The sequence below is a fragment of the Carcharhinus amblyrhynchos genome, chromosome 4 (genome assembly GCF_965287045.1).
Source record: "Carcharhinus amblyrhynchos chromosome 4, sCarAmb.v2.hapA, whole genome shotgun sequence".
NCBI classification, from domain to species: domain Eukaryota; kingdom Metazoa; phylum Chordata; class Chondrichthyes; order Carcharhiniformes; family Carcharhinidae; genus Carcharhinus; species Carcharhinus amblyrhynchos.
This window is the reverse complement of record NC_137327.1, coordinates 48,687,358-48,964,228: the sequence shown is the minus strand read 5'-3', so window position 1 is coordinate 48,964,228 and position 276,871 is coordinate 48,687,358. Positions and strand designations below refer to the sequence as shown.

The window sequence follows — 276,871 nt, the reverse complement described above, 5'->3', positions numbered from 1 at the left end:
CTTTGAGATTGGCTGGATGTTCACAAGTTCAGAGCCCACTGAGGTGAACTTCCAGCCACATGTTCACCCCATCACTAACACTATCTGTTTCTGCTGCTGATGCATTGCCTGACTTTCTGGCCCTCTCAGCTCAGCTACTGCTGAAAACCCCAACCAAATCTTTGTTCCCTCTTGACTCAATAATTCCGGTGGCCACTTGGCGGGTCACCCACATTATACCCTCCCTAAATTTGAGGCCACCCAAACTTCTGCTGCTTGTGGCCTAACTCAGATCAAGTCCACTAACATGCCCTGAATGTGTGCTGACCTACACTGGGTTCCAGTATAACAACATCTTGACATTGAAATTCTCGTCCTTGTCTCTTCTTGGCCTTGCCTTCCTATCACTATAATCTCCTCCAGCCCCACAACTCTCTGCAATATGGCACACATATAATTCCCTAAATTTGCACCCCTTTATTGTGGAGTCTAGTAGAGGGAGACAAACGCGTCGTCGGTCGACGAAAGACTTGAATGAGGCACTCACTGAGTGTTAAAATGGGCAGCATGGGCTTGTAGGGCCAAAGGGCCAGTTTGCTGTGCTGTCCTTTGTTCTTGTTCTTTAATATCTCATTGAGTTCTGGCCTTTTGAGCATTGTGGATTTTAATCACTCCACCATTGGTGGTCATGCCCTCAGCTGCCTAGGTCCTGAGCTCTAGAGTTCCCTCCCCACACCTCACTTTTACTCCTTTAGGACACACTGTAAAACCTTCCTCTTTGCTCAACCTTGTGGCCAACTAACCTATTATCTCTTTATCATATAATCATAGAAAATTTACCACACAAATGAAAGCCATTTGGCCCATCTAGCCCATACTTGTGTGACTTGGTGTCACATTTTGCTTCTGTGAAGTGCTTTGGGATATTTCGTGATGTTAAGGGCATTGTTACATGTTGTTGTTGTAACAGTAGCAGGTCATACAACACTTCATCAGCACACAAAGGGTGATGTGCCTGTAGCTGTGATGCCATGTGTCAGTCAGAGTCAACATGTTAACATTTAAAAAGCAAAGGAGAATTTCCTGCTGCGTGGACTAACCAGAGCAGAGAGAATGCTCGAGACTGTTTACATATAATTTGGCTGCTGTGCAGATGGTTGTGGCTTTAAGAGAAATTTGACCCACATCCTGTGAGGTTGTGAAACTCTCAAATGAAACACCAAATAATACTGTGTAATAGTGAAGACTGTGGATGCGGTAATACTGCACCACCTGCTGGCCAATCTCTTAAAGTACAAGTGAAACAAACAGCCAATCACACTGAAAGACATGATACAATTTCCTCATGTTTACCACATCCCCCCACCCCACCCACCCCACCCAACCACTATCTCTCATGAACATGTTGACTCTCACTGACATGTGACATCTCAGGAGCAGACACATCACCCATTCTTCATGTGAGAACCCTGACCAGTAGCTTATGATGTGGCGACGCCAGCGTTGGACTGGGGTAAACACAGTAGGACGTCTCACAACACCAGGTTAAAGTCCAACAGGTTTATTTGGTAGCAAACACCACTAGCTTTCGGAGCACTGCTCCTTCATCAGGTAAGTGGGGCGTTCTGATCACAAACAGGGCATATAAAGGCACACACAGTTTACAGAATACTGATCAGAATGCGAGTCTTTACAGCTAATCAAATCTTAAAGGAATAGACAATGAGAGTGGAGAGAGGGTTAAGCACAGGTTAAAGAGATGTGAATTGTCTCCAGACAGGACAGTAAGTGAGATGTTGCAAGTTCAGGCAAGTCATGGGGGTTACAGATAGTGTGATATGAACCCAAGGTCCCGGTTGAGGCCATCCTCATGTGCAGAATTTGGCTATCAGTTTCTGCTCAACGACCCTGCGCTGTTGTATGTCATGAAGGCAGCCTTGGAGAACATCTACCCGAAGATCAAAGGCCGAATGCCCGTGACCGCTGAAGTATTCACCAACAGGAAGGGAACAGTCTTGCCTGGTGAATGTCGAGCAGTGTTCATTCATCTATTGTCGTAGCGTCTGCATGATCTCCCCAATGTACCTGCCTCGGGACATCCTTTCCTGCAGCGTATTAGGTAGACAACATTGGCCGAGTTGCAAGAGTATGTGCCGTGTACCTCGTGGGTGGTGTTCTCACGTGAGATGATGGCATCCGTGTCGATGATCCGGCACATCTTGCAGAGGTTGCTGTGGCAGGGTTGTGTGGTGTTGTGGTCACTGTTTTGAAGGGTGGGTAGTTTGCTGCGGACAATAGTCTGTTTGAGGTTGTGCAGTTATTTGAAGACAAGAAGTGGGGGTGTGGAGATGGTCTTGACGAGATGTTCGTCTTCATCAATGATATGTTGAAGACTCCAGAGAAGATATCGTAGCTTCTCCATTCCGAGGAAGTACTGGACGACGAAGGGTACTCTGTCCACTGTGTCCTGTGTTTGTCTTCTGAGGAGGTCGGTGCGGTTTTTCGCTGTGGCACGTCGGAACTGTCGATCGATGAGTCGAGCGCCATATCCTGTTCTTATGAGGGCATCTTTCAGTGTCTGAAGATGTCTGTTGTGATCCTCCTCATCTGAGCAGAACCTTCTGCACTGCAGGGATTCTTTGATTCTACCTTTGGACTTCGGAGGAAACCCAGAGCACCTAGAGGAAATCCACACAGACAGTCACCCAAGGCCAATCCCTGACACTGTGATGTAACCACTGTACCACCATGCCAGCAACAAAGCTATAGCTTGCCCAGCATGCTATTTTGAGAGCAACACCTAGCCTATTCCATTCTGATGACTCCTCTTCAAAGTATCCAGTGTAAGTCCCAAAATAAGGGAAACAGTCACTGCTTTCAGCAAGATTCTCTGGGAATTTTGACTTCAATATAATTCCCTCTTTCTTATAGATCTAGAAACAACCACTGCACTCTGGAATTCTGAAGCTGTTTGCACCTCAAGGATAAAATCCTCTTCACCAAAAGTTGCAGGATGACGTTCTTTGGCATTGTTTTCCAAGCATGTTTCCATTCTCATCACACATTCCTGTCCAGTGCAGTCACCAATGTTTGTTCTGCATGCATCACTCCTCAAGATTGTGCACCTTTTCTAATGCAGTACATAGAGTGCACATTCCATACAGGGCAATAACCTTCATGCACCTTGGGCCAGCAGTCAGGCAAAGCAGCCTATGTTGTTATCGATAAGCCCTGGTGCATGGATGCAATGATGGAAACACTGTTGGTTTCTGTGTGTGCAATCTTTTAACAAAACACAGGTACTTCAATATTTCTTAAAACAAAGAAAAGTACGGTACAGGAACAGGCCCTTCAGCCCTCCAAGCCTATAATTCTGTGAACACCCAGCTGTCAATCTTTGACCCCAGTCAATGTTTCACTGCAATTTATTATGACATTGCGTACAGTAATTCATTCAGCACTGAAAGATCACTCTGTCATGCTCAACCTGTGCTAAAATCTGTACAGTACAACATTCTGGGTGGGTGTGAGTTTGCAAACAATTTATTTTCTGCAGTAATGTCAGGTTTCCAATCCTCAATGTGTGACAGACTCCCTGTTAACATTGACAACTCCCAGGGTCCCAGTACAAATATCGACACATTGACGGCAAAAATGGGAACATGCTTACAAACCCCTTGCAAACCTTGGCACATTCTGGGCATGGCTTAGAAATATTGACACAACAACAACTTGTATTTCTTATGCTGCCTTTAATGTAACTAAACATCTCTGCGCATTTCACAAGAGTCTTATGAAGCTAAGTCACCAAGTCATTTAAGGAGATACAATGGCAGAAAGGTGTTAAGGAGCATCTTATAGGAGGAAAGAAATGGAGGAGCAGAGAGATGAAGAGAATTCTGGAAATTAGGGCCCAGGCAATTGAAGGCCACCAGTGGTGGAACAATTAAATTCAGTGATACTCATGTGCAATAAAGAAATAGAAGCAGCCATTCCATTTTTCAAGGTTTTTCTACCATTCAATTAGATCATGGAATATCTGTTCCTTAACTTAATCTACCTGCCTTGATTTTTGTAATCTTTAACCATTTCCTGATGAAAAAAATCTATCAATCTCAGTTCTGGAAACGATAACTGATACAATATCTGTGTCATCATAATTTATCCAGCACATTAGGCTAACAGTTGCAGGGACAACAGGGAACAATGGTAGCTCTGAGAAAAATCTCAGATCCCAGAGACAGGTCTATCCCTCTATTTCCCACTAACCACAGGCCAGCTGTGTCTTGCTGATATACCTGGTCCTAGTATCAGTATTAAAAATTCTTGATTCTAATCTTCCTTTGCCATTCGTGCCATCTTGGAGAGACATCACACCTAAGAACCCTCGATTTACCTATCCCGGGATCAAGGGATATGGGGGAAGGGGGGGTCAGGATAATGAATTTGATGATCGGCCATGATCAAAATGAATGGTGGAGCAGGCTTAAAGGGGTGAATGGCCTAACCCTGCTTCTAGTTTCTATGTTTCTCAAATAAATAACAATTTGGTACACACATAGGATTTTTCAGACGTAAGAATACACAAGTATATTTTCTATAAATGACACAGGCTGTAACATTAGTTACTATACCTCACCAGTGTTGATTTTGGTTCAATACCTAGCAATCCTACATCAGGATCTGCATCAGGAGGTTGCGGGGTTGTGTCCAGCTCCAGTGATTTGTGTATATAATCCAGCTTGATGTTTCAGTATAGTGCTGAGGGAGCGCTGCAATCTTGGAGACACTGACCAATATTTTACCGGCTCACCGCCACAGGAATTGGAGCGGGTGAGTGGCGGAGCATGGGAAGTCCATTGAATTTGGCAGCATTTCCTGATTTCAGGACAAGCCAGGCCATAAAATCCCACCCAATGTCTTTTAGAATGATATTTAGACCAATGCCCAATTTTTCTTTGGAGCTTTGAAAGAGAAGCAGGAACATTTTTCCCAGTGTCCTGGATGGCTATGATCCCTCAACCAACAGATTATCAAGTCATTAATCTCATAGAAATCATAGAAACCCTACAGTGCAAAAGGAGGCCATTTGGCCCATCAAGTCCACACCAACCACAATCCGACCCAGGCCCTACCCCCATATATTTACCCTCTAACCCCTCTAACCTACACATCTCAGAACACTAAGGGGCAATTTTTAGCATGGCCAACCAACCCAACCCGCACATCTTTGGACTGTGGGAGGAAACCAGAGCACCCGGAGAAAACCCACACAGATACGGGGAGAATGTGCAAACTGCACACAGACAGTGACCCAAGCCGGGAATTGAACCCAGGTCCCTGGAGCTGTGAAGCAGCAGTGCTAACCACTGTGCTACCGTGCCGCCCACTGCTGTTTGTGGGAGCTTGCTGTGCAGAAATTGTCTGCTGCATTTTCTACATTACATTACTACATTATTGACTATACTATAAATTGACTATAAAGCACTTGGTGATGTCCTGACTTTGTGAAAGGTGCTATATAAATTCAGGATCTTTTCCTATTCATTTGTATGTGGCAAAGCCCAACACAAAATGACTGTTGTTTGTCGAAAGCTGTATTTGATTATTTTACACTCCATTGCTTTATTTCCTTATGTATTTTAACCATTAACATATCACTTCAATCTATTCAGATTTGTGAGCTTACAGTCATGCAATTACATGCAACAGTTTGGCCGTTATTATTCATCCTTGTGTTAGGATGCACAAGTAGTTTTTGAATTATGCTAGAAACATTTCCAATCAAGTTGAAATGGTACATGTTGTGTAAATAACAGCTACACTGCATCTGCCAGCGAATGGTCTCACTGTGTTCCAATTCAAGGGTCGTTATTATGTTTCCCTGCAGCAGTTAACTCCATTCACTGAATGTTTGAATTGATTCAAAAGGTGGCCTTGGGCAACAAGTTTCCGTTTCCAGTGGTGGAGCAATAGGATGGTCATTGGTTAGTATCAAACATGTCACCACAAGGAGAGAGGATCAATTGCAGGATGAGTGAACCCATCCCTTTCCTATGGACTTCCCATTAGCTGGTCTGATAATGGAGACCAGCACGACATCTGCTCAGCGAACATCTTCATTTGTCCTGGTCCCAATATCGAGTCAAACTAGTCAGTGTTGTTTAATGTTTAGGACTAGTACTAAATCCCTGTTTTGTTGGCAAAGTCATGATGTGGATGTGCCGGCGTTGGACTGGGGTAAACACAGTAAAAAGTCTGACAACACCAGGCAAAGTAGCAGTGGTACTATGGACGCACTGTTTTGATTGGGGTAACTGGCCACAGAAGGCTGGGGAAAAGCTTTGCCTTTAGTTTCTGTTTTGGAACTTAGAAAGGTGCGGATTTTGCAACCTCAATTCCAACACAAGTCTGAGATAGATGTCCGAAGCACAAATCTCCAACATCCTTTGGTCAGCTAGGAACACAAATGTTTCAGGTAATGGGTTCAGGTGCAATAATGACTTTACGCTGAAAGGGATCAGACACAGATACCAACAACACATTATCATGAACTGATTGACATTTCCACAGGAAACCTCTCTTTGCCCGCTTTGGGATTTGATTAAACCAAATAATAAGAATGAATGTCAAAATTAACAATCTTTCCCAAATTTCCGAACACTTATCAGGAAAGGTTGAACAGTCTGGGTCTCTTTTATCTGTGAGGTGACCTGATAGAGAAATCTAAAATTGTGAAAGCATTATCTAAGGTGGTCATGCAAAAGATGTTTGCACTCAAGCGGGGGAAACCAAAACTCAGAGCCATAAATATATGTTGGGCACTAATAAACCCAAAAGGAAATTCAGGAGAAGATCCTTTATCCAGAGATTGCTTACACTTGGGAATGGGCTGGTTGAAGTATTTAAGGGGAGACTGGATAAAGATGGTAAGGCAGACAAGGATGTGCTGATAGATGTTAGATGAAGAAGGTTGGGAACAGACTTATAAAACAGCTGAGCCAAATCTATTGCTGGGTCCATCCAGTTCCGAAAATTGTGGAGCCTGGGACCATACGCAAAGTAACTATTGGGTGGGGAGAATTGAATGGAATCACGAGGCTTACAGCCCTTATGAAGTGGGTAAGGGAGAGGGAGCTCCAGATATTGGGGGGGGGGGAGGGGGGGTGACCTGAGATTGGTAGGCAGTAAAGGGGAAAGAATGACCTTAGGCATCCTCCAATGGGCTCAAGGAGCATGTTATAGAGATCCCCAATTTCTTGCTCGCTACCAGTCTGTAAGGGAAAGTTGGCAGGCTTCACAGATGGTATGGCCTTCCCTTGCTGCAGGTAAAATATAGTGGTGCCAGGATTACCTTGCCATTAATTGGCCTCAATTGGCCCAAGGTTAGACAAGCCGACTGTCTGATGGCTCCTTGCCCCATGAATAACTGCAGGGAGGGTAGGAATGGGTGGGTATGCCACGGCTGGATTTCATGTGCCACTTGCCTTTAAACTTGCTGGTGAGAGCGTGTGAAATCTATGTTGAAAACGATGAGATGGCAAATCTCTTTCTCTTCCTGCGTCCCAAATCTATAATATTATTTTTAAATTAAGGTACTGATGCTGAGTTGTGTGGGTTTGAATTATTTCTCAATTTTTACGTTTTCCAACATCAAAAACCAAGAATAATAAAAGCTCTTCCAAGCCTGTGATTTTGGAATGTCAAACCATGTCAATAACATGAAGGTCTGGGCACAACCTTGGCACCAACTTCAGAATATTTATGATGAGGCACTCTGCTAGAACTGGCTTCAATTTTTAAAGCATTCAAAGCAACTTTGTGAACTAGAAACTCAAAACCGAATAGTTTTGGGCAAATATTATTTCCAGAGATAGAACGTGACTTCAAATGAACTTCATTCACTACAGTTCTAATTCAAGGCCAGTTATCACATTTCCCTGAATGAACTTTTGCACTAAAACGTTGATATTAGATAACAAGTTTCAGTTTGAGAGCTAAACAGTGGAGTGGGTGGTAGGATGACGATTGGCCAATCTCAATTATCTCATCACACAGGGTGGGTGGCTAAATTCATTGGCTCTTCCTATTGGTTAGCCTCAGGTCATTTGCACACTCTGGCAAATAGACATGTTCACTTGGTACATCCCAATATTGAGTGAGCTCTCTTAGTCAAGCTGGTCAAATGTGTTTACTGTTTTTGCTTCAGGATATGGGAACTGAAACCCCAGATGTCACTGAAACCCCAGTTGCCAGAAGTTACCATGAACATAAGAACATAAGAAATAGGAGCAGGAGTAGGCCATCTAGCCCTTCGAGCCTGCCCCGCCATTCAATAAGATCATGGCTGAGCTGAAGTGGATCAGTTCCACTTTCCCGCTTTCTCCCCATAACCCTTAATTCCCTTGTCTATCAAAAACCTATCTACCCGTGACTTATGTGACATGCTGTGTGGTGGGAAAGGTTTTTGAGTCCAAAAAGGTTGAGCACATAGAGTCAAAGAATCAGGTAAACACAATTATCCAGATGCACATTGTGCCTTCCAATTGGGCAGCACGGTGGCATGGTGCTTAGCACTGCAGTCTCACAGTGACAGGGACCTGGGTTCAATTCCAGCCTTGGGTGACTGTCTATGTGGAGTTTGCATGTTCTCCCTGTGTCTGCAGGGGTTTCCTCTGGGTGCCCCAGTTTCCTCTCACATTCCAAAGATATGCAGGTTAGATGGATTGGCCATGCTGAATTTCTCCTTTGTGCTGACAACACCAAGATTGGTGGAGTACTGGATGAGGTGGAGGGCTCTTGCAGGCTGCAAAGAGACATTGATAGGATGCAGAGCTGGGCTGAAAAGTGGCAGATGGAGTTTAACCCTGATAAATGTGAGGTGATTCATTATGGTCAGACAAACTTGAATGCAGATTACAGGTTCAACGGCAGGGTTCTAAGGAACAGAGAGATCTTGGGGTTCATACCCACAGATCTCTGAAGGTTGCCACTCAAGTAGATAGAGCTGTGAAGAAGGCTTATAGTGTGTTAGTGTTTATTAACAGGGGGTTTGAGTTTAAGAGTTGTGGGGTTATGCTGCAACTGTACCAGACGTTGGTGAGACCACATTTGGAATATTGTGTTCAGTTCTGGTCACCTCACTATAAGAAGGATGTGGAAGCATTGGAGAGAGTGCAGAGGAGATTTACCAGGATGCTGCCTGGTTTGGAGGGTAGGTCTTATGAGGAAAGGTTGAGAGAGCTGGGGCTTTTCTCTTTGGAGTGGAGGAGGATGAGAGGCGACTTAATAGAAGTTTATAAGATGATGAGAGGGGATAGATAGAATGGACATGCAGAGACTATTTCCTCGGGTGGATGGAGCTGCTACTAGGGGGCATAACTATAACTATTCATGGTGGGAGATATAGGGGGGATGTCCGAGGTAGATTCTTTACTCAGAGAGTGGTTGGGGTGTGGAATGCACTGCCTGCTGTGATAGTGGAGTCAGACACTTTATGAACTTACAAACGGTTATTGGATAGGCACATGGAGCACACCAGAATGATAGGGAGTGGGATAGCTTGATCTTGGAATTGGACATAGCTCGGCACAACATTGAGGGCCGAAGGGCCTGTACTGTGCTGTACTGTTCTATGTTCTATGTCCCAAGGTGTGTAGGTTGGGGATTATCATAGAATCCCTACAGTACAAAAGGTCATCCGGCCCATCAAATCTGTGCCGACAACAATCCCACCCAGGTTCTGTTCCCGTAACCCCACACATTTACCCTCCAATCCCCCTGACACTAGGGTCAATTTAGCATGGCCAATCAACCTAACCTGCACATCTTTGAATTGTGGGAAGAAACCGGAGCACCCGGAGGAAACCCACTCAGACACTGAAGTGCAAACTCCACACAGACGAGCCATGGTAAATGTGTGGAGTTACAGGGATAGGGCAGGGTAGACAGCCTGGGTAAAATACTCTGTCAGAATGTTGGTGCAGACTCGATGGGCCGAATGGCCTCCTTTTGCATGGTCGGGATTCTATGAAATGATTCCATCAATGTAGTTAGTTAGAGGTCTCTGTTGTTCATGTTTGCAACATGTGTGTTTAAAGGAAGTACATATTGTGTTGTACAGCTGCCACAGCGTACCAGGATATATATAATTGTGATTTCCATATCCCCTGCCAATGGGGAATGGTTGAGAACCTTTTTGTTCTGTGGGGTGAGGTTTTTTTTATTCATTCGTGGGACATGGGTGTCGCTGGCTGGCCAGCATTTATTGCCCTTGAGAAGGTGGTGGTGAGCTGCCTTCTTGAATCGCTGCATTCTGTGTGCTATGCGTTGACCCACAATGCCATTAGGGAGGGATTTCCAGGATTTTGACCCAGCGACTGCAAGGGAATGGTGCTATATTTCCAAGTCAGGATGGTGATGGCTTGGTGGGGAATTGCAGGTTGTGGTGATCACATTTATCTACTACCCTTGTCCTTCTAGGTGAAAGAAGTTGTGGGTTTGGAAGGTGCTGTCTAAGGACCTTTGGTGAATTGCTGCAGTGCATCTTGTAGATAGTATACACTGCTGATATGGAGCACCGGTGGTGGAGGGATTGAATGTTTGTAGATGTGGTGCCAATCAAGCAGGCTGCTTTGTCCTGGATGATGTCAAGCTTCTTGTGTGTTGTTGGAGCTGCACCCATTCAGGCAAGTGGGAAGTATTCCATCACACTCCTGACTTGTGCGTTGTAGATGGTGGATAGGCTCTGGGAAGTCAGGAGGTGAGTTACTTGCCACAGTATTCCTAGCCTCTGACCGGCTCTTGCAGCCAAGGTGGTGAGTCCAGTTGAGTTTCAGGTAATTGGTAACCCAAAGGATCTTGACAGTGGGGGATTCAGTGATGGTTACACCATTAAATGTTAAGAACATAAGAACATAAGGAATAGGAGCAGGAGTAGGCCATCTAGCCCTTCGAGCCTGCCCCGCCATTCAATAAGATCATGGCTGATCTGTCGTGTCTCAGTTCCACATTCCCGCCCTCTCCCCATAACCCTTAATCCCCTTGCCTACCAAAAACCTATCTACCCGCGTCTTAAATATATTTAGCGAGGTAGCCTCCACCACTTCAACGGGCAGAGAATTCCAGAGATTCACCACCCTTTGAGTGAAGAAGTTCCTCCTCAATTCTGTTCTAAACTGCCCTCCCTTTATCTTGAGGCTGTGCCCTCTAGCCCTGCTGTCCTTTCTGAGCGGGAAGAGTCTCTCCACCTCTACCCTATCCATCCCTTTCATCATTTTATACGTCTCAATGAGATCACCCCTCATCCTTCTAAACTCTAACGAGCGGTGCTTTGAGTGTCTCTTATTGGTGATGGTCATTGCCTAGCATTTGTGTGGCATGAATATTACTTGCCACTTGTCTATCCAAACCTGGATATTGTCCTGGATATGGACTGCTTCATTATCTGAGGGGTCACGAATGGTTCTGAACATTATGCAATCATCGACAAACATCCCCACTTCTGAACTTATGATGGAGGGAAGATCATTGATGAAGGACTGGAGATTATAGGGCCTATGGACACTACCCTGAGGGACTCCTGCAGAGATGTCCTGGAGCTGAGATGACTGACCTTCCACAACCACAACCATCTTCCTGTGTACCAGGTATGACTCCAGCCAGAGGAGAATTTGCCCCCTGATACCCATTGATTCCAGTTTCTGTAGGGCTCCTTGATGCCACACTCGGTTGAATGCAGCCTTGATGTCAAGGACTGTCACTCTCACAAGGCTGTAATGAGGTCAGGAGCTGAGTGACTATTGCAAAACCCAAACCGGGCGTCACTGAGCAGGTTATTGCAGAGCAGCTGCTTGGTAGCACTGTTAATGACCCTTTCCATCACTTTACTGATGATCGAGAGTAGACTGATTGAGCAGTAATTGGCTGGGTTGGACTTGTCCTGCTTTTTGTGTACAGGACATACCGGGACAATTTTCCACATTGTTGGGTAGATGCCTGTGTTGTAACCTAACTGGAAGAGCTTGAGTAGGGGAGTGGCAAGTTCTGAAGCACAAGTCTTCAATATTATTGCTGGAATGTTATCAGGACCCATAGTCTTTGCAGTATCCAGTACCTCCAACCATTTCTTGATATCACATGGAGTGAATCGAGTTGGCTGGAGGGTGGCTTCTGAGATGCTGGGGACCACTGGAGGAGGCCAAGATGGATCATCCACTCAGCACTTCTGGTTGAAGATTGCTGCGAATGTTTCAACCTTATCTTTCGCACTGATGTGCTGAGCTCCTCCACATTGAGGATGGAGATATTTGTGGAGCCTCCTCTTCCAGTGAGGTGTTTAATTGTCCACCACCATTCACGATTGGATGTGGCAGGACTGCAAAGCTTAGATCTGATCTGTTGGTTGTGGGGTCGCTTAGCTCTGTCTATCATTTGCTGTTTATGCTGTTTGACATGCAAGTAGTCCTGTTTGGTAGCTTCACCAGATTGACATCTCATTTTTAGGTATGCCTGGTGCTGCTCCTGGCATATCCTCCTGCACTCTCCATTGAACCAGAGTTGATCCCTGGGCTAGATGGTAATGGTTGAGTGGAGGATATGCCAGGCCATGCAGCTGCATATTGTGCTGGAGTTCAGTTCTGCTGCTGTTGATGGCCCACACAGCCTTATGGACGCCCAGTCTTGAGTTGCTAGTTCTGTTTGAAGTCTATCCCATTTAGCTTGGTGATAGTGCCACACAACATGATGGAGGCTATCCTCAACATGAAGGCAGGACTTCATCTCCACAAGGACTGTATGGTGGTCACTCTTATCGATACTATCACGGACAGCTGCATCTGTAGCTGGCAAATTGGTAAGGATGAGGACAAATAGGTTATTTCCTCCTGTTGGTTCCTTCATCACGTGCTGCAGACCCAGTCTAGCAGTTATATCCTTTCAGACGTGACCAGTTCAATCAGTAGTGCTGCTGCCGAGCCACTTTTGGTGGTGGATATTGAAATCCTCCACCCAGAGTATATTTTGCGCCCTTGCCACCCTCAGTGCTTCCTCCAAATGTTGTTCAACGTGGAGGAATACTGATTCATCACCTGAAGGAGGACGGTGCATGGTAATCAATAAGAGGTTTCCTTGCCCATGTTTAATCTGAAGCCATGAAACTTCATGGGTTCCGGAGTGAATGTTAAGGACTCCCAGGGCAGCTCTCTCCCGACTGTATACCACTGTGCCGCCACCTCTGCTTGGTCAGTCCTGCCGGGGGAACAGGACATAACCCAGGGATGGTAATGGTGGTGCTTGGGGTGTTATCTGTAAGGTATGATTCCATGAGAATGACTATGTCAGGCAGTTACTTGACTAGTCTGTGAGACAGTGCTCCCAACTTTGGCACTCACCACCACCCCCTCCCCCCGCCCAGCCCCCGATGTTGATAAGAAGGACTTTGCAGGGTCGACAGGGCTGTTTGTTTTGCTTTTGTTTTTTCTGGTGCCCAGGTCGATATCAGGTGGCCTTTCCAGTTTCATTTCTTTGTTGCGACTTTGGAGCAATTGTTACAACGGAATGGCTTGCATTTCAGAGGGCAGTTCAGAGACAACCACATTCCTGGGGATCTGGAGTCACATGTAGGCCTCACCAGGTAAGGTTGACAGATTTCCTTCCCTGAAGGACATCAGTGAACCTAATGTGAGGAAATTGAAATCTTTCCCTTCATCGAACCAGAAGAAGAAAAATTTTCCAGGAATATTTAACGACACCAGCTATTGTTTAGACAAAGTCTGAAGGCATCCTTGGAACCTTTTGTCCTGTTTTGTAATCAGCCAGAGTATGACAGCACAGACATGGCAAACAAGCCAAGGAATCAGTGTGAATGATGCTGATGGCTGCTTCCATTGGGATCCGGATGGAAGCTGTATTGTACACTCTAACACACTCTCTGCTCTGGACTCATGTTGCTTTGGTGAAAACTGCAGTGGTCTTTGCCTCGTGCAGCAGCAAACAGACATTTAAAGGGGCAAGCAGATCCACTACATATCAGCAGGAGCCATGCTCCCGACCAATGGAGTCAGCTTTAAGAGCAGGATGGTGAGAGGAATTTGTCTCAACCAGTTTAAACAGGGGATTAAAAATACCCAGTCTCCGCGCGACAGGAGTTATCTACCTTGATCCTTCTGGGGGTTACATGGGATTCCTAAACAGATCATCTCATGTGGGATATGTAACCTGATCTTACAACATTGTTTTAAAATGTATTTACAACTTTGAGCCTGTCTCTGATCACCTCACCGTTAATCTCACGCGTACTGTTGCGAAAGTTTATTGAGTGAAAGGTCAAAAGGTTATTTTCTTAAAAAAAAACGTTGAGGATATTTACACTGTATGCATTGCAGGAAATGCCTCATTGTCCTTGCAGGAGGGGGGGCTGCAGTGTGAGTGAGTATTCTGAGTACAGCTCAGCTCTGTGCCACACGTAACGGAGGCTGATAACACCCAGGACAGCAGCACTCCGCAAGCGACCCAAAGATCTAACACTGCCAGATTCAGGTGGCAACATGTTCCTGAGACAGCTGACCACACTGTTTGTATTCCTGGCTGCAGCCTCACTCTCCTGCGACCCTGAGTCCTCAGCTCCAGCCACACACCGCACGGGGATTGTCTGCAGATTCACCAAGGAAGCGGGTTTAGTCTGTAAGTTCCTTCGGGAAAGAACAACGACCCTCCACTCCCCGCGATATGACACCACACGAATGTTTCCAGTGGAACTGTGTGTCACGGGTGCTCAGGCGTTTCAAAAAGTCTGACAGTTTTGCGGATTAAGATTGCGGTGTTTTCTATCAATGAGAACCAGTTGTGTGCAAGTTAGTGCGGAACTCAGTGCCTTGTTTTGAATGTGACTGGAGTCTGCTTACTTTCTCCCAGTCGGTGCATGAAAACTTATATCCTCCTGTACCTAGAATGTGCACAAAGGATTTTTTAACGACTTAAATGCCAGCTAATTTGCTTTTCAGTACACAACATGCATTTTGTAAACATAGAAACTAGAAGCAGCAGTAGACCATTTGGCTCTTTGAACCTGCTCTGCTATGCATCTTGATCATAGCTGATCATCAAATTCAATATCCCAACTTACCCTTCCCTCCCAAATCTCTTGCTCCCTTTAGCTCCACTACCTAATTTCTTCTTGAAATCAGACAATGTTTTGGCCTCAAGGACTTTCTGTGGTATTGGATTCCACACATTCGCCACCCACTGGGCGAAGAAATTTCTCCTCACCTCAGTTCTAAAAGATTTATCCCTCATCTCCAAGTTTTGACCCCTAGTTCTGGACTCCCCCACACAGCTTTTAAATGTACAGTATAATATTCAGAGGAACACCAGCTTTTACTTACCACCTCCTTTGTAGTGGAGGTTTTGCTGTAAGAAGTGTTTCCCTTGTATCTTCACACCAACTGTTACTTTAACCCGTTGGGGGAAAGTGGTGGAAGGATTTCCAAGCTGATTATCAGCCCATTGAACTACATTGAACTCTCCTTCTGTGGGCAAGACAAGTACTGGTGTTGGACTCAAAGGTAGTCATGATGTGGAGATGCTGGCGTTGGACTGGGGTAAACAGAGTCAGAAGTCTCATAACACCAGGTTAAAGTCCAACACGTTTATTTGGTAGCAAAAGCCACTAACTTTCGGAGCACTGCCCCTTCATCAGGTGAGTGGGAGTTCTATTCACAAACAGGGCATATAAAGACACAAACTCAATTTATAGAATAATGATTGGAATGTGATTCTTTACAGTTAATCAAGTCTTAAAGGTACAGACAGTGTGAGTGGAGAGAATGTTAAGCACAGGTTAAAGAGATGTGTATTGTCTCCAGACAGGACAGTTAGTGAGATTTTGCAAGTCCAGGCAATCTGTATTGCAATCTGTATTGCAAGTCCAGGCTATCTGTAACCCCCATGACTTGCCTGGACTTGCAAAATCTCACTAACTGTCCTGTCTGGAGACAATCCACATCTCTTTAGCCTGTGCTTAATGTTCTCTCCACTCACACTGTCTGTACCTTTAAGACTGATTAGCTGTAAAGAATTGCATTCTAATCTATTCTGTAAATTGAGTTTGCGTCTTTATATGCCCTGTTTGTGATTAGAACTCCCACTCACCTGACGAAGGGGCAGCGCTCCCAGAGCTAGTGGCTTTTGCTACCCAATAAACTTGTTGGATTTTAACCTAGTGTTGTGAGACTTCTTATTGTGTTGGACTCAAACCCAGAGCTTCTGGTCCAGAGGTAGGGGCACTTCTGATATGCCACCAGCCCTCCTTGTGACGTTGTCACAGCTATCTGAGATAACTATTGTAAACAGCCATAATAACTGAGTGGGTTCAGTTTGACTGCCCCCTGAGGTTGGGTCGGCAAGATGTTGATTGGTGAGTGTACTGTGTGAACAGGGTAATATTCAGAGCAATTATAATTAAGTTTTCAAATTCCTTATCTTCCAGTCAACCAGGAAACCAGCGATGTTATCCAGGCGGCATTTCGTCATGCTTCATTCCCGAATATTGAAGGGGAGCAATCCATTCTGTTTCTCGGCACTGTATCATATATTTTCAAAAAGTAAGCTGCTAGAAGTGCTTTTAAACTCTGTATGTATCTGAAGTGTGGACTGAATTTGGCAGCTGCACATTTTGATGAATTGTTTCACGTTTTACCCCAGTCAGAGCCTCCTAGACCACACACTGGCTCACTCCTGCTCCTGAATTGTATGTTCGTATGCACAAAATTCAACAACTCTAAACACCACAATATGTTGAAATCCATCAGAGTATCCAGTGAATCGAGATGTTCTTCTACTTTCAGAGGAGCAAAAATGCAGAGTAACCCATTTGACGAATCCAAGTCCAACCTCTTCTCTCCACAGATGCTGCTGAGTGTTTCCAGTATTTTCTGTTTTCATGCCAACCTGTGCAACTTTTATCCATACGGATCACTGCACCATCCGGTGACCCCTACCTTCAGGCTAGGGAAGACTTTACAGTCCTTCCTGAGGGTGAATGAAGAGTTGGGGAAATTACACTGTGTCGTTTTACATCTCTCTCACCTCATTCACCCTCCTTAAATATTCATCTCTCTTTTAAAGGCGTCCGTTCACTTCAGCTCTCGGGATTGTTAATTTCTCCTCCTACGTTTGGATTTCTCTCTGCACTCTTTTGTACTCACTGTAAAGAGAAACTGCCCAGCAACCATCAGTTTGAGCTGCTTCTCCTCAGAACAGATATCACAATGAATGTGTAAAGTGACTGAGACTTTGAATAGGGATATGGAGCCATAGAATCCTACAGTGCAGAAGGAGGCCATTCAGCCCATCCGACCACAATCCCACCCAGGCCCTCTCCCCATAATCCCATGCATTTACCCTAGCTAGTCCCCCTGACACTAATGGGGAATTTAGCATGGCCAATTCATCTAACCTGCACATCTTTGGACAGTGGGAGAAAACCGGAGCACTCGGAGGAAACCCATGAAGACATGGGATGAGCGTGCAAACTCCACACAGACAGTGACCCAAACCCAGGAATTGAACCCAAGTCCCTGGTGCTGTGAGGCAGCAGTGCTAACCACTGTGCCTCCGTGTCACCATTTTTAATTTGTTTTTTCTTATTTGAATCATAGGATACCTACAGTGCAGAAAGAGGCCATTTGGCTCACAGAGCCTGCACCAATAACAATCCCACTCAGACTGGAAGTAGTTTAGGACACTGGCTGAACAATCCTCACTTCTCCAGTAGGTGGACAAATACCATGTTGTGATATCAACTATTAAAGACCAAAGTAAAATCATTTTTTATTAGCAATGTCCTTGACACTCAATGGCATTACCATCCCTGAATCTCCCACCGACAAAATTCTGGGGCATTACCATTGACCAGAATCTTAACTGGGTCAACCATAAAAATACTGTGGCTACAAGAGCAGGTCAGAGGCTAGGAAGTGTACAACGAGCAACTCAGCTTCTGACTCCCCTAAGCCTGTCCACCATCTACAAGGCACAAACCAAGAATGTGATGGAATACTCTCCACTTGTCTGACTGAGTGCAGCATCAACAACCTCAAGAGGCTTGTCAACATCTAGGACAAAATGGCCTGTTTGATCGGCATCTCGTCCATCACCCTAAATATGCATTCCCTCCACTACCAATGCACTGTGGCAGCAGTGTGTACTATCTATAAAATGCATTGTAACAGTGTGCCAAACCTCCTTCAACAGCACCTTCCAAACGCACAATCTCTAGCACTGAGAAGGCAAGGGCAGCAGACACATGAGAACACCACTGCCTGAAAGTTCCCCTCCAAGCCACATACCATCCTGATTTGGAAATATATTACCGTTACTTCTCTGTCATTGGGTCAAAATCCTGGAACTCTCAGCTTAACAGCACAGTTGGTGTACCTACACCACATGGACTGCCACAGTTCAAGACGGCAGCTCACCATCACTTTCTCAAAGGCAACTAGGAATGGAGAATAAATGTGGGTCTAGCCAGTGATGGCCACACCCAATGAAAGAATAAAGAAAACATCCATTGAAAGAGAAGCAAAAGACATCAGCAGATAAACATTACAGGTGCAGGAAGAGAAAAGCTTGGAACAAAATATTCTATTATCCATACATTGATTTTAAAATTCTTTATCATATTTGCAAGCCACTTTCAGACCCATTCATGTCCTCAGGATGCTCTAAAGCACCATTGTACGGATGTAGTTGTTTTGTAGCTGATTTGTGCACAGCAAGGTCCAACATACAACAATGAGACGAATGACCAATTCATCTGATTTTTGTTGGGTAGATGAATACCACTGCTCTTTGGATAGTCCCCTGAAACTTTTCTAATCCATCTGAGCAGGCAGACGGTGTGTCTTCACTATGTACCCTTGTTTAAATCAGTCAGAATGCACAAAGCACTTTCCATTTTCATTCTAGCCACTGAAAACATGTTAAATACCAGGTACTTTGAACAGAAGTAGGTGTACACTCATTAGTTTGCACCTTATCAAGGTGCCATTATCTCATAAAAGTAATAGCCTTTAGCTGTTGTTAGGTCACTACTTGCATTGCTGAGCATTATCTACAGTAATTAAAAATATCGCCTAATTACATTAGAAGCATGAGCACCATATCCTTATACCTGAACTTTACTCAATCATATTTCTCTGTTCTGAATGTACATATCCACGAAACATTCTAAAGTATTCTGAAAGATAAGACCTATAGGCACTTAGAGAGGCAAGGACTGATTAGGGATAGTCAGCATGACTTTGTGAGTGGAAATTTAATTGAGTTTTTTGAAGGGGTAACCAAGAAGATAGATGTTGCAATTGATGTTGTCTACATGTACTTTAGCAAGGCCTTTGACAAGGTATCGCATAATAGGCTGTTGCATAAGGTTAAATCTCATGGGTGGCCCTGGAGGGAGTGCAGAGGAGGTTTACTAGGCTGATACCGGAGTTGAGGGGATTGAGCTATGAGGAGAGGCTGAATAAACTAGGCTTGTACTCGTTAGAGTTTAGAAGAATGAGGGGAGATCTCATTGAGACATATAAGATGATGAATGGGATGGATAGGATAGAGGTGGAGAGACTCTTCCCGCTCAAAAAAGACAGTAGGACTAGGGGGCACAGCCTCAAGATAAAGGGGAGGCGGTTTAGAACGGAGTTGAGGAGGAACTTCTTCACTCAAAGGGTGGTGAATCTCTGAAATTCTCTGCCCGTTGAAGTGGTGGAGGCTGCCTCGCTAAATATTTTTAAGAAGCGGGTTGATGGGTTCTTGATAAGAGAGGGGATTAAGGGTTATGGGGAGAGGGCGGGAAAGTGGAACTGAGCTACAACAGATCAGCCATGATCTTATTGAATGGCGGGGCAGGCTCGAAGGGCTAGATGGCCTACTCCTGCTCCTATTTCTTATGTTCTTATGTTCTTAAATGGATACCAAATTGGCTTGATGACAGAAGACAGAGAGTGGTTGTAGAGATTTGTTTTTCAAACTGACCAGCGGTGTGCCTCAGAAATCAGTGTCGAGTCCTCAGTTATTTGTCATTTATATTAATGATTTGGATGAGAATTTAGGAGGCATAGTTAGTAAGTTTGCAGATGACACCAAGATTGGTGGCATAGTGGATAATGAAGATGGTTGTCTAGGATTGCAATGGGACCTTGATTAATTGGACCAGTGGGCTGATGAATGACAGAGTTTAATTTAGATAAATGTGAGGTGATGCATTTTGGTAGATCAAACCAGGGCAGGACTTACTCAGTTAATGGTAGGATGATGTGAAGAGTTACAGAACAAAGAGATCGAGGGGCACAGGTTCCTAGCTGCTTGAAAGTGGAGTCACAGGTGGAAAGAGTGGTGAAGAAGGCATTCAATATGCTTGGTTTCATTGGTCAGAACATTGAATGCAGGTGTTGGGATGTCTTGTTGAAGTTGTACAAGATATTGGTAAGGCCACACTGAAATACTGTGCACAGTTCGGGTCACTCTATTTTAGAAAGTATATTATTAAACTAGAAAGAGTGCAGAAAAGATTTACCAGGATGCTACCCGGAACTTGATGGTTTGAGTTAAAGAGGTCCATAAAATAATGAGGGGCATAGGTCAGCTAGATAGTCAACATCATTTTACAAAGGTAGGGGAGTCTAAAGTTAGAGGGCAGTGAGAGGGGAGGGACTCACAAGGGTCCAGAGGGGCAATTTTTTCACATAGAGGATGGTGAATGTCTGGAATAAGCTGCCAAAGGTAGTAGTAGAGGTTGGTACAATTTTGTCTTTTCAAAAGCATTTGGACAGTTACATGGGTAAGATGGGTATAAATTGATACAGGCCAAAATGTGGGCAATTGGGACTAGCTTAGTGGTTACAAAAAAGAGTGACATGGACAAGTTGGGCCAAAGGGCCTGCTTTGATGCTGTAAATCTTTACAACTATGATTCTATGACTCTAAATCAATACATACTTCTCCAAAGCAATAATTGAATTTTGATCAATTATTTCATTTAAACTGAATTGTATAGCATTAAATCTTTTTCAGTTCTTCTCAGATCACCATTACTGGAGAGGCCATACAACCTGCATGTTAGGCAGATCACTTGTAATGAGTGGGAGGCATTGCACTCCCTCAATGACATAGAGATGTGCCGGTTTTGATTATGCGCCAATATTCTAGTGTGTGGCTCGAATACAACTTGCTGACTCAAACATGAGAATAGTTTGACCTAGCTGAATTATACAGTTGGCTCCTTAGATCCATAGACAGCACAAAAATCCTTAGGCGGCACTTTTCAAACCCACAACCACTTCCATCAAGAAGGACAAGGATAGCAGATACATGGGAACACCATCACCTGCAAGTTCCCCTCCACGACACTCGCCATCCTGACTTGGAAATATATTGCAGTTCCTTCACAGTCACTGGGTCAAAATCCTGGAATTTCCTCCCTAATGGCATTGTGGGTCAACCCACAGCATGTGGACCGCAGCAATTTAAGAAGGCAGCTCACCACCATTTCTTAGGGACAACTAAGGATGGACAATAAATGCTGGCCAGCCAGCGATGCCCATGTTCCACAAATGAATAATAAAAGAAGTTGGTTTTCTAAACACTTCATTGTGCGCCAAGCTTTGATTGCATTGGAGTGACCATCATTGGAGATTGCATTTGTTCTGAAAGGGCCACGTGAAGCTGAAGGATGAATTGTGTGTGGATGCAAATTGCTAAAGTGGAAATGAATCTCTGCCTGTTCTCTAAAAAAGGCCCCAGGAGCTTATATATAAACTAGTTAAATCAGTTCAACCAAAGCAGTTTACTAAAGCATATTTCTCTGTTTTATGAGTTTGCAGATAAACAATATGTCTGTGGAAAAAAGCGATGCTGACCTCAGTGATGAGAAAGGAATTCTAATCTCTATCGAGAATGTAGCTGCTGCCTTCCAGGGAACCATGAACTATGCTTACTCCAACTGGCTGCAAGTATTCAATTTTAACTAAACAACCTTTGTGTTTGGATTTGGACAAAAACGGATATACAGATTGGTGCAGAATAATTGGGTTTTGTTGATGTGAATCATTTCCACTTTGCCCCTTCCGTGACCCCTGCCCCCCCCCACCCCCCCAGTGATGAGGCCCAGAGATGAGCAGACGAGTCATTCTGCACTCACAAACTCACTGTCATCACCAGTTACAGAAGGAAATAAGAGAGGTTTCCCCATGTGAGCGATCCGAGAATACGTCTTCCCTCTTGATCAGGATGGGCAATAAATGCTGGCCTAGCCAGCGATGCCCACATCTGTAAATGAGCTTTAATAAAGGTAGCCAAGGCCACGGGAAAGGAATAACTTAAATGTTAGAAAATAGCATAAAATAATGGGGTTAAAGTTCCTGCCGGGGGAAGTGGGAGAAAGGCATGGATTGTCTGCCATTGCTCTGACTTGTCCTGATAAAGTCAGGGGTGGAGGAGATTGAAGACGGACTTCCCATTAAATGCTCAATCAATGGCCACATTAGGCACGCTGTGGCCCATGAAGGGCCCCAAAATCTCAGACTGACCTCCCCCCTCCATAGTGACAACCCCCCACCCCATCTCCCAATTCTCTTGCCAGAATCAGGCTGAGGTGAGCCCCATGCACCTACCTTAATTCTAAAGTCCTCTCTATCATCACTGTTTGGAACTGGTTACAGTACCAGCAGTGGCCGTCACTCCTGGGGGAGCTGCTGGGACTTGACGCCAGCCATCTGATGGGTCAACAGCTCTTGGAGGCAGGATCTCCACCATTAAAGAGATGGAAACCCTGATGCCTGTCAGTTAACTGCCTGATGGCCAATGTATCACATTAAGAATGGCCACGGCTGGGATTACTCTGGCTTTCTTGCTGATGAACAATGTGTGAATCACAGCTTATGTTTTTATATTATATGTACATGGATTAATGAAAGATTAATTTGTTCCGCACTTTTACTGAGGATAACATCCTTCAAATGGGTAGACATCTTTCTGAAAGGGAGTGGGTAAACACAGAGAAAACTCCCTATAAAATAGACTAGAAACTAACTAGACTTTCATCTGGCATTATATTAGGTTGTTCAGTGTACTATATGCAGCATAATGAATATCCTAGTGGATTCAGAAATTCTGATAGATTCAGAATTGTGTGAATAAGCGGACGTTAAGGTGTTAAAGTATCAACGACAACTACTATGTTAACTGTGAATTAGCTGTCTTTAGGGCTGCTGACTGGAGGTAGTGTGGCAACGTGGATTGTGTTCCTGCCTCTGAACAGCAGCTCCGGGTTCAAGTCCCACTCCAGGAAGGAGCGTTCATAATACGGTCAAACAGCTTGAGAGTCAACCTGCAAATTCCTCCAACATCCCAACAACTGGCAGTAAGAGCGGGAGAGACTCCTGGTCCGCCATGCTTAACGTGAAGTGGTGCTCCTTCAGCTATAATCCCCTGATGGCTGACTAGTGACCTGTTCAGGGAATTACTAGCTGTGGAGATAGGCAAAAGTCTACCTTAGTGCACCAGTAGGTATGGGAAGATAATTGGAATTGGAATTTGACAGTTGCTAGTATTAATCTTTGAAGATGATGAAGACTATAAATCATTAAACTCATGGGGAGATGGTGGTACAATGGTACTGTCACTGAACTGGTAATCCAAGGGCCCAGGCTAATGCTCTGGGGATTGGTGTTCAAATCCCACCATGGCAGCTGGTGGAATTTAAATTCAGTTAATAAATCTGGAATGTAAAGCACAATTCTCAGTCTATCACTGGGTGTTATAAAAACCCACTTGGTCCACTGATACCTGTTAGAGAAGGAAATCTGGCATCCTTATCCACTCTGGCCTATATTGATTCCAGACCCACAGCAATGTGCTCGACTCTCAACTCCCCTCTGAAATAGCCTAACAAGCCACTCAGTTTAAGGGCAGTTAGGGATGGGCAATAAATGCTGGCCTTACCGACATTGCCCACACCCCATGAAAGAATAAAGAAAAATAAATCCTTGTTTTGAGCAGGTACTGTATCATCCAATCCCTTCATAAATGTCAGAGAATTATAAGGAAGCCTGGTTAATATAAATCCTGCTTATAGAATATGTGTTATTTAAGATAAAAGCAAAATATTGCAGATGCTGGAATCTGAAACAAAACAGAAAATGCTGGAAAATCTCAGCAGATTTGACAGCTTCTGTGGGGAGAGAAAAGACCCAACGTTGAGCTCTGATGAAGGGCCATCTACACTCGAAACGTTGGCCTGAATGCTTGTCCAGATTGGGTACAAGCCATCCATTGCTATTCATCACGATGCCTATTCTACATCTGAAAGATGCTGTCACACCTGCTGAGATTTTCCAACATTTTCTGTATGTTATTTGACCTTTTCTTTGTTCGTTGTAGGGACATGGATGTCACTGGCTGGCCAGTATTTATTGTCCATCCCTAGTTGCTTGGGGGCAGATGAGAGTCCACCACATTGCTGTGGCTCTGGAGCCACATGAAGGCCAGACCTTGTAAGGATGGCAGATTTCCTTCCCTAAAGGATATTAGTGAACCTGTTGTTAATATTGAAGGTTCTGGTATGGTTCTCAAGTGCAACAAAATAAGGATGTTGAATTTGTACATAATTAAAATCATAGCATTATAGAATGCTTACAGTGCAGAAGGAGGCCATTTAGCCCATCAGGCCTGCACCAATAACAATCCCACCCAGGCCATATCCCTGTAACTCCACATATTTACCCTGCTAATCACCCTGACACTGTGGGCAATTGAGCATGGCCAATCAATCTAACCCACATATTTTTGGATGAATGTTGTCATTAGCCTTGCTGCAGGTGCAGCAACAGAGCCTCAGTGATGGTCTAAAAGTGTGAATAGTTCCCATTACATGAAAACTTGTGAAAAGAGAGCTTCTTAAAGCTGCTACTATTCCACTGTTTTCTGGCATTCTTATTCTAAACATTTAACAATGGCAATACAAGGTGTGTCCGCTTTTCAGGTCTAGAATAGGCACCATGATGGCAGTACCATATGTGTCCGCTTTTCAGGTGTAGAATAGGCATCGTGGTGAATAGCAATGGATGGCTTGTACCCAATCTGGACAAGCATTCAGGCCACTGCTACCCCTGTCAGAGCTGTTATTCAGGTGGCCACTGCTAATAGATATTAGCCACCCCCTACTTGCGTAATGCACACTTTACTTTCCTATTGGCGAATGCTGAACTTATCACTGGGTATGGGCTCTAAATGTGGGTATGCCGGCGTTGGACTGGCGTAAACACGGTAAAAAGTCTGACAACACCAGGTTTTAGACATTCACCTGACGAAGAGGGTGTCCCTCGAAAGCTTGTGAGTATATTATCAAATAAATAGGTTGGACTAAAACCTGGTGTTGTCAGACTTTTTACTATGGGCTCTAAACGCAGCCTTCAACAAACTTCTACCCCTCAATCTTTAAACGCATATCGTTAGTAAGTACTCTTTCCTTCTTTATTCTTAATTGCAATGAGCAGCTTATAAAATTGATTGGAGCTTGTTTGCACTGTGAAGGAGATTGGGGAAAAAAAGTTGAGGTAAAATGAGAAAGTAGTCGTTAGACAATACAAAGTTTGGCTTTTAAAAACTTGTAGGTTCATAATGTTGGAGGAGGTAACTTGCACATCCTTGGAGAAATGTTGATGAAATTGAGTCTGATACATCCAAATGTTGAATGTTGGGGTGAGCTGGGGATAAGTTTCATGGCACTGTTTGAGCGGTGGAATTACATTCATCAGAGAAGTGTTTATATACATGTGACTGTATTGGAGTGTGGTTGGATATTCCTCAGTGTCCTTCAATTATTTTTTTCTTAGGTTAAATCTAAATCACTCATTGGATTTTGAAATTGAGTCCCAGACTGATCTTAATCTTGCTCTAACTTTAGGTGAGTGTGATAATTAATATTCTATGAAATAGCAAGTCAGACTCACTCTGTTATATAATTCATTGAAAATGTCAATCTAACTCTTTAAAATTTGGTATGTGTGGGTCGTGATTTCTGTCTAACCCTTTCCCTTTATTGATGTACAATTTCAACTTTTTTTTTAAAGGAATGCACTTTTTATTACTTCTGTTTCATTTCCATGCACCCTCATTCACCTGGGCTACAATATTCCTCAGCCTTTTCAATATATTCCCATAATACTGGTGGCATTGTCACTGGACTAATAATCCAGAGGCCCAGACTAATGTTCTGTAGACAAGGGTTCAAATCCATCTGGGCAGCTGATGGAATTGAAATTCAAGTAATAGGCTGGAATTGTAAAGCTAGCCTTAGCAATGGTGACTGTGAAACAATGGTTGATTGTTGCAGAAGCCCATGTGATTCACTAATGTCTTTCAGGGAAGGAAATCTGCTGTCCTTACCTGGTCTGGCCTACATGTAACTCCAGACACACAGCAATATGGTTGATTCTGAGCATCCCTCTAAAATGGTGTGGCAAGGCACTCAGTTCAAAGGCAATTAGGGATCAGCAACAGATCCCGGTCTTGCCAGTGATGCCCAGATGCTGTGAAAGAATACATTTTAAAAAAATAGTGGATTCGAAATTAGGTGAGGCTTTGTTGTAATGTTAGAACTTGCCATGGACTTTCTGAGAGATGGAGTCTAAGTCTAGCCATCACAAGGCCTGAGGCATTAGAGCGGATGGGATGAGGCACATTGCAGCATGTGAGGGTGTTCTGAGGAGTGGTGGGGGGGGGTGGTGGTGGGCAGGCAGGGTTGGGCACAGTGAAGCAAGCATGGGGATTTGAGAAGAAGAAATTGAAGGCATGATTGAAGAAAGAAGTTCTTGAGATGAGAAGTTCCTGATATTAGACAAGAAGGATAAAGATAGAGGTATAATTCAATTTCAAGGGTTAAATGATTAACCTCTGATGTTGGAAGGGAGACACTGGGTTGGAGGCTGTGATGCAGAAGCACAGAAACAAAGCTTGCATGTAGAGGCTCCAGGTGGGAGCAGGGTGTGAGGAGCTTGGAAATGGGCTGGAGGAGGCAAAGTCATGGAAGTCAACAGGACATTGGTCATTTGAGTTTTGAAATAGATAAGGTTTGTAACAATTGGCAATGAGGAAACCAATGAAGAAAATATGAAAGGAGCGAACATGAACTATTTGGAAAAATACAACTGTGACATTGTTAGAGGTCAAATAGTGAGTGTGCAGCTGTTTGTGGGTCAGGGTGGAACTACTTCATACAGAAAATGCACCAATTTCCCCCCCCCGCAACAATGATTTGTTCTTCTGATAATCTTTGTACCATGGCTGGTCATGAGTCACACTATTAGTAGGTCATTTGTATGCAAACATTGTGGTAATGAATAATGTGGAGACTTTTTTTTGTGTCTATGGTCAGCATAAGAGGCAGCATGGTGGCACAGTGGTTAGCATTGCTGCCTCAGACCTTCAGGGACCTGGGTTCGATTCCCGACTCGGGTCACTGTTTGTGTGGAGTTTGCATGTTCTCCCCATGTCTGCGTGGGGTTTTCTCCGGGTGCTCCAGTTTCCTCCCACAGTCCAAAGATGTGCGGATTAGGTACATTGGCCACGCTAAATTGTCCTTTGGTATCCCAGGATGTATAGGTTAGAGGGATTAAACAAACAAAGAACAACACAGCACGGGAAACAGGCCCTTCGGCCCAACGAGCCCGCGCCGCCATTTTAACATTATGAATGCCCTCCTCTACCTATGACCTTTGTCTTCGCCTATTGGGGAAGATTGAGGGAAGACTAATTTAGGGACAATTTGTTACACCAATCAGCCTAAGAGCACGTTTTTGGGGTGTGGGAGTAAACCGGAGCACCTGGAGAAAACCCACGCAACCACGGGGAGTATGTGCAAACTCCCGCAGACACAGGCCCAAATCCATGTATCTGCACAGCAAACAGTGATAGTCACTGAGCTGTCGTGTTGCCAGTCAGATGGTCCAATTTAAGCGTACACTAACGACGTGAAGCACTAGGCAACTCTCGAAGCAACATCCAAGATCAGCCCTTGCACGACCCACCGCGTGTATGCCCCTTGTTGGGCAACAAGGCGGACCCAATCACCTGTGAAGTAAAAGAAAATACATCAATAAACATGCACAATTCAGACAGACATTTACAGAATCCCCAGAAGCTCAGAAGTAAGACAAGTGAGCCATGAAATATGTTGGAAGGTCCATAGGAATCAGTTGTTTCCCAGGGATGTCCCAAGGCTCTTGATCTTTATTTAGAACAGTCTCCTGTATCCCTCCATCTCTAGTCCGCTCATATGCCTATCTAAGTAAACCTTAAACAACTCTAGCGTGCCTGCCTCCACCACCCTACTTGGCAGTGCATTCCAGGTCCCCACCACCCTCTGTGTGAAAAACCTCCCTCTAACATCCGAATTATACTTCACCCCCTGACCCTAAGCCCGTGGCCCCTCGTAATTTTTGTATCCAACCTAGGAAAAAGCTTACCACTGTTCGCTCTATCTATACCCTTCATAATTTTATACACCTCTATTAGATCTCCCCTCCTTCTCCGTCTTTCTAAGGAGAACAGCCCCAATTTGCCCAATCTCTCCTCATAACCCAGTCCTTCCATACCAGGCAGCATCCTGGTAAACCTCCTCTGCACTCTCTCCAGGGTCTCCACGTCCTTCCAGTAGTAAGGCGACCAGAACTGGACGCAGTACTCCAAAGGCGGGCAAACCAACGTTCTGTCCAACTGCAACATTAGACGCCAGCTTTTATACTCTCTACCCCTCCCTATAAAGGCAAGCATACCATAGGCCTTCTTTGCCACCTTCTCCACCTGCACTGCCACCTTCAAGGACTTGTGTAACAGGGAAAATATTTGGGGTTATGGGGATAGGGCCGAGGTGGATTTGTTGTCAGTGCAGACTCAAAGGGCTGAATGCCTCCTTCTGCACTGTGGGGATTCTATGGATTCTATATTGCATTTAAAGCTTGATCAAGAAAAGGTTTTGTTTTCACCTGATGGGAAAGAAATGAGGTCCTATTTTTGTCAAGGACTGCATCAGTCTGGATTTACGGCCAATAAAGCTGTATCCTGCAAAGATCCTGTGTAATTCCTGACATGACATTATACACAAACTTTGATTTCTTACAGCCTGTGACAATGGACGAATTGCCGTAACTGTCACTGATTGCCTGCTGAACTTTGACAAGTTAATGCTGCAAATACAAAGGCACAAGGAGTAAGTCTGAGTTTCTGTTGCAGTGGAAAATCTGTGGTTATTTGACAATCTCTCAAAAATGAATCGAAAAAATTGTCTCAAGTATCACTTTTGGCATCTGCGACATACAATACCCTACGTGGTGAGGGTTTAGTTTCAATTCTGTCACCCTGTTCCGGGAAATCATGTTTGACAAACCTATTAGAGTTTCTAAAAAATATATTTTTACTGGAAGTTTTTCAGTTTTTACAAATAACTCAACAAACTCTGAAAGACTGGGAGAGTACAGCAAGATTGTTTTCAAACAGGTACATGTAGGAAGAGACAGGATATGAAATTACCAATACAGTTGGTTCAGATTATTCATTGTATCCAGCGCCTCCCATCATACAAGTAATGAAAGGATATATTGAAAGATGGGGATGGATATCAGAATAACAGATGTGGCCATATTTGGCCCAGTGTTGCACAGCTAAGGATAACAATGACAGAGCTATAGAACTTGTGTCTTTAAAGTGGCTACTGCCATTGCTTATTCGACCAGAGAAAATACAGGATATTAGCACAGGGAAAATGGTGGTTAAACCGCCAAGGATTTTCATGCCGCACTTGGGCATACACCAAAGAATGCTTCCCCAATCATCAACCACCTTGGAAGCACCAATGATACATTGCAATGTATTGTATAAATAGGCTAATTTTTGGTGATAATCCCCTGTTCAGCTGTAATAATAAAACTACACCAGGTTAGCACTCTTAAGCAGTGCATTGCAGGTCCCCACCACCCTCTGTGTGAAAAACCTCCCTCTAACATCCGAATTATACCTCACCCCCCTGACCCTAAGCCCGTGGCCCCTCGTAATTTTTGTATCCAACCTAGGAAAAAGCTTACCACTGTTCACTCTACCTATACCCTTCATAATTTTATACACCTCTATTAGATCTCCCCTCATTCTCCGCCTTTCTAAGGAGAACAGCCCCAATTTGCCCAATCTCTCCTCATAGCTCAGTCCTTCCATACCAGACAGCATCCTGGTTGCGTTATTTTTGCTGATCGCACTGTTTTTGACAATGTTTTTGTTTGTGATTTATGCAAATGAATCTGAGTGGCAACATGACTTGCATCTGAATAAGAGTGATTGCCAGCGCACTTGGGTGCAAATTCACAGTTGCAACTAAAGTGGAACCTTCATTTTCTTTTTATTTGCTTGTGGACATCGCGGACTAGACCAGCATTTATTGCCCATCCCTAACTGCCCTTGAGAAGGTGGCAGTGAGCTGACTTCTTGAACGTATGCAGTCACTGGGATGTAGGTACACTCACACTGCTGTTAAGGAGGGAATTCCAGCATTTTGACCCAGTGACAGAAAGACAGGCGATATATTTCCAAATCTGGATGGTGTGTGGCTTGGAGAGAAACCGCCAGGTGGTGGTGTTGTGAGGTATCTGCCATCTTTGTCCTTCCAGATGGTAAAGGTCGCTGGCAGGTGGTCCTAAAATTTTGCTTCAGAACCATTGTGCCTGTTCCAACTCTTCAAAATAATTATCCAATTAATTCCACTCCCTTGCTCTTCCCCATAGCCTTGCTTATCAAGTATTGATCCAATTTCCCATTGAAAGTTATTGGAGAATCTGCTTCCAGAATTCATTCCAGTTCATAGCAACCTTGGTCAGTAAAAAAAATGTTTTCCTTGTGTCGAGTCTGGCTCTTTTGCCAATAACTTTAAATTTGTGCCCTGTCATTACCAACAGATAGCTCATTCTGTTTGTATTACAACATGTTCTGGCTTGCTTATAACCTACCTCCAGTTTTGTTATCAATCAAAGCACTGTTATGCACTGCGACTGATTACCCAGGACTGATGATTTGCTAATGGGGCAGCAAACAGAATGATATTGCATGCCTGTATTAAAATACATCATCAATACACACGCAGCAGTATTGGTGGGTAGTTAATTGAGGTATACTGCATAACTTGTTCAATTCCCGGTTTTGGTGACTGTGTGGAGTCTGCACATTCTCCCCATGTCTGCATGGGTTTCCTCTGGGTGCTCCGGCTTCGTCCCACGGTTCGAAAGACGTGCTGGCTAGGTGCGTTGGCCATGCTAAATTCCCCCTCAGCATAACCAAACAGCTGCCGGAGTGTGACAACTAGGGGATTTTCACAGTAACTTCATTATGGTGTTAATGTAAGCCTACTTGTGACACTAATAAGTAAACTTAAAAACTTAAACTTGGTGGTTGGGCTGAAATTTGGTGCAATTTTGGGCTCAATGACATTTACTCAAGGGGGAAGGGCTACATGAACAGATTTAACTGGGTGTTCTGGAAGGGAAAACATGTTTCTGTGGGGATGCACACTAGTTATTTTGTCTGTTTATTTTCCCACTCGACAGCAGGGATTCAGAAATGCCAACTTTCTACCGGTATGTTTGAAATGCTGGGTGCCGGACTAATTCCAATGCAAATCTTTATACTATCATCCAGAATCTTTAATTCTTTCAGTTTCTCCTAATCCTTCTCAGTTTTGAAAATGTATGCTGGGTATGAAAGTGTAGTGGTTAATAATCCAGACAAATAGGATTCAAATTCTTCACAGCAGTTTGAGAGTTTGAATTCAGCTTTGAAACAAAAATTAAATCTGGAAATAAGATGGTCTAAGTAGAAGTGGTCATGAAACTATTAGAATATTTAAGGAAAGAAACCTGCCTGTCTTGTCCACTCAGCCTGTATGTGACTCCAGTTTTTCACCAATGTGGTGTGTCAGTTAGCTAAGTTGGCTGGACAGTTAGTTAGTGATGTGGAGCGATGCCAACAGTGTGGTTTCAATTCCTGTACATTCTTCATGAAGGCCCCACCTTCTCAACCTTGCCCCTTGTGTGGCGACCCTCAAGTTAAATCACCACCAGTCAGCATTCCCCCTTAAAAGGACTAGTGGCCCATGGTCATCTGGACTATGGTGGAGCACACGCAATGTGAATACCTCTTTCTTGCACTGTGAAGTGACCTAAGAAACCACTGGGTCATATTAAGCCATGGCAAAGAATAATCTCCTCGGGCATGACAACACTACCTTCTCACAGTAACTACAGAGGGACGATGCCAGTGATGGCCAAATCCCAGGAGAGAATTTTTAATATGTTATTATTTTCATCTGCTTGCCTTGTTTCTTCATTTTGCTAAATATTGTCGCTGGCTAGTGTATGAAACCAATGAGGATATTTGATTGTTTTAGCCTTGTGTTCTTCCTGCTGTCTAAACAGGGCCGGCTGGATTCAACGACTGTTCACCGATTTTGTCTCATTCACTTTGAGACATACTGTCAAAGGACAGGTAATCCTTCTTCATTTTATGTGTGCAGGTTGACATTGCTTCTCTCCTTTTCTTCAATAATTCTCAAGAGAGAGATTTTGTCTTGTTTCTGTGTGCCAGAATTCTTTCCAAAACTTGTGAAGTACAACAGGCATTTAGTCTGCCTTCATGACTGAAGAAGTCACATAAGAACATAAGAAATAGGAGCAGGAGTAGGCCATCTAGCCCTTCGAGCCTGCCCCGTCATTCAATAAGATCATGGCTGATCTTCCGTGGCTCAGTTCCACATTCCCGCCCTCTCCCCATAACCTTTAATCCCCTCTCTTATCAAAAACCCATCAACCCGCGTCTTAAAAATATTTAGCGAGGCAGCCTCCACCACTTCAACGGGCAGAGAATTCCAGAGATTCACCACCCTTTGAGTGAAGAAGTTCTTCCTCAACTCCGTTCTAAACCGCCCCTCCTTTATCTTGAGGCTGTGCCCCCTAGTCCTACTATCCTTTCTGAGCGGGAAGAGTCTCTCCACCTCTATCCTATCCATCCCATTCATCATCTTATACGTCTCAATGAGATCGCCCCTCATTCTTCTAAACTCTAACGAGTACAAGCCTAGTTTATTCAGCCTCTCCTCATAGCTCAACCCCCTCAACTCCGGTATCAGCCTAGTAAACCTCCTCTGCACTCCCTCCAAGGCCAAAATATCCTTGCGCAAGTGCGGCGCCCAAAACTGCACACAGTACTCCAGCTGCGGCCTCACCAATGCCCTATACAGCTGCAGCAAGACCTCCCTACTTTTATATTCAATCCCCCTCGCTATGAAGGCCAGCATCCCATTAGCCTTCCTGACCACCTGCTGCACCTGCAAGCTGGGTTTTTGCGACTCATGCACAAGGACCCCGAGGTCCCTCTGCACCGTCGCCTGCTGCAGTTTTTCGCCACGTAAGTAATAATCCTTCCTACCATTATTCCTACCAAAGTGGACCACCGCGCACTTGCCAACATTAAATTCCATTTGCCAGTTCCTGGCCCATTCGCCCAGCCTATCTAGATCCTTCTGCAGACTCTCCACACCCTCCGCGCAATTTGCCGTTCCACCAATCTTGGTGTCATCAGCAAATTTTGACACCATACACTCGGTTCCCTCCTCCAGATCATCTATATAAATGGTAAATAGCTGAGGCCCCAGCACCGACCCCTGGGGCACTCCACTAGTCACCAACCGCCAATCCGAATAGCACCCATTGACCCCCACTCTCTGCCTCCTATTTGACAACCAATCCTCTATCCACGCTAACACCCTACCCCCAACTCCATGTCCCTCGACCTTCTGCAATAACCTCTTGTGAGGTACCTTGTCAAACGCCTTCTGAAAATCAAGAAAGACCACATCCACCGGCTCCCCTCTATCCACCGCCCTAGACACATCCTCATAGAACTCCAGTAAATTTGTCAGACACGACCTCCCCTTAACGAAACCGTGCTGCGTCTGCTCTATCAAGCAATTCCCCTCAAGATGCCTCGCTATTTCCTCCTTGATGACGGATTCTAACATTTTACCTACAACAGACGTTAAACTAACCAGCCTATAATTCCCTGCCTTTTGCCTGCCACCCTTCTCAAACAACGGCATAACATTAGCCATTTTCCAATCTTCCGGCACTTCCCCGGAATCCAGCAACGTTTGGAAAATAACCACCAAGGCATCCACCATCACCTCCGCCATTTCTTTCAGAACCCTCGGATGCATTCCATCCGGTCCTGGGGACTTGTCCACAATCAGTCCCTCCAGTCTGTCGAGCACCGCCTCTCTAGTAACAATAATGTCATTGAGACCCTCCAGTCCTACCACCTTTCCATCTCTAACACCCGGCAAATTATTCACGTCCTCCTCCGTGAAGACCGAAACAAAAAAGTTATTCAAGACCTCAGCCATATCCCCATCCCCTACCACTAAGTCCCCCCTCTCATCCTCTAAGGGTCCAACCTGTATTTAAGGGTCACCCTGTATCTGTAAACACCAGGCCTGATTCAAGGAGTTACTTCTGCCTCAGACAAAGATAACAGACCTATTTTTAGAGCATAATTGACATATGGTAGAGTTGTAACTCCTTGCAGAAATGGCATATTCTTTTTATTCTGAAGAAATTTAATTTTGTCTAATCCATGCTCTTTATATTTAATTACTTTGATTAGTTTGATTTTGTGTTTCTGCCAGGATTGTTCCATTCATGAAAACAAACTTGTAACAGCATGTTCCCAACATTCTCTCTAATCTGGAATTGTATGTTTTAAGATCTGTACAGAAATTTATAAGATGGCAAATCTACTGGCAGACTTCACTCTACGTCAGGCAGGTAAGAGATAACCTTTCATAAACAATAGTGAGATTGTTATCACTTCATATTTTCCCATCCTTTACCACGATGAGTGGCATGGCAGCAAAGTGGTTAGCATTGCTGTCTCACAGCACCAGGTTCAATTCCACCCTTGGGTCACTATGTGTGTGGCGTTTGCATGTTCTCCCCGTGTCAGCGTGGGTTTTCTCATGGTGCTCCAGTTTCCTCCCACAGTCCAGAGACGTGCGGGTTAAGTTGATTGGCCATTGTAAGTTGTCCCTTAGTGTCAGGGGGATTAGCCAGGTAAATATGTGGGGTTACAGGGATAGGGCCTGGCTGGGATTGTTATTAGTGCAAGCTTGATGGGCCAAATGGCCTCCTTCTGCACTGTAGGAATTCTGTGATCAGATGATTAGATAACCAGGCTTTCCATATGTCCACAGATATTTACAATCCCAGCCTGTTGGCAGCACTACAGAAGAGAGGGATTGTGTACAACCGAACATAAGAACTAGGAGCAGGAGTTGGCCATTCAGCCCATCGAGCCTGCTCCACCATTCAGTACCATCATTGCTGATCTCTAATAAAGGAAGGAAATGCACTGGCCACAATGAAAGGAAGGTTTGGGCCTAAGAAAGGTACCTCCAAAGGACACCTCAAAGGATTACTTTCTGAAGAACAGTTACTCTTGTTATCTAGGCCCAAGTCCAATTTGCCAGTGCCAGTGTTGTTTGAGGGAGAAATGCTGGCCGGCAGAGAACGTCCTGTAGCTTTCTGAATCGTGCCAGGTTGATGTAAATAATCAGGACAGGGCTGTGGCTGAACATCCCATCTAAATAACTGCTTCTGACAATACAGAGCACCCTTAATACAGCGCTGAAGCACCAATCTAGATTACTTTGCTCAAATCCATTGTGGGATTTGAGGCTATGACCTGCTGACTCTGAGGCCCCTACTATAGATCTTGTGTTGGAAGATTAACAATTCATTTCTCCTTGAGGGGAAGTCCTAGTGGAAACACCAGTCGGGATTGAACTTGGGTCTTCCAATCCTGCAGCATTAATTGCTAGGCCACCTATTTGAAAGCTGTGCTGAGCGTACTTTTAGCAATGTAGCCTTTTTATAACCAGCACCTTCTCTCTTCATACAGCATTGTTCATACAGGATGGGGAGATTGCAACAAGTGTTGAATTAACTGCTGATCCAGTACATACCTCAGGATACATTGAATCATGGCACAAGGTAAGTGTGCAAAGCACAAACAGGAAAATCCACTGCGGCCTTTGGATAACGTCGTGAAAATTCGGCACCTCATATTTTGAGTTAACCTGCACTAAGCCCCATTGTAAAACTTTTATCTGTGATCTATGGATGGCACAGTGGTTAGCACTGCTGCCTCACAGTGCCAGGGACCTGGATTCAATTCCAACCTTGGGTAACTGTCTGTGTGGAGTTTGCACGTTCTCCCCGTGTGTGCGTGGGTTTTCTCTGATACTCCGTTTCTAAAGATATGCAGGTTAGGTTGACTGGCCATAGTAAATTGCTCCTTAGTGTTCCAAGATGTGTAGGGTAAGGGGGATTAGTGGGATAAATACGTGGGATTAAGGGGATAGGACCTGGGAGGATACTCTGTCGAAGAGTCGATGCAGACTTGATGGATTGACTGGCCTCCTTCTATACTCTAGGGATTCAATGATTTCTTTGACTGTTATTCATAAGACGAACCTGACAAGATTTAAAGATTTCTGTGCACCATAGGAGTATGGATTTATATATTACAGCATAGGGAAACAGGAGGAGTTACCCAGCTTGGATCACACAACAGAGGCAGGCACTGAATGGAGATTGGGAGCCATTATGAGGGAGGGGCAATTAGAGGAGGAAGTACTCTGAACGGAGAGAGAGCGAGCAGGGACTATCCTGCAGCTGGTGCTGTGATCAGTTAATAAACCAGGCTGGAGTAGTCAGAGGCCAAATTGGCAGTTGAGTAATGGCAGGAAGGAGGCACTTAAATAAATAAATAGATAATATAAGAAATAGGAGCAGGAGTAGGCCATCCAGCCCTTCGAGCCTGCCCCGCCATTCAATAAGATCATGGCTGATCTGTCGCTGCTCAGTTCCACTTTCCCGCCCTCTCCCCATAACCCTTAATCCCCTCTCTTATCAAAAACCCATCAACCCGCGTCTTAAAAATATTTAGCGAGGCAGCATCCACCACTTCAACGGGCAGAGAATTCCAGAGATTCACCACCCTTTGAGTGAAGAAGTTCCTCCTCAACTCCGTTCTAAACCGCCCCCCCTTTATCTTGAGGCTGTGCCCCCTAGTCCTATTGTCTTTTTTGAGCGGGAAGAGTCTCTCCACCTCTATCCTATCCATCCCATTCATCATCTTATACGTCTCAATGAGATCTCCTCTCATTCTTCTAAACTCTAACGAGTACAAGCCCAGTTTATTCAGCCTCTCCTCATAGCTCAACCCCCTCAACTCCGGTATCAGCCTAGTAAACCTCCTCTGCACTCCCTCCAAGGCCAAAATATCTTTGCGCAGGTGCGGCGCCCAAAACTGCACACAGTACTCCAGTTGCGGCCTCACCAATACCCTATACAGCTGCAGCAAGACCTCCCTACTTTTATATTCAATCCCCCTTCGCTATGAAGGCCAGCATCTCATTCGCCTTCCTGACCACCTGCTGCAGTGACAGAATATGACTGACAGGATCCAATAGGTTAGAATCACAATCAAAATTGGACTTCAGTTTTTTTTCTGAGACGTGGAATATTTCAGTCTGACTCTGAGCTGAATTAATTTATTTACAGTGGAACTGTTTCTATTAATAGTGTAATGGAATGAGTGCAGTCTGTTACATCACTGAGTCTTTTCAGCACCATTGCTTTAAAGTGTTCTGCTGGACCTTCCCCACAGGCAGCACGTTCTTTTTCATCAGCTCTGAAAATTCACACACCTTTATTCTTCTTCCTTTAAAGTATCTGCTAAGGTATTGGAGAGCTAATTAAACCAGATCTGAACGTGATCCCATCTTTCAGCAGCAAGTGCTGAATGGAGCTGCAGCCTGGTCTGAAAGGGGTCCAACCTTGAGTAGTCTCTGGACAGATAGGGCTGGAGTCTGGGCTGAAAGACTCTGGCCTTCGGTAATCCTTGGATGGATGGGGCTGGAGTCTGGGTTGAAAGGAAGTTGGCCTCGGGTCATCCCTGGATGGATGGGGCTGGGCTGAAAGGGAGCTGGCCTCAGGTAATCCCTGGATGGATGGGGCTGGGCTGAGCTAGCCTCGGGAAGTGGGATAAATAACGTGGGGTTATGGGGATAGGGCCTGGGTAGGATGGGGCTGGAGTCTAGGCTGAAAGGGGTCCCGCCTTGGATATTTAAAGCCTGATAATTGGAAGAAACTGCTGCAATGTTTAAATAGCAATAAATGGCACGCACATAAAGTTCTACCTCTCTGAGTGAATGCCTATTTCCATAGCATATAAGTACTTTTAACACCTCCATTTGAGATGAACTTCTCATCCTAAGGACTAACCTCTTACTCACCTTTGAGATACTAAACCTGTTGTTGAGCAGAGACTGAGTTAACTTTAGAGGTAAAGCAATGGTCATTAATCTTATTCATATTATTTATTGTACCAAGTTGCACAACAAGGTAGAGAATTTGTCTTTCTCTCTATTGTCTGACTGTGCTATTGTTTCTTATCTCATTCCCCTCCCCTCTGCTACTAGTCAGTGCAATGATTGATACTCTCATCAAAACAACTGGAATCATGTGAATATGCAGGCCCATTCCCCTGAATCACTTCATAGTGATTACTCCATGAAAAAGGACCATGGCCTATCTAAGTTGCCTTCTGCCACCCTGGTAGTTGTTGACTAATTAAATCCATCAATCTCGATTATTTAGCCTACAGCAGTTCCAGAAATGAAATTCCCAGTGCTGGAGAATATTTGGGAATCATGGATCCAAAGTCACTTTTTTAGTCCAATATTCACCACATGTCTAAAATTAATCATAAGCTCTTTTCCAAAATATCTGTCTTTCGAATTGCACTTTGCATTGGTGTTTATGAGCCTTGGATATCTGCTGCTTACCGTTGTGTCTCACAGGGTAGTGTTTCCTACAAGAACTCTCCAGTTGCACAGAAACCCAGTGCCATCCCAGTTGAGAGAGTGGAGAGCAGAATGTTCAATCTCTGGGTCTCGGAGCCAGTGATCAACTCCCTCCTTTTTACAGCATATCAAGATGACCGTTTGACTCTGAAACTCACAGACGGTGATTTGCTGGTGAGTTACAGACTTGTACAGAATCATATCAAGTGCTTCTGCTTCTAGTCTTCATTTTAAAGCATCAAACATCAGCTCCCTTGATATAAACAGACCGTTGTGAATGGTACTCCATATTGGGCAGGGAAGGGAATCCCATTTCAGATCCCCAATCTATTACTTCAAATCATCTTTAAAATAGCATTGTCCATTCTAATGAATGTGTCAGAATTTCTTCTCTGTACTGAGTTAGACTGCCTTAAGCATAGTGAAAATAGATTTAAAAAGTAATTGGATATATAATGGAAATATAAAACTTCTTGAGGCAATCAGGAAAAGAACAGTGGAGTGGAGCTAATCTTATAGCTCTTTTCAAAGAGCTGGCACAATCATAAGAACTATGGGACAAGAGCATGTCATTCTGTAACCATAATATGTTCTGCTATTCAATTAGATTTTGACTGCACAGTATTTCAATTTAATTTCCCATCCTTGGATCGATAACCCTCACCTAACATAAATCTGTCAGTTTTCAAATTTTCAATTCATTTCCACCCCTTCCCCCCGAAGAAAAGTATCTCCTGATATCACCCCAAAATTGTCAAGTTCTACTTTCAGTCAGAGTTGTGGCAGCAGGCTACAAATTGGCTTTAGTATCACTGAATTTATGAGGCATTTGGAAGAGTACATGAATGGGGAGGGAGTAGAGGGATTCGGACCGAGTAAGGGCACAAGGTTTTTCTTTAGTTAAAGCATCATGATTGGCACAGGCTTGGTGGGCTGAAGGGCCCCTTCCTGTGCTGTATTTTTCTTTGTTCTTTGTCATCCTAATTAATAGGAAGACAGATCTGCTAGGTCCCAGAGCCTGACTGCTGCCCTGGGTGATGGCGGTATTGGCTTCCACTGTCTTGGCCTCATGGTCAAATGGCATTGTGGCTCTCGCTATGAAGGTGTAGAGTGGTCACTTGGGTGAAATTTGGAAAGATGCCCATTAAACTGCCTAAGGACAAGGTGCTTTCTCTGGGATAGGAGAATTAAGGGAGTGTCTAAAGTACGTGAAAGTGTAAAGCAATCTTTATGATGGCTGGTTTCTTTACCGTTACAGAAACTTTTTGAAGATGGAGAATCTAATAACAAGCCAAACATTTTACAGCAGGTATGATTCCATTTCATTCATTAATAATGGGCTAGCCTCCTCATAGTATCATAGAATCCCTACAGTGCAGGGGAGACCATTTGGCCCATCGAGTCTGCACTGACTCTCTAAAAGAGTACCTACTCAGGCCGTCTCCATGACCTACCCTCCGTAACCTCACACATTTACCATGGCTAATCCATCTAACCTACACACCTTTGCAGACAAAACATTGAGTAAACACTTTGGAAGAAGAGTCTTAGGGGCCATCTGTTCTTTCCCACTTGGCCATCTTATGTCTCTGACAGACTGATGTGTCGCCATTTAATTAATTAACATCTTGACACTGGACATTTCTGAAGAAAACAGGAAAGAAAATTGCACACAGTTTTAATAAGCATGAAAAGACATTGTCGATGTTAATTTATTGCTAAACTCACTGAACCTTGTTTCAGTTGGTCAGCTTGACCTGGAGTCTGGATACAGACATCTTTACCATCTTTGATATCAATGGTACGAGTGTTCCGACAAAGGGTCTTTTTCACATTTACCATCTGGGGGTTAGGGTCACAGCCTGACCTTCAGCCTATTTTGTTGAATAGAGTGAACATCTGACAATTTGCTTTGCTTGATTACTCGCAGGCACAGTCCAATTTTTGTTTGTATGTGCAAGTTCTTATGAAAATATGCATCTATAAAGTAAAGTTTATTTATTAGTTTCACAAGTAGGCTTACATTCACACTGCAATGAACTTACCATGAAAATCCCCTAGCCGCCACACTCTGGCACCTGTTTGGCTACACTGAGGGGGAATTTAGCATGGCCAGTGCTCCTAAACAGCACCTCTTTGGACTGTGGGAGGAAACCGGAGCACCTGGAGGAAACCCACACAGAGGGTGACCCAAGCCAGGAATTGAACTTGGGTCCCTGGCACTGTGAGGCAGCAGGACTAACCGCTGTGCCACCCATCCTGTGTCATACAGTGTTGCAGATATCAATTTTTTAGCATAGCCTGCATGAATGCAATTGATTTGCCCAATGAGTAAGAGGATTGAGACTGTGACTGCTCTCAATATGTTTTCCGTGCTATTTTACAGATGATCCCTGACGTTCCAATGCATGATCTGATGATCAAACTTGGGCCTCTTCGACCACCTGTCATTCTCTTCAAGCCTGTAGGCACCATTATGCAGGCATCTGTATCAGTAGAGGTTGATGTGCTGTCCAGCAGCAATGACTCACACACAGCACTGTATTTGGAAATGGTTAGTAGCACTGATGATATCCTAGAAACAATGCAACAAACTGGAAGGGATCACAAACTGTGATGAAGATTATGGAGCTCTGCAGGAAAACAAAGATAGGGTGGACAAGTGGTAGAATCATCCAGTGTAGAAGAGGCACTTCAGCCAGTCAAGTCTAGACCGACACATGAGAAACATCTGACCTCCCATCTAATTCCATTTACCAGCAATTGGCTCATAACCTTGAATATTATAACATGCCATCTGCTTATCCAGATACTTTTTAAAGGATGCGAGGCAACCCACCTCTTCCACCATCCCAGACAGCACATTCCAGACTGTGCCCACCCTCTGGATAAAATAGCTTTTCCTCTCATTCCCCCTAAACCTCCTGCCCTTTAATTTGAACCTAGGTCCTCTTGTGACTGACACTCCTTATCCACCCTGTTTATGCCCCTCATAATCTTGTACACCTCAATCAGGTCGCCCCTCAGTCTTCTCTGCTCCAATGAAAACAACGCAAATCTATCCAATCTCTCTTCATAACTTAAATGTTCCATTCCAGGCAGCATACTAGTGAATCTCCTCTGCATCTGCTCCAGTGCAAACACATCCCTTTCTACAAAGCAGCAACCAGAATGGCACATAGTACTCCAGCTGTGGTCCCACCAAAGTTCTGTACTGCTTTTGTAATCTGTGCCATGATTGGTAAAGGTAAGTGTGCCATATATTATTTGCATTACCCCACTAACATGCCCTTCCACCTTTATAGATCAACGGATAAGCACAACAAGTTCCCTTTCTTCGTCAGAACTTCCTAGTGTCATGCCATTCATTGAATACTTCCTTGTTGATTGAAATAGTTCACTCTGGAAAAGTGTGAATGAATAGAGTGTGGAACTAAGACCGGAGATAAGAAATCTGCTTGAAATGGTATGGTTTAAATAGAGAAGGAAAATAGGGAGATTTTCAATGTGTAAGTATAACAGCCATTCCTACATTACAATAATGGCGACAATTCAAAAGTACTTTGTTGGCTGGAGAATGGTTTGGGAAGTCCTGAGGTTGTGAAAGGTATAGACACAATTCCTTCTTTGTCTAATAACTGTAGCTTGGAAAATAAATCAGGAAATTAAATCTAGAGAAAATGAGGTCTATTTAATGCAAAAGCAAGGGGGGAGGGGTGTCAGTGTACAAGCTCGTAATTATGTCTCAGATGGAATATTTTGTGCAGTTTTGAACCCTCCACTACTCTGTTTACTTAGTTCAAAAGAGACAGTTTAAAACACAACCATCTTATAAAGTCTAGCAGTCAGATAAAGTTCAAGCCTTTTTATACGATCAGAGAAGGTTAAGATGTATGAGTGCCTATGAAGGAGGAAGGAGAGGCCAAGCAGCTGTTGGTAACTGAGAAATAAGCAGGTGAGATATGAAAGTGAAAGGAGTGGGATATAATATTTCAGAGAAGGGGAAACCCAAAACATTGACTAAGGGCTGACCTAATAAAGACCTTCAAAATTGGAATAAGACATGTGGTGATAAATGGTTTCCGTTGGTCAGTGAGGTGTTAATGAGACCTTTACACAGATAAAAATGTGTAATTTTCTATGACAAAATGTCATTGAAGCTGAGTCCTGAGATTATTTTTTCAAATAGTTTCTTTAACAGAGGAATATTTGATGTTATAGGGAATGACCAGGATGGTGGGATTACATTCAATATATCAAGTGGAGGCAAACTGATGATAGAAATTGGATGGGATGAATATCTCATTTCTGTGCTAAAATAATCTATGACTGTCCCGGCACTTCAAAGACTCTGAACGTGATTGAGAAATTTAGTTTACATTTTAGACACAAATGCAAATTGAGTGCACTTTAATTCCATTGAGCTACTGAAATTGGAACTACCATACAGTCGGTGCATGAATTATAAGTCACCGAAAGGAGGAAATTACCAAGTGTCCACACACCCAGTATCAGCAGGCCGCAGCCCTGTCCATGATACTATTCACTGGTGTCTCCTGACCTCTTACATTCTCTGTCCTTTTCTCAGAGAAGTTAAACTCTTGTTTATATGTTGCTCATGATTAACCATTTACTTCTTATCTCCTTGCCACTGTCAGAAAATGGACATCCTATTGTGTTTATTTCCAAAGTAAATTTTAAATGTGGCCCTCTGACTCCAGCAGCATCCGTGTCAAAGTTGGAGGGCAGCGAACTCTCGTTGGTGGCATCAGTGTGCTGCAGCCTAGATACCAAGCCAGGGACAGTAACCGTGCGGTTATTCCTATCATTGAGAATTTGCATTCCTCTTGCCTTAATATCAATGACTGGGACTAAGAAAATCGCCAACCCTCACCAGCATAATGTGAAATTACTGCCACTATTTATTTTCAGCCTAATTGTATCAAGGTACATTTTACAGTGAAAAAAGTTCTCTCTCCCACACAACATTTGATGCCTTTTTGGAAAGTTTGCATCTCTGAGAATGTGTGGGTGAGTTCCCTTGTCCCATGAGCTCTTATTTTCATTAATGCAATATTGTTTTACTTCACACTCCTGCCCACAACATTCAAATACTGTGGGACATTTACATAAAGCAAAGACTAGAGATACTACTGAGCAAAATTCATGAGGGAAAGGATGGTGGATTTAGTGTTTGCATCTCTATTTTACATTTCCGTTTCTAGTTAATTTTTGCATTAGATATTTACACAAGTTTTAAATGAGCCAACGTTTGACTAACCTTATTCCGTTGTGGTGATCAAGATCAGTAGTACAGTTTTCTATGTTCTCACGCTGTGTTACAACAACAAATGACACACTAATCTATACCTATCTGACTAAACTGTCTTCAGTGGCTGATTCTGAGTTGGTGAATCATCCAATATATGATTCTGCTGTTTAACGTTATGACGTGGATTTTCCTCTGAGTGGGGAAGATGTGTGGCAGTGCTGTCCCATCTGCTTCTCAGTGGTAAGGTTGGGGAGTCACTGCTTGTGCAGAGTCTACATGTTCTCCCTGTGTCTGCGTGGGTTTCGTCTGGGTGCTCCTGTTTCCTCCAACAGTCCGAAAGACATGCTGGTTTAAGTGGATTGGCCGTGCTAAATTCTCACCAGAGCGTGACGACTAGGGGATTTTCACAGTAACTTCATTGCAGTGTTAATGTAAGCCTACTTGTGACACTAAGAAATAAACTTTAAACAAAATGCAAAACATCCGTGCCTTCAGCTTCTGCCTTTGCCAGTAATGCCAGCATTGCCTCTCTCTCTCTGTGTCTGTGGTGAGGGCTTTGCTCTAGGGCCGGGTAATGCCCTGGAGTAAGAGCCTGGGTCCGTGCAGCCAATTGTTTTGACAGTCAGGGTGCATTCTGGGTGATGTTGTCTACCTTTGGTCTTGTTTCCCCCTTCATTTCAGGAGCCAGCCCACTAAAGAACTACAGGAATCACGATGGCGGAGTGGGATGAGGAGGGTAGGAGGAGTGGCAGCTGCAGCTACAGTGAAACCCGTGGCAGCTGCAGCTACAGTGAAACCCAGGGCAGCTGGAGTGTTAGACGAGGTGGAGGGGGGAGGAGTGTGTATGTGTGTGAATGAGTTTAAGGGTGAGAAAGAGAGGAAACTCTGAAGCACACACACACACACACACACACACACCTCCTCCCTCCCCACAGCAGGTTGGGAGAGGAGAAAAACCCAGGCTTTCTCCACCCTCCCTTGTGTATGGATTCTGCTGAAGCCAACTTGCCTGTGCTCCCAGAGGCAAATTTTAAGATTAGTGTTAGTTAAACCCAGTCCTTATCTTGGCTCCAATCCCTCTCCCCCTTCCTTGGCGACCAGGCCATGGGCCATAGTCTGTCTCTCTCCTGCTCTGCTTCTGAAACAAAAAGGCAGAAAGGTGTTATTTTTTAGAACAAAGAACAGTACAGCACAGGAACAGGCCCTTCGGCCCACCAAGCCTGCGTCAGTCACATTATCCTACCTGGACCAACCACCTGTACCCCTCTATTCCCCATCTGTTCATGTGTCTATACAGATAAGTCTTAAACATCACTAATGTGTCTGCCTCAACCACCTCACTTGGCAGTGCATTCCAAGCCTCCACCACCCTCTGTGTAAAAAAACTTCCTCTGCACACCTCTACTGATCCTTTCCCCCTTACCTGGAGCTTATGCCCCCTTGTATTTCTGCCCTGGGGAGAAAGTTTCCATATGTTCTTTGCCCCTCATAATTTTATAAAATTCTATTAGGTCAGCACAGTAGCATGGTGTCAGGTAAGCATGGGCAGCACAGTGGTTGGCGCTGCTGCCTCACAGTGCCAGGGACCCAGGTCTGATTCCCGGCTTGGGTAACTGTCAGTGTGGAGTTTGCACATTCTCCCCGTGTCTGTGTGGGTTTCCTCCAGGTGCTCCAGCTTTCTCCCACATTCTGAAAGACGTGCTGGTTAGGTGCATTGACTCAAACAGGCATTGGAGTGTGGCAGCTAGGTGAATTTCACTTAACTTCATTGCAGTGTCAATGTAAACCTTACTGTGACTAATAAATAAACTTTAAAACTTTAAGAAAAGGTCACCCCCTCCCCCCATCCTCCATCTTTCCATGGAAAACAATCCCAGTGTTTTCAATCTCTCCTCATTGCTAATATCCTCCATACCAGACAACATCCAGGTAAACCTTTTCTGTATTCCCTCCAAAACTTACACATCCTTTTGGTCATGTGGTGTCCAGAATTGGACAAAAAGGCAGAAAGGTGCGATTGGTTAGAACAAAGAACAGTACAGCACAGGAACAGGCCCTTCTAAATGTGGCCTAACCAATGTTTATATAACTGTAACATAATTTGCCAACTTTTATATTCGATGCCCAGGCTGATGAAGGCAAGCATGCCATATGCTTTCTTCGCCATCTTTTTGATCTGTCTGCTGCCACTTTTAAAGATCTGAGCATCTGCAACTGGATGCACTTCCCACAGAGACACTTGAAGTGTCCATGCTATCCCACGTCTCGCAGGAGTAGCACACAACCTCACCAATTGACATTGCTCTTCCTCTATTGGTTGTTAGAATAAAAACTAAATACTAGTTAGGCAATTAAAAATTACTGCTGCTGTTATCACGAATGGGCCCCCTAAAATGAGTGTGTCTCCTGATTAGTACAGATTGGCATAAATATTAAGTCCAGCTTGCTACCCTCTAGTAAATGTGAAAAAAATCTCTTACCTTACAAAATGTAGCCCAGGTCCTGTGAACTTGTGAATGAACGCGTTAAGGACATGGGTCCCCTGATTTATAAAGAACAAGTTAGGAGCCTCTCTCGCTTTTGAAAATCTGACATCAACAGGAAGTAATCCAGAAGGTTCTCCCGGTGCTGCTGAAAATGGAGTGTGCTGATTTGGGTCCTGCAGGCTGCTTCTCTCAGCTAGGCCTCCTGGAAAAGACTAGGCTGTGAGGCCACCTCGAACTCTATTTATACACTTACCGCCTTCAGTCTCTGCCTCCCAGGTGCTGATTTGGGTCTCACGGGCTGCTCCTCTCAGCTAGGCCTTGTGGAAAAGAGAAGGCCTAGCTGAGAGGTTAGCTTGGCACTTTATAGTAGTCATTTTTATTAATTACTCATTTTTTAAAATGATCACTTTATTGCTTTAACATTGGGTGGGATTTTCGAGACCCCACTGTCAATGGTGTTTTGTTGCTGGGGACTCCTTGGCCAGGTGTCGCTGTTGGCGGGACTGGAAGATCCTGCTGGTGGAAATAGCTGGAAAATCTGGCTTGTTTTTTTCTTTGCTTACCAATTTGTTTATTTTTTCTTCATGCCTCAACGTTTTCTCTGAAATTCATGTTTAACGTTATGTCAGAATAAACCTCAGGCAGCTGCTGTTGGGCTTGTTTTTGTAGGAGGGCGAAACCTGATTGCTTTTCAGAGGGCTGGAAAAAGGCGCTGTTTTTGCTCAAACGGAAACGTGAAGTGCTGGAAATGCTCAGGGCATGTGGAAGCATCTGTGCAGAGAGATACCTTCATCAAGCAAAGTTTATTTATTTATTTATTCATCTATTAGTCACAAGTAGGCTTACATTCACACTGCAATGAAGTTACGATGAAAATTCCCCAGTCGGCACACACTGGCGCCTGTTTGGGTACACTGAGGGAGAATTTAGCATGGCCAGTGCACCTAATCAGCATGTCTTTCAGACAGCGGGAGGAAACCGGAACACCCAGAAGAAACCCATGCAGACAAAGGGAGAGCATGCAAACTCCACACAAAGAGTGACCCAAGCCGGGAATCGAATCCAGGTCCCTGGTGCTGTGAAGCAGCAATATATTTCAGATTACCGGCATCTGCTGCACTTTGCTCTGCTATTATACGTTCCATGCAGGGCATTGTAAATGTAACTACTTGTGTGATTCCAAGTTAAAGGCATAACTGATTAATCAGTGTTTTCCTCCCCTTATGTTTAGGATTCTGAAACTATTATCCATGCGTCTTATGCAGAGAGGAAAATCTGCCTGCGGCCCTCTTCCAATCTGTAAGTTCCTAATTTGCTACTCTACAATTATTTGGAATATGGTGCATGTTATTACTGAGACTTATTAACCTTTCAAACTGTGTCACTCCACAGCTGGGCTGTCAAGGTTGTGAGGAGTAATCCTGTGATCGCTTTGGTTAGTACACACAAAATCTTTTCGGAAAGCATGGGTTCAGCAAGTTCAGCACGCTTCGTAAATTAATGGTAGCTTGCAAGAGATGCCATCAAAATGAAACAATATTCATCTCTTTATCTTGTGTAAATAAACATTGTGCAAGTGACAAAATGGGTTTAAGAGAAAAAGTTGTTGATCAAGCATTGTTTTCCCTTGGGTGCAGCTGTTTCAATAGACTAATGGATATATGGGCTATCGACCAAGAGTGCTGAGAGCCTAGATATCCATTGGATGGTCTGGGTGATTGAGACTTTTATAAAGCTACAGTAAAGGCAGTGTTGTTTTTTTACAAAAGTTATGAATGAATGAATGAGTTTTAAAGCTTTGTCACAAATGCATTACTATAAGTTTCATTGCTTCTATATAGTGTGTATACAGGGTGACTGGGCATGGATGTGCATTGACTGACATGGGGGGAGCATTCCAGGTGGGTGGAAGGGCAAAGGTTGGCATGGAGGGAATGGGCAGCCATTCCGGGTGGGTGGAGAGGCATAGGATGAAATGGAAGATTTGAGGGGCCATGGGAATAAGTAGAGGATCATGATGTGAGATAGAGGGAACTGATGGGTGAGGAGTTGAGGGCCTAGTATTAAATAAAACAATTGGGACAAAGAGGAGGGTCTATAAACCAGCCTGTTATGGCACTCAGAGCCCGTGTGGCTGCCTCTGAACTGTTTCTAGAGTTGGCAGGCCTGACTCTAGTTAGCAACCCCCCTTCTCTTCCTCTGCCCTGGTGCAATGGCCAGAATGGCCTCCCTTTGGATAGCAATGTTTTGTGGTTATAATTCATAGCATTATGAATTTTATTTGCTCCATTGAATCAGACCAGCTGTCTGAACTGTCAAAACTTTCCCACTAGTGTATTAGGATTGCAATTAGGAGGAGATACCCAAGACTGCTGAATACAGTCCATAGCACAACAGGCTGCAAGTTCAGGGAACCAATTGTTGACCCATAAGAATATGGATCTTAAACAAGTTCCCTGTACGATAGAACCAACTGGTTTCACAAAGGGTAAGAGTAGGAAGCTTGTTCCTCCCATGGCCCCTTTGATTCCACAACCTGTGTCCCATCTTGCTGTGTCCCCAGACACGGAGAATAAACCAATCCCTCAGCATGCCCCGTGCTCATTTTAGCTTGTCCAAAGTTCAAATAAAAGATTCCCCCATGTTGTTAACTCTTGTGATTGTTTGTGTTGCTTTGAGGAATGAGCTGCGGTATTGGGGAGTATTTCAGACTGTGGAAAATTGTCATTTCAGGATGAGAGTAAAGTTAAAAGTTATTTGGAGGCATTTTTCTCAGCAGGAGGACTGGAAAAGATAATCTCCTGTGAGTATATTTGTGGGGGAACAGGGATTGAGCAGATGAACATAAACTGTGGGGTGGATCTGTATTTTCTGCGATTATGATGTAAAGCAGGTGATAGTGAGTTGGCGCTGTCTTTTACATTTCTCCTCACTTTCAATGGGACACATATTGTTGTTTAATGATGCCTAGGGCCGAACACAAACCAGCCAGCTTCCAAATGGGGAGAAAGTAGTAACATTTCAGCTCAAATTCATCATTCCATATGGAATGCAATTTCTTCAGTGTAATGAGGTTTTGTGCTGTGTAGGCAAAGACCAGATTAAAGAGGCTTTAGGGGTGATCTTAACAAAAAGATTTCTAAGTGCTGAGAGCGCGTGAAAACAGGAGAGAATCACACCCATATCTGGACAAGGTCTCAGATGCAATCATACAGCACTTATTGCAAAAAAAGAGGCAAAGTGTGATTCACACCAGTAGGGGGAGTGGACAGAGTCTGTTCTCACCAGGAAGCCGGCTGCTGACTGTAAGGGGTACTGATGCACATATGCCTTGATCTCTCAGTGTTCTGTGTACACTTATATACAGAAGACTGAGAGATCTCCACACAGCTTCCGAATATTGACCCTCTGGACGTTGCCCCCTTCCCTGCAATCACTGGCCAATCACCCTCCAATACCGCCCCCGCCAATCAACTGCCGCTACAGTACACCCCTATCGGCCAATTACTGCCATGGCCAATCCCCAGTTGCAGAGTGCACAAACACCCCACCTCCTCATAGGCCCTGCCCCTTCAGGCCCCTCCCACTCCCTTCAGGACCCACCCCTTGGCATTGCCGAGTACCTCGTGGTTGGTGCTGAGGTGCCCAGTGAGCACTGCCAGGGTGTTGGTCTGGCACTGCCTGGGTCCCAGACCCAATGGGTACTGTCTCCTCCCCATCCACGACCACCCGGGCGGCCTCAATAGCCTCTTGTCCCACCAGCAAGGCTATCACATCTGGTCTTCGTTGGTGGGGAACCATACGTGATCCTCACCGGTGTAGGTCCTCGCTAGTGAGGCCACTAAGGCAAATGAGCCCAGATGATTCTATCCCGGGCTCACTAATAATCTTTAAATTGAGATTTAAATATCGTAATCAGCCTTGTGACTTTCCCAGGCGCAAAGCTGATCACTCTGGCTTCACAGTGCCAGTAATATCGCGAGAGGCGAGACAAGGCCTCTCTTGTGATCCTACAGGCTCCCCACTCTGATCAAACATCATGATGAGCTGGTAAGATCGCCCCCTTTAACTCCGATTTGAATCAAGGTCATGGTACTTCATCTTCACATTTTTGTCTTATTTCCTCGGAATTTAGCAGCTGGTTCCACAGGTACCAGTTTTCATGTGTGCATCTGCACATTGGTACCAATAACAATTAACCTCTCTGGAACCATAGTTCTGAAGTTAACAAGAACAGTCCTTTTGCTGCCTTAATTGAGAATTATTAACCCAGCAGAGACTAGGCAGAGATCCAGGAATATTCCTTATTAGTATTGCTAACAACTTCTAATTGGGGAGTGAATTGTCCCCACTCTCCCATCCATCCTCCAAGTACACTTTTATTTTGATTTTTAAGTTTATTGTATAGAATGACAAATTAACCAGAACAGTACCATGAAGAGCCTTGCTACATTTTCCTTTGTCACTGGCATATAAGCAGCTCTGTGCAGGGAGATGGTGGCGTTGTGGTATTATCACTGGACTAGCACCCCTGAGACGCAGGGTAATGCTGTAGGGAAACAGGTTCGAAACCCACCATGGCTGATGGTGAAATTTGAAGTCAATAAGAATCTGGAATTAAAAGTCTAATGACAATTATGAAGCCATTGTCAATTGTCATAAAAACCCATATGGTTCACAAATGCCCTTTAGGGAAAGAAATCTCCCATCCTTACCCGGTCTGGCTTATGTGTGTCTCCAGACCCATTATAATGTGGTTGACTCTAAATTCATTGAATCCCTACAGTGCAAAAGGAGGCCATTGAGCCTGCACCAACTCTCTTCCCCACCGTCCCTGTAACCCCAAATATTTATCCTGCTAATTCTCCTAATCTACGCATTTTGGGACACTTAAGGGCAATTTATCATGGCCAGTCCACCTAACCTATGGCCTAGTGAACCACTCAGTTCAAGGGCAATTAGGGATAGGCAATAGATGCTGGACCAGCCAGCGATGTCTATATTGCTGAATTTTTTAAAATGGCGCAGACGGAAATCATTCTGACATCAAATGTGAAAACTATGCTGTGAATTGTTGCTGTGGGTTTCACCACTCAGATATCCAGCCTTTCCTGAAATCCTGCCTGCTCGTACATGGCAACATGCAGGAATGTGGCAGCAGTATATTTTGCTATGATGAGGCATGTTGCCACCTCCCTTTTATTGTTCACTGGTGACAGGTTTGTCACCAAAGTTAGTTTTTGAATAGAAAATAAGTGCATTTATAATTTTAATCTGTCTTCAGCTTCAGCTGTGTCTGAATACACAATATTAAGTACCTGCATGCACTGAGTATTGATTATCTGTTAATCTTGCCCCACATCAGACTGAATTTTAATGAAACCAAAAGAGAAAATACTGGAAAATCTCAGCAGGTCTGGCAGCATCTGTAAGGAGAGAAAAGAGCTGACGTTTCGAGTTCAGGTGACCCTTTGTCAAAGCTAAAAGGCATAGAAAGTGGGAGATATTTATACTGCAGGGGGAGGGAATGAAAGATGAATCATAGCCACAGAAACAAGGGGAAAGGCTGCTAATGGCAGCCCATAGGGAGAATAAAGGGTGTGAATGGCCAAATGGTCGAGAAACTGAAATTGGAGGGTAAATTGTGGCAGATGAAAATGTGGGGGGGGAGGAATGGGTGGGAGAGAGAGATAAAATGAAAAAAAGGAGAAGGGGAAGAAAAGGTAAGGAAGCGGGGGTAAAACAGGGGGAAAGTCCTGTGAATTTAAATGAATGTAACAGATGTTTTCTTCTTTAACTAGATGTGGAATTTTACATAACAGCTCTGCTTGACAAAAAGGGACTGCACAATTTTAATATTACCAACTCTCTGATGGAGACAGATGAGGTAGAGAATGACTACAGTCATCTTTTGAGAAGCATTTTGATGGCGGGCAGCCAACAGTCTGATGGAACTCTCCAGTCTTGTCTCTTTTTGCAGGGTTACGTGACCATTGCGACAGACTTTGGTTTTCCACGGCAACTACTCGAGAATTTCCTCCAGAACCTCACGGCAACGGCAAGATCCTAAATCCAGAATAAATGGTGAGGATTGGTTGGATGCGGAGCCAATGAAACGAGTGTTTGCATTAGCTCGAAAAATATTTGACCTTTGTACTGAAGACGTGTTTAACCGAATTTTTCAAATCAATGATTTGCTGTTATCACTCTGACAAGTTGTATTGACCCATCATTGTAAATGGCATTTAATCAAATATTATACTAAAGGCATTTAATTGCTCCATATCATACTACAATGTGTGCAATCTTTTATATTACGTTTATCCCTTCAGTTGTGATCCATGATATCTTGTCAATGCTCTCCTGTGCTACTTCATTCAGTCTCTCCCGATCGTTCCTTACACTCGTGAGATGATCCATTTTCAACTGGTTCAGTTTTCTGTTCAAGCTGAAGAACATTTACTTGTGGCGGGGTTGGCAGTGGCTGTGGTTGGAGGAGGGAGTGAGAGGCTAATCTCCTGGGAAGAGTTTGGGAGGAGGAAATTTGGTGATTAAGAAACTTCCGGGGCAATTCTCCCATCGTGACCCGCACGTTTTCTGGCAGGTTGGGGCGGGAGATGCGAGCCATTTCACGGGTTCCCCATGAGCGTTTATGATCTGCGCGCATCTCCCACTCTGGCACCGCCAGGACCGCACAGAGAACCAGTGTGCCGCTGATTTGCATTACTTTTATGCCATTATCAGAATCAACACGACAATCTCCGCCCACGTTTGCGCCTCCTACCTCTGGCGCGAATCAGAGGAGATATATAAAAGTCTCAGCCTGGCGTGGAAGTCTTGAGCTGGTATGAGGAGGTAAGTGCTGCTAGCAGAGTGTGGGGGATGTTGCAAGCAGGCCCTGGAGATACCTGGTGGGCTTCTTCCTGCTGCCTTCAGGTGCTGGCCCATGGACCAGTGATATCTGGGGTAGGGAGCTGGGAGGGGCTTCTATTTTCAGAGTTCTCTGGATGAGTTTCCGTGAAAGAGTCCTGCTCAACCCTCCTCTCCAGGGCAGTGTGGGAGACACCCTCAGGAGTCCCGCTCAGCGCTCCTCCAGGGCAGTGCTGTAGCTCCCGCTCCACCTCCCCCTCCACGGCACGTTGCATTGTCTTGCTGCGGGGTGTGGTCAGGGACTCTATTAAAGTGCTGGTGTTCCAGGGAGGGAGAGGAGTGTACCATGTGCTGACTGAAGCCTAACAGATGAAGCAGCTGCTGCTCCAGGCTGGGGTGCAGAGGTTCAGACATGGACTGAACGGAATCTGTTGTCACTGGGCACACATCTGGTGTTGCTTTGCAGTCTGTCCCTATCCAGCAACACATACTTCTAATCGATGCAGCAGTTGTACACATAGCAATGGCTCAAGGGTGCTCATTGCCCACGTCTGCACACTGACCTGCATAATCTGTGCCAGCATGATGGGAATCTCAGACAACCCTCATCGGGTCAGGCATGGCACTATGGATTGTGTTGTGTTGCCAGCTCCCACAAGTGGGGATTCAGGCCCAAGTGAGGGATTGAGGTGGTGCTGGGTCTACGCAGCCAATGATAATAATCCGTTATTCTATGCTTTTTCCAAACCGCACTGTGCAGATGGACCTAGATTTGCTCAATCTGGAGCTGTTGGTGGCAGCAGGGGCAGAGGAGGAGGTGGCAATGGCTCAGGAGGTGGCGGACGTGACAAGACCACCGCAGGAGCAGCCACTATCGGTCCCTCAGGATGGAGGGCAGAGGGCTGCCGCTGAGGGCCAGGAGGTGGGTGAGCAGGCACCCGAGAGGGTGCAGAGAATGCAGAGGGTGCCAAGGGCAAAGAGGTGCAGGCCTCGCAATTCATTCGAGGCCCTCTCGAAGGAGATGTGCTGCGTCTCTCCAAGACCACAGTGCATCACATTTGTGAGGTGCTCGCACCTCAGGGGAGGGGGTGGCCACCCACTCCCTGAGGGCATGAAGGTTATGGTTGCCTGAAACTTCTATGCCTCTGGTTCATTCCAGGCTCCCTGTGGTGACCTAACACAATGGGAGGCCTGGGCTCTCAGTTTTGCATCCATCGCTGGGATCCCGAATGTGCAGGGCGCAATGGATGGGGGACACACCACCTTGCAAGCCCCATATGTAGGACCGCAGCAATTTATGAACAGGAAGGGGTTCCACTCCCTGAACGTCCAAATTGTCTGCGACCATCAGCTCAAGATCATGCAGGTCAATGCACGCCATCCAAGGAGTGTCCATGTCAGCTTTGTGCTCAGGCAGTCAGACATCTCTGGGCTCTTTGAAGTCTAGTCCAATCTCCCGGGATGGTTAAAGGGTGACAAAGGTTACCCATTAAGGTCACGGCTGATGAGGCCCAAGACCAAGGCGGAGACCCACTACAACGAGACCCATGCAGCTACCCGGTCCATTGTAGAGCGGTGCATTGGCCTCCTGAAGATGCGGTTCTGCTGTTTGGACTGCTCTCGGAGACCCTTCAGTATGACCCTGTGTGTAATTCACACATCATCATCATTTGCTGCACTCTGCACAACATTGTCCAGCAGCGGGGAGACCAGCTGGAGCAGGAGGAGGAGCGGCAAGGGGGTGAGGTGGATGTCCCATCATATGAAGAGCTGGAGGAAAGAGGGTGGGGTAGTGATGGCAGGTGTACAAGAGGGAAGGGCAGCGAGGGAGCTTCACCCAGCTGGTGCTGTGCAGTGACGGGGGTGCGACCACCACACATCCCCCACACCCCAGAAGCAACTGCTCCACTATTCCCCCTCCAAACCGACCTGGGCCCTCAAACCACCACATCACCCTTCCCCTGCTCCTGTCATCCCACCATCCTATCCCCCAGAAACATCCAAACCTGTTAATGTGCCCGGGCTGGCAATGGTTGCGAGTCTTGGTTGAAGGCTGGAGGATGATAATGACTCACTGTTGTGCACTGGGATCCTGTCCCTGTTGCCACTCAAGTCTGACTCCTATCTGTACTCTGAATGCACACTGCCACCCTGCCCCACGTAGCTGTAAGGGTTGGGGACACGTGTTTTTGGCCAATGGTTGGGTGGGGGAGGGCAGTGGGGGGTGGGGGGGGAGCTTCTCTTGAACCAAGGGTCTGGCAGATGTTGGTGAAGTTAGGGCAGGCACTCTGTAACATGAGGCTGAGTCTCGTAAGGCACAACAGACAGAACATCTATGCATAGGAATGGGGACCACTCTGCCCTGTGGGTGGTGGTCGGGTTTGGGGGGGGGCAGTGCGGGGGCAGGGTGCGTAGGGGGGGTAGGGGAATCAGAGGCACATTAGCCACAGCTGTGAGGGGCAATTAACATTATTGATTAATAAACCCTGACTATTGGTGACCTTCACTGTGTCCTCTTAGTGAACTGCAACTTTCTAACCTTGTGCAGTCTACTGCTTTCTTTTGGTGCCACCCCAGGATTCATATCAGAGGTGGTGGAAGTGTCCAGCTATGGTGCATGCCCCATTGCCTGTGATGCCCTTGACGAACCTCCCCTGGGTAGCCAGGACCTGGAGGGCCTGGGCTGACTTGCAGATAGCACTGCTTGAGTGCTACCCTATTCATCTCGCTGGCCCTGAGATGCCCCAGAGTGAGAAAGGGGGGAACCGGAAAGACCCTGGACGTCCGGAATCTCCTGGATAGAATGTCCCAGCATGGGCTCAAGGCCTTCCCCCTCCCTTGGGGTGTTCAGAGGTCCTGGGGGCACTCCATGGGATGCCACGGTAGCTGGATTGAGCTCCAGAAGCTCTGGTGTCACCTGGCTCTGCTCGTCCTGGAGGTCTAGATGCGTCCACCCCATGATCTGTGATCCCTCAGCCCTGGCCCTCTGAGACTCAGCCAAGCTGTGGAGCCCACACAGCATTCTGTCAGCGAGCCAGACTCTGGAGTCCCTCAGCAGTAGCCCTCCGAGCCTGGGCAAAGTTGTCGAGGCTCACAGCCATGGCTTGCTGTGTCTCCAGAATGCCACAAGAGTCCCAGCCTTGGCCATCAAACGCTATGCCTCCTGGATGCTGGAAGCACACTCGACCATGGCCCGTAGTGTCTCCAGGGTGGCCTGGACCCTGTCACCTATGAGGACAGATCCCTGAGCCAGACTTTCCACTGCGGTCGCCACCTGTGCACCAGGGCCAGGTTCCTCTGGGTCCAGAGCTGCAATAAAGAACACGCATTAGGGGAAGAGAGGCAAACCATTCTGTACAGCGTTGCACTTAATTCGAGGATGACCTAGGTTGAGGGTACACTTCTGCTCACTTGCATGCTGTACACCGATGTGACTGTCAGTGACCATTGGGGATGGCCCATCACCTCCTGCTGGCTCCATGGCACGCTCCTCAATGCAACTCAGCTGCCGCAGATCAGGCACACCATTACCAGCCTGTGTCACCTCCTGTACATTGTGGGAATATAAAGTGGATAGCAAGCACTAATATATTGCAGTGCCTGGTGTGCAATGCATGCCCGTGTCTCAGTTTCAGGGAAAATGGTCACCACTGAAGGATGCTCGCTGAGGAGGGAGGGGATGGGGTTAGATTCTGTTCCCGGGGGAAGGGTCACTTGTTACATGCCTTTCAGGTGTCTAAGCAGGGTTGGAGATCCATGCCAAGCATGTGTGGTGTTCCAAGTGGGACGCTCTCACCCTTGCCGCTCGAAGAAGGTCGTACATTGTTTTGCAGCACTGCCTGTCAGAGCGTGGTATCAGGCTCCTGGCATTCACCGCTTCTGCCACCTCCTCCCACAATGCCATGGCGGATGCACCCCTTGTGTTAGGACCCTGGCCGGGGAACAGATGGCATCTAGTAGGTGCTCCTGGCTGTCCTCTGTAAATCTGGGAGCCGGTTTACGAGCAGCCATCTTTGTGGCATGACTGGCTATGAGTCCATTCCTGCAGCTTATATACAGTTCTGGCTTATTAGAGGAGTGCAGGTGCAGAGAGTGTGGCCAGTCAAGGGCCCATTGGGAACAAATACTTGAGAAAGATTTTGAAGGCTACACTCAGTTGAGTGTCATTCATCCCTTGGGATGCTGATTGGCTGCCATTCAATGGGAGGGTGCAATACTCAGAGCTCCCAATCAAGACAGGGAATAATCACAAGCTGGGGTTGTGCATGTCAGCATGATGCTAGTTCTCTGCAGGGCAGCAGTGAGGACAGTATTTTCAAGGGATGGAGGGAATGGGTACCCACATTATCCGTATCCATGGGGGCATGAGGTGAACGGGCTGTCTATGTGTGGGTGGAGACAGGGGTGGCAGCGATGCCAGTATCGGGGAGAGGGGCCAGCGATGTCTGTATGGGGGAGAGGGGCCAGCGATGTCTGTATGGAGGAGAGGGGCCAGCGATGTCTGTATGGGGGAGAGGGGCCAGCGATGTCTGTATGGAGGAGGGGGGCCAGAGATGTCTGTATGGAGGAGAGGGGCCAGCGATGTCTGTATGGGGGAGAGGGGCCAGCGATGTCTGTATGGGGGAGAGGGGCCAGCGATGTCTGTATGGAGGAGAGGGGCCAGAGATGTCTGTATGGGGGAGAGGGGCCAGCGATGTCTGTATGGAGGAGGGGGGCCAGCGATGTCTGTATGGAGGAGGGGGGCCAGCGATGTCTGTATGGAGGAGGGGGGCCAGAGATGTTTGTATGGAGGAGAGGGGCCAGCGATGTCTGTATGGAGGAGAGGGGCCAGCGATGTCTGTATGGGGGAGAGGGACCAGAGATGTTTGTATGGAGGAGAGGGGCCAGCGATGTTTGTATGGAGAGAAGGGCCAGCGATGTCTGTATGGAGAGAAGGGCCAGCGATGTCTGTATGGAGGAGAGGGCACAGTAAAAAGTCTGACAACACCAGGTTTTAGTCCAACCTATTTATTTGATAATATACTCACAAGCTTTCGGGGTTAGCCCCTTCGTCAGGTGAATGGAGAGTTCTGGCCTCAGACAGAGCATATAAAGCACAGACAGTTTAGAGATTACTGATTAGAATGCGAATCCTTACACCTATCCTGCTGTTCAAGACCTGAAGTGGCTGATAATGTGAGTGGAAGGAGCACTGATCACAGGTTAAAGAGATGTGTATTGTCTCCAGACAGTACAGTAAGTGAGGTTTTGCAAACCCAGGCAAGTCACGGGGGTTACAGATAGTGCGACATGAACCCAAGATCCCTGTTGAGACCGTCCTCATGTGTGCGGAACTTGGCTATCAGTCTCTGCTCAGCGACTCTGCACTGTCGTGTGTCGTGAAGGCCGCCTTGGAGAATGCTTACCCGAAGGTCAGAGGCTGAATGCCCGTGACCACTGAAGTGTTCGCCAACAGGAAGGGAACAGTCTTGCCTGGTGATTGTCGAGCGATGTTCATTCATCCGTTGTCGTAGCGTCTGCATGGTCTCCCCAATGTACCTTGCTTCGGGACATCCTTTCTTGCAACGTATCAGGTAGACAATGTTGGCCGAGTTGCAAGAGTATTTACCATGTACCTGGTGGACGGTATTCTCACGTGTGATGATGGTATCAATGTCGATGATCCGGCATGTCTTGCAGAGGTTGCTGTGACAGGGTTGTGTGGTATTGTGGTCACTGTTCTCCTGAAGGCTGGGTAGTTTGCTGCGAACAATGGTCTGTTTGAGGTTGTGTGGTTGTCTGAAAGCAAGAAGTGGGGGTGTGGGGATAACCCTGGCGAGATGTTCGTCTTCATCAATGATATGTTGAAGACTCCGGAGAAGATGTCGTAGCTTCTCCGCTCCGGGGAAGTACTGGACGACGAAGGGTACTCTGTCCACTGTGTCCTGTGTTTGCCTTCTGAGGAGATCGGTGCGGAGGAGAGGGGCCAGAGATGTCTGTATGGGGGAGAGGGGCCAGCGATGTCTGTATGGAGGAGAGGGGCCAGCGATGTCTGTATGGGGGAGAGGGGCCAGCGATGTCTGTATGGGGGAGAGGGGCCAGAGATGTCTGTATGGGGGAGAGGGGCCAGAGATGTCTGTATGGGGGAGAGGGGCCAGAGATGTCTGTATGGAGGAGAGGGGCCAGCGATGTCTGTATGGAGGAGAGGGGCCAGAGATGTCTGTATGGAGGAGGGGGGCCAGCGATGTCTGTATGGGGGAGAGGGGCCAGAGATGTCTGTATGGGGGAGAGGGGCCAGCGATGTCTGTATGGAGGAGAGGGGCCAGCGATGTCTGTATGGAGGAGAGGGGCCAGCGATGTCTGTATGGAGGAGAGGGGCCAGAGATGTCTGTATGGAGGAGAGGGGCCAGTGATGTCTGTATGGGGGAGAGGGGCCAGCGATGTCTGTATGGAGGAGGGGGGCCAGCGATGTCTGTATGGGGGAGAGGGGCCAGAGATGTCTGTATGGGGGAGAGGGGCCAGCGATGTCTGTATGGAGGAGAGGGGCCAGCGATGTCTGTATGGAGGAGAGGGGCCAGAGATGTCTGTATGGAGGAGAGGGGCCAGAGATGTCTGTATGGAGGAGAGGGGCCAGCGATGTCTGTATGGAGGAGGGGGGCCAGAGATGTCCGTGGGGGGGTTGTGCAGGTCAGCGATGAGGCCAGTATATCTGTGGGGGAATTGTGGGTGCCAGCAATGAGGTTAGTGATGTATGTGGGGGTTTGAGGGCAGTGATCTGGATGCTAGGAGGTCTTTCCAGCGCTCTCCCAGTTATGTGCCCATACACGGGTTCCCACTCATTCCATCAATTTCTTTGGCGCAAATAGATCCAGCCCCCTGAACTTTTAATTATATTCATGATTGTGACCTCTGCATTGCACAGAGTGTGGGAGATTCGGGTTTGAAGTTGCACTGAAAAAACAGTCATGATCGAAACCAGTTTTATCGCCGATTCAACACTTTTGGAAGGATTGCTTCCCTTCATCACTTCCATCTGGAATATCACCTGAATTCTCTTTGGTCAGTTTTCACCTCTAACACCAGCTTCGCCAGCCCCAACTCCACAGCTGGACCCGGAGGAACCTGGCCCTTTGGATGTTGGCATCACCCATGCTGTCTGGAGCAAACTGCCCACGAGTTCCATCTTTTGAAGGTGCTGATTTCAGCTATTCTATTACCAGAGTTTCAGCAGGCTCTATAGGAATGGAGGTTGATTCAGGTCAAACAGGGATTTTGGCATGATATAAATGCAAGTTGTTGTTGAATGGGCTAGGGTGAACTGATGAACTACCTCAATCAGTATTTCCTATAACCCTGTTGGTGTGTTGCTGTACTGTAAATGATCACATAACTTTCGAAATGTATGGTCTTATCTGAAACGGAACCAGCAAAAACACCACAGACCACTAGATGTTGCCATCACATGTAGGTGTCAGTGTTGTATTTCACAACACCTGAGCAAGTTCTATGCATGAGCAAACTCTCAATTATAGTGTGAAAAGAGTGTTTCTGGAGGGTTTGCCATGCAGGGAAAATTATTTGAGTAGTGTTACTCTACATGAAGAAGGAATGTGCACTCATAGCATCTTACACAACAACAGGATGCCCCAAAGTGTCTTACACTCAACCAAATACTTGCTGAATGTATTCTCAGTGTAATGTGACAATCAAATTGCATACACGAAAGTCCTATGAACAGCAATGGCCAGATAGTCTGTCCTGGTGACCTCAGTTCAGGAGTAAATACTGACCAGGCCACAGGGGAACTCCTTTGCCTTTCTTTATTTAGTGTCAGGGGACCTTTACATCCAATGGAGCAGGCAGTTGGGGCCTCAGTTTAACATCTCCGCCACTAGATAGCCCCTCTGACACTGCAACACACGCTCCATATTGTACTAGTATCTGCCTCGATAATGTGCTCAAGTTTTTGGACTTGGGTTTGAGCTCACAATTTTTAAGACAAGGTTTTTTGAATTTTTGGATACTGAGGGAACGAAGGGAAGGCGATGTTGAGGGAGATCAGCATGACCTTATTGAATGGTGATAAAGTGTCAAAGAGCCATGGCCTTTTTCTTGTGTTACGTTCTAACACAGAAACAAGAATGCTGTCACTGACTCTAGGCTTAAGCTTCTCTGCCCCCTTCCACAGCATGGTATTAATGATTTAATATATAAATACAATCATAGAATCTCTACAGTGCAGAAAGAGGCCAGTTAGACCATCAAGTCTGCACCAACAACAATCCCACCCAAACCCTATCCCTGTAACACCATGTATTTACCCTGCTGATCTCCCTGACACTAAGGGGCAATTTAGCATGGCCAATCAACCTAATCTGCATATCTTTGGGGTATAAAGGAAATATGCTATAATTTTTGGAAGTCTTTGGGTGACAATTAACAAGCATGTTCTGGTTCATAGAACCATCTGAACTACCTTAACTCCTGTTGCAATAGTTGAAAAGTTCTGTAATATTTCAAATCAAGAGGAAGGTTGTATATTTCATATTCATATCATATTCTAGCTGTCACTTTCACTTTCAGTGCCAGAGAGGGTATTTTGGCAGGAATTAAAGTTTATTTATTAGTCACAAGTAAGGCTTTGATTAACACTGCAATGAAGTTACTGTGAAATTCCCCTAGTTGCTACACTCTGGCACTTGTTCAGGTCAATACACCTAACCAGCCAGTCTTTCACACAGTGGGAGGAAACTGGAGCACCCAGAGGAAACCCATGCAAACACAGGGAGAATGTGCAATTGCCACACAGACAGTGACACAAGTTGGGAATTGAACCCGGGTCCCTGGCACTATGAGACAGCAGTGCTAACAATGCTGCCCATCAAGTCCTAACTATTCTGAGTTTGTTCAGTGAGAATCTGTTGGACACTGTCACAACTTCACGTCCTTCCTGAATTTTAATACAGCATGTCTTGGTGAGATAGCGCTGTAGCAAAGCAGTTGAACAAAACAGATAGCAATTTTCTGATTCCCATATTTAATTTCACATCTGCAGATGGCAGAAGTCACTGTCCAATCCAAAATAATGATGAGCGCTGATAGTCCCATTTTATTCTTACCATAAAATGTGGACCAATGAAACTGTTTTAACAGGAGAGCAGGATGAAATAAAAGGCATCTCCAAGTCAACAGCCCCTGAATAGGCTCTGAAAAAGGGTCATCTAGACTTGAAACATTGGCTCTATTCTCTCTCCACAGATGCTGTCAACCTGCTGAGATTTTCCAGCATTTTCTATTTTTGTTTCACCTTGTTATCAGTGAGCCATATGTTCTATGTTCTGATATAGGTTAAGGAACTCAACTTCTGAAAGTTGAAAAGTACCAGCATTATTCATAAATAGCAAGAGATTATACAGTCTTAGGCTTACCCTCTATGTGTTAAATATTATTATAAAATAACGGGCTAAAAATGTTTCCTCTAAATAGTGCTGTGTCAGAAGTAAATGAGCTGGCATGATAAGATAAAGGTCAGCATGTGGGAGATTGGGCACGGTGCACGATACTGTCTCTCCTTCAACATTTGCATGATTACTGCCTCAGACTCATATAATTTTGGCACATGTCTCATATTGCACTGAAGTTTCAGTGAAAGCAGGACAGGGGAAATGCTTTTAACCATGTGTAAAGATAGCTGATGGTATGGGCTGATTAAGCAGCTATGAGGAAACCTTCTTGAGGAGGCAGTGGGTAAGACTGAAGAACTAAAGAAGCACTTTGCACTTTCTTCACAAGAAGAGAGGTTGACATCGATGTCAGAGGGTGGATTCTGGCAGTAGAGATACTGGATAGGATAGAAATAGACACAAGGGTTGCCATCGTTCAAGGTCAGTGAGTCCTCTTTGGAAATGGGATGCATCCTGGGTTGACCAAGAACAAAGAAAATTACAACACAGGAAAAGGCCCTTCAGCTCTCCAAGCCAGCACCGACCTTACTGCCCGACTTAACTAAAATCCCCTACCCTTCCGGGGACCAAATCCCTCTATTCCCATCCTATTCATGTATTTGTCAAGACGCTCCTTAAAAGTCACTACTGTATGCGCTTCCACTATCTCCCCCGGCAATGAGTTCCTGGCACCCACTACTCTCTGTGTAAAGAATCTGCCTCCTTTAAACCTTGCTCCTCGCACCTTAAACCTGTGCCCCCTAGTAATTGACTCTTCCCCCCTGAGAAAAAACTTCTGACTATCCACTTTGTCCATGCCTCTCATAATCTTGTAGACTTCTATCAGGTCACCCCTCAACCTCCATCATTTCAGTGAGAACAAACCAAGTTTCTCCAATCGCTCCTCATCCTGGGTTGCTGAGGGGAGTCGAGATATCAGAAGTTCTAATCACAATCTTTCAATATTCCTTATCGGAGAGGTGTCAGAGGATTGCCTGTGTTACAATTCTGCTCAAAAAAGAGGGAGAGCGACAAAGCTGCTTACAATAGGCCGATCAGTGTACCATCTGCGGTGGGAAAACTTCAAAGACAACTTGGAGAGGCTCGGCTGGATAGGGGGCAGCCAGCATAGAATTATTAACATGTCTGACTAACCTTTGATAAAGTAACAGCGGGTTAATGAAGAAAATAAAGAAGGTGTATACATGGACTTTCAAAAGGTAATTCGTAATGTAAATATTCGGAAAATCAAAGCACTGGATATTATAGGGACAGTGAAAACTTGAGTTTGAAATTGTTTAAGGGAAAGTAGGCAGTGAGCAATGTTGAACAGATGATTTTTTGAGACGGGAGAGAAGTATGGCCATCCAGAGGTCAGTATTAGGATCAATGCATTGCTTGTTTTACACAAATTACAACATTTGAGGTGACTTAAGATTCCATAGGAGCCTTTAAAATACATTTGGCCTTTTACTTCAAGAGGCCTTATTGTAGAGCTACGGAGATGAAGCTGGTATGTCAAATTAAATTGTACAGCTTTTTCAAATAGCCAGCACAAATTTGTCAGGCCAAATGGCCTCCAGTGTTGTAAGATTCCACAATGCTAGCTCTGAATTCCCAGCTAGTGTTGGAAGAGACAAGTCCTTTAACAAACTGGGCTTGTGCTCTTGTGCAGGGATAATGCCATCTCTCTCTGGCTGAATCAGCAAACTAGGCCAACCTAGTGAGTGGGCTCTTAGAGTGGCTCTAATTTATCTCAGTGGGCCGCAAGATTCACCATGATCCCATAAACAAGGTTAAATACATTGAATGCACACGGAATATTTCATAATGAGTCATAGAAATTGCTTAATAATTCATATCTTAATAACACTGTTATTTCAAATGGTAAAAGCAAAAGAAATATTTACACTTTGATTGTTCACAGAAGGAATGCACGGTTTGGTCGGCCAGTGTTGTGCAGAATGAGCATGTGGCCTTCCTTTATGTGGTACCAATAGGAAAGAAACTGTGTGGACAGAAACAAGTGGAATCTGACAACCCTGTGCACGGGCAAAGATCAACAAAATGTCTTACGGTCTGCACTTAGAACCCAGGTGGGCCACATGTGACCCCTTGGCCACAGCTTGCCCATCTCCCTCTCTGTTAGACTGACAGTAGGTGACTGTGAAACTGCTATTTTTCTGATTTTATTGTTCAAAACTGCTTGTTTGCTTACCTTCATTGTTTCTGCTGCTTTATTTCATCATGTGGGCTAATGGGAGCAATGTATTAAATCCTTAGTGATCCACTGAGCTGGCAGAGGAGAATGGATCTCAGCCCCAGCCATCTGAATAGCATTGATACCTGATCCTTTTGTTTAGTCGTGAGAAGCCAGAGAAAATGGGTGCGACCTATTAGCATGACAAGACGGAAAGATAGCATGAGAGGCCAAAAATCCGATTCATGCCCAGCAGGGATTGGATTCCTATCTTCACGTTCCGTTTACCAGCAAGAATTGCTTTGTACCCAGAAAGGGCATGAAGCTCATTACCACCAGATTGCCTGCATCTTCATATAATTATCCAGTCCAGCAAGGCTGCTTGCTCCCTCTTAGATGCTTCCCACTTCGCTGGCGAGAGTTCACGCTGGCACAAATCACTACTGCTCTGCAGTAATGGAGACCAACCACCATGGCCATATTGAGAGGATCGGGGCATTGAAGTCCCCAGGTGGTTGCAGGCATAGCTGGGCAGTGCTCATTGGGCAGTGACCACCTGGCACACTGACAGTGCCTAGCTGGGCACTCTAAGAGTGCCAGGGACAATGCCAAGGGAGCAAGGTCCAAGTGGGGTGAGGCCTGAGTGGGCATAGGGCTATTTACAATGGTGGGAGCCATGCACAGTGGCGGGGAGAGTCACGCAGGGGGGTGTCATTCAGGGGAGGTAGTGTGGGGTCTGCCCTATATGTTTATTTATGATGGGGTATATAGTGCCTTATGAACATTTGTTTACTGTGGAATGGATTTTCATCTTTACTGCTTGGAGGCTGATCTGTTGGAGTGGATTACTCACCCATTATGGAGTCTGTCTGGTCTTCATTCATTCGGGGATTTGGACATTGCTGTTAAGACTGGCATTTATTGCCAGTTCATAATTACCCATCTCTCGGCACGCTGCAGTTTCAAACAATTGAGTGGCTTGCTGGATCATCTCAGAGGGCATGTAAGTCAATCATTTTGCTGTGCTACTGCAATCAAATGTGGAGCCGTCTGACTTTCGATCCCTTCAGGAAATAAATAGACCAGTTGAGTTTTTAACACCAATCCAATAACTTTGTGATTACATTTTTTTAAAATTGCATTTGCAAACAGACATGGTGAGATTTCAACTTTCATTCTCTGGATTATTAGTTCAGTAATATAACCGTTCCACCACCATTTTTGTACAAGAAAGGCTTGAACCATAAAATAAAGGGGTCACACTGTACTTGAGATATTCCTTACCGTCTGTTGTGTCTCTGTCAGCTCCACAGCCTCATAACCCTGGCCCTCAAACCTGGACTCAGTGTCTGACACTAGCTCCCAGTTAAGCAATACCTTGATTTGGAAATCCTTCTTCTTGTTTTCAAATCCTCCTGTAACCTTGCCCCTCCGAATCAACCTCAGTCCCACAATCTTCCTGCACTCTAATTCTGGCTTCGGCGCACCCCCACTGTGGCATAGTGGTTAGCACTGCTGCTTCACGGTGCCAGGGACCTGGGTTCAATTCTGGCCTCAGGTCACTGTGTGAGACTTGCACTTTCTCCTGGTTTTTGCATGGGTTTCCTCCCACCGTTCAAAGGTGTGAGGATTAGGTTGATTGGTCATGCCAAATTACCCTAGTATCAGAGGGATTAGCAGGGCAAATGTGTCAGGTTACGGGAATAGGGCCTGAGTGGGATTGTGGTCGGTTCAGACTTGATAGGCCAAATATCCTTCTCCTGCACTATAGGGATTCTATGGTTCTACGAATTTTAAACACTGTACAATTGGTAATTGTATCTTCAGATGCCAAGGCCCTAGGCTTTAGAGTGTCAACCCTAAATCACTTTGTCAATATTGCTTTCCTTCTTTAAGACACTCCTTAAAGCTGACCTCTTTGACCAAACTTTTCTAATGGTTGCCCCATTAGTGCCTTATGTGACTCAGTGTCTCTTTATTTTATAATACTCTTAACACATCTTTTCAGGTTAAAGATGCTACATAAGTTTTTGTTGTCCTCTTGCCTGTCTGATTTCCTGTTACTAATCCATTGAGCTGTTTGGTAGCTTTTCTACACACCTATATTTGGTGTAAGACATTCTTGTCTTACTTGAGCTGCGTTCAGTTTGAAATGTTTTTCTCCTTCCCCTCCATCATTCCCCACATCTTTCAGGTTTGGGTGCAGTAACTTCCTGTCATTGATATTATCTCATTGACAAGTTTGTTTCCAATATAACGAAAAAGGTTTCTCCCAATCTGATCCTGTTAGTCTTGACAAGATGGATGTGGAAAGGATGTTTCCTCTTGTGGGTGAGTACAGAACAAGAGAGTACTGTTAAAGGATTAGGAGTCGCCCTGTTAAGATGGAGATGAGGAGAATTTTTTTCTCTCAAAGGGTAGTGCGACTTTGGAATTCAGAAGGTGGTGGAGGTGGAGGAGCCATTGAATATTTTTAAGGTGGAGGGAGATAGGTTCTTGTTAGGCAAAGGAATCAAAGGTTTTCGGGGGAGTTGGAAACGTTGGACTCAAAACACAAACATATCAGCCATGATCTTATTAAATGGCAGAACAGGTTCAAGGGGCTGAATGGACTAATTCTACTCCTATTTCATGTGTCCATATTGTGAGAAGACAAATATGTCATTGCTGAATCATAGGAAATATTATTCTCAGACCTACCACTAGGTGAGAGGAGAGAGTTCTAAAGTGAAACTAAGTTCAGATATTGGATCCGCAACTTTACATGAAAACATTATTTTGCCAGATTAATTTGCTCTCTAGTCTTAAAGTGCATTTGTGAGCAAAATAATTTATTGTAAAAAAAAAATCAGCATGCGTATTATTTTGCGTCAAGTCAAATCAGTGGTTTGACATAGGGCCAAAATGTTCCCAATACTTTAGGTTTCATTTTCATGTATTGCACAAGCTAGTCAGTTGCTGTGGATATACATTGTTCGGTAAGTTGTACTTAAACTATTATTTTTTAAACTATTAAATGAAAACTCGGCCAGAACTCCCCCACCATTTGCGCCCCCCCCCAACTCCCCGCCCCTCCTCCCCATATTCACAATCGATATTGGTGAGGAGGAACCACTTAACCAATTGCTGATACATTAAACATTCTGCGTGATGAGTGCATGAAGCCACATTCTGACTTTGCAATGGGGTGCTCAGAATGTACTTCAGCATCCTGTGCTTGGGTCGAGCAATTGTACCATAAAAAAGGACTCAAGCAGGACTGATCCCAAGAACAAAGGAGTTAAGATAGGCGTAAAAAAGCGTGCTTTACAATAAAATGGTGGTGGGGGTGAGACGACAGTTCCATTGCATACAGATAAGGCACACCCATTGTATTACTTCATTGTAAGCCAGACTCTAGAATCAGAGATCAATTTATATGATTGAAACATTGAATTGAACAGTTACCAAGGGGTGATCAATGTGTAGAAAAATTTGTCAGTCAAAGCAGTAGAGAAACGTAACTTAAAATATTCAATATAGGGTAGTAGAAAAGTTCATGATAAGTGGTATGTAAGTTTGTAAATTAAGATTCATTATTTAATAATATCATGGAGGGTAATCAAAGAATGGTGATGGATCAAGAGGACCATTTTCAGTTGCGCTTCTTTGTGAGTAACAGCCGAATTTCAATTGCAGGTCCAGTTCCAGATCCTGGAAGATTGGTTTAGTTTCATGATAATTAACAGTCTCCTTACAGTTTGTTTTTTAAAAGTTTCCCTAAACTGTATGCATATTGGTGGCCGAGAAGTCGATGTGAATTGCTGTTACATTCACAACTAGCGAGTGGTTGGATGGAGTTAGTTTTTAGATGCTTCCTTTGTGACCTAAAAATGTGGTTATTAGCCTTAGGGGTTTACAGCATTGAAACAACTTGTCCATGTCACCCAGTTTTTAACAACAAAGCTTAGTCCCAATTGCCTGTATTTGGCCCGTATCTCTCTATACTCATCTTACCTGTGAAACTGTCTAAATGCTTCTTAAAAGAAAAAATTGTACCTGCCTCTACTATTGCCTCTTATCATTCCATTAACCCTGATAACGTGGCTGACTCCATTCTGAAAGAGGCCTATATTGCAGGGCGACCAAAGCATCTGCCTGTTTTATGCAGTAGACGTTTTTTTAAAGATCCTGTGATGAAATTAGGACCTCGATGGCCATTTTAGGCAGAAACTGGATGGAGTATTTGCTCTATAGTTCTGATTAATTTCATGGGTAATGGAAAGATGAGGTCCAGTAACAGTAAAGTGGGAATCAGTTTAGTAATACAGGCAGCACAAAAATAATCCGGGCCACTGTTACCAAGGCCAGCCCCTTCCACCCACTCCAACCCCACACTAAGGTGTTAAGTCTGTGACTATCTGAGGGTAGGGTGTTGCTAGCTCTAAAGAACGCACAGAGAGGCAAATCACAGGCACAAATAGGGGTTTATTGATGAACTGTTCACTTCACATTTTAGCCCTCAACTGTCTGCAGGAGCAGGTTCCCAGGCAGGTTACCCCCTCGCCCTGGGTCATCTGACTCATCCTCTTAAAGGGGCTATGCCCTGGATATATAACATAGGGATGAAATGAAAGTTAGCTCTTTCTGTTAATGGGTGACAAAGCCAATTTCTGAGTGAATTTTTTGAGGAGGTAATTGAGGTAGTAGATTGGAGACTTTCCATGGATGTTATTTATATGCACTTCTAGAAATCATTCAGTATGGTTTCATGTGAGAGATTCACGAGATTTCACGTGAGAGATTATTAAGTAAAATGAGGGTGCATGAAATTGTAGGCAACTTAATGGCTTGGAGGAAATTAGCCAGGAGGTTGGAGACAGAGATTACGGATAATGTACAGATTCAAATTGGTAGATTGTGATTTGTGGTAGTCTCCAAGTGCCTATGATGGATGGCAGCTCTACACTATATGACCAGCTGGCAGGAATATTCAAGGATATCTTCAACCTCTCTTTACAACAATCTGAGGTCCCTATCTGCCTCAAGAAGACAACCATCATCCTGATACCAAGCAGCCAAGCAGTGTGCCTTAATGGCTTTCATCTGGTGGCTATGACATCCAACATTATGAAGTGCTTCAAAAGGTTAGTCAAGGCACAAATCTATTCCGGCCTTCCAAACTGTCCGCTACAGTTCACCTATTGCCGCAACAGGTCCACAACAGATGCTGTTTCCCTGGTCCTGCACTCAACCCTGGAACATCTATGTCAAGCTCCTGTTTATCGACTATAGGTCAGCCTTCAACACCATTATTCCTACGAAACTCATCTTCAAACTACATGGTCTGGGTCTCGGCTCCTTCCTCTGTGACTAGATCCTGAACTTCCTAACTCACAGACCACAATCAGTAAGGATAGGCAACAACACCTCCTCCACAATCATCCTCAACACCGGTGCCCCACAAGGCTATGTTCTCAGCCACATACTATGCTCCTATGACTTTGTGGCCAAATTCCCCTCCAAATTGATTTTCAAGTTTGCTGATGACACCACCATAGTGGGTCGGATCTCAAACATTGATGAGACAGAGTATGGGAAAGAGATAGAGAATCTGGTGAACTGGTGCGACAACAATAATCTCTCCTTCAAAGACAACAAAACAAAGGACTTAGTCATAGAATTCAGGAAGTGTAGTGGGGGGCATATCCCTGTCTACATCAATGGGGATTAAGTAGAAATGGTTAAAAGCGTCACGTTTTTCGGTGTCCAGATCACCAGCAATCTGTCTTGGCCCCCCTCCCAATGGCAACACTAAAGTTAAAGAAGCCCACCAACTTTTACTTTCTCAGAAGACTGAGGAAATTTGGCATGTCACCTACAACTCTCACCAATTTTTACAGATGCACCATAGAAAGCATTTTTTCTGGTTGTATCACAGCTTGGCACAGCTCCTGCTCTGACCAAAGGGTTGTGAATGAAGTCCAGTCCATCACTCAACCCAGCCTCCCATCCATTGACACTATCTACACTTCCTGCTGCCTCAGAAAAACAGCAGCCATGCACCCCGGACATTCTCTCTTCCATCTTCTTCCATTGGGAAAAAGATACAGAAATCTGAGGACACATACCAACTGACTCAAGAACAGCATCTTCCCTGCTGCCATCAGACTTTTGAATGGATCTATCTTACATTAAGTTGATCTTTCTCTACACCGTAGCTATGACTGAAACACTACATTCTGTCCTCTGTCCTTTCCTTCTCTATGTATGGTATGTGTTGTGTAGTGCACAAGAAACAATACTTTTCACAATATACTAATACATGTGAGAATAATAAATCAAATCAAAATATATTTACAATTTACTTGGATGGAGTAACCGGGGGACATATATCCAAGTTTACTGATCACACCAAATAAGGTGGGATAAGAAATATTATAGATCAGATAAGAAAGTTCTAAAGGAACATGAACCGATTATGAATGGAAGTCAATGTGAATATATGTAACCATCCACACTGAACCAAAGAGTGATGATTTAGAATCTTTCTAAATGGCAAGAGGCTAGAAACCATGAATGAACAGAGAAAGCTAGGGCTCCAAGTACGATAATAGCTAAAAGCTACAGGTATAATAAAATAATTGATAAGTCAGGTGGAATGATGGTCTTTATGTCAACAGGGCTGGAAGATGCAGGGATGCAAGTTGTGTTAAATCTGAACAGACCTCTGGTTAGACTGCATCTGGAGCACTGCATACAGTTCTGGCCATCCCACCTCAGGATTAAAAGGGTTAGACTGTAGAGTGGGTGCCACACACATTTTTCAGAATATTACCAGGATTAAAAGGGTTAGATTATTTGGACAGGTTGCATTTCTCAGATTGTATTTCGTTGTGCAGGGCCATTTGGCCCTTTGAATCCGCTCCACCATTCAATAAGACCATGGCTGATTTGATTGTGGCCTTAACTCTAAATTCCTGTCTGCCCCCTCATTACCTCTGACTTTCTTGTCATTAAAAAATCTGTCTAACTCAACCTTCAATATATTCAATGACCTAGCCTCCGCTGCTGAATAGGGAAAAGAATTCCAAACAACAATAATGATCCTTTGAGAGAAGTAATTCCCCCTCACCGCTGTCTTAAATGGGGAGGGGGGGGGTTGCTATTTTTAAACTGTGCCCCAAATTCTAGATTTCCTCATGAGGGGAAAAGGGAGGGCTTACTTCCATTCTTGCTTATCCAGTTCTATCTGAGTCACTTCCTGTGGCTTCTGTTCCATTCCTGCACCATTACGTCTGGTGTCCCCCCAGTCATCTATCCATAGCCCCTTCCTACTTGCCAAAAGTGTGTTGCTCCTCAGTGACATCATTTGAAAACACAACATTGGCTTCCACGTGTGTGCTGGTGACACCAGGTTCCACCTCACCCCCAACTCTCTCAACCTCTTCAGTGTGTCTCCAACATCCAATATGGGATGAGCAGAAATTTGCAAGAAGGATTGAAGCTTCTCTTTAGGACCTAATCACAACCTCCATTTCCTAGACACCAACTTCATCCCCCTCCTGTTAATTGTCTGAGGCTGAAACTGTCCTTTCACAATCACAGTGTCACATTTGACTCTGAGATATGTTTCTGACCACATCCTATCACTAAGACTATCTATTCCCATGTTTGTAACATCATAGATTATTACCAAGGTGCAGAAGAGGACATTCGGCCCGTTGCGTCTGCACTAACGCATGAAATGCTCTGACCTACCCACCTAATCCCGCTTGCCAGCACTTGACCCACAGCTGTGAATTTTATGGCAAACCAAGTACTCATCCAAATACTTTTTAAAGGATGTGAGGCATATCTCCTCACTAGCTCAAGCACCTGAACTGGACTTTTGTGGAGCATGTCTGTTTCATGCCAATTCTGGATGGATGAACATAAAGGGGGAAGTGCCAGTAAGGTTGGGCATGCAGCCCATTAAGTCAATTTAAATGTATGCAAATGCATTTAAATGGCTATCGCGCCTGTTTTGAGAGCGGTCCCAATCGTGGCTATTTTTGAGCCTTGGTAAAGGGGGAACCAGCATGGAGGCAGGCACCAATCACGCTACTCATCTCATGCCTGAATTTTTCAAGTTTTTGCACCCAAAAATGATTGCAACTTGATGGTAAAATCGGGTCCTTAGTGTCAGATTGTGTTTGAAGTGTTAGAAAAATGGAAGGAGTTGTTATCGTGAACATTTGTAACTCACCTACCCCTCCCCAGCCTTGCGAAATAGAAAGAATGGGGCTCGGTCAATTGAAAATTTTAGAGTTGGGATTTGTGGAGTTTTGTTAGGTAGCGGCATTAGAGTTTATAGAACTGGGTAGGTAGATATGGTTAAGATACCAACGTCGCAGATTGGCAGGGAGAGTGGGAAGTTGAGGGGAAATTCAGAGTGGACAGGAGAAAAACTGGAAGTGGGAAGTAGAGAAGTATTAACTGATAAGGAGGATATATCAAAAAGTAGTATCAAGGTGATTAGAATACTTGGAGAGTTTGATAGAACTCGAGTAAGCTTTTGTATGTTATTAGAAGGAGACAGTGTAAGGGGAGAAGTAAAAAAAAGCCTAAATAGGATTGTTGTGTATTTATATGAATGCACAGAGTGTGATTAGTACGATTGGTGTACTACTGGCACAGGTTGACAAATGGAATTCTGATATTACTGCTACTAAAGAGATCTGGTTCAAGGAAAGACAGGACTGGGCATCAAATATTTCCAGGTGTTTAAGAGAGATAAGAAAGGAAGACAAGGGGTGGGGGAGAAGGATTACAGCATGGCAGTATTAATAAAAGATGACATTACAATATTAGAGAGAGGATGTTCAAGCGAGACCAAGGAGTTAATCTCTTTAGCTAAAGGTAAAGAATGGAAATGGTGCAGTAACATTAATCGGGATAGTATATAGACCACCAACTAGTGGAAGGGATGCAGAGAAACAGATTTGCAAAGAAATTGCTGAGAGGTGCAAGAATTGTAGAATAATTATAATGGGGCACTTCAGTTATCCAAATATAGTCTGGGGTAGGAATAATGCAAAGGGACAAGAGGGGCGAAAGTTCCTGCAATCTGTTCAAGATCATTTTCTGCAGAAGTATGTTCCCGGTCCATTGAGAGGGCAGGTACTGTTAGACCTGGTTCTGGCAAACCAGTGGCCCAAATGGATCAAATATCCACAACCACTATCATTTAGAAGCACAAGGGCAGCAACTATCTGGAAACACCACACCTGGAGGTTTCCCTCCAAGTCACTCACCATCCTGACTAGGAAATATATCATTGTTCCTTCACCATGGCTGGGTCAAAATCCTGGAACACCTTCCCTGACAGCACTGTGGGTTTCCCTACACCTCAGGAACTGCAGGTTCAAGAAGGCAGCGCACCACCACCTTCTGAAGGATAATTAGGGATGAACAATAAATGCTGGCCTGGCTAGTGACACCCGCATTCCGTAAATTGATTTTTAAAAAGCTTATGCAAGTCTCAACAACCCATATATCCAAACCCTCGCGAAGCAGGCTGGCCTTTACCTGAACTCAATGGACTGCATTGGCTCTCTGGCCTACTGGATGTATGAAGAGGCCTCTTCGACAAGCTTTCATGAGGACATTTTTACTTGCGAAAAATGAAAATTGATGTTCACTGACATTTTCAAAATATCATGTATCTTGTTGACCCTTTCAGCTGATGAAAAGCCACTCGCTCGCCTCATGTTCGGCTGTGGGCAATGCAGCGGGTAGAATCATATTGAAGAATCCGGATAACTCGCATGTCGTGGTTTGAAGAGTTGGAGCTAAGATTTGAACTAACGCTAAGGTTAGTGTGTTCGGGATAATGTGGCGAGTATTTGTGCTTGACTAGTTAGTAATATCCCTTATACAAATGGCTTTATGTTAAATACCCCAGAAATATTTCACTTCGTGTTGTCTCTCCTCTCGGACTCAGAGTAACTCCCCGTTAAAAGTTTAATTTACATTATCTTTCTCGCTCCAAACATTGGTTATCATGTTTTCCGCTGTTTTGAATACTCCGTTTAATTTACGGTTGCTTGGATTCACTTTGTGTTGTAGTTTTTAGCTGTAACTATATGGACCATCTCTCGCCGTGTTTAAAGCTATTTTCAAAATCACTTCTTGTTCTTGTTACAATGTCGCTCTGTTCATTTTATGTATTTTAGTTTCAGCTGCAGCAAAACTTTAGTATCCAAAGTCCGTTTGATACAAATACTTGTCAAGCAAAATGCATGAACATTCTCATAAAAATTAAGATGTTTTCAGTATAAATGCGGTTCTGTCAGATTTCTGAGTATCAGTGGAGAATATTTGATATTAGTGTGTTCAAACCATTAACCGGTTTGCGGTGAGGGTTCCTGACCATTTGCTGGTGAAGGTTCATGCTAGCTCAGTTAGTGAGACCTGTTGATGTGTTGGTTGGGGTTAATGTGTTAGCTGTTAGTTAGGGTCCTATAGCATAGTGTTTGTATCGGAGTTAAAGCTGTGGAGTCTGGGGCTCAGTGCTATGTTGGCATTCTGATTTGAAGGGGCGATGCGTTGGATAAGTGGATGGCCCCAAGTTGCTGAAGAAATCAGGTTCAACAGTTCACTGTCAGCTATGGGAAGGACGAGGGAATGTCAGATTTCTGAATCTGTGCAACGAAAATGGGAACGTTCACCCGTAGAGAGGACAGCAAAGAAAACCAAAGAACTATTGAGGCATCAGGTGACCTGCTTCTAGTTTCCATGTTTCTATAGGGATGGGGGAAAGTGGGATCAGGATATTGAATTTGATGATCAGCCTGATCATAATGAATGACGGAGCATGATTGAAGGGCCGAATGGCCTACTCCTGCTTCTGGTTTCTATCTTCTATCTTTCTATTGCCATAGTAGAATATATGAACACATCTTTATCATTCACAAACATTACTTTGAAGAAGTGATGGCTCCTATATTCATTTAGCTCCAATCCTCCAACAAACATAGAACACAGAACACAGAAAAAACTACAACACAAACAGACCCTTCGGCCCACAAGTTGCACTGATCGTATCTCTACCTACTAGGCTTACCTATAACTCTCAATCCTATTAAGTCCCGTGTACTCATCCAGAAGTCTCTTAAAAGACCCTTTCGAAATTCCCTCCACCACCACTGATGGCAGCCGATTCCACTCACCCACCACCCTCTGAGTGAAAAACTTACCCCTGACATCTCCTCTGTAACTACTCCCCAGCACCTTAAACCTGTGTCCTCTTGTGGCAGCCAATTCAGCCCTGGAAAAAAGCCTCTGAGAATCCACCCGATCAATACGTCTCAACATCTTATACACCTCTATCAGATCACCTCCCATCCTTTGTCTCTCCAAGGAGAAAAGACCGAGCTCTCTCAAAAGACCAAGCTATCCTCATAAGGCATGCCACCCAATCCAGGCAACATCCTTGTAAATCTCCTCTGCACCCTTTCAATGGCTTCCACGTCCTTCCTGTAATGAGGCGACCAGAGTTGAGCACAGTACTCCAAGTGGGGTCTGACCAGGGTCCTGTATAGCTGCAACATTATCTCTCGACTCCTAAACTCAATTCCTCAATTGATGAAGGCCAGTACACCATACACCTTCTTAACCACATCCTCTACCTGCGAAGCTGATTTGAGAGCCCTATGAACCCAGACCCCAAGATTCTTCTGATTTTCCACACTGCTAAGAGTCTTACCCTTAATATTATATTTCTTCATCCCATTCGACCTGCCAAAATGTACCACTACACATTTATCCGGGTCGAAGTCCATCTGCCACTTCTCCACCAGTCTTGCATCCTATCTATGTCACGCTGCAACTTCTGACATCCCTCCAAACTATCCACAACACCTCCAACTTTTGTGTCTTCAGCAAACTTACCAACCCATCCCTCCACTTCCTCAACCAGGTCATTTATGAAAATTACAAACAGCAAGGGTCCCAGAACAGATCCCTGAGGCACTCCACTGGTGGCCAACCTCCATGCAGAAAAAGACCCATCCACAACCACTCTCTGCCTTCTGTGGGCAAGCCAGTTCTGGATCCACAAAGCAACATCCCCTTGGATCCCATGCCCCCTAACTTTCTTAACAAGTCTTGCATGGAGGACCTTATCGAATGCCTTGCTGAAGTCCATATAAACCACATCTACCGCTCTTCCTTCGTCAATGTGTTTAGTAATATTTTCAAAAAACTCAACCAGGCTCGTAAGGCACGATCTGCCTTTGACAAAGCCATGCTGACCACTTTTGATCATACTATACTTCTCTAAATGTTCATAAATCCTGTCTCTCAGGATCTTTTCCATCAACTTACCAACCACTGAGGTTAGATTCATCAGTCAGTAATTTCCTGGGCTATCTCTATTCCCTTTCTTGAATATAGGAACCACATGTGTAATCCTCCTATCCACCGGAACCTCTCCCATCTCCATTGATGATGCAAAGATCATCACCAGAGGCTCTGCAATCTCTTCCCTCACCTCCCACAGTAACCTGGGGTACATCCCATCCAGTTCGGGCGACTTATCTCTCTTGATGCTATTCAAAAGCTCCAACACATCCTCTTTCTTAATGTCCACATTAAGAATTTACTTAAGAAGAAATCCAAGGTTGAGAATACTCAATCTTGAAAGAAAAAAAAGAACCAGCTTGCATTTGTATAGCGCCTTTCGCTATCCAAGGCTGCGCCAAAGTGTTTTACAGCTAATCAAATATTTTGGAAGTGTAGTCAGTCACTCTTGTCAGGATGTAATTGCTTTAACGTGATTGTCATCTTCTGCAGCCTAACCCTCTCTCACTCTCACTGTATTCAGTTCAATTATTTGATGTTTTATAAGTCAGTTTATTTATTTAGATTTATTTAATTCAGGGACGGAATAGAAATGGTGTAAGCATTGTTATTGATGTTCCAAAGGTGGTTTAAGTATTGATGGATATATTTTTGCGTGTGTGTGTTCCGATCTGTAATGTAGTCTTGACATAGTTTTCCCGGTCTCCCAGAACAGATATGTTTATAAAAATAACCCACCGATTTGTACAGGAAAAACAACAGCCCTGATGCAATGTGGAAATAGGCCCCCCTCAAACTTACAACCGTGTGAAGAGACAGAAATCCTGCCGTGGGAGCTTACTAAGATGCTTACAAATAGAAATACTTCCCAGATGAATGTTCATATTTATATTTTAAATTATTTGTATTCAAAACAGTCACATTTCCACCCTTTCAATAACAATCTAACTTTAAAAATACGAGAAACGGCACCAATGTGTGGGGGCGCGGGGAGGTTGGTAAAGCTTCTAACTTCACGTGGTGATAAACAGTGATTAATAAGAAGAAACATCAAACGCAGCGCCGAAGTTACACCTCTGAACAAAGAACCGATTAATGCAAGGGAGAAATAACAACATGGGGAAGTGAAAGACTTAACGTTGAAGAAGATGGATTAAAATTGGAGGCTAAAAATTGGAGGTAGAATTTAGGCGCGGTGGGGACAGCAGATAGAGTGAGTAATAGAGAGAACGAGAGTTAGAAGACAATAGAAGCTGAAAGTTAATTGAATTTTTAGTTTTAAAGCGATCTGTAAAAGCTCATTCTTTGGTTTGAATTGAACATCCGACTCAAACGTGCTCATGTCCAAAGAATCGCTGACATTTATAGTTCAAAAGTCGAGGTGATCACGGCGAAAGACAGTAAAGGAGACGGAAAACATTGCAAATCGAACAAGTGAAAGCGAATCTATTCACTGCACGGGGATTGCCCTGAGTTTGGACCACGCCTTTGGCATGGTTAAATTAGGAGAGAAATCGAGTTTATTATCACTTCGCGGTAATTCACCCATCCCCAGTCGGTAGCAAAGGGTTTGAAGCAAATGCATCCGTTTTAGACTTCACTATTTAAACGAAAGCTAACACGGAGCAGCGGGAGGTAGGCAGACACAGGACAGTTACAATGGGAAGGTATGTAAGCTGGGGTACTGGGAGAGCGGCGCCTACCTGGGGCAATGATGTTGAGAAGTCTGTAACACCCGGGAAACTTGTATGGGATTTCGGAAATGTGTAACTTCCATGGATTTATCTGATTCCTTTAACGGATTTAACAGTTAGTGGTGTTATTGGAGATTCTAACCTTACTGCAATGTGTGTAATGCAAGACTATAACAAGAAAAAGTATCATTCTCGCGGATTTGATCGTTTTTGAACCTTTTAGAATCAGCGACAATGTCTTATAATGTAAGACATTCGGTTTCAGTTTCGCTACGCCCGAAGTGTAGTTCTGAAGTTTTCAGTTAGTCGTTTAATGTACAGGTTTTTGATTCCTTGTTAGTTTTATTACTTTGTTTTAAAGGCGAGACTCCATCTGGAAGTCTAATCCCCCCATGAGGGACCATTGTGACTGATTATCACATTATCTCAGTGGTGTAAGGTGACCCGCGGGATCGAACTCCTGTCAGGCCTTTCAGAATCGCCGACTTGTGACATAACTCCAAGGTAATTGGGAATCCCATTGAGAACAGCGCTCTGCAGTGAATCTAGGGCCAAAGGGCAAACAACTGTACAACTCCTCAATTTATCAGATTGAAGAATCTGTACTGGGTCATGCTGTCTGAAGCAGGAAGTGAACATTCGAATATTTATTAAGGTCCCTTTCTTATTAGACAGTCCTTCTGGGTGGAGAATGACTTATTTCCAGTCCAGTTGGATGGGTTCTGAAATGGCTGATAATCTGAAGTGCAATCTCCAGTCTCTGCCACAGGACAGGCAGGGTGATGCTTAAAGGGTTGGATAGGATCATAGAATCCTTACAGTGCGGAAGGAGGCCATTCGGCCCATCGAGTCTGCAGCGACTACAATCCCACCCAGGCTCTACTCCTGTAACCCTTGATAATCTACCCTGATAATCCCCTGATGCTTGTGTCAATTTAGCATAGCCAATCAGCTTAACCCGCACATCTTTGGACTGAGGGAGGAAATTGGAGCACCCAGGGGAAACCTGCGCAGACATGGAGAGAATGTGCAAACTCCACACAGACAGTGACCTGAGGCCGGAACTGAACCCAGATTCCTGGCGCTGTGAGGCAGCAATGCTGCCCAAAGTGCCACCGTGGCACCCATAAAATTGTCGAGAGTAGGATTCAAACCCACACCTCCAGAAGAGAGTACAACCTGAACATAGTTCCTTAGACTCCTCAGCCAACCTGATTGACTTGGTTTGGGGTTTGTGTATTCCCTCTGTCACCACCACTTTGTCTTTGCACATTCCTGATGAAGCCTCTCCATGCGTTTCCTGACCTTTTGACTAAGACCAAGCGCCAGAACAAGCCCAAGATGGGGCGCAGTGCCTTGTTGTGTCAGTTTGGATCATGTTTGTGGGAATTATCAATTGGATTCAATTGGAATTTGAATTTGGTTTTGGAAGGAAGAAAGGAATGGGTTACCCAGTCCATTCTGAGCATTGGCTTTGTAACTTTAAGGATGGAGCAAAAAAAATTGAAAATACAGAAAAAGTCTCTCCATGCTTTTGGTGCCTTCCTCAATAAACCTACTCCATTTTGGTCAGTGACAACCCAGAGACATCCATGAGTTGGTGGGGATGTTTGATCTCTTCAGGGACGCTCTGAGGACATCTCTGCAGCATTTCCACTGTCCTCCTGAGAGTCTCCTGCTGCAACTGAGTTGTGAGCAAAGCAGTTGCCTCAGTAAACAGGTCTCAGGCACAAAGACAGTATGTCCTGCCCTAGGGAGCTGGTTTTGAGTGATTAGCACCTCAATGCTGGGCAAGTTGGTTTGGGGGAGGATGCTGCTGATGGACCCTCTTTCTTTTTTTATTCATTTGTGAGACATGGGTGTCACTGGCTGGGTAGCATTTATCACCCATCCATAGTCACCCTTCAGCTGAGTGGTTACTCGGCCAATTCAGAAGGCAGTTGAAGGTCAACCACATTGCTGTGGCTCTGGAGTCACATGTAGCCCAGACCAGGTAAGAGCAGTGGATTTCCTTCTCTAAATGATATTAATGAACTAGATGGGTTTTCCTGACCATCAATAATGGTTTCATGGCCATGAGTAGATTCTTAATTCGAGATTTCTTTTATTGAATTCAAATTCCACCATCTGCTGTGGCGGGATTTAAACTCGAGTCCCCAGAACAGTAACTGAGTTTCTGGATTAATAGACTAGTGATAGTACCATTAAGCCATCATCTCCCCTATGCCACGGGATTTGGACGATCTTGTGAAGGCACAACTGGTGGTGATTCTCCAGTGATTGCTACAGGTTATCCAAGCCTCTGAAGCATTTGGAGTGTGAAGATCCCTCCTAAACCATTACCTTAGTTCTCAAATGCTCTTTTCCTGAGACGGCTGAAGGCTGTACTGACACATTGAAGGCAATGATGAAAGTGGGAATTTTCCAACCCTGCCATTGTGGGATCCATCATGGAGGCTGTCCTCCAGTGGGACAGCAAGATCTTGGTAGTCAGAAAATCCTGGCTGAACTTTGTTATCTTTGCCTTCACAAGGGGAGGCTCCCAAGGTATGGGAAATGGTCCGCAACGTGGGGAGAGGGATGTTGTGCTGTGAGTACTGCTTGGAAGAGGACCTTTTGTTAATGAAAGATCTATTTTCTCATATGCATCAGGGAAGGAGCTGACAATGACCTGGTGCTCAGTTTCGGAGTGAGTGTACACATAAGCACTGTCTGAATACTGGAGCTCTATGCTCGTTACCGTAGCACAGTAGAATATTCTTACTGGAGTAGCAATCCAGATACAGACCTAGAGATTTCAGTTTAAATCTCACTAAGGCAACTAAATAAAAAAGGGATGAAGAGAGAGAAATAGGGGGCATTGCTGCCTGAAACATTCTAAGTACCGAATTCGCATGAAAACTGGAGTAACTCCCATCGATGTTTTTAGCATGATTTTCAGACTGAATCTCCCACACTCTGAGCACTGCAGAGTGCCCCAGCAAGATTCACACTGGAACTCCAGGGGCAGGGCCTTTTCCTGTCCGAGAGGCCGGCAGCATAATGCTGAGCGGGCTGCTGTGCATGTGACGATCTGTCGCCAGTGAGATCACATATGCGCAATGGCCCCACATTGCCAGCCTTAGATTGCTGGCCAGGCCTGTGACCCTGCATTGCTGGCCTTCGGATCTGATGGCCAGCCCCGATCATCTCCTTCCCTCCTATTGCCACTGGTCACACTGATCCCTATGCAGAGTGGCAGGTTCCTCCCAACCCCAGTGATTGCGCCCCATAGGCCCTGCCCCAACCAGCCCCTTCCCCTATGGCCCTGCCTCCTTGGCACTGCCAGCTGCCCAGTAGGTGGTGCCAAGGTGCCCCTAGGGCAGCCCAGTGGGGCCAGGCTGGCATTGCCAGGCTGGCACTGTCTGGGGCACCCTCTTTACCCCCAACCTCCCTGGGGGGGGCCCCGATGTCCTCTGTTTCCTCCAGTGGTGTCAGTTGCCTGTTCCCCATTAGTTGGGAGTATTTGTAAACCCTGCTGGAGAGTGAGCCACTCCTGGCAGGGATGGGAGGGGAATTTTGATTTGATTTATTAATGTCACATGTATTACTTTACAGTGAAAAGTATTGTTTCTTGCATGCGATACAGATAAAGTGTATTGTTCATAGAGAAGAAAAGAAGAAATTGCAGAATGTAATGTTACAGTTATAGCTAGGGTGTAGAGAAAGATCAACTTAATGCAAGGTAGGCCCATTCAAGAGTCTGATGGCAGCAGGGAAGAAGCTGTTCTTGAATCAATTGGTACGTGACTTTTGTATTCTTTTCCCGATGGAAGGAGGTGGAAAGAGAATGTTCAGGGTGTGTGGCATCCTTAATTATGCTGGCTGCATTTCCAAGGCAGCGGGAAATGTAGACGGAGTGAGTGAATGGGAGGCTGGTTTACATTATGGACTGGGCTTCATCCACAACTCTTTGTGGTTTCTTGCGGCAGAGCAAAAGCCATACCAAGCTGTGATACAACCAGAAAGAATGCTTTCCATGGTGGATCTGTAAAGCTTTGCGAGAGTCGTAGCTAACATGCCAAACTTCCTGAGTCTCCTGAGGAAGTGGAGGTGTTGGTGGGCTTTTTTAACTATAGCATTGGCATGGAGGGACCAGGACAGATTGTTTGTGATCTGGACACTTACAAACTTGAAGCTTTTGATCCTTTCTACTTCATCCCCATTGATGTAGGCAGGGGCATGTTCTCCCACCACGCTTCTTGAAGTCGATGACAATCTCCTTTGTTTTGTTGACATTGAGGGAGAGATTGTCATTGCCGCACCAGTTCATCAGATTCTCTATCTCATTCCTGTACTCCGTCAAGTCATTGTTTGAGATTCCACCCACTAGCGGGTCCAGAGACTTCAATCCCAGGCCCACTAAAGGAATGGAAATTAAATCTCAATATTTAAATCAGCTCCAAGCCAATTTCTGGTGTGGAGCTTATGATTCCAAAAGACTGGAAACGTGCGGAGGCTGTGGAACTCAGCAGGAAGCCTGTTAAATGGCCCTCGCTGATATCTCCCAGTTCATTGCGTAGCTAGAGCAGGCTGGTAGAATCTCCCCTATAGTTTTCAAAAGCTCTTTTCTAAATTCCTTGGAGTCTCCAACAATAACTAAATTGTTATACCTAAATTATTGTTCTATCTAACTATAACTAAATAACAAGCCTTAACCTTTTCCTGACATGTTTAGTGGGTATCTATGATGTAAGTAAGTATTCCCTATCAGGCCCCTCGAGGCATTTAAAGCTATTCTTTCAGTGAGGTACTGGTGCAGTGAAGTGTCTGGCCGAACAGCACAATTGGAGTAGCAGGTTCCTGATTTCTGCATTTAACTACACCTTGTGCAGTCACTGGAAGTTGCTTCCCAGTTACAAATTAGTAATGGTGAGTCCAGCAATCTTTTTACCACAAAATCTGGTGTTTTATTCTTAAATGACCACAAGACAAATATTTTGTATGGTGGAGGAGCTTTTTATAAGCCAATAGAACGTGGAAACTGTATATTCCATCACTATGGGTTCAGATAAATATGCTACTTAGGATACGATAGCATCCAGATGTAAAGTGTTTCCCTTCACACCCATACTGTAGTCACAGATTGCAATTGTTTTATTACATGCATAACAATTTACAACAGAACTAGTTTACATTTATGTAGTGCCTCTCAGAAGTACAGGATGTGCCAAAGCTTTTTGCAGTCATAGAATCATCAAATCCCTACACTGCAGAAGGAGGCCATTCAACCCATCAAGCCTGCAGCAAAAACAATCCTACCCAGAGCCTATCCCTGTAACCCCATGTATTTACCCTGCAAATCCCCCTGACACTAAAGGAGAATTTAACATGGCTAATCCACTTAACCTGCATATCTTTGGAATGTGGGAGGAAATCCGGAGGAAACTCACACAGACGTGGGGAGAATGTGCAAACTCCACACAGTCACCCAATCAAACCCGGGTCCCTAACACTCTGAGGCAGCAGTGCTAACCACTGTGCTACTGTGCCCCCCTAAGTCAGTGAAATACTTTTAAAAGGAGATTTATTACAGCTGTTTCAGCGATGTTGGTTAAGGGATAAATATTGACAAGGACACTGGAGGAACTTTTCTTCAAAGAATGTGATGGCACCTTTTACATCCACCTGACTGGGCAGGTAGGACCTCAGTTTAACCTTGGCTGGATCACACTTGCAATACTTTGAACAGTAGTGATCTCCATTTTATAAAAAAGATAAAGAGATTGCAAAAGGAGCAAGTAGGATGATAAGAGGTCTGAGAGATGGTGGCCTGGATTTAGTGGTAGAAATGATGGCAAAACTGTTTTCTTCCACAATCATTACTCCTCTGAAGCTGAAAGCAAACTCTGGTGACTGCAAATGCACAATTGAATGCAGAAATCTAGAAGTTTTTAAGCAAATAGAAATCAGTGAACTGAAGAGAACTTTCATTTTTAAGCTATTAGTCTTTCTGTAAAAACCATTGGGAAGCTACAACTTGTTGATGTTCCAATTTGTAGTTGAAATTTTATTGGCACACTGAGATTTTAATTACTGTTGAAAAACTCCTCTGGCCCTGAAAAACTAGTTTTATATTTGTGAAATGTCAAATTTCTCTATTATGAGAAGTTCGATGGCCAGAATGTTACGCCCCTCTCTTCTCTGGCTATTGCCCGCAATGCCAGCAGGTTCTGAGGCTAGGAGAGAGTGTAAAATTACATGGATGGGATTCCCTTGGGAATCTTGCCCATCTGACTCAGATGCAATTTTATGTTGGGGCAGATAGGGCCCCAGATGGGAAGCCAACCCTCGACCCTATTAAGACCTATAAGTGACCACTTAATAGCCATGTAAGCTTCTTTTCCCTCCCCAGCCTCAATTTGTAGGCTGGTGGACATTGGTTGTACCAGGGTACCGCCCTGCCCCCCCCCGCCCCCATCTCGGGCAGGAAGTTGGGGGAGTGCACCTCAGCTGGAAGGCCCCTTTCTATTTAGGGTGCCTTCCTCTCAGAGACCTGGGAACTCCAGCTTCCCAATCCCCCGACACAGAGATCCAACTCCCCCCTCCTCACTACCGAACCCCTATGGCATCCCATACCCTCCTGCTTTTGGGATCCCTGGTACTTACCTGAAGTCTTGGGACTAAGGCTCTGGCACACTGCTGCAGTATCATTTCCAGGATTGTGCCTAGAAACATTGACCAGAATTCTCCAGCCATTCACAACCCAGCTGCCAGCCAGAACAGAGAATTTGGTGCTCAGCCAAATTTCCCTTCACTGCAACGGAACTGGAGAATCCCAGCTGGGGATGAGGTTGGAGAATCCAGCTCATAGAAAATAGGAGCAGGAGTAGGCCATTCAGCCCTTCGAGTCTTTCTGCTGTTCATTATAACCATGACTGATCATCTAACTCAGTAACCTGTTCTTGCTTTCTCCCCTTATCCTTTGGCCCAAAGAACTGTAAGTAGCTCCTTCTTGAAAACATGCAATATTCTGGCCTCAATTATCTTCTGTGGGAGAGAATTGCATAGGTTTACCACTCTGGGTGAACAAACTCCTCATCTCCGTCCTAAATGGTTTGCCCAGTATTCTCAGACTGGTTCCCTGGTTCTGGACTCCACCGACCATCGGGAACATCCTTCCTCCATCTACCCTGCCTAGTCCTGTTAGAATGTTATAGGTTTAAAGTTTATTTATTCGTCACAAGTAGGCTTACATTTACACTGCAATGAAGTTACTGTGAAAAGCCCTGAGTCGCCACACTCTGGCACCTGTTTGGGTACTTCGAGGGATAATTTAGCATGGCCAATTCACCTAACCTGCACATCTTTGGAGTGTGGGAGGAAACCGGAGCACCTGGAGAAAACCCACACAGACACGGGGAGAATGTGCAAACTCACTCAACTTGTCCAAATCACACTGAAGCATCTCTGCGTTCTTCTCACAGCTCACCCTCACATTCAGCTTTGTGTCATCTGCAGATTTGGAGGTATTTAGTTCCCTCATCTAAATGATTAATGTACATTAAGACTGGCTGGGGCCCTATCACTCATCCCTGTGGTACTCCACTAATCACTACCTGCCACTTGGAAAAAAGACTGTTTATTTCTATTCTTTGTTTCCTGTCTGTCAACCATGTTTTCTATCCATTTCAATAGACTAGCCCCAATCCCATGCCCTTTAATTTTACATGATCATCTCTTATGTGGGACCTTGTCAAAAGTCTTCTGACCATCCAAATAAATGACATTCACAGACTCCCCTTCATCAACATTACTAGTTACATCTGCAAAGAATTCCAGTTGATTTGTCAAGTATGATTTCCCTTTCCTAAATCTGTGCTGACTCTGTCCGTTGCTGCCACTGTTTACCAAGTGCTCAGCTATTAAATCTTTTACCATGGACTCTAAGCATTTTCTCCACTACTGATGTCAGGCTGACTGGCCTATAAGTTCCTGTTTTCCCTCTAACTCTCTTTTTAAATAGTGGGGTTACATTAGCCAGCCTCCAATCTGTAGGAACCATTCCAGAGTTTATAGAATCATGAATATGACCACCAATGCATTCATTATTTCTGGAGGCCTTTCCTTAAGAACTCTGGGATGTAGATTATTAGGTCCTGGGAATTTATTGGCCTTCAATTGCATTCATTTCCCCAACACCATTTCCCTGCTAATACTGATTTCCTTCAGTTCCTCGCTCTCACTAAACCTTGTTTTCACCAACATTTCAGGTACATTCAGGTCCTTCTTTGTGAAATCCGAACCAAAGTATGTGTTTAGTTGGTCAGCCATTTATTTGTTCACCATTATAAATTCCCCTCTTTCGGACAATAAGGGACCTACATTTATCTTCACCAATCTTTTTCTCCTCACATGCCTATAGAAACTTTTACAGACAGTGTTCATAATCCCCACAAGCTTACCCTCATACTCTATTTTCTTCTTCTTAATCAGTCCTTTGATCCTCCTTTGCTGATTCTAACCTGCTCCCAATCCTCACATCTGTTTTTTTTCTAGCAATTTGTATGTTGCTTCCTTAGATCTAACACAATGTCTAATCTATCCCTTGTAAGCCACAGGAATGAGCAATTGTTGCAGTTCACCCATATGCTTTTTAAATGTTTGTCATCCCTTTAAGAAACTTCCCTCATCTATCATAGCCAACTTGTGCCTCACAGCATTGTACTTTCCTCTATTTCGATTCAGAATGGATTACATCATTCTCCATCTTAATGAAAAATTCTATTATATTGTGGTTGCTTATCCCCAAGGAGCCTCAGACAACTGGATTGCCAATTGTTCCTTTCTCACAACACAATACTCTGTCTAGGGTGGCCTGCTCCCTAATTGATCCCTGAGCATATTGGTCCAGAAAATCCACCCCGTATACATTCCAGGAATTCTGCCCTTATGGTAACGTTACCAATTTGAGACAACTCTCACTAATTTTTTATTTTGGCTCTTGGTGTTTCTCAGCTTTACCTACACAGATTTCACATTGTCAGAGCTAATATCCTTCCTCAGGGAGGGGTAGTACCTCTGGTGGGGGAACATGTCGCATCCTTTTCAGGGCAGTTTGTCCACCCTTTGTTCCCACCTGGCGCTCAGCTCTCACCTGTGGCTCCCCATAGCTGTTTGCATGCGACAGTGGCCACACCCCGGGCAACAGCCTCGACAACCCGGCTAAACCAGGTGAGGGTAGCCGACAGGTCTCAACCCTGGGTGAGATAGGGAGATGTCTACCTCAGCATGTCAAGACAGAGTCCGGTGGATTGAGCGGAAGAGACCAATGGAAGGTCCGACGGTCAAGAAGGCGGTCTCTGCAAGCATCGTGGAATGCAAAGAGCAGGACAAGACACAGAAGACATCCTGGTCATCCACTGTGTCTACTCCCACCTCCAGCAATCTTGACTTGTCACTGGATATAGGTGGGAATTGGGAAGAGAGTGAGGCTGACACTGCACAACTCTCCCTCACTTTAATCCAAATCAAGTGCTAGTTTCAACACCATCATCATCATGTGTCCTGTTTAACCCTTGAAGCCCTGTGGTGATGGGCGAGCGACGAAGCAGCAGGTGTGGATACACTGGGAACTGCAGTCACGGAGCTGCACGCAGGCGGCTCAGGTCTGATCGTCGTTTTCCACTGACCGAAGCAGCAGTGGAACTCGGCGTCTACCTGGGCCACTGAGCAGTCCTCTTCAGGAACACGCTGCTCACCTCCGTAGAATGACGAAGGGAGAGAAAAGGTGCCCTAAACATTGCCTGCTTTGCTACACCCTGACCAGTTTACCGCGGCTAGCGGGGATCCCATCCTGCGGTCGGACACAAAATAAAACACAAGGTGACACCACTCACCATTGGCACTTGGAACGTACGCACGATTTTGGACAACCCTACAGCAGACAGACCAGAGAGAAGAACAGCCTTAGTTGCCAGAGATCTTGCAAGATACAACATTGACATTGCAGCCCCAAGTGAAACTCAGCTTGCTAACGTAGATCAGTTGACTCAAACTGGAGGTGGATGCACTTTTTTCTGGAGCGGTCGCGGCAGCAATGAGCGTCATGATGCTGGAGTCGGATTCGCCGTCAGGAATCACCTTGTTCGGAAACTTGATAGTCTACCCATGGGTGTGAACGACCGGCTTATGGCATTACAGCTTCCGCTACAGAACAGAGGTCAAGCCACCCTGATCAGCGCCTATCCCCCCACAATGAACAACCTGGACAAGATGAAAGAGCAGTGCTACGAAGAACTAGACGCCCTACTATCAGCAGTGAGCAGTACCGACACGCTGATCTTGCTTGGTGATTTCAATGCAAGAGTAGGGTGTGACTCTGGCAGGGAGTCATTGGGAGGCATGGAGTGGGCAAGTGTAACAGTTACGGCCTACACTTAATGAAGACCTGTGTAACACCTCCTCGTCACCAACACAACCTTCCGTCTGCCAACCCGTAAGACGACCTCCTGGATGCACCCCCGATCTAATCATTGGCATTTTATCGACTATATCATTGTTAGGAGAAAAGACAGGCAGGATGTCAGAGTGACCAAGGCCATGTGTGGTGCTGACTGCTGGACAGATCACAGGCTCATCGTCTCCAAAATGAGGCTCCGCATCAGACCCAAGAGGTGACCACAAGGAAGCAACGTTATGAAAAGAATCAATGCGGCCAAGCTAAAGAACCCCAGCATAGCTTCAGCACTGGCTGAAGACTTAGGAATCAAGCTTGCTGACCGACACCTCGCAGGCAGCGCTGAGGACGACTGGGAACGCTTCAGGGATGCTATCCATACATCTGCACTGAAGATGCTTGAGCCCTCCACCCACAAGCAGCAAGTCTACCATCAGTCCATGATGAGAGCGCAGACCCGGTGGGCAGGTCATGTCATCCGTATGTCAGACGAGCGCATATCCAAGCAGCTCCTTTTTGGGGAACTCTCTGCTGGAAAACGCTCACATGGAGGGCAGAAGAAACGTTTCAAAGACACACTCAAAGCCTCCCTAAAGTCACCTGACATTGACACGACCACCTGGGAAACGCTGGCACAAAACTGCCCTACCTGGTGCTGCCTCACGCACAAAGCTCACGAAGCAAGGTGTATTGCTGAGGCACAACTTAAGCGCAAGCTGTACAAGTCCAGAGCCACCAGCGCAACAACCACAGTGTCTACACAAGTCTGTCCAATATGTGCCAGGACATTCCGTGCCTGAATTGGTTTGATCAGCCATCTTCGGACACACCGCAACCAGCTTCAAAATGACTAATGGTGTCGAGGTCCTCATCAATGACGATGGACGAACAACAACATGCTTCCTCACTATTGCATTCATTTCCTCTTTAATCGGCAGTGCAAATTCACTGCCTTGCCCCTAAGAGCAGAATAGAAGAAGTTAGGAAATAAGTTCAAAAGTAAGATCTCAAAGGCAGTGATCTCAGGATTACTACTAGTTCCATGTGCTAATCAGAACAGAAGTAGCAGGATATACCAGATGAATATGTGCCTGAATAGATGGTGTGAGTGGGAGGGTTTCAGATCCTTGGGACATTGTGATTGACTCTGAGGGAAGTGGGACCAATACAAACTGGAGTGGATAACTGGGTTTATAAAAAGGGTGACCCAGTAGCACAGTGGTTAGCACCACTGCCTCACAGATAACATGTGTAAATGCTACTTCTGTTCTGATTAGCACATGGAACTAGTAGTAATACTGAGATCAGTGCCTTTGAGGTCTTATTTTTGAACTTACTTTCTTATTTCTTCTATTCTGCTTTTAGGGTCTCATCCCTTTTGTAACCTATGTCGTTTGCACCAACGTGTACATGACCACTGGCTGTTCACCCTCCCTGGCAGAATATCCTGCAACTGCTCTGAAACAGCCTTGACCTTAGCACCAAGGAGGCAACGTATTATCCTGGAATCTCCCTTGCATCTCAGAAACGTCTATCTATTACCCTTATGATGAATCCCTTATAACTATTGCATTTACACTTGTTCTACTCCTCTTCTGTGCAGCAGAGCCAATCGTGGTGCAATAAATTTGGCTGCTTTCTCCTGAGAGGCCATTCCCCCCATCGGATCTGTTCTGCAGGGGAATGGCCTGCACTGCCTGTCTAGTCCACTTATGCTGCCTGGTGGTCACCCATTTTCTTCCTGCTCATGGAGTCTTAGCCTGCGGTGTGACCACCTGTCTGTAATTGCTATCCAAGGTACTCTCCACCTCATGGATGCTCTGCAGTGTCCCCAACTGTTGCTCCAGTTCAAAAACCTGGGCTTCCAGGAGGTGCAGCTGGGACACTTCTAGCATATACAAGCCTCACCCCATCCAATCTTTCCTCATAAGACAACTCTCCCATCCCAGATATTAGTCTAGTAAATCTTCTCTGAACTGCTTCCAATGCATTTACATCCTTCCTTAAATAAGTGGGCCAGTACTACACATAGTAGTCCAGATGTGGTCTCACTAATGCCCAGTGTAACTAAAGCATAATGGCGCTATGTTGTATTCAATTCCCCTTGCAATAAATAATAATGTTCTATTCTCTTTCCTAATTATTTGCTGCACCTGTATACTAATCTTTTGCAATTCATGCACTAGGATACCCAGATCCCTTTGTATCCCAGAGTTTGGCAATCTCTCACTATTTAGATAATATGCTTTTTTATTTTTCCTGTCAAAATGGACAATTTCACGTTTTCTCACCTTATGCTCCATTTGCTAGATCTTTGCCCACTGACTTAATCTAATTATGTCCTTTGTAACCTCCTTACATCTTTGGCAAATATAGCAGCAACACCTTCAGTCCCTTGTTCAAAGTCATTTATATAAATTGTAAAACGTTGAGACCCCACCACTGATCTCTGTGGCACACCACTCGTCTGCTCCTGCCAACCAGCAAAAGACCCATTTATGCCTACTTTCTTTTTCCTGTTAGCTAATCTTCTATCCATGCCAATATGTTACCCTCACACCATAAGCTTTTATTTTCTGCAATAACCTTTGATATGGCACTTCATCAAATGTTTCCTGGAAATCTAGGTACAGTACATCCACTGGTTCCCCTTTATTCACAGCAGATGTTGCTTCTTCAAGGAACTCCAATAAATTGGTAGGATGTGATTTCCTTCTCCCAGTCTGGTATGGTTTGAATTGGTATGTCATGGGATTTACCCTGTAAGTTAGATCATTTTTGTACCCATCAATGATGAATGTCCAGAATTTATATCTCGGTATTTTTTGGGAAGGCAGGATTTAAGTTATACCCTGTGAGTGCATTCATCAGGAGTTCCTTGTATTATAAAGGGTCATGTGATAAAGAGATATAGCAAAGAAGGACAAAACAAGGAGTTAAAAGCTAGATGATGAATGCACATGGGAGCCCTTCAATGCACTTTTCGATAACTGGGTTTATAAAAAGGGTGACACAGTAGCACAGTGGTTAGCACCACTGCCTCACAGATAACTGGGTCTGGGTTTGATTCCCGCTATGTCGATGTCTGTGTGGAGTGTGCAAGTTCTCCCTGTGTCTGCATGGGTTTCCTCAAGGTGCTCCAGTTTCCTCCCACAGTCCAAAGATGTGTGGGTTAGGTGCATTGGCCAGACTAAATTGCCCCTTAGTGTCCCAGGATGTATTGATTATCAGGGTAGATACGTGCAGTTCCAGGGATAGGGCCTATGTGGGATTGTTGTCAGTGCAAACTCAGTGGGCCCAATGACCTTCTTCTGCACTGTACGGATTCTATGATTCTATCAGCAGGGATCAGCTTAGAGCTGGCAGCCTGAAATAGTGGATGGCTTATTAAAATTTCATCCTGAGGATGTGGACAATGCTGGCAAGATCAGCCTTTTATTGGCCATCCCTAATTAGCCTGGGAAGCTAGTGGTGGCCTTCCCCCATTTGATATAACTGAATAATTCACTGGACCTCCTTCAGAAGGCAGGTAAGAGTCAGTTCTGATGGTATGGTGCAGAAAGTATATGTAAATCAGACTGGCTAAACACAGTTGATTGCTGAGGGACTTCAGTGAAATGGTTGGGTTTAAGAATAGACAGCTTTGTGTCATTTTTACTGACATTAGCTTTCTATATCCAAATTTTAAAATTTTCTGAAAGTGCCACAGTGGGATTTGAGCCCATGCTCATATCAGTAGGCTTTTGTGTAGTTTTGGGAAAAATCAAGAAACATTCAACAGTCAGCTAAAGAAGGGCTAATTTCCTTGAGTTATAAAGTTAAAAGATTGACAGGTCAAAGAACAGACAGTTTGGATACAGACTCCACAAAGCCAAAAAGAAACAGCATCCAAAGTTAGAGCATCCTGGATAACCAAAGACATGGAGGTTAAAATGAAACCGCGTAAAGAGTTTTGCAATTCAAACCAAACAGGGTACAGAAAGCACAGAGAGAAAAGTAAAAATGGGAAAAAAAGAGGCAGAGGGAATAGAATAAGGGGTAACATATAAAAGAACAAAAGTTTATCTTTGTAAATACATAAGTAATAAAAAGATAAACCAGGGAGAATGAGGTTGAACACAAAGCAAAAAGGCAGATCTTACTGTGCAGACAGAGGACATGGCTAAGGTACTAAATGAGTGATTTGGTAACATTTTCACTGTGAACAGAGGCAGATACCATTTTACAGTTGTGGCAGGAGGAGAGGGGGACGAGGGGGGGCGGGGGGACGGGGGGGCGGGTGCGAGGCAGCAGAGAAATTGGAAAGTATACAAGTAAAGGAGGTGCTTTGTATTATTCAAAGTAGAAAGGTTAGATGGCTTGAGTGGGTTGCATCCTAAATTGTTGCTGGATATAAGGGCGGAAATTGAGGAAGATCTGAACATTCCACTCTTTTTAGAAAAAGGGTAAAGATGAATGAAGGGTTGTGAGTGTTAAATCTCTGCTCAAAAAAAGAGGTTAAAGACTGTAAGTATAGGCCTGTCAGCCTAAATCAGTGGTGGGAAAATCAGAGACACAAATCCAGGCCACAATTAATTGACATTGAGAAAAATATGAGTTAATAAATTGATAACCAGCACAGAATTGTAAAAGAAAAATACTATTTGATTAACTTGAATGAGTTCTTTAACGTAATAGAGATAATTGATAGAGTGGTGCAGTTGCTGTTGTGTATATAAATTATTTTAAGGTGCTTAGTAAAGTACCACTTTAAAGACGTGTTGCCAAAGTTGAAGCCCAAGGTAATGTTCCCTATAATTTATTTTCACTGCAAATAGCCTGTTTGTTGCAGTATATGGTCCCTTTAAGAGACCATCTATATAAAGTGAACAAAACCAGAAAATGCCGGGATATATCAGCAGATCAGACAGCATCTGTGGAGAGAGAACAGAACAGTTTCTAGTCTGGGTGACCCATTGTCAGACTCTCCATTCAGACTTGAAACGCTCACTTTGTTCTCTCTGCACTGATGCTGTCAGATCTGCTGCAATTTTCTAGCATTTTCTGGTTTTGTTTCAGATTCCAGCATCTGCAGTAATGTAAAGCAAATGTCAGTTGGTTTCACTTTTTCAGACTTGTGCAGTCTGTACGCAAACTATTTGCTCTTCGATCAGTCAATCTTTGATCCCCATACAACGGAGGAAATTAGCCTGTTTGATCCCAGTACGATAAGTTCTGCAATTGGGCATCTTAGAGGGAATGATGCCCAAGGGACTTAAGAGACTGCTCGGATAAGAAATTGGCTAAGGAACAGAGAGCTGAGAATAGCAGTGAAAGGGTGCTTTTCACACCGGAGAGAAATGTGTAATGGTAGCCCGAGTGCCATTGCTGGGGATCAGTGCTCTTTTTAAAATTTATACAAATGACCTGGACTTGGGTATAAAGGGCACAATTTCAGTTTGTCAATGATACGAAACTTGGTAAGTAAACATTAAGGAAGATTGTAACACGCTTCAGGATGACAAGAGGTAGACTGGCAAAATGGGATGACATATGGCAGATAGAGATTAATCAGAGAGCAGGAGTGATTCATTTAATTCTGAAAATTGAGGGCTAATGATATGAACTAAGTGGTAATGTTTTAAAATGGGTGCAGGAGCTGAGAGACCATCAGCCTTTAAAAACAGCAAATTGAGAAGGCTGTTATAAGGCATCTGGATCCTTTCTTTCATACATAGATGCAAAAGCTGGAGTTTTACCTCCTTGCCCACCACGGGAGTTGGAGCGGGCAAGGGGTGGACAATGGAAAGATCTGTTGATCTTGGGCGGGATTTTATAATTTTGGGACGAGTGAGGCTGTAAAACCTCGCCCATAGAGTGCAAAGGCAAAAAAATTGAGTAAACCCAGTTGGAATCTTGTGCCAATTCTGTACTTGAAGAATGCCAAAGTTTCAGAGGAGATGCAGAGGTAGAATGGTACAAGCGATGGAGGGCTTCAGTTACATAGAGAGAGACAAGAGAATTTGTTCTCCTTGGAGCAGAGGCGTTTGGTTTAATGCACTTTTAAGATTTAATGCAATTGCTCAAAATTGGGAAAAGTTTTGATATTGTAATTGGATGAGGGGGAGGTTTCTTGTTGCATAAATGTAACCAAAGCACATGGGTTTAAGGTAATTGGCAAAATAACAAGAGGTAACATGGGGCAATAAAATAAAGGGTGAGACCTTCTCAACTGGAATATGCTTCCTGAAATGATGTTCCAAACAGATTCAGTAATAACTTTCAGAAGGGAATTGGATAAATAATTTGATTTGAATTGATTTATTATTGTCACATGTATCAGCATACAGTAAGAAGTATTGTTTCTTGGGTGCTATACAGACAAAACATACCATTCATAGAGAAGCAAAACATACCGTTCATAGACATTGCTAAGGTATAGAGAAAGATCAACTTAATGCAAGGTAAGTCCATTCAAAAACCTGACAGCAGCAGGGAAGAAACTGTCCTCGAGTTGGTTGGTATGACCACAGACTTTTGAATCTTTTTCCCGAATGAAAATGGTGGAAAAGAGAATGTCTGGGGTGCATGGGGTCCTTAATTATGCTGGCTGCTTTGACAAGGTAGCGGGAAGTGTAGACAAAGTCAATGGAAGGGAGGCTGCTTTGTGTGATGGATTGGGCTACATTCATGACCTTTTGTAGACCTTGTGGTCTTGGGCAGAGTAGGGGCCATACCAAGCTGTGATATAACCAGAAGGAATGCTTTCTATGCTGCATCTGTAAAAATTGGTGAGAGTTGTAGCTGACATGCCAAATTTCCCTAGTCTTCTGAAAAAGTAGAGGCGTTGATGGGCTGTCTTAACTATTGTGTTGGCATGGGGGGGAGGAACCAGGACAGATTGTTGGTGATCTGGACACCTAAAAACTTGAAACTCTCGATCCTTTCAACTTTGTCCCCATTGATGTAGACAGAGGCATGTTCTCCTATATGCTTCTTGAAGTTGACAACAATCTCCTTCATTTTGTTGACATTGAGGGAGAGATTATTGTCACCGCACCAGTTCAGTAGATTCTCTAAATCATTCCTGTACTCTGTCTCGTCACTGTTTGAGATCAGACTCTCTACGGTGGTGTTGTCAGCAAACTTGAAAATCGAATTGGAGGGGAATTTGTCCATACAGTCACAAGTGTATCAGGAGTATAGTAGGGGGCTGAGAACACAGCCTTGTGGGGCACTGATGTTGAGAATGATTGTGAAGGAGGTGTTGTTGCCTATCCTTACTGATTGTGGTCTGTGTGTTAGGAAGTTCAAGTTCCAGTCGCAGAGGGAGGTGCCAAGGCCCAGGCCATGGAATTTGGAGATGAGTTTTATGGGAAGGCTGAGCTTTAGTCAATAGATAGGAGTCTGACATAGGTGTCCTTGTTATCAGGGTTGAGTGCAGGGCCAGGGAACTGGCCTCTGCTGTGGATCTGTTGCGGCAGTAGGCAAACTGTAGTGGATCCAGGTAGTCTGGGGAGCTGGAATTGATTTGTGCCATGACTAACCTTTCAAAGCACTTCATAATAGTTGAAGAGGGAAAATGAACAGGTAAAGCGAGAAGGAGCGGGAGAGTGGGACTAATTGGCTAGCCCTCTCTGAGCTGTGATTCTATTCTTCCAGTTACTCAACCAGGACATTGGTCCTGAAGAAAAGTCACAGCCTTGAAACATTAACCCTGTCCCTGCTCCCAAAACTACTGCCTGGCTGCTGAGTATATTCCACCTTTTCTGTGTTTATATTTCAGCCTGTCAGAGATGGGAACTAATAGAACAAGCAAATAAGTAACACATGGGATGTATGCCAGTTAACATATCTGTAAACACATTGTTAAGTGATGGATGATGAAAACTAAAGAGAGGTGATGCGATTCTATTCCCTCTAGGATTCCCCTGCTTAACCCCAAACACATTCTTCAGGGCAGATAGAGAGAGGAGATGGCTTGTGAAGTTGAGAGAGCTGGCAGCGTGGGTTCATACAAATAATCAGGACGGCAGAAGGTAAGCTGGAGTTTCCCTCCTGCTCAAACTACAATGCCTGTGAATCATAGTGTGCTTATGGGTAGCAGTGTTTGCAATGGGTGAGGGTGGGTGGGGTGGGGAGATTGATTTGTGTCACACTGGGGAGGAGGGATGATTTGTGTTACACTGGTTGGGGGGGGGGGGATGATTTGTGTCACACTGGGCGGGGGGGGGGTTGATTTGTGCCACACTGGGGGGGGGGGTGATCTGTGCCACACTGAGAGGGGGATTGATTTGTGCCACACCGGGGGTGGGGGGAGGGGGTGGGGGGGTGGTTGGTTTGTGTCACACTGAGGGGGGGGTGATTTGTGCCACACAGAGAGGGATTGATTTGTGCCACACTGGGGGGTGGGGGGGGTGATTTGTGCCATACTGGGGGTGGGGGTTGATTTGTGCCACACTGGGGGGTGGGGGGGGGTGATTTGTGCCATACTGGGGGTGGGGGTTGATTTGTGCCATACTGGGGGTGGGGGGGGTGATTTGTGCCATACTGGAGGGTGGGGGGGGGTGATTTGTGCCATACTGGAGGGTGGGGTGGGGGTTGATTTGTGCCACACTGGTGGTGGGGGGGTGATTTGTGCCATACTGGAGGGTGGGGGGGGGGTGATTTGTGCCATACTGGAGGGTGGGGGGGGTGATTTGTGCCATACTGGGGGGTGGTGGGGGGGGGTGATTTGTGCCACACTGGGGGGTGGTGGGGGGGGGTGATTTGTGCCATACTGGAGGGTGGGGGGGGTGATTTGTGCCATACTGGGGGGTGGTGGGGGGGGGGTGATTTGAAATCTGCTTCTATTCCTTAATTCAAATCTTGCCGCGCTGAGCCACGTGATTTCCTAGAAACTCTGCAGGGATATTCTCGGAAACAGCGAGCCGCCTTTCAGTTTCGGTCTCACACGAGTTGTTGCTCAGGCTGCCGAATGGAGCCAGTGCTTCTTCTGTGTGGCCGCTGGTGACTGGGTAGGTGGGCACTTACTGGTAACTGGGTGGGTGGGCAGCCGGCTACCCCAACCTCTTGCTGCTTTCAGGGACCACCTGAACGGGAGGGGTGAAAGGGGAAAGGGAGCCAATATTAAAGGAGCTCGGATGAGTTAAAATTCCGAGCCAGGGAGCTGGAAGCTGAAACTCTTCAATTACTTCTGACGTTGGAGCGCTGCAAATCCATCCTTAATCTTGGGTGGGGAGTTTGAATCGGTCTCTTATAGAGTGGAGAGGGATGAATAGCAAAGGGGGCATAGGAAGGAGTTGTTCAAAATGATAAGGGTAAGAGCCATGTCTCAAGGAGAGAGAGACTGACAGAATCAGAGTGAGATGAAAGGACATTGTAACTGTGATATATACAACTTTTACATCAGTGGATGGCAGCACCTTGTGGTGGATTTGCTAGCAGGTATTGGAGGGTTGACGTTTCTGAATGTTTGTAAGTGGTTTTGTTGGGTGCCGGTTATGTATTCTGAGTTACGTTTATTCCTGGAACTGGGAACTGGATGATGCTGATTTCAGGCTGGGGATTTTGAAGTCCGGCCTGCGGGAATCTTGTACTGGCGAGGGTTCTGTATGATTGTTATAATGCGCTCAACCTCAAGAGAGTTCTCCGGCTCTCTTGCTCAGATCGATGGACTGGGGTCCAAATGCATCACTTTTCGGAGGAGGTGGGGTGGGGGGATGTAAAGAAGAATTTGTGTATGTGGCTTTCACCACCTCCAGAGGTCCGGTGAGCCACTACATCCAGTGAAGTGAAATGCTCTCGCGTGGCGGTGTGCTGTAATAATATCAACACAAGGAGCATGTGCTTCCCTTTGTTGCGCCTCTTAATCATTCAGTAACAGCACTTTTAAGGAACTTCATTCGTTTAAAAATAAGTCTTGGAATATGCGGAGGTGGTGAGCAGTTCTGTACAAATGCAGCTATTTCCTCTTTCAAGGTTATTTCAAGAATAAGAGAACAATTTAGTGATATTCCGTGAAAAATGCCATATATCTATAGATGATGATGTCTCCGCTAAAAAGTATATTACCTCAACCATAATCTATAAAAATATGTACATCAGGGATAAAAAAAACTCAGATAAGTGGTCCCAAGTGAATGATTTCCTAAACCTTACACACACAGCAGAATATTTAACACAGCTACCAGTGAAAGTCACACAAAATGCAGCAATTAGTCAATATAATTCTTAAAAAGGTCAGAGCCATTAATTTCAGATTTTGAATTCAAACCTATAAGTTGCCTAGAAAGTTCTAATCCTCCTATGTTAATTTATATATCATAATTAGCTACCCAACTCTTGGCAGCAATTAGTGCTCCCACCCTGATCCCACTTCTGGGAAAATGGCCTGGAGATGGGATTGTACCAGCAAACCGGCATGATGGCCAACAGTACAAACTTTTGTACCCACCCACTTCATAATCACCCTCCTCGGGGCAGGTAAAAATTCTGCCCATTAGGTCTAGTGATCAAAAGCATCAAAAAAGCAGATTTTTAGGCATGTCTTAAAAGAGGGTGAGATGGAACAGATTGGAAAGGGAATTCCTTGCCTTATTTCCAACTAAAGGTACGGCCACCAACGGTGGGGGTAAGGAAGTGAAAAACTCAGGTAATCACCTATAGAAAATGTATTTCTCTAGAATGCATCCTATTGCAAATATTTTCTGCTGACGTGTCTCCTGTAGAAAGTATTTATCCCCAAAACATCTCCTTTTAAAATATAAGAACACAAAATGTTGGAAAGCCCTGACAGCATCCGTGGAAAGTTCTGGCAGTATCCATGGAAAGGGAACAGGGCTAACGTTTAAGCCTGGATAACCCTTCGTCATTGTCAATAGTTGTTTAGTTGCTCTGCATTGAGTGTCGTAAGGGGCCAAGATCTCAATCACACCACCAATGGATTGATCTTAAAATGATCATCCTCATTCCTCCCTATCTCTGTGTTCTTCCAACTCTGGCCTCTTATGCATTTTCACTTCCTTACCCCCACCGTTGGTGGCCATTTCCACTTCCTTACCCCCATCGTTGGTGGCCATACCTTTAGTTGGAAATAAGGCAAGGAATTCCCTTTCCAATCTGTTCCATCTCACCCTCTTTTAAGACATGCCTAAAAATCTGCTTTTTTGATGCTTTTGATCACCAGACCTAATGGGCAGAATTTTTACCTGCCCCGAGGAGGGTGATTATGAAGTGGGTGGGTACAAAAGTTTGTACTGTTGGCCATCATGCCGGTTTGCTGGTACAATCCCATCTCCAGGCCATTTTCCCAGAAGTGGGATCAGGGTGGGAGCACTAATTGCTGCCAAGAGTTGGGTAGCTAAGTATGATATATAAATTAACAGAGGAGGATTAGAACTTTCTAGGCAACTTATAGGTTTGAATTGAAAATCTGAAATTAACGGCTCTGACCTTTTTAAGAATTATATTGACTAATTGCTGCATTTTGTGTGACTTTCACTGGTAACTGTGTTAAATATTCTGCTGTGTGTGTAAGGTTTAGGAAATCATTCTCTTTCACTTGGGACCACTTACCTGAGTTTTATTTTGGATATCAAAATATCAAAAGCATTATTGACAAAGCTGCTGAGGTCCTTAAATGTACCTTTTTCCTCTGTGAGCGAACAGTAACGCAGATTCACTGAAAACCATTCATTTTAATTTAAAACAAGGCCTGTAAGATTGTTCAACCAATTACATGCAACAATTTTTCAAGTTTAACACTTCAAGTGAGACTGTCCTAAATAGGTTGTAACATGATTTTCACCTTATAAACATGTTTGAACTTATGTATGTTTGCATTGAACTGCACATCGATTTGTGGTGATCACTATAATGTTCAGAGATAAGGGAAATTCCATAGTCCTAGTTGACCACGGCTGCTCTCCCCTTTGAGGGTGGCACAATGATGAGCATTGCTGCCTCCCAGGGACCCAGGTTTGATTCCGGCCTTGGGTGACTGTGTGGAGTTTGCACATTCTCCCCATGTCTGCATGAGTTTCCTCCCACATTCCAAGGATGTACAGGTTAAGTGGATTGGCCATGCTAAATTGATTGTTAAGGCGGGCTTTCATCACCGCTTTACATCCATTTTGCAGCAGGAAATGCTGTAAAATCAGGCGTAAAGCGGCTAGCGTGAATGACACTCGTTTTCGCAACTGGTGGAATTTTATGGCAGCCGGATTTCCGGTGTGGTCAGTTCTTGCCGGAAATGGGCGAGAGGTTGGTTAATGTATTTAAATTTATTTGAAAGTTCATTTTAATGTGTTTGGCGAGCCCTGTGCTCAATTGTCCAGGCTCGGCACTGAGGTCCCGGGGAGGTGGAGGAGGTGGTGCCAGGAGTTGGGGCCAATGGGGAAAGGGGCCAGTCGGGGGCAGTGCTGGGGTGGGGCTAATGGAGCACAGTGCCAGGAGGAGGGGTCAGTGGGGGCAGAGGCCTGTGGCGGGGCGGGTCAGTGGGGCAGGATGGTCAGGGGCATGGCCTGTGGGGGAGGGTGGTGTGCTGCCACTCTGCATGTGGTTGGTGGGACAGAGCGGCTGGGCTGCAATCAGTGGGGGAGAGGGGCCATGATTGGTGGGGGAGGTGGATCTCAATCGGTTTGGGTGGCAGGGGGGTTCAGTGGGCTGCATCTCAGTCTGTAGGCCCCTACAGTTGAGGGGGGGGGGGGGGCAGCTGTTTGAGGCTACCTGCAGTACCTCTCTCTCTGTCCCCTGGGGGCCCAGCACCTGGAAGGTCCAGGCTTGCTTTTGGGCTGCGTAGCCATTTGACTACTGCCCTCATCAGTGTCTGGGGCTGTAGTTGTCTTGGGTGGGATGCTCAATTAGCAAGTCAGTGCAGACTTGGTGGCCAAATAGCCTCTTTCTGCATTGTAGGGATCCTATGATTCTATCGGGAGAACAGACTGATAATGATTTAACTTGAGGATCACCTCACCACAAACAAGGAAAAGGTTAAGAAGATGGGCCTTCATGAATAACCTTAGCTGGTACAGGAATTGAACCTGTAAAGTTGACATAGCTCAGCATTGCAAACCAGCCATCCAGCCAATTGAGCTAACCAGCTCTCATATCAAGATATGTTAATGTAGTAATTAGCTCACTTGCAAAATATTGATTTTTATATATTCTAATTTATATATTTTGAATATTGATGTTCTATATCCCAAAATTTCCTCTGTAGTCACTATATTCAGAACTCACAATATATATATTAGGACTAGAGGGCACAGCCTCAAGATAAAGGGGGGGCGGTTTAGAACGGAGTTGAGGAGGAACTTCTTCACTCAAAGGGTGGTGAATCTCTGGAATTCTCTGCCCGTTGAAGTGGTGGAGGCTGCCTCGCTAAATATATTTAAGACGCGAGTTGATAGGTTTTTGATAGACAAGGGGATTAAGGGTTATGGGGAGAGGGTGGGAATGTGGAACTGACACACGACAGATCAGCCATGATCTTATTGAATGGCGGGGCAGGCTCGAGGGGCTAGATGGCCTACTCCTGCTCCTATTTCTTATGTTCTTATATAGGGACAGAGGAGATGTCAGGGGTAAGTTTTTCACTCAGAGGGTGGTGGGTGAGTGGAATCGGCTGCCATCAGTGGTGGTGGAGGCAAATTCAATAGGGTCTTTTTAAAGACTTCTGGATGAGTACATGGGACTTAATAGGATTGAGGGGTATAGGTAAGCCTAGTAGGTAGAGATAAGATTGGCGCAACTTGTGGGCCAAAGGGCCTGTTTGTGATGTAGTTTTTCTATGATTCTATGATATAGCATGAAGTTTATCACATTCATATTTTCATAATGTGCAATACATAACACACAGTAAGTGTTAACAATTCTAGGTAATTCTTGCTCATGTACAGAAAGACGACGTTGCATTGAAGAAAAAGAAGTCGTGGATATGTAGCAAAAAAAAGGCAAATTTAAAATGGGACTCAAAGCCGCAGCTAAAGGGAAGGTGTTGAGGAGGTTTTTTTGGAAACAAGGAGGAGAATGGGGTGGTCAGGGAGCTAGAAAATAAATTTGAAAATAGCTGGAAAAGATTTCCCAGGAACAGCAAAGTAGAGGATGCCTCTGTGAGCTCATACATGAAGGGGAGAGACCCCTAAGTTGTTGGAGGATGTGGATGAGTTTTAAGAGTGAATCTTGAAGTACAGGAAGGTAGTAGAACTTGAGAAGGAAGAAGGTGGTGTAAATGCAGGATTTCATGTGGTTGATGACTCTAATTGTGGCATTCTCAATGAGTTACAACTTCAGGTTTGCTGCCCTGAAGGTGAGGCAAGAGATGATAACGTAGGAACAGAAGTAGGCCATTGGGCCCATCAAGCCTGCTCCACCATTCAATTAAATCATGGCTAGTCATCTACCTCTGAGACACTTTCCCACTTTCTCCATATTCCTTGAAGTTATTAGTCTTCACAAATCTATCAATTTCTATCTTGAACATGGTCAATGATTGAGCTTCCACAGCCCTCTGGGGTAGAGAATTTCAAAGATTCACCATCTTCTGAGTGAAGAAATTCCTCCTCATTTTGTTCTTAAATGGCCTACCCATTATTCTGAGACTGTGTTCCCTGGCTTTCGACTCACCTGCCAGGGGAGAAGGCAGGAACTATAAGTTTTGATTTGTAGTACAAAGGTAGCGGCAGAGATGGCCACCCTTGTGGAGAGAGGAAATAAAGGCGTCCTGGTAACCAAGATAATGTGGAGTAGCAATCTGAGTTTATGGCTGAGTACCATGCTGAGGTGTTGCAGCTCCCCACATCACCTGAGGTAGCTCCTGTTAAATAGAGGCAAGGCCAAAGCAACTGCTAACAGGAGTTTGTGAGATTGTCCAATTACTCGAGGAAACATCGTCTTATGTCTGCCAGGAAGTTGAATGATAGTGTGTAAGAAGCAGAATGTGATAGTGAATGAGGTGCAGCACAGTAGGTAGAGCCCTTTCCCCATTGACCTGCACATTAATTCTTCTTCAAGTATATATCCAATATTCTTTTGAAAGTAATATTGAATTTGCTTCTACCGCCCTTTAAAGCCGTGCATTCCAGAGCAGTGTGGAAGCAAATTGCTCTTTATCTTGAGTCTTGGCCTTTTGTTTAAAACCATATGTTGTGTCCTTTGGTTTCTGACCTTTATCTCCTTACTAACTCTATCAAAAGCCTTTTGAACATCTCAATTAGATGTCCTTTTAACCATTTCTACATGGAGGAGAACAATCCCAGTTCCCTGAAGTCTTACATTCTGCTAATGCTCTAGTAAATCTCAATTTTTAGACCTCGACATAATTTCTCGAGTCTGGTGCCAAGAATTGGATGCAATCCTTAAGATGGGGGTCCAGCTAGTATTTTATAAAGATTCAGCTCCACTCCCTTGCTTAGGTAGAGTGTGCTTTGTGGTTGCTAACTGTGATTAAATATATTCCTGGAGGTTCCATCACATGACTTGCCCCCACACTCCAGCCATTAATCGGCCAACACATCCATCCTTGTGATTTCATCCTTCCTACACCAATGGGAAAGCAAAAAGACTCATTATCCAATTGGATGATGCTTCACTGTCAGCCAAACAGCCTCTCCATCCACATTTCAATATCTTTGTATCTGATAAAGAGAAAATCTCCAAGTACAATGACAAAAAAAACAATCTTTTTTCAAATCCTGATGATTATTTTCCAGGATTGCACACTGCAGTGTCCCAGAGATTGATTTTCAATTCTTGGAGACTCCAGGCTAATCCTGGAGGGTTGGAAATGCTACTCTGTTTGCAAAGCCAAGGATCCAGAATGTTTTCTTAAATGCCTTCTCAATTTGTCTTGCCACCTTCAGACATTTGTGTCCATGCACCCCCAGCTCTTGATGTTTCTGTTTCATTTTAAAGTTTAAACAGATAATCTAATTTGACTTTTCGGACCAACAGTGAGAGATTGTACTCTCCAAACCTCATGATCACTGGTGCCAGATTTTTATTTCTAGATTTAAAAAGATTTGAAGCTGTTTTTATGATAGAATTTGATCTGATGAATGCACTGTTAGTTCAGCCCCTGTAGTTGACAGTAGTTTCAAATCTTAACCAAGTCAAGCTGTGGAATGTTTGGGTTGTGCTGACAACTGTTTCACAGGCTGGAATTCCCCCATCTATGGGTTCAATGGCAAGCTGGGGGGGGGGGGGGGGGGGCAGCGGTGGTGGATTTGGCAGGAGTCCAAAACTCCATTCCACACTGGTGTGAATTTCATAGAATCATGGAATCTCTGCGATGCAGAAGAAAGCCATTTGACCCATTGAGTCTGCACCAACCACAATCCGATCCAGGCCCTATCCCTGTAACCCCACGTATTTACCCTTCCAATCCCCTGACACCAAGGGGCAATTTAGCATAGCCAATCCACCTAACCTGCAAATCATTGAGCTGTGGGAGGAAACTGGAGCACCCAGAGGAAACCCATGCAGATGCAAGGAGAATGTGCAAACTCCACACAGTCACCCAAGGCTGGAATTGAATGTGGTTCCCTGGTGCTGTGAGGCAGCAGTGCTAACCGCTATGCCACCTTGCCACCCATGGGATCTTCCACTGGTGCCCACCATCGCAGATCAGGAAGCTTGCTCTAGGCCAGCATGGAGCTGATTTGCATCCTGCTATTGGATTGCAGATGATAGACCGACCAGAATCACCTCCCCACTCCCAATTCTCCATGATGTCAGTGGGAAAACATGTAGGTCCAGAGTTCATTTGGAACAACATGGTATGCAGATGTTGAGATTCAGCTGAACAATGCCTGGGCTGCCTCTGGAATTTGGGATGGAGGCTGCCTGAAGCCCTGGACCCCAGAACTCCAAAACAGTGGGCGGGGAAAACATCTGCAGGTGGATCTTCCAGGTTCAGTGTCATGATAATGTTCATCTTCCAATCTGAGTGTTCCTGGAGACAGTTTTTTTTTGGGGGAGCTCTATCTTTCTTCAAAGATGGGTCAGTGATGTTGGGCGCATTTTCAAGATGGCACCCAGATATCCATTGGATTTATAGAATCATAGAATTTCTGCAGTGCAGAAAGTGGCCATTCAGCCTGCACCAGCTCTTCAAAAGAGCACTTTACCCAGGCCCTCCTCTCTGTCCTATCTCCATACCCCCATGCATTTACCGTGTCTATTCCACCTAACCCACACATCTTGAGACACTAAGGGGCAATTTACCATGGCCAATCCACCTAACCTTCACATCCTTGGACGTGGGAGGAAACCTGTGCACCTGGAGGAAACACATGCAGACATGGGGAGAATGTGCAAACTCCACACAGACAGTCACCCGAGGCCGGAATCGAACCTGGGTCCCTAGCACTGTGAGGCAATTAAACATGTGTGGTGGCCACTGTGTCACCGTGCAGCCCAGCCACAAAATATGGCGCTAAGCTCCCAGGTGTATAATTAATGAGGTTGGGGTTGGAAGATATGGCATGGCTTCTTGTTGGCCTTTGCAATGGGAAACATTCCACATTTCTACCCTTGCCAAGAGAATTCCTTCCATCAATACTACCAAACATTGTTTTGCTAGGGGCATGATTCACAGAGTTTAGAGAAGTGTGCTGGCTTCTTTGGTCCAACAGCTCACCTGATCACCATTGGAGCTGTAGAAACTGTGAACGAATTGGTACTAAAACTCTGGACTCGTGACAAAACTGATCTTTAGCATGCATCAATTTTGGACAGACCATGAATCTGTGTCCTCAAGCTGTCCTTCGATGTCTGGTGATGTTTTGACTCCTATTAAAATCCACTATCAGCATTATGTTCTTACAGAAGTGCCAGGAATGAGGGTGGATCCAGTGTATATGTCACTTCTGATGCTCCAGTTCCCCCTAAAAGTTTTACTCATTTGGGTGAAGTGTGGCCACTATGTGTAGCATTAGAACAATGATGTAGGGAGACTGAACCAGGCACTAACTGTAGGTTAGGGACAGATTTGATCTAATTTCAGCCCCAGTGGGCAATCTCAGTGTAATGTTGTAGGCTTTTCCCCAAGTGACTGTGTGCTATGCGAGGCTCCACGAAGATTTATCTGCATGCAGGAGTACAACATTGGTGGCTTATCCTTTTAGTTTAATGGTTGGGCAATAAATTGTCTCTGCCTTAATTGGGTACACCAGTATTGTCATATAACTACCACTGCAAAATAATTGCCATAAAACAGGTTTGTGGTTATATTATTAATTGTTAATATTTGACTGAACAGTTGTGAAGTCCCTCCAATTCTCTCACCCTTTTTATAGAGAAGCTTCAGTTCAATGGTGATCACTTGTAGAAGTGCCAATTCTCTCCAGTCTTATAGTATAAACACATTGGGATTAGTCCAAACTGAATCTAGTTTCGATGCAAGTGAAAGAGACCTTAAAAGCTCTTGATTGCAAAGTCATTGTTGTTTTCAATTTCTTGCACTTTCACAACCTGATTTAAATGCTGCAAACCAGTCACTGTGCAACCATGGACATTGGGGGTTTTTTTTCAAGTGGAACTATCTAAGTAAGGCTGGGTATTGCCAATCAACACAGATATGAGAAATGTAACCCAGCAACCTTCCTGAAAAAGAACCATCAGCTGTGTTTGAAAAGGAATGACGGTTTTCTGATTAGGATTTTCTTTTCATTACCTTTGATTTATGCTCTTGCAATGTAGTTGAGTTTTTATTCAGATCTTGTGGCCAGAATGTCACATTGCTCGAGCGCATGTCCCATGCAGCAGAGTGTGAAACCGGCTGAGAAAATGTCAGCTGTGTAACCTGACATCCTCTTGTACTTGCGCCATATTTCGGTCAGCTTGTGCAAGAGTCGGAAGCGCGTCCATCATCAATCAAGCAGGCAGTTTTTTAAATGGAATCTCTACAGTGCAGAAGGAAGCTATTTGGCCCATCAAGCTTGCACTGACTCTCTGACAGAGCATCTTACTCAGGCTCGCCTCCACCATCCCAATCTCCATAATCCCACACATTTACCATGGCAAATCCACCTACCTATACATCTTGGAACAATTAAGCATGACTAATTCACCTAACTCACACATCTTTGGACTGTGGAAGGGAACGGGAATATCTGGAGGAAACCTACACAGACATGGGAAGAATGTGCAAACTCCACACAGTCAGTGACCCAAGTCAGGAATCGAACCTGGGTCCCTGATGCTGTGAGGCAGCAGTGCTAACCACTTTGCCACTGTAATGGACAATTAAGAGGCCAATTGAACAATCATATATGGTCTGTCTGCTTATGAAGTTGTCAGGTAGGCTGATTGGCCAGGCAGCCTTTACGTTCTTACTGTAACCTCGATCCAAGGCAGGATGAAATGTCTGGGCTCAAATGAAATTGAAAAGGGCCGAGGTCTGTGTTTGAATGTGCTGCATAGACACTCATTGCAGCGTTTTGCATTACAGTTTATTCTTTGCAGGTCCACTGCAGTCTGAGACCCATAGTACCTGTCTTCTGGGGGAGCACATTAGAAGTGCCAAGACTGCTCCCTCCCTTTGCTCAGTGACTGCACTACCCCCCCCCCAACTCCTCCCCCCAATTTCTTTGGTGACCTTGAGCCTTTCTCAAAATGCATTTCACACTGTCCATCTGTTAATTGGCCAGCCAGTGTGAAATCACCTTCTGGTGCCAATTATGGCTGGTGGTATGTCTCTCAACCATTTCTGGACTGACCGAATGCGCGTGCCTGACAGATGGAAAATTCAGGCCTATATTTTGAAAGAAATGAGGACAAAGTTTTAAATCACAGTCCATACATTAAGCAAAAGTCAAATTTGCTGGAAGCACTTAAACATTTTTAGGTGTGATGATACTGTGCCTTTAAGAAATGTATTCATCACATTTCCTGTGAGGGGTATGTTTAAAATTCAGCTCTGTATTACATGGTGCCGATTTGTCTGCAAACCAGGCAGCTCACATGCTGAGAATATAGGCTAGTGATTGATTATAGCTAAAGGCGTGTTTGTGTAAATGCATTTTTGTTTATTTGGCTTTTCCACTGGAGTTGCAGATTAGGGTTTTGATTAAATTGGTTGACAGTCATTTATTAAGAGGAGGAGCTAAGCTTACAAGGAAAAACAGGTAGTTACTGCCAGGTTCTGAAAGAAGCAAGAGGTGTCTGTCTCTGTCTCGGGAGGCTGATTTTTGGGATCTGTTAGGAGAAATAGATCTCTCTTTCTTCCTTTCCAGAGGTGTTCTGGAGCCCAAGCACATAAGCCTATGTATTTCTAATTTATTTTGAAGAGGTGTTTAAGTCTGTAAGAGGAATATTGCTTGAATTGGAACTGATAGAGATAGTTAGCAATTAAGAATTGTATCTTGTCATGTTTAAGTGTTTCAACTGTTAAAGGTTAAGCTTATTCATGCATTGTAGTTAAACAGTATTGTTAAATAAAGTTTGTTTTGATAAAAGCTTCCTAGTCTGTCAATAGAATCACATCTGGAATGAAATACCTTATCTTCATATTAATGCCAAAAAGCGGTTGGGTTCTAGCCAGGCTTAATAACGTGCTTTGGGGTTTCTGATCTGTATGTTAACACAGGAAACAGCTGCAAGGAAAGAAAAGTGTAAAGCTTCAGGTATAATCCTTTACAAGTGCTGGTCTGAGGTGTTAATTATTCTCTCTCTGTAGCTTGTTTTCAGCATTTTTCTGGTCCTATTTTGCACTTTTGGAACCTTGCAGTATTTTAGTTTCTTGCCAAGAAATCATTGTTTTACAATTTGAGCATGTGTATGTTTAACGTACCAAAATGGCTGTCCTCTGGCCACAATTCACAGAACCATTCACCCATTAACACCAACCTCTGGTCTCAGATTTGGATCATAAAATCCCACAATGTAGAGGGAGGCCATTTGGCCTATCAAGTGTGCATCGACCACAATCGCACCCAGGCCCTATCCCCATAATCTCATAGATTTACCTTGCTGGATCCCCGATCACTAAGGAGCAATTTAGCATGGCCAAGCCACCTAATCTGCACATCCTTGGAGTGTGGGTGGAAACTGGACCACCTGGAGGAAACCCATGCAAATACTGGGAGGATGTGCAAACTCCACACAGACAGTGACCCAAGCCGGGAATCAAACCTGTGTCCCTGGCGCTGTGAGACGGAAGTGCTAAGCACCATGCCACTGTGCTACCCTCATGGTCTCACCTGTAAAATCTGCTTTGAACTCCATGTGCATGAGAAGACTCCTTAAACTAATAACTAATTTAATTGTGCAGCCATCTAAGGAAGACAACTGATATTATTAATCAATGACTTTACTGCAGATTATTGCTGTTCATTATTTCACTGGCTGTGATGAGTGCAGTTTCTCAACAAAAGAGTTGGAAGTTAAAGTTTTTATGATTAAGTAGCTGCATTTATTGAGACATCAGAGTTACTCAATTGCACTTCCTGTGGAAATATATATTTTTCTGAACTTTGGAAGAAACCTCGTAGGCTGAAAAATACCATCAATGCATGTGATTTGTGAGTGTGAAGCGATCCCACAATGATAAATTTACCACGTTGATGATCTGTGTCGATGTATTTGTGCTGCTGTTAATTTTGTCATTGGCATTCACCTAGAATGGAAGCTGATTTTAGTGCAGAAAATTCATTTAAATCAGTAGGAGTTTGCACTATGCAAGCACTGACTTATTTTCTCAGGCTCTACAGCAGCCTACCCAAGGGTCCTTAAAGAGATCACAAAGGACCAGGCAGCTACATCTCCTTTCAGTTGTATCACTGTGGAGTCAGGTGAAGCAATGATGGTCCTTCTGATCCTATGTTAACACTGCAGGGTGCTGCCAGGGCACACACTTTGATACCTCCCATTTCATGCCCACCTCCTGCTCCCATTGCCCTCAAATTTACCAGCAGCTGTCTAGCTGAAATTCAAATGGTCTGGATTGACAAACTATGTTGAAATTTCTGATAGGTGTCAGATAGATTCCAGTGAGGCTTGAGAATGAATTTGGGTCGGTTCTTGTGCATTTCTGTCCTGGCACATTAGAAGAATGTGCCAACCATTCCACAGCCCTTACAGACACTACAGTGAATCATAGGTTGAGCACCCTGGGGAAATGGCTGGTATGACAGATTGCGTAACCCCACACCAAGTTCATTGGGAATGAAGTTTAAAATGGATTGAAGGGGAATCTATTATTCTTTTTCCTTTTGAAACGAAAAGGTTAAACGAAGTGCACCATACATTGTTCACAGTATTCCCATCCCAACTAGTTAATCGAGTTCCTTTGCTATGGTGACTGAAATAAGGAAGTCATGTAGAGTGGCGGAATGTGACTGGCACCACTTCTCAGGAAACAAATTAACTGTGACCTTGCAGAAGCCAAGTATGTGAAGAATAGAACCAATAGCAGATGCTTTCCGTCCTGCTAAATAACCTGATGGCCTAATATATTTTATCTTCCTATCTCTGTTTCTCCTCCCTTCCTAGAGGCCAAAAATAGAGAATTGTCACTATTTTGGTGGTTTTATAACAAAAAAGTGAATAGTGCACAGTGCTCCTTCCCTCCTCCAATTAATTCATTGGCATCCCTGATGACTGGAGCTATAAGAATAGGAGTAAACTATTCATCCCTGCAACCCCATTCTACTATTTACCCACATTGTAGTGGATATATATCTCCATTCCATTTAACTGCATTTGTTCTATATTTCTATGATGCAGTACAGAGGCATGGTAGCACAGTGGTTAGTACAGCTGCTTCACAGCTCCAGGGTCCTGGGTTCGATTCCCGGCTCGGGTCACTGTCTGTGTGTAGTTTGCACATTCTCCTTGTTTCTGCATGGGTTTCCTCCGGGTACTCCAGTTTCCTCCCACAGTCCAAAGATATGCGGGTTAGGTTGATTGGCCGTGCTAAGAAATTGCCCCTTAGTGTCCAGGGATGCATAGGTTTGAGGGATTAGTGGGTATAATATGTAGGGATATGGGGGTAGGACCTGGGTGGGATTATGTTTGGGACAGACTCGATGGGCCAAAGGGCCTCTTTCTATGGGTTCTATGGTTACAGAAGGAGGCCATCAACCCATCGAGTCTGCACCGATAACCATCCCAACCAGACCCTATCCCCATAACCTCACATATTTACCCTGTTGATCCCCCTGACACCAAGGGGCAATTTAGCATAGCCATCAACCTAACCCGCAGATCTTTGGACTATGGGAGGACACTGGAGCACCTGGAGGACACCCCCACAAACATGGGGAAATCCACACAGACAGTCACCTAAGGCCAGAGTCGAACCTGGGTCCCTGGAACTGTGAGGCAGCACTGCTAATCACTGTGCCACCGTGCCATCCCGGTACCATGACCCAACAAATGTCTATTTATCTTAAAAGCTCTGTTTGTCTGCATATCCAGGGAGAGTTTTTCAACATTCCTTTGTGTGAAAATGTCATTCCTCATTTCACTCCTGAATGGCCTTCATCTAATTTTCAGATTACCTCCTTGTTCTTGTTGCATCGATGTGGGTATGCCGGCGTTGGACTGGCGTAAACACAGTAAAAAGTCTGACAACACCAGGTTTTAGTGTAAAAACTTGATGTCTGTGTCGATATGCGCAATCTTCTTGGAGATCCTCAGGTTTTAAAACCTGGTGTTGTCAGACTTTTTACTGTGTTTACGCCAGTCCAACGCCGGCATACCCACATCATGACTACTATCGACACCGCAAACTGCCGGATCCAAGTGGAGAGGATCTCCAAGAAGATTGCGCATATCGACACAGACATCAAGTTTTTACACTAAAACCTGGTGTTGTCAGACTTTTTACCTTGTTGCATCGAGCAGAGGAAATGATTCATCTGTATCTACTGTAATGATTCACCTTATCATTTTAAACCCCTCAATTAGATCGTACCTCAGACTTCTATACCCAGAGTACAAGCCAAGTTCACACAATCTCCCCTCATAATGTAATCCTTTGAACCCAGCTATCTTGCAGTGAATTTGCACTGTACTCCTTAGAAGTTTAACATATTCTTCTGGAGTTGTGAAGCACAGGGCAGAACTCAATGCCCCAATTGAAGTCTGACCAAGGCTCTGTACAATATACTCATCACTTCTTCCCCTTTGTGCTCCAGCCTTTTGCTTTCTGCACCCATCTGCTGGTTTGGACTGATTTGGGCACCCAAATCTCCTCTGTTTCTCCCCATGAAGAACATATTCTGCTGCTATCTTTTTCAGGATGATCCCTTACTTGTCTACATGAAATTCTGTTTGCCACTCTTTGCCTCCTCACATAATCTGCTTTTTATGACCATTTATAACTACCTGCTTCCATCTACTAAACTTGTTGTTCCTCTTAACTTGGTGTCATCAGAAATGAATTTACCACTCTCTATTCCTTCATCCAGGACATTGGTAAAGATGGTGAGACGCTAAGGCTCAAATAGCTAGGTCTATATGGATCACTTCTTGTTGGACACCGTTATTTGTTTTGGGGGTGGCACAGTGGTTAGCACTGTTGCCTCACAGCACCAGGGACTTGGGTTTGATTCTCAGGTTGGGTGACTGCCTGTGTGGAGTCTGCACATTCTCCCCATGTCTGCATGGGTTTGCTCTGGTTTCCTCCCACAGTCTGAATGATATGCTGGTTAACGCTGGCCATGCTAAATTCTCCCTCAGTGTACCGAACAGGCAGCAGAGCGTGGCGACTAGGGAATTTTTGCAGTAACGTCACTGCAGTGTTAATGTAAGCTTAGTTGTGACTAATAAATAAATATAAATTTTACCTTTACCAGTCAAAGACTTTCCCCTTTATCCCAACTTACTATCTCTTATCTTCCAATCAATTTAGCAATCCATGTCACAAAATGGCGTTCTTTCATTAACCCACTGCCCTACATTATTATCTATTAGATCACCAAATTCAAGCAACTTTCACCGATTACCAAGCACAACACCGATGCATGGGTTGATTCTTTTTTAAATTCCTGACAAGAAACTATGGGATCAGTTTTTCACCAACCTGGCACAGTACAAGTCCCTTGTGATTGAAACCGTGGTGCCCCACAGCTATCCCACCTCTTGCACAGAATGGCTGGTGGAAAATTGTCCAGCCTATATGATACCCACTGGTTTGCAGAGAGGGGTTCTGGGTGCTCTTGGGCAAGGTCGAGGCCTAAACATTACTTGTGGGGCCAGGAGAAACACTCTGACTCCAGGAAAGGTGAAATACTCATCTTTCAAAAGGGCTTTTCACATCTTGATGCCCCAGGGCCAGCTTCAGCCTGTAGGAAAGTTGCAGAAAGTCTATTGCTCAGGCTGCAGTTAAAATTGCAGTTGGCCGGATCACATTAACTTTATTAAGCCCTGATCAGAATATTTGATGTGGATGTGCCGGCGTTGGACTGGGGTAAACACAGTAAAAAGTCTGACAACACCAGGTTTCAGTCCAACCGATTTATTTGATAGTAAACGTTTACTATCAAATAAATCGGTTGGACTGAAACCTGGTGTTGTCAGACTTTTTACAGAATATTTGAAGCAGCTTCAGCAAAGTTTGGAAGCTGCAGGATGTGTTTTGGATTGTGACCAGCATGCTGGGATTAGGGTTAGAGTTAAAATCCACCCCATTTGCTCAGAAATGAAGAATTTGTTGCGTGTGTATAGAAAACTGACTGCACACATTGTTGGATATGGAGAATGTTGCTGAGTGTACACAGAGAACTTGTGTTCTTCCCATTAACTCTGCTTTTCAGGGAGGTGGGGGAGGTAGAGGCCATACTGAAATGAGTTTCGAGAATATCATTCAAGTGGATATGAACTCCCAGTACAGAACTGCCCAAGAATTTGGCATTAAATGTGATGCATGTGATGAATACAGGAAATTATAAATTAAACTGCATTTTGATTTGATATATTATTGTCACATGTATTGAGCTACAGTGAAAAGTATTGTTTCTTGCACGCTATACAGACAAAACATACAGTTATAGAGTACATAGAGGAGATGGAAAGGAGAGAGTGCGAAATATAATAGAACATAGAACATAGAACATTACAGCGCAGAACAGGCCCTTCGGCCCACGATGTTGCGCCGACCAGTTACAAAAACAATGACCCACTAGCCTATACCAATCCCTTTTCGTCCATAAACCTATCCAGAGATCTCTTAAACGCCCCCAAACTAGACGCATTTACAACTGCAGCAGGCAGGGCATTCCAATCCCTCACCACCCGCTGGGTAAAGAACCTACCCCTGACATCCGTCCTGTAGCTACCCCCCCTTAATTTAAAGCCATGCCCCCTCGTGCTAGCTTTCTCCATCCGAGGAAAAAGGCTATCACTATCCACCCTATCTAAACCTCTAATCATCTTATATGTTTCAATAAGATCCCCTCTTAGCCGCCTTCTTTCCAACGAAAACAACCCTAAATCCCTCAGTCTCTCCTCATAGGACCTCCCCACCATACCAGGCAACATCCTAGTAAACCTCCTCTGCACCCTCTCCAACGCCTCCACATCCTTCTTGTAATGCGGGGACCAGAACTGCACACAGTACTCCAAGTGCGGCCGCACTAGAGTAGTGTACAGTTGCAACATTACACTGCGACTCCTAAATTCAATCCCCCTACCAATAAACGCCAAGACACCGTACGCCTTCTTAACAACAATGTGACAGTTATAGCTAGGATGTAGAGAAAGATCAACTTAATATTTGGGAGGTCCATTCAAAAGTCTGGTGGCAGCAGGGAAGAAGCTGTTCTCGAGTCAGTTGATACGTGTTCTCAGACTTTTGTAGCTTTTTCCCCGACAGAGGAAGATGAAAGAGAGAATGACTAGGGTGCGTGGGGTCCTTTATTATGCTGGCTGCTTTTCTGAGGCAGCAGGAAGTGTAGGCAGAGTCAACGGATGGGAGGTTGGTTTGTGTGATGGACCGAGCTACATTGACAACCTTCGTTCCTTTTATGGTAAACCCAGGTGGTCAAACTGGTGTCACTTATTAATTACAGCAGTCAAGTCATCCCAACCAGCATAGAAATGTTAGTTTTGAGGTTTCATTTAGTTTCACAACCCATACAATTGAAACATATATACCCGTCACAAAGCACAGTGTAATACATTCCACTACTAAGCCTGATATCTTAGATTTAGAAATCTCTTGTAGATGAATGTCCTCACTTCTTAAATTCAGTGATTGAGTAGTTTTTTGTTTGAATCTGCACATTGCCCACTCATTTGCTGTTATTTGACAATCACTATTTATAATGAAAATGTATTTTCATTAAATGTCAACAAAGATTGACAAAGAAGTTGATAAAGAAGGGTAGGAGAAGCTATGAAGCTGGGCTAGCACTTAATATAAAAAAGGATAGCAAGAGTTTTTATAAATATATAAAAAGGAAGAGGCTGGCTGGGGTGAACATTGGTCCTTTAGAGGATGAGAAAGGGGACCTAGTGGTAGGGGATGGGGATATGGCTCAGGTATTGAATAACTTTTTTGTTTCTGTCTTCACGGAGGAGGACGTGAATAATTTGCCGGGTGTTAGTGATGGAAAGGTGGTAAGACTGGAGGGTCTTAATGACATTACTGTTACTAGAGAGGCGGTGCTCGACAGACTGGAGGGGCTGATTGTGGACAAGTCCCCAGGACCGGATGGAATGCACCCGAGGGTTCTGAAAGAAATGGCGGAGGTGATAGTGGATGCCTTGGTGGTTATTTTCCAGACGTCGCTGGATTCCGGGGAAGTGCCGGAAGATTGGAAAACAGCTAATGTTACGCCGTTGTTTAAGAAGGGTGCCAGGCAAAAGGCGGGGAATTATAGGCCGGTTAGTTTAACGTCTGTGGTGGGTAAAATGTTAGAATCCATCATTAAGGAGGAAATTGCGAGGCATCTTGAAGGCAATTGCTTGATAGAGCGGACGCAGCATGGTTTCATTAAAGGGAAGTCGTGTCTGACAAATTTACTGGAGTTCTATGAGGATGTGTCTAGGGCGGTGGATAGAGGAGAGCCGGTGGATGTGGTCTTTCTGGATTTTCAGAAGACGTTTGACAAAGTGCCTCACAAGAGGTTATTGCAGAAGGTCGAGGGACATGGAGTTGGGGGTAGGGTGTTAGCGTGGATAGAGGATTGGTTGTCAAATAGGAGGCAGAGAGTGGGGGTCAACGGGTGCTATTCGGATTGGCGGATGGTGACTAGTGGAGTGCCCCAGGGGTCGGTGCTGGGGCCTCAGCTATTTACCATTTATATAGATGATCTGGAGGAGGGAACCGAGTGTAGGGTGCCGAAATTTGCTGATGACACCAAGATTGGGGGAAAGGCAAATTGTGCGGAGGGTGTGGAGAGTCTGCAGAAGGATCTAGATAGGCTGGGCGAATGGGCCAGGAACTGGCAAATGGAATTTAATGTTGGCAAGTGTGAGGTGGTCCACTTTGGTAGGAATAATGGTAGGAAGGACTATTATTTACGTGGCGAAAAACTGCAGCAGGCGACGGTGCAGAGGGACCTGGGGGCCCTTGTGCATGAGTCGCAAAAACCCAGCTTGCAGGTGCAGCAGGTGGTCAGGAAGGCGAATGGGATGCTGGCCTTCATAGCGAGGGGGATTGAATATAAAAGTAGGGAGGTCTTGCTGCAGCTGTATAGGGCATTGCTGAGGCCACAGCTGGAGTACTGTGTGCAGTTTTGGGTGCCGCACCTGCGCAAAGATATTTTGGCCTTGGAGGGAGTGCAGAGGAGGTTTACTAGGCTGATACCGGAGTTGAGGGGGTTGAGCTATGAGGAGAGGCTGAATAAACTAGGCTTGTACTCGTTGGAGTTTAGAAGAATGAGGGGAGATCTCATTGAGACGTATAAGATGATGAATGGGATGGATAGGATAGAGGTGGAGAGACTCTTCCCGCTCAAAAAAGACAGTAGGACTAGGGGGCACAGCCTCAAGATAAAGGGGGGGCGGTTTAGAACGGAGTTGAGGAGGAACTTCTTCACTCAAAGGGTGGTGAATCTCTGGAATTCTCTGCCCGTTGAAGTGGTGGAGGCTGCCTTGCTAAATATTTGTAAGACGCGGGTTGATGGGTTTTTGATAAGAGAGGGGATTAAGGGTTATGGGGAGAGGGCGGGAATGTGGAACTGAGCCACGACAGATCAGCCATGATCTTGTTGAATGGCGGGGCAGGCTCGAAGGGCTAGATGGCCCACTCCTGCTCCTATTTCTTATGTTCTTATGTTCTTATATTTTATTCACTGGCGTGTGATAAGCATTTTTATTAAAAGCTACTCTATCCTATGGACCAGTTGGTCTTTCATTTTTCCCTATCCATATGATGTATCAGAGAGATACCAGCGAGCAGGTCACAGTGATCTGAAATTCCCTAAACATTCTGATGTGTTTAAGGGAAATTCCTGTTGCTTTGCATTGCACTGTGCAATAAATGGCAGATTTGAGCGTGACAGATTTCATGAATTTTTCAGCAACCCATCCAGACTCTAAACACTGTGAATCAACCAATCTCGTTGAATGATACTCACGGATGATACTGAAATAAGTGGGAAAACAGGCAGTGAAGTGGATATAAAGATTTTAGAGATGGATATAGATAGGCTCGGAGAATGAGCAAAAATTTGACAGATGGAGTTTAATGTGGAATAGTGTGAGATTGTCCATTTTGACAGAAAAAATAAAAAGGCAAATTATTACCTAGGTGGAAAGCAGATCCAAAATGCATCCAGGCAAAGGGACCTGGGTGTCTTATATTCATGAATCGCAGAGTTGGTATGCAGGTACAGCACATAATGGAATGTTGGCATTTATTGCAAAGGAACTTGAGTATAAAAGTAGAGAAGTGTTGTTGCAATTGTATAGGGCGCTAGTGAGACCACATCTGGAGTATTATGTCCAGAGAGAGCATTAACTCAATACAGAGAGTACAAGAGCGAACATTCATTCATTCATTACAAGAGAGAAAGCATTAATTCAGTATAGGAAAGAGGATTAACTCAATATAGACAGTACAGGAGAGAGCATTAACTCAGTTTAGACAGTACAGGAGGTAACTAGTAGAGCTGACCAAGGAGAACTGGTGGATGTGGTTTATTTAAACTTTCAGAAGGCTTTTGACAAGGTCTCACATAGAAAACTACTATGTAAAGTTAAAATGCATGGGATTGCGAGTTGTGTCTTGAGATGGATCAAAAGCTGGTTAGCAAAGAGTTGGCGTAAATGAGTAAATTGGTAAATTGGTCTCCTTATTTGAGGAAAGGTATGGTGGCATTGGAGGCAGTTCAGAAGAGGTTCACCAGATTGACTCTGGGAATGAAATGGTTGTCATATGGAGAGAAAGATTAAACAGTTTGGGCTTATACTCACTGGAGTTTAGAAGAATGAGAAGGAATTTAATTGAGGTATATAAAATTTTAAAAGGGATTAATAGAGTAAACATAGACCAAATGTTTCCTCTTATGGGCCATTCTTTTACACATTCCACATTTGCTCATTTATCAGTTGATTGATTCCTTCTTATTCTTTATTTCAGTGCATTTCTTTAACAGAAACATGCCTCAACCAAGACTAAGAATGGATTCATAATCTCTGGTCACCACATATTCAGGAGTGATAGAGAAGGAAAAAGAAGATGGGGATTAGGGACAGATGTGGTGGCAACAATTCTGATGAAGAACGATGTTTCAATGCTAAATAGAAAGATTTAAAATGGTTCTGTGACTAAAGTTATTTGGCTTGGACTCAGGACATGAGCTGTTATATTACTGGGAGGGGAAATTTATGAACAGGATGGTAAAAGGTTGGAGAAGATGTACTAAGGAGGTTGGTATTACTGAGGCTTATAGATCAGGACTTTCCAGACTCGCTTGACCCAAAACTGGAAAATCCTGCCCGAGATCAACAGATTTTTCCGTGGCCTGCCCCTTGCCTGCTCCAATTCCTGTGGGACTTAAAATTTGCCCCTATAAGTCACCTGGAGCGCAAATGGAATACATCTGAGGTTACTGAAAAAGCAAAGATAGAAACAACAGAGGTACTGAGCTCAATCACTCAATCCTCATTGAATTCAGGATGATGGCAGTGGACCGGAGGGTTGCTATTGTTTTACCGCTATGGAAGAATGGGAAAAAGGATAAACCAGGAAACAAGGGGCACGCCATTCTAACATTGATGATGGGACAATGTGAACTTCCAGTTAGAAAGGCATGGGCTAATCAAGGATTTGTTAAAGTTGTGTCAAACTTGATTGAATTTTTTTTGTGGGGAAAGTTGATGAATTTAGTGCAATAGGTGTATGTACAGGATTTTGGAAGGCATTTGACGAAGTGCAAGACTGGAGACATATTATGAAAGTGGAAGAGCATGTACAGGATTTTGGAAAGCTTTTGATGAAGTGGTACACTGGAGACATTATGAAGGTGGAAGAGCATGGATTTAAGAGAAAAGTGACAGTATGAATAAAAATTTGTCTCAGTGACAGGACATAAAATATGGTGCTGGATGTTTTTGAAACGGGACTGTTTTCAGTCATGCTGCACAAGGATCAGTTTTGAGCTTGTTACCATTTTGAACTTTCTGTAAATGACTTCCTCAAATGCAGGGAGCAGTGTTATTATATTTTCAAATGATATGAAACTTGGAAAAGTAAAGATAGTGAAGAGATGGTAATAGGGTCCAGGATGACAGAGATAGGGTGGTGAAATGGGCAGAATCAGGGCAGATGGAGTTTAATACTGCCTGAACCGAGTGCAGACGGGCGTAGGGTTGACAGGATAAAGGAAGTGAATGGGTGGCTCAGAGATTGGTGTGGGAGGAATGGGATCGAATTTATGGGGCATTGGCACCAGTATTGGGGTAGGTGGGACTTGTTCGGGCGGGATGGGGTTGGTCTGAATCGTGCTGGGACCAGAGTGCTGGCGAATCGAGTAAAGAGGACTGTAGACAGGGCTTTAAACTAATTAGGGGGGGGAGGGTGCGAGGGTAGGTGATGTTAGGAGGTCTACAGTTAAGGATAGGGTACAGGTAAGGGAAGAGGCTGAGGATGTCCCAAGTGGTGGCGTTACGGCAAATAGGGTCCAGAAGAAGGCTGGGATGAAAGCGCTTTATCTGAATGCACGAAGCATTCGGAATAAAGTGGATGAGCTGGTGGCGCAGATCGACACAAATGGATACGATCTGGTGGCCATTACAGAGACGTGGCTGCAAGGTGACAGGGACTGGGAGCTGAATGTACAGGGCCATCAAGTGTTTAGGAAGGATAGGCAGGAGGAAAGAGGGGGTGGCGTAGCTCTGCTGATTAAGGACAGCATCAAGGTGGTAGCAAGGGATGATATCGGAGCCAAAGAGCAGAACGTGGAATCGTTGTGGGTGGAGATTAGGAACAGCAAAGGGAGGAAGACGCTGGTGGGTGTCGTCTATAGGCCCCCGAATAATGATCTGGAGGTGGGGCGGGCTGTTAACGCGCAAATAAGTGCGGCATGCAGGAATGGGACGGCAGTAGTTATGGGAGATTTCAATCTGCATATTGATTGGTCGACCCATGTTGGACGAGGTGGGCTCGAGGAGGAGTTCTTGGAATGCTGCCGGGATAATTTCCTTGAACAGTGTGTGTTGGAGCCGACGAGGGAGCGAGCTATCTTGGATCTGGTGCTATGTAATGAGGCGGGTAGAATTAGGTACCTTGCGGTGAAGGATCCTCTTGGAGAGAGTGATCATTGTATGGTGGAGTTTCTGTTGCAGATGGAGGAGGAGAAAGTGGGTTCCCGGACACGCGTCCTTTGTTTGAATAGAGGGGAGTATGGTAGGATGAGAGAAGAATTGGCGAATGTGGACTGGGGGAGCGCGTTGGAAGGTAGGTCTGCTGAGGAGCAGTGGAGGATCTTTAAGGAGATCTTTCTTGGTGCTCAGCAGAAATTTATTCCGATGGTCAAAAAGGACAGTAGGAAGAGAGGTAATAAGCCGTGGATAACGAAGGAGGTGAAGGAAAGTGTTAAATTAAAAGCGGAGGAATTTAGAGTAGCTAAGAGCAGTGGGCGAGAAGAGGATTGGGAAAGGTTTAAATGTCAACAAAGATTGACAAAAAAGTTGATAAAGGAGGGTAGAAGAAGCTATGAAGCTGGGCTAGCGCTTAATATAAAAAAGGATAGCAAGAGTTTTTATAAATATATAAAAAGGAAGAGGCTGGCTAGGGTGAACGTTGGTCCCTTAGAGGATGAGAAAGGGGACCTAGTGGTAGGGGATGGGGATATGGCTAAGGTCTTGAATAACTTTTTTGTTTCTGTCTTCACGGAGGAGGACGTGAATAATTTGCCGGGTGTTAGCGATGGAAAGGTGGTAGGACTGGAGGGTCTTAATGACATTACTGTTACTAGAGAGGTGGTGCGCGACAGACTGGAGGGGCTGATTGTGGACAAGTCCCCAGGACCGGATGGAATGCATCCGAGGGTTCTGAAAGAAATGGCGGAGGTGATAGTGGATGCCTTGGTGGTTATTTTCCAGACGTCGCTGGATTCCGGGGAAGTGCCGGAAGATTGGAAAACGGCTAATGTTACGCCGTTGTTTAAGAAGGGTGCCAGGCAAAAGGCGGGGAATTATAGGCCGGTTAGTTTAACGTCTGTGGTAGGTAAAATGTTAGAATCCGTCATTAAGGAGGAAATTGCGAGGCATCTTGAAGGGAATTGCTTGATAGGGCAGACGCAACACGATTTCATTAAAGGGAAGTCGTGTCTGACAAATTTACTGGAGTTCTATGAGGATGTGTCTAGGGTGGTGGATAGAGGAGAGCCGGTGGATGTGGTCTTTCTGGATTTTCAGAAGGCGTTTGATAAGGTACCTCACAAGAGGTTACTGCAGAAGGTCAGAGGACATGGAGTTGGGGGTAGGGTGTTAGCGTGGGTAGAGGATTGGTTGTCAAATAGGAGGCAGAGAGTGGGGGTCAATGGGTGCTATTCGGATTGGCGGTTGGTGACTAGTGGGGTGCCCCAGGGGTCGGTGCTGGGGTCTCAGCTATTTACCATTTATATAGATGATCTGGAGGAGGGAACCGAGTGTAGGGTGTCGAAATTTGCTGATGACACCAAGATTGGGGGAAAGGCAAATTGTGCGGAGGGTGTGGAGAGTCTGCAGAAGGATCTGGATAGGCTGGGCGAATGGGCCAGGAAATGGCAAATGGAATTTAATGTTGGCAAGTGTGAGGTGGTCCACTTTGGTAGGAAGAATGGTAGGAAGGACTATTACTTACGTGGCGAAAAACTGCAGCAGGCGACGGTGCAGAGGGACCTCGGGGTCCTTGTGCATGAGTCGCAAAAACCCAGCTTGCAGGTGCAGCAGGTGGTCAGGAAGGCGAATGGGATGCTGGCCTTCATAGCGAGGGGGATTGAATATAAAAGTAGGGAGGTCTTGCTGCAGCTGTATAGGGCATTGGTGAGGCCACAGCTGGAGTACTGTGTGCAGTTTTGGGCGCCGCACCTGCGCAAGGATATTTTGGCCTTGGAGGGAGTGCAGAGGAGGTTTACTAGGCTGATACCGGAGTTGAGGGGGTTGAGCTATGAGGAGAGGCTGAATAAACTAGGCTTGTACTCGTTAGAGTTTAGAAGAATGAGGGGAGATCTCATTGAGACGTATAAGATGATGAATGGGATGGATAGGATAGAGGTGGAGAGACTCTTCCCGCTCAAAAAAGACAGTAGGACTAGGGGGCACAGCCTCAAGATAAAGGGGGGGCGGTTTAGAACGGAGTTGAGGAGGAACTTCTTCACTCAAAGGGTGGTGAATCTCTGGAATTCTCTGCCCGTTGAAGTGGTGGAGGCTGCCTCGCTAAATATTTTTAAGAAGCGGGTTGATGGGTTTTTGATAAGAGAGGGGATTAAGGGTTATGGGGAGAGGGCGGGAAAGTGGAACTGAGCCACGACAGATCAGCCATGATCTTATTGAATGGCGGGGCAGGCTCGAAGGGCCAGATGGCCTACTCCTGCTCCTATTTCTTATGTTCTTATGTTCTTAAGCAATGCACTTTGGGAGGATGAATATGGAAAGACAATAAATTATAAATGACGAGGCTATGAAAAATGGGGATGAGCAGAGACATTGGTGTTCATTTACACAAATCCTTCAGTATGATATGGCAAGTTGATTGCGTGATTTAAAAATAAAAAACAATTGTTATTCATTCCCGACATGTGAGTGTTGCTGGCAAGGTCAACATTATTGCCCATCACCACTTGTCCTTGAGGCACCTTCTTGAACCATTGCAGTCTGCACTGCATAGGGAGGGAATTCCAGGATTTTGGCCCAGTTACAAAGGAGGTATATACAATATATTTGCAAATTGGTGACTGGATTAGAGGGGAACTAGCAAGTGGTGGTGTTTCCCTGTGTCTATTGCCCTGCTCCTTCTCAGTGATAGAGATCATGCGTTGGAAGGTGCTGTTGAAGGAGGCCTGCTGAGTTACTGCAGTGCACCCTGTAGGTGGTACACACTGCTGCCACTGTGCACTGGTGGTACACAAAGCTGATGTTTAAATTAGTGAATGGGGTACTGATCAAGTGGCTGCTTTGTTTTAGATGTGTGATGAAATCTGTATTTTTTGGATTTGTTTTGTCTGTATGTGATTTATGTGTGGCACCATGGTAATTTTGAAGCAAGAATAATATAATTGCTACAGTGCGGAAGGAGGCCAATCGACTTATCGAGTCTGCACTGAACACAATCCCACCCAGACCCTATTCCCATAACCCCTCATATTTACCTTGCTAACCCACCTGACACTAGGGTTAATTTAGCATGGCCAATCAACCTAGCCCTCACATCTTTGGACTGTGGGAGGAAACTGGAGCGCCCAGAGGAAAATATCATGGACTGATACTTTTGGTCCTGCCTCAGGGCAGAGGCTGGAACCTTGTGGAGAGATGTTAATAGGTGACAGAGGTGAATTCAGAGGACAGAGTGAACAGCAGTGCATAGGGAGCAGATGAAAGGGAAGGTTGGCTGAAGCACTGCTACAGTTCAGTGCTGTAGAGGCTCAGTGAAGCCTCAGGAATAGTTATCTCCACCCTGCCATCAGTTGGGATTTAGGGAAGCCCAGGTGCAGGGATCTCCCAGAGCTGCTGAAAAGGAGTTATTGGCAGCAGTGTTCCTGAGAAGCTAGGACTGTGGCTCAGTTTGGATGCTGGAGAATAGTATGGCCCTGACAGGAGGTCACTGTCTAGGTAGAAGGTCAACTCAGCTGGAAAAGAAATCAAGAAGGTGGGACCTGGGTGTGGATTTAAGAGAGATTTAGAATGGTGCATCTCTCGGGTGATGCCATAGCCATGGAACTCACTTGGATTAGAGCTGTGTCAGCTGGACATAAGATTAGCTCTTTTAAGAAGAGGAACTGAAATCTGTCATGAGGAAGACCGAGTTTTTGAAGGATTTTGTGATTCAAAGTGATGATTGTTATGTAGGTGAGTTGTTGAGAAATTTGGGTGACCTGTCTTGGTGATGTCTGCCACTTAATGTGCAATTTGCAGTGTGTTCAACCATAGTTTGCCTGTTAATTATTGTTTACTGCATGTTAATTCTGTATGTTAGAATATAAATATAGGACTGGCTGTTTGCTTTGTTGGTTTTTGTGTAGTAAAATTTCTTCTGTCTGTTTAAAATTGTGGAATCATTATTTCCCTATTAAGTAACTGGGATTTCAAATCTTGTCTACTTTAACAAACACAGTTACTGATCCTTAACCAGATTGTAATGGACCTTCAGGGGCCGTGCCAAAATTTGGGGGTCTGGTCTGGGTTCATAACAGAAAGTGTCCAGGTTCTTGAATGTTGTTCAAACTTCACTCAAACAGACAGGTATGGAGTCTTCCATCACACTCCTGACTTGTGCTTTGTAGATGGTGGACTCATGGAATCGGGAGGTGAGTTACTCGCCACAGATCTGATCTGTTCTTGTAGCCACAGTGTTTATAAGGCTGGTCCAGTTCAGTTTCTGATGTTGATAGTGGAGGAATGAGCAGTGGTGATGAAATTGAAAGTCAAAGAAAGGGTTTCTAGTAGAAGGACAGCAGAACTTCATTAGTGTCTTGTTTTAGTGAGAGAGTTTTCAATGTTCCCTCTTATTCCCACTGACTACAATTTTGCTGGGCTCTTTGATGCTGCATTTGGGCAGCACGGTGACATGATAGTTAGCACTGCTGCCTCGGGGACCTGGGTTTGATTCCTGGCTTGGGTCACTGTCTGTGCAGAGCCTGCATATGTTCTGTGTGGGTTTCCTCTGGGCACTCTGATTTCACCCCTGACTTCTTGACCAGGTTAAAGTCCAACAGGTTTATTTGGTAGCAAAAGCCACTAGCTTTCGGAGTGCTGTCCCTTCGTCAGGTAAGCGGGAGTTCAGTTCACAAACAGGGTATATAAAGACACAAACTCAATTTACAAAATAATGATTGGAATGCGAGTCTTTACAGAGAATCAAATCTTAAAGGTACAGACAATGTGAGTGGAAAGAACATTAAGCACAGGTCAAAGAGATGTGTATTGTCTCCCGATAAGACAGTTAGTGAGATTTTGCAAATCCAGGCAATTCGTGGGGGTTACAGATAGTGCGACATGAACCCAAGGATCCCGGTTGAGGCTGTCCTCGTGTGCGGAACTTGGCTATCAGTCTCTGCTCAGCGATTCTGCACTTTTGTGTGTCATGAAGGCCGTCTTGGAGAATGCTTACCCGAAGATCAGAGGTCGCATGCCCGTGACCACTGAAGTGTTCGCCAACAGGATTCGATGATCTATGATCACTTAAACACCTCTGTGAGGTTCATGCTAGGAAGCTCAATTTAATACCAGTACTAATTGCCTCACAGCCAATTTATAAGAAACTTGTTATCATTGCATTAAATTTTCAGTATAGCATATTATTTGCCTTTCCCTGTTTGCTAATGTAGTTTTATAGCAAAGTAAGAACAGTTGATGTCTACTGTATACTTCAAGCTCATCCAAACTACAACTTCATGGACCTGACTGGATTCACATTGTACGTAAAGTTAGTGCAGACTGAAACATCTATATGACAGATGTTGTTCTGCAGCAAGAAATTTCTATTTCATAACATTGGCACATGTGGAATTTGATACCAATGTGAACTGTACTAAGAAGGAAAAAGAGAGGTACTCGCAGTAGAAACACAGAAGGGTTAACTTTCCATCCTCTGCCCCTGGTCAATCATGATGTGGAGATGCCGGAGTTGGACTGGGGTAAAAACAGTAAGAAGTCTCACAACAGCAGGTTAAAGTCCAACAGGTTTATTTGGTAGCAAAAGCTACTAGCTTTCGGAGTGCTGCCCCTTCGTCAGGTAAGTGTGAGTTCTAATCACAAACAGGGCATATAAAGACACAAACTCAGTTTACAAAATAATGATTGCAATCAAGTCTAAAAGGTACAGACAATGTGAGTGGAGACAGCATTAAGCACAGGTTAAAGAGATGTGTTTTGTCTCCAGACAGGACAATTACTGAGAGTTTGCAAGTCCAGGCAAGTCACGTGGGTTACAGATAATGTGACATGAACCCAAGATCCCGGTTGAGGCCGTCCTCTTGCGTGTGGAACTTGGCTATCAGTCTTTGCTCAGCGATTCTGCGCTGTCGTGTGTTGTGAAGGCCACCTTGGAGAACGTTTACCCAAAGATCAGAGGTCGAATGCCTGTGACCGCTGAAATGTCCCCCAACAGGAAGAGAACAGTCTTGCCTGGTGATTGTCGAGCGGTGTTCATTCATCCATTGTCGTAGCGTCTTCATGGTCTCCCCAATGTACCATGCTTCGGGACATCCTTTCCTGCAGCGTATCAGGTAGACAACATTGGCCAAGTTGCAAGAGTATGTACTGTGTACCTGGTGGATGGTGTTCTCATGTGAGATGATGGCATCCGTGTCGATGATCCGGCATGTCTTGCAGAGGTTGCTGTGGCAGGGTTGTGTGGTGTTGTGGTCACTGTTCTCCTGTGGACAGAGTACCCTTCGTTGTCCAGTACTTCCCCAGAGTGGAAAAGTTACGACATCTTCTCCGGCGCCTTCAACATGGCATTGATGAAGACAAACATCTCACCAACACCATCCCCACACTCCCACTTTCTGCCTTCAAACAACCGCACAACCTCAAACAGACCATTGTCCGCAGCAAACTACCCAGTCTTCAGGAGAACAGTGACGACAACATCACACAACCCTGCCACAGCAATCTCTGCAAGACTTGCCAGATCATCAACACGGATGCCATCGTCTCACTTGAGAATACCATCCACCAGGTACACTCGGCCAACATTGTCTACCTGATACGCTGCAGGAAAAGATGTCCTGAGGCATGGTACATTGGGGAGACCATGCAGACATTACGACAACAGATGAATGAACGCTGCTTGTCAATCACCAGGCAAGACTGTTCTCTTCCTGTTGGGGGACATTTCAGCGGTCACAGGCATTTGACCTCTGATCTTTGGGTAAACGTTCTCCAAGGTGGCCTTCACAACACACGACAGCGCAGAATCGCTGAGCAAAGACTGATAGCCAAGTTCCACACGCAAGAGGACGGCCTCAACCGGGATCTTGGGTTCATGTCACATTATCTGTAACCCACGTGACTTGCCTGGACTTGCAAACTCTCAGTAATTGTCCTGTCTGGAGACAAAACACATCTCTTTAACCTGTGCTTAATGCTGTCTCCACTCACATTGTCTGTGCCTTTTAGACTTGATTGCAATCATTATTTTGTAAACTGAGTTTGTGTCTTTATATGCCCTGTTTGTGATTAGAACTCACACTTACCTGACGAAGGGGCAGCACTCCGAAAGCTAGTAGCTTTTGCTACCAAATAAACCTGTTGGACTTTAACCTGCTGTTGTGAGACTTCTTACTGTTTTTACCCCAGTCCAACTCCGGCATCTCCACATCATGATTGACCAGGGACAGAGGATGGAAAGTTAACCCTTCTGTGTTTCTACTGCGAGTACCTCTCTTTTTCCTTCTTAGTACAGTTCACATTGGTATCAAATTCCACATGTGCCAATGTTATGAAATAGAAATTTCTTGCTGCAGAACAACATCTGTCATATAGATGTTTCAGTCTGCACTAACTTTACGTACAATGTGAATCCAGTCAGGTCCATGAAGTTGTAGTTTGGATGAGCTTGAAGTATACAGTAGACACCAACTGTTCTTACTTTGCTATAAAACTACATTAGCAAACAGGGAAAGGCAAATAATATGCTATACTGAAAATTTAATGCAATGATAACAAGTTTCTTATAAATTGGCTGTGAGGCAATTAGTACTGGTATTAAATTGAGCTTCCTAGCATGAACCTCACAGATGTGTTTAAGTGATCATAGATCATCGAATCCCTACAGTGCAGAAGAGGGCCATTCTGCCCATCGAGTCTACACCTACAAGTCCCACCCAGGCCCTACCACCATAACCCTATGTATTTGCCCTGCTAATCCCACTGATACTAAGGGGCAATTCAGCATTGCCATCAACCTAACCCACACATCTTTGGACTGTGGGAGGAAACCAGAGCACCCGAAGGAACTCCACAAGGACACGAGGAGAACATGCAAACAGAGAGCCACCCAAGGCCAGAATTGAACCCAAGTCCCTGGAACTGTGAGGCAGCAGTGCTGACCACTGTGCTACCATGCTGCTGGTATAATTGCATGTTCTCTGAAAACCCTCAACAAATTCACTGGGTTTGTGATTTTAAATTTGGCCTGTTAAACATCTTGGGTGAGATTTTCCAGCACCCCACCCCCCAAAGTGTGTTTTCCAGCAGCAGAGACAAGTCTCCATTGACTGCCAGCCGGGTCTTCTGATCCTGCTGATGTCTATGATGTTTTGTGTGGCTGGCCCATCCCTCCACCAGGGAACCCACCATTGACCAGGGAGGGGGTCACCTTCAACGGAACAGGAAGTTCTCTCTGGTGGAAGGAATTGGTAAAACCTGCTCTTTGGTTGGGATTTTCCAGCTCTGGCTGGCACCAAGACCATCCAGTCCTGTCGAAAGCCAATGGACATTTGGATGAGCTGCTGATTCTCCTGCAACAGGTCCCACTATGAAGTGGCTGGAAAATTCTGACCTTTACTACAGTAAAGGTGCTATATAAATGCAAGCTGTTGTTCTATATGTCCACTTCAGGCGGAAAGAACCTTGCTAAACTTGTTTTGACCACAAACATTAGCTGAATATTTATATATCCAATGGTATTGTCATTCCCAACTTATCAATGTGCTTTCTTTGGCAGGATGAGCACCAGCGGAATTAAGGAAGTGCTGGAGAGTAACCATGGTCAGCTGGCGGAATGTCTCAGTCTGGAAGCAAACCATGTACTTGAAAAGGCCAAGGGTATTCTCGATGAGATGGAGCTTAATTTGGTCATGAGCCAAAGAACCAACAAGGACAAGGTTTCAATGCTGCTAAGGACGTTGATGACCAAAGATAATGACACTTGCAAGAAATTTATTGAAACTGTCATTATCGTTATGCCCTGTAACTCATTGCCCATGTGTCTGGAAAACATGCTTATGACAGCTGGAGACAATGACACAGAAGGTAATGTGTGGTGCTTAAGATCGATAAAACATAAAAAGTTGGGAACCCATAGAGTCCATGAAAGAGCACAATGAAGTGAAACGATGTTGTCGCTGTTCAGTTTTGACACAGTCACGTTAGCAACATTTGAGAGGCATCCAGATAGGTACATGAATAGGGAGGGAGTGGAGGAATATGCACCGAGCAAGGGCAGAAGATTTTTTTTAGTTTAGTTAGGGCATCATGATTGGCAGAGCCTTGGAGGACTGAAGGGCTTGTTACTGTGCTGTACTTTTTCTTTGTTCTTTGTTCTCTTTGTTCAATCTAATTGAAGTTGGCTCACTTTGTCCAACGTAAGGATTGCTCAACAAAAACAACCATTCTCCTTCTGCCCAGTAGCTACATGAGACAACAATAATGGAGTCATTGAGTATTAATCACAATTAATCTCTGTCAATTAGTAGATCTGGAAATGATACTAAGAAAACCCTAGTGAAGGAAAACTTTGGGATCGTAGGTCTAAAGCCATCAATTCTTTCCACATGTCATGTCTCAAATTACTCATGTAATATATGCCCAAAATGTTCATTCCTGAATCCAGTGTTGAATATTTAATCTTTGCTATGCTGTTTTTGTTCAGTTTGATTTATTCCATTCCATTAAATTTCAGAATCAGTGTTTAAAAATGCTAATTCCAAATTAATGCAACAAGTAATTTATCCACATCAATGAGCAAAATGGAACCAAAAATAATATAAAGAATAAACTAATTTGGCTTATCTATATTTTCATTTGAGATAACTTTACATTGAAATTGCATGCATTTTGCATGTGGATTCTAGGTTTGCCAAAAAGTATATTAACAGTACTTGTGGAGTTAAGAACTGACTTAACCATAAAGGAAAGACTTTTAAAAATTCTCTATCCTGTGGCTTCTCCCTTAACTTGTGTCATGCCACAACTCAGGGCTTGAGCTGCATTTACACTGTAATTGTGTTTTAAACCACTGCAAACAGTTGTGGTTTGAATACAGTAAAAGTGGTCTCTGATGTTATCTGCAATAATTGTCCTAAGACCCAGTAAGTTCAGATACTTTTATGCTGCAGACAATTTGAAAGGCACAGGTCATTATTCTGTCCAGCTTCACCGAAAAAGAGTAAAGGCCTTCTATTATAATTAGCTGTGTCTGATAATCAGTTAGTCAAGTAAGCTCTGGTGTATGAAAAACGTGACTGGTAGACTAAAAAACCTTTTCTTTCCAGGTCTGTTATGCCAGCGATCGAATGAATCTAATTCTGACATTGGGGCATTCTCGGACGTAGAATCAAGGGTAACAGGTAAGGGTGGAAATTGTGGGATAGTTTACTTTTTAAGAAGGGAACAAAAGAATATCTAAGAAAGTTGACAGAGGGAAGCCGGGGAACTATACAAGCTAGCTTTTAGCTGTTGTTGGGAAGTTGCTGGAGTCTATAATTAAGGATGGGCTGACAAAAAATCTTGAAAGTTTTCAGCTATCCAGAGAGAGACAGTGTGGATAGGTATAGAGTCATGTGGCACGGTGGTACTGTGGTTAGCACTGCTGCCTCACAGCACCAGGGAACTGGGTTCAATTCTGGCCTAGGATCACTGTCTGTGTGGAGTTTGCACATTCTCCCCGTGTCTGCGTGGTTTCCTCCAGGTACTGCGGTTTCCTCCTAAAGTCCAAAGACGTGTGGGTTAGGTTGATTGACCATGCGAAATTGTCCCTAGTATCAGAAGGCTTAGCAGGTTAAATACGTGGGTTTCAGAGATAGGGTCTGAGTGGGATTGTGGTCGGAGCAGACTTGATGGGCCGAGTGGCCTCCTTCTGCACTGTAGGGATTCTATGCCCAATTGATCATTCTTTGTGAAAATGTAATGTGGTGGGCCATGTCAATGTCTGTGGATGTGACTTATATGGACTTCCAGCAGAGATGGGACAGAATTCTCCAGTCTTGCACTCTCTGCCACCACTGCCACTCAGAACAGAGAAATTGGAGATGCAAATTTCCATTCACAGCAGTGGAACTGGAGAATCCCAGTTTCGGGCGAGGTTGGAGAATTCCGACCCTGATCCTACATGATAGATCATTAGGTAGAGTTGAAGATTCATAGAATTGAAGTCACATTATTGACCTGGCTGGGAAACTGGCTGCACAGCAGGAGGCACAGTATAGGAGTAAAGGACAGGTATTCTAATTGTCAGGATGTGTCTAGTGCTGTCCCACAGCGACCTGTGATAGGGCCTTAACTACGCACCATATTTGTTAATAACTTAGCTGATAGGTTAGAAAGCCACGTATCCAGATCAGCTGATGATACAAAGATTGGAAGAATTGTAAACAATGTGGATGGAAGTGTAATATTACAGAAATAAAGATAGGTTAAGGGAATCTACAAATCAGTTTCAATGTAGGCAAAAGCGAGGCCATCCACTTTGGAAAGGAAAGGATAGAGAAGTGTACTTTCTAAGTTAGGTAAGTTTAAAGTTGAATTATTAGTATCACAAATAGGCTTACACTAACACTGTAATGAAGTTGCTGTGAAAATCCCCTAGTTGCCACACTCCAGCGCCTGTTCAGGTACACCGAGGGAGAATTTAGCATGGCCAATGCACCTAACCAGCACGTCTTTCAGAATGTGGGAGGAAACCAGAGCAACCGGATGAAACCCACACAGACACAGGGAAAATGTGCAAACTGCACAGACAGTGATCCAAGCTGTGATTCGAATCCTGGTCCCTAGTGTTGTGAGGCAGCAGTGCTAACCACTGTGCCACCATGCCACCTATTACTATAGAGGTCCAAAGAATCTTAGGAGGTCCAGGTACAGCAACACAAAATAATCAAAACTTGAATAGAACGCTGGATGTTAAATCAAGAAGAATGGAACACAAAGATCCACTTAAAAGAAGAGGCTTATAATGCTACAAAGAGAAGTAATAAGACTAAGGATTTGGTGAGTTCTAGAAACAACAAAAGAGTGGCCAGAAGTTCATTTATAAAGGTGAAAAGTAGAATAAGAGTAAACTAGTCAGAGACATTGAAATGGTATGTTAGAACTTTGACAGATATAGAGAAAGGAAAAGAACAGCTAAAGTAAATGTTGGTCTCTTAGATGCAAAGGCAGGAGAAATTATCACAGGGAATGACTCATGGTTCTCACTGCTAGTCATCAGCAAGCCACCTTCAGGTATCTGCTGGATGTTGGCCTCTGTGGAGGGTCTGTTTGCTGCCAAGAAGAAGTGGGCACTGCCAGCCAGTTACTCCTTGCTGTTTCAACCCTGTCTCTGCCAAGAACAGATGCTGGAACCTGTTGGCCCATTGACTGTAATATTACACTTCCATCCACATTGTTTACAATTCTTCCATTGACCAGACTCCCTCTTGTCCTATCTTCCTTCCAGTCTGCCATCAAAGCTACCTCAGCAGAACTGGCAAGATTTCACATCTGACTTCACAGTAGAAGAGACAAACTGCATACCAGAAATAGAGGGTAATCAAGGGACTAATAAGAGTAAGGAGCTTAAAGTGAGCCATATCAGCAAAGTCCTGAAAAAGATAGTTGCAAAGATAGTGAATGAATTAATTTTCCAAAATTCCATAGAGTTCACAATGGTAGATTGGAAGTTAGCAAATGTAACAACATTCTTTCAACACTGGGGAGTCAGTTAGCTGGTTAGTTGATGAACAGTAACACCAACAGTGTGGGTTCACAGAATCATAGAATCCCAACAGTGCTGAAGGAGGCCATCCAGCCCATCGAGTCTGCACTTAGCACAATCCCACCCAGGCACCACCGCCATAGTCCCTCGTATTTACCCAGCTAATCGTCCTGACACTAGGGTCAACTTATCATGGCCAATCAACCTAACCGGCGCATCTTTAGACTGTGGGAAGAAACCAGAGTACCTGGAGGAAACCCATGCAGACACAGGGAGAAAGTGCAAACTCCACACAGACAGTGACCTGAGGCTGGAATTGAACCCTGGTCCCTGGTGCTATGAGGCAGCAGTGCTAACCACTGTGCCACCATGCTGTCCATACAGGGTTCAATTCCTGTATTAGCTGAGGTCATTCATGAAGGCTTGTCATCATAACCCTGACCTTGCCTGAGGGATGGTGATCCTCAGGTTATATCACCACCAGTCAGCTCTCTCCTGCACCCCCCACCTCCGCACACTAACTCAAAGGGGAGAGCAGTCTATGGTTATTGGGGACAATGGCAACATCACCTTTTTAATTCTAAAGCTGTATGTTCCTTGTACACGTATTCCCAAGTGTCCCTGTACATCAACATTTGGAAGTTGCAGTCCATTTGAAAATAAATTCTGCTTCTCTATCCTTCCTACCGGAGTGAAGAATCTGACACTTCTCCATATTTTACTACATTTCCACTGATTGAGGAGTCTACAATTAGGGACAGTCTAAAAATGATGGCCAAATCTTTCAGGAGTGAAATGAGGAAACACTTCTACATACGAAGGATGGTAGAAGTTTGGAACTGTCTACCACAAATGGCAAATGATGCTGAATCAGTTGTTAACTTTAAAGCTGTGGTTGATAGATTTTTGTTAACTGAAGGTATTCAGGGGTGTCACAGAATTTTTACAGTGCATAAAGAGGCGCAAAAAGAGCGACTCTGCACTGGCTCTCTGAAAAAGTATTCTACCTGGTCCCACTCCCCTGCCTTATCTCCAAAACTTTGCACATTCTTTCCTTTCAGATAGCAATCCAATTGCCCTTTTGAATACCTCAATTGAATCTACCTCCACAGGAAATTTGTTCCAGATGCCAACCATCCTCTGGATGAAAATCTTTTCTCTCACACTACATATCCTCCTTTTCCCATTGTTTTGAATCCGTGCTGTCTTGAGTGGGAATAGTTTTTCACTATTTACTTGTCCATGTTTAAGAAGGGTGCCAGGCAAAAGGCAGGGAATTATAGGCCGGTTAGTTTAACATCTGTTGTAGGTAAAATGTTAGAATCCGTCATCAAGGAGGAAATAGCGAGGCATCTTGAGGGGAATTGCTTGATATAGCAGACGCAGCACAGTTTCGTTAAGGGGAAGTCGTGTCTGACAAATTTACTGGAGTTCTATGAGGATGTGTCTAGGGCGGTGGATAGAGGAGAGCCGGTGGATGTGGTCTTTCTTGATTTTCAGAAGGCGTTTGACAAGGTACCTCACAAAAGGTTATTGCAGAAGGTCAGGGGGCATGGAGTTGGGGGTAGGGTGTTAGCGTGGATAGAGGATTGGTTGTCAAATAGGAGGCAGAGAGTGGGGGTGAATGGGTGCTATTCGGATTGGCGGTTGGTGACTAGTGGAGTGCCCCAGGGGTCGGTGCTGGGGCCTCAGCTATTTACCATTTATATAGATGATCTGGAGGAGGGAACCGAGTGTATGGTGTCGAAATTTGCTGATGACACCAAGATTGGTGGAACGGCAAATTGCGTGGAGGGTGTGGAGAGTCTGCAGAAGGATCTAGATAGGCTGGGCGAATGGGCCAGGAAATGGCAAATGGAATTTAATGTTGGCAAGTGTGAGGTGGTCCACTTTGGTAGGAATAATGGTAGGAAGGACTATTACTTACGTGGTGAAAAACTGCAGCAGGCGACGGTGCAGAGGGACCTCGGGGTCCTTGTGCATGAGTCGCAAAAACCCAGCCTGCAGGTGCAGCAGGTGGTCAGGAAGGCGAATGGGATGCTGGCCTTCATAGCGAGGGGGATTGAATATAAAAGTAGGGAGGTCTTGCTGCAGCTGTGTAGGGCATTGGTGAGGCCGCAGCTGGAGTACTGTGTGCAGTTTTGGTCGCCATACTTACGCAAGGATATTTTGGCCTTGGAGGGAGTGCAGAGGAGGTTTACTAGGCTGATACTGGAGTTGAGGGGGTTGAGCTATGAGGAGAGGCTGAATAAATTAGGCTTGTACTTGTTAGAGTTTAGAAGAATGAGGGGAGATTTGAGACATATAAGATGATGAATGGGATGGATAGGATAGAGGTGGAGAGACTCTTCCCGCTCAGAAAGGACAGTAGGACTAGGGGGCACAGCCTCAAGGTAAAGGGGGGGCGGTTTAGAACGGAGTTGAGGAGGAACTTCTTCACTCAAAGGGTGGTGAATCTCTGGAATTCTCTGCCCGTTGAGGTGGTGGAGGCTACCTCGCTAAATATTTTTAAGACGCGGGTTGATGGGTTTTTGATAAGCGAGGGGATTAAGGGTTATGGGGAGAGGGCGGGAATGTGGAACTGAGCCACGACAGATCAGCCATGATCTTATTGAATGGTGGGGTAGGCTCGAAGGGCTAGATGGCCTACTCCTGCTCCTATTTCTTATGTTCTTATATCCCTCAAGATCTTGAATACCTCTATCGAGTCCCTTCTCAATCTTCTTTTCTCCAAGGAAAACAATCCCAATCTCTCTAATCTATCCTAATAGTTACGGGTCTGTATCCCTGGAATAATTTTTGTGAATCTCCCCTGTATTTTCTCCAATGCCTTCACACCCTTCCTCAAGTATAATGCCCAGAGCTGGATGCAGTGCTCCAGATTAGTCCTAACTAGTGTATTATACAAGGTATTGGGCAAAATTGAATAGAAAATGCTTAAAGGACTTTTTTTTATTCATTCATGGGACATGGGCATCGCTGACTGGCCAGCATTCAGTGCTCATCCTTAGTTGCCTTTGTGCTGAGTGACTTGCGAGGTCATTTCAGAGGGCAGTTGAGAGTCAACCGCATTGCCATGGATCTGGAGTCAAATTTATGCCAGACCAAGGACAGCGGATTTCCTTCCCTAAGGGACATTAGTGAACCAGATGAGTTTTCCAACAATCAACAATTGTTTCATGGTTATCAGTACATTCTTAATTCCAGATAATTTTATTGAATTCAAATAAAATGTCATGTAATTCGATGCTTTGATGTTCTTAATTGAGAGAAGTTATGGGGCGAAACAGACATTCAACCCATCTAACCTAGAATTTGAACTGGAGTTGCAGTGAAGATTTTAGCTGGATTGGCTATTTTAGTAAACTTTCTTTCTGCACCTCATACAGTCACCCTTCCCTCCCCACCATCGACCTGCCCCTTGCTAAATAACAGGCTGAGGCATTCTTTGGGAATATCTTTACTAAGTTAAGACTATAGTTTTCCTGTAAATGTTTGTGTCAGTTCCTAACCCTGAACTGCTTCAATTTATACCTGAAAGTATGAAGTTGGAACACTTGGAATAGGATCTTGTCACTCATAATATAACCCAAGCCTGATGTTTGTTTGTGTAGTGATATGAACACTCAAAATGAACAATCCAAATAAAATCCATGGATCAGTTACTCTGTGATGGTGCAAAAACTAAGACATGTAATAGATCCGTCTTTGAAACACAAAGCAACATCCTGCTCTATTCATTTGTAAATGGAGATGTATTTAATATTTTTCTTCTGGCCTCTGGATGAATTGAGTCAATAATGTGTTTGCTGATGTGCCAGAGATGTGACAGAGGCAGCAGGCCCTTTATTAAAATAAGACACACAATCCGAACAGTGAATTTCCCCATTCTGACCTTATGTTACTTCCGCAGCCCTGGCAGAGGCAGAGACTTGGCATTAGGCAGACGCAAGCAAGAGAAAAGAAGGCCTGTGATCTTTCTTATAGGAAACATGGCCATTAATTCACAGCAAAGTCCCACAGATGAAATACCAATGAGATGCATGACTGGATTTGATTTTTCACTGATGTTAGTTGAAGGATAAAAGTTGGCCAGGAGGCTGTGCCTTGGTGCTCAAATCTATAGGGTGGCACTTGTAAACCATCACCTTCTGACCTGGAGGCAAGAGATCTAACTTGCAAAGCATTATAGTGTTTGGACAATATATGCTTGTGACTTGCTCTCTCTTTCACTCTCTGGGGGTGACCTTACCTTCTTGTCCTGCTGGTTAATGGGTGGGATGAGCCGGTAAGGTCGCCCAGTTTCTTCCCTCTCACAATCTTACTAGGCCCAGATTTCCAGCAAAATCAGCCTCATGCCGAGGAGTGAAAAGGCACAAGGCTGATCTCAATATATAAATCCATTTAAATGTAGATTTAAATATTATTAGTGAGCCCGGGCGCAACCATCCAGACTCACTTGCCTTAGCGGCCTTGCCGGTGAAGGTCCTCACTGGCAAGGGTCACGTATAGTTCTGTTGCCTGCCGCACAGTCTGCTTTAACTCTTATACGGTGGACAAGTAACTTCAAGTAGACGTCTTCTTAGTACAACCAATGTTTATTTAAACCCACAAAATCAATAATCACCCACCCGGCCGACAGTAAGTTATCTTACAGAAAATACTAGAATTCAAGTCCAATACAAGACCTTGACTTAACTTTGTGTGACTGGCAAATACCCAAGCAGATATTGGCCTTTATCTGTGCGCTGGTCTCGGTAGTCATCTGCGTAGTTTGGTTCTTTGGTCTGGTCTGGCACTCTGGATCTGATCTTCTTTCCTTCCTTCTCAGGTGTGGTGGCTCTCCTTGTCCTGGCCGTCGCTGGTAATGGTCACCATTGTTGGAATTTGTTTGTGGGGTCAGAGAGAGAGAGATTCCTGGTTGCGCAGCACCCCTTATACCTCGTTGGATTTCACGCCCCTTTTGTCATTGCCAATCAATTGATCAGGAGTTGATCCCCCGATCAATAAGAGTCCAGTCAGGTGCTACCACACCGATCTCTGGGTGTGTCCCCAACAGCCATGTCTGTAGGTGCTGGAGGCACATAGGTCACGTACCTCCCTCCTAAATAAGGGGTCACAGTGCCCTTACGTCTGGTACACAACCCAACATGACCAGAAAGTCTCTTTCATCCTGGAGGTGACCCATATCCTGTTTATTCACTTTTCAGGGTTGCAGCCTGTTTGTCTTTAAACTGCAGCCTATCGGTTTAGTTCTTGCCCAATTGTCCCAGAGTGCTTTACAAAACGCCATTTTAGATGACCCGTTTGGCCACAGTTCCCATCAATGGGGAAGTCGTGATGCCCTGGCTGATAGGACCAGAGGCCATTGATACCTTCCAACTGGTTGGGAGCAGGGATGGCAGTGCCCGTTTGGCAGTGTCAAGCACTGGCAGTACTCACTGGGTCATGATGTAGAGATGCCAGCATTGGACTGGGGTAAACACAGTAAGAAGTCTCACAACACCAGTGTTTTCAAAAGCTTGTGGGATTACTATCAAATAAACTGGTTGGACTTTAACCTGGTGTTGTGAGACTTCTTACTGTGACTACTCACTGGGCATAGGGCAGTGCCAAGGGGGCAGGGCCTGTGGCAGCATTTAAGGGGAAGGGTGGATTCTGGATGGGTGTGGGCCTAGGGGAAGGCAGGCAGGGCTCGGATGGGGCAGGGCCTAAGGGGAGGCAGGTGAGAGGGAAGCTGCGCACTCTGCAATTGGGATGGGGGGCGTGGGGGAAGGAGCTGCACATTCGACAACTGGTGATCAACTAGGGTGGGTGAAGGGGGGTAATCAACCTGACTGGACTTGGGGTTGGGGGTGCGATTGGCCAGGCTGGGCTGGTGAGTTGGGGGGGGGGGGGGGGGGGGCGGGGCGGGGGGGGGGGGGGGGGGGCGGGGGGGGGGCACGGGTGAGATGGGTGAGCGATATTGGTGGTGATAGGCCAGGGAGGTCAGCAATCGCGCGGGGGGGAGGGGGGGGGGAGAGATATCCAGGGCAATATTGCACAGAACAGAGAGGTCTGTGCATGTGCGATTGCACCCTCTACTGTGAGCTGCTGGCTTTCTGGCAAGCTTAGACTTTCAATTTAAATGCATGCAAATACAGTTAAATTGTCATTGCGCCTGATTTGGGTGTGAAACAAATCCCCGCCATTCACGGGTCTCGGTAAAGTGGCGATCTGCACAGACTCGGGTGCAGATTGCGATAAAGGCCTCACACTGAACTTTACCACGATTTTGCGCCCGAAAGCGGACGCAAATTGTTGGCAAAATTGGGCCCTTAAGATCTTGAATGGTATTGACAAGGTGGATGTGGAGGGGATGTTTCACCTTGTTGGAGGATCTAGAATAGGGGTCACTGTTTAAAAATAAGAGGTCACTCATTGAAGAGGAGAAATGTTTTCTCTTAGAGAGTCATGGGTTTCTGGAACTCTCTTTCAGAATAGGTGGTGGGAGCAGAGTTAGGCAGAGCTGGATAGATTCTTGTTTAACCAAGGGGTGAAAGATTATAGGGGGTTTGGAGAAATATGGGGTGGAAGTTATAATCAGCAGGAACTTAGTCTTGTTTGTCATGGTGGGTTAATGGCAGGCCACCATTCTCACTGAAGGTCGTCAGGAACCTGTTTAGCGTACAAAAGATAGAATTTAAATGAACACCCTCCTCATATATATAAAAATGTTATGTATATCTTTATATGTGTGTGTGGACAACTGCTTATAAAATAATTTACACTTTAGCATGAAGTTGATATGTGTTCCCTGGCCGAGTTGCCAGTAATCTGACTAATCCCAGGTTGTACTTGTCGCCATGAATAAACATTCCCACTTCATCTGTTCAGTAGTATGTCATTAATATTTTGACAACTTCTTTAGATATTGGAAGAAGACGAAAAGCAGGACAAGTGGCAAACCCTAAACCTACTGAAGTAAAACGGTCCAGAAAAGGTAATTAGAAGTACAAGATAGCAATAACTGTCAACGGCAGCAAAAGCTAGCCTATTTGACCCTTGGCCTACTTTGCTCACTCCAGTTTGAATTTTGTTTCTCTGTGGGCTTTGGGATGACGAAAGGATTCCCAAGCTCACAGTTACCGGCAGCACAACTGGCACAGGTATTCCCAGAGGTGGCCTTCTAATTGGCTACCTCCAAGCTGGTTGTCTAATAATGAAGAGAGGGTGACTTTGCAGTGCTGAAGGCCCAGTCAGAGGACAGGAGCCTCATCGAGAGAGATGGTGCTGCTGAGGCAACTCAGAGAATGTGTGCTCACTTCAAAACGGGAACAGCCTCGGAGCTGAAAACAAAAGCGTGTAATTTAAAGGGAGTGGAGGGACTTCTCAGATCAGAGGAGAAACCTCTCTGCTTGGATCATTGGGGTATGCAGAGGGTCCTTTGATGTCCGTGGACCCTCTTTTGGGGATGCTCTCTGCACTGCTGCAAGGAGGTCACCCCCATTAAGCTGGGGGCCTCAGAACACAACAGAGTGAGGTGGAAGGGAGGCTGCTCTGCTATCAGGGGATGTGCATTAGAAGAAAAAAATCGCCAATTAGAGCCTGAATTATTTCAATTAGCTGCGCACATCCAACATGGTGCACACTCTGGGAATGCATTGGGGAGCAGCCCTGATGAGGCACCCACTGTTATTTTCCTGGGCACCCACTCACCTCTGACCCTGTCACCCCAGGGCTTGGAAAATTGAGGTCCCCCACCCCGCCTGTGATGTGATCAGGATCCCATATTGCCCATTAGTGCTTTAAACAACTCGGCTGTTTGATCTGCCCCGGAAACAAGGCCCAATTTTATTACCAGCCTCTCCCCACTGAAGGCTTTCAGTGATGATACATCCAATTGACAATAGACAGGACTTTGACCCAGCAACAAGGAATTGGCACTCGTTTGGCTGAATAATTGGACTCAGATTGAGCCCAGATTGCTTTGCAATGGTGAGGTTAGTGGTTTGGTTTGTACATGCACCTGCTGACCTCACTGTCAATAAACAATCCCTTGGATTAGTTTCGATCGCCTGGGTGAGTCAGAGGGGAATTTTCTGAGTGTTGTCCCCGTTTTAATTTCCTTTTTTGCATCTCTGTGGAGGTGACACAGCTACAGATTGTTACAAAATGTTCAATCATGAAACTCAAGACATATTTCTGTATATTTTGATGGATGTTTGTGCATAAGTCTGAAAGCTATTTCCTATTCTTCTTCAGGCAATCATAGCAAAACAGCAGCAGTTACATCCACTTCCATGGACAGTTTCACTTGCACAATGTGGAATCCAGACCCTGGAGAAATGGACATCACACCTTCTCAAACAGGAGAAGAGTATTTGAATTTACCAGCAATTTCAGGTCATTCTTAACATCCAATTTTAAAGTCACTTGTTCTTTCTCTTTACCAGTGGAAGCAAAGCATGTACATTTTGCTGAACCTTTAGGACTCACTGCTCGGCTGGTGTTTGGATTCTCGTTCAGGGTACCGCACTTTAGGAAGGATCTCGAGTCCTTTCAGTTGGTGCAGGAGGGACTTATTAGAGGGACAAGGGTCAAGGCATATCAAGGACTGGCGAGAGGAGGGGAATTAGCGTACAGCAGAGAAGGTGAAGGAGAGATTTAAAAGTGGTGCTGTAACTGATGGTTGGGGGGGCTGGGTTCCTTTTGATTGAGAAGATAAGAACAATCTGTCTCCTGTGTCAACGGATCCAATATCAGAAGATCCAGAACTGCGATAATAGGTGAAAATATCAGTAGGAGGTGAAGAACTTTGCTTTAGGACAACTTGTCCCGATTTAATATTCACTGTGGAAGCAGATTCAGTAGTAGCTTTCAGAAGGGAAGAAAATGTCTATGAGAAAAGGAAGAATTTAGTGGGGTCCTGAGGAAAGGGCAGGAGATTGGACTCTTTCCAAGGATTGGTAAAGGCACAATTACCCTTTTCTGTGCTATTAAATTCTATGCTATAAAATTTGGATGCGTAGTACTCACATTTTGTCATTCTGAGCCCAGCAGAGCAACATGGAGTGGTGGATGCCATGTTGGGTATGTAAATATGCAAATTAGGCAGATGGTGATGCCGTCAGGGTGTAATATTGAATGACTGTAGAGGTTTCAGTTACAAACCTCAGTGCTCCAGTGCACACCCCACAATGCTGAAACAAAAGGCACCATAAAACATCGTTCCATAAAACGCTATCAAACAGACCAACATTCCATACAAAGCTCAGCTAGTCACTTTTAAACATTCCCTTGGTGCCTTTATTCCATGTATATCTGCCTATCCTGCTGCTCCCACACAGTGCTACCATTGCAGCATGGCTGCTGCAAGGCTCCTGACTTTCAGATGAGGAGTCTATAGGTCAACTTAACACTGCCCTGGCCCGAGGAGGACTGAGTTGGATGTCTGATCAACATCTGTAAGGCCATTAGGGGGTGGCTGTTGTGGCACCACATATGCTGCCATCCTGAGAGAGGGCAGTGAGTTTCGGTGCCAGGCAGCCACTGCCACACCCCTGGGGCAGTACCTCGGTGACACTGATAACTTGCTGCTTCACTGATCGCTGGACTGTTGTGGGACCTGGCACACCCCTTTGAGTTCCTCGACTGGTGTGAGCTGGAGTGTATAAATTCTGTTTGTAATTTGTTTGTCGATTCTCGGATGCGCTGCAGTCTTTTGATGCTGTGCTACCCAGTTAGCACGTGTTTACAATGCCCAGGGCTAGTGTTAGATGTGGCGCACATTGTGATATCGAGCCTGTCATTTTAAACTCATTGCTTAGATATTTGCTGGGGAGAATTGGTCGAATAAAAGTTAGATTTTGAGGACGTTTAAGAGGATGTTGTGCAAATTGTCAACTCTTTGTGAATGCTTGTTCTTGCACTGAAGGAAAGTCAGAAAAGGAGCAGAAAGAAAGGAAGAAGAGAGGAAGAAAGTCATTTGCTGGTACATTGGCCATGATTTAGAGCCAGGCTAGTGAGAGGCACAATTCCTGAAATGACTGCTGAATCTCACAAGAGGCCGAAACGTGATTTGTGCAGGCAAGATTTAAGCTCAGGATCCTCCCCAAGCCCCTGCTCTGATGCGATCAGATATACACCCAGCAAGGGCACGAGCCTGATTAACATACATTTACATACATTAGAATCTCATCAGCAGACTTGATGCCACTGCTTCTGCTCTGACCGTATCTTCCCACCCAGCAGGCACGACGTGACATCAGCATGAATCACTACTGGTTTTCAAAACCACAAACCAGTCATGATCACCATGCAGGGTGGGTGGGGGAGGGGGGTGCACATACGTAAATATAATCCCCGGGTGGTGAGGAATGACTGCCCCATGACACTTACATTGGCACTGCCAATCTGGCAGTGGCATCCCAGTTCTGTCACGGTGGCAGTGCCAGAAGTGGGCCCTCTGGAGCACAGAGAGAAACAAAGTCTTGCTTCAATTGTGTAGGAGCCAGGTTAGACTGCCCCTGGAGCGCTGTGTGCAGTTTTGGTCCTCATACCTCAAAGGATATTATTGCAATAGAGGGAGTGCAATGAATTTTTCTTGGGATGGTGGGACTGTCTTATGAAAAGGGATTGGGGAAACTGGGCCTATATTCTCCCCAGTTTTGGAAAATTTGAGGCGATCTTATTGAAACCCTACAAAATAATTAAAGGAATAGATGGGGCAGATGGAGGTAAGACGCTTCCCTTGGTTGAGGGAGTCTAGAACTGGGGACACAATTTTAAAATAAAAGGGATGTCACTTAGGATCGAGATGAGGAAGGATTTCTCGACACAGAGGGAAGTGAATCGTTGAAATTCTCTACCCCAGAGGGTTGTGGAAATTGAGTCATTGATTGTGTTTAATGTAAAAATTGACAGATTTCTGATTAACAGTAACATAAAGGGTTATGGGGATAGTGTGGGTAAAAGGAATTGAATTGTCCAATCAGCTGTGATTGTTTTGAATGGCTGGCCTGGCCTGATGGGCTGAATGGCATACTTCTGTTCCTAAATTTCTCCCACTGAGTTTCTTTTGTGCTTTCGAAGCTTCAAAGTACACGATCCAAAATGTTAATATATTTGCAGTAGACACAAATCATCTACATTAGCGAGACCTTTGAACTGGTATAATTTTATACTGACAGGAGTGCTGCACCATTTGACATGTAATGTATTATGTAGCAGGAGGATCATTCACTATGACAAACACGCTTCTGCACTTTCCAACATTAGGAAATACAGTGAGCGGGCAACGTTTATAAGAAGCAAGTCTTCACATGCTGGCTGAAAGACAGGCCTTGCTGTCAGTCATGTCACATGTATTGCAGTGGTGTTCACCAGACTCAGCAGGGACAGAGCTCTAACTAACATTCTAGAGCATTACTGCAGTTGGCAAGGGCTCTCCATAATGGCCACTGGGTTCCAGCTACTCTGGATAAACCCAGGCACTAAAAAAAAACCCTACAAAACCTTGCCCCACCTAACCCAAGTATTCAATGATTTGATTTATTATTGTCACATGTATTAGCATACAGTGAAAAGTATTGTTTCTTGCACACTGTACAGACAAAGCATATCTTTCATAGAGAAGGAAAGGAGGGAGTGTGTAATGTAGTGTTACACTCATAGTTAGGGTATAGAGTGTTCAATTGTTTCTCCATGAACTTACATGTTGGGTGGGAATTTCTGGCTGCGCTCGCCCCAAGTCCATAAAATCTTACCTGATGGCAATGGACCTTTGCAGGGTTTTTCCTGACCGCTACGATTCCTGTGGCAGGCGGTACGGGAGAATTCCTGCCTATGACATAAACTCAGTTCTCCATCTGTTATTTTTAAGTCATTTAGAGATGCAACTTCTCAGTGATGGAACATTAGGAGTTAGAAAAAAACATTTAATTAACATAATAATAGTTACTTTTAATGCATTTTCAGCTGAGGAAAATGTTCCAATTCAATTAACCAAGTCGGGGTATTTTTGGGGTGCTTTAAGATTATGATTCCTGTCATAGGCTAGTTTAAGATTGCTAGCTTGCAACAAAAGAACTGTGCAACTTGGTTGCTCAGTGGTCTGCGGCCTTTACTAATTCCTCAGTCATACTGACAGAGTCAGCCAAACTTCCTTTGATTGGCTAGTTGATGGCAATTTAATAGATCCAGCCATATGGTGGTCACCATCAACTTATTGAATAAGTGTGTCACTGAGGTGGGGTATGTTTGGGTGATTTATTTCAGTTTTGTATTTTTGTAAGCTGCAATGCCATGAAAGAAAGACTTGCATTTAAATCCTTTTATGACCGTAGGATGGTCGAAAGTGCTTTATAGTCAATGAAGTACTCCTGAGGTCACTGTTGTAAACACGGCAATTAGTTTTCATACAGCAAACCCTGACAAGCAGCAATATTATGATAACCAGATTTTGTTTTTAAAGTGATATTTGTAAAGGGATGAATATTGGTCAAGGCATTGTGGAGAACTCCCCTACAGTAGATGTGTACAAGATTTTTAATGCCGCAGATATTTTTCAAACACGTCTTTTTTTTCCTCCTTTGTTTTGGACTCTGATGAATTTTACATTTTGTGTCAACAGATTTTGCCGAGGATTATAGATCGTTAATGGTACAGAACATCTGTCAGAAATATGAAGCCAACCTGGCAAAAGAAGACCAGCTGAAACAAGTGACCCTCGACCAGACATTCAGAAGTCTGACCATGAAAGATGGAAGCGTGGCCAAACTGAAGGAGCGGATAGATGCCAGCCGGGATGATGTGCTCAGTGCGCCTGGGCTGGAAGAAAATCAGGATTCAGTTGCAAACCTAGCAGAGTTCCTCAACGGAAAGCACACCACCAATTGCAGAGTGCACATCCTGCTGGGCAAGGCAGGAACTGGAAAGACCAAGTTAATGCACAAGATCTGCTATGAGTGGGCGCGAGGTGCTCTCTGTCAGTTCCAGTACGTGTTTCTGTTTGAGTTCCGCCAACTGAATCTGATCAAAGGAAGCATAGATCTGAAGAGTATGTTATTTGACTTGTTTCTTCAGCCAGAAAGGAGCTCCCACTCCGTATTTCGATTCATAATAGGAAACCCCAAGAAGATTCTGATCCTGTTTGATGGCTTTGACGAGTTTGCAGGGAAAGCTTCCGTCTGCACCTCTGTTGTTTCTGATAATCCCATCGCGCCGCTATCAGTGGCACAGTTATTTTCCAGCCTGTATAATGGGAAACTGCTCCCGGGATGTATGATTCTAATAACGTCTCGGCCCAAGGACTTACTCTGCTTGCCTTTGGACGTTGTGGGCCAGGTGGGGGAAGTCTCGGGATTCAACCAGTGCAAAATTGAAGAATATGCCAGTCGTTTCTTCAAGAATAACAAGCACAAACATCAGGCAACCTGCCACTTGCAGAAGAATAGAAAGATATTAAATGTGTGCTACATTCCAGCCATGTGCTGGATAGTCTTTCTTTGTTTAGAGCACTTGTTATCTCAAAGTCATTTAGAACCTAAGCTACCTCACACAATGACACAATTTTACATCGAGATGCTTACTGTGTTTTTAAAGAAAGGTACCAGTAGCAAAGAGACCAACGCTAACACTGGAAACTGGCTGCTAAATAAACACCGAGAAGAGATTCAGGGACTTTGCTATCTTGCAAGAAAGGGACTCCAGGAGAGTAAGTCCGTCTTTTATTCGAGAGACCTTTTCTCTGAAAAGGTTACAAACTTTGCTTCCTCGTATGGGTTTGTCACCACCTTTGAAGTGAAGACAATTGACCAGAACCAGGAGAATGGACACGCCTTCATTCACTTGACCTTCCAAGAATTCCTGGCTGCACTGCATCAGATGATTGACAGTTCCATTACTGACCAAATGCTAAAACACAGGTTTTACCTCAAATCCAAATGGACATCGAAGAATGACATGAAAAACGTGTTCACCGACGCCGTCCACATATTTTTATCAGGATTGGCTTCGAAGAGATGTAAGCAGTTCCTTAGCACCTTGTCCAGCAAGAATGAGGTGTGGGTGCAAAAGAAGCAGAAGGCCATTTTACAGAACCTGCGGAAGTTGGCTGCCACCAATCTAACCGGGCCGAAAATAATCGAGTTGTGCCACTGTGTATACGAGACACAAGATCGTGAGCTCGCCCGGGAGGTTGCGGCACATTTAAAGTCCAAATTTGAGCTTCGAAACTTTCGGCTTACTCCGGTGGATATGATTGTTTTGATTTTCGTTATAAACAGTGGAGCCAGCTGTATCTGCCTGGATTTCGGAGGTTGTGCCATGGACCTAGAATGTGTCACCATTTTGGCTACTTGCAAGAACATTGAGGTTTTGGTGTGAGTAAATGCATGTGCTCTTTAAATTTATCATGGGGTCTCAGGGCCTGGCGCTGCCTGGAATTTGGCTTCTCAATTCAATCCACAGCATCTCTCAGACACTGTGGACTTTGTACCTGCCCAATCCTGAAGGGTTTAGGCGGGATTTTCCGAAACTGGAAAATCTCGCCTGAGGTCAGTGGACCTGTCCGTACACCACCCCTCGCCCTCTATGATTCCCTGGAGGGGAGGGGAAGCAGAAAAGGAAAATTCACCCCTTATTTTTGAGAGGAACTTGTTATTCTCTGTGAGGTGTCTCACTTGATGGGAGCAGCACAGATTTGAGAGTCACACATGCAGGTGATGCTGAGTTCTGGTGTTTGCCGTTCATTTTAATTACTGGAAACTTGAGCTTGGAGGAGGTGGTTGGGGGGGGGGGGTGCGGGGTGGTCACTGACTGATTTCTCCCATCTTGGCTTCCATTCAACTCCTCACCAAAAATGGAGTTTTGTCAAATCTATTCCAAAGCCTTGATATCAATGTTGTCAGTAAAGTCTCCCCTCTCTCTTCTTGCATGGGTTTCCTCCGGGTGCTCCGGTTTCCTCCCACACCCCAAAGATGTGCTCTTAGGCTGATTGGTGTACCAAATTCTTTGTTCTTTGTTCTTTGTTCTGCTGGTCATGAGTTTGATGCTAGTTTTGGGTGGATACCTTGTAGGTATCTGCCCAGGCCAGAGTTAGCATTAATTGGATGGGCCAAATGGCCTACTCTGCTCCTTCCTCTTATTATTATTGTGGACTGGTTCCTTGGCCTGTGGTCTGTTTGGACCCTCCTGTCTACTGAAAATGTTGCAGACCATTGACCCACACCTTGAGTGAATCACACCCAACCAATTTGGCTCGAGGTTTAAGTGGAATTCACAATCTACTTAATAGTTTTCCAAGCATGAACTAAAGAGCATTCACACATGGGAAGATGAGCTTCACTGATGTACAGCTTGCCGTGTGAAACATTTCATTGTCCTGGCCAGCTGATTTCTGCATCCTCTGGTCTGCAAACATTGCTTTTCTTAAAGAATGTACACTTCGAGACCACAATAACTCCCAGCCAGCACTGTCGGCATTTCACTTAATCCCTTGTTATCCATTTTTTCCACCTCTTGGAAATCTACACATGCTATACCTAACCATATTCATAAAGAATGCTGCAGGGAGGGGAGAGTGGCAGAGAGTGGAGATTGGCAGGGAGGGGAGATTGGCAGAGAGAGGAGACTGACAGGGAGGGGAAAGTGGCAAAGAGGGGGAACTGGCAGGGAGGGCTACCAGACAGAGAGGGGTGCTTGACAGGCAGGGGTGAAAACCCATAGTGGAGCCTCTCAAAAACAGAGAGGCAGATGGGCTGTCCAATGATCAGCTGGATTTTCTTCCTCACCCAAGGAAATATTTGATGTTCAGGGTTAGAAACAAAATGCTAGTCCACTCCAGAGATAATGTCTGCTTATTTGTGACTTATTTTTGCCTCATTTGCTGATGCAAATGTTGCTGTGAGTTCAAGTTTTGCATTCCACATTTTAAACAAATACATTAGTTTTGGACAGCTGAATCAAGAATTGAATGGAAAACCATAGAGCAAGGAAATGATTTCCTCTGTTCACTGAACCAGCAAGAGCATTCTTTATGAATATGGTTAGGTATAGCATGTGTAGATTTCCAAGAGGTGGAAAAAATGGATAACAAGGGATTAAGTGAAATGCCGACAGTGCTGGCTGGGAGTTATTGTGGTCTCGAAGTGTACATTCTTTAAGAAAAGCAATGTTTGCAGACCAGAGGATGCAGAAATCAGCTGGCCAGGACAATGAAATGTTTCACACGGCAAGCTGTACATCAGTGAAGCTCATCTTCCCATGTGTGAATGCTCTTTAGTTCATGCTTGGAAAACTATTAAGTAGATTGTGAATTCCGCTTAAACCTCGAGCCAAATTGGTTGGGTGTGATTCACTCAAGGTGTGGGTCGATGGTCTGCAACATTTTCAGTAGACAGGAAGGTCCAAACAGAGTGTTGTCAGACTTTTTACTGTTTCCACTCTCTGCCAGTCTCCTCTCTCTGCCTGTTACCCCTCCCTGCTGTCACCCCTCCCTGCCAGTCACCCCTCTCTGCCAGGCATCCCTTCCTGCCCAGTATATCTGGCCTGCCAGGCACCTCTTCCTCCCTGCCAGACACCTCTTCTGCCAGGCACCCCTCCCTGCCTATCTTCCCTTTCTGCCAGACACCCCACTCAGCCCAATGCTTCACCTCTTGCCAGACTTCCCTCCCCAGCAGACTTTCCTCCCCAGCAAACACCCCATCCCCACTGGACCCCCATCTCCCCCGGGCGCCCCCTCCCTGCTGGGCGCCCATCTCCCCGCTGGGCCCCCTCTCTGCTGCGCCCTTCTCCCTGATGTTCCTTCCACACCACTCTGGTGATGTTTTTAGGCAGAGTTAAAGCTGAAATTGTATCCTAATTTCTGACGTTGCTGGATAATCATACCATTGAAATAATCCAAATTAATGATTATTTTCTTTAAATAAAGTACTGCAGCTGCTGGAAATCTGAAATAAAACAGAGAATGCTGTAAATAGCAGATGAGCAGGTCAGTATCTGGATAATGTTTGAAGTTTAACAATTTCTAAGGAACAACAGAACCAAGGGAATGGGGAAGCAGCAATGCATTTGAGTACAGCCTCTGTCCTCAACATTGAGTTCAGCAACTTCAGGCCACACCATCCTGACAAGAATAAAGCTTGCAATTGTTACAAGATTCATCTTTTGTTTCTTTACTTGTTCCATTATCACCCTCTTTTGATTTTTGTTATTTAAATTCACTCCTGCCTTCCATTCTTTCATCAGTCTTCCCTTTTGTTCAACTGTGCACCCATTTACTCTGTCCCTGTACTTGTTCGCACATTATTAAAGCATAATTTAATCCAGTTCTGACATACAAAATAATTCTACAGTGCAGAAGGAGGCCATTTCAGCCCATCAAGTTTGTACCAACAACAATCCCACCCCATCCCCATAACCCCACACATTCACATTACATATTTGCCTTGCTAATCCCTGTAACCTACACATACTGGGACATTATGAACAATCTAGCACGGCCAATCAAACTAACCTGCACATCTTTGGACTGTGGGAGGAAACCAGAGCATCCAGAAGAAATCCATGCAGACTCAGGGAGAATGTACAAACTCCACACAGTGACCCAAGCCAGGAATCGTACCCGGGTCACTGAAGCTGTGAGGCAGCAGTGCTAACCACTGTGCCACCATCAAACTGACATGTAAACTCTCACTCTGTCTCCACAGTTGTTGCCTCACCAGCACTTTTTGTTCTTTTTATTTAGTCCAGTCAGAATGATCGTACTTGAATATATTCCTTTACACAACCATGTCACTCATTGTGTAACATAATATTTATTCAATGCAAATCTCGTGCATAAAATTCATATCATTTACTGGAGTTTATTTGGAACTAGAATCTCCCCTTTTCTTATTTTTCTTAAGTTCATAAGACATAGGAGCAGAATTAGGCCATTTGGCCCATCCCGTCCAACCTGCCATTCGATCATGGCTGATTCTCTTTCAGTTAGGATAGAAAGACAATTAACCTTTGCCCTCCTTCCCTTGCTGCGTTGTTCTGAGTTTTTCATTCTTGGCACCTACATATCAGAACAGAAGAAGCAGAAGCCAGAGTAGACCATTCAGCCCATCGAGTCTGCTCTGTCATTCACCACAATCGTGACTGGCCTTTGGCTTCAACTCCACTTTCTCAGCCACTCTCCACATCCTTTGATTCCCTGCGAGATCAAAATCTGCTAATCCAGCCTTCAATAAAAGCAAAATGGAGGTGGTCCACTTTGGTAGGAATAATGGTAGGAAGGATTATTACTTACGTGGCGAAAAACTGCAGCAGGCGACTGTGCAGAGGGACCTCGGGGTCCTTGTGCACGAGTCGCAAAAACCCAGCTTGCAGGTGCAGCAGGTGGTCAGGAAGGCGAATGGGATGCTGGCCTTCATAGTGAGGGGGATTGAATATAAAAGTAGGGAGGTCTTGCTGCAGCTGTATAGGGCATTGGTGAGGCCGCAGCTGGAGTACTGTGTGCAGTTTTGGGCGCCGTACATACGTAAGGATATTTTGGCCTTGGAGGGAGTGCAGAGGAGGTTTACTAGGCTGATGCCGGAGTTGAGGGGGTTGAGCTATGAGGAGAGGCTGAATAAACTAGGCTTGTACTCGTTAGAGTTTAGAAGAATGAGGGGAGATCTCATTGAGACGTATAAGATGATGAATGGGATGGATAGGATAGAGGTGGAGAGACTCTTCCCGCTCAGAAAGGACAGTAGGACTAGGGGGCACAGCCTCAAGATAAAGGGGGGGGGCAGTTTAGAACGGAGTTGAGGAGGAACTTCTTCACTCAAAGGGTGGTGAATCTCTGGAATTCTCTGCCCGTTGAAGTGGTGGAGGCTGCCTCGCTAAATATTTTTAAGAAGCGGGTTGATGGGTTTTTGATAAGAGAGGGGATTAAGGGTTATGGGGAGAGGGCGGGAATGTGGAACTGAGCCACGACAGATCAGCCATGATCTTATTGAATGGCGGGGCAGGCTCGAAGGGCTAGAAGGCCTACTCCTGCTCCTATTTCTTATGTTCTTATGTTATGTCCTTATGTAAAATACTGTGGATGCTGGAAATTGAAACCAAAAACAGAAAATTCTGGAAAAACACAGCGGGCAGGATTCTACCATCATGTTGTGCCTGTTTTCGGGCACGAAAACTTGGTAAAGTTGGGCATGAGGCAAATAGTTCGATCTGCGCCTGCCTCCACATTGGTTCCCCCTTTACCAAACCCCGAAAATGCTCGCAATTGGGACTATTCGGAAACGGGCGCAATGGCCATTTAAATGCATTTGCATGCATTTAAATTAACATAATGGCTGCACGCCCAACTTTACCGGCACGTTCCCCGTTAGCACCATGTTCGCCCATTCAGAGCCAGTGCAAAGCAGACATGCTCCATATAAGTCCGATTCAGGCACTCTGTCAGTGGGGATGAGTGAGGAAGTAAGTGCCAAATGTCCAATGGCTCTCTGCTTGACATCGGTGGGGGGGAGGGGGTCCACTGCCACTCTGCTTGAGACTGCGGGGGGGTGGTGGAGGTGGAAGGAAGAGGGCCTGCTGCCATTCTGCCTGCGATCAGTGGAGGGGAAGGGGGATCTGCTGCCACTCTGCCTGAGATCAGTGGAGGGGAAGGGGGATCTGCTGCCACTCTGCCTGAGATCAGTGGAGGGGGGGGAAGGGTAGATCACTCTACCTGAGATTGGTGGGGGGAGGCGCCTGCAATCAGTCTGGGTGGAGGATGGGGTGGGGGGATAAGGGGGGGTGGTGCAATGTCTGTGGGGGCCCAGGGAAGCCATTATCTGCCCAGGAGGGATATGGCAGAGGAGTCACATTCTATCATTTTCTTCTGCACATGCACAGTTGGAGGCACCAATCGGAGGTTTTGGACATGATAAGCCCCGTGCACAGGCTTGTAAGCACAATTCAGAATAGCTGATATTTTTGCAGGCAGAGTGCACATGGGGGCAACTAAGAACGGGTCTAAAAGTTGGATCTGAAACACTCCCAGTTTCAAGTCCACCCAGCACTTAGAATCAAAATGGTAAAATAGGCCCAGTATGTCTCAGAGTATCAGTGGAGAGAGAAACAGTATTAACATTTTGAATCCTTATAAAATGTTCCAGAGAGATATCGGGCTTAGTTTCTCTCCCCACAGATGCAGCGAGATGTGTAGAGTTTTTACAGTATTTTCTGTTAAATTTTATACTTGCGTTAGGTTGGTGATGAGGTTCTCCCTCTCACTGTTGATCAGAGTAATAGTCAGCTGCTGGTACACTGACTGCTTTGCATTCTTTATCCTTTCTATTCCTGCTGCCTAACCACTGCGGAAGAACTGTACCCAAACAACATAATGCTATTTCATAGATTCCCGACAGTGCAGAAAGAGATTATTTGACCCATCAAGCTTACATTGACTGTCCGACAGAATATCCCACCCAGGCCCTATCCCCACGTAATTACCCCACTAATCCCCCTAACCTACACATCTTGATACATTAAGTGGCCAGTCCACCTAACCTGCACATCTTTGGACTGTGGGAGGAAACCAGAGCATCCGAAGGACATCCACGCAGACACAGGGAGAATCTGCACACTCCACAGTCATCCAAGGCTGAGGTTGAACTGTGGTCTCTGGTGCTGTGAGGCAGCAGTGCCAACCACTGTGCCACCATGCCTCCCTCAGCCACATGGCAGAGGGAGGCACTGAGACCAGCAAGATCCCTGGACAGAGAAAGGAAACAAGAATGTGGGGTTGCGGGGGGGAATGAAGGATGAAGACATGAACTCTGGGCATTTCTTTCACATGTCCCATTGGCCTGCTGAGAGTTGAAATGATGTGACCTAAGAACAGGTGTCTGCTGCATCATCTCCAGCCCTCACAGATGACATGTGCAGTTCAGCTGTATGGTCAGCCTCCTCCTGTCCTCTCCCAATGATGTTCCCCAACTCCAGTGCCAGTAAGATACCCTCCATTGATGCTTTCTTTCCCATTTCTCACACCCGCTGCCCTTAGCCTTCCCCAAGCCAGATGGTAAATAAATAGCATTCGGCGGCAAGTAGCGAGTGATGTTGTTCCCCGTGAGCTCTTCTCATTAGGAAGTGGGTAGAAATGGACTGATATTATTTAATTTCAAAGCATGATCTGTGAAAAAGGGGATGTAAAAGTGGGATTCACACACAGTTCCCAAGGTGAAAGGAGCCTGTTAGCGTGAGTGAGCGAAACGACCACTGCAGACCCAGGGTGTAGTTCAATAACGGCACAGCTTTATTTTCTTTTACATCGACGGAGGTGCAGTCAGGACATACAATCGAACTGTCCCGAAAGCACTCTAAAGGTCCGCCGCAACGGGCTATAGTTATACCTGAACATCGGTGTAGTATGCGATTCAAATGCTGATACTTTATTTACAGTATTCGACTTTAGCCGTCCTGTCTCAAAGTTTTTGAGTGTTAGAACGATTGTTTTAAGAGTGTGTTAATTGTTTTTGTCTGATTGGTTATTAATGGTCTAGAACCTCTGGGGTTTGAACAATGGGTGTGTGATTGATCTCAAAGAGTTTGAGGGGCCAGGTACGTTTCTTTAGCTATGCTAATTTTTGGGTGTCTCCATAGGTTGTTTGACTGGTTTAGAAGTGCTGATTTGATGGGGTGGGGATGTGTTTTTTAATTTAGTTCCTGCAGGTGCCATCCTGCCCAGCTTCCCTTGTGTGCTAGCCCTCATTTGCATTCTAAAAGCATGCTCTCGCCTGCTAATCTGTGTCTGTTACTTTGTGATTTTTAGTGGAGAGGCTCTGAGCGTAATTTTAGTCTGCTTCCATATTGTGTGCCCAATTTCATAAAATTTGTTGTCCGATAACAAGCCAGAAACAGCTCTCACCACTTTTTAAATCAATCCTTAAGTATGGGAGGGGAAGAATTGGGCTGTTGTAAAACAAGGTGATTGCAATTGAAAGTAGCAGGACATGCAGCAACGCTATCCCCTTGGCAGGATCATGGAATCTTTGATTTAAAATATCCTCATAGCATCGTGGGGATCCCATTTTTAAGTGGATCTCACAAAATCTGGAGGAGGAGAAAAGATGGATTGTATCCTTTACCCCCCCTTTCCTCAGTGGCTGTGCCCATGAGCAAACAGAAATAACTGGCACGTAACAAATTTGTGATTAATCCAGCCCTTTAAGATTCCAGGGGATATCGAATCATAGAATCCCTACTTGACGGTGTCAAGTCTGTACCAACCACAATTCCACTCAGGCCCTATCCCCGTAACCCCACACATTTATCTGACACTCGGGTCAATTTACCATGGCCAATCAATCTAACCTGCACAGCTTTCAACAGTGGGAGGAAACCCACGCAGACATGGGGAGAAAATGCAAACTCTGCACAGACAGTGACCCAAGGCCAGAATTGAACCTGGGTCCCTGGCACTGTGAGGCAGAAGTGTTACCCACTGTGCCACCAAGGATATGACTCTGATGATTAAAAGCAAATTAATTGATGTCAGAACTCTGAAGTTTAGCACTGTCTGACAAAGAATGCTTTAATTTTGTTTTGTTTATTATATATCACGAAAGGTGTGTGTTTTAATTCTCCCTTTTCCAATTGTAGTTTCAAAAGCAGAAAATACGAGGATAAATTTGCTGGAACATTATCTGAAATCATTCCAAGAATCAAGAGTCTAAAGAAGCTTATGTAAGATATTTATTAACGCTATTATAATAATTATAGTTTCTTATGTAACGTAATTGCAATAAATAATATAAGGAAGGATTTGAACAAAGAACAAAGAAATGAGTTCCAGTCCTGTAATAAAAACGTGATCCTAACTGAATATCACTTTATAGAACAACTTGCTACTCTGCTTATTGGGTATTCATCTGCTTACTATTCAGTTCTACATACTGTATTTAAACTCATGAATGAAGTTCCTAAAACCTCCTTCTGGTGTTGAAGGTACATGGGATTACAGCTCCCCCCATTACTCAGTGATGCTGAGCTATCCTTGAACGTGCTGAGTTAGCTGAACCCTGTATAGACCGTATAATTGTTTAACGACTCTGAAATAAGGAAGGGTTGAATCAACCGGTGTTCCCATTCTTCCTCACTATCCATGACTGCTGCTGGAAAATTACTGTTTAGGACAATGGATGAGGAGAGCTTGAGGCTTGGCCGTGGTTCAATGTGTTGCTGCTCCCAATCTGTCCCCTCCACCAACCCAGTGACCCATTGAGAACCCTGGATTACTCCAATTCTGACCTCTTGACATTTATCTCTAAGCTCTGAAATTCTCTCCATTCTCATAGCATAGAGGGAACAGTGCAGAAGGAGACCATTTGGCGCTTTGAGCTTGCACTGACAACAATCCCACCCAGACCCTATCCCCATAACTCCACATATTTACCCTGCTAATCCCCCTGATATTAAGGGGCAATTTAGCATGGCCAATCCACCTAACCCGCACATTTTTGGACTGTGGGAGGAAACCGGAGCATCCAGAGGATGTGCAAACTCCACACAGACAGTCTGAGGCCAGACAAAACCTCTCTGTCCACATCTCCCTCCACCTTTCTGATGCCCTTTAAAATGTACTCCACTGATCAAACTGTTAATCATCTGTCCTAATACTACTTTCCTGCCTCAGTGTTCGTTTTTGGTAGGGAATGTGCTTGTAGGGTATTTTGGGATGTTTCACTACATTAAAGGTACTGTATGAATGCAAGTCGTGCTTGCTGTTTATTGTGGACTACTGGAGTTTTAATCATTTTTCTTCTAAATTGGTATTGCTTTAATTTGGAGATAGTAATGAAACCAAACTTTTGATTCCAGCCTCACATCTTGCAGTATTACTGTGAAGGGTGTTACCCACTTGTTCTCTGCACTGAAACTCTGTCACCACCTGGAAGAACTAAAGCAAGTATTATAACCGATTCTACCAAGCTGCCTGATTCTAGTTTAACTCATGCCTGACATCTCTTATCATGTGATGCTTCAATTTCTTTCCAGCTTGCAAGATAATGAACTGGGGGATGCTGGGATCACAGCGCTTGTGGACGTGCTTCCTCAAGTTGGAAGTCTGAGAAGAATTGAGTAAGTGGGATCCTTATGCAAACATACAAATTAGGAGCAGGAGGAGGCCATGTGACCACTCAAGCCTGCTCCACCATTCAATAATCATGGCTGCTCTGGTTAGAGCCTACTGCCTACTACCTTCTACCCACTTGTTCATCAAGAATCTATCTATCTCTGCCTTAAAAATGTTCAAAGACTCTGCTACCACTGCCTTTTGAGGAAGCGAGCACCAAAGACAACCCTCTGAGAGAAGAAAATTCCCCTTAACTCTGTCTGAAATGGGCAACCATTTATTTTTAAACAGTGACACCATTTCTCAAAGTCAAAGTCAGAAACTGTTACCCCTGCGGTTCCTTCCAGGACTCGGCTGGAGACATTTGTAGGATCACACAGCTATAGGCCCACAAATACATAAGACCGGCTGCCCTGGGCCAACTGGATCACCCGGAGGAAACTCACGCAGACACGAGGACAATGTGCAAACTCCACACAGACAGTGACCCGAGCCAGGAATCGAACCCAGGTCCCTGGAACTGTGAAGCAGCAATGCTAACCACTGTGCTACCATGTCGCCCTGGGTCTTCTTCACCAACCTTTATTCACCAAACAGTAAGAAAAGCTGCCCCCTGATTTGTGACCAGGTGTTAAAACTCACACCTGACTTTCTGTAGGGTTTGATCTGGGCTGTTGTCCCTCCTGGCAAGCCAATCATAAGTCTTTCACCAGACAGAGCTGCATAAAGCTCCACATCAACCTCCATACCAGCGGATTCTGTTTTAGCTTAATTTAAAAGAGACATGGTAGCACAGTGGTCAGCAGTGCTGCCTCACAGTGCCAGGGACCTGGTTTCGATTCCTGGCTTGGGTCACAGTCTGTGCAGAGTCTGCATGTTCTCCCTATGTCTACGTTGATATCCTCCGGGTGCTCTGGTTTTCTCCCACAGTTCAAAAGGCGTGCTGGTTAGGTGCTAAATTTTCCCTCAGTGTACCCGAACAGGCACCAGGAGTGTGGAAACTAGGGGATTTTCAGAATAATTTCTTTGCAGTGTTAATGTAAGTCTACTTGTGACAATAATAAGTAAACTTAAAAAAACTTTAAAAAGTTTGGTGGTCATTGCAGTTGGCCCTTGCTTATTTATAAATTTGTAAGAAATAAGAATTCTGTAAATATGACATGAATTCTTTCTTTTACTCCAGATTGGGTGGCAATAACATCACTGTAAATGGTATTCTTATAATGGCAAATGCAATAAGCACTTGTCCGAATATCCTGGATATCTCTGTCAGGTAGGAGAGATCTTTGGAGAAATTTTGTACAAGACATTTGCTAATATTCTGATGTGATTTAACGCAGTAAAATCCTGTACATCCTGTACTATAGACTATTACATCAACCGTCTGTATGCATACACTGAGGATTATATATAGCTATATGGCATCATAAATAAGGTATAGGGGCTGAGGGGGAGGGGGGGTACAAGGGGTGGGGTGGGGGATATTGTTGCTGAGAAGTAAGGTTATTCAGGAGGACTGGGAGACTTCAGGAAATTTCATTATGCTGGGCAGGATATTGAATTGGGGATGACTGTGGGCATAGAGGGTTGGTTAGCTCAGTTGGCTGGACAGCTGGTTCGTGATGTGGAGTGATGCTAACAATGTGTATTCAATTCCTGTACCGGCTGAGGTTATCTACATTGGACTCACCTTCTCAATCGTGCCCCTTGCCTGAAGTGTGGTGACCCTCAGGTTAAATCACCGCCAGTCAACTCTCTCTCACTCGCTCAGAGAGGGATGAGCAGATCATAGTCCTCTGGTGACTTCCAGGCTTCATTGCAGTGGGCAGCAGCAAGTAGCTGAAGAGGTGCCATCAAATCCATCAGATTGTCTCCTGCAATGGGAGCAATCGAGTTGTTTTAAAGCTTGTTTGTAAGAAACCCTTCCAACTCCATGGGCCAGATTTTCCAGGTCGTCCTGCCAGTGGGATCTTCCAGTTCTGCTGAAGGCAGTCTCCCATGGTGGGTTCTCCAGCGATGGGACGGGTGACCCACACTGAACGGAATGGACATCAGCGGGACCAGGAGGTCCTGCCAGTGGCCAGTGATGTGCAGCCTCTGCCATCAGTAAACACATTGGAGTGAGGGAGAAACCCACCCAAAATCCTCCTGCAAATCTCTTCAGCTTGTTTTGTTCTTGACCTTCAGAGCTGGGCCTGAGTCAGATTCCTGGAATGTCGAGGAATGGTTTCGCTGATGACGTTATCACACAATGATAACAATAACCAGATTTGAACCAATCTGGTTGTTTCCAATACCTATTAATGCTGATACAAGGGCTTCATGCTTACAGGGTAAATTCAGTGCCCCTGGCAATGGGAGGAAGCGAGGAGGAGCTATGTTCAGTGGAGGAGTGGGTTGGGGAATTGGCACACAGTGTTGTGCTTCCATCTCTGAAACATGCTTCCTTCAAGCACAGCCTCAATCAACTAATGTGGGAATCTGGTGTTGGTCAATCTACCAGGGACTAGAGAGAAAAAGAACAACATGTTGTTATGATTGGGTATAAAATTCTACCATTTAATATTCCATCGTGGCCATTGCTAAAAGCACGGCTGAGTGTGGAGCAGAGCCCAGAAAGGTCCAACTACGGAATGACCACAATGTTCTCACGGATTCCTGGCTGATGTCCCATCTTTCACTCTCCAGCAACCTCAGTCTTTTTGCTGCTATACCTGACCTGCAGCCAGTCCTGTTCACCCATTACACCCAGAACCACTGACTGATATTTCCTCCGATAAAAAAGAAATTACAGTTGTCTCTCCTGCTTTCGGGTTAAGGAGAAAAGAAAAATCATCACACTTCTAACTGCTTGCCAGTGCCTGCTGCTGGCAGGTTTATGAGTGAGGGGTGAGCTGAAGACAGAATTAACTTTAGCTGTGATGCCCCCTCCACTCTCTTACTAGACATCCTGCTAAGATTTGCTCCCTCTGATAATAGCTACTTGGGTAAAGTAAAAGGTAACTGGTATCCATGGAACACCATCCCATGGTGGGACAAACTATTTATTGATGGAAAACCCTGAGATTCTACCGTGAGATTCTTCTGGGTAAACACTTGATGCCATTTAGTGGCGGGGGGTTACTGATTTATTTGAAATTGGTCAAATATCTGTGCCATAATAGTAGAGGAAGCAGGTAAACACATGGCATGTTCATACACATGGTCTATTTGGAATGTGGTTTCTGATCAAACTGTCAATCAATGTAACTCTGCAGTCAGTACATTGCAGACTTGGGCTCAGAACTAGCTCTGACTAATGCAGAAGGATGGAAGGAAAACAGGATGGGATTATCTGGCCGCGCTTGCCCAAGGCTGGAAAAACCTACCTGAGGACAATGGACCTTTGTATGGTCCGTGTCCTGACCGCTACGATTCCCGTGGTGGACGGGACAGGAAAATTCTGTCCTAAATTTTTATCGGTTGTGGATGTGAGCTTATCCAAATGGTTCTCCTCAGAACGAAGGATCATCCAGACTCAAAACAATGGCTCTGTTCTCTCTGCACAGCTGCTGAGATTTTCCAGCATTTTCTGTTTTAGGATCTTAATAAGGTCCTCTTCCATTTTCCAGATGGGCCTGGGTAAGGTTTAATAGCCTGATTTGACTCGTGTGGAAAGTGGGAATGCTGAATCAGGACCACAAGCCCTGTAACCCTGGTTTGGGGAGGCTGTGCAAAAGTGAGAAATTGCATCAGGGAAATGAGGTGGAAATGCCTCATGTGAATAAGCAAATTCAAATTGCTGCTGCAAGCTGGGTCATCCTCCTACTGCCTGTGTGCACAATAGCATTAGTTTTGTCTGTTGTCACATCGTGGATTTCCTCTGGGTGCTCCGGTTTCCTCCCATAGTCCAAAGATGTGCGAGATAGGTTGATTGGCCATATTAAATTGCCTTTACTGTCAGGGGGATCAGCAGGGTAAATATGTGGGGTTACGGGGATAGCGCTTGGGTGGGATTGTGCTCGGTGCAGACAAGATGGCCGAATGTGGGGATTCTACGCTTCTATGATTCTATAAAATTCAAGTACATAGTTCGAGATATTATTATGGATGGAAAATGGCAAAGAAGCTGAACTAATATATACATTGAATTTCTTCCAGTGATGGTGGGAACATTGCAACAGTTAGATTTTTCACAGACTCGCTGACCAATACAATGAACAGGTATTTCAGTTTAAAGTAAAAGTGAATTGACTCTGCTGCTATAGGTTTTCAGAATTCACTCACTTGACTTTCATTACACAGGTCCTCCAGGTCTTTGTCACCTTTGACGGAATGTGAAGGCAATCATGAGGCACTACTCAGGAAACTCAGGTACTGGATAGACCGCATCCTGGCATCTCGCTTTGCTCAGTGCGCAGTTTTTTATAGGATCTCTACGATGCAGAAGAGGCCATTCAGCCCATCGAATCTGCGCTGACTCTTTGACAGAGCATCTTACCCAGGCCCATCCCCCACCCTATCCCTGTAACCCCGCACATTTACCATAGCTCATCCCACCCAACCTGCACAATTTCAGGCACTAAGAGGCAAATTAGCAGGGCCAATCCATCTAACCTGCACATCTTTGGACTGTGGGAGGAAACTGGAGCACTCAGAAGAAACCCACACAGACATGGGGAGAACATGCAGACCCCACACAGACAGTCATCCAAGTCAGGAATCGAACCCGGGTCCCTGGCTCTGTGAGGAAACAGTGCTAACCACTGCGCCATCGTGTCGCCCTGTCCAGCATCAATTCAAACAACCTAGTCCCACCTTGCTCGGAGAACATTCTAAACCGATTGCAGGAATATGGGGGCTGAGGGGAGATGGGAGGTACCATTCCCAGATGACTTTAGTGCTATGGTGGAGATAAGGAGAGAACATGCGGCATTCTAGTGTGACTCAAGGTTAATGCTGGAAGCTGTGATAAACCAGTTTTTTTTGTTTATTTTTTTGTATGGCTTTGTTGCTGCCAAGTGGATCAGGTTTCATTTCAGGCGCTCTTTGTTAGCACCAGATAGATGAAGACTGCCCCGTGCTCTGCCCTACTCTGCCCCTCAGCCCCTTCCACTTCTTACCAAAAAATAGTCAGGGCAGACCTGCCCAAATGTGCCCACAGCATAGAACCAGTGATGAGGCCAGAACAAGCTGGATGTCGGTGGAAGTTAGTCAGATTGTAATAAAAAATTGCATCAGTCCTACCTTGCTCTGAGTGATTTTTCCAATTTCAGCTCTAGATGAGGCCTCTTGCATGTTACAGATACACATCAGAAGATGGAGGGCCCATGTCCCTCTATCTGTGCTCAAGGTGTGCAAGGCATGTGTGAAGAGCTGGAAAATGTATCCTACTGTGTCCTTTGGACCACTGGCACACAATGCCTGCATGTGTACCATCCACAAGATAGCAACTCGCCACAGCTCCTTTGACAACACTTCCTAACCAATGTCCTCTGTCACCTGGAAGAACAAACTGGAGAATTCCAGGAGGATGTGATAGCACTGAAGGAGGTGCAGAGGAGATTCACCAGGGTGCTGCCTGGGATAGAGCATTTAATGATGAGTGGTTGGATCGCCTTGCATTATTATTGTTGGAGCGACCCAATTCAAGGGCAAGTTGGAATTAATCGATTTGAGGGGCATGGGCAGAGTGGATAGGGAGCAGCTGTTGCCCTCAACTGAGGGGTCAGTCATGAGGGGACATAGGTTCAAGGTGAGGGACAGGAGATTTAGGGGGAATGTGAAGAAAATCTTTTTACCCAGAGGGTGGTGGCGGACTGGAATGCGCTGCCTGGGAGGATGGTAGAAGCAGGTTGCCTCACATCCGTTAAAAAGTACCTGGATGAGCACTTGGCACATCATAACATTGAAGGCTATGGATCAAGTGTTCATAAATGGGATTAGATGTGAGCTCAAGTATTTCCTGTGTGTTGGTGCAGACTTGATGGGCTGAAGGGCCTCTTCTGCACTTTATGATTCTGAGATCTCCTTTGGGTGCTGTCAGTTGAGAGACGAATGTTGATGAAGTTTATTGAGAAGGATTCCTTTGCTCTCCTTTGAATAGTATCTTGGGATCTCTTACATCTATTCTACAGGCCAGGTCAGGTCTCAGTTTTACATCTGAACCGAAACAGTACACCTCCAACAGTGCAGCACTCCCTCAGTAGTGCAATGGTGTGACAGCTGCGAATGCTGCTTCATGTGAAGTTGTAGATATTATATTGTTTCCCTGGCAGACCAGGGCCACATGCAATCTGTGCAGCCTGTTCATCAGTTATATCAATGAGGAAAGCCACACACATCGAATAGTAGCAGCCCTTGATATCAGCTGCCCCCAGGGGATCAAAGTAAACTTGCACTGAGCTGCCAGAAGCAGCGCTACATTGACAAATTTCTCTCTATCTGGTTCTTAAATTCCTGGAGCGTGACTTGATCTCACAACCTTGTTATTAAGAGCTGTGGCTGACACCTAACCACGGGTGGAATTTGGCAGTTTCAGTCATGGGAAACAGCTCAGGTTTGCCGGGGAGTTTTGGAGATGGCATCTTTTTCTTTGCAAGGTATTTTCTTTTCTTTCCAACTTACGCCCAAGATCCAGAGAGCATAATTTCTGAGAAGTGTAATAAAGAAAATGGGAGAGGAGGATGCTGGAGAAGAAGGGAATTTGCTGGTGCCAATTGCACCTGAATTGGCAGAAAATAAATGGAAGGGGGAAGAATCTAAGCTATTGAAGTGGATGTTCAACTTGACCTGGTTGATGGCTAGAACAGAATTCACCCAGTCTGAACTCTATTGATTTCAATAGAGATGAGAAAGAGGCATTCCTATGATGAGCAGTTGGCTGATGCCAGTTTTATACCCAGGTGACAAGGTGAAAATGTATTCCCATTATCTTTTACCTGATGTGTTCTGTTCAAGTACACGGCTTGACGTGGATCCTGAGGGTGTTATCTTAACTCGTGTTTATGTGTCGTTCCTGTAGGGCATGGTGATTGCTATTGGTGAACGCTGCTACCTGTTTACTGTAAACAGGGTGAAGCTGTTTCCCCTGAAATATTTGTGAGTAATCCCATCAGGAAGGCTGCCAGCAAATGTGTCAGTCACCTCGCTTAGACATCACATCAATGTAATTGGAATGGCGAGTCTCTGATGTGTTCACTTTTCCATGGTTTATTTAGGCTGGATTAACCTTGTGAAGCTTGCTTCTTCATTTTAAAACAAACAAGCAATTGCTGCTAGAGATTTTGGACCAGAGCAAGGGGTTGAGTTTGTCCAGTGACCTCCACCTTTGGCAGCCAATCCCAGCCTTGTCAGCAATCTTTTCTAACTTCCCGAGACAGAGCAGCCCAGCTCTGCTCTGCTTATCAACTCTGCCTGGAGATCTCATCACATGACCTCCTACCGCTGACCATCCAGCCCAATCAAACAGCACCTCCACATCTCCGATCTTTTTTTTACAAAATGTGTAATTCCCTGTTAAGGCCTCCATGATTTTCCACAAGGTTTGTTCACAGCAGTTTGCTGGGCCAGGATTTTTCGAATGGCGGGGTTATATTTCTGTCCCTATGGAGTCAGCAGCGTATACATCCTGGTGGGGAATAGATCCAGGCGGCACAGTGGTCAACACTGCTGCCTCACAGTGCCAGGGTCCCGGATCCACTGCTGGCCTTGGGTCACTGTCTGTATGGAATCTGCGCATTCTCCCCGTGCCTGCATTGGTTTCCTCCGGGTGCTGCGGTTTCCTCCCACTGTCCAAAGATGTGCGGGTTCAGTGGATTGGCCATGCTAAATTGCCCCTTAGTGGCAGGGGGACTAACTTGGTAAATATGTGGGTTACATGCCTGGGTGGGATTGTTGTCGGTGTAGGCCCAATAGGCTGAATGGCTCTTCTACTCTGGAGGGATTCTATGATTCTGTAATTCTATCCCCACTGATATTGCCTGCCCCAAACTCATTTCAGACTCCACTCCCATAGGTGTGAATTGGCTGGAGGCAGGACCTCTGCCCCGCAGTCAGGAGGGTGTCCCAGCTCACAGAGAGCTGTCAGCCAGTCTGATTGGCCAGTAGCTCTAGTTCCTGCAGCTGCAGTAAGCAGGGCCTAAGTCCCTGGATTTCAGAACTAGCTAAATTTAAGGGGTGTCTCAGGGCAGGGAGGAGAGGTAAGGTGGGGAGCGTGGAGTGGTGGAGAGGCCAGTGGGAGATGAGACATTAAGAGCAGACAGAACCTTTTGGTTTGGGGGAGAGGATTGTGGAAGGTGCACACTACTAGAAAGATGCTATTGATGGAGGCTCCCTCCTTCCCAACCAAGAGTCCCCTCCTACTCCTGGAACTCCTCTCACTAGCCTGAAAATTAAGGCTGGGTGGGTAACGTCCACTTAAGGACCTCAATTGGAGCAAGGGGGTGGGTGGGCCAGCTTAGGCCTTGCCCATCCCTCTGTAAAGTTGCAGAGATGTTCGTGTGGGTGACAACCCAGTGAGCAGGAGATCCAAAGAATTTTATAGCCACCACCTGCCTGAAAACCCTTCAGAAACGGGGAATGAACAGTATTGCCCCTGGAGATTAATCTTCTATTGTGCTTGTGCATGCATGTATGTGTGTGTCTATGTGCCTGTGTGTGTGCCTGCATGCATATGTGTACATATGTGTGTGTGTGTGTGCACATGTGTGTGTGTGTACGTGTGTGCATACATACATGCATATTTGTGTGCCTGCATGTGGGTGATCCTATGTAGGAGCAGCCTTTTACCCCAGTGTAATCCAATCAGTAATACTGTTGGCACAGGGTCCCAGTACCAGCAGTCTGAGGCAATATTGCCGACCTGCTTTCCAAAGTGTTCCTCAATGTAAATCCGCAAATAGGTAGGAAGATGACTCTAGTGACTTTACAAGGGGAAGTGAAAGTTTGCCTGGAAGTAGTTAAGTGTTATTCAGCATTATTATTAAGTGGTACGAGTGAATACTGTGATGGTTTTGTTGTCTCGTTCTGAAGCAGCTAGCCGCTAACTATGCTTTTTGTGAAGTCAATATTGCAGTTCAGTTCAGTTCAGTTCTGACTGCCTGCCTGAGCATTTTGGTACAGTTCCAGTGGACAGGGAGCTTTGAACTGAAAATGGAAACAAACATGTGCTCTTTAATTGCGATGAGGGGACTTTCCAGCAATGGGCAGTGTTTTTTGTCTAATCGAATGTGGTGCTATTCAGCAGCGCATGTGAATCTAAACTGAACCACACCAGAAACCACAGACACTGCCCTTCCCCTTTCTTCTTGTTTTTAATATTGAACAAGGAAGTAAACAAACGGGTGATAGAGCAGAAACCCCAAACTCTGACCTCTGCCAGGACCAAGGGTAGTTAACAGTTAAGGACAGATATTCTGATGAGAGTGCTGCCATCTATGGACCTAATCTTAGTGGAGGGAAACACCTTCAGGAGAGGAAGGTTAAAGTTAGGAAGAAGGCTGTTTTTCACTGGAAGTTGGCCATGTTGCCCGGGGAAGATAGCCCTCTGAATAATCTGAAATTTAACTTTATCTTTAGGTTAGGGAGTATTTATACAGAACTTTTCACTCAGAGAGTCCAGAATATACACAAACTGCTGCTAAAATGCACAACATAAGTTAGGCAGCTGGAGTCTGTGGTTTCTAGGAGTGTCACATGAGCTGTTGAGACAGTTACCATGGCAACGTGCCTTGAGAAAGATCCTACTACTGATCATAAGATACGTGCCATGTAGTGTGAGTTGGGTAAGTGGAGATCATGAGTTCAGATACTTCCATTGGGGTAATATTGGGGATCTTCAGTGTGAAGCTTTGTGGCTGTTAATGGAAAACAAGAGATTACTTATTGCTCCCATTCAGTTGACAAAACAATACTCTTGTGTTGAGCATTATTGGAGGGGGTGGGGAGTGGCTCATAAAATATTCTCCAAGTGTGGAAGCCAAAGTCAGCACCAATAGTGACTCTGTAGTGCCATCACTGACCAAGCTGGCTGAGTTACAGCTGTAGGAATGGGCCTGTGTCAGATAGTGAATCAAGTAACCTTGTCCTCACCCATTTACCTGTTGCAGACATGTCTGACCCAAGAATTTTGGCAGGTGTGATCACTGCACAGTCCCTGTGGAAGTAAAGACTTATTTTGTAGTTTCAACATCCATTGTCAGGTGTGACCATATCACTGCGCTGTGTGGCACAGCCCCAGACGGCCATGAGGCCTGGAGTGGCTCCAGAAGCAGAGTCTGTCCCACCACAAAGCGTGGTGACACATCACATCCCTCACCATGCCAGCTGGGAAACCAATCCTGCTTCAATAAAGAGTGTGGGAAGCAGGGGCAGCACCAGGTATATGTTAGAAAGAAAGACTAACCCAGTGGGAAGTGGTACATAAGGTTCCGGACAGTGTAAAGGCAAAAAACAGCAGAGCTGGACCTGTCCTACAGTTAATAATATCAGAACAAAATTTGGTGGCCCTTGCACCCCGTTGATAACGAGGGTGGGCATTACAGTAATTAACGTTCTGTGATGCCATTAGAACCTAGATGGTCTTTTAACTGTTGAGTGATCAACGCACCAACTGCGGCCATTCAACTCAGGGAAAGAAGGAGATGTGCTGAAAGGTAATGTTAAATTGGTCTGTGTGGGACACAGAGGAATAAGAACTCCACCACAAGGAACCTTTGGGCTTCAATTGCTTCAAGTTTCCCACCTTTTCGATTTGATTTGATTTGATTTATCATTATCACATGTATTAGTGTACAGTGAAAGGTAATGTTTCTGGCGCGTTATACAGACAAAGCATACCGTACATAGGGAAGGAAAGGAGAGAGTGCAGAATGTAGCATTACAGTCAAAGCTAGGGTGTAGAGAAAGATCAACTTAATGCAAGGTAGGTCCACCCCAATGTCTGTGGTAGAAGAGAAACAGCTGATTTTGAGTCGGTTGGTACATGACCTCAGACTTTTGTACCTTTTTCCCAACGGAAGGAGGTGGAAGAGAGCATGTCCGGGGTACGTGGGGTCCTCGTTTATGCTGGTTGCTTTTCCGATGATTTCATGACTCATCTATATGCCAGCAAAAGAGATGTTCAGACTTCATAACCTTCTCTTCCCAACATTTGTCTGGCTGCCCCTTAACACCTGCTATGGATGGACAGCTGAAGCTTAAAATAGTCCAGGCTTCAATTCCTGATATGAGAGTGGTGCTACTCTGCCCTGCACCAGCAACCCCCCCCAAAAAAAAATCCACTCTGTTTGCATTTGAAACTCCCCCAATACTGTCCCTATTGCATCTTCACCAGTATGAGGCTATTTGGCAGCCAGATGTGTTAAACAATATAATGTGCAATCCTTACCAGGAAAGACAGAAAGCAGGAAACTTTAATCCAGTCCACCTAGCATCTGTCATTAGGAAAATGCTTGACTCCATTATCATGGTGTAGAGAAAGATCAACTTAATGGATAACGATGTAAAAATAGGACATTTAAAAAATTATAATCCCAATCAGACAGAATCAACATGGTTTTGTGAAAGGGAAATCATGTCTGATTAATTTATTAGAGTTCTTTGAGGAAGTAACAAGCAGGTTGATTGAATAATTGGGAAGCAGTCGATCTGATGTAGTTTCATTTTCAAAAAGTATTTGATAAGGGGCCACATAAAAATTACTTCGTTAAAAAGTCGAAAGATGTGCACGTTAGGTGGATTGGTCATGCTAAATTGCCTTTTGTGTCCCAACATGTGTAGGTTAGCTGGATCAGCCGTTGTAAATGTGTGGGGCTACAGGGATAGGGCCTGGATAAGTTACTCTGTCAGAGAGTCGGTGCAGAATTGATGAGCCAAGTGATTCTATGATTCTATGAAAATAAGAGCTCATGTTGTTTAGGTAACATGTTAGCATGGATAGGGGACTGCTTAGTCACAGGAAGCAGAGCTCTGGAGTGGGACTTGTGTTACAATCCCAGTTGATGATACTATTGGTCGGGAAGATTCCAGAAACGAACCTTGGCTCAAAAGATCGTAACGTTTATTTGATTATGATACAATACTCCTGTACTCCCCCTTTGCTTCATAAATGCATACAGTTTTCAAAAATATCACTCTATTCCCAAACAAATGGCTGATTCCACTCAAACAACCTCCCATGGATTTCTCTCACAATCCCTGCCAAGATGATTGTCACATGAGGGTTTCCGCACTCAATCCCTAAAAAGACACACTTTAAAATCTTCTTTCAAGCAATGCTTTCCATTAACTGTTACCATTAAAATTCACTCCAGATTTTCCAACTATCCTCTCAAAGATTCCACTCCATTTTACCAATGAATCCAGCGTCAGGTTTTCCACCTTCCCTTTCAGGTTTCATTTGTCTTCAACGTTTATACACAAACTCAGGTACTCAGTCCCAACATAATATTGAGTTAAACATTAGAAATCAGTTTTCCAAACCTTAGGACTGCTTCAGATATGTGGCTCATCTGCAGCAAACCTCATCAGCTGATCTCTTCCCAAGACTGACTTTGACTTTTACAAACAGTGCCCTGTTACCAAAGAACTGTAGAGTCCCTACAGTGCAGAAGGAAGCCATTCAGCCCATCAAGTCTGTGTTGACTCTTGAAAGGAGCATCTTACCCTGCCAATCCCCACAACCCTGTACATTTACCATGATTAATCCACCTAACTCACATGTCTTTGGATACTCAGGAGCAACTTAGCATGGCCAATTCAGCTAATCTGCACATCTTTGACTGTGGGAGAAAACCAAAGGAAACCCACACAGACATTTGGTGAATGTACAAACTCTACACAGTTACCCAAGGCCGGAATCAATCCTGGTCTGTGGCTCTGTGAGGCTGACTACTGTGCCACCATCATGTACCTCTTTGTTCTTTTAACTTGAGACTTCTTAGAAATTTTTCTTCATTTCTCTAGTTTTCATAACCAGCTGTTTTTTAAGTTTCCTGCACTTGTTTTTGTTGTGTATGTGTAGTGATTTCTTACCAGAACTGTGCAGTCTAGGTTTGTGAGCTGCACTGAACACATTATCTTAATAAAGTTCCTTCGTTCGTTGAACCTCGGTTGCCTCCTAGCCTCACTCCTGCGAAGACCATTACCATTACTATACGGTATGGCAAACCAGAGAGATGTTCTCTTCTAAGAGCAACTGCTGATGAATTCAGTTCAAATTCCACTCAAGAAGCATTCCAACCCTAAAGGTGCCCTGGTTTCAAAGCAACAACTTTATACTTCTGCCAGCTTGTTTTCACACCGTTTTCTCTCTAAGTACAGTAGAATCACAGTTTTAATTGAAACCACAGGCCCCCACACATACAAAACATTTGTCTAGCATGAATCTAACTCTAATTTTACCCTTCCTTACACAGCAAAACTAAATTAAACCCATTTAAAATGATACCTTATTTCTAATATTTAACAATGCAAATATAGATTCCTTAAAACTATTTCTGTTTTCTGGACACTTAAACTCATGACATTGTGGCTTAGATGTGAGTGCTACCAACTAAACCTTGGCTTACACCTGGCAATATTGGGTATTGAGTGACGAAAGGATAGAGTAATTGTATTAAAGCGTTTTGTTGGATCATTAATTAGTAACACTGATGCCTATTGGATATTCTTCTTTTACAGTCTTGTGAACTGCAAATTAGACGCACAGCATGTTCCAGTTCTCAGCAGAATACTACAGCACTGTCCACAGTTGGCATCTCTCGAGTAAGTCCAATTGTTTCTCTGTGATATCTTCAAACTTCCCTGCCCTGTGTGGCCCAACAGTGTAAAGACAGCCAGAAGTTATATCTTGGTTCATGTTCTTCTTTCAATGGTTCCCAGCAACCAACGCCTCTGTCTTCCTTCTCAGTCTTTTATTTTGTCTTTCCGTCCCCATCACTTTTGGCTGGCGTGTTAATTCCATTGAGAACTATCGGGGGTAGATGGAGGTGTGGAACATGAAAAACAATCAGATCAGCCTTGATCTAATCAAATGGCGGAGTAAGCTTGAGGGGCCGAATGGCCTACTTCTGCTCTTATTTTGTATGTGCATATGTCAGTTTATACACGTTAATGGTTTCCAAGGAGGACTGAAGAAGTGACTTTAAGTGCAAGCTGCCTCCAAGAGCTGATGCTAGACGAAGAATAATTTAAATTCAAGAACATGACTGGAATCATGTTACATGACACTGGCTTTGAATTTGAGGATCGCAGTGTCTAGCTTAATGAGATTTCTAGAAATCTTGCGGGATGAATTTTCCCTAGGGATTCGCCCACTCAATCCCAATGATTTCAGGGGAAGAGCCACTGAAACTCAGGAACAATGGAGTAAAGGTGAGAAACCTTGTAAGAATGTGCCCCTCTCACCCACTTCCAGCTTGATTTTGATGTTTTCTTTCTAGTTATTGATATGTGACTATCTACCCTGTTGCAGAACTCCTTTGGACCCACCTTCCACTAGTTCTCTGCTGCATGTAACCTTGTTCAAAACCCATCCAAAATTCAGTGTAGGAATATCTAAAAGACTTCTGCTTCCTTTTAAACAGACCCAACAAAACACTCTCTACTTTTGTAACATGTAGCTAGTTTAAAGTTTATTTATTAGCGTCACAATAGGGTTACATTAATACTGCAGTGAACTTGCTGTAAAATCCCCTAGTTGCCACACTCCGGCACTATTTTGGTACGTTGAGGGAGAATTTAGCGTGGCCAATGCAGCTAACCAGCACACCTTTCGGACTGTGAGAGGAAACTGGAGCAACCGAGGAAACCCACGCAGACACAGGGAGAACATGCAGACTCCACACAGGCAGTGACCCAAGCTGGGAATCGAACCTGGGTCCCTGGTACCATCAGGCAGCAGTGCTAACCACGATGCCACTGTACCATTTAAGAATGTGTGCCCTTTAAATTTAATTTATAGGACAATTCATGCCTGGTCTGCATGGGAACTTACTGCTTGGCCTCTCAGTTTAGAGGGAATATTGGGCCCTCCCTATCTCACGCACTGCAGCAAAAACATGATCCTTTCCTCTCTGGCAGCAATAAGCCTCTCTGACAATTGGAGATACCTCTAGAAGCCCACTTCATATTGACCCTCACCAAGGAAAAGGGGTCAAGGTCATGGCACTGTTGACTGATACGCAGAAGCCCAGTCTGAACCACTTCTATTTGTGTAATAACCCCTTGTGGAATAATCTACCCCATATCACCCCATGTCTCTGGTTATATCATTGCAGGCTCTGAATCTTAATTAGAATGCCTTTTGCTAGCAAGAGTATCTTTGTTTTTTTTTTAGCTTGTCTGATAATGAACTGAAAGATGAAGGTTTAAGAAGACTTGTTGAGATCCTGCCAGATTTTGACATTTCCAAACTGATCAAGTAAGTCTATAGATCATTGATTATTCATAAAAAGACTTAAGTGCAGCTCCTGGTATATTAACCTGTAACAGTAAGCACACTTATTATGCATTAAATCTTGGATTTGGGTTTAATTTTAGAGATGCTGGGCGCAGTTTCTATTCAGGAAGAATGCAAGTACATAATACAAAGACCAGTGAGAGACACCTTAACCATCTGAAATAATGCTCTAAACATTATTTGAATGCATTAGCTCACTAACATTTCATTCTTTTATTCATGAACGATCACTGGTGCCACATTGCACCGAGGGGAGGATGCAGTCAGACAGTATGACAATGAGTGACTAATGTTACTGGTGTAAACGCAGTTAAGAATTAACTGCAGCAAAATTGGGATGTGAGGAAAGAGAGTAAGATCTTTTGCATTCATCAAGGGTGTACAAATTAGTGCAGTGGAATAGTGGCCCGTGATTTATTTGAGTTGACTAGTATTGGTGCACTTACTGATATATCTTGAGAAGCACAATGTGTAGGATTTTCGGGTCCCACCTGCGACAATGTCTGCAACAGGCAGGGCTGGAAAAACCCGCCCAGTTGTGTTTATACATCATTGTTCGTATTCATGCAAGCTTCTTTTTAATCCTTTCTCTCCTAGCCTCAGCAACAATGGCACCTCAGAAGATGGGGTTCTCTGCTTGGCATCGGCCCTGAAGAAATGTCCCAGGATGTTTGAGGTTGAAGTGAGGTAAAGAAGAACAAGGCCTTTGTTAATGGAGTGAGTTAGGTACAGGGTGTCAAGCACAAAGTGAGGCCCAGAGACAGTGCAGCTTTTTAGTCTGACAATTAGAAACAAAATAGCGAATTCAGCCAAAAGCGCATTACAGAACATTGAGGTATAAAATATTGGGTCCAGCATGTACCCTCCATCTGGAGAAAACTTCACGTTCTGGTTCCAATTAGTGGATTTGTACTGCAGAGATCAAAGAATCCCTACAGTGCAGAAGGAGGCCATTCGGCCCGTCGAGTCTGCACCATCCACAATCCCACTCAGGTCCTATCCCCACAACTCCATCTATTTACCCTGCCAATCCCCTTGCATTGATGTATCTACAAGTGAAAACGCAGAGGTTGTTAAAACTTTTTTACTTATTAATACTATTTTTGAAGCTATTTTCAAAATCTTGTTATGTAATTTTGGAAAAGAATTTGCTTTTTTTTACATTTAAACATTAACTACCTACATCTCCAGAAAAATCTCAACTCTCCGTCCATTTAGATGAGGCTGCAAATTGGTCATTAAAACCAACAGAGGAGTTAGTTTTTGCAAATGAAAAGGATGGGGAAGAAGGGTATCATAGTGTAGTGCTCATGTTACTAGAGTGCTAATCCAGAGGCCTGGATTAATAATTCAGAGAACATGGGGGAGTTTTCCTATCCCACCCACCACGGGAATCATATTAGAACATAAGAACATAAGAAATAGGAACAGGAGTAGGCCATCTAGCCCCTCGAGCCTGCCCCGCCATTCAATAAGATCATGCTGATCTGATAGTGGTTCAGTTCCACTTACCCGCCTGCTCCCCATAACCCTTAATTCCCTTATTGGTTAAAAGTCTATCTATCTGTGACTTAAACACATTTAACGAGGTAGCCTCTACTGCTTCACTGGGCAGAGAATTCCAAAGATTCACTACTCTCTGGGAGAAGAAGTTCCTCCTCAACTCTATTCTAAATTGACTCCCCCGTATTTTGAGGTTGTGCCCCCTAGTTCTTGTTTTCACTCTAAGTGGAAATAATCTCGCTGCTTCTATCCTGTCTAGCCCCTTCATTATCTTATATGTCTCTATAAGATCTCCCCTCAGCCTTCTAAACTCCAACGAGTACAGGCCCAGTCTACTCAATCTCTCCTCATAAGCTAACACCCTCATCTCCAGAATCAACCTGGATTAGTGCGGGGGTCTGCCCTTGAGAAGGTGGTGGTGAGCTGCCTTCTTGAAACGCTGCAGTCCACACAGTTGTATTGACTCTTCTCTTAAGAATCCTCAAGTTCCCTCTGAAGTGTCTCAGCAAACCACTCAGTTGTATTAACCCACTGCAGTGTAAGATCAAATAAGTGGCCCACCATATCAGGGCAATTAGGATTGGTGATTTCCACATTCTTAAGGTTTGAAGTTTTATTTATTAGTCCCAAGTAAGGCTTACATTAACACTGCAATGAAGTTACTATGAAATTCCCCTAGTCACCATATCCGGCACCTGTCTGGGTCAATGCACCTGACCAGCACATCTTTCAGATGGTGGGAGGAAACTGGAGCACCCAGAGAAAACCCACACAGACATGGGGAGAACATGCAAACTCCACACAGACAGTGGCCCAAACCAGAAATCAAACCCAGGTCCCTGGTGCTGGGAAGCAGCAGTGCTAACCACTGTCACCCCCATTAATTATTTTCATTAATTTCCATTAATTATTTTAAAAATGTACCTAGAGTGGCACCCACAGGAGATAATCCAGCACCTTGTGCGCAACAAATCTGCAGCGTGACTCCCACTAGCGGGACCAGGCAAGACCGGAAAAGGCCAGGAACGTGGAATCCCAAGATTGGGGTGCCCTTTAAAAAGAGCGCCCGATTTCCGATAGATAAAACCGGAACCTCCACTCCTCAAGGAAATAGAGAGATCTCCCCCGTGACTGCATAAGGGGAAACCTCCCCTGCCCATACACCAGGAGAACCCCCCCCACCATCGCTAAAGGGAAGACCTCCCAATGGAGCTAGAGAGAGCCCCCTCCCACCCTGCCCTCCTCCGATTGCACCCTCTAATTTGGCAAGTCAGCACTCAATGCGCCAATGTTATAGGTAGCAAGCGTTGCATTATTGAGTGTTGGCAATGATCTTCTCATGAAGCCGAACTCAATCACATCACCACCCACAGTTAAAGATATACATTTCCTGCAACAATCAGGCAGCTGACTTTGCTGTCAGTCTCCCTCTTTCCTCCTGTCCCCACACTGCACCAGCTGCCAGGTCAATTGCAGCACAGATGTGTCACATGAATTGCTACTTCTGGAATTCCAACCAGATCGTGACAGACTGTTTTAATCAGCACAGTAGGAATTGATCTACGCTTGAAAGGGGAGCAAATTTAAAAGTAATCTCAGTGACAATTTAGGGAGCAAATGGTCAGTTTGTGGGACAGGCTCCTGGTGAGATGTCGAAAGCATTTGTTTCAATGCAAATTGGGTAGATTTCTTTCAGAAAATACTATACAAACAATAAATGAGTAATTTATGAGATGGCGTACAATGGCTTGGGAAGAGGAGGTGACTTTGGACCTATGAATCCTGTGGCTTTCTACTCCCTGGTTTTACCTCATCTCATGCCTGGGCCTGTTGTAGACTAATTGATAGAGATTGATAGCTTTGAGTAGCTAGCTGCTCCATTACCACTGGAACATGGTACCACCAGGATTGGAAAAGAAAACTAGATGAGCTTTGTTTTTTTTTGCCTGTTATATCTATGTTTCTAAATTACCCAATGGATCTCAATAATCTTTGGCCTGTGTATCTGAATGTAGAATCATAGAATCCCTACAGTGCAGAAGATATGTCATTTGGTCCATTGAATGTGCAGCAACTCTCTGACAGAGTATCTTACCCAGGCCTTCTCCCCTGCCCTATCCCCATTACCCCACTTATTTCCCATGGCTAATGCACCTCGCCATCTTGGGATACAAAGGGGCAATTTATCGTGGCCAATCCACCCAACCTGCACATCTTTGGACTCTGGGAGGAAACCGGAGCACCCAAAGGAAACCCATGCAGACACAGGGAGAATGTACAAACTCCATACAGGTAGTCATCCAAGGATGGAATTGAACCCAAGTCCCTGGCGCTTGAGGCAGCAGTGCTAACCAGTGTGCCACCATGCCACATTTAGTGCACTTATCCACTTGTCATTGATTCTTAGACTTATTAGGTGTTAAAGACAGATTACTCATAGGTTGGACTTATGATATGGCCTAACTTTCTTCCTACAACTCACAATGCACTAAACTTTGCTTTGACCTACAATATGATTCATGATACTCATCCAAATGTATATTACATTGTCACAAATTTACTTTATCAAAGGTATTAGGATTGAGGCTATATGTAAGAGATTCTGACTCAAAAATTCTGATTAAATGAGTAGTAACATTCACCAGAATAAATGAATGCAGTGTTTCCAAACTGTGGGTGAGATGAGATCTGGGGGTCACAAGCTTCAAGGCAGCGATAGTTGCCATGAAGCTTGGACTGATATCTGAGAGCTGAGAGACCCTTTTATGGAATCATAGAATCCCTATAATGCAGAAGGAGGCCATTTGACCCATCGAGCCTGCATCAACAACAATCCCACCCAAGCCCTCCCCCTGTAACTTCATGCATTTACCCTGCTAATCCCCCTGATGCTAAGAGGCAATTTGGCATGGCTAATCCACATAATCTGCGCAGGTTTGGACTGTGGGAGAAAATTGGAGCACCCGGAGAAAACCCATGCAGACATGGGAAGAATGTGCAAACTCCACACAGACTGTGACCCAAGGCCAGAATTGAACCCAGATTCCTGGCTATGTGAGGCAGCAGTGCTAACCTCACTGTAAAAACTTGCGTTTTTTTTTGTTGATGGGTATGGCCTAATGGACTGCCCTCTGAGGCCTAATTGCAGCCAGTCCAAAAAATTGTGAATATAGGTAGATGTTCATTTTTCTTTAATGAAGCCCTGCCTTTTCATCAACTCACCCCATGAGGGAGTTGGGGAGTGAAGGAGGGAGGGATGGGAAGGTGAAAAAGGGGAGATGGAGGTAAAGGAGGAGGAGATGAGGCACATTCAAGAATTGAAGCCTCCACAACTGTCTCCCCCAACTCAATAACCCTTGTACCTCCAAATCTTTGCCCCAGGGTCAAATGGAATCTGATGCATTACATAGGGGGTTGCACCAAGAATTAGTTTGGTAAACAGATCATTAATGGGTTCTAAAGGCAGTAACTAGTTCCATATACCTTGCTGACAGAAGATGACCTATTTGCATACCTGCATTTAAGCTCAACTCTGTGTTTGCAATTTTCTTTCTACAGCCTGAAACATCACCAGACCGTGCTACTTAAATTTGCAGAACAGCAAGAAGACATTGAAGTGAGGTGAGAAACTCGACACAGAAAACAGTCATTTTAACTACAACTTCTTTATACACTTTGATATAATTCCAGAATTTCAATTTCCAATCTTTTTCCTTAGCCACAATGATCAAGATTGTTGATGTAAATATCGATTTGATCGTATGGGATTCGGAGACTGTTGCTGGTTGTTTGGGATTCACGTTGTGACTGTTTAAAATTGGGACTGGTGTGATTGAATCATGTTTTGTTTTTAGCGGATGGAGTTTCCTTGGCATTTTCGGATATTTGGGGTTCAAATCCCATGATTCTTTCCATCTGTCCATGAAAAGCTCAAGATTGGCTGATTCAAGCATTTGTTCCAAATAAATATATATTGCTGTTTAATTTTTACACAATTTTAGTGCAACGGTTTCTTGTCACTTGGCTTAATTTCAGTCCAGTCCATTAAACTGGACCTTCTTCAAATATGCTGGATGTCACTCAGCCAACACAACATTTGAATTCATAGAACATGGAACACTACTGTGCAGTACAGGCCCTTCAGCCCTTGATGTTGCGCCGACCAGTGGAACCAATCTAATGACCCTCTAACCTAAACTATTCCAATGTTATCCATATGCCTATCCATTGACCATTTGAACGCTCTTAAAGTTGGCGAGTCCACAACTGTGGCAGGCAGGGCATTCCACGCCCTTACTACCCTCTGAGTAAAGAACCTACCTCTGACATCCGTCCTATAATTACCACCCCTTAATTTAAAGCTATGTCCCCTCGTGTTAGTCATAACCATCCGAGGAAAAAGGCTCTCACTGTCCACCCTATCTAACCCTCTGATCATCTTATAAAGATGATCACAAAGATTAAGATTATATTTAAACAATCAATATAAAACCTGAGCTTTGCATAAGAAAAGAACACATGTATTTGTTATAAATAGTGAGCTAGTTGGTTAGGATTATGGATGGAGGAATAATCACACTGCAGGGACCTGGAAGCTAATGAGCTTTCTTGTTGTCTATCTTCCCTGTGTTGGAAAAAAAATCACTGGGAGAGAGATGTGGGCCTATCAATCCCAAAATCCTGCATATACCATGTGAAGATACATGCCATTTGCACCAGGAGAATGTGGCTGACTGGGGAGAACCCCTCCAGAAATTCTCAGCATTGTATTTGCCCAAATACTGAACGGAATGTTTCAGCTCTGCTGAAAATATGGTGTGTTTGTAAGTTAAACATCTTTCCATTTTCAGCTGTCAGACAGGAGTCCCAAGTACAGGCAAAGATTTCAGCTCTAAATTGAATCCATACCAATTCCAGACATTGGCTTGTCCCACATTTCGTAATATCCTGACAGTGCAGCAGAGGCCATTCAGCCCATTGAGTCTGCACTGACTCTGTGCATTAGGATATATTATTTTTGAGAGGAGCCAGTTGTATTCTAACTTCCTCCCAGTATGATAAAAGACTGACATTTCAATGACCCGACAATTCACTTTGTTCTAACAGAGATGAACGGAAGACCCCACCGGTGGATTTTAGATTGAGTAGCACTGGGGATTCAAGGATCGTACCTGCACCTTTGAAAAAACTAAGGTAAAACCGCTTAAAGAACCAGCAAAAGTATCTACTGCACTGTCTTGATAAGTGTCCGAAGGAAGAACCTTTCTTGTATCTTCAGGGTTCCTCCAAAACACTTGATTTGATGACATTGAAATGTGATAATTACTGTTTTAATATGGACAAAGAAGCATTACACTCAGGGCTTCCTGTGAGTGGGTCCAAAGCCAGTGCCATCACCCCTAAAAGCACGAGAATGACACAGGAAACCTTTGGACTTAACCTTCTGACTCTTCCTACAGGCGGGATCTTCCAGTCAAAGACAAACCTTCCCCACCCCCATGGTGTGTTCCCTGGCAGCAGGAAAGGCGAGCCACACAAAATACCGTAAACATTGGCGGGACTGGAAGGCTCAGTGGCCAGTGATTAACCACCTATGCTGCTGGTAAACACCGTGGGTGGGGCTGGCGGGCCCTTCATGTTTTATCATGAATATACATAAAATATACAGTCCAGGTACCATTACAAACAAAATGTACCTTTTTGGTTGCACATTCCCAATGGACTTTTTAGTAGACATGGGGTGGAATTTACCCATCCCACTCACCATGGGAATCATATAATGCGAAACATGGATCATGCAAAGGTCCATTGACCAAGGGAGGGATTTTCCAGCCTTGGGGCAAGTGAGGCCAGAAAATCTCAACTGCACTGTCAAAACTTAAACTAGGTTCATAGAACTTTCCATCAATGAAACCTGGACGGCCCAGTGTAGATTTAAAGATAACATGAGGTAACTCAATCTCGTGAATAAGAACAGATCTGTATATTGACAGCATTCCCATCACAAACCCAAACAATTGTGCATCGTTTGTAGTTCCTCTCACCAGTGTCTGAGCCCTGGGGAAATGTTCCTGTGTAAGAGATCTGGGAGTGAGATTCTCAGGCGTACGGTATGTTTATTGGTTGATGATTGTACTTCCTCTGGAGAACGACTGAAATAATCTTTTTTTACAAACTCATTGCAGCCTGACTAACTGCTATTTTCAAGTGAAGCATTTGGAAGAGCTGGCCTCTACCCTGGAAAACTGCAGTGATCTTGCAGAACTTAAGTAAGTGATGGCAAAGAGTTTTATCCACCCAGGCAATGTTTCTGTCCTCAGAGAAAGCTCACTTCTTTTGTCTTTACTGCTCCATGTGCAGATACAGTGTTAGAAACTATTTAGTAATATTGCTCCTATTGCTTTAAGTTGCAGTAAAAGCTTTGATATCACAGCAACTCATCAGATGTCTTCCAAGTTTAGAAATTACAATTTTTAAAAAATTGTTAGTTTAAGATGCTGACCAAAGAGGCTGCTGTTTAGTGTTTTTATGAACTCTGAGTTTGCTCTGGGTTAAAATGGAACCCATAATCTTGGTGAAGCTTTGCCACAGTAAGAGCATCTATATGTACCCTTTCTCTATTTCGCTCTCAGGACTCACCTTCGCTCCTCAACCTTGGTGGGCCCTTGGCCACATGTCAATGAGACATTGAGCCACTAAGGTGAGGCTTTGCTCCAAGCAGATTGTCTGCAGGCCATTGGTCAGGATCAGCGTACATTTGGTGCCCTGCCACATTTGATTCTTCATGAAGTTTTGGCCAATCCTTCCACGGTGGTGGTCATCAGCCAGAGACACCAAATAAACTCTTCCTGTCTCCCTTCACAAGATGCGCACCATCTCTTGAAATGTTGACATGATTGCCCTTAAACTAAGTGGCTACTTCAGAGAACAGTTAAGAGTGAACCACATTGCTGTGTAAGGGTGGCAGATTTCCTTCTCCAAAGGGGTATTAGTGAGCCAGATGGGTTTTTCATAACATTAATTTACTTAATTTCCAATTCCAGATTTATTCGTTGATTTTAAATTCCACCAGCTGCTGTGGTCAGACTTGAACCCATGTCCTGTCGAGCATTAGCCTGGACTTCTGGTCCAGTGACATTACCACCACTATTTCCCCAAGGGGCTGAATGGCTGTTTTTCAGCTGGAATGGTGTATATAGCGGAGTTATATATTGGTAGGAATAATGAGCGTCAATACATGCTAAATGGTGCAGTTTTAAAGGGGATGCAAGAACAGAGAGAGCTGGGGACGTGGTGCACAAAACCTTGAAGGTGAAAGGGCAGATATCCAAAGCACAGGTAATTAAGCATATGGAATCCTGAGCTTTATAAAACATAGAAAAACTACAGCACGAACAGGCCCTTCAGCCCACAAGTTGCGCCAAACATGTCCCTACCTACTAGGCTTACCTATAGCCCTCTATCTTACTAAGTCCCATGTACTTATCCAAACTTATCTTAAAAGACCCTATATAAACAGAAGAATTCAATCCAATAGCCAGGAAGTTATCTAAACCTATATAAAACAATTGTTTTAGCCCCTGCTGGAGAAATGGCTCTAATTCTAGGCAGCACGCTGATGGAAGGATGCACATGTTTTGGAGAGAGTAGAGGAGAGACTTACTAGAGTAAACCTTACTAGACTTACTAGAATAAGTCTCTCACTCTTAGTACTCTGACTTTTCATAGAATCCCTACAGTGCAGAAGAGGCCATTTGTCCCATCAGGTCTGCACAGACCACAATCCCACCCTGGCCCTATTCCTGTAACCCCATATATGTATGGGGGCAAATTAGCATGGCCAATCAACCTAACCCACACATCTTTGGATTGTGGGAGGGAACTGGTGCACCTGGAGAAAACACATGCAGACACAAGGAGAATGTGTAAATTCCAAGCGGACAGTGACCCGAGGCTGGAATTGAACCCAGGTCCCTGGTGCTGTGAGGCAGCAGTGCTAACCACTGTGCCACTGCACCACCTGTGCCAATCAAGTATTGAATGGCTCCAATGATTACTAGGCTTACTACACTCACTAGAGTAAGTCTCAGGTGTGAGGAATTCCAGTTACAGGGATAAATTCGGGAAGCTGGTTTGTTTTTCTTAGGGCAGAGATGGTTAAGATGATATTTGACAGATGCGTTTACAATCATGAAGCATCTAGATAAAATAAGTAAAGAGAAACCACTTACGATGGCTAAAGAGTTGATAACAAGAGGATGTTGATTTAATTTGATGGGCGAAAGCAGTGGAGATGAGATGATGAAAATAGTTTTAGACTGAGTATTTGGAATGCTTTGGCTGTTAGTCTTATGGATAGAGATTCCATAATAACTTTGAAAAAGGGAATTGGATAAATACTTGGGAAGATATTTTGCATGGATAGTGTGGTGTTGTAACCCTTTAAGGGACATGGCCCTGAAATGGTCATGTGACCTGCTCATCCAATCGGGATTCACTCAGACTTGCTGTTCCAGCTGTCAGAACTTTGGGCCTGTAACGTTAAAAACCTTTCCCCTTGCTGTGTAACGTGTATAGTTATTCTGTTAATAAACATTTACTAGTTCACTAGCTGGAGTTAGAACTTTACCACGCTACACTACAGTTAAGTGGAAAAAACTTGGGAAAGAGATTAATTGGATTTCTGTTCGGGAGAGCCAGCCCAGATTCTGGTCAAATGACCTCCTTCCGTGCAGTTCAATTCTAAGATTCTATAATTCTGCACTGACAACTCCTTTCTCTTCACAGTTTATCGAATAACTCCCTTGGAGATAGCGGAATTGAAAAGTTAGTTGAGCTCCTAGCAAAGCTGCGTGTTTCCAAACTAATAAAGTAAGTTCATGTGAAAACCCAATTAATGTCCATGTAGGACAAAGTCTACTTACACTCTGACATTTTATTCAGCTTTCTGGGTGACATGTTATAATTTAAGTGGAGCAAACTGCAGTTAAAATCCGACGTATTATGAATTTGCGGGCACAGATGTAACTGTTAAGGGTAGTTTTGCTGTAGTGCTGCTGAGTTGCATTGTATGTTCCATGTGTTTTGAGAACCATTTCCTGTGACACCTTAAGGATCCCTTCCTATCCCATCAGAGCTCTGGAGGGGAGATATCAAGGATACTACAAATCAGTTTGTAGGTTGCTAAACTGCTGCAATGATGAGGCTTTTGAACTAAACTCCTCCTGTTAGCAGTGGTTTATCAAGGTTAAAATCTATCTGCATATTATTTTGTAGCACAGACGAAGGACTGGATTTCCCTGCCCTTCCCGTCGGCAGGATCTTCCAGTTCCACCATCGGCGCACTAGTGCTGCAGATTTTCCAGCAGCAGGGGGTGGAATCAATGGGAAATCCCATTGATAACGGCAGGGCTAGAAGATTTTGCCACCGGCCAATAGCAGGCTGCCTCTCTCCATGGTGGGTGGCCCGGAGAATCCCACCCATTATCTTCATTTACTATGATCGCAAATTGAGGTAACTTGGAAGCCCAGCATGTAATGCTGAGTGGTAGATTGAACCCAGGATATGAGAATGATTCACCCTTGCCGTACTCATTTGATGATTTCCCTTCAGCCAGCTTGCCTTTTGAGCTGAGTAGCAAGAAGAAGAATGACAATGGCCAAATAAGCATAATGTCTGACTGTTCATAGAAACTCTATAGTGCAGAAGGAGGCCATTTGTCCCATTGAGTCTGCACCGACCGCAATCCCATCCAGAACCTATTCCTGTAACCGCACATATTTACCCTGCTAACCCCCTGACACTAAGGGGCAATTTACCATGGCCAATCAACCTAACCCACACGTCTTTGGATTGTGGGAGGAAACTGGAGCACCCGCAGGAAACCCACACAGACACAACGAAAACATGCAAACTCCACACAGACAGTGACCCAAGGTTGGAATTGAACCCGGGTCCCTAGTGCTATGAGCAGCAGTGCTAATCACGGTGCCACCGTACCGCCTGTGCCAATCAAGTGTTGCATGGCTCCAATGATCTTCCCTATAATCCCTGAATGTTGTGAGATTAAATCTTTAATTAGAGAGCACACTCTCTGAGAGAAGCTTCGAACCTGCATTGCAAGGCCTACGAATGATTGATGCCCAAGGGAAGCTGTTATTACCACCAGATAGTGGCTGTGAAACAAATGGCAGCAACCATTGCAGACCACAGTGAGGCCTGCGATTAAATGAAGGGAGGAGAATGGAAAAAGATGGTGTTGCCACTTGGCAACTATAATTTGGCAAAAATTCAAGATTTTGACTTACTTGGGGGGAATTGAATGTCAGTTTTTAAAACACTATTAAAATGTGTCTGGAGAGATTTTTTAGTAGTGTAGCTGGGTTAAAACGATAACCTTGGCAACTGTCTCCACAACAAGCCATGCACACAGACGTTCAAAGTAACTTTCTATCTTCACCACAGTGTCAGCAATAATCTCATCTCATTGGCTGGAGTCCTCTGTTTGGCTGGATGTCTGAAAAGGGTCCGAGAAATAACTGAGGTGGCAGTAAGGTAAGCTGGAAATGTTCAGGAGGTTGAGAGAGTTACTCATCTAATTACAGTTCACACAAGAAAAATAAATCTGTGTTTTCCAACTTTAAAGCTTTTGCTGAGATAGGATGCTGATCCCATTTTCCAATCATTAAGCTAAAATTGCCTATAGGAGTAAGATCACAAAAGGGAACTCCCAAGAAAGCCTAAAGCCATTAAGAAAATTAAAAAATACACTAGTAGAGTGAAAGCCATTTGCCCCAGTCCTTCCATAGCCCATGTATAATCTGCTCTACCGTGGACTCCACTTCACCCATTTAACCCACTGAGGAAACCATCACCATTTTTCCGATGCTCATTCCATGATCAAGGATATCGAAACCTTTTGTTTTGCACAACCTTTACTCTGTACTTAACCATTTAATTCCATTCTCAATCAGAGCATGCCAGCAGTCCAGGACCAAGAGGAAAAAAATTCAAAATCTAGGATAAGTGTGAAAACAGAACAGTTTTTGATCCTTTTTCTTTGGGCAAGTCCAAATCTGCGATCTTATGCACTTACACCAAAGAAAAACCTCCAAAACTGCCTCTCGTCTGTAGGGGGAGTGGGCAGGACTTAAATCACCCAAACACTGGCTGAGAGCAGCAGAGGTTGCAATTGCGCATGCGCGGGTCCTGCTGCAGTGAGAACAGAGGGACCTTTCACTCAGCCTCTACTGCTCTCAGCCAGTCTCCATGGCCTCAAGCAGGCAGCCCCAACCAGTTCCTGCAGGAAGGTGTGGCCTATTGCAACACTTCACCTACCCAGACTGATCTACTCCCATGACCCCACCCCCTCCACCCACCCAAACCAATCTACCCCCATGTGCCTTCCCACCTGCCCGAACTGATCCAGCTCCATGACTCCGCCCCACCTGCCCAGACCGATCTACCCTCACCACCCCATCCTGCCCCAATCGATTCCCCTCCCTCCCCCTACCAATTGCAATGCAGAACGGTGCAGGCCTCCCTCTCTCCCTTCACCAATGGCCATTATGCCCCCCCTCCCCCTATGGCCAGCTCCAATTGCACCCTCTTTCTCCCCCACTGATTACTGTGCAGAGTGCGCAGCGGTCCTCCTCCCCCCCCACAAAAAGGCCGTCACTGGTCTGGTCCTGAACCCTTGGCACTGCCCAAGGGGCAACATCCCCCTTGGCTCCAATCTCTGGGGGGCCTCAATGGCCTCCAGTTGACCTCCGACGGCGAGGCAACCATGTCTAGTTCACATTGCTTGGGACCGACTGTGATTCTTGCCAGACACTCTTCGGACGACCTATCCCAGGCTCACTTAACTCATGCAAAACATATTTAAATCTGATTTAAATAATTTATTCAGCCTCATGTCAGAGATGGGTGCGAGGCTGACTTCGTCAGATATCCGGTGCCGGTAAAATTGCAGGAGACGAGAAATCGGGCACGAACCTGATTTCTCAGCTCTCGCGCGATCTTACTGGCTTGCTCTGCCCGTCAACTGGTGGGGTGCAATGGTAAGATCGCCCCCAAAATGAGAAGTAAAAAGTTGTTACCTGATGTTCAATACAAATTGCAGTCTTCTTCCTCACATAGAATCCCTGCTCCCGTTTACAAGTATGCACTTTTTGATTTTATGAATGACATCATCAGAGTGCTCCCTGCCCCGCCATGATGTGCACCATCAACTCTCAAAGCATGATGGGAAATCAAAGTGTCAAATGAATTGTCTCAATAGGTTTTTTTACCTGTGTGAAATATAACCGTGTGATTTTCCTTCAGGATCGCTGAAGTTGTAAATAAGTGTTTTGTTAATGTTAAGGCCAAAAATTTCCTGGGGAGGGCAGTGGCAGTAAGAGGGGAAAGTGTCGGGGTTGGGAAGGGTTTCTCCTGATTGACAACTGGAATGCTGGTGGAAGGTAAGCAGACAGATGCACTTAACTTTCTGTTGATTTCCTGTCAAAGTTACGCTGGGGAAAACACTAAACAGTATTCTCAGCATTTGAATCAAAGGTCTTTTTTTTTTGCTAAGTTAAATGTAATTTCATTTTTGGGCAGCTTCAGATGCTGTTTAATATACAGAACACTCCCTTTGTTTTGTCATCAGACCAGGTGGCATTTACCATCATGTCCACACAATACACAGAGGTCGCAGGGGATCATTTTCACATAAAGAGCAGGGGATGGGGAAGCAACTCAAAAGCAGGTTTCAACCTTTAATACCTAGATGATGAAACACAGTTTGCTACTGTACACACAGGGAGCATGGTGCTATTTCAGAGATTTAGAGAAAGGTGAATGATTATGTTAATACTGGGCCAGTTTATGCCTCTGAGCAGCTGCAGTGAAGTCCCCAAGTTAGTTGCATGCCTAAATCAGCGGAAGCACTTCTGGGCACAAATAAAATCTCTTTGCTCATTAAAGATTTCATCACCTCCTTGCCCAAATGGTGCTGTTGGAGTACTGACAACACTGCCTCTTCAAAGCACAGAATGCCTGGACCACAAGCAATGTACAGTCACACTCAGCTCTCACACTCTGACAAAGGGTCTTCTAGACTTGAAACGTTGGCTCTGTTCTCTCTCCACAATGTTGAGATTTTCCAGCATTTTCTATTTTTGTTACTGTCATAATCAGCCATTTTCTTCTAAATTTATTTATTGGTAATTCCTAGTTGTTCTGGAGAAGGTGGATAGCAAGTCTTACATGCCTACAGTGTGTGGGGTGATTTGATTTGATACATTATTGTCATATAGTCATAGAGGTTTACAGCATCGAAACAGGCCCTTCAGCCCAACTTGTCCATGCCGCCCAGTTTTTATCGCTAAGCTAGTCCTAACTGCCTGCATTTGGCCCATATCCCTTTATACCCATCCTACCCATGTAACTATCTAAATGTTTCCTAAAAGATAAAATTATACCTGCCTCTACTACTACCTCTAGCAGCTTGTTCCAGACACCACCCTCTGAGTGAAAAAATTACCCCACTAGACCCTTCTATATCTCTCTCCTCTCACCTTAAACCTATGTCCTCTAGTTTTAGATTCCCCTACCTTTGGGAAAAGATGTTGGCTATCTACCTTATCTATGCCCCATATATTGGGGTACAGTGAAAAGTATTGTTTCTTGCGTGCTAGACAGACAAAAATATACCGTCATAGAGTACACAGGAGAGAAAGAAAGGAGAGCGCAGAATGTACAGTTGCAGTTACAGATAGGGAGAAGAGAAAGATCAGGTGATAGGTCCATTCAGATGTCTGATGGCAGCAGGGAAGAAGCTGTTCCTGAGTCGGTTGGTATGTGTTCTCAGACTTTTGTATCTTTTTCCCTATGAAAGAAGATGAAAAAGAGTATGTCCGGGGTGCAATAGAGTCCTTGATTATGCTGGCTGCTTTTCCGAGATAATGGGAAGTGTAGATGGAATCAGTGGATTGGAGGTTGGTATGTGTGATGGACTGGGCTTCGTTCGCAACCTTTTGTAGTTTGGTACTTTTGCAATTTGCAGTGCCGTTAGGTAGAAAGTCCCAGAAGACAGAGGGTTCTAGGAATTTTGGCTCAATGACAATGAGACAGTGGTGACATGTCCATGTCAGGAAGGCTGTAACTTGGAGGAGGAAAGATTTGAAATAATTAACTTTATAATTGCTTTCATTTTGGTGTTTGAGAAGTTTCATCCCTCTTTTCAATTCTGTTTTAGTTTGGGGAAGAACAGAAAAGGACTAATCAAGTTCTGTGGGAAATACAGGTAATTCTACTATTCTTCAAATTGCCAGTGTTTTAAAGAGATTTTTTATAATATCTTGTCACATCTGTCTCCAAACTGTAATGTGCCACTTCACAATAAAGTGCATTAACTGTTGTGTGTGAATACAACAGCTATTCTGCAAGATCCAGCAAACAGCACTTTATAAATAACATTAAGGCCAAGGTTATACATCACAAAAAGAGGCCTTTGACCCATTGTGTCTGCCCCAGCCATCAAACATCTATCTTTTTGAATATCAATTTCTAGTGTTATAATAAATTATAATTGGATGTGTTGTTCGATTAAAGTGTTAATGAAAGATTTTTTTACTGTTAAAGTATGGTAGCCAATTAGAAGCTGTGATGAGGCATCTCTATGTAGAGAATGCGGGGTCCATGTTGAAAAAGAGAGGTTGTCCTATGAGAACCAAACTCTGAGTGGACACCATTCAGGAAATGTCCTCCTCTTCCTGAGGTATCCTCAGGTTTCCTGGTGCCAATTGTCTGTGTCTTGTGACAGTGATGATATGAAGCTTGCAACAGGACACCATGAACTTGAGCACCTGCTCCAATGTGTACTAGAGTGTACTAGCGGTTCGGGAACTAGAAGCATTGCTTCACCAATGATCTGTTCCACAATATTCCTGGTGGCGCTTTTGCTCTCGATACACACATTGTTATTTTCACCTGATTGATTGGCAGTGGGCAGTGGTGAGAAAGTGGCGGTTTGAGCCTGTATCGAGGGAGCACCATTCATCTCTTAGAAGCCGTCCTCTGGTTCTCCCTGGAGGTCTGAAAACAGTGGCAATAGCTGACTGCACCAGAATGAAGGTATCAAGACTTCTGCCAGGATAGTGGGCATTCACCAACATGAATGTATTGTACATGAATCATAGAATCTGTACAGTGCGGAAGGAGGCCATTCAGCCCATTGAGACCACATAGACAACAATCCCACCCAGGCCCTGCCTGTAACCACACTTATTTACCCTGCTAATCCCTTTGACATTAAGGGTCAATTTAGCACAACTAATCCACCTAACCTGCACAGCTTTGGAATGTGGAGGAGACCAGAGCACCTGGAGGAAATGCACGCAGATGCAGGGAGAAGTACAAGTTCCACACACTCAGTGACCCAAGACTGGAATTGAACCTGAGCCCCTGGCACTGTAAAGCAGCAGTGCTAACCACTGTGCCACCATGCCATACAGTAACTGTGCATTGGTAGATTGAGAGCTCATTTAGTTCCTGGACCTCTCCCCATTGAGATGCGGACAGTGTAGACTATCGGGAATCCCGCTCTCCTAGGAACATCATGGGATCTCTCATCCTGCTTTTCCCTGCTGAGGGAGAAAATCGTCTATTCACCTCACCCAGCTTACAGGCTCTCAGTTGTTGAATGGGTACATCGCTGCACAGTTTCCTGGGAATATGTCACCCGTTTCTGTCTGGATTTTTTTCTAGGAAGCTCAATGAAACTGACCTTATCAGCCACTGACCTCCCTGGTGAGAGACTCCAGGCTGTGTTGAAGGCGATGATGCAACTCTGTAAGCAGCTCCTTGTTGAGTCAGAGTGACCTCACACTCTGCTGCTAGTTTAGGTGTAGATTGGTAAAGTGTCCTTGGATAAGCCGGGGTGGGTCAGGACGAGTGTTCCATGCCTCTCCTCTTTACGGAGCTTCCGCTCTCTGCAGCCTCTGCTCCATTTGTTAGTTATGTTACAGACCCAGATGCACTGTAAGTACAGTCCCCATACCTCATCCAGAGTTGGGTCACTGTTAGGGAAAATGAGGTAGTAATAATATTCAGTGGATGTTTTAAATTTTAGATGGTAAACAAGAAAGATGAGGGTCACTATTTTGGAGGGAATTTGCTCTTCAGTTGTATTGTGAATAAAGTCAGTGGCTGGAATTTTCTGGAATGGGGTGGGTAGGACCTTGGTTGATGACTAAATCAACAGTGTATCTCCTTAGCCAATGAGATTTAATGATTGGGAATGGACTGGCAGTGATCAAATTCTGAATAATTACAGTCGCATCATTGACAGAAAGAAATAAAGGGTGAGATTCTTTGGCCTCCCCTCAGCGATTTGCTCAGCATCGGGAGGTGGTGTGCCATTCACTGGCAGTTCAATCCTCTGGTGCCTGGAATTCCCACGGAAACCACCCCATGTCGCCAGGAAACCCACATCATGAGGTGCACCACCAGTGGGTCCAGAGAATCCTGTCAGCGTGAATGGCCAGAGAATTCTGACTGAAGAGAGGGAAAGAAAGGTTGAAAGAAGAAGGAGAAAGAAAAGGAAAGTTAAAAAGATATTTCAACAAAAACTTAAATACTTGTAAGAATAATTTACCACCTATAGGAAGGAGGATCCACAGTTCAAAATGATTCCTTTTTGGGTTGGAGAGGCTGTGTAGTGTTATGGAAACATAAACCTTACCATCAGGAAGTTCTTTATGCTGTTAAATACAAGGCCAAACTCTCTGCAACGAGCTTAATCTGGAATTAATGTGCAAATGCTGCAATTTCTTATAATGCTGCTGATTTTGCAAGGCCAGCAAGCAGCCAGAGGGGTACATTTTCCACAACACAAGTTGCTGGAAGATTTAAACGCTAATAAAGATTTGTTCATTCAACATTTGTCATGAACACTCCAGGCTGCCCACCCATCACAACTCTAACAAGGAATTTAAAACTCCATACAATATTTCTCTTATGAGAAATGAATTGTGTCTCCATTGGTAGCTATGCCTTCAGTTATGAAGGCTCTACGCTCTGGAATTCCCCTTCAGATCTCTCTGCCTCACTGCCCTTTCTTTCCACATTCAAGAACCGCTTTAATGTCTACCTCTTTTTGATCAAATTTCAGGTTCAATCATAGATTATACCATAGAATTCTGCAGTGCAGAAGGAGACCATTTGGCCCATCGAGTCTGCATCGACCACAATCCCATCCAGGCCCTGTCCCCATAACCCATGCATTTATCCTAGCTAGTCCCCCTGACACGAATGGGCAATTTACCATGGCCAACCCACTGAAACCGCATAGCTTTGGACCTTGGGAGGAAACCTGAGCACCCAGGAGAAACCCGAGCAGACATGGGGAGAACGTGCAAACTCTACACACACAGTGACCCAAGGCTGGTATTGAACCTGGGTACCTGCACTGTGAGGCAACAGTGTTAATCACTATGCCATTATCTGCACTAATGTCTCCTCGTGCAGCTTGGTATTTAATTTTGCTCAATAATGCGCACATGAAGTGCCTTTTTTGTTATACTAAAGCTGCTTTATGTAAATACAGGTTATTATTGCTGTTTTCTAGTCCTCCCATAAATTGGATGCTATTTCTTTAACTATTAAACACCTTGGGCTTATGGACTAATTTACAGAAAAAACATGAAATCCAATCTTACAGTTAGCTCCCTAGTCACCATGGGCTGAGCTATACAGGGCACTGTGTCCCTGTGCCCTGACTGAAAGGTCAGGGGTGGAGCTCACTCAGGGTAGGAATGGCTGCTCCACAGCCATTTCATGTCCTGGGAGGATGATTTCTACCCTTTGGGGAGGTTCTTACAGGGTTTTCTACCGTGTACAAGCGATTGAACAAAGAACAAAGAAAATTACAGGACAGGAACAGGCCCTTCAGCCCTCCAAGCCTGCAGTAACCATACTGACTGTGTGAACTAAAAGCCCCTACCCTTCTGGTGACCATATCCCTGCATTCCCATCCTATTCATATATTTGTTTAGACGCCCCTTAAAACTCACTATTCTATCTGCTTCCACTACCTTCCCTGGCAGCGAGTCCCAGGCACCCACCATCCTCTGTGAAAAAAAACTTGCCTTGTACATCTCCTTTAAACCTTGCTCTTTGCACCTTAAAGTTATGCCCCCTAGTAATTGACTCTTCCACCCTGGGAAAAAACTTCTGACTATCTGTTCTGTCCATGCCCCTCATAATCTTGTAGACTTCAGGTCGCCGCTCAACCTCAACCTCCGTCGTTTCAGTGAGAATAAGGGACGAAGCCCTAAAGTGGGCATTAATTGCCCAATTAAGGGACTCAATTGACCCGCCAGTAGGTGGACCGCCTGAGTGCTCCGCCGCTGCTGCTTAAATTGTGGTGGAGTCAGGGATGGGTGGGTAGGTGGTGGCTAGGCCACTCACTTGATTTAACATGGCCAAATATGGGGCAGGATTTTCCAGTCGCACCTGCTCCAAAACCAGAAATACCTGCCTGAGATCAACAGACCTTTAAATGTTCTGCCAAACTTTCCGTTCCCCCCACTACAATTCTCACGGTGGATTGGAAAATTTACCTCATGATCATAAAATAACTGGGCCAAAGTAGAACATTCAGATGCCCACAAGCTTCATTCTGATGGATGATTAGTAAGAGTTTATTAATAAGATGGGGAATTTGTAATGAATGGCCAACCATCAAATGGCCCAAATCACTTATTTTTTCCTCCCTCCCCTGGGTATTACCCCCCCTGCCCCCCACATGTTTCCTGTTCCTTCACATCACTTTATGTTTCAATTTCAGATTTCAACAGGAGCAAGGCTTCAAAGAATCATTGGAAATCTTGTCATTTGGAGCTAAGTATGGGACAGAGGATTTGTGTGTGCCAAAGAAAATTCGGTACGAAAATATTGTTAGAAAAAAATAGAATTTAGTTGCACAGTCTTTTTGAGTTATTTTAAGTAAATTAGAAATGGCTAATTTAAATCAGGTCTACAAACAATGCTTATAGATCGTTCCAGAAGTTTGAGTTTTTTGCGTGTGGCGTCTTTAATGCTTCATCCTCCAATGGAATATGGTGCTTTTGTGTTACAGTCTTGAAGAGTGTGAAATGGATGTTAAAACCATGGGGAGCCTCTGCTTGACACTTGAAGAGTGTCCTGGACTTACAGAGCTTGAGTGAGTACAATATGGGGATGAAGATGGGCTAGCGAAAAGCTGTCGGATAAAGGGACCCAAAGTCGAACATTTTTTAAACAATTTGCCAGTGACTCTAGCTCATTGATGAAGTGTTGTATTTGGGAAAAGTGAATGAGCAATATGAGAAGAGGCATATTGAGGCTAGCTGGTGACTTGTATCAGAAGATGAGTTTGAAAAAAGCTTGGCCTAACAGATTAGTTAAGGAACGCAGTTTTAAAACCTTAAGGACAATGTGCTGCAAAGGTCAAAGGCCACCTGAGTGAAGTACCTAAGGGTTGCATCACCTCCTCCCACAATCTCCTGCCTTTTCCCAATAATAACAGTCCACCAATGTGACTGACTCTTATGGAAAGAAAACATCAGTTACATGATGTTTTCTCTTATGGAAGAAAACATCAGTGCACATCCTAAAACATCACTTTGGAATTAGACTGGTAATCTTTGGAGTGCAATGTTGGTCATGGAATTAAATTTCCACCAGTTACTGGGTGGCACTGCTTCCTTGGCTTTGCACTAGACATTATTATTTAAGATATTCAGGCAGTCATTTTGAGAACCTGATTATTTTGTAGATTTACTGCACAACCTTTTTCAACAATTGGGGTATGTTGGTGCTCCCAGCTGTCTATTGAAACGTCAAAAACACATTGGTTGAGGCATAAATCTCTCTGCAAATATCCATGCAAGGAGTTTCATATGGCAGAGGAGTATGCTGCTTCCAATATTCCTTTGGTGTTCTGGTGTCTATCCTAAACTTTGGCTGTAAAACTGGTAGATGTAGTATAACAGCAGACTAACAGCATTCCACAAACACAATAATTACTGGATATGGGACAGCTCCCTACATTGTTATATTCTTAGAGTCAGTAGTCTGGAATTTCAATGGGAGAACTCTATATCTATTGGGCTTTAGCAGAAAATCTGAGAGTAGCCAGGTAAAAGTGACCAATGATGCTATTTCTCTTTGGTTTCCACTAAAGTTAACTTGCTCCAGTTAAACTTCTGTATTATGATGCACTTAGACTTGCAAGTACGTTTTTAGAATTCTTTGAAGAACACGTCTTGGTGAACTACTGCTGTGGTTTGACCTGTATTGACCTGTAGTGAGGGGGATAGAATATAAAAGCAGGGAGGTCTTGCTGCAACTGTACAGGGCACTGGTGAGGCCGCAGCTGGAGTACTGTGTGCAGTTTTGGTCGCCGCACTTGCGCAAGGATATATTGGTGTTGGAGGGAGTGCAGAGAAGGTTCACTAGGCTGATACCGGAGATGAGCAGGTTAGCCTATGAAGAGAGACTGAATAGACTGGGTCTGTATTCGTTGGAGTTTAGAAAGCTGAAGGGGGATCTTGTAGAAACATATAAGATAATGAAGGGGATGGATAGGGTAGAGGTAGAGAGATTCTTCCCTCTTAGAAAGGATAGCAGGACTAGAGGGCACAGCCTCAAGATAAGGGGGGGGGGGCAGTTTAGATCGGAGTTGAGGAGGAACTTCTTCACTCAAAGGGCGGTGAATCTCTGGGATTCTCTGCCCATTGAAGTGGTGCAGGCTACCTCACTGAATATATTTGAGTCACGGGTAGATAGGTTTCTGATAGACAGGGGAATTAAGGGTTATGGGGAGAAAGCGGCAAAGTGGAACTGATCCACTTCAGATCAGCCATGATCTTATTGAATGGTGGGGCAGGCTCGAAGGGCTAGATGGCCTACTCCTGCTCCTACTTCTTATGTTCTTATATTCTTACGTATTCTTTCCATTTACAGCTTGTCAAATAATGCACTGAATGATGAAGTTATTACAGAACTACTGAATCATCTACCAGGCCTACATGACTTGAAGATTTTGAAGTAATTCATTCACTACCTCTTCAGAACTGTGATTTATTATTCTCAACAAGAAATACTGTAATTGGTGAACCCACACTCAATCAGTTGGAGACTTCCCTCTTGAGGAACCACACTTGTCCATAAAACTATGCTAGGATTTTCATTACGTGAATCTGCAACTTACTGGAGTGTTTTAGTGGGTAACTTTCCTCCCTCTTTACAAGAAGGTCCAATGTACAAGTCCACACCCAGGATACATTGGCAATATGAAAGCCCAGCCACTAATACAGACAAGCCAGCATGTATTGGCGCTGATTTCCAGACTGGTTAAACAGGGAAGGATAGCGGCGGAAATGGCATTTAAATCACCTACCAAAATCTTTAAAAAAATATGGTTGATATGAAGGAATAACCAAGCAGCACTGCGGCAACCCTGTGTAACTTGGGAAAGGCGGGAAGAGGAAGGGAGAGTTTGAATGTATACCTTAACATTCTATCTGTATATTAGTGGGGAATTTCAGATTTTGGTCTGATTTAGTTCCACGATATTTTATTGTTGGTATTTGTAATTGTTTTCTTTGCTTTGATATCTACAGTATGACATAACTATATACTATAACATGGCATCACTGTTAGCAAAATACTTGGCAGTAGACGACCTTACTCCGACTGAAAGGTTTTGAGATGTTCTTAGCCAATTGGCAGTAGGGCAGCACGTAGAAGTGTGCCTCTTTTACCAACTAAGCTGCTTTATGTTCACCCTAGAAAAATTCAATTGTTGATTTTGCCTTTTTCTATCCCTCCCGCTTCCTAGCATCACAGATAATGTAATCTCACCAGACGCTATCCTTTTGCTGGCCCATTCTCTGAATGTGTGTGAAAATATTCTGGAAGTAGAAGTGAGGTAAGTGCAGAGAAATCTTGCATTGAAATATTGGGGGTGCTTCAGCATGAAGAGGAGTGGGAATTGAGTCATGGAGATAATTTGCCAGCTTTCCACTACCTGCCGACTGTTCCCGAATTTTCCGGCAGATGACAAGGGCGAGAGACTCTCCTGGTCAGCCATGTGGAGTGGCACCCCCTCCCCTCAAATTATCATCTCTGACTAGCAACCTGTTCCAGAAAAAACTATGGAAACAGACATAAGCACCTGCATTGTCTGCCTCATGTGCCAATAGGCAAAGAAAAGAAGAATTGCACCTGGAAATTAAAGGGAGTGAAAACGTATTTTTCAAAGTAAAATCTTCAGCAGCACAACTGTGAATATCTTCATCAGCCTGGCTCTTGTAGAGGTCAGAGTAGGGTCACTGAGAGAATGCCAATCCTGATATAGTTCTGATCGATTATCAGTCCTCAGAACCCTCTCGAGTCATTTTGTGGGAACATGATTGTTTGAGATACCGTTGTTATCTTAGCAACTTGAGGAATGATGTGCCTTGTAAAATATCACAAAGAGGAAATGAGATAAATGGGCAATTGCTCTATCTTTAGTGGTGAAGTTGAGGGATAATTATTCATCCAAACAATTGGGAGCTCCCTCCTTTCCTTTTAGTCACGTGCCATGGGATGTCTAAAATTCCCCTGAGCTATAAGAATAGTAAAAAGTCTGACAACACCAGGTTTTAGTCCAACCTATTTATTTGATAATATACTCGCAAGCTTTTGAGGGGTTACCCTCTTCGTCAGGTGAATGGAGAGTTCTGGCCTCAGACAGAGCATATAAAGCACAGACAGTTTAGAGATTACTGATTAAAATGTATTTAATTTAAATGTATTATCCCAATTTAATCAGTAATCTCTAAACTGTCTGTGCTTTATATGCTCTGTCTGAGGCCAGAACTCTCCATTCACCTGACGAAGAGGGTAACCCCTCGAAAGCTTGTGAGAATATTATCAAATAAATAGGTTGGACTAAAACCTGGTGTTGTCAGACTTTTTACTGTGTTTACGCCAGTCCAACGCCGGCATACCCACATCATGACTATAAGAATAGGGCAGACCTCATGTTTTAGTGTCTGATTTTATGGCGTGCACGATGATGCCAGACTCTTTGCTGAGTTAAACCTCTGCCCCATGTTCTCTACAATAATGACGACCTCTTGCAAGATCACAAGTGTCAACCTCAGTCAGGCACACATCCCAAATGAGCAAACAACCTGACCTTGAACCAGTGCAAGGAAAGCAATTAGTTTGCATTAGCTCCTAATTGCTCTCTGCTTCATTAAGCAGTCAGAAATGGAGGAAGAAATCTTTTGTGATGAGCCAGATTGCTCAATAAAGGGTTTTTTCCTCACCCCACTAAATACAAGCCAGTGACAGGAACTGTTCTGATCACTCTTCGTTGCAATTGTGTAAGGGGCCGGCTTATAAAGAAAAGATCAGGAATTCCGCTGTGCTCCCAGTGATCTCCCATGGTAACTCCAGCAGCTGACTGGTAGTAGAAATTCTGGAGAAACAGCTCAGTATGGGTGGGGAGGGTCTGAATCTTGTGCGATTTCAGGGCCAGCCACCCAGTGGTGAAACATGAGTCCCCTTCTTAATATTCCACCCACCCCTCACCAAGCCCTACAGTGACAGAGCACTCCCTATGCATACAACAGAGCGAAACCAGACCTTAACATGTTCGCTTATTTTCTGTTACAGAGCAAGTGGCCGAGCTTCAATAATCCTCATGAAGAAAGATTGCAGGTGAATGTCTTTTCCAATATTTTCCTGTTTCTACACTTCGCCCCAAACTCTGGAATTTCCTCCCTACGGCTCTCCATGTGTCCATTTTGTTTCCATGGTTTAAGGCACTTCTCAAACCCTACCTCTTTGACCAAGCTTTTTGGTCATTAATCCAATAGGCAGGATCCTCCACCCCTGAAATGGAGTGACCTCCTGATCCCGCCACTGTCAATGGGGTTTCCCATTTCTCACACCCTCCACCACTGAGATCCTGTTGGCGGCACAACCGGAAAATCCACCCATTGTCTCATTCTGCCCTTTTGGTGTCATACTTTGTTTCTTGAGTGATGAACGATGTTTCATTATGAATATAAGTTGTTGTATCATATTCCTGTTCCGTGTTGCCTGTCAGCTGAAACGATTCCGTGTCTTCACACATGAGCATGTTTTTCCATGGTATCTAAGGATGGCTGGGGCCATACCATTGCAGGGTTAAATAGCCAGCTTTGGCAGCAATGCCATTTGTCTTTAAAAGCTCTGGTCTCCCACTGCCTCCTCCACTTTGCCGACATTTCCATTGTGGTCAGTGTGGTGTTAGAATACAGTAGAGACCAAGGGAAAAGATGACCCAACCAGTACAAGTATTTTACCAGTTGCTTGTCCACAACAGCCCTGGTCTGGAGCTGATATTAAAAGTATGCTTGCGATGGAGGACTTGCTGATACCTGTTCTGAATTTCTACCCTTGGTGTTTTGTAGGGTGAGATTGCACTGTTACAGTATTGGTAAAAACACTATTTGTGTGAGGTCCTTTGTTCTCCTGTTAACACTCTCCCTTTCTTTTGCAGACACAAAGGAAATGGGAAGAAACTAGAACCTCCTCGCTCACAGATTCTCAGGTAATCCCTTGCTTTGTCCTTTCGGGATTGTGATTTAATTCTTAATGCAGAAAAATGAACATTATCTCTTGTTTTCAAAGACTGAAGGAGTGTAACCTGACCAAAAGGAGTATGGAAAAACTGTTCAAGATTCTCGAACACTGCAAAGACCTGACTGAGCTAGAGTAAGTACAATGAATTCAGTAAAAAATACTGGAATTAAAAATCTACTGATGACCGTGAAACCATTGCCGTATGTCGGAAAAACCCATCTGGTTCATTAATGTCCTTTAAGGGAGGAAATCTGTTGTCCTTACCTGATCTGGCCTACATGCGACTCCAAAGCCACAACAATGTGGGTTGACTGTCAACTCGGGATGAGCAACAAGTGCTGGCCAACCAGTGAAGCCTATGAATGAATTTAAAAAGTCTTAACCAGAACTCTGTCTGAATACCCGTAGCACAATGTTAGATTGGCCCAGCATATCCTCGTTAGCACCCATTTGAATGCTTGTCTGTCTGAGGGGTCCTGCGTATGCGTTCCCTGTTTGCTTCAGTCTATGCAAAGACTTCATTTTAAAATATTTCTCCCTCTGCGCAATTACATTTCAATGCTAGACTGTAGGGGTTAACTAACTCTGCTAAGCTGAACAATTGTAGCTGACTTGACTACAGGTGGAATCAGAAGGCATGATAGATTGGTTGAAAATTAACTGCATTCCTGAAGAGTAAACAATGCAGACAAACAACAGTTTCCCATAACAGCAGCTGCGAGGATTTTTTTTAGTTGGAGATAGCATGCGAAAAACACTTCTAATAACAAAATATGGGTTAAAATATATTTTGGTTTTAGAATGTGTGTGATCAGCTCTGTTCAGTTCTGTTCTTAGATTCCCCTCATTACAGTACATGTCTTTTTTGTAAAGCGCCTGACCGAGAAGCCAGTCTCCAAGTTTGCTTTTTCGTTTTTGCCATGTTAATTCTTCAAATTATTTTCCATAAAAGAAAACCATTTTAAAACTCATACTAGTGCTGTCCTCTTGTCTCTTCAAATGAATGAATGGACCCAACAATGTCATTATATGGAGTGTCTTTGTGCTGGCTTACCAAATGCAACCATGAACATTCTTTGCGATATCTAAAGGTTGTGTGTCCAATTGAAATGGTGTAGAGAGCAGAATAGATGGTCAGTTGGTGCTCATGTGTGACCAGGCAAAATGCCAGCACTGAATCTAAAAGTGTGCCCTCAATCCCTCCTCTCCTCACCCCCCAACCCCGGGAAGTCAGACTTTAAGGAAGTATTAAAAATACCTTAACTAAATGCTGATGTGAAATATGTAGTCCTTCCATGTGAAGTAAAGTCAGTTTTATTCATCATTCTTCAGCCTGTCCTGCAACTTACTTGGGGATGAAGAACTGCAGTGTTTGTGGGATTTCTTACCAAAGCCGCATGTTTTAAAACTAATCGAGTGAGTATCTACATTTATTATGCTGAAGATAATTCCAAAGATAAAGAATATTTTCACAAAGGATTAAACCCTTTAAACCATTTTCCTTTCCTCCTGCAAGTCTGAGTGATTCTCATTCAGATTCCATCTATTGAAATATGATGGAACAAAGATCACTGAAATAGTCTTTCTGCTTAGTTTTAGATGTAAGGAGAATTCTGGGTCAACAGTCTGAATTTCTATAAAGGCTGATTATTCTGCCTTTAATTGAGATTCTGTATTAACATCTCTTGTTCTTTTCGAATTGATGCTCAATGCTTTACTGGCAAGGAAGTTCTATTTCCCAAGCATTGCCTTAAAGCCAGTGTCAACTGTAGAACTCTAATTAATCTGTTTTTGATTAAACTGAGGCAGATCCTCAGCTTGTCTCTCAGACATAAAACTGGTTTAGTAGATTCCCCCCCTCCTCTGTAAATGCTGTGCCCTGTCAGTTCTGCCAACAGTAAATGCTGCTTACCATCCACCCAGTCCAGTGTTGGCTCAGACCTTTGTAAACCCAGCCCTCCTGTAAACCGTATCCTCCTGCTTCCGCTGTAGGTCCTGTCTTCTGTAGTCTATGTCTTCCTGTAGGCCCAACTCCCCCTTTAGGCCATGTCTTCCTCTGGGCCCAGCCATACTGTAGGGCCATGTGCTCCTGTAGCTCCTGACCTCCAGTAGTCCATGTCCTCCTTGCCCCCCTTTAGATCTTGCCTTCCTGTAGTTGCCCTCTTTAGGCCATATCTTCCTGTAACCCAGTGCTTCTGTAGATGAAGTGATTGGTAAATACTGCTATCATAGGCCCTGCTCACTGTGAGCACCAGGCGCTGCCTGCTGTGGCCCTCTGCTTCCATAGGCCCAGCCCTCTGTATATGTAGCTCAGTGTAGGCCCTGCCCACAGTAACTGCCATCTATTATGGACACAATCTGTAGATGATGGAAATGAAAGTAGGATGGGCCATCTGCAATGCCATTTTTACACCAGAGAGAAAGTAAAAATCTACGCAAATGTTTTTGCTCCCTGATCATCCCAACCAGCATTGTGGGAAAGGCCAGCCAATGGTTCAGCTACTTACCAAATGTTGCAACGAACGTTAGTGAGTGCTGTAAATGATTACTCCCAGCACGACAAGCAGGATTTCCAGAGGGAAAGTGCAGAGAGTACTAACTTTGTATTTTTGCAGTTTTGGATTTGGATTAGCTGTGTAGTGTATCAGCTCCTCTTCCTCGTTAGTTATATGGAGCAAAACAGCATCATTTTGCTGAACCCTGTGCTTTGTCTGATCCGGTTCCATAGCATTAGCAACAACAGAATCTCACCCGATGGCGCTCTGTATCTGGTGGAATCTCTCAATAAGTGCAGCAACGTGGTGGAGGTTGAAGTCAGGTAAGAACACACTTATCATTCTTTCAATGTGCTCTGGGGGCTGGGCTGAATTAAAGGTGTCGATGGTAGTCATGATGTGGAGATGCCGGCATTGGACTGGGGTAAATGCAGTAAGAAGTCTCACAACACCAGGTTTAAGTACAACAAGTTTATTTGATAGTAAACCCACAAGTTTTTGGAACGCTGTTCCTTCATCAGAAGAGTGGAAAGTTCCCTGACCAGAACTTTCCACACACCTGACGACGGAACAGCATTCCGAAAGCTTGTGTGTTTACTATCAAATAAACTTGTTGGACTTTAACCTGGTGTTGTGAGACTTCTTACTGAATTAAAGGGTCACTTTCTTTTATTGGAACAATTCAGATATGCCACAGTTTGCTCAGGATATCTTGATACTTGATTACAATATGGCTTCTGGGATGTCAGAATTCATGGTCCAGGCATCATGAACAGGGGACAGTCTGGGTGGGCTAGCATTCTTTCCTGTTGTCTTTATGGTGGGATTTTTCCGTCCCGCTAATGGAGTAGCATAGCGGGGCGGGAAATATGAGCAAGAGGCAAAAAATTGTTTTTATATGTTTCTAAATATGCATAATGCAGAAAGGCATTAATATGTAGATCTGCAGAAATCTGACAGGTAGGTTTGAGGAAAGGTCAGGTGATGTACATAGGAACAGGACTATAAATGGGATCCAGTATAAAAGGGCGCTACTTAATTAGGCTAAAGAAACTTTGGTTAGACTCAACTCCACGGGATGCACATGCTATTAAAGTGGCAACATAAAATGGCCCTATTTCATCCTGATCCTACAGGAACACAGTTGAGTGCTCCCTTTCAGGAGCCCACTGGTAAAGAGCAAGAAGGAGCAGGAATTGATCATTAATCCTCCAACGGCATCAAACTGGTGCAGAGCAAAGATCGCAGTCTATCTGCAGGGCATTACTCTACAAGTGAGAGCAAATTAACATGTACAAATGAATTGACCTTCTGATTGGCCCTCTAGCTTAATCGAGAGCCCACCTGTCATCTTTAATTGGATAGGAAACCTGTCTCCATCCCTGGCCAACATCCCAACCAGTGACTGTTCCTGCCCCGGGAACAGCTTCAGGACCCTGAAACAGTCTTGCCTCTTGCCCTTTAAGGCGTGAAGAAACCTGCAAGTGACTGAACTCAGTGTCCTCCATGAAAAGTATGAGGAGGGACTTGAAACAGATCACCAAAACCATGAAATGTGTGGATAAAACAATGAGCCAAACACTAGAAAGCACAGGAACAGCAGGGGCCCTTCAGCCCATCAAGCCTGCTCTGCTATTTAATACGATCAAACATTAACCCCACAACTCTTTCCATTCTTGTTAATCAGAAATCTGTCAATCTCAACCTTAAACACTCTCAGTGACAGCTTTCACAGCCCTCTGGGGTAGAGATTTCCAAACCCTCTGAACACAATTAGAAAATGTATAAGTTGAGGGCAAGGTTGGAAAACATTGGAAATACCCAATACATTAGTCAGTATGTGGAAAAGGAAAGGGCAATTATAGTTTAGCACTGAGTTTCTTCATTCATAACTGAATTTTGGGATAGGTTTCTCTACAAATGTTCTCTTTGTGAGGTACTAATCAACCCTCAGTACACTCTTAGCATTTTCCGTTCTTTTGCTTGGCTCTTCTGAGCTATTCTTAAAAGGCCATGTTTTAAAGTTTATTTATTATTGTCACAGATAGATGTACATTAACACCGCAATGAACTTACTGTGATAATCCCCTCGTCACCGTTCTCTGGCGCCCGTTCGGGTACATTGAGGGAGAATTTAGCATGGCCAATGCACCTCCCAGCACATCTTTGTGGATCGTGGGAGGAAACCGGAGCACCCAGAGGAAACCCACGTAGACACAGGGAGAAAGTGCAAACTCCATACAGACAGTGACCCAAACCATTGTTCGACTTTTAATTTAAACACCTTGTGAGCATTCCAGTTTAATGAGACAAAAAAGAACAGGAATCAACTTTAATTCATTTAACTATTTCTTTATTTAACACTTCAGATACCAATTCAAACTTAAACAGTTGCAACTCATTATCTTTTTTACTGAACTTTAACTCTCAACTGCACAATAACTGAACATTAACTTTAATTATTTAGCTGAAAATATAGACGGCCAAGTTAGGAAAACCTTGGCCAAAAAATATCCCCAATGTAGAATCTGTCTTCTCAGAGGAAAATTCCTTTGGGGCACATACCTTAAGATGGTTAATCTCTATAGAACTATCATTGGCAGACAAAGGACTGCAGTGTCTTTTATCCACAAATCCAGACGAATCCATGTCATCTAGCCAACTCTGTAACCAGAAATCGATCACAAGGTCGAACATCCAATGAAATTACTTGTGGCAATGCCATTGCACTTACTTCATATGACAGGTACCACACATAACAGCAGTAAAATTTGAGGCCACAATGTCGAATGTAAACAACTTCCCTTATTTAATCAACACAGGAAGCTTCAGATGTCAGATCACAGTTCCCAGACCAGCTACCTGATTCAGCAACTTGACGATCTGCATCTGATTTTAATTATAAGTTGACCAAAAATCCCAGCATGCTTAACTCTCAGCTAGAATATCCATTTTAAAGTCACTATTGCCATATTGTTGTTAAATCATTGTTGTAGACATTCTTCCTCCATCTACAAGAATCAAACCCGGGTCCCTGGCACTGCGGGGCAATGGTGCTAACCAGTGTGCTACCATGGCACTATATGGTCAAAACTCACTGATAGTCCCCATGCATTAGTGATGATTGATCTCCAAGAAGTTAATTTGCCATGAAATATTGCACTGGAACTACAATTAAATTTAGTTCTGAAATTCCAATGAATATAGATATATTGGGGTATTCAGCAGAGCTTATATCATGTAAACTCTGGACCGGATTTTCCGGCTATGCTCGACCCAGTAGCAGAAAATCCTACCTAAGGCCTTTGCATGGTCCTGTCCCACCGGCTACAATTCCCATGGCAGGTGGGATGGGGAAATCCCGCTCTGTATCTCACTGAGACATGGTAGTGGATTCACCAGAGAGTGAGTCAGCCTAGGATTTAAAAACTACTGCTGAAATTCTACCAGCGCGCCTGCCACGGAATCAGAGCAGGCGAAAGGCGGGTATTGGAAATATCTGTTGACTTCGGGAGGGATTTTCCAGTCTCGGGTCAAGCGAGGCCATAAAACCCACCCAACATAACTAGGTAAGGTATTTATGAGAACCAAGAATTGTCTGAAAGGCCAGAGGACAGGAAAGGTTTGCTCAGTCCATTAAAAATTCATACCTTCAAGGTAATTCAGTCTGTCAGAACTCTATACAATAAAGAAATGGACAACCAGTTGGATCATTAGGTACTAAACATGGATCAAATTCTACCAGGATTTTGGCAGTACCTGTCTGAGGTCCACTGCTATAGTATTTATTTTTATCCAATTTAGAAGTAGAGCCTTTTTAACATGTTCTCATTTGTTTGCACAGCTTGTCTTCACATGGACGATCCTTTATAAAGTTTGCAAAGAGATGTGAAAGCAAAGTGTGCAGGTGAGTGAGTTCTTTAACTGTGTTCTTCTTCACATTTGTAAATCCTAAGTGGTTATGGCCAGAATTTTACCAGCAGGGTGGGTAAGGCTTGCAGAATGGCATTCTCCATTGGCCTCAGGCAGGATCTTACCAGCCTTGGGTGGAGAGGTGGTAAAATTCTGGCATACATCTTCACCCAGTACAGAGCCTCACCAAATGAGAATGAGCTGAACTGGATTTGGATCTTTAGACTCAGTCGATTGGATTTTTCGACTGTCCCTGCCGGTGGAATCTTCCGATCCTGCTAACACCTCCCCCCCCCCCACCCCCTCAACATCTGACCCCAGCAGAGGAGGGTGTGAACAGCCAGAAGCCCCATTGGCAGTGATGGGACCAGAAGATCCCACTATCAGCCAATGGTGGACCAACTTGGCAAATTCAATACATGCCATGAGGGGGGCACAGAAAATCCCACCCAATATGCCTAAGACACAAACTACTATGTGGCTACTTGGAACTTCAAGTATGACTGATTGCTTTTCTGATTAGTAAATAACTAATGAGTAATAGACACTGGGTGTGGGTGGGGTGGATTTTCCACACCTGCCATAGTGTATTTCTCAATTGGCTGGTGGCAGGAGCTTTGTCATTGGGTTTTCTCACTGATTCCACCCCTCTGCTGGGAAACCCACGGTGGGGGTTTAACATTGGTGGGACCAGGAGTTCCCACAGGCAGGAAGGGACAGGTAATCACCCCACTGTTTTTTGGGAACGTGATCTCAATACTCACATTCTTTTTTTCAAATGTCCTTTCGTGTTTTGCACACTTGGTGGTAAAATAGTAAGACAAATAAGCAGAATATTGTGTTTTCTTTGCCATCGTGAACACTTTATTTCCTTGGTTTCCAACTGGCGATGAATGTTGTAAACTAATGTAAAAGTATGATGCACATTGATCTGAATTGTGTGAGCGGATTACCATATTTCCTACCACAGTAAGTGAAAGGTTTACGCTGCGATCACACTTGTGGCAAGATAGTTCTGTTTGGCTCTGCATGTTTCCATCAGAAATTCACTGCACTAACGCCAGCACCCTCACCAAAATGGCAGTTCACAAATGTATGCAAGGGTCAAGCATGCCACTTTGAACCTCTAAGTGCTCAAAAAAGAGCACAATGGATCTGAATTCTGTGTCCATTCTAACTGTACATTTCATAATCAATACATTTCATAATTTGGCATCCTGTTAATGAAATGACGTACTTCACTGTCTCCACCTACCTTTGTTTATATTAATTTTGTCCATTTTATCTGAATTCCTAGTTTTTCACATCAGATTTTTACTCTCTTGCCAACTTTCAATTCACGTTATTTTATGATTCCTGTTATTTCTTGATTGCTACCTTTCCTGCTTAATTTGACACTTGACACTTGCTGTTTTGTTAATATGGACCAGACTCGAACTTTATTGTCCACGCATAAGTGGAAATTTGTCCTTGGTTTCACCTTCGGTGTAACATATAATCATACAGTCAATAGTTTAAAAACAGTGAATATGTCATGTATACCCCATATATTGGTGTACCCATCACATACATCCAGACCATGAAAAATAACATACTCTGCCATTACAGCACTTATTGCAGAATAATATTCTGCAGAATCAGTAACCTTTCAAAGAGTGGTCAGGTTTTACACGTTCTAGGGATTAGTGAATGCAGGATTCTTTTTGATAATATTGCTGTGAATTATTTCCTTTGTGGATTGTTTACAGTGTGAAGGAATGTAAATTCAAAGAGAAAGAGCTGATGAAATTCTTCTCCATCATTGAATGCTGCACCCATCTGACAGAACTGAAGTAAGTAAAATTTCCCCCTTAAAATGTTTCTTTATTTGAGTGGTGCTCAAGAATGGCCTTGAAGATGACCCCTTGCAGCTCACGTCGCACTACAACAAACTGTGATTAGACTTGTTACAATATTGTACCTTTCATTCTGAAAACAATGGCAGATGGGTATTTCATATATTAATGTTTACCGATATTAATGTATATTAATTGTGTTTAATGGTAGAATGGTTGTGGCATTAACTGTGAATTAATTTGAGCCTTCTATAAATAGACACAGGCTAAAACTGTAGTTGTTAGGTTAGGAAGTGTATGTTTGCAATGTGTAACTCTATAAATAGTAAAAAAATGTGTAAAGATTGGCTCCTGTTCTATCTGGCATTCTGGAATAGAACATAGTGGCAGAGGATGATTACCTAAAGGTGAAGTTTAGAAGCAAAGAAAAAAAATCGACAGGAAGATGCGATCTTAGTAGCTATTGTGAAAAATGGCAAAAAAGCAAGTGAAAGTCGTTGGGGGACGATTGCCCTCTGAGTATTAACCACACGACTAATGGAGAATCAAGTGGATGTGTGGACATGGATTAAGACCTACCAAAGAGGAAACTGGGTCCGGTCTTGGTTGTTCATCACCTAATTGAAATCACAACGTATTGAGCTAGCTGCCCATCAGTTAGTTAGTGATGAAGGTTTGGACCGTCCATTAGAGTCCTTGGATTAAGTCTATAAGAAAGATGATCTGTTAAACATCTATGACCCATGATCAGAATTTAGTAAGATTTTGGCAAACAGATGGTTATTCCGTGGAAGAATTTAACAGATTTTATAAAGCCTTCAATTTTGGTACAACTGGATTGCTACCACTATTTAAATTGCTGGATTGTGTGAAGGTGTCTGGTATGGTTCCTGGTCCTATCTGGTGTACGGCTTTTGGAGAGGGAACACCTGTTGGATCAGATGCCTGTTCCTTGAACATTTTCCTGCAGAAACCATCATTTCTTGCAGCTTTAGTGGAAAAAATATGCCGTTCAGAAGTGACACAAAGAATAGAAGATTCCGAGATTTCAAAATTGTCCAGATACTGGATATTGCCATCTTTGCAATGGAAGAGTTGAAGGCAGGTAGAATGCAGATGAAAGCATATTATTCAGAAATTCAGATAAGGGCAACCAACTTGCCCCAAAGTGGGTTTATGCTGAAAAAGTTTATGCAGGTGGTTTATGTAAGGCTGAAGCAAGGCCATTTGCTTTTGAAAAGTGATGGGGTGATGCAATTAGTACAGTGGACTCTTCCATAGCTGGGAAAGTAACTTGAAATTATTTTTTAGCTCCTTTAGCTACATATCCAGGGGAGTGTGGATCAATTGATATAGAAGCTATGTTTCCGCAAGGTGACTAAATGGGCAGATGCATCAGGAAAACTGTGGAAACCAAAAAAAATTGTCTGTAGCCTGAAATATTGCTTCCAGGATATAGTTTGTTTTGCTGAGATCTGTTCTATTGGAAATAGGTTCCGTTCAACTCAGATGCTGCAACATTTTATTGGTATCATAAAGGAAAACTTCCAGACATTTTCATGATGCATGTTGATGATTTCTAATGGGCTGCTCCATGATATGCATTAGAGTAGAATTTAAAATTTGGAGTCAGGTTTGCTTGAGTACATTGGATAAGATACTAAGTAGTGTAGAATAACTTTAAATCAACATTCCTGTTCAGAGAGTGTTACTCCAATTCCAGTTAACTATACAAATCATTACAAAAAGATGATGTTACATCTAAAAAAAATACCGATCTTGATTGGTTGATTGAACTGATTGGACACTCAGATAAGGGTAGATGCTAATTTTGATGTATCGTAAGTATTACAGTGGTCCATGCCTGAATTTAACTTGTTTTCAGGGCAAATAAAATATTTTTAAAAATTGTCCTCCTGGCCTATATCTGGAGGAATGCGTACTTAAGTTCCCATTCTTAGGTAACCCGAAGAACATGAAACTCATCAATTTTAGTGATCCTTCACATGCTAAACTTCCTGATGGGTATTGATCATGGGTGAAAATGGGAAATATTGTCCTTTCTAGCTTGGGAAGCCAAGAAAATAGCTGCATGCTCAGTGGCGGTTGTGGAGACAGAGGCTGTGGAATTGTGTTTGTCAAATATTTTAAGTGTGATTCTGTGCAAAGGATAAATTGAAGGTGGTTGCAGGAATTTTACTGCCTTGCCTGCCCGAGGCCAATGGAGAATGCCGGAATCAGGGCGTGCCAGAAAAATTCTGGCAGGTGTATCCATTGAGTGTAACGTAGATAGTTGTGAGATAAAATACTCTATAAAAAGCAATGGTTTTGGTGGTTTGAGACAAATGCGAAAGAGAAAACGAATCGCTAAAATTAATTAGTTGGTACAAGTCACCAGTTGTCTGATTGCTTTACAAAACAAAGCACAAATACAAAGCAATTGTTAGGAGTCTGACTGAAGGGATATCTTGTCAGGCTTTGTACACAATATGGAGGTCTTTGATTTAATTTACTTAGAAACTTTTGTTATGCACATGAACTCTTTTTTATTTAAAATGAGAGAAAATAATCTATTTAACTGTATGCATGTGATAGGAATTAATGGGATTCATCTGAGCTCTTGTGAATAGACACAGATTGAAATGGTGGTCGTTGAGTTGGGAGGTGTATACGAGTAATGTGTAAGGCTGTAAATAAATAGAAAAGTGTGAGAAGATTGGTCCCAGTTCTACATTTCAGCCACTGGCTTTCTGGAGTATAGGAATGGGTGGTTTGATGATTGGGCAGGCAAATCTGCATAGCAAACTGGTACACGTGATTCAGTGCCATTGAGCTTGTGATATTCTATGTGATATTATAGTGATGAGTAACAAAAATGGGTGAATTATAGAGTCCTACAGTGTAGACGGAGGCCATTCGGCCCATCAATTCTGTACCCTCCACCATCCCATCCAGGCCCTATTTCTGTAACCCCACTTATTTACCCTGTTAATTCCCCTAGCACTAGGTTCAATTTAGCACAGCCAGTCAACCTAACCTGCACATCTTTGGATTGTGGGAGGAAACTGAAGCATCCAGAGAAAACCCATGCAGTCACAGGGAGAGTGTGCAAACTCCACACAGACGATAACCCGAGGTTGGAATTGAGCTCAGGTCCCTGGCGCTGTGAGGCAGCAATGCTAACCATTGTGCCACCATGCCACCCAAGGGCTACAGGTTCACCAGAGTGTTATTTATGGAGAAGATCAGGCTGTCTAAACTCCATAATCATATTGAAAAGGCCACAATTTAGTTGGATTCTGCCACTGTAATTTGTTAGAACACTCAATGGGCTGAATAGCCTCATTCTGCACTGTAGGGAATCTATGAATCAGAGTTTGTTCAGAACAGCAGATCCTTTTAGCTCTGGGGCTTGTTTGTGAACCAGACAAATGGGATCGAAATTACATTTCTGTGATGGTGAACAACCTGGAAAAATGGACAAAATACATAGTGCTGGGATTATGTTGTAACAGCTATAGACAGAGCAGACTTCATAGGTATGTCCCTCAGTCAATTCTTTTTGTCTTTGTAACTCAGTGACCAGATCTTGCAGATGTAATCTGTACCGTTTCCAAGAATTGCTGGGCCCGATTCTCCCATCCCAACGTGCATGTTTTTTGATGTATCAGGTTGGGAGACGTGCATGTCCATTTCACAGAATTCATGCACACGTTTCCGACATACGCGCGTCTCCCACAGCCGGAGAGGTGCGCAGTCGTGACCACATGGAAACTGGTGGGAAGACGGGATAAGTGATTTTAATTTGTTTCTCATGTATTTTAAATGTCACTATTGGGCCCAGGACTGAATTCTCTGGGCCTACTAGCATCTCCCAACCTGCCAGGAGTATTTCACTTTGGTGGGATTTAGAGTAACTCCCCACATTCGGGGAACTAGCGGGAGACCCTGCTGGAGTGAAGGGGGGTAATAGGGGCCCCCCCCAGAGTGTCAGGTAGCAGGGGGTGCCTCCTAGGCATGGGCACCCTGGCAGTGCCAGCCTGTGCACCCTGGCACTGCCCAATGGGCAAAGTGCTAATGCGCGGGGAGGAACATTAGTACTGCGCATTGGGCAGTGCCAAGGGGTCGGGGCCTATTGTATGTGGAGCGTAGGGGACAATTGGGCTGCCCGCTACTACTTTACAGATAAGATCAGTCAAAGCTGGGGGGCCAGTGATCTGGGGGGTGGGGGGGTTGTCTACCTCTGCTGTCTGCCTCCCATGGGGGGGTGTCTACCTCCCTGGGGGGGAGGGGGTGATCCGCTTGGGGGGGGGGGGGAGCAAATTGACAGTGTTTGTTGGCGGGGCGATGGGGGGTGTGGTTGTTTGGAGATTGCTGTGTTCCTGGCCAGCATGCGATGCGCAGAGTTCCAGAACTGTCAGATTCTGACGTGAATAGGCCCCATCGCCCCCCCCACCCCATGCTTTTAATGATATTCATGATTGTGACCTCTGCCTTGCACAAAGTGTGGGAGATTCAATCCGAACTACCGACTGAAAAAGCTATCATAAATTACACCATTTTTTCTTGCCAGTTCAGCACTTCAAATTTTTTGGGGAGAATCAGGCCCGCTATCCCTAAGAATTGAATGTGTTTCTGGCCAAAGTACTCCACATATTCTGTTCTGAGTCTGTGTGGTGAACTATGATCTCCTTTGACTTATGTCATGTTATTTGAATGTGGTTGTAAGTCACCTTGTAACTCAGGAGGAGCAGTTATAAATGCAGTTTGTTAATCACTAGGAAATGCTTAGAAATGCTTGAAACACTGCCAAACTGAACTGTCGTGTTTTATTGTAGCCTGGCCGGCAACATGATGGGGGATGAGGGCCTGCGAAACCTGGTCAAAGTCATGGATAAACTCAAAGGCTTGAAGGAGCTCAAGTGAGTCAAGCACTAATCAAACAAATGTACAGTATAATCCCTGCAAGGAGCTCGGAAAACCTGACCAAGTCTCATCAGTGGGATAGGGGACCTGCCTATTCATTTGGCAAGCACTGATTCTGTTAATGCACTTGAAACTGCCACTTAGGAAAACAGGAATAGGCCATCCTGCCCCTTGGACCTATCCTGCCAGATAGATAATGATTTACCTGTACCTTAATTTCATTTACCTTCCTTTGCTCCATATCCTATGATATTCTTACTTAACAAACATTTGTCCATTTCAGCCTTGAAGGCTCTGTTTTCCCCTGTGCTTCTGAATCAGAGGAGAATTCAACAGTGCTATTGCTGTTCTATGAACAGTGCTTTCTGAACTGTTAACATTTGGTGAGGGGGGGATTGCAGTGGACAGAGAAGACATTATACTTTTAAAAAGAATGTACCTGTGATGTTAAAAGAGATGTCTGGTGAAATATCCTAGAAAAATGGGCACAATCTTATGCCCACGTTCCAACCCCACGGAGGCAATTGTGGAGGCGATGGGCTGGGTGTTTTTGACTGGCTGGGAGGGAATGGAGTGGAGACCTTCCCGAGTGCCCCAAATAAACTCCAGACAGAAAGAATAGAGAGCAGTCTTCTCACTCGGAGGCCAATTGAGGCCCTTAAATGGCTACCACAGTCAAGACTTTACCAATGGCCAGTGGGCAATTCGCAATGTGGGGAGACCACACAACCTTCCTAGTGGGAAGGGATGCCCTTGTGTCAGGCACTCTGTACACGATCACAGGACTAGTTACCAAGAAGGTGGTGGAACGGAACAATTGATGGCATCATTCTGCCCTTTCTATTGAACACCCCCTCACCCCTCTTGGCAGGGCCTCTCTCCTGGTAGTCAAGGCCACCCTACCTATCTCTCTTGCAGGAATTCAGCTTTACTACCTGGCATAGGGCCATGTAGTACTGGCAGTTCCCACTGCTCCCAGTGGCACTGTTGGTTATGTAGAGCTGCTGACCTCTAATTGGCCAGCAGTATTTGGCGGGGGGGTGGTGGGATTTCTGCCCTATTCGGGGCTGATTCAACAGGAGCTCCAGTGCTGCCCAGGCAAGTGTCTGATTCTTCCAAAATTGCATGGGGCCTTCTGAATTCCTTCAACATGGGGTTCTCACCAGTTGTCTAGCCGGTGGATGTGAATCCTGCCCCAAACAGTAAATTCTTCCAATATCTCTGTTACAAACTTATTTAAAGCTTTCAGTCATAACTCCACCCCCTCCAAAAATCCATAATTCAACAGATAAAGCATGTTGGAACATAGATTATGTGCCCAGTAACAACATGGTGAGCTTAGAGATTTATACTGACAACAATTTTTCAGCACCATCTTTAAGTATTAATCAGTTGAAGTTGCCCAGTATAATAAAAAGTGACCATATCATTCTCCTGGGCAAGCAGCAATCTTCCCATTATAACTTTAGCAACAGATGGGCAGAAACCTCAGGAAAATGGCATAGCCTGGCCATCATTAGATATCCCTGCTGGCTGAACTGCTGAGTTCCAGTGGGACAGCTGGAGACCAGAGGGGCTTCCATGGAATTTAAGAGCCAGTGCTTTCAAGATGTGATGCTGTATACAACCAGATAAGAGCTCATCGCAGAGCCAGATTAAAGAACAAAGCCAAAATTATGACCATTTTTGGGATAAAAATGTGGTTAATCGCTGTTGGGACAAGGGATAATCCTCCAACACCTGGGAAATATGGAATTTAGCTTTTTTATTCATTCATGGGGCACGGGTGTCACTGGCATTTATTGCCCATCCCTAATTGGCTTGCTAGGCCATTTTTGAGGGCATTTAAGAGTCAACCACATTGCTGTGGCTCTGGAGTCACATGTAGGCCAGACCAGGTAAGGACTGCAGATTTCCTTCCCTAAAGGGTGTTAGTGAACCAGATAGGTTTTTACGACAATCAGCAATGGTCATCATTAGACTTTTAATTCCAAATTTTTATTTGGATTCAAATGTCACCACGGTGGTATTCAAACTCAGGTCCCCAGAGCATTACCATGGGTCTCTAGATTACTAGTCCAGTGACATAACCACTACGCCACCGCCTCTCCTAAACTTACTGTTGTTTTATTTTCCAGCCTGGAAAAGAATGGAATTTCTCCTGCTGCTGTGAAAGATCTCTTAGTGGCATTAAAGAATTGCCCCAAAGCATTCACGGTCAGGTAAGCACCTTCACTGAAAGGAATGATGCAGTGTTCCTTGCCTTTAAGTTGTTCCACTTCCCAACTCCTTTTCCTAAAGGCTCTGCCTTTGCTGTTGTTAGCTTTGAATACTGCTTAACGACTCTGTTTTGTGGTATTTTGACTTTCTTTTCAAGGCTCCTACATGTGAATTATTTTGTCCTTTTTTATCTTTCATATACCAGTGCATTGAAGGAATTTCAATTCAAGTTCCCCAGTTGAGTTCTGGGCAGGATTTTCCCTGCAGATTCATGAACTCACTGTTAAGATTCGAATGGGAAACAATTTTATATGAAACAGTCACTCCATGTAGACCTCTGAGCCTGCCTAGCAGTTGTATTGGCAGCCAGGAGGCTCCCTCCAGGTAACTAACCCTGGCCCCTGCTATCTGCAGAGACCTGGAGGCTGAGTGGAAAATCCCACTCACCTTCTTTCACTAGACCTTTGATGACCTTGGTCATGTAGCCCTGCTGTCGATCCCCACTCCATTCTTCCTCTGAGACAGTCGCCTGAGTGCAAGGAGCCAGCGAACCAGCATCTGAGCACTTGGCATTTTTGTGTGCCTTCTCACCTCTATTCCCACCCTTTTGCAGGTGAGAAATCCTCCTCTTTGGTCACCTGAGAATCTGTAGTGTTTAAATTAAAATGCAGATGACAGCAGTGCTGATATTGGTTTTGTATTTCAGGTTTGAAGAGCGGTGGATATATGGTGAAAATGTGACTGATCTTGTGCAATGCGTCTGCACCCATTTGAACATTGCAGACATTAGGTCAGTAGGAACTGATTGAAACTGGAACTGATTGGGTTGCTCCATCACCTATCTGATTGACATGTTGTACTGTCATGAATGGGCTGTATATTTGACTGTTCAATTTCAAAACTTTATCTTTTAGTTTTACTCATTGGGGTTGAGGTGAGCAAAACTGGAAACTGAAACATTCTCCAAAGCTGAACCGATCTTTGCAGGCTGATGTTCATCATCAAGAATCATCAAACCCTACAGTGCAGAAAGAGGCCCTTCGGCCCATCGAGTCTGCACTGAACACAATCCTACCCAGGCCCTACCCCCATATCCCTACACATTATAACCACTAATCCCTCTAACCTACACATCCTCAGACACTAAGGGGCAATTTCTTAGCATGGCCAATCAACCTAACCCACACATCTTTGGACTGTGGGAGGAATGATGTGGGTATGCCGGCGTTGGACTGGCGTAAACACAGTAAAAAGTCTGACAACACCAGGTTTTAGTCCAACCTATTTATTTGATAATACTCACAAGCTTTCGGGGTTAGTCCCTTCGTCAGGTGAATGGAGAGTTCTGGCCTCAGACAGAGCATATAAAGCACAGACAGTTTAGAGATTACTGATTAGAATGCGAATCCTTACACCTAACCTGCTGTTCAAGACCTGAAGTGGCTGATAATGTGAGTGGAAGGAGCACTGATCACAGTTTAAAGAGATGTGTATTGTCTCCAGACAGTACAGTAAGTGAGGTTTTGCAAACCCAGGCAAGTCACGGGGGTTACAGATAGTGCGACATGAACCCAAGATCCCTGTTGAGACCGTCCTCATGTGTGTGGAACTTGGCTATCAGTCTCTGCTCAGAGACTCTGCGCTGTCGTGTGTCGTGAAGGCCGCCTTGGAGAATGCTTACCCGAAGGTCAGAGGCTGAATGCCCGTGACCACTGAAGTGTTCGCCAACAGGAAGGGAACAGTCTTGCCTGGTGACTGTCGAGCGATGTTCATTCATCCGTTGTCGTAGCGTCTGCATGGTCTCCCCAATGTACCATGCTTCGGGACATCCTTTCTTGCAACGTATCAGGTAGACAATGTTGGCCGAGTTGCAAGAGTATTTACCATGTACCTGGTGGATGGTATTCTCACGTGTGATGATGGTATCCATGTCGATGATCCGGCATGTCTTGCAGAGGTTGCTGTGGCAGGGTTGTGTGGTATTGTGGTCACTGTTCTCCTGAAGGCTGGGTAGTTTGCTGCGAACAATGGTCTGTTTGAGGTTGTGTGGTTGTCTGAAAGCAAGAAGTGGGGGTGTGGGGATAGCCCTGGCGAGATGTTCGTCTTCATCAATGATATGTTGAAGACTCCGGAGAAGATGTCGTAGCTTCTCCGCTCCGGGGAAGTACTGGATGACGAAGGGTACTCTGTCCACTGTGTCCTGTGTTTGCCTTCTGAGGAGATCGGTGCGGTTTTTCGCTGTGGCACATCGGAACTGCCGATCTATGAGTCGAGCACCATATCCTGTTCTTATGAGGGCATCTTTCAGGGTCTGGAGGTGTCTGTCACGATCCTCCTCATCTGAGCAAATCCTGTGTATACGGAGGGCTTGTCCATAGGGAATGGCTTCTTTAACATGTTTAGGGTGGAAACTGGAGAAGTGGAGCATTGTGAGATTGTCTGTGGGCTCCTTCCACTCACATTATCAGCCACTTCAGGTCTTGAACAGCAGGTTAGGTGTAAGGATTCGCATTCTAATCAGTAATCTGTAAACTGTCTGTGCTTTATATGCTCTGTCTGAGGCCAGAACTCTCCATTCACCTGACGAAGGGACTAACCCTGAAAGCTTGTGAGTATATTATCAAATAAATAGGTTGGACTAAAACCTGGTGTTGTCAGACTTTTTACTGTGGGAGGAAACCAGATTACCCGGAGGAAACCCACACAGACACGAGGAGAATATGCAAACTCCACACAGACAGTGACCCGAGCCAGGAATTGAACCCAGGACCCTGGAGCTGTGAAGCAGCAGTGCTAACCCCTGTGCTACCATGCCGTCCGCATGTTGGGCAAATGTTAGGTGCCCATGCCCTGCCCAATTTTGGATTGGTTCCATTGAGGTCACATAGTCCGATTTTAACACTGTGTAAAGAAATGGGTTTTGAGTGAGTTAAAGTCTAACTCAGCCTAAAGTCCAGCTGAGTGTAAAATGGGTATCCATCCGTAAGTAAGAAAATGACAAAGGAAAAGACTTCCGGATCCATCAAACCCGCCACACACTCGTGATGCCTGGAGAATTAAGATTTGTTACTTCCTTCTTCCCTGTAGCCATTCAATCTCCCGAGAGAGGGAAAGAAACAGTGTCCTTAAATGAGAAAAAGAGAAGTTGTGCGTATCCAACAAGAACACACTCCATTTTCACTGTGTTAGCTTCTCACAAACCCAATGAGGTAGAATTTTCTCATGTGTGGAGGGAAGTTCCTAGAACTCTTTTCCAAAGTGTCTCCATTTTCAAACTCAAAAAAAGCCTCTCAGAAAGTGCAATGTGATATTTCCGATTTCTGTACCAGCTTTCCTTGTACCCTCACTGAGTGCCAGTTAGTGCCAGGCTAGGGCTGTATTTTTTTTCCTGTGGATCTGTACCCACTGGAACCTGGCACAAGATTTTCCAAACTCATTTAATTTAGGAGCCTTATAACTAAGAAGATAGGAAGGAGACTTTTATTGTGCCAGACATTGAACCAAGTTTCCAAAGCAGACAGTACAGGGAACTTATCCAATAAACTGCTTCCCTTTCCCCTCCATGACTGCCTGCTGCTTGTTTTGATGATATGGAGATTTAACCTGGTGTTGTGAGACTTCTTGCTTGTTTTGATGTACAAGGCGCAAGACCAAAAGAGAACCTAACCATCTTCCCTTGGCATTCAATAGTATTCTCATTGCTGAATCCCCCGCTATCAAAATTCTGTGGGTTACTATTGACCAGAAACTGAACTGGACAAGCGTTACAAATAGGTAAAGTTGCCATAATCCCAGAGGGGGAAGAGCTGACTAGTGGTGATTTAACTTGAGGATCACCACACCTCAGCAGAGGGGATAAGGTTGAGAAGGCAGACCTTCATGAATAACCTCAACCAGTATGGGGATTGAACCCACACTGTTGGCATCGCTGCACATCACAAATCAGCTCTCCAGTCAACTGAACTAAACTGACCTCCATATAAATACAGTGGCTACAAGAGCAGGTCAAAAGGTGGGAATTCTGCAGCAATTAACTTATCTCTTGAGTCTCCAAAGTCTGTCCACTATCCACAAGGCACAAGTCAGGAGTATAATAGAACACTGTCCATTTGCCTGGATGAGTGCAGCTCCCACAACACTCAAGAAGCTCGACACCATCTAGGACAAAGCAGCCCACTTGATTGGCACCCCTTCCACAAACACTCATTCCCTCCACCACCAATGAACAGTGGTAGCCATGTATACCATCTACAAGATGCACTACAGGGGACTCACCAAGACTCCTTGGTCAGCACCATCTAGAAAGACATGAGCGGCAGATACCTGGAACACCTCTATCTGGAAGCTCTCCTCCAAGTCACTGTGATCCTGACTTGGAAATGTATCACCATTCCTTCACTGTCACTGGGTCAAAATCTTAGAACTCCCTCCCTAATAGCACTGTGGGTGTACCTACATCTCAGCGATTGCTCACCACCATCTTCTGAAGGACAACGAGACTTGGGCAATAAATTCTGGCCTAGCCAGCGACGCCTGTACTCCATAAATGAATTTTTTAAAATTCAGTTTAAAAGTGATTCTAAAAACTGGTTAAAACATGAATTGCTTAACGTTTCAGTAAATTTATGGTGGGATGATGACACAGTGGTTAGAAACTGCTGCTGTCAATATCAAGGACCTGGGTTCAATTCCGGCCTTGGTTGACTGTGTGGAGTTTACATGTTCTCCCCATGTCTGCATGAGTTTCCTCTGAGTGCTCCGGTTTCCTCCCACATTCCAAAGATGTAGGGGTTAGGTTGATTGGCCATGGCAAATTGATCCTTAGTGTTAGGGGGATTAGCAGGGTAATTATGTGGAGATATGGGGATAGGGCCTGGATAGCATTGTTGTCAGTGCAGGCTTGGTGAGCCAAATGGCTTCTTTCTGCACTGTAGGGAGTCTATGAAAGTTTTTGAATCCATAGCATCCAGCTTGTTAACAGCTTTACAAGCCATGTGTTTGAATGATTTTTAGGGGGTGGGTGTAAAGATATATTCCTGCATAATTGCTGCGAGTATGGGGATCAGAAATTTGCCATGCAGCAAGAATGATGTTGGATTTTGGCAAATTTGCATCATTTGCCCAGTTTATATCTCTTCTGATTAAAGTCATGCAGATCAGGAGAATCGGTAGTGGGTGGTAAATGCAATATTGAAGTTACTGGCCCCAGTGATGGCTTTCTCCACTGTATCGTGGAAAACTTTGGAAAAAAGAAATCCATGGGCAGATCCCACAATGTCACACATGGGTCATTTTTAAAAGGTGGCCGGTGCAAAAAAGTTAAAATAGAACTCATCAACCAACCAACCCCCACCCCCATCCCCCCGTACTTCTTCCTGGCAGAGCCTGGGCACTGTTCTAGTACTGCCCGGGCATGACTCTCTCCCCTCTGAGCAATTCACTTGAACTCTTCTGGCAGTACTGCACACCAGGTGCACTGTGGGAGACAAATCATCATTGGTGTTGACATGCATGAATAATATAAAGTGGCAATTATCAGGAGTAGGGGCCTGATGATTTGATTAAACTTACTATAATGGGGTTCCCGACATTGGACATCAGGAATCTCGTTATGTCGTTGGCTGGTGGCGGGGACAGTCGCGAAGGACTGATGTATAATGCAATTTGAGCCTCCCATGAGATTTTACACTCCTGTCATCATTCCCACCCAGTATGAACAGGAACAGAAAATCCCAGTCATTATAAAACACAGCTGATCAGATAGTGCCCCTCTCTCTATAATTGTTCGAGGCAAAATAATCCCCAATATTTCTCAAAGTCCCATTAAGTGAAAAGATCTTTTCTGAATTGGAAACAGTGAAAAGCTCTGCAAGACCCAGATCTTTAAAAAATGTGGTTAGGAAAGAAAGCACTCCTGCATCAGTCAAAGCACTAATAATGTTTAATTCCCAGAAATTAAATGGTTCATTGAACAGGGAAGACAGATTTGTACTTGCATTTAAAAAGAACAATTCTCATTTGGTTGACAGCAGAGCACCTGGTAGTTGCAATGACATCACAATTGCATTTGGCCTCCCTAATTTAGCTTTCTTTTTATGATTTTCCACAAAATCTGCATTGTATATTGAGGGAATAGTGAAGGAGAATGTGAGTGATTGATAATTGCTGGGGCAATTGCGGGCCTGGTTCAGGAATGTTGTCCCCTAAACTGATGGTGGATGATAGATGAATTGCAATATTTGGGAAATAGTTTGGTGGTGTGTGTCTGTGGCACTTGAGGTTTCCTGTGGAGTTGAAGATTAAAGACATGGGGAAAGGGAAACTATCTGCAACCTCTTTCAACTGATGCCAATGTACAATGTAGTCTTGATGTGGAATCTGTATGTACTATAAGTGTCAAATTCACCACAAACAGCCGACCAGCTGTAAATTTCTGTGTAAACGCAGCTAGTAAAAAATTGTGAATCTTGACTTATTTTGTCTTTTTATTGTCTGGAGGCCTTCCCCGGTAACTGCAGAGGTTCTGGACAGCTGACCAATCAGGAAACTGCACTGCTGACCAATTTGGCTGGGATTATAGGAACAGGAGGAGACCATTCATCCCCTCCCGAGCATACTTCACCATTCAGTTAGATTATGCCTTATTTGTAGCTCAACTCCATTCATCCACCTTCGCTTCAAAATACTCTTAGCTACTAAAAATATATCAATCTCAGATTGAAAGCTCCAGTACAACCTTTTGTGGGAGAGAATTTTAGATTTCTAATGTGCTTTCTTGGGAAGAATTGCTTCCTGCTTTCCTCCAAAATGACCAAGCTCCAATTTTAAATTACATCTCCTCATCTTTGATTTTCCCTCCAGAGGAACTAGGCATCCACACTGTCAAATAATATTAACATTTTAAACAGCTCAGTTGCACCACCACTCAGTACCCTGTACTTGACAAAATCCAAGACAAAATTCTGTAGCCTGGCCTCATAATCTAACCCACTAAGCGTTGGTATCAAACAAATAACAGGCACTTAGCCAGGCTATGGTCAGAATGTTGCCAACTGACTTCCTCTGGTGACATCTACTCTTTGTTTCCTGTGGTGCTACCCACTTGTGGTGATTCTCTGCTTCATTGAGGACAGCAGCATTGCTACATAGAGGCTGGAAAAATATTTTTAAAAAAGTCACTGCAAGAGCATTTCTCTTGACTTCACTGCCACCCATCTATTGACTATTACCTTAAAGATAATCTGCTATGGCTGATCTTCCATTCTCACCAATTCAGTTTAAAACTAAACAATCCAAGCTTTCTGTCCTGTTTGACAATTTGCATTTTGTTGCTGCTAATATCAGTGGAAACCTTTTTTTTTGCAGGGTAAAGAACAGAAGTGTTTTAATACGGTTAATGGAGAATGGCTTTCGATCTACTGAGACACCTTTGTCTGATTATGACAGGTATGGAGATAGATGATATTGCATAGAGTGTGAGCTGATCCCAAACCATGTCACGTGCACATTTAATTCGTCTCCCATGTTTCTCAAGGTGTAGAGCGCCATTGCTGGGAACTTGAGCTCAGAAATATTTTAAGTCCGTTTAATCCTCAAAGCGCTATTTAATATCCAAACCAAAACAAAATGTTGGGATACAATTTTTTCAATGTGAATGATGATTTTTTTATCAATTTGTTGTTTTTAGCTTTTTGATTCTTTTTGTAAGTGTTTACCCTATCACTGGGGCTAGCACTCTTTGCATGATGGTTGTGTGGAGCTAAGTAGCCACCATTTCCCAGGGCGGGAATGGTCACTACGAGAGGACACAGGTTTAAGGTGTTGGGGAGCAGGTACAGAGGAGATGTCAGGGGTAAGTTTTTCACTCAGAGAGTGGTGGGTGAGTGGAATTGGCTGCCGTCAGTGGTGGTGGAAGCGAACTCGTTGGGGTTTTTTAAGAGACTTCTGGATGAGTACATGGGATTTAATGGGATTGAGGGTTATAGGTAGGCCTAGTAGGTAGGGATATGATCAACGCAACTTGTGGGCCGAAGGGCCTGTTTATGCTGTAGTTTTCTATGTTCTGTGTTCTAACAGTGAGTTAGTAATAGGGTACCAAGCTCACATATAATGTCTGAAGGAATGAAATGATTCAAAGCGAAACCCTATAAGCAGGAAGATATCTTGTTCATTGTTATTTTGCAGAATACTCTTCAAGATTTTTATTTTTTTATTCATTCATGGGACATGGGCATCACTGGCTGGCCAGCGTTTATTGCCCATCCCTTGTTGCTCTTGAATGTGAATGGCTTGCTAGGCCATTTCAGAAAGCAGTTGAGAGTCAACCACATTTTCTATTGAGGAGAGATTGAGCCGTTTAAGATTTTATTCACTGGACTTCAGAAAAATATGGGAGGATCTCATGGAAACCTATAAAATTCTAACAAGACTAGATATGCAGGAAGGATGGTGGGGGAATCTAGAACCAGGGGTCACAGTCGGAGGGATACAGGGTTGACCATTCAGGACAGAAATGAGAAATTACTTCACCGAGAGAGTGGTCAACCTATGGAATTTGCTCCCACAGAAAGTGGTTGAGACAAAACATTGTACATTTTCAAGAAGCAATTAGATTTAGCGCTTGAGGCAAAGGGGATCAAAGGACGTGGAGGAAAGGCAGGATTAGCCTGTTGAGTTGGGCGATCAGCTATGATCATGATGAATGTTGGACAGGGTTCGAAGGGCCAATGGCCTCCTTCTGCTTCTATTTTCGATGTTTCTTTGGTTAAGACATTTGCTCTCCACTACAAGCACTGCATATCCAGACATTATTTCCTATGTTAGGGTGGGGGAATGTAAGCTGAGTTCATGAATAACATTGACCGGAATTTTACCATCCCACCAGCCATGAGAATCAGCGTGAATGTGGGCCTGGTGTGGGCATGGAAAGGCCTGTTGACCTCAGGCATGATTTTAGGATTTTGCGATGAGCAGGGCCGTGAAGTACATTGTGCAGGAAGTGAGATTTGTAATGGCATAAATTATCCAAATTATAGTTGTTAGAAGGTTTATAAGTTCCAGCTCTTTACAGAAAATTGGGGCACGCTGCAAGACAGGTTTAGAGGTGGGAGAGGAGGGGAATAGGCCCTTAAGTAGGCAATTAATGCCTACAAATAGCCTTATCTGCCAACTCTGATATTCAACAGTGACAGAATACACAGTGATATGTACTTTGACAGTGTTTGGTTTTTTACCATCCATTTCAAATGGGATTTCACGGTCTAAAAGAAGTTTTCTTCACTTTTTTCTCTCACCCAAGGGTGGAGAGGAGCTGGGATTAACTATAATCGTGTGTTGGATGTTATCAACGCCTTGTACTGAAAGAAACGCAACAGCTGAGTATTTATAGCCAGACCAGCCAAAAACCTGAGTGCAATTCCAGTTCCACTCTCAGACAGAATTAGGATGTGGCCTGTCTATAACTCTACCCTGAGCCTTAGAAATATGATGTGGAGATGCTGGCGTTGGACTGGGGTCAACACAGTAAGAAGTCTCACAACACCAGGTTAAAGTCCAATAGGTTTATTTGGTAGCACAAGCCACTAGCTTTCGGAGCACTGCTCCTTCATCAGCTAAGTGGGAGTTCTATTCACAAACAGGGCTTATAAAGACACAAACTTAATTATACAAAATGATGGTTGGAATGCAAGTCTTTATAGGTAATTAAGTCTTAAAGGTACTGGCAGTGTGAGTGGAGAAAGAATTAAGCACAATTAAAGAGATGTGTATTGTCTCCAGCCAGGACAGTTAGTGAGATTTTGCAAGTCCAGACAAGTTGTAGGGGTTACAGATAGTGTGACATGAAATATGATAAGTGTAAACTTTATCAACGACCAAACTCTATAATAAAGAGTAGTTCCTCTGCCCAGCCCCTGCCATCCATCCTAATCCCCAGCTTGGGTTGATTTCAATCAGTGTTAACTGTGCAACCACAGCCCTAACCCAAAAGGAAGAAACAGTTCAGACCAATGTTCTTAATTCCCCATTTTACAGGTTTTCCTTCTGGAAAGAGGTCTGTCTCTGTGAAACTGCCACTGAGTGTATTAAACAGCACTCCAACAGTTTGTAGATTAGGCGGGTTAACCATGTAAAAATTGCCCCTTGGTGTCCAAAGATTTATAGGTTAGGTGGATTTGCCATGTTAAATTGCCCCTTAGTGTCCAAAGGTATGCAGGTTGGATAGATTAGCCATGGTAAATGTATTGGGTTATGGGGATAGAGTGGCGGCTGGGCCTGAGTGGGATGCTCTTTTGGAGAATTGGTACAGTCTCAATGGGCTGAATGGTCTCCTTCTGTACTGTAGGGATTCTATGGTCCCTTGAAGGGAGAGGTTCTAAAGCGGATTACAGCTTACTGATTTTGGACAATTCTTTTGAAAGTCATTGTAATTGGCTCCCCAAAAATCCTGCAGCTTCTCCACTGCCTCAGCCTGCATCTATTATATTCACAATGATTCCAAAAAGGAGCCTGCTCCATTGCAATCCCTTTTGCCTAGCCAACGGCACCTCCATGTGGGTGTCTCTGCACCTTTAATAAACCTTCCGACCATGGTAGAATAAGCGTCGCAGTAGGAGAACAGCACAGATATCAAGACTGTGTCTGTGCCTGGAAAGACAGACTGCACATCAGAGTTACACACCCACAATTCCTCGAGCCTCCAAAGGTACACAATAAGCAAAACTGATCTGAGATCTTTCTGATCCCTTCCAGCAGCAGAATGGACATTGGAGCACAGTATCCTGCCTTGCGTTTAATCAGGTGACTATTCTGTTTGAGTTACTGTTAAATACTCTATCTGAACTGGATACTTTGAACATTCTTAACTGTCATTATTTTTATACCTATTATACCCTAACTGATTTGTGGTGCATTTCTATAAAAGCCTTAAATTATGTGTGATAAATTGTTTAAGAACATAAGAAATAGGAGCAGGAGTAGGCCATCTAGCCCTTCGAGCCTGCCCCACCATTCAATAAGATCATGGCTGATCTGAAGTGGATCAGTTCCACTTTACTGCTTTCTCCCCATAACCCTTAATTCCCTTGTCTGTCAAAAACCTATCTACCCGTGACTTAAATATATTCAACGAGGTAGCCTCCACCACTTCAACTGGCAGAGAATTCCAGAGATTCACCACCCTTTGAGTGAAGAAGTTCCTCCTCAACTCTGTTCTAAACTGCCCCCCCCTTATCTTGAGGCTGTGCCCTCTAGTCCTGCTATCCTTTCTAAGCGGGAAGAATCTCTTCTTTATTCTCTCTTTATTCTTAACATTCTTCAGTATCAAACAAATAATGTCTTTTCCACTTGCTAATTTTCAGTTTGTACCAGTGTGATATTGAATTTCCTCATCTTGCATCCATCATTAAACAGTGCCCGCACCTACTGGAGTTCCAGTAAGTCTCTCTCTTATCATAGCTTTGTGCATGTGTCAGGCATGTTTATGTGGGTGGGTGTCAGGTGTTGTCGGGCGTGTCTGCATGTGTGCATGTGTGTGTGTCAGGCATGTCTGTGTGCGCATGACAGGAACATAAATATTGCAAGGGTAAATGTTCTAACATCCTGGTAATCACATGGCAATGACAGTTCACAATCTTGCAGCTCTTTTGTATGTAAGCTGCAAGGTTTACTGCAGTGAATGAGAGCAGTTCCATTATGGTCCTAGCCAACACCCATCTCCTTCCATTCGCTGCTTTCCTCTCCAGAATAACCAGTGGAAATATTCACATTATTAGTCTGTAATTGCCATCTTTAGATGCAAATAACTCATCCATCCCATAATTGTTAATGTGCATGGGATTGCTCCAGCGGGGGGGTGGGGGGCGGGGGTTCATTTCAGCTCCAAACCTCTCACATTGACGTCAAAGACTGTTCAAACCAGTTATTGTAATAAAGCTACCTATACTTACACAAAGTGTTTCCATATTCCACAGAAACTACAAAAGCAGTTTAGAACCATAGGAGCAGGAGTAGGCCACTCAGCCCATCGAACCTGCTCCATCATTCAGTGTGATTGTGGCTGATCCTCCCTCTCAATGCCATGTTCCTACTCTCACCCCACACCTCTTGACACCTTTTGTGTTTCGCAATCTATCCGTATCATCCTTAAATATGTTCAGTGACTTGGCCTCAACAGCCTGAGGATTAATCCTGATTCTTTATACAAGGTTAATGTACGATTAATATGAGTGTAAAATCATTTTGATGTATTATACGTAGGTATAATGAGCTGTATTACTTCCTACCTGGTGCTGATGGCATTGTTTGAATAATGTACAGACTTCTTGTACACTACTATTGCAGAATTCTGTACGTGTTACATTCCTAACATTCACTCGATCTCTAACTCTTAGGCTGCATATTACACAGTGAATTAAATTAAGGAATTGGAGAAAATCAGTGTTAGTAAAAAATAATACTGGAAAAATTAATGGCACTGAAAGCTGATAAATCCCCAGGGTCTGATAATCTATATCCCAGGATAATAAAGGAAGTGGCCATAGAAATAGTGGTTGCTTTGATTATCATCTTCCAAAATTCTGTAGATTCTGGAAGAGTACCAGCAGATTGGAGGGTGGCAAATGTAACACCACGAATTAAAAAAGGAGAGAGGGACAAAATAGGGAATTACAGTCTGGTAAGCCTAACAGAGAGTTTAAAAATTCAATGGGAACAGCCGGCAATGCACTTTTCCCACCTAAGTTTGGCACTCTGGGAAAAAAAGAGAAAATTCGCCATCCATGTGCTCCTGTCATTCTAACTTCTATATCTGTCATTGTGATCTGAGGTTCTATGAGGATGTATCTTACCTATTGTTGGTGGTGGTAGTGCTGTGATATAAAGTGAGGATTAACAGACATAACTGCAGTGTCCAATCCCCAGGGATTTATTCAGTGACCATTCCCAGGGCCACTGAGCAGAAGTCACTGGGAATTTTCAATAGTGGGCTGGCTAGGAACATGATGAATGCTAACCAGATGCAAGTCAGCATTCCTCAAATCACCTCATGGATCTGCTATCCTGAGCTTTAAATGGATGTATGGTGACAGTGTTTGCTTGTTAGCAAAGTCACTCTGTCCTGACTTATGGAGTTACAGATCTTCCTCATGTACTTTCAGTTTATATCGAAACAATGTCGGGAACAAAGGAGCAGGAACATTGGCTGAGATCCTTCCTGTTTTCCAGGGTCTGAAGAAGCTCAGGTAAGCTCCGTGAACTGGCGTTTGATCCCGGTTTTTAAAGCCCTCGAGGATTCTTGAGAGCCAGTTATAAACCTGTCCAGTGTTACATTAATCTGATTCATAAAATGAGCAGAGAATTCGGCAAGTTTAACTCCTTAGGTCTTTTATTGCTTAAGTGCACTACATAATGTGAAACTGAGCTACAGGGCTGTAAGATTCTATTTTTAAATCCTCTGTCTACATTGAGCTAAGTGTGACAACTGCAGAGAGTCTATTTTAAACTCCAGTGCTACTGGACTAAGGAAGGAGGAGTCGGTGGAGAGAGGTAAATTGCTGTCTGCTGGCTCTGACCTATTGGATACCAAGACTAAGCTCAGCTGTGACCACTTTATAATCAAGCAGTTTGTCCATATTCCTAAATAGTCACCCAACATGATTTTTGAAATAATGGCCAGGTGATAGCCAGAGTATGCGCTCTCTGAATGATTAAGGACCCAAGCTGGAGGGCAGTAGAAGGCCTACCAGAACTGAGAGAATGGTGGCCTGCTGTGCAGTTAAGGGCACCTTCAGATAGACCCCTCTCAGCAATTCCAATATTTCCACAGGGTAGACTGCAGCTCCAGTTGTCATGACCGATCGCTGACCCATCCCTCACCTGCTGCTGGCAAGCCACTGACCACTTGCAGGGGTCCTTTCTGCTGACTGGCCCTTGTCCATCTCTGTTCCTGATGAACTCTGATCTTGCGATGAAAATCATATCCCTCCATGTCCAAACAGCACTCACGTAACCGGTAGTGGGGAGCAGTTTGAGCCAGTGGAATTGTACCTAAGCAGGTAGTCGGCATCTTTAGATGAGAAGGGAAGATGATTAAGGGAAGAGGATTGTAAGAACAGTGATGAGTTTAATATAGTGTCCTAGTTTAATGATGTTTCTGGAGTTCTTGTGTATCTATACCAGTTTCTAAATAGCTCTATCATGAGCAGGATTTTTATTTCTGCCTGCTCTGAAGCTAAGCCTCAACACAGATGATAAGCAGATAAGCTACCCCCTCATTTCCTGCTGCCCCACTGTCTTCTATCTTGTAGCAGGTACCGGAAAGCTCAGTAAGACGGGTTGGATCTGGTTGCCTTTTCAAAGAACAAAGAAAATTACAGCAGAGGAACAGGCCCTTTGGCCCTCCAAGCCTGCACCAACCATGCTGCCCATCTGAACCAAAATCTCCTACCCTTCTGGGGACCATATCTCTCTATTCCCACCCTATTCATATATTTGTCCAGACCCCCTTTAAAAATCAAATGGCTTTTCAGATTGGCTTCTCCCGTGCCCTGAGAAAACCTTTCATGTTTGCTGGCTTTTGGAATGTACACTGGGGAAAGCACAAATTGTTTATCACAAGTTCTGTCCTGATTAAGATTTGCTGACAGCTCCTTTTATATTTAATGTTGCTGTTATGACCGCAGTTACATTTCATCTCCCCTCACAGCCTTGAATCCATCGATGTCAGTCCTATTGGAATGTTACCACTGGCAACAGGACTTCACAAATGCCACAGCATCGAGGAGATAAAGCAAGTCTGATTTTTATTTGATGTTATTATTTTTCTTTTCCGGATGTCTCCTCTCCTCATAGAAAATATTCTTGACACATTGCTCCACCTTGTTTGACATTTTCTCTGTTGTCACTGCCGACATTCCCTCTGTCCTATCACCAGTAAGCACAGATCGTAAGGTGGCACAGTGATTATCACTGCTGTCTCACGTAGCACACCTTGGACAGGGGAGTTTTCCTTGGTGTTGGGGGCCTGGCGATTATCACCTTACTGTTTGAGGGGGCTTGCTGTGTACAACTTGACTGCTGTATTTTCCACATTACAACACTGACCACACTCTAGAAGTACATCATTGGCTGTAAAGGTCTGATGTTATGAAAGGTGCTGTACAAACTCAAGTATCTTTAACAGCTGAGCAAGATGTCTGTGAACTGCCACATGAGAACCACTGTCCAGATGTTACAAGTCTCACTTTTAGAGATCAATGTGAGAGAACTTGCTTCACGGACCCTCACAGATCACGGACCCTCACTCAGATCACGGACTCTCACACAGATCTCACACACGTATACACCCTTTTCTGCTTAACCCTGTTAGATTGTAAAGTTTCACTTATTCATTCGTGGGTTGTAGCTGTCACTGGTGACCATTTGGAGTATTTAAGGGAAGTTCACGAGAGAAGCACATGGAAAGGTATGCTGATCGGGTGAGAGGAAGCAACCGGAGAGAAGAATATGGAGACAGAATATGGAGTGTGCACTGGGGAAAGCACACATTGTTTAACACCAGCATAAATAGCAGCATCGGCTAGTTGGGCCAAATGGCTGACTTCTGTGCTGTAAGTTCTATCCACTTGAGAACAGAGGAACAGTAGCTGGCACATCTCATGCTGTCTGATTTAAGTTTATGAGTAAGTTATCTGGTCTTGGGCATTTGAAATTTGTCGTCTTGAAGTCAACATTAATAACTGGAAAAAGCAAGATACTGGATACAGGAACCTGAGACCAAAACAGAAAATGCTGTTTTTTGTATTAATTACTGACCCAGGATGGCAAAGAGTGATCCATCAAGAACACTGGGCATGGCACAATTACTGCCATTCCTTCTGTCCTCTTTCCCTATACCCACCACTCCTCCTCCACACCCCCACCTCCCTACTCCTCACCAGAGCTCCCCATTTGTCATTATTAATGCTGCAGATTTTAGCAGATTACAAGATCTCAGGGTGGAGGGGAGGGTGGTGGGGTGGCGGGTATCAACTGCCTTCCATTTTGGGGCAAAATTTGGGTTAAATTTTGCAATAAAGAATTTGGAGAATTGAATGAGTCCATCTACCTCAGTCTAGTGTTGCAAACTCTCTTTAGTTCCTCGGGGACAGAAGCTGGGTAACTCCCTGATCGGGTATGGAGTGTGCAAAGATAGCTGCAGTCTGAACTGGTTACACAATTGGTGGAACACACCAAAGCGTGACTCTGGGGAGGTGGAGTTGCCTGCAGAGTGAGTCAGTATCCGATTATAGAGTTGTAACAATGGGTTACAGCTCTGGCACGTTGATTTTATCAGCTTTGATTTGAATGCAAATGAGACTCAGGACGGTTTCTATAACAGACAGCAACATTTGCTGATGATGACACTTCTTTGACCTTAGATCGCTTTGGGAGGTGATGAGATTGTGGCAGCTGTAGGTTCTGCTCTTTATGCCTGGGTGAATTGTGGTCTCTTCGTCATTTCCTTGACCTTTATCTTTACATTTCTTTTCATGGTTTTCTTCATATTAAGCACCTGCATTTTCACTGCTGAAATATAAACCTAGATCTCTTTCCAGCCACACCGACATATTTCCAACTGTGCTATTTTGAGCACCTCTGTCACTGCACAGCACACTTCTGTCAAATACCAATTTTTCATTCATCTTTCTAGCTGCCAAATGCCAATGATTTCTGCAAAGGACATTCCCCTCCCATACTCTCTAACTCTTTACCTTGGCTCAGTCAAGCTGGCTGTCAATGGCTTAAACCATTAGGTGAGTGCTTCCACTTTGTGATGCCTTCCCACTGTCTGCCTGCCCCAGTGGGGCTACTTGATGGGCCTTTCCTTTTGTTCTTCCGATTGGCATCCCCACATTTGTCAGCCACCCTTCACTCCTAATTGGTTAGCAGACAGGGAGGAGGCCGAGTAATTGGCTATCACCCTTGGAATTACACTGTCACCGAAATCATAGAATCCTACAGTGCAGAAAGAGGCCCTTTGGCCCATCAAGTCTGCACTGACCACAATCCCACTCAGGCCCTCCCCCCATATCCCTCTAACTTAAGCATCCTAGTACACGATGGGGCAATTTTAGCATGGCCAATCAACCTAACCCGCACATCTTTGGACTGTGGGAGGAAACCAGAGCACCTGGAGGAAACCCACGCAGACACGAGGAGAATGTGCAAACTCCACACAGATAGTGACCCAAGCTTGGAATCGAACCCAGGTCCCTGGAGGAGCTGTGAAGCAGCAGTGCTAACCACTGTGCTACCGTACCGTGGGTGAATATGTGGGTTCAAGACCCAGAAATGGCACCAACATCCAGTCCCCAACACCCAAAGGAAAATTTAATCCTACATAGCCATCATTGGCCAGTGGCTGCAGAATTTGTGGTTGGATGTTTGTTTGACTGTGGCAGAATTAGACCAGTTTTTCAGGAAATGTTGGCATCAGTTCAGCTCTGGACGATAATATTTTCATGCAGTGCTGGAGATGCTATTTTTCTGATGTAGGTTCATGATCATATTTAACTCTTAAAAATCCCTAACCACTCAGGTAGATGTATCACTTCTTGATAGCTTTGATACTTTCTGGACAATTTGACAGTTCCTTGACAATTCCAATGAGTTTGTGCATAAAAAGTTCATGATCATATTTAACTATAAAAATCCCAAACTCAGGTAGATGTAAAAAGTCAAGTCCACCATTTTGAAGATGAACAGGGGAGTTATCCTTGGCATTTTGGTCTTTATTTACCCACATCACTTAAATAGACCATCAGGTCATAAAAATGTTCAGGCAGTGTTTAAGATCATAAGAACATAAGAAATAGGAGCAGGAGTAGGCCATCCAGCCCTTCGAGCCTGCCCCGCCATTCAATAAGATCATGGCTGATCTGTCGTGTCTCAGTTCCACATTCCCGCCCTCTCCCCATAACCCTTAATCCCTTCTCTTATCAAAAACCCATCAACCCGCGTCTTAAAAATATTTAGCGAGGCAGCCTCCACCAGTTCAACGGGCAGAGAATTCCAGAGATTCACCACCCTTTGAGTGAAGAAGTTCCTCCTCAACTCCGTTCTAAACCGCCCCCCTTTTATCTTGAGGCTGTGCCCCCTAGTCCTACTGTCTTTTTTGAGCGGGATAGATCAGCTGATAGAGTTTATATACCTCTGTTCAAAGCTGAGATTTTGTTGCTCATAAAGTCTCTGTTCTTTTACTTTCATTTCAGCTTGTCTCAAAACGAACTCGGAGAGGAGGGAGCTTCTGAACTGGGGAGAATTTTACCAGGGTTGAAACAGTTGAAGAAGATCAAGTATGAATCTGTACTCAGATTAGTCTTTCTTTATCATTTGCAGCCTACAGTTAGGCTGAGATTTTTGTTCTTGAGTCAAGTGTGTAGAATCATATGATTTCCCAGCTGCGCAAACCTGACCTTTAACAATGTCCATTGGCAGATCGGATTTCCAGTCAGAGGATGGATAGGCTGCTGACTCCAGAAAAGTGCAGAGGCAGAAGGATCATGCCCCCTCCCCTACAGATTGCAATTCAGAGCAGCAGCAAACCCTCCCCCCCTCCCCCGTCACTTCCACAGTCACAATGCAGAGTGGCAGTGGGCCCCCCTCCTTCCCTCCACCAATCAGAGGCAGAGCAGCCATGGGTCTTGGGCTGCCCCAGCCAGCCCTCAGTCCCTGTAGGCCCTGCCACTGTACGTCCTGTCCCCTGTAGGCCCTCCCCACTCCAGGCTGCACCCCACATAGATTCCAATCCTTTCAGGCTACATCCCAGCACTGCCCGGTGGACACTGCCAAGGTGGCAGGCTGGCAATGCCAAGGTGCCAGGCTGCCGATGCCAGGCTGGCAATGCTCAAGAGGCACCCCCAGCCCTCGGCCTCCCCGTGGGGCCTCAAAGGCCCCCCCCCATTTTCCTGGCGAGGTCAACATGACTGTTCCTGTTCATGGGGAGCAGATATTTTCCTCTCTTGGGGAGGCCATAAAGGCAAGTGATGCGAAATGGGTGAGAGGCTGACGTGCCAGAAATCCAGTGCTGGTAAGGTTGTAAGAGCCGAGATATCGTGCACAATCCTGATTTTACCAGCTCACTGTGTCCGTTGATGGGCAGGGTGTGCCAGCAAGATCACAGCTATAAAGATTCTGAGGGGGCTTGGTACATTGGATGCTGAAAGTAAGTTTCCCCTCATGGGAGGCACCCAGAACTAGAGGCAGCATTTCAAAACAAAGGGTTTTCCATTGAAGACAGCGATGGGAAAGAATTTCTTCTTTTGGGGATCGGGATTTTTTTGGAATTCTATATCCCAGAAAGCAGTGCAGGTTGAGGAATCACATATATTCAAGGCTGAGTTAGGCAGATTCTTGATCCACAAGGGACCAAAGGTTATGGGGGACAGACAGTAAATTGAAGTTAAGGCCACTATCAGATTGGCCATGAATATATTGAATAGCAGGGCAGGCACAATGGGCCAAATGGCCTACACCTACTTCTGTTTCTTATAATCCTATGTTCTTTATTGTTTTAGCTTGTCTCGAATACCTACAGCCATTGGTTTGACTGGAACAAGTATTCTGGCCAAGGGACTCAGTACCTGCACGAGACTGGAAGAGATAAAGTGAGTGAAACACTGCCTTGTTTTTCCTACATGAGCCAGAGGATTTTCTGGGAACTTTGTCCAAGCGCTGATGGGAATTGATTGGAAAAATATAATGAAAATAACTTGGCTGCAAGAGCACACAACTGGGGTGAAAAGAATTGAGATAGAGTGTAAAAGAAAGAGATCAGGTGTGAAAAGGCCAGGAGATAGTGAAAGAGCACACAAGCTGATAGGAGATGGAAAAAGTTTAAAGTTTACCAAGTGTCACAAATAGGCTTACATTAACACTGCAGTGAAGTTATTGTGAAAATCCCTAGTCATCAACATCCAGCACCTGTTCAGGTACACCAAGGGAGAATTTAGCATGGCAAATGCAATTAATCAACACGTCTTTCACACTGTGGGAGGAAACCGGAGCACTTGGGAAAAACCCATGCAGATACAGGGAAAATGTGCAGACTCTGCACAGACAGTGACCCAAGCTGGGAATTGAACCCAGGTCCCTTGCTCTGTGAGGCATCAATACCAATCACTGTGCCACCATGCCGTCCTGTGATCAAAATTGACTGATCTTCCCCATGCATTAGTGATGATTGCCCTTCAAGAAGCCACAGTTAGTTTGCTATGAAATATTGCACTGGAACCCATAAAGAAAAGCTAGATAAATGGAGAATGGGCCAGAGAGATGCCACAACTGTACCATCTGGTCAGGAGAAAATGGGATCCAATGCCAGCCTGGCTCGATTCAAAATGAGAGTATAATTATTGTGGAAATCAATTCCAACAACCAATAGACCTGCCTGTACTTATTCCACAATGGACCAGTCCTCCCTTGCTACAATATAAAGGGAACTTGGTCCTTTTGCAAACTTTCAGATTCAACATTGAGTCCAGCAACTTCAGATCGTAACCACGGTTCACAATTGAATTTGCTGTTTCCCCTCCAGATCTGATGTTTGTGCCTTTATTTGGCCCATTACCACCTCCTTTTGCCTTGCACCATCATCCCTTTTGTTCTCTCCTCCCTTTCCCTGGCCCATTTAGCCACCCCCTCAACTCACACCCATATTTCTCCCAACCAGCTACATCTGTAACATTTTCCAGTTCTGATAGAAGATCAGAGGCATCAAATGTCAACTCTGTTTCCCACTCTGAACATGCGTAGCATATTTTGTACGTAATATATACATGACAGATTTAGCGAAAGCCATTAAATTTGTAGATGATGATCTTCAGAAAGACTTTGCTGATCTCTTTTTGAGGAACACAGAGCGTTAAAATGCAAGTACAGCCATTATGAAGGCAATTGGTATAGCAAAGGAATTGGAGTACAAGAACCGGGAAGTCTTGCTACAAGGTTTTGATGAGGCCGCATCCGGAATACTGTGCACAGTTGTGTTCTCCATATTTAAGGAAAGATGCACTTGCATTGGAAGGGGTTATAGCAAAGATTTGGCAGATTGATTCTTGGGATGAAGGCTTGTCTAAAGATGAGAGGCTGAGTAAATTGGGCCTGCAGTCTCTGGAGTTTAGAAGAATGAGAGGTGACCTGTTTGAAACAGGATCCTAAAGGGGGTTGACAGGGTCGACACTGAGAAGATAACTCATTTGGGGAATGTAGAACATGGGGGTACAATCTCAGGAATAAGGGGCTGACTATTTAGGACTAAGATGAGGAGAATTTTCTTCACTCAAAATGTTGTGAATCTCTGGAATTCTGTCCCCTAGAGGATTGTGGATGCTTCATCATTGAATGCATTTAATCCTGGGATAGACAAATTTTTGGTTTCTTAGGGAATTGAGGATAGGGAGAGCAGTGATGATTGTGTCAAAAGTTGAACAGGTTGGATGGGCCGAATGGTCACTGCTTCTATTTATTATAATCTGAATTTGCTCATTTTCTGATCTGTTGTTCTATCAACCACTGATTGTAAGACCCTTGGTGTTCTGAGGAGCATATGGGGGAAATGGCAAAGGGAGATAGAGAGTCTAATGTTTGTTGTAACACACCTAGTGATATGCAGGTTAGATGGATTGGCCATAGTAAATTGCTCTTTAGTGTCACAAGATGTGTTGGTTAGGGGGATTAGCAGCGTAAATCTGTGGGGTTACGGGGATAGGGCCTGGGTGGGATACTGTGTTTGGGAGTCAGTGCATTCGATGGGCCAAATAGCCACCTTCTGCACTGTAGGAATTCTATGAGTTTATGGTTCCACAGCAGAGGTCCCTCACCTCTCACAATGCTGCTATTATACTGTCTGTCCTGTGATTCAGTGTGTGTGTGTGTGTGTGTGTGTGTGTGTGTGTGTGTGTGTGTGTGTGTGTGTGTGTGTGTGTGTGTGTGTGTGTAATATGTTTCAGCTCTCTTTTCCATTGTGAGCCTACAGATTAAATATAATTCATGAGGGGCCCTGTGGTTTCTGCAGAACATAAATCACAAACCGAGTGCAGGCTGTGTAACCCACTTAGCCATCAACTTGTGGTTTCTGAGACCAAACCTTTATAAGGTTTCCTGAACAACTTTGCTTTGTTCTTTAGTACCTCCCAGCAAAGTGGCAGGATGTGTAGAGAAATGTAACACTATATTCTGCACCCTCTCTTTTCCTGCTCTACTGAGTACTCGATGAATGGTATGTTTTGTCTGTGAAAGAAACAATACTTTTCATTGAATCCCAGTGCATGTGACAATAATAAATCAAATCATTGATTACACTGATCTTTTACTGTAGCATAACTTAGGCAAACCACGATCGCTGGTGTCAGCACATCCCAAGTGCAATGGGCTAGTCTCGTCCCCGCCTGATCATTTTGGATCTTGTCTGATCAAGCCCAAGATGGGGCACAATATCTTGTCTTGTCGGTTTGGATCTGATTTGTCCCTTATGTGGGACCATGATTGGACTTCATTTGAATTGGCTTTTTTGATTAGAATTAAAGTACCGACAGGTACCAAAAACAGGACTTGCGTTTATACAGTGCTTTTCACATACAGTGCAGGCCTCAAACACACTTTATAACCAGTGAAGTACTTTTGAAGTATAGTCATTGTTGTGATGTGAGAAACAGTATGTCAGCATGCACACAGCAAACTCTCACAGATAGCAAGGTGTTTGTGACTGGATAATCTGTTTAAGTGATGTTGATTGAGGGATAAATATTGGCCAGGACACTGGGGATAACTTCCCTTCTTTAAAGAATGCTCTGGGATCTTTCACATCCACCTGAGCAAGCAGTTAGTTTAATATTCCATGCAAAAATCAGCAGCTCTGACAGTGTTGCACTCCACTCTTTAATTAAAATGCACCAACGCAGTTGTAATGTGTGCCAAATGAAGGAGTGACATGAGAAAGATTAATGCCTGTCCGTTCTCTTCCGTCTTGTGCAGCTTGGATTCCCTGATGTTGAAGGATAGTGGTGCACAGCTGTTAGCTGAAGGAATACCTGGAATGACGTGTCTGAAGAAATTAAAGTGAGTTCTCAGTATTGTCCTCAAGTTTGAACAAACATCAAGTTGAGGTGGGTCGGAAAGGTGAAGCGATCTCTGGTGTCAGTAACATCAATAGGAAATTTCATTGGCTGTGAGTTCTGCACCCAAATTCTTGATGTATGAATCACGAGAGTAGATCTTCAACTTATCCCCTGAACTGGCATTTCCCTTTGACAGCCCATTACAGAAACCACTGTCTAAACTAGCATTCCCAATCGACTTATGCTATGACTCATCATTCATTCCCTCCCCCTGCAGTATAAATATCTCCCACTTTCTATGCCTTTTACCTTTGACAAAGGGTTACCTGGACTCAAACCGTCAGCTCTTTTCTCTCCTTACAGATGCTGCCAGACCTGCTGAGATTTTCCAGCATTTTCTCTTTTGATTGCCAACAAACTGCCCATTACTGAAACCACCATCTAAACTGGCGTGGGTAATTAACTGCCCATTACTGAAACCACTGTCTAAACTGGCGTGGGTAATTAACTGCCCATTACTGAAACCACCATCTAAACTGGCGTGGGTAATTAACTGCCCATTACAGAAACCACCGTCTCCATTGACACTGTCAATTGATGGCCCATTATAGGAACCACCACGTGAACTTGGTGATGAGCTGCCCATTACTGAAACCACCTGCTTTGTAAGTTAGGTGGTTTCAGTGATAGGCAGACAATCCATATCATGCTGGGCAGCAAGTGGAAAATCTATCTCATTACACCAAAGACCATCACATGAACACCAGCTCTCTGCCTTTCCTCTCAGCCCTGTGAAAACTTTACATTGGAACTATTTATCCACTCCAATTCTAGAAGTTGTGTTGGATTCTGCTTCCATTTCTGTTATTGATTGGAATTCTGCACACGAGCAAATGTTCCTAACCTCTCTCTTTACTGATATTTTTAAATCTATGATGATAGCTACCAGCTCACCCCCAAACTGTGGATATAGACCAGTGGAAAAATTACCACCCAGTTACTCTTCAATTTCTGTCACCTGCAATATAATATAAATTTATATTTTGCACATATATGTTTATATATACTTGGAATCTAGTGAAATTCCCATTCATGCCCTGTCATCTAAGTGACAATTTTCTGTTAAGGAATGAAACAAATCGACCCGGAGTTTCAGTGAGCCTGGAATCCTAAATTGATAGGAGACGTAACAAACTGTGTACATAGAATACCACCTGCAGTTCCATTGCTGCTGGCTTTAGTTATAGCTCAATGGCAACACACCAAGTGCACAAGTCTGAATGGTCCCACTCTTGCCTCTTGAAGAGATAATCTAACTAGTGTTTCAGTGCAGCTTTGTGTGAGCATTACACGGTCACAGTGTCTGGGGTTGTGTCTGCTCTCTCTGATGTAATAGATCCTATGTCACTATAAGTGGTGAATTCTGGTGTCTCGGTGTCCAACAGCACAGTGAGTGACTGTTTCATTTGCCTCTATCTCAATGCTGTTTGTGGTCTCTGGAGCCCCCCAGTGGCCAGGAAGGGCAATCATTGCCAGAAACCAAGATGCAAACTGAGCACCAATATTCCCAGCTTGAGGTACCTGGATGGGAGGATGCAGAAAGGGAAGGAGATTGTAAAAGAAGAAAAAAGGAGCAGTGATCATAAAGATCTGCATCAACATAAGGCAAAATGAAACACAGTTAGCAACGCCCCCCCCCCAATCCTGTCCCATTGTGTTTTTAACAATGTACAGTCAGGCAGGCCAACCAGTTGGTGATGTGGCATTGAATTGGGGTTAACAAGAAAACTTGAAGGAATCTTGCTCAGAATCTCAAACATTTTTCTCCTGTGTCTTCTCCACATCTCCAAATTTATTTTGGTGGCAGGTGAGAATGGCCTCAGTAGTTATTGAAATCATTAAAACCATCTCCTCTTCTTCCTTCAGTTTGAGGTGTAACTCCATTGGTTGTAAAGGGGCAGCAGATCTTGCAAATGGACTGAAATATAGCACTGCGATTGTAGAAATAGAGTAAGTATACCTCTACATTGATGTATCTGATTCCACCACATGTATAACTCCGTATATGCTAATATATTTCATTGAAGAAGGTTTGTGTCTATCTAGCATCTTCAGAAACACTTCTTGATACTTTGCATGCAGCTGATTACTGTGAATGAATCGTGCTTCAGAGAACTGACCACAGAATCTAGGCTGACAATCCGATTCAGTCTGAGGGTCAGTTTCACTCTTGGAAGTGCCGCCTTTTGGATGAGGCCCATCTGCCCTCTGCTTTGAACGTAAAATATTTCACATCACTATTCCAAAGAAAAGCTGGGGAATTTTCTTTGGTGTCCTAACCCAATAACTATCCCTCACCCAGCCTGGCTGAAAGCTGCTTGTTAGCAGATTGCCGTTTGTGGAATCTTGCTGTACATAAATTGATAGTTTCCTACATTACAGCAGTGACTAAACTTCAAAATGTCTCACTGACTGATGAGTACTTTTAAGTGTTTGAAAAATGGTGCTATATAAATGCAAGTTCATTTTGTAAAATTTGAAGCCCAGTGACAGTTTGGTAGCCAATGAAAGGAGTTTTTTTCACAAGCACAACACCGCTCCCTCCCACCACCCCCCCCCCTCCCCCCACTGAACAATTTGTTGCTGTGTTCTGGTGAACTAAAGGGGCAAATTATCCTGTTCTTGCACCCAGGGTTAAAATGGGGATCGGGGTAAACTCCTAAGGGAACTGACCAACTGTGTAAATTAATGGAAAAAATACAGAATGTTTCTTTGGTGGAGGTTGCTCCCTGGTGTCTCCTTAGACCAGCCACAAGGAAGCATGGTGAGGACTGGGTGGCATGGTGGCACAGTGGTTACCACTGCTGCCTCACAGTGCCAGGGACCTGGGTTCAATTCCTGGCTTGGGTCACTGTCTGTGCAGAGTCTGCACGTTCTCCCCATGGCTGCGTGGGTTTCCTCTGGGTACTCCAGTTTCCTCCCACAGTCCAAAGATATGCGGGCTGGGTAGATTGGCTATGCTAAATTATCACTTAGTATCAGGGGGACTAACTAGGTAAATGCTTGGGGTTATGGGGATAGGGCCTGGGTGGGATTGTGATCAGTGCAGACTCGATGGGCCGAACGGTCTCCTCCTGAACTGTCGGGATTCTATAACTGGCAGGCAGGCTGTGCAGCAACTTCTGATTTGGAAACAGTTGGAAGATGAAGATCATTAAAAACAGAAAGAAACCGCCTGCCTATTGGCACAAAATAAAAATATTCCCTGTGGGCCTCCCTTGTTGTGTTTTTAATCAGCAGTCCCAGCATGTTAGATCGTGCCTGTCATGGTGTTTGTGAGAGCATGAATGTTTCTGGATTGAGATTAAAGAAAGGTAAACACTGTTCCCACAGTATTTTCCAGTTGAGACATAAATAATGAAGGAAAATAGTGAGGCATAACAACTTAAGCTATTGCGCCCTCAGCTGGTGATGTTGTGGTATTATCACTGGGTGGTGATCCAGAAACTCCGAGTATTGCTCTGGGGCCTCTGGTTTGGGTCCCACCGTGGCTAATGGTAAAATTTGAATTCAGTAAAAAAGAATGTGAAATTAAAAGTCTAATGATGACTATGCCTATAGTCGTAAGACCTGCCATCTGGTTCACTAAGGAATTCTGCTCTCCTTGTCTGGCCTACATGTGACTCCAGGTTCTCAGAAACGTGCTCTTAATGCTCTTGCAAGTCACTCAGTTCAAGGTCAATTAGGGATGGGCAATAAATGAACAAAAGAAAAGCATCTCCTTATTGGAACTTGATCTGGTCTTTTCTGTGTAACTGCTTTATGAATATTTAAGAAAAGAAGACACCAGTAGATTGTTACTTATTTGATGCAATGTGATGGGGTGAGCATGTGTGCTGAAGAATAGGAGTCTCTGACTGGAATTGTGCCCCCCTCACCAGCCACTGTATTGCTGCAGATTGAACAGAATTGGCCCACTCCTGATTGCTGGAAGAGAGAATGGTTGTTAAAATGTAAAGAGAAACAAATGAAAAGCGATGCCAAATAGAAATGGTCCAAGACAGTTTCTTGGTGACAGGGTGAAATTCTCCAGCTGTTCACTCCGGTGGGATTTTCCAGTCCCGCTGCAGTTATGGAGATTTAGCTGAGTGCCAAATTCTCCATCCTTGCCTGCAGCAGTGGGCAGCAGGGTGTGGTGGCTGGAAAATTCCAGCAATGTCTTACTGAAACCCTGCAGTGCGGAAGGAGGCCATTCAACCCATCAAGTCTGCACCGCCAACAATCCCACCCAGGCCCTATCCCCGCAACCTCACATATTTGCCCTGCTAATGCCTCTAACCTATGCATCCCGGACACTAAGGGGTAATCTAGCATAGCCAATCCACCTAACCTGCACATCTTTGGACTGTGGGAGGAAACTGGAGCACCTAGAGGAAATCCACAGAGACACGGGGAGAATGTGCAAACTCCACACAGATAATGACCAAGCCAGGAATCAAATCCTGGAGTCGTGAGGTAGCAGCGCTGACCACCGTGCCACCATGCCCGCACATTGATTGGTTGAAGTGCAATTCTTTCCTTAGCTTGACAACTTGCAACTCCATCATTCTTTCCGAGGGTTTAAGGATGAACAATCCGGATATAAATTGAGAAAAGGCTCATTTTTGTTATACAGTTTGATTGTAGCCTCTGGTCTTTCACACAAGCAGACTGATATCTACAATCAAGCCATTAACACATTTGTATATAATTCCAATAGCTGCTCTCTGCAGTAGGTTTGGTAACCTGGAGAAATACTCTAGCTCAAAAATCAGAGATATTTCACATAACTCTGAGAGGTTTGCTTCTAACATCACAAAACACACTGTCACTCTGTGGCATGGAGTAAATTAATTCAGCCTTGTGTGGTAGAACATCACTGGTGTCAAATGTACAACTTACTCAAAATAGATCAAGTCAAAGTAGAAATGTGCAATGTATTATTTGATAATTTTGTTCTGCTGTGATGAGACAAATTAAATGAGAGCAGTGTCTTACTTATAAACTGCAAATTAAATGTGTCGTGTGTTCCTATTCAGCTTAAATGGAAACTGTATCGAGGATGTGGGAGCTGTGAGCCTTGCTGATGCGCTGCCCAATATGAAAAGTTTGAAAATACTGAAGTAAGTGCCTGTTTTGATTGTAAATACATATTTTCCCAAGGGCTTGTCCAGAGGGTCAGCTGATAGAAGGTCAGCGGGTACAGGGTCGGCTGATACAGCTTCTGCACTGTATGGTAACAAGCCATTGAAACCAGGATGGCCCCTAGTTCATCCCTCAGTCAGTGCTGATTTCACTTAACAACAACAATCTATATTTATGTACTAGCCTTAGCATTATAAAATTTCCCAGGTGTGCTTCACAGGAGCATTATACAACAAAATATGCTACTGTAGAAGTGTTATGTTTCCAAAGGCTGGTAACCAAGGACTTACCACAAATAATAGTTTATTTACCCAGTCTGAGCAGCTCTTACAGGCTGGTACAATGCCCGCACTCAGGGGAGAACTCCCACAGGAGGACCTGCCCATTATCCCTACTCCCACGCCCCAGTCACCCAGCCAGTTTCTGGGTCAATCAACTCCGTGAGCATCAACTTTAGCTAGCAGTCACTTCTGAGGGAATTTATTAAACTGCATCTGCAACTCCACACAAATATCGCCATTGATATTCCCCTGTCCACCACTGCAGTCCCCTCTTCAAAACATTCAAGCAACTGTGTCATGCTTGATCTACCCTTTACAAATCCATTTACAAATGGGTCTCTGATTAGCTAAAAATGTTCAAGATGTTCAGTCACTCTGTCCTAGTAATTTGCTGACAATAGACATTAGGTTAAGTAGACTATATGGGCAGCACAGTGGTTAGTACTACTGCCTCACAGCTCCAGGAACCTGGATTCGATTCCTGGTTTGGGTCACTGTGTGGAGTCTGCACATTCTCCCGTGTCTGGATGGGTTTCCTCCAGGTGTTCCAGTTTCCTCCCCACTTCAAAGATGTGCGAGCCAGGTTGATTGGCCATGGTAAATTGCCCCTTAGGGTCCTGGGATGTGTAGGTTAGAGGGATTAGCAGAGCAAATGTGTGGAGTTACAAGAATAGGGCCTGGGTAGGATTGTTGTCAGTGCATACTCAGTGGGCCGAATGGCCTCCTTCTGCACTGTAGGGATTTTATGATAATTCCTATCATTCTGTCTGTCACCTTTCTTAAATTGGACAGTAATATTTGAAATAAGATGACCAAAGACAAACATTACATAACCCCATGGAGAGTGGAATTTGACAAAGTATCAATCAACAATGGATTCTATTTATAATAATCTACTCTTACATGTGTTAGAATGGACAGTCAATCCTGAGCTTCTAGTGCAGAGTTTCTGGTGTTGGTAATTAATGTTAGGCTTGTTTTCTGTACTTTCATCTGATGACAGATAGTTTTAACAGACTCTTTTGAAAAGTACAGGTTATTCCGAGGTGATTAGTGAGATATTCAATTAGTGAGATATATGGCTTCAGAATTTGGTACATTTCAAAGTGTTTTGCAACTTTTTTGTGTTTTTACCATTAGCTTGACACAGAACAACATCACAGCAGCTGGTGGAGAGAGTCTGGCACACGCTCTCGCTCAGTGCCCGTCGGTGGAAGAGATTCAGTGAGTGCTGTGTCTTGTTACAAAAGCAAAATACTGTGTAGTAAAAATCTGAAGAACATGCTGGAACTACTCAGTTGGTCAGGTAGCATCTGCGAAAAGAGAAAAACAGAGTTAATGGCCAAGGCCACCGGAGAATTCTGTTCTGTAAGTCTTGCCCAACCCCATTCCGGGGCAGACGAGGCGATAAAATTCCGGCCAGTGTTTCAGTTCGATGTCCTTTTGTCAGAGCTCATCAGCCTGAAAAATTAGCTATGTATTGTCATGTTGATTGGTCAGATTTACAGTTTGAAATAATATCATTTACTTGAGTTAAGAGTTAATGCTGAGAGCAGCTCACTTTTGTGATGTATCAAAAACCTGCAAACTAGTTATCTTTGGAATTTTATGTTTGAAAAAAGGGTAGTTTTTCATCCAAACTGACTCCTAGCTGTTGTCAGTTCCAGTCTCAGACTGTGTTCGATTTGCCTGTATAGCCTCATGTGCTTAAATCTTCATAGTACCATGTGCAGACTGAGTGAGATGTGGGAAGAGTGTTAGTGAAGCAACAAGGAAATTGTGTGTGTGAAATTTACAGAGATTTGAAGCAGGTATATGAAAATGGATGGGGCGGTGGGGGAGTGGGTAATTTCAGAAAGCGAATGAAGCAGCCTTTACATAATTTGAAGGGGATTAAAGTGGTTGAAAAACTCAGATGAAAGGGGATTCTTATAGCGAGACAGAGCTGATCTCAGGAATTGATCTCCTCCTGCAATGGTTGCTGTCATTGAGAGGGTGATGTTTATACAAGGAGGGTACCCTCTGTGCCACCATCCTGCCCCATCTCAGTGACTGTTGAGGTGCAGCTGAATTTCAGGCTCCAGCTGTCGTTGGGTGAATGGTAGTAGGTGCATTGCTCTTTCAGAGAGCTGGCCCAGACTGGCTGAATGGCCTCCTTCTGTGCTGTAACCATTTCATGGAAGTGCCCAGTGGCTGCAGGTATCCATTGCAGCATCTGCATCTTTGCTGTCCAAAACCTCAAAAGACAGGTAGTTATGCCAGAGCCTTTAGGAATGAGCTGGTGCCATCTTGGTGGGTTGCATTTGCCATGTGCTTTCTTTCATTGTTCATTCCACCTAAAGCATGGCACACCCTGTGGTCAGAGGGCTTCTGCAGACCTGTCCAGACAAATCAGGCATTCCCATCAGCTCTGTTGTGGAGAGATTAGGGAGGGAACCAGTTGAAAGAGACTTCCTCCACCAGCAGTGTCAAAGTGAAGTACTTCCACTTCTGTCTGCAGATATGTTGGTGCTGATATGGGGGCTCGGAGCCCCCATATCACAGGCTGAATTGCCTCCTCCAGACGAACTGCGAGGATCCCAACTGGGTCCACCAGTAAAAGGAACTGAAAGCAAAAGCAATAACTAACAATGTGTACAAATGGTCATGAAAGCCTAACACAGTACCAGCAAGGAACCTGAGAATGAAATCTTTAAAATCTGTCCATTTTGAACTGTGTTCAAAACAGCTGTCCTTTAAGCCAGCAACAACATCAAAAGAAACCAGAAATCCAAAATCATTTCCACACTTCCGGCACCTATAGTGAATTCTTACCCATGCTGCAAGTATGAATGGGAATGTTGTAGCAGTGATTTTCTGAAAGTCCACCCTGTAATTTTTACTCACCATCTTTGCTGGCAATGTCATTTCTCAAAGTCACCCTGCAATCGGTGCCAGTTCCAACCTGATGTTTCCTTTTCCCGATACGTGGTTCAAAGGGGCCCCAAAACACAAACCATTATTTCACTTCACTCTGCAAATCAGCATTCTCCTAATTTCAGATTTGTGATTTTTCTTTAACATTTTTTGCATTCCTCCTGTTCAGAAATGGAACTTGAATCAAAAATGGAAATTCCTTTCCCTATTCTGGCTCCAACCTGAAGAGTTTTCAGCCCAAATATTTTCCAGCATATTCTTTTAACCCTGGTGTTGTCACCTGCGCTTGACGCAACGACTCACTGTGTTCTCATGAGGTTTATTGAATACTGATATCAATTGTTTTCACTCTGTCCATTCAATGTAAACATGTAGTTTATCTACGAACAAGATCGGTGATCTAACTGCAAGGAAGTTGGCTGAAGCCCTGCCAAAGCTGCCCTGCTTAAAGGTTTTGAAGTAAGTGCTACCTGATGTCCATGTGTATGTGATTGTAGTGTATTCATGTCTGCATGCAGTGTGTAACGTGTCAGTGTCTGCTTGTGTGTGTGCAGTGTGTGCAATGTCTGTGTAATGTATGTTGTGTATGCATGTGCAATATGTGTGGTGTGTGTAGAGTGGAGGGTGCATTTGTTATGTGGAGTGTGTGCAGTGTGCATGTGTGTAGTGTGCATATGTAGGGTGAGTATACAGTGCATGTGTGCATGTGCAGGGTGCATGTCACATGTGTGCATGTGAAGGGTGCGTGTGTAATGTGTGCGTACAGTGCATGTGTATGTGTGTATCTGTGCTGTGACAGTGTTTATCATTATACTTGGGGTAATCTATTATCAGTCAGATGAGAATGTTTTATTGCTCCACTCTTCTAAAATTCATGCTGATTAAAGAAAATGTCAATGATCTACAGAGGGGATTGGAGTCAGTCTGTGATTTTAAACCAAAACCATCCACGGGGACCTGATAGGATGGAGTGCAGTTCTAGTTTTATACATTGGAAATGGAGAGGAAGATCAGGGGAAATTAATCTGCTGCCTGTTCCTGTGGGGTCCCCACCTGCAGTTAGATTAAAATAACCAATGTGGTTTATTCTCTAAAACACAACTGGAGCAAATAATAATCCACATTTGTCTGCCTCTCTGTTCAGTCTTCATTCCAGTGAGCTCACTGCCAATGGTGGAGGGAGCCTCGCACAGGGTCTCAGGCTGTGCCCAAGTATCGAAGTGATAAGGTGAGGGAAACTCGAGCATTCCGTCTTCTGCTAATAGCAGCAAACAGCAAAGTCTGAACTGACAGTTATCACGTGAATGATAAGATTAGTTCTGATGAAGAGCTTGTTTTAAGGTTGCTGTCAGTTGTCTTTTTGTTTGTAAAGGAGCCTTGAACACGAAATGCTGCAGATTCTTTAATACATCGGTCAATGAGGCAGTGATTACTCTGTTAAAAGTGTAAGCAGATTGACGCAAGCGCAGTGGCCTCTGGATTGCTGGCCAGCCCCATGACCCCGCAACACCAGCTCGATGCCCCCCGCCCAGCACACACACACACACACACACAGTCCAATTGTAGGTCTCCTGTCAACCCACCGACCCCTCCGTAATGTAAATCCTTCCCTGCAGCCCCGACTCCCCCAGCAGGCTGCACCCCCACCCCAATGGCCACCTCCAATTGCTGGTCTTCCTCCCTCACTGATCATGCCTGCAGAGTGGCAGCGGGCCCCCCCCCCCCCATCCCCACCAACTGCCCCTATTAGGCCCCATATTTTGGCACTGCCTGATGCCCAGTGGTCAGTGTCAAAGTGCTCCTGGGCATTGGCACTTTGCCCCTTGAGCACTGCCAGGGCACCCATGCCTGGGGGTGCCAACCCAGTGCCTGACCCTCGGTGGGGGGAGGCTCGATTGTCCAGCAGGGTCAGGCTGTCAGTTCCCCAAATGGGGAAGTATAGCAAACCCCGGTGGAGTGAAATACTCATGACAGAGTGGGGTGGGAGGTTAGTGGGCTCAGAGACTTCAGTCCCAGACACACTAATGATATTTCAATGAAATGGAAATCATCCCTGTATATCTAATGCAGCTCCCCGCTGATTTCCAGCACAGAACTGACAGTGCTGGAAAACCGGTGCTGAGAGACATGTTCAGGGCTGGACACCCAGCGCGAATCTCTCGGCCCGCTGCACTAAAAAAAATTATCCCTGAGATTCTCCACCTCTTGCCGGTGACGTGACAGTGGCGGGAACCTAATTTAAATGCATTGAAATAAATTTAAATGTATTCAATGGATTTCTCCATCATTTGTTCCCCCACCCATGGGGGGATTACCCCTGTCCATAAGGCCATAAGAAATAGGACCAGGAGTAGGCTGTTGGGCCCCTTGAGCCTCCTCTGCCATTCAATTCAATCATGGCTGATCCAACACATTCCTCTTGCCCACTTTCCTGCCCTCTCCCTGTGTTGGCAAAGTTTACAACAGCAATGGAAACTCAGGAGGCAATCGAGAGGAACTCACCAGTGCACAAGGGTAACTGTAGCTACCGGTGGAAGAGGGACATGTGCTGACATCCTGGCACAATCCCCTGGCACTGCCGCCAGTCCGGCTGGGCTGGGCAGGGGGGGTACATTGCCACATTGCTTGTGATGGGATGAAGGTGGCAGACGGGTGCAGAGTTGTCCAGTTGCTTGTGGATTGTGCACAGAGAGTCTGAGAATCTGGAGGGAAAACTCAGCAGTGCAGCTGGAGAGCTACATGCCAGTTTCCACACCCTAGCCAGCATTCTGTGCGCTGAACATAAGAATCTACTCATTGTTACAATCCCCAGAGAATTCAATAACCTGAAAGGAAAGGAATCACAAACAACTCCAACAAAAAGAACCTACAGCCAAGATTCCACTTCTTGAAACTTTTCCTGTAAGTCAAACCTAAAATCAACATAACATTAAGCAAGATCAATGTTATCTCACTTGAAAAGATGAGTCTCATTCTAGAAAGCCAATGCAACAAAGAAATACCTCACAAAATTCCAGGCACTCACATCACTCAACATGTGCAATCTCACAGTCTTTCCAATTTGGACTCCAGCACATCAGATCTCTCACTTTTCTCGCTCAATGAACTTGGCCCTTGGGTCGCTTTCCCCAGTATTCTATCCAAGGGCGCTGAGTACAATGACCAATTATGCATCCACAAACTCTCTCTTACTCAGGTCACATCCAGGTCTGATGGCTTAACTATCCAGAATTCCTTTAACTGACCAACATACGAGGTTCATGGTCTGATCCTCTGATGTAACACTCAGTTCTTCAGCATGCTTGAGCTAATCATGCCACTTTTAGGATTCAGCCTCTTTTAGCTCACTCATACATTGCCTAACCAAGAGCTTCTTAAGTAATTTTCTTCTTACTGCCAAATAAAAAACTGATCTTTCTGTAGAGAGCTTTGCTTGCTTCTCCTTACACAAATTCTGTGTCCTGCACAATAACAGGCTGAAGTAAGAGTATCCACTCACCACCCAGTTAGTTTTAATTAGCCTTTTTTTCACTTTCATTCGCATTGGAACCTCAGCCAAAGTCCAGCTTTTCAGAAATGTTACCATAACCAGGAAATCCAATTACCCCCGCCTTCCAAAATGATCTTAACCTCATTTTGGATTTAATGATTTACCTCACAAATAAAAAACCTGCCAAGTACAGAGTTTGTCGCGACAGGCAAGCTCTTTCTGTCTTCTAGTAATCGAGAGGGTGCTGCCACTTCAGAGTCTGGAACTGTTGGGCGTCCCCATGACTTCAAATTAATATTTCAAATGGAAACATTTGCCCAGAACTCTCTGCGCATTTGGAATTTATCAGACTTCTGGGCACCAAGAATATTCCGGTTTCCCCTGCCTCTCCCCTGCAACCACAAATATCTCACAAAAGGCCTAACTATTAAACAGTCAATTCTATGAATAGCCACAGAGGCTTCTAGAAGCCCCTGAGCCAGTTCAATGTCATGCAGCAGAAGAAGGGGAGACCCTATGATTATGCTGTGTACTCATACTAATCATGAAATGCTATGTACTCATACTAATCGCACATTTTCTTATCCCCTGCAGTTTACCTGAAAATAGCATTGGAAACAAAGGAGTGACGGAGCTCGCAATGGCACTACCAGAAATGACATCTTTAAAAAAGCTGGAGTAAGTGCCTCATATTCAGTGTGCTGAAGACTGAGTGAGAAACCTCAGGCTGGTGACGCCGGGCTTTTAAATGAAACTTCCTCTCTGCACTTTCATTTTTATTCTGCTATCCAGATTTCCCCCAAAAAGTGTTGAAACGATTAGATACAGAAATTCCCACATGCATTTGATTTCTTTGTTTGTGAAGCTCCAAAGGTTTATGAACTACCTTCACACAAAAGGGCAGTGGAAATCTTCGAGCTGTGTCTCGCCGATGTGATTAAGGCTCAGTATCAACTGAAAAGTTCAAAGTGAATTTCTAGATAGATGTTGCTATTGGATATGGAGTCGGGGGCTGGAATTTCCCCGTACCACCTGCCATGGGAATCATGTGGGACACAGATCTTGCAATGATCCGCTGATCTCAGGTGGGATTTTCCAGTCTTGGTGGGGGCGGGGAGGGGGGAGCACAGCTGGAAAATCTCGCTCAGGATGTGTAACTGGAATTACCATATAGACCAGTCAGAACAGGTTCAAAGGGTTTTTTCAGTTTATTTATTCGTGTCACAGGTAGGCTTACATTAACGCTGCAATGAAGTTACAGTGAAAATCCCCCAGTTGCCACACTCCGGCATCTGTTCAGGTACACTGAGGGAGAATTTGGCATGGCCAACGCGCCTAATCCACACGTCTTTTGGACTGTGGGAAGAAACGGGAGCACCCAGAGGAAACCCACACAGACACGGGGAGAACATGCAGATTCCACACAGTGACCCAAGCTGGGAATCGAACCTAGGTCCCAGGCATTGTGAGGCAGCAGTGCTAACCACTGTGCTACCATGCTGGGTTGAGTGGCTTATCCCAATGTTCCTTTTTCTGCCTCACAATGAGAGCTTATCAACAACTACACCAGGACTGTGATAGGATCGCATTAATCAGAAATCGGAATCACTTTACATTCAGTAAATGTCCACCATCAACATACTGTTCTACATACCTTGCTGACCAATGGAGAAGACATTTAGCTCAATTTTGGGAGCTGGTGATCTTATGACTCTGTTCTCTCCCTCGGCTATCACTCACTCACCACACTTCATACCTCTCCCTCTCCCAGTCCCCAGTATAAAACCAGCTCTTTCATGATGAATTCCTCAGAAACCAGGTGGATCAAGCTCACAAAATGAGGTTGGAATTGTTTGTTCTGGAGGTTTTGTGGTGCCAGAGGATTTGCAGGCCCCGATCCTCTGCACACGGTGAGCCCCCTTGTTTCAGCCACATTACCTGTCATGCAGTGAGACGCTGTATCTTACGAGGGTGGGAGGACAGAGTATGTGCAAGGGTCACCAGCCTGTCATTCCCCCTTGTGACATTGCCAGAGGTAAGGGGGCATGGAGTTGGGGGTAGGGTGTTAGCGTGGATAGAGGATTGGTTGTCAAATAGGAGGCAGAGAGTGGGGGTCAATGGGTGCTATTTGGATTGGCGGTTGGTGACTAGTGGAGTGCCCCAGGGGTCGGTGCTGGGGCCTCAGCTATTTACCATTTATATAGATGATCTGGAGGAGGGAACTGAGTGCAGGGTGTCGAAATTTGCTGATGACACCAAGATTGGTGGAACGGCAAATTGCGCGGAGGGTGTGGAGAGTCTGCAGAAGGATCTAGATAGGCTGGGCAAATGGGCCAGGAAATGGCAAATGGAATTTAATGTTGGCAAGTGTGAGGTGGTCCACTTTGGTAGGAATAATGGTAGGAAGGATTATTACTTACGTGGCGAAAAACTGCAGCAGGCGACGGTGCAGAGGGACCTCGGGGTCCTTGTGCATGAGTCGCAAAAACCCAGCCTGCAGGTGCAGCAGGTGGTCAGGAAGGCAAATGGGATGCTGGCCTTCATAGCGAGGGGGATTGAATATAAAAGTAGGGAGGTCTTGCTGCGGCTGTGTAGGGCATTGGTGAGGCCGCAGCTGGAGTACTGTGTGCAGTTTTGGTCGCCGCACTTACGCAAGGATATTTTGGCCTTGGAGGGAGTGCAGAGGAGGTTTACTAGGCTGATACCGGAGTTGAGGGGTTTGAGCGATGAGGAGAGGCTGAATAAACTAGGCTTGTACTTTTTAGAGTTTAGAAGAATGAGGGGAGATCTCATTGAGACGTATAAGATGATGAATGGGATGGATAGGATAGAGGTGGAGAGACTCTTCCCGCTCAGAAAGGACAGTAGGACTAGAGGGCACAGCCTCAAGATAAAGGGGGGGTGGTTTAGAACGGAGTTGAGGAGGAACTTCTTCACTCAAAGGGTGGTGAATCTCTGGAATTCTCTGCCCGTTGAAGTGGTGGAGGCTGCCTCGCTAAATATTTTTAAGACGCGGGTTGATGGGTTTTTGATAAGAGAGGGGATTAAGGGTTATGGGGAGAAGGCGGGAATGTGGAACTGAGCCACGACAGATCAGCCATGATCTTATTGAATGGCGGGGCAGGCTTGAAGGGCTAGATGGCCTACTCCTGCTCCTATTTCTTATGTTCTTACGTTCTTATGTTCAGTCGCTGGCTGTCCGATTGATCAGTGATGGCACATGACATCAAGAGAGCCAGAAAGTAGGACAATGCATTTAAGTTGGAAAATTCCACAGTCTGACTATCATTTTTCTGAAGTGTGTTCAGGTACCTTTAACTTAAAGGTGTAAGACTGATTCCTTCCTGAAAGTCACAGAAAGGTGTGCCTTCAGCTGGTGAATTTACAGATGCTGAACCAAGATCTCCTTGTTGATGATTGAACAGGATTCCTCCTGAGATGTGACTTTTCATGTTTTACAATGTTAAAGATGCTATATAAATACAAGTTGTTGTTGTTGGGTGATGGAAAACAGACTGTGCCCCATTTCACTGCCAGGCTGCTCAGTGCCTGTGGAATATTTAAAGGATGTCTTGCACACTTTTTTTTTGTATTCATTTATAGGATGTGTGTGTCGTTGGCCAGGCCAGTGTTTATTACCCATCCCTAATTGCCTCAGGATTTTGACCCAGTCACAGTGAAACAATGATGATATATTTTCAAGTCAGGATGGTGTGTGACTTGGAGGGGCACTTTCCAAGATGGTGCCTGCTGCCCTTGTCTTCTAGATGGTAGTGGTCATTTGGAAGATTAAAGACACAATGGTTACAGACAGCAACCCTGTCAGCAACCATGGAACGAAACACGTGATTTGTTCTTTAGTTCTCAAGTCGTCTGCATGAAGAAAGCAATGAGGCAGTACATCCTTAAACAGAAAAAAAAGCACACTGTGACACGAAGCAGATGCTAAGTTATGCATCATTAGGAATGTTAACAGCTATTGGCATATCATTATTTGTAATGCTTCACTAACGCACATTTCTGGCACTGGGAACCACAGATTTTTGAGTGCTCAGAGCTTCCCATATATCAGTTAGGAAGTGTCCTTCCTGATTTATTATAGGAGTGACTATGTCCAGCTTTGGTTTTTTGCTGAACTGGCTGATATTAGACAGAACAAGGATAAGGGGCACATAGAATCATAGAATCTCGATACTGCAGAAGGAGGCCATTCGGCCCATTCAGCCTGCACTGACAACAATGCCACCCAGGCCCTATTCCCCCCCCCAACTTCACATATCTACTCTACTAATCCCCCTGACACTGAGGGGCAATTTAGCATGGCCAATTCACCTAACCCACACATCTTTACATTGACTTTGAATAGCACTGGCCAGAGCGGGGCTTTTAAAAAAGTCAGCCAGGTAACCCTGCTCCTGAAGAGTCAAGCAGGCCCCATACTCATAAAGCAGCTATTTAGGAGGGCAAGATTTGCCTCAACTGTGATGGTCACATAGTCAAATAACCAGCTGACAGTGATTGTTTTACATCATGTTGGAGGAAGGTTTTACTGGAGTGAGGTACTAGGAGTTGGTGGGATCTATGGAACTAGGAAAGGTCACAGTCACAGAAGGAGGCCAGTTGGCCCATTGAGTCTGCTTCGAACACAATCCCACCCAGGCCCTATCCCTGTAACCCCACACACCTACCCTAGTCAGTCCGCTTGATACTAATGGGCAAATCAGCATGGCCAGTCCACCCAACCTACACATCTTTGGATTGTGGGAGGAAGCCAGAGCGCCCAGAGGAAGCCCATATAGACACGGGGAGAATGTACAAACTCCACACAGAACCAAGCCGGGAATCAAACCCGGGTCCCTGGCACTGTGAGGCAGCAGTGCTAACCACTGTGCCATCATGCTGCCCTAGGATGGGGATGCTCTCTAAGATGGAGAGTATACAAGGGGGAAAAAAAGCTGGAAGACTTTGTAAACATTGTTGTGCTCTTGGGGTTTACTAACCTCCAGTATTCTTTCTCCTAGCCTGCAGTTAAACAGGTTTGATGACAGTGTGGCGGAGGAGCTTGCAGCTGGATTTGTGGGCTGTCCTAGTATTGAAGAGATCATGTAAGTGTTAAATCTCCTGGATGCCAAGTAACTGAGTGATCACTGCAATCTGCATGTTCAAACAATTCAAAGTTTCAGCTTAACGGAGTTGCCACAGTTTTAATCACAGTTGATGCTGAGCTGACTGTCATTTCGAGACATATGAACAAATTTCAAGTTAGATGCAGAAAAATGCAATCCCCCACCCACCCACCACCGGTGACCGTACAGAAATTGAAGACTTTTTATTTTGATTAGGTTGAGCTGTTGAAGTATTGTTCAAATGCTGAAACTCTTGCTGGCTCTGTGTCTAGATTTGAACCTAAAGGAGTGACAGCTAACTTATCCAGTTCCAGTGTCTCCCTGACTGTGCAGCTATGGAGTGTTCTCTGGTTACACCACAATGATTTGATTTGATTTATTATCGTCACATATATTAGTATTCATTGAAAAGGATTGTTTCTTGCATGCTATACAGACAAAGCATACCATTCATAGAGAAGAGAAATGTGCAAATGTGTGACTGGAATTGACTCTTGCTGGGTTAATCCTGATAAAACATGCTTCACTCACTCTGATTACTTTGATTAATGGTTGGGCAGCATCTTTGAAAAGAAATGTCGGCCTGATGGTTAATTTCCTGACTCCTTGCTGTCACTGGTAACACATGCCAGAAATTACAAAGCAGTCAGTGTCAATTTCCAGCGTGTGTGGGTAAGGCCGTCAAGTCGGATGATGATCTCCCCACCCCCGCAAAATGCTCATGTGGATAGTTCATCCTGTTCTGCTATATATTTCTCCAGTGCCAACCTCAGCTTAGTGCTAAGTTGCGAACAGTGGCTGAGATGGCAGCAGCTAATGCAGACATCCAGATGATATAATAAAGGCACACTTTTCATAGAATCATAGAAACCCTACTCTTCTCACTTCTGTTGAGATGGCTGTTCTTACAGACATGGGACTCTTATTTGGCCTGGTGATTGGTTTTAGGGATCCCTGCAGTCAATTTGTTGACCATGCCCACAATTGTAGAATCCTACAGTGCAGAAGGAGGCTATTTGGCCCATTGAGTCTGTACTGACCATAATCCCACCCAGGCCCTATCTCCATAATTCCATGCATTTACCTTAGCTAGTCCCCCTGACAGTAAGGGGCAATTTAGCATGGCCAGTCCACCTAACCTGCACATCTGTGGACTGTGGGAGGAAACCAGAGCACCCGGAGAATGTGCAAACTCCACACAGACAGTGACCCAAGCCAGGAATTGAACCCGGATCCCTGGCGCTGTGAGGCAGCAGTGCTAACCACAGTGCCGCCGCAACAATGGGCATTACACATCTCTCTACAATGTAGCCTTCAATCCACTGCAAAGAGAGCTTCACCTCCACCAGATCATTTTAAGGGATTTTGGCAAATAGTGCTTGATTCCGAAGGTTAAAAGGTACAGAAAGTCTAAACTTCCAAAATCATGTCCAAAGTTGGGTCTTCTGCCTTCATATTTGAAAGCAGAAAACTGGAATCTCAGCTGGACCTAAGAAATCCCCTGGTACTACTTGCAAAGAGAGAGACCACATAACCACACAGTATGTGGTTCCATAATGTGCTGGAACCACAGCATATTATGGCAAGATTTCCCCTTGTGGCACTTCTGTGATATGAAGAGCAGAGTGAAAACATCAAATACTGAACCATGAGCCTTTCCACATGCGTTAGTCAGGATTCTAAGTCCTTCCCACTTCCAGCAGCAAGCCACAGGTCAACCAGGCCATAGATCTGACAGTTTGATGAGTGAGGTCCTGAAGAAAAATATCCTTGAAAATTCTAAATGTTCTATTTTTTCCTGTGCTTCATCACAGCTTATCCTGGAATAACATCAGTGATGCGGGGGCAGTGAGGCTGGCTGATGCCCTACCCAGAATGCGGCGTTTAAAGAAACTAGAGTAAGTACAAAACTGAACTAAGTTCTGAACTGGTGCAAGGTATTCACAGGGGCCTCAACTATAACAATGGCTCACTGTGTATTACCTACTAATAACACCTGGACTTGGAAATTATCATCCACTATTTATAGCTGCTGTATATGTATCTCAAAAGTGGAACAATCACTCTGTTGGATATAGGGTTCAGCCAGTTTACTAAATAAATGAGCAGGCGATCACATATAAGTCGGTGGCACAGTGATTAGCACTGCTGCCTCACAGCACCAGGGATCTGGGTTCGGTTCTGACCTCAGGTCACTGTTTGTGTGGACTTTGTGCTTCCTCCCCACGTCTGCGTGCGTCTCCTCCAGTTTCGTCCCACAGTCCAAAGATGTGCAGGTTACATTGATTGGCCATGTTAAATTGCCCCTTGGTGTCAGGGGGATTAGCTAGGGTAAATACATGGCATTATGGGGATAGGATCTGGGTGGGATTGTTGTCGATGCAGGCTCGATAGACCGAATGTCTTCTTTCTTGCCTGTGAGGATTCTATGATTCTAAGTCCCTTTATACTAAGAATGTGTGTGAGAAAAAACATGGTACTGCTTATACAGTTGGTGCAATATAATTGTATACTATAGATGTAAGTAACTTGTAGTGATAAACATTAATCCCTATTGTACAATTTGTCACCAAGAAGCTGATGATTATATTGAAACATTTGCATTGGTAGCATTACTTGTAGTGATGTACACGTGCAAGACTATCTCAGATAAACAAAACTGGTACAATTTTCAGCGTGATGCTGTAGATGGTGCTATTTGAGCAAGGATCTGCAGGTGGTGATTCACTGTTGACTTTTTCCTCTCCTCCTTTATGTATGTTGGTTCATCATTGTGCCCATTGTTCGGAAGTGTAGAATGCATCCCATCACACCCCATGGATAATACTCCAATCCCATGTACTTAAAGCTGCAGCATATTTACAGTCATGACAGCTGTTTGAACACAATTGCTGGTCACCCCCCAACTAATCTTACAAACCCAACAGTGCAGAAGGAGGCCATTCAGCCCATCGAGCCTGCACCAACAACAATCTCGCCTAGGCCTGTAACCCCACGTATTTACCCTGCTAATTCCCCAGATACTAAGGGGCAATTTACCGTGGCCAATCAACCTAACCCACACATCTTTGGATTGTGGGAGGAAACTGGAGCACCTGAAGGAAACCCACACAGATACAGGGAGACTGTGCAAACTCCACACAGACAGTGACCCAAGCTGGGAATTGAATCTGGGTCCCTGGCACTGTGAGGTAGCAGGGCTAACCACTGTGCCACTTTGCTGCCCCTTTTCATCCTGGCACTGAATAAGCCTTTCATGCTGGACTGTGTGTCTGGATACAAGCAGGTGTTTGGCAGGGAGAACCGCAGATAAAGCTGTTAATTATTTCACTGATGTGGAAATAGTTCTCACATTGAATATTCTCAAAAAACATCCATTTGCTAATGTAATGCACGAAATGCACAAAACCTCTTGCTCCAACTATCAAAAAAAATCCCCTGCACTTATCTTGATTATACTTGTACATTATATTTAGTTCTTTTTACTGCATTGTATTTAAACATTTATTTTAGCTTCTCATTCATCTCATACAATGAAGAATAACATATTCTATCAATCAAAGAGCTCAAACAAATAGAATCGTTTAAAGATAAGTAATGCTTTTTTAAAAAAAAATTCAGTGATGTTTCCGCAGTTTGGCTACACTGGAAACCACAGAGCAAAATCCACTGCTTCAGCATAAACCTCATTGCTAAAAGTAACTGCCAATGAAAGTTTTCATACAAACATGCACATGGGCGGCACAGTGGCACAAAGGTTAGCACTACTGCCTTACAGTGCCAGGGACCCGGGTTCAGTTCCTGGCTTGGGTCACTGTGCGGACTTTGCATGTTCTCCCCATGTCAGTGTGGGTTTCCTCCGGGTGCTCTGGTTTCCTCCCACAGTCCAAAAGAGGTTAGGTGCATTGGCCATGCTAGGTTCTCCCTCGGTGTACCCGAACAGGTGCAGGAGTGTGGCGACTAGGGGATTTTCATAGTAACTTCATTGCAGTGTTAATGTAAGCCTGTGATACTAATAAATTTTTAAAAAGCAAGTTATAAAACTTAATTCAATTCACTGATTCTCAGTGGAAGCCTCAGAAAGCAATGTAACGTGCAACAACCAACTTATATTTGTAGAACATCTTTAATAGAATAAGGGCTGGGAAATATCATTGGAGGCCTTGGACTCCAGGTGTGAGTTTCTCAGGCGCTTTTTTTTTAACAAAATCAGCTCCACTCCAGAAATCAGTGTGGATTATTATATGGAAGTTGGCCTGGGACGATATTCTCTGGGCCTGCTAGCATCTCGCAACCCTGTTGGGAGTGGTTCCCACCAGCGGGTTTACAACTGCTCCCCACTAACAGGGAACAGACAGACTCACACTGCTTGTGGGGTTGGGGACATCGGGGTTGCCCCTTGGGCAGTACTAGCCTGGCATTCTCACACTGCCCAAGGGGCAAACTGCCACTGCCCACCAGGCACCTTGGCACTGCCCACTGGGAGAAGATTGGTGAAGGCGTATGGGAGGCGGGGCTGTTGGGGGCGATCAGTGGAGGGGGGGGCCCGCTGTCAGTCTGCACTGGTATCTGTGGGAGAAGGAGGGAGGAGGGCCATCGGGCCTGGTCATCAGTGGATGGGGGGGGAGCTGGCCATGGAGGGGGGGGAGATCGGGACAATCTTAGGGTGTGGGGGGAGATCAGGGCTGGATCAGTGCGGGAGGCGGTCCAGCAGGCCAGTAATCAGAAGTGGGGGGAGGGTTGGGAAGGCCAGCATGCAAGGGGGTTTCAAGGAAGGCCAGCAGTCGGAGGTTGGCAATCGTGAGGCCAGTGATGGGGGTGTGGGTAGCCACTGCGCATGAGTCGATCTCCACTATGACAGATCAGCAAATGCTCTGTGACCCACTCCGTGCTTTGTTGCAGCCTCTCAGGCAGGAATAGAAGCCGCGCCATGATTTTCAGCGTGAATCAGTCTGAGGCATTCTGCATTGCTCAGACTGTCAGAGATTCATTCCAATAAGTAAGTCCAAAAATGGGTGAGAGATTCTCCCATTTTCCGCCCCATTGGGCACTTAGTTTTGTTTGTTTAGGGTTTGTTGGGAGAGTGGCGCCAGAATTGGGGGAATGTTCTGGAATTCTGAACCCAGGCAACTATGGGCATGCTCACCAGTGGCAGAGCAATTAAAATTAGGGATGGTCAAAAGCCTAAAGTTAAAAGAGCACAGATATTTCGGAGGGTTAGAGGACTGAGGGAGATCGGGAGGCACCAGGCCAGGCCATTAGAAGGATTTGAAAACAAGGATGATGGGCGGGATTTTATGGCTTTGCTCGTGCGAGACTGCAAATTCCTGCCCGAGGTCAATGGACATTTCCGTTTTCCATCCCTCGCCTGCTCCGATTCCGTGGCAGGTGGGCTGGTAGAATTCTGGTGGAAATGTTTAAACTTGGAGTCAGTATAGATCAGCAAGACAGTGGTCAACAAGATTTCCTGCAAATTCAGGCACAGGCAGCAGAGTTTTGGATGTCCTGACGTTTAAGGAGGGTAGAGTGTGGGAGGAGTGCATTGGACTAGAAAACAAAGGTTGGGCTGAGGGTTTCAGCATCAGAGGGGCTGAGGGGAGAGTTAGCTAATCTATGGAAGTGGAAATGGACATAAGAACATAAGAAATAGGAGCAGGAGTAGGCCATCTAGCCCTTCGAGCCTGCCCCGCCATTCAATAAGATCATGGCTGATCTGTCGTGGCTCAGTTCCACTTTCCCGCCCTCTCCCCATAACCCTTAATCCCCTCTCTTATCAAAAACCCATCAACCCGCGTCTTAAAAATATTTAGCGAGGCAGCCTCCACCACTTCAACGGGCAGAGAATTCCAGAGATTCACCACCCTTTGAGTGAAGAAGTTCCTCCTCAACTCCGTTCTAAACCGCCCCCCCTTTATCTTGAGGCTGTGCCCCCTAGTCCTACTGTCCTTTCTGAGCGGGAAGAGTCTCTCCACCTCTATCCTATCCATCCCATTCATCATCTTATACGTCTCAATGAGATCTCCCCTCATTCTTCTAAATTCTAACGAGTACAAGCCTACTTTATTCAGCCTCTCCTCATAGCTCAACCCCCTCAACTCCGGTATCAGCCTAGTAAACCTCCTCTGCACTCCCTCCAAGGCTAAAATATCCTTGCGTAAGTACGGCGCCCAAAACTGCGCACAGTACTCCAGCTGCGGCCTCACCAATGCCCTATACAGCTGCAGCAAGACCTCCCTACTTTTATATTCAATCCCCCTCGCTATGAAGGCCAGCATCCCATTCGCCTTCCTGACCACCTGCTGCACCTGCAAGCTGGGTTTTTGCGACTCATGCACAAGGACCCCGAGGTCCCTCTGCACCGTCGCCTGCTGCAGTTTTTCGCCACATAAGTAATAACCCTTCCTACCATTATTCCTACCAAAGTGGACCACCTCGCACTTGCCAACATTAAATTCCATTTGCCAGTTCCTGGCCCATTCGCCCAGCCTATCTAGATCCTTCTGCAGACTCTCCACACCCTCCGCACAATTTGCCGTTCCACCAATCTTGGTGTCATCAGCAAATTTCGACACTCTACACTCAGTCCCCTCTTCCAGATCATCTATATAAATGGTAAATAGCTGAGGCCCCAGCACCGACCCCTGGGGCACTCCACTAGTCACCATCCGCCAATCTGAATAGCACCCATTGACCCCCACTCTCTGCCTCATTATAGGGGATATGTATTGTAAGCTCATCTTGGGGTCAAATATGACTCATCATGTACAGCAGGACAAAGGCTTAACTTCCAATTTGATATCCTAGACAAGGAAGGATAGTTAAGTTTTTTGAATTATTGAATATTGCTGTGTAAAGAAGGAGCAAGTACCTTTAATCTAACTCTCCAATTAAAGCTTGGGGAACAAGTGAACAAACTCTCAACTAATCTGTCAGCAGTTCCTCTCTCCGCTATTTTAATGGAGAGGTCAACTCATTCAAAATGTTCAAATATTATCCAATCCCTTTTACAAGCAGTCATGAATTTTATTTAAACTAATTCAAAATGTTCAAATATTTATCCACTTCTAATTTAGAAGCTTTCCTAGATTGGATTTTTCCACTTTCTGATACAGCATTCTGCACCCTGTAACACGCTGAGAGAGATTTTCCAGCCATGTTCATCCCAAAACCGTAATATCCCACCTAAGGTCAACGGACCTTTCCATTGTACCCCCCCTTGCCCACTACGATTCCTGTGCTGGGTGGAATGGGAAAATTCACCCCCTCTGTGTTTAACTTCTAACTTTTCTAATTGCTCTTTGGCCAGTGATTGTGAATTTATACTTTCCAGTTACCAACTCATTGAGCAGTAGACAAAGCTTTTCCACACTCAGTTTATCAAAAGGTGTATTTGTAGTACCTCTCTTGGATTTGCCCTTTGTTCCAACAGGAAAGAAAGCCTCAACATATACTTCTCTCAACTTTCCTCAAATTTAAAGCCTCACATACCTCATATGATCTTCACAATTCATATTGCCACGATTGGAAATGGCATGAGAACAGTAGCAGTCCAGAGAAGGTTCGCTAGGTTGATCCTGGGTATGGAGAGATTTTCTTCCGAGGAGAAATTGAGTAGGTTGGGACTGTATGCATTGGAGTTTGGAAGTATTAGAGCTGACCTATTGAGATACACAGAATTCTCAGAGGGCTTGACAAGGTAGATGCTGAGAGGATGTTTCTGCTTGTGGGAGAGTTTAGGACAAGAGGGCATAATCTCAGAGTATGAGATCACCTATTTAAAACAGTGATGAGAGGAATTTCTTCTCTGTGGATAGTGAATCTGTGGAATTCCTTATTGCAGAGAGCTGTAGAAGCTGGGTTGTTAAATATGTTCGAGGCTGAGACAGATTTTTAATCAATAAGGGAATCGAGGGTTATGGGGATAAGGTGAGAAAGTAGAGTTAAGGATTATCATGTCAGATCAGTCATGATCTCAATGTTGGTAGAGCAGACTTGATGGGCCGAATGGCCTACTTCCACTCCTCTGTCTTGTTTTCTTAAACATTCTTGTGAAGAGGACAATACTCCATCTCAGTCAGAGGGATTAATTTTTTTCCCAGCGAACATCAGTTGCTGTAGATGCTGCGAGAATGAGCGGGAGAAAGGACCCACTCCGTTGTCCAGTGAGTTGACCCAGAGGTTTTGGCTCAAGCCCTGTGAGTCACAAAGGCAGTCAGGATTGGAGCGGCATGGTAGCACGGTGGTTAGCACTGCTGCTTCACAGCTTCAGGGACCTGGGTTCGATTCCTGGCTTGGGTCACTGTCTGTGTGGAGTTTGCATATTCTCCCCGTGTCTGCGTGGGTTTCCTCTGGGTGCTGCAGTTTCCTCCCACAGTCCAAAGATGTGCGGGTTAGGTTGATTGGCCATGGTAAATTGCCCCCTAGAGCCCTGAGATGCGTAAGTTAGAGAGATTAGCAGGTAAATGTCTAGGGATATGGGGTTAGGGCCTGGGTGGGATTGTGGTCGGTGCAGACTCGATGGGCCGAATGACCTCTTCCTGCACTGTAGGGCTTCTATGATTCTGTGACTGTTGTGTTGACCCATACTCCTATTGGTATATGATCCTGACTTAACCCTTACACACTTTGATGCCAGTAAGAGTGCAGAGTTTCCGAGACTATACTATATTGGGATTTGGATTTTGTTACCAGGAATTCTTCATGTTGGTTGTATGTTTTGTATCACAGGGTGAAGAAGTATTATTTGTTTTAATTTTTATTATTATTAATGAGGTGGTGAGTAGGGAAGATTTCTGAGAGGATTGGCTGGAATTGGAACTGAGTTCTCTAGGTAGTTGCACTGGTCAGATCTGATAAGAGAAATGTGTTCCCTAACTGTGAGAGTCCTCATGGAGGAGCTGACCCAGTCTGGCATTGCCCATTCTTGTGTCAGGCTCTGAATCTACATGAGGTTAGCTCTCCTGAAAGTTCTGATTTGCATTTGTCAGGAGAAAAACAGACCACCCGATAGAGCCGTTCACGAAGGTTCAGGTCTGCCTTCAGGCACTGAGGTTTAATGCAGCATTGCACAACAAAGAATTATGAACATAGCCCAGTCCATCACACAAACCAGCCTCCCATCCATTGACTCTGTCTACACTTGCCACTGCATCGGAAAAGCAGCCAACATAATTAAGGGCACCCCAAACATACTCTCTTCCACCTTCTTCTGTTGGGAAAACGGTACAAAATTTTGAGAACAGATACCAACCATCTCAAGAACAGCTTCTTCCCTACTCTCATCAGACTTTTCAATGGACCTACCTTATATTAAGTTGATCTTTCTCACACCCTAGCTATAATTGCAACACTATATTCTGCACCCCCTCCTTTCCTTCTCCCCCATGTACTTTATGTACAGTAGGCTTTGTCTGTACAGCACGAAATAAACAATACTTTTCATTGTATTCCAATACATGTGACAATAATAAATCAAATCTAATCTAATCAAAGCTAGTGAGCACGTGTGGAAGTGAGAGAAATCAGTTAGAAATTTACCCATGTGAAGCAATGGCAGCGGCCACAATCAACAGGATGATGAGCGGAATGAACTCACAATTATCTGACCCATTTGAACCTTTGGAATCTAAAAGAAACTAATTGTTAGAACTCTTGAACCAACATTAGCCTCAGAGTGAAGCAAACCAATCTTAATGTATCAACATACTCCTGCAGCTCACACTTGTAACCAAGGCACACAAGGCTTCATAAAGTGTATTACTGAATGTCAGCTCTTTGAGATATTATTAACAATAATCTTGTTGATTTGTAAAATTATGAGGCACTTACAGCCCCAACATTTTGACTGAGAGGTCTTTGAACACTTGTGCAAATCCTCAATTTATTTTCAAAAGAGACTCAGTCCAATATCAACACCTTTGATTGCTGTGAAAAGATTCTCGGCCCTTTGTTGGCCAATTACACTCCAGGTTCTGAGTGAGCTTTGGAAATAAATAGAGAGTGTGTCTGAGTTACCCTCAGAAACTGTTTTTCTGTTTTGTGGGGTACATGTGTTTTCTGTTGCCATTTAGACATGGGTATTATTCAGAGTGGCGAATCATTCTCCTACATTCTCCTACCTTTATTCCAGTTTGGAAGGGAATACTATTACAGCAGCTGGAGTGGAAAAGCTAGCAGCAAGTCTACACCAGTGTTCCTCCATTGAAGTAATTCGGTAAGTAACAGAGCAATGACTTTGGTTGCGAACTTACTCTAATGCTGAAGAGTACTACTGCGATACTAATGCAGAAAGGTAAGAGGTTGTGATCCTAAAATGTATTCCTCAAACATCATGACTAAAGCAGATACCTGGTCATTTATTTTATTGTTGGCAGTAGGATATTGCTGTGGGCAAATTGACTGCTGTCTGTCCCTGCAATTTCAAAAGTGCTTCAGTAGCTGTAAAGTGCATCAGGACTTCCTGAGCTTGTGAAGATCCTTTCTTTAAAGAGGAGAGGGGGGAGAGATTGTGCTCTTGAATTGGGAGAGGGGAGTTAACGCTGTGTTGTGTGAGACTCACTCCAGTGTAATAGCCTTTGCGAATTGGGAGTGAATATAAAGATTATTCTGTATTGGTTCCCATTCCAGTGTTTCATGCTGAGTCTCAGTATTCTGGATTACGTCTAGAATTACATTTTTTGCCTAAACTATTAACATAACCCAAGTTTCTGTGATTATTTCTCATTAATTGTAGTCAGGTTTTATTGAAATGGCTTTGCATATTTGTTTATTTTTCCCCTCTCCTGACAGTGCAGCCACAAGTCTGAGGCATTCATGAATACCTTACCTAAAGTGGCCACCGTTTTGTATGTGAGTTGAGACAATGCACGTTGCCGAGCTATTTAACCATGAAGGAATCCCAGCTGCTCCTCACCCTCCCTTTACTTGACAGTCACACGTACCCGCAGTGCAACCAGTGACACTAGCTGCCAACGAAGAGAAACCATATTGGGTGACTTTCTCTCTTTCTCTCTCCTCCTTCAACGCAAGACATCAATGCTTGTTTGCAAATCCCCTATGAATGGTTGAGGTAGAATGGACCTGTTCAGCACAGGTTAGAGATCAAAAGCATGACTATGCCCAATCCAGTCTCAACAAAAAGAGACTTGGATTTATACAGCAACTGTCACAACCTCAGGCCATCGCAAACTACTGTACAGCCAATGAGGTGGTTTTGAAACGTAGGAAAGGCAGCAGCCAGTTTGCACACAGCAAATTCCAATAGACAATAATGGGATCAGGTAATCTGCTCTTAGATATCAATTAAGGATTCAATGTTGTCCAAGACACCAGGGAGAGAGTGTTGTGCAATGGAATCTTTTACATCCAACTGAGCTGTGGTGGGGAAGTTGATAGATGGGCCCTTAAATGAATGTCTCATCTGAAAGCTGGCAGTGCAATACTCTCTCAGAACTGCATGGGAATGTCAGCCTAGATTTTGTATTCAGGCCTCTGAGTTGGAGCTTAAAGTCACGACCCTCTGACCGAGAGGTGAGTGTGCGATCAGCGGGCAATTGCTGATACTGTCAGATCATTGCAGTGCATTTAATCGCCAATGGGTTGCCTGATCCAATTATTAACACTCTTGGTAGTATTTGTTTTACATCATGGGGAGAAAACAAAATTAAAATGCCTGCTATTTGTGCTTCAGTGGCAAGGCTGCATTGGATGGGGTATTTTATAAACATCTGACATGGGATTCTCTGGATTGCTCACTGTCTTATTTTAGCAAAATAACATCTTTTAGCTATGACAGGCTGTCAGTACAGAGTGCAGGCAAGTGTTTTAATGATTGTAGAAAATGTCCCAGAGATATCAGCTGTCACAGAAACAGCTTGGGCAGTTCCATCAATCCTACATATTGGGATAAACATCACACCTTAGCGAGGGCTGTGGGGAGAAAGAAAGTGCAGCACAGAAGGAAGCCACTCAGCCCACCCTGTCTGTGCCAGTTCTTTGAAAGACCTTTCTAATTATTCCAAGCCCCCTGTTCTTTCCCTTCCACACATATTTTTCCCTTCAAGTCTTTGCTTTTTGAAAAATACCATTTAATCAGTTTCCACTCCCCTTTCAGGCATTGCATTCCAGGCCATAACAACTTGCTGTGTAAAAACATCATTTATTGATTCCTTCTGGTTCCTTTATCAGTGATTTTAAATCTGTGTTCTCTGTTTACGAACCTTCCTGCCAATGGAAGAATTATAAAACCCTTTATAATTTTAAGCACAACTATTCAATCTTTAACCTTCTCTGACCTGTGGAGAATAATCCCAATATCTCTAGTCTTTCCACAAGTACCTCAAACATGGTATTATAGACTCTTCAACATCTCAAAGACCTTGACATCTTTCTTAAAGTGTAAGGCCCAGAAATGGACACAGTGCTCAAGCTAAAGTCTAACCAAGGATTTATAAATGTTTAGCAGAACATCCTTGTTTTTGCACTCTGGCTCTATAAATAAAGCGAAGGATCTCACTGGCCTTTTTGTCCTCCCACTTCAAAGTTCTATTAAAAATATAAAGTATGTCACAGCTTATCGGGAAGACTGCAACAAGAATAAAGAAAACCTACATTTGCTTCTCAGCCCTGATTGGGTCTGCAACATCAGAAGTCTACCTGCTTGCCCTTAATCGGACGGCTGGCCTACAGCTGACCCTTTTGGAGACCAACTGTGGTAAAATTGCTGAGTATGTGCTGCTACCTGCCAATGGGGGCTTGAGATCTGCATTTTCTCCAAGGTCCTAATGACCACAGTAAAATTTGGGCCTGAATAAAATCAAATAAGACAATAATGGTCTTATTTGGCCCATTGAGTATGCTCTGCCATTATCATGGCTGATAAGTTGCTCAAAGCCATTTGCCTGCCTTTTCCCCCTTAACCTTTCATCCCCTTACCAATCAAGAACTTATCCATATCTCTGTCTTCAATGCACTCAATGATCTGGCCTCCACAGCCTTCTGTGGCAATGAATTCCATAGATTCACCACCCTCTGGCTGAAGAAATTCGTCCTCATTTCAGTTCCAATCCTGTGTGGTTTCTTTAATCAGTCTGGCAGGAGGTTGAACAAAGGTGCATCCAACAGGTCCATTCCTTATGCATTCTTTCCACTATGGGTCAGTAAGGAGAACATAACCATTAACCAGATGTTACCTCTCTATCTATACAGGCTGTGGAAGAACAAAATATCCAAGGACAGAGAGCAGATCCTTCAAGAACAGGATTCCAGATTAAATTTCCACTCTGTATAGGACAGCAGAAGTAAAATAGCGAGATCTTCCAGATCACATGCAGTATTAACAGCATTCAACTTTGCACTATTTCATGCACTTTGTCTTCAACATAATTTTCTAAAATGTATTTATTGTATTTATTTTAAAACCTTATGTTTTGCTAATTTTACAAGCTATTTTATTGGTCAGCCATGATAATATAAACTTTTGCACAGTTTTGTTCTCCTTACTCATTATTCACTTTATTTGTTATGTTGTACGTGCAGCAGAGAGGTTGAAAGGTAATCAGTGGGTCACTTTGTTTTCTTCTGGTCTTTTTCTAACATTAGGTCACAAAAACATAATAGGAGCAGGGGTAGACCACATGGCTCTTTGAGCCTGCTCCGCCATTCAACATGATCATGGCTGATTTTGATAATTTCTATAACTATAGAAATATATTTCTATATCATTTCTATAAATGATTTCTATAACTGTAGTAACAGTTACAGAAAACCAGGTCTCCATTTGCTGAATTGGCCTCCAACACCTAAAGGGGAGTGGAGACTAAGAACAACATGGATACAAGAGATCGCTTATTTTGACATTACTCATACATAACATAAAACAGCCTTTTTGTAAGTCAAGCGTGAAGGTTAAAGATCTGCATATGTCCTTTGAAATACTGTGATTAGGGATTGGTGGGAGCTGAATATCTCAAGTTATTGACTAGACACATTGGGCCCAATTTTACCATTCAGTTGTGCCCATTTTTGAGTGCGAAAGCTTGGTAAAGTCATGCATGAGGCAATTAGCATGATCACGCCCATGTCCATGCAAATGCACAAGTCCGGAATATGGCTGCGCTCCAAATCACTCCCATTCAGGCACAACAATGATTTAAGTGTATTTGCATGTATTTAAATTGAATTAATGGGCTGCCCACCCAACTTTACCAGCATTTCCCCCTTTACCATCACGTTCACACATCCAGACTTGGCGCTGTTTTGGGCACTCCAGCTTCTGAAGAAGTAAGTTCAGAGCTTCCAGCGGCTCTCTGACTCAGATTGGTGGTGGGAGGGGAGGGGAGAAGGTGGGCCAGATTATTTTCTGGAGGGTTGGGAGGGGGAGGCAGACCAGATCATTCTCTGGTGGTGGTGGGGGGCCTGATCATTTTCTGGTGGGGGGGGTGGGGGGGGGGGGAGAGGCGGGTCAGATGTATCTCTGGTGGTGGTTCATGGGGAGGAGGGGGCCGAACTGCTGTCTGGTGGAGAGGGGTACGAGGAGGGCAGCCAGATGGATGTCTGATGGGGGCTGGGAGGCAGGGGCTAAGTACGTATGGAGGCGCCTGAGAGCAGATTTCCAAATCGGATCTGAATTGCGTCCAGATTCAGCACTTAGAATAAAAATGATAAAACCGGGTCCATTGAGTGGGATTTTACAGCCTTGCTCACTCTGAAACTGTAAAATCCTGCCTGAGGTCAGGATAGCACACGGTATGGGTGGCACGGTAGCACAGTGGTTAGCACTGCTTTTTCACAGCTCCAGGGACCTGGGTTCGAGACCCAGCTTGGTCACTGTTTGGGTGGAGTTTGCACATTCTCCTCATGTCTGAGTGGGTTTCCTCCAGGTGCTGTGGTTTCCTCCCACAGTCCAAAGATGTGCAGGTTAGGTTGATAGTGTCTTGAGATGAATAGTTTAGAAGGATTAGCGGGTAAATGTACAGGGATATAGAGGGAGGGCCTGGGTGGGACCGTGGTCAGTGCAGACTAAATGGGCCAGATGGCCTCTTTCTGCACTGTAGAGTTTCTATGAGGTCAGCGGACCTTTCCATTGCCCGCTCCTTGCCTGTTCCGATTCCCTTGGAGGGCGGGGTGGTAAAATTCCATCCAACAGCTCTAAGGCCCCACCCTCCCCTCACTCTCGTCTTGCCCCTTGCCTGAGGTATGATGATCCTCAGGTTAAAATCACCACCAATCAGCTCTCCCTTCAAAGGGGAAAGCGGCCTGTGGTCACCTGGAACAATGGTGACTATCTTTCTCACAACAGTTCTTACACCCTATTATGTTGACATATCCTTGCAGTCCAGAAGAAAAGGGGATCCAAACTGGTCTCCCAAAATATCTGCCCCTTTACAACAATGTCCTTGTTGTATTTATGCACAGTAACACAATGGAATCCTTAGCATGCCATCTAATTTGATAGACAAATTATGACATTTAAGAAGCTTTGAACACAACCAAAGCTGAAGAGTGGTAAGCTGCTATGTTGTTGCTTGTGTAAGTATTTAAATATTTGTTTGGCTGATACATAAAGGATCAGTTTTGAAGACTTGTTTTCTTTTGAGTCACATAATATTATTGTGCCCCAAGAAAACTGGCTTCATCAAACTTCAAATTATAGCATGGGCAGGTGGACAAATAATGTGTGTAAAAGAAGTTGCTCTCTGTTATTTTAATAGAAGAATCAACCTGTGCAAAATAAATTAACATCTGTTAGTCTACAGAGAGAGGGGTTTCAATCTAACTCGTCCACCAATTTTTCACTTTACTATTACACTGCTGATCTTTCACTTACTGCACCTGGATTGAACATCCCAGGAAGTGTATTTTCGTAATGTTCATAATATGGTTTGGACACATGTAGGATAATATCAGTAAGAAATTCTAGCAGCCTGCCCCAGGAATCCAATGAACTCCTTCCTTTATTATCTTTCGCTAATACTGGTGAAGATCTTCATTGTCTTTTAACTTTGCATCTCTAGGTTTCAGTGAGTTTCAAGGTCCCACATACAACAAGATTTATTAGGTCCCATTTGGCCTGCTATATGCTCCTTGTTCTGAGCTTCAAATCTATCCAAGATCTTCCTCCATCCTTCCATTGCAATCTTCTCCAACCTTACATCTTCCATTCTGACACCAATTGTACATCTCTCTTTCCTTTGTCCCACCAATGATGTAGTGCTGTTGGAAGTGCCATACCAACACATCTAACCAGCGGCAGCCCCAGCCCCTGAACGGTCCAGGTTCCCTCCCCTACAACCCCAAACAGCCCTGGTTCCTCAGTCCAAACAGCCTCAATAGAGAAAGTGCCCATAGGCAACATTATTAAGATGTGTGATGGGTTCATAGATGCCCTTGAGCTGCATGCATTTATAAGGGAGCAAGAAATAATGTCACCCTACAAAAGACAAACTTATGAAACAAAAGCACGTGTTTGTGAGGCGGATGAAGCCGTAAGAATGTTCAAGAATACCTCCCAGCAGAGTACATTGACACTCTGAACTCTCCTATAAGCAGAATTGAAGATGGTGCTAAGGGTAAGCACTACACAGCATCTTTGACAACGAAGAGGGAAAGAGGAGAGAAGAACTTTAAATACCTATACATGAAAAAGAGCTATGCACCAAACAATATTTATCCTTTAAGCAACATTTAGAAATAGATATCCGGCCACTATCACATTTCTGTTTGTGAAATCTTGCTGTGTGCAATTTGCCTGCTTCATTTCTGCACTATAAAACTGTTCATTAGTCGTACAGAACTTTCCATTGCTCTAGTGAACCTTCACTGCACTACCTCCAAGGCAAGTATACTCTTCCTTAAATCTGGAGACCAAAGCTAGATATAGTCCTCCAGGTGTGGTCTCACCAAAGCCCTCTACATTCTTAGCAAGACTTTCTCACTCTTGTTTTCCAATTTCCTTGCAATAAAAGCCAATTAGAGTACCTCAGAAGCAAAATCTGATCAAAGAGGCAAATTTAGTGCCTATTCATTCAGCTTATTCTCACCATGGAGGAAATTTACAGAAATCCTGTCCCTGACAAATAATCCATTTGTTAACCTGCCAAGACGATGCAGAAAACTGCACAAACATTAGTCTCTCCTCTCATGGCTGAGATGCTTTAGGCCTATATCCTCAGTGTCCCAGTACCTCCCTGAGGACCCTACCAAAGACTGATCCAGCAGCAGCTGTGCAAGGCTTAGATTCAGTCAATAGGATATGGGGCAGCACATCAGTTCCTGGCTCGGGAGGGGCTGGGGAGGTGTGGGGTGGGGGGAGAAGGTAATTGGTAAGTAGGGACATCATTGAGTGAAGTTGCTACTTCCATGTACCTTTACACCATCTCATGGCAGCATTTCATCCCTCCTACCGTACTGGCTGGAGCCCAACTTGATAAAGATCAGTGGTGTTGTAAGGCTGCAACTGAAAATCTTGCCAGGCTTCCAACAGGTTGAAATCCAAGGTTTGCATGATGGTGACTTACATGGACTCATTTGGGTGCCCAATTTGATATCCACAGTAGCAGCCACTCCACATCAGGTAATCTTGCAATTCTCTGCTTGAGCAGTCCCGTAAATTCTTTCATCCTCTGTTGTGGAGATTATGTGCAACACATCAGTCAGTACCTGGTTATGTTGTTGATGTATCTCTAGTATTCTCCTTAACAATAGGTCCCAGAATTTGGCATCTCTCCTTAGCTGAACAGAACCCAGAGTGGAGAGCTGCCAATACCCCCTCACTGCCCCCGCCCCCGCAGTACAGATTCTCCCCGGCTGTCACTGCCTCTATGGCCTGCTGGTGTCATTGTAAATCATGAGGTTTAAAGCCAACTCATTCTGGAAGTGGGTCTATTGAAGTGTGTTGGTGCACCCTCAGAAAGAATGGGAACTTCTGAGCTATTGTCCTCAAGCAAGTCCTCCCATACTTGCTGTAAACCTGGAAGACAAATGAAAGAATTCAGATTTAATCATCATCTATCACTGATGCAATAGAGCCAATATATGTGTGTCGGAGATGTTCGTAATCTGTTGTCAGCTATCTGCAAGTTCCCTGTATTTATCTCCAGTAGAGAGAGGCGGAAATGTGTCATTCCTCTCCGGGGCATCCTGCTTTCCATCTGTGAGCTAGACTATTTGCCAATCCTTTCCCTTTCGTTGTCCATAGTGTATTGCAATCATTTCTTCTGCAAGGCAGTAAAACATACATGTGAACGTGTAAAGATTAGATATTCATCCATTGGATGCAATGTACTTCATCATTTTTATAAAGTTCTTTCATGGGATATGGGCGTCGCTGACTAAACCACTGCTCGTTGCCCATCCCTAACTACACTTAAGAAGGTGGTGGAGAGCTGCCTTCTTGAACCACTACACTCCATGTGACGTAGGTACACAAATAGTGCTGTTAGGGAGGGAGTTCCAGGATTTTGACCCAGCGACACTGAAGGAACGGCGATATATTTCCGAGTCAGGATATTGAGTGACTTGGAGAGGAATTTGCAAGTGATGGTGCTGCTCTTGACCTTCTAGTGAAAGAGGCCACAGGTTTGGAAGGTGCTGTCGAAGAAGCCTTGGTGAGTTACTGCAGTGCATCTTGTTGATGGTGCACACTACTGCCAGTGTGCTTTGGTAGTGGAGGCAGTGAATGTTGAAGGGGGTGTGTGGTGTGATCGTGGCTACGAGAGACATGCGTCACATTGAATAATGGTGGGCATGAGTGGCAGTGATGGATGGATAAATGGGGAGATGAGGAAAGTGAAGGTTTGGGATTGTGAAAGTTGAGTGGGTGTGAGGCATGGTATGATGGAACATGTTTGGTAAGACAGAGTTGGGGGGAGGGGGCTTCTTAAACCACACGATTTGGGTGAATCAGCAAACATCCTCATTTTTTCCTGACCTTGTTAGCTCATTCCATCACTCCTTACACTACACCCAAGCTCAGCAGCCACCTCAAATCAAGTCTCCTTAATGGTATCCACATGCTTCTTCTTCACAGTTGAAATGTGTCCCTCCTGCTGCTGCCCACAGCCAGCAATTACCCAGTGATGTAGCATTAAATCTGGGAACTGTCCTTGCTCCACACACACCCAAAGTAAACGGGGGTGATTCTGGCAGATTCAAGCAGAGGCCGGTTAGTGGGCTTCCAATGGGCATCACAGCCTCCACCAGAAATCGTGCAGAGCTACACAATGATTACAATTACATCTAATTACATCAAATTACAATTTACATCTAATTAGTGGGCCCAGGACTAAAGACTCTAGGTGTGCTCCTGCCCATCCCCCCCACCCCCCTCCTCCACAATCAGGAAAGTTTCTTTTCAGCAGGGTTTACAATCGTTCCCCACTTGCAGGGAGCTGACAGCCCAACCCTGCTGGAGTGAAGGGAGGCCATGGAGACCCCCTCCAGGAGTTTGGGGTAAAGGGGGTGTGCCCCTAGGCATTACCAGCTTGGTAGTGCCAGCCTGGCCTCCTGGCACTGCCCAAGGGGCAAAGTGGCAATGCACAGGGGGCACCTTGGCATTGTCCACTGGTGCACTGGGCAATGCCAAGGGGGTGGGGCCTAATGGGGGTAGAGCCTATTGGGCCGGGCCTCCGAGGGTGCAGTCAATGGCGGTGGGGAGTCCTGATGCCACTCTGCACTCAACAGTGATAGTGAGCAATTGGAGCTGGCCATCGGGCTGGGGGTTGTGGGGTAGGAGTGGCGGGAGGGAGGGCGCTGCAAGGGGGGAGAGATCAAAGTGGATCTGCGGGGGGGGAGCGTGGGTGGTTGAGGCTGGCCCAGACACATGCAGGGGGCCAACAATCGGGTGGTGGGGGGGATCAGAGGAGCACCGATCTAGGATTGCTGTGCTAGCCAGCAATTAAGATGGCCAGCGATTGGGAGGCTGACAGTGTGGGGCTACTGTGCATGCACCAATCTCAGCACTCACAGTTTGGCGCATGCGCAGTGGCCTGCTCATCACTATGCTGCTGGTTCCTCCAAAGGGAATAGGCCCCGTCCAAAAATGTTTCGCGAGATTCATGCTAGGGCACTCTGCAGTGTGGGAGATTTATTTTGAAAATCCTACTGAAAAATACATTTTTACGTAAATTCAACACTTAGAATTTTTTTGTCCCATCCAACTCCTCCAATTCCCACCTTATACATTGACCCTTTAGATCAAGCTGAGATAATGTCCTGTCGGTGAGCACCACTGCATAGCTCGCAAATGCAAGGCACCCTCATTCAAAATGTATTGTTTTAATTCAGCCGTGATTGCAGATTCTGCACAGCTGAGGCTCCTTATGGGTTTTTCTCTCTCAATTCCAACAAGATAACTACCCCTCATCCCACTCCCACCCCAATCAGAAGCCCCCTCAGGAGAACTGTTGGATGAATATGATTGCCGATATCTCCTTAGCCACCAGGCTGGGATCAGTACACAGTATTCAGCTGCCATCATTCAACTCTTGTGCAGCCTTGTCCAATGCACAGGGTGTACCAGACCTGAATGGCAGTGGAGCGAATGATTTTGTCTAAGAGTTAGAGCTTAGTTTTGATGCATGATTAATTCTCTTCCATTACCAATCGGAGACTGACGATGTTGTGGCATTTCAGCAGCTGGTGGCTTTATTTTTGTTATTTTTCACTGAATTAGGACCTGTTAATATGGGAAACGCAAGGCAGATTAAATGTTATATCCAACATAATCAGTGTCATTCTCTCTTGTCCTGCAACTCAAAGGTCACAGTTTCAAATAGATGACACAAGGGGGAAAGTACGGTG

General features: G+C 44.5%; 2 protein-coding genes across 2 annotated transcripts; both read left to right on the top strand.

Annotated features, from left to right (window-relative positions):
* Positions 1-14,366: 14,366 nt before the first annotated feature.
* On the top strand, positions 14,367-53,011 carry cetp (cholesteryl ester transfer protein, plasma). The gene is made up of 16 exons (XM_080188127.1): positions 14,367-14,661; positions 16,466-16,580; positions 21,851-21,982; positions 25,869-25,939; positions 29,155-29,242; positions 32,487-32,556; positions 34,829-34,889; positions 36,022-36,113; positions 38,990-39,166; positions 40,251-40,301; positions 41,379-41,546; positions 47,982-48,049; positions 48,143-48,185; positions 49,484-49,553; positions 52,552-52,637; positions 52,731-53,011. Exons 1-16 carry the CDS (start codon positions 14,526-14,528, stop codon positions 52,818-52,820), a joined length of 1,518 nt encoding a protein of 505 aa, XP_080044253.1. The 5' UTR covers positions 14,367-14,525; the 3' UTR covers positions 52,821-53,011.
* Positions 53,012-97,610: 44,599 nt separating this feature from the next.
* On the top strand, positions 97,611-269,547 carry nlrc5 (NLR family, CARD domain containing 5). The gene is made up of 53 exons (XM_080187115.1): positions 97,611-97,716; positions 130,947-131,254; positions 132,496-132,570; positions 141,826-141,897; positions 143,160-143,300; positions 147,529-149,278; positions 157,524-157,607; positions 158,742-158,825; positions 158,919-159,002; positions 160,181-160,270; positions 163,138-163,200; positions 163,282-163,350; positions 172,660-172,743; positions 174,317-174,400; positions 175,037-175,126; positions 179,501-179,563; positions 181,049-181,135; positions 182,128-182,211; positions 184,730-184,813; positions 186,408-186,497; positions 190,183-190,230; positions 194,776-194,871; positions 195,067-195,150; positions 196,935-197,018; positions 197,812-197,901; positions 199,641-199,685; positions 200,512-200,562; positions 200,643-200,726; positions 201,927-202,010; positions 203,323-203,412; positions 206,934-206,996; positions 208,750-208,833; positions 213,675-213,758; positions 215,901-215,984; positions 216,689-216,772; positions 223,348-223,428; positions 226,732-226,779; positions 227,340-227,414; positions 229,137-229,220; positions 230,684-230,767; positions 234,231-234,314; positions 235,536-235,625; positions 238,993-239,076; positions 241,002-241,085; positions 244,154-244,237; positions 245,681-245,764; positions 247,832-247,915; positions 248,601-248,684; positions 251,541-251,624; positions 255,968-256,051; positions 257,887-257,970; positions 266,202-266,285; positions 269,279-269,547. The coding sequence occupies exons 2-53, from the start codon at positions 130,948-130,950 to the stop codon at positions 269,358-269,360; spliced, it is 6,108 nt and encodes a 2,035-aa protein (XP_080043241.1). The 5' UTR covers positions 97,611-97,716; position 130,947; the 3' UTR covers positions 269,361-269,547.
* The last annotated feature ends 7,324 nt before the right edge of the window (positions 269,548-276,871 follow it).

Bases quoted from the DNA above. Each gene is read 5' to 3' on its own strand.
- cetp (XM_080188127.1), top strand. From the start codon at position 14,526: ATGTTCCTGAGACAGCTGACCACACTGTTTGTATTCCTGGCTGCAGCC. The intron at 16,581-21,850 runs GTAAGCTGCTAG...CTGTTTTATGAG, and splicing joins GTATCATATATTTTCAAAAA to TTTGCAGATAAACAATATGT. The intron at 52,638-52,730 runs GTAGAGAATGAC...CTCTTTTTGCAG, and splicing joins CTCTGATGGAGACAGATGAG to GGTTACGTGACCATTGCGAC.
- nlrc5 (XM_080187115.1), top strand. From the start codon at position 130,948: ATGAGCACCAGCGGAATTAAGGAAGTGCTGGAGAGTAACCATGGTCAG. The intron at 182,212-184,729 runs GTAAGTGATGGC...TTCTCTTCACAG, and splicing joins AGTGATCTTGCAGAACTTAA to TTTATCGAATAACTCCCTTG. The intron at 195,151-196,934 runs GTGAGTACAATA...TTCCATTTACAG, and splicing joins CCTGGACTTACAGAGCTTGA to CTTGTCAAATAATGCACTGA.